This window comes from Lycorma delicatula, chromosome 1 (assembly GCF_047948215.1).
Source record: "Lycorma delicatula isolate Av1 chromosome 1, ASM4794821v1, whole genome shotgun sequence".
Taxonomy (NCBI): Eukaryota; Metazoa; Arthropoda; class Insecta; order Hemiptera; family Fulgoridae; genus Lycorma; species Lycorma delicatula.
Window position 1 is genome coordinate 41,657,896 of NC_134455.1, and position 229,889 is coordinate 41,887,784.

General features: G+C 32.6%; 1 protein-coding gene across 1 annotated transcript; it reads left to right on the top strand.

Moving 5' to 3' along the window:
• Window positions 1–7,796: 7,796 nt before the first annotated feature.
• Window positions 7,797–211,735, top strand: LOC142317486 (uncharacterized). Its single transcript, XM_075354051.1, has 9 exons — window positions 7,797–8,005; window positions 182,940–183,111; window positions 184,021–184,120; window positions 184,570–184,657; window positions 185,252–185,458; window positions 190,858–191,076; window positions 198,655–198,757; window positions 203,353–203,505; window positions 211,505–211,735. The coding sequence occupies exons 1-9, from the start codon at window positions 7,797–7,799 to the stop codon at window positions 211,733–211,735; spliced, it is 1,482 nt and encodes a 493-aa protein (XP_075210166.1).
• The last annotated feature ends 18,154 nt before the right edge of the window (window positions 211,736–229,889 follow it).

Genomic DNA, 229,889 nt, shown 5'->3' on the forward strand with positions numbered 1-229,889 from the left:
GATATTATTGCGATTTCCGGCGAAAGTTGATGTCAAAAATGTATCCAATACAAAAGTTCCAGATCGTGCAAAAATTCACAACTTTTGTAGAGGTTTTTAACGTAACCTCAAAATGTCCGAGAAAAATGCTAAAAGTCGTTTTTTTCGATTTTACTTTTTATTTCGGCAAAAAAAATTTAATTTTGACGAAACTTGGTGAAGCTATACTTTCGTGTGTCTTAACCACAATTTTTTTTTAGATAAAAAATCAAGAAGTTTCCAAGATATTCATTTTTTCCAGTCCGAAAACTTTTTTTTTTCAAAAAAAAATTCTACTTAGAAATATCATCGTACAGACTTCTAATGGTGCTCATTTTTTTTTTAAATTGTTAAAATAAAAAAAAAGTTTATAATCACAATTTAAATACATGGTCAAAAATGTAAGTAAAAAAATAAAAACTGACTCTTGAAACAATGAATTTTTCAGTAATTACTGATAATTTGTTTAAATTTTTAAAAAACTTCAAAAATTGATTACACCGTTCAATTGTACGGAAAAAAATATACAAGAAACTGTTTATCATTGTTTCACCTGAAATTTTATTTTTGTGCAGTATTGTTATAAACATCTAAGTCGAATAATTTTTTATACCAGAAAATATTTGTCTTTTGTACTCAATCATTATGCAGACCATAGCTGTATGGTATTTGATGGTTATCCGAAAAATGAGGCTGATAATGAAAGCTCAACTGAATCTTCAACAAAAACAGCTGAAAAAATTGTTCGTGTGTTCCTTTTTTTAATATTGAACCATACACAAGAATAACATTTATACAAAATAAATTTTTGTCAAATGATACACATAATAATGAATTGAAAGAGCTGTCAAAAGCATTTATATTTGAAAGACATACAATTAAACAAACAGAAGAAGATGCAGATTCAATAATTATTAATACAGCAATAGAAATTGCCAAAAAAAATAAAGTTATAAATGCAGCAACAAGAGTCGCCGAATATAAAAAAATGTTGTTGTTGTTGGCCAAGATATTTTGGTTCTATTAAACCAATTAAATTTGACTAATGCAACAATTAAAAACCTTGACCTTCTCAAGCCTGGTGCAGGCAATGTAAGCTGCTCAATGTATTTGTCAAATAGTTTTAAGTACGAAGTTTATCGTTCTATTATTGGTTTTTTACATTGTTTTACTGGCCGTGATACAACATCGGCTTTTGCAGGCAAAGGAAAAAAAAAGGACATTGAATTCACTGATTAAAACTCCCGAGTTGACAGAGTTTGTAAAGCCTTTTTATGAGACTAATGCAGAGCCAAAAGTCATTGCTCAAAATGGTTGTAAATTAATTTCATCTATTCATAAATGCACAATTGATAAATTTTCTCTGGATGATTTGAGATTTCAGCAATAAATGTATTAATTGCAAAGTCTATTTTTAAATAAGAAAAATTTCCAACTGTTAGAGCAGCTACAACACTCCTACAAAGCATACTTTCAGCTTCAAACGTGGCTTGGAAACAAAATAACTGCAACTAAGAGGGACCGTAAAAAAGTGATTGCGAATAATTTCAAAATACTCACGCCTCGCTTTACAAAAGTCTCAGTCATGCCTGAAGATTTATTAAAAACAATCTCTCGCAGATGCGAAACCATTTGTGAAGGTATTAGATGCGGGTGTCGAAAACATGGTCTGCGGTGTACAGAATTATGTAAAAAATGTTATGGTTCAGACAACTGTTAAAAGTTGACAAAATTTCGGAAGATTTCAGTGATTCTGAAGATATTTCACATGAAATCGAGCGGCCAAGACTTTGCTTGAACCCAGAACATCAACTACCTGAGGAATTTAGTGATACCGAAGCTTTGAAGATCAGAAAGAAAACCCAGTCTAATGAAGAATCAGACGATGAATATGAAGATAAAAGTTGCCAAAAAGTCCAAGATTGGCCTAATAGTATTTAATCGTAAATATTCATTGTAAATATTTTGAAAAATATAATTTTGAAAGCAAAAATCGGAATTTTAAACAATTTAATTAAAAAATCCTTATAAATCTATGAATAAATAAAAATACTTATAGATTCTACGACAAATAAATTTAAAAAAATTATTTATTTTTTTATTTTATACAGAAGAATTGAGAGGAGAGTGGAAGAAGTGTTAGGAGAAGACCAATTTGGTTTCAGGAAAAGTATAGGGACAAGGGAAGCAATTTTAGGCCTCAGATTAATAGTAGAAGGAAGATTAAAGAAAAACAAACCAACATACTTGGCGTTTACAGACCTAGAAAAGGCTTTCGATAACGTAGACTGGAATAAAATGTTCAGCATTTAAAAAAAAATTAGGGTTCAAATACAGAGATAGAAGAACAATTGCTAACATGTACAGGAACCAAACAGCAACAGTAACAATTGAAGAACATAAGAAAGAAGGCGTAATAAGAAAGGGAGTCCGACAAGGATGTTCCCTATCTCCGTTACTTTTTAATCTTTACATGGAACTAGCAGTTAATGATGTTAAAGAACAATTTAGATTCGGAGTCACAGTACAAGGTGAAAAGATAAAGATGCTACGATTTGCTGATGATATAGTAATTCTAGCCGAGAGTAAAAAGGATTTAGAAGAAACAATGAACGGCATAGATGAAGTCCTACGCAAGAACTATCGCGTGAAAATAAACAAGAACAAAACAAAAGTAATGAAATGTAGTAGAAATAACAAAGATGGACCGCTGAATGTAAAAATAGGAGGAGAAAAGATTATGGAGGTAGAAGAATTTTGTTATTTGGGAAGTAAAATTACTAAAGATGGACGAAGCAGGAGCGATATAAAATGCCGAATAGCACAAGCTAAACGAGCCTTCAGTAAGAAATATAATTTGTTTACATCAAAAATTAATTTAAATGTCAGGAAAAGATTTTTGAAAGTGTATGTTTGGAGTGTCGGTTTATATGGAAGTGAAACTTGGACAATCGGAGTATCTGAGAAGAAAAGGGTAGAAGCTTTTGAAATGTGGTGCTACAGGAGAATTTTAAAAATCAGATGGGTGGATAAAGTGACAAATGAAGAGGTATTGCGGCAAATAGATGAAGAAAGAAGCATTTGGAAAAATATAGTTAAAAGAAGAGACAGACTTATAGGCCACATACTAAGGCATCCTGGAATAGTCGCTTTAATATTGGAAGGACAGGTAGAAGGGAAAAATTGTGTAGGCAGGCCACGTTTGGAGTATGTAAAACAAATTTTTGGGAATGTAGGATGTAGAGGGTATACTGAAATGAAACGACTAGCACTAGATAGGGAATCTTGGAGAGCTGCATCAAACCAGTCAAATGACTGAAGACAAAAAAAAAAAAAAAAAAAAAAAATTTTATTTACCAATTATTTGAATTGAATGTTTACAGCAATACTGCGCAAAAATAAAATTTCAGGGCAAAAAATGAAACACAGTTTCTTTTGTATTTTTTCCGTACAATTTAATGGTGTAATCAGTTTTTGATTTTTTTTAAATTTAAACAAATTATCAATAATTACTGAAAAATTCATTATTTCAAAAGTCTCTTTTTATTTTTTTACTTACATTTTTGAGCATGTTTTTAAATTTTGATTATAGACTTTTTTTTTATTTTAACAAAACACATATTTAAAAAAAAAATGAGCACCATTAGAAGTCTGTACGATGATATTTCTAAGTAGAATTTTTTTTTGAAAAAAAAAAGTGTTCGGACTGGAAAAAATGAATATCTTGGGAACTTCTTGATTTTTTATCTAAAACAAATTGTGGTTAAGACGCAGGAAAGTATAGTTTCACCAAGTTTCGTCAAAATTAATTTTTTTTTTGCCGAAATAAAAAGTAAAATCGAAAAAAACGACTTTTAGCATTTTTCTCGGACATTTTGAGGTTATGTTAAAAAGTGACCTCTACAAAAAATGTGGATTTTTCCACGATCTGGAACTTTTGTACTGGATACATTTTTGACATCAACTTTCGCCGGAAATCGCAATAATATCATTTTCCACTCCTTTTCAAAACCCCAAATCAACTCTCCACTACCTCCGCTCACACATTTATTTTTTTTACGTTTGTTATAAGCACCTTTATCATTTCCACTAATAAAAGTTCTACCACGTGTAACAATTTCTTTTCCTCTAAAAGAGTTATTTCGATCGGTCTATTTGTCAAAATGAAGATATCACCCAGAACATAAATCCAAGTGTTATGTTTTATCGTCAATGTTAAGCGCCACGGACACATGGATTTTAAAAATTTCAAATGAGAAATATTTAGGATTTTGAATTCTGTTTTCTAAAATAGAATGTCAGAAAATAACATGAAAAAAGAGTCATTATAAGGATTGGCTGAGGAATATCGAAAAAGAAATGATAATGCAAACAATGTTTAGAATATACGTATTATGAGGGAGAAAGGTATCGGTTACCTTGCCTCATAATTCAAGAGTAGAGATTAGAGAAATGTGAAGTGTGAGTGAACTAAACGGATCTAAAAGGAGATGAAATTGGAATAAGATCAACAGTGAACATCCTCAGTTTGCGAAAGTTGTTCATCTATGAATAAAAACCCTGAAAAATGTAAATAGTGACACACGTGAAACAATGATAATCTGTGATAGATAGGTGTGAAGAGTATATATTCCATACGCCTTTCCGTCTATTTTTCAGACGCCTACAAAATCCTGCTAATTCTTGAAGCATCTCCTAATATAGGAAGTATGGATTTACCATGAAATATAAGTCTGTACTTCAACAGTAAAACTAGATTAAACATAACAAATCAAAAATCTATACGATAAAAAAGAAAAAAATATGTAAATAGTATTAATTTATGAAGGTGACTTTTTTTTAATTTAGAGAAACGGAAGAAACTATGGAAAGTAAAACAAAACCAATCAATAAAGAAAAACCACTTAAGAAGAATTTTGATTGTTTAATGTTTTTGCTACAAGACATCTGGGACCTAGATACTAAGGAGGAAGGATATTTATCCTTTTTATTTTTTAATTTGATACGCAAATTAAAGAATATCGATTAAAATGAGATTTATTATATATCACCAGTTTATAATAAGGTCAATATATAATATTGACCCTATTTTATTAATATTATATTGCCCCTCATAATATTGTAATATACAATAAAATAATTTTTTAATCGATTGCTAAAGGAAATATTCTCGTATTACTAATGCCTGAAATAGTAAAGAAAATTAATTTTCACCCCCACTCACAACATGCGACCAAGAGTAATGCCGCACTTTTCTTCGAAAAGTCAGAAAAATGGTACCAGCTGAAATAAAGCATCACGATAGTTCAACAACTTATGTTCGATACTTTTTGATTACATGAAGTGAAATTTCAGTTAACGTTTTCAAAATAATAATTTAATTATCGATGAAACTATCAAAAATATAATTTAATGATATTTATAAAAAAATTTACGTTGCGTTTTATTAATACAAAAATACTACTGGTTTATTATGTTAATACGTTCTATTTCATACTCTAGTTGACTTATTTATCTTATACGAATCTTTAACACAATAAGGTGGTCTGTAGAATTACTACTGACAAAAACGAATAGTAATCCGTTGACCCGGAAAGGTTTTTATTCTATATTCGAAGAAAGTGAATGGCAGTGTAGTATAGGGATGAAGAGAAGAACTTAAAGGTGCTCAATCAAGACAGAACCCTCAGGACTTGGAATCAAACTACGTTCCTTTGCTCTAACGCTCTCTTGGGAGTCAAGGAAAAGAAGCAAAGGTTTTAAGTTCTAAGATCTGAATGGAGGGTAAACTTTTTTAAAGTTAAAAGAACAAGTAAGATATCAACGTTGCAATTTATTTTTATTTTTTTGTTGTATTTTTAACTGGAATTCATTCAATTATTTTCTAAATATAAGTTTAAATAAAAGATTATGCAAACATTTCTTAAAAAAGTAAGTAATAGACTTTTTTTAGTCGCTAGCAGTTTAATATTTCACAACGATAATGTAACTTTTGCTTTTATTATTCATGATATATTATTTATTATTAAGCATTCTACTCGACGAAATAATTCCTTAGAGATTTAATTTTTTTTTTCGAAAATATTCTTAAAATATTCATAACTGTTAATAGTTATGCCTGTATATCACAATATTTTATAAAATTATACAATTACTTCGCTGAAAATGTAAATATTTTAATTATGTTGCTAAACAACTTAATATTTTATATTATGAAATTATCATTATACATTCTAAAATTATAATTTTTGAATGAATTATTATTTTTTTTTTTTTTTTTTTTTTTTTAATTTACTTCAATCTAAAATTTTCACTTTTTACAACGTACACTTTACGAGTACAAAAATAATCGTTTGATACTGTGATTCCAAATATTCCTGGTCCATTCAAAAGGGTTGTTTTGTGGTTTATAGCCGCAGTAAAATACTGATTCATTTTTACGATTCAAACGAGTAGGACTCCTTGTTACGTAGTACCTAAACGAACAAAAATAGATGTATACCAGTCAGAATCATTTAAAATACTCCATTTTTTTTTCGCTAATTGCTAAGCGATTTAATCTGCGGATATGATTTTAATTAATTTTTTGCAAATAAAAATATTAACTAACAAAACAGCATTATTATAAAATTTAAATGATAAATAAACAGTGAATCTTATCTCATTAATTTGTTTTTATTAATATTTATTTTATTTACTTACCGATTTAATTCAGTCACGAAATATAAGAAAAATCACACTAGTAAATATAATCAATAAGTTTTTTATCGATTTGCATCTAGAGATTGATTTCTCAGTAGTAAAAGATATGAAACCACCTGACAAATAATCTTTAAAGACATCTCCAATTCTCACAATGTATATATTTTACCTAATTAAAATAATAGGCATAAAATAGCTTGAATAAGGAAAGACGCTAATAAATTTTCATTCACGCATCCTTCAGAAATTTCAGGTTGAGAGGTTTGCGATAGTAAAAAATAAGTCAATTTTATTAGAATTCCGAACAACTTTACTAATGATTACAGATCAAAGAAACTACAATCTATCTTTAATACTATTACAACCGTTAAGCTATGTAGATAATGGAGGCCGAAGCTGATAATCACACGATTTAAAATATGAATAAAAAAATAACGAGAAGGGGCAGCTCTTTAAAAGTACTACAAACACTACGAAATGATTTTAAGGTCAGAGATTCGGTCAAGGTAAAAAAACCTGATATTAAACTCCTCGTGGTAGGAAGAAGCCAATGATTTTATATATTAACAACTGCTTGTATACATAAGAAGATAACGCACGAGAAGACCTAGTTACTCCCGGTATAAGGAGTACCTCCCATTACAAGTGCCAACGGTCTACTAGCAGGTCGGATGAGCAGTGACCCGCAGGACAATAAAGTACAGGGAACTTTATTGTCCTGCGGGTGGGAATATGCTCCCAAAAACGGACGAACATCTTCAGGAACACAACGGTATTATAACACAAAGGTAATGGAAAACCACTGCATGAACAACAGTGGTTTTCCGTTGCCGAATTATCTCTACAAATAATTCTTTACATTACGGTATGATGCTTTTGCCATTAAACATTCTGGATTTAAAATAGCTTCTCATTTGGTCTGAGATAAGCCAAAGAGAAGTTAAAAGACCGACTGTGTACAGGTACATGTAAGGTCAAGACTTGTTAGAGTGGAAACTTAGAGAATCTCAAGAGGCAAATAAGTTAAATAACATGGCTATTCTAGGTCTAAGTGAACTAAGGTGTGAAGGATAGGGATGAAGACTGAACAAGTTATCGTATTATATTCTGGAAGAAAGAAAAAAAATGGAGAGGCCATAAATATCAAGAATGAAATAGCAAAATGGGAGCAGAAAGTATGTTATATTAATATTAGATTACTATCGTTAAGGTTATCAAAATATTTAGTTATGGTACAAGTATGTATGTCTACATCTAATTATGAAGAAGAAGATTTTGATAAGATGTATGAGAGTACTGGAAATTTATAAAATAGAAAAGAACTGCTGTAAAATACTAATGAGCAATTAATATAGAATTAAATCAATTTTGGAAAAAAAAGTAACGGTAGTAAATAACAAAGAGGATTTCAAGAAGAAAATTGGAAAAAGTAAAAAATTACAGACATTTGGGTGCTATGGTGATACAAGTCTGGAAGAGTTCAGCAGAAATAAAAGAAAGGATAGCAATGGCAAATGAAATCTGAAAAAGAGGGAAATACTGTAGTAAAAGTCTGGACTTAGGGTTAATGAACATATTAGCCAATCGCTATGTATCGAATGCCTTATTGTACGAGAGTGAAACCTGGGCTATAAGAAAGAGGGAAATTGACTGTATTGATGCTTTTCAGATGTGGATATAGAGAAGGATGGAAAAAGTAAGATTGACGGGTAAAGTGACGAATGAGGAAGTAATGAACGGTATTGAAGAAGAAAGAGCACTTATGCGAGAAATACACAAAAGTAAAGGAAAGTTATTATTACACGGGGTTAGAGAAATGGAATCTTGACAACTACATGACAAAGGTTAGGGGAAGGAGAAAGGAAGCGAGGAGAAAGCGAGACAAAGGTTAAAGATGAGATTAAGATTGTAAACCAAGAAGGAGACGAAGGAGAAGGCTTGAGACAGAAATGGATAAAGTTTGAGGTGGTTTAAGGGAGCTACTGCAAGGCAGAACCAGATAATAATGATAATGAGAAGGGTTGGGTGGTAGGAGAAACAAACTATTCAAGAAGGAATCATAGTATGGCCGCTGTAAGCAGCAGACACCCCAACACATGGAATACCTCGTGATATCAGGACGTTTTTATTTAAAAGATTGAAACTTTATACCAGTCTACGATGTTTCTTAAATATATTGTATTTATTAAACGTATAAAAAAAAATATATATATATATATACACGAGGTGTGGCAGGAAATTAATGAAACCTGGAAATGATGCAAGTTCCCCCTCCACATAGCTTTTGCACAAGCCACTTCCAGACGTTCAGTAAAAGTTTCAATTTCGTGCGGTAACTATGCGACCCTAGACAGCGTGAAAAATGAAATTGTGTTTTTGTAGTGCGTTATGACAATGGTTCATCCCAACAAACCACATAGGGGGAAAATACCCGTCTTGTGACGCTTCCGGTCGCCACACAACCCCTCCCCCCTCGAGGGTACTAGCCCTGATGGGCTTTAAAGGGATGCGTCTTTCGCCTTCTAACTGTTTTATCTCACAGTAATAAGCCAGGCTTCCCTCGTTGGGATGCCACCGATGTAAATGCCACGGTAGACATATTCATCGGTGATTTCAAAATTTGGCTTTGCTGTAGGCCTCATCGGGACATCTTCAATGTCCTCCTACATTGTTTCCCTCTGAAATAGTTAACGATGTTCGCAGAAGCACGAACCCTGCGCCTAGTTCTATATTTACTAAGCCTCGTTAGTGTAAATGTCTCATATATTCGAGGCAAAACGAAAAACAACATACCACCAAAAAGTTGTTCGCAACAACGAAATTTAGTCCCAGTTCCCTTAGTGAACTCAAAACTTTAGTTCATACCCCTGACTTGGTTAATTACGGACTCCGGTCCGGTCTACAAGGGAAAAGCGGAAAGACATCCTATTCCCTTTCAGCTCCATCGCAGAGTTCCGGGTGACATTTACTTCACTTACTACCATCGTCGAGATGCCGCTACACCTGACGGCTGCCATAGTAATCCATACCCTCTACAGTGCAGTCGCCGTTCCGCCGATAGATAACATTCAATAATAATCACTACAATTTTCAAACTAACCGTGGCTCGATGCAACACACCTACCTCCGGCCAATCAACTGCCCAGGCAATCCCTAGCCACCCGCGGTGCTACTCTACTATATTCCTTCAGCCGTTCTGCTCGGGGGAGTAAACGGAGGAAGCCAGCTACAATACTCCATTCTCTGCAAGTCTTACAGTTGGCTCGCAGATCAAAGAAAGAATCCACTCTCTTGAGTTCCTAACAACTGTGGTACTTTCAGCCACGTACCTGAAACAAACATAACGGACATAGTCCACAGTATCATCCACCCTATAGTCCGTGTACAAACCCCAGTCAGTCAAACTATTCCTAAATGCACCATATCCTGAAAGGAATTGAGTTGTATACCGACTGGAGAAAACCCACCTAGTTGTTCGCAGCTCCCAAACATTTGGAAATAAACCATGCGTGTATCGACCAGTAGAAGAATAATTTCACCTAACTTACCAAGAGTCAAAACTTTAGTCTTCGATTTCCCGCATACGCTCAGAAGTAAGAAGGCCTCCCTTCTTAGAAACATACCTCTTGCTACGTTCCGTAACTAAAATGTCAATTGGTTTTATCGGCAATCACAGAGACTGCCTCTCTCGAGACAGTTCTGTAGCCTCCAACAACAGCTAGCAATAGAACACGCTTGGCTCACAATAAAATGTCCCTATAACATTGGAATTGTAAACAATGAGTCCAGACAGGCGCAGCGTACAACTTTATGGCCTCACAGACACCTTTGTAAAGAATTCGCAAGGTACGATAATTCAACCCCCAATCGGAATGGATGACTCTACGAACACCAAAGAATGCATGAATAGCCTTACTTGCGACAATCTGAAAGTGTTCCCTAAATTGAAGCCTCTCATCAATCGGAAGGCGCGTCCATCACGACTCGCGGGTGACGGGTCGCAGCTAGACGATCTTTAAGAAACATCATAGTGGCTTTCCCCGTGCTGAAAACCGTTTTATGCTGAAGACTGCATAACCAAAGAACCTTGCATGCCCGTGTCGCTCTGACCTTTATTTCGGCACACGAGTTACCCACGACCAACAGCAACCCATTGTCGGCGTAAGCCACGACGTGGTAGCCACTGGGCATCTGCAACCGCATGAGATAGTCGAACTCAACAACCCGGACGACTGGAACTAAAATACTGCCCTGTGGACAACTTTTTGACAGGGTCGTTCCTACTTCCGACGCGCCGTCTCGTTGGACGACTGTTGTGTCGCTGAAATAGCTTGAGAGAGTCCTAATCTCTTTTAGCGTGCACCCTCGCTAAAAAAATCTGATGTTGAAACAAGTCAGAGGGCCACCACAAGTTATTAAAGCCCCCGGATATGTCCAAAAAGACGCCAAGTACATATTTGAACTCGCTGGACGAAGCCAGATCCATTACCCTAAGAAATGCGTCCTATGTGCCCTTTCCGAGACAAAAACCACACTGGTCGTGCGTCAGCCATATGGTTAGAAGTCAACCTACAATTATTGCGGAGGTATATTAAAATAGAGGTACCTTCTCGAAAACCTTACCTACTACAGGCAAGAGCGTCAGGGTCCAGTAAGATGAACTCAAAACAGTGGGTTCTTGTCGCCACCTATGAAGAGCAGTTTCAATACACCACATTTCCAACACGCTGGGAAATATCCAGCAAAAAGTATCCTATTAAATACCCTAGTCAAGAAACAAAGAATTACTGGCAACTTCGAACAAGGAGTTTCACTGTGATACAATCATATCCGGGGGCTTTATTCTTAGCCAGGCTACAAATTACTTGGCGGATTTCCGCTTCACTAATCTGAGAAGATACATTCTTAGAGCGAAAACCTACAACTTCCCTTCAAATACGTTGATAATATGAGATTTACCAAATTCAATATCATCTGGAAGCTAAAGGGAGCTAGGAATAAAGGGAGTATTCCCTTACTCGTGACGAAGACTTACGACCAGAATTCGTTGCCACCTCTTTGCTGCGGTGAAGCCGGTACACGTTCGTAGAAATTTGTGCCTTGTACACCGAAAATGATGAAGAAATCGAGAGTCTAAATAGATGCTTAACAGCAGCCGCAGTATGCAGTCAGAAACGCTTCGAACTGTCGGAGGTTCAGACGCTACCAACTGTCGGAGGTTCACACGCTACCAACTGTCAAAACACCAACAGCAAACGAAAAATTTAAAACTTTAATAAAAAACGAAAAATTTTAATAGCAATTTTACATGAAAAATTTAAAACAACTTGTTCCGAAATTTCCCTAGTAGTTTCTGAGATGATTGCTCTAACACCCAAAAACATAAGTTGCAAAGCATGCTGTTTTATGTTCGGTGTAAATTTATTTCGTTAAAGTACTAATAACCAAATTAAATTTTAAAACAAATTGCCTAGAAAATTTAATTATGAGTAAAATCTTGTAATTAAAATCAAAAAAAATTGAATTAATTTTTAAAAAATCATTTTTTTTGAAAACCAAAGAATCGAGAAATTCTGAAAATCATGCACTACGAATGATTTGTTAAAAGGTAGGCCCAAAATAATTTTATTATAAAACGAAATTATTATTTAAATTATTTTATTTATTTATTTCCTTATTTTGTTTATTCTCTTCTACCAATATTCTTTCATCCATTTGACTTGTCTTTCACCTTTCCCCCCGCATCTTAGATCCCCTTTTGGCTGAAATTTTTTCTTGAAATTTTAGATCTTCGTTTTGCATTGTCATTCTGATTATTTATCTATTGGCTACTTTGTTTTCGTTGCTCTTTAGTTTTTTCTGTCTTACTAAGTGTGTATGTCTGGGTTTTTCTATTTGTGAAGAAGTTGAAAATTTGTTTAGTCAGTCTGTTTTGATTAATGCTTCTTATGGGGCAGTAGAAACCGATTCTTTTTTTTCTCATCACATCGGAATTTTTCTCGATTTTCCTGTGTAGGTTTTTGTTCGGTAACAGTTTTGTTTTATCATTTAGTAATTTCAACCCGAGGATTATTCTGGATAGTTTCCGTTCTTTCTTTTCCAATTTTGCATTTGCGGTTTAGTGTTAGCGATTCTGCTGCATATAGTGTTTCTGGTTTTATTGCTAATCTTTATTGTTTCAGTTGGAAGATCTAGGAAAGTTACTTTTTGTTGCAGGTGTTTTTGGTCAGCTAGAATATCAGTTCCATCTTCAGTGTCTGTTTTCCATCGATTTCTTCTCCGGTACATTCTAGCTTATCTATTCTCCTAAATACTTGAAGTTATCTAATAATGGTCCTTTATTCTAGTTTCAATATTTATTTTAATTTGCCCGAGATATAAATTGAAAATCAAAATTAAGGAAGTACACGATTAGTAATTATTAAGTTCAGTCTCTATATAATTCCTGGCATACGAGGTGGGAGGTGTGGCAGAAAAGTAATGAGACTGATTTTTTTCTTCAAAGGTTTTATTATAGTTGACAATATGTCCTGGGGACAGAAATTGTGTCAGTAATCACCCTACTGTCAAAAAAAAATCGGCGTCGACTTCATTTTTTATTTGCTCATTCGAGCTTTCTTTGGTCGAAGAGAAGTTCAGTACTACCCTTGACTTTGGCGTTTTGTTTCTGCATCGTACTAAAAATTTTATGATTTATCACCAGTGATCACACAACTGGGAGAAACCTGGATCGTTTTCAATTCTGTCGAGAAGGTCAAGGCACACATTCTTCGGATTGTCTTTCTGTTCAATAAAAATATTTTTTGGCACTGGATCTGTGTACACATCTTTCTCATACCCAAATCATGAATCAAAATCGGATGAATCATGACTGGCTTGCGCACAAGCTATGTGAATGGGAAACCTACATCGTTGCCAGGTCGCCAGGTTCCCAGTGTTGTCAGTCTCATTACTTTTCTATCACAGTTCGTATATATATTTACATTGTTACCACATATATACCTAATTTAATATAGGCGGACAAACACAGTATCAACTCAGATGTGATCTACCACATAGTATACGTACGCGATTTACAAGCATCACTCCCGCCGCGCAGATAACCACGTAGTTCTACGCGCCACGCCACATAGTTCTCTTACCATAGCGGCGCTGCGGCCTCACCACTCTCAGACTCCAATAAAAGAGTGTGCACGAGAGCGAATTTTCAATTCATCGTTGACCACCACCAGGAGAAGACCAAGAAGAAGAAGAAGAGGATGAAGAAGACAAGAAGTTCCCTGGCCGCCTCAATGTGGGACCTCCCGACGGATGCCAACATCCCCGCCGGAGCAGCAGGCCTGGCCGGCCCGCCGATGGAGCCGCTGGATGCGGACGCTACCTTCCCGCTCCAACTTGCCGGGCTTCAATCGCTCTGGCCGGCAGACTCAGTAGCAGGAGCCGGACCAGCGTGGATTGCTCGGGGAGAACCACCTCGACCGTGCCGGCGAAGGACGATCGATGCCACCCGAGACTGCGGGGCTCTAGGGACCACCACTGCCTCGCTGTAGTGGAAACCCAACTACCGTTGAGGGGAAGCCCAATCTGACTTCAATGGACGAGTCGCAACTATCCAACTTCGCCGGAGACCAGCTTCTGTACCCAACAGCTCTTCTCAGAGCTAACACAAAAAACGGCCCTTTGCAGGGCCACCACAAGGTTATGAATTACGAGCCGTCGAAGCCATTCGACAACAACAGCCCTTTTCAGAGCTACCATGAAGTTATTAATTACAAGGAGCTGTCGATGCAAATGGACGACAAAAACGGCCCTTTTCAGGGCTACCATAAAGTTTAAAAGTTAAAGTTATTAAGTCCCACATGCGGCAACAATATATATATTTTATAATTGTACTTAGGTGATACAAATTCCCGGCTTTGTTATAACAAGAATCGTAGATTTTAGTATTTCTATTATAAATTTAATGAAGGAATTTATCAAAACTAAAGGAGTATTTCACAGCTGATCTACATCTTCCATTAATATTCCTCTCCAAAAGAAAAACTCTGAATTTGATTCACAGTCTTTCCCTTATTTTCATATTTTATATACTATTCGAAAAAAATATGTTAAATAGATGTTAAAGTTTTGCAAATCGTATTATACTAAACTTCCCGCATGGTTTCAGAAAAAATTGATGTCTTGATAGATTTTTTCCATTTTTTAAATTACATCTGAAACTCATGTTATCAAACAATTCTCCCTTCAATTTTTTTTTAAATCGCTGTTAAATATTGAATTTTGTTTCACCTTTATTATTAATGAAAAAGAGTTACTACGTTATATTACTGTCTGCTTACTGCTGGTAAAGACATACCTTATCCACCAAAAACGGGGTTTGATATTTTTTTTTTTTTTTTTTTTTTAAGATAAAATCCACTTAAAATGTAAATTCTCAATCCGGAGTATAGAACCGGAAGTTACAAAAATTAGGATATACATTAACCGACTAAATAATCTTCCTTAAAATATCAAACCAGTCATTTAAAAACTCGTTTACAAAATTAATTAGTAACTAGAAAATTTTACTTCACCTGTTTATTCTTTGAGATTCTCAGGTGGACACAAAATAGCGAATTTCCTGAGTAGTAGATACATTAGTGATAATATTGTTTCTGATGAAATGAAAATTTGTCTTTTGTTAATGGAACGAATTCTAATCGGACTTTCCGGTTGATTTCACATGAAACAAATTCAATCCGTAAAATTCTCAATGAAGTGTTATAATAAAACGCTAAAATTGCTATCCGAGTTTATGTTTGTTTATTATGTCTACAAATATTTCCATGTGAAATATATTAATATAATACCTCTTGGGCTTTCATAAATTAGAACGATTTTTCAAGTAACTATGTATTAGGCATACAAAAAATCAATTTACTATAATTGTGAATCATGATTACTAATAATTTAGTAATTCAAAATTCTAACTTTTCAATGTTTTTATATTTACAATATTTTTACACATTTTCAGAATACATATATTTTCCGAATCGCATTACACAGTTCTAACTATTGAATTACAAAGAATTATTTGGATATTATAGAACAATATTTGGTCTACTAGGAAGAGCCTCATTATATTCAGGTGATATTTCTGATAAAATGACCATCTCCAAGATCTTCCTACCAATCTATCTAAAACTACATTTAAACATTTTCTTGGATGGAACAATATTAGGCTTTCTATGAGTTTACAATAATATATTTTAAAACTTTCTCTCCCAAATTTTCTCTGTCTCATTTTAAGAATAAAATTAATGTTTCCTAAGTAATTTTCATTAACGCCTTGTAATTCTTTTTATACTAAATTTATTTATAATCTTCACTTATTTGACTTACTATTATTTGATTAATATGAACTTAACCTCCATTATCTCTTTATTTTTAATATCTATCTATATTTTTTAAGTTTATACTTCATATATAGAACTGCCAAGAAATGTAATCGGTAATTTTTTTTTTTAATTTTTGACCCCGACCTAAAATGCAGAAATGTTTATGGAAAATTTTCTTTTTCTTATTTTAGACTTTATTGAAGCGAGTGTTAGATTTAGAGAAAACTTTATTCAAGCAAATTTATTTTGCTTAATCTATATATGAAGATTTTTAGATAAAACTTTTATTAAAATTTATTCCTCGCCTCAAAAATTATACGGATATTTTGATTTTGTATCTTTTTTTAATTCTTGTTCTCTTTTAATTTTTATTATTAATCTGTGAGAAAGTCATACAATACTTTGCCAGCTTTTTTATTTATAGGCATTATAATGTTACGGAAACGCCCAGGTATTCAACATTATCCTAATCATCTAACAGAAGGACTGTTTAAAATATCCTCTTTATTTACTACGTTATTCTTACCGTTAGATACATAATTAAAATAGTCAATGCTTCTAATGAAGATACAGCATTAAACCAATTGAAGGTATAATACTGTAAGATAATTTTGAAATTGAATTGAAAATGACATCAATGGTAGGTGTTTAAATTACTAAATGCATATAGGAGGAAATTATTTTCATTAGCCTAAGCAATCATCAAAATGAAATAAAAGGTAATGATAGTTTTTGTACTTATTTAAAATCGCAATATAAAACTAACTTATTGATATATATAATGTGGGAAACAGATAACAATCATCGTTAAAATGATAATGTAATCACTCAATTTTTCAAATCACACGAAAATTGATTTTCCAAAAACTTAATGATTCACTATCACATCACAGGGAAGTTGATCTTCGAAATATACTTTCGGAGCTAATTATACGTTACCTTAATTACTGAAGTTTCCAGTTGATCAGTTGAAAGAGTTTCTGTTTGAAAATCTTTAAGTATTTATTTTAACAGTTAATCAGCTTTTTGAAAACACTAATAAAGGGTACAATAACTGGTTACTTAAATTAATAGGAAACAGTTATTTAAATTATGGAAATGTATCCTTACTATATAGTATTACCAAGAAACGCGTTCAATTTTTTTTAGACCACGGACGTAATATGCAAAAACGTTTTTTGAAATTTTTCTTTTTCTTATTTTAGTCTTTATTGAAGCAAGTTTTCCAACAAAAACTTATCTTATTTTACAAACTTATCTTTTCTATTTTAAACCAAAAATTTTCTTTTCTTCAGAATTGAGCAGACCTACCCGGAATGGAATAGGATAACAAAGTATCCAATTTATCTATAAACTGTTAAGGCAAACTACCCAGTGGAAGTTTCTAATATAATTTACATAACATAGACAACGTTGTCATTGTAGACTTTCAATTGACTCGCATTGGTTTCGTCAATATTCTCATATTAGAATTAAAGAACAGATTATTTCCAACAAAAATAATATAAGCCACGCGTTAGAACTTTAATATTACTCATTATTGATGTAAATTTTCACCTCCAGATAGTTTTTAATCTACTAGGATGCAGTTTGAAAGCTGGCAATGCAAAGTCTTCAGCAACAAACTACGTGGCCAAAATGATCCAAAAGTTGACAGTTACGATTGGTTTTATTGCAAAGTTCCGTACTTCGGTTCATTTTGATTTAATTAAGTAAGATAAAAACAAACGGATACTTTAATTGAATTCATCACAATTTTGTCTATGAATAAAATTATTTTAAGAGAAGCATAAGTATTGAGTATCTCTTTAGTATATATAAAACTTAATTTATTGCGGCAAATACTTTTGCTAATCAAAGCAAGATTGTTAACAAGTAATATTGTACTCCGATCTTGGGTAAAAACTTCTGATCTCCAAGGAGCAGCAAGTTGTATGGATATCCATTAGATAAAGTATTCTTGAAGTAATTTTTGTTTAGTAATAATAATAATTTCCGTTAGCTCACAGTCATATTTTAATTGTCGCTTCTTTTAACTTATTTTTTACGATAAAAACGTATATAGCATGTCCAAGATAGTAAAAATGAAAATAAAATAAGAAAAGAAAATATTTTGAAAGTTCCTAAAAAACGTTACAAAAATATCGTATTAAAATTTTTTTAGGTTGTAATTTTTTGGAAGTATTGAACGAATACGTAATATTGATTTAATTGTTCATTCTTAAAACAATTTTATAAAGTTTATTTAACAATAAAATATTAGTTTTCTTCAAAATCTATTAATATTATAAAATATACATATACATTTATATATATATATATTTAATATTTATTTATAAACCGAACTTTTATTGCTTCTGGAAACAACGCTTTATATTTTATTTTTGTCTTTCTGATAATAAAAACATAGTTTTTTTTTTTCAGTAGTAGTTATATTTAATTTTATAAAATATCAGATTAGTTAGATTTTAAATATAATTTTTGTAACTTTATTTTTTTATCAGTTTACCGTTCCCATAAACATTCATTATAATAATATTTACGTTTGGATTATTACAGATTTTTACCTTGAAAATTATCTTTCAGACCTTTAGAATTTAACGGGAGAGTTATGATAGAAGACTCAGCTGCGTATAACAGGATGTTATCAGAAAGGCAGAGCCAGCAGGTTTGAACAAATATGCTGAGCTAGCTAGATCTCCATAGCAGTCGATCGCCCTGCAATAACTTACAGGATCAGCATCACATAACATATATCATTTTATTTTAATGTCATTCTGTATATTAATTTTAGTATATTATAATTATTTATCAATGAAGTACCAAACATGATTTAGCTGTCATTTTTTACTATTTATATTTATTACAATATTACATTAACTGTATGTCAATAGATGACACGTTCATTTTTGAAGAAAGATTCATTCACTTGATCAGTTAAACAACGGTACACTTAAGCATTACGAAAACATACAGTATACAATACGAACAGCGGGTTTGAATCAAATGAGGTTGACTCCACCTAAATTTAACAGTGAAAGATTTTTTTTGTAAAGATTGAGGTACATGTATTTTTTTTTTTCATTTGGATACTATCACGAAAAACAGTACTGAGAATGACAAAGACTTTCCTCAGAATAATCAATTTGCTATAGTTCGTATTTATGCTAGTCGCCATAAATTTTTTATCGGTAATAAAATGATCCCATCCTCCAAATGAAGCTGGAGATTGGAGTATCTTTGACTGAAGAATTGCCACCTTTTAGATGGGCTTTTGTCTCATTCGAGAGCTCTTCAGATACTTCTGTATCTTTTTCACAATCCACTCTTTTCTCTGTATTTAAACCATTTCTCAAAGGAGTTTACAGTAGATTTCAACTACACATCATCAAATCCTCAATAAGAATCCAACATATCATTACAGATCATGATTTGATGTGTTGTAGTGGCAACGGTTCTACCGACACAACTTTCTGTGAAATTTATTTTTTATTACACGCCCGTACCAAAGCCCATTCTAGAACTCAATCGCTTATTATTAAAGCCAGCACTTAAAATTCATCCTGATATAAGTACACTAAAGGAGTACTGATATTCTGGAGTGTTGCTCTTTTAAATATAAAAAACCTAAACGCCATTATTGTGCATTAATACTCTCTTATGAAGTATTGAAATTTTCTACTTCTGAAGTGAAGTATCATAATTTACCTTACGATCTGTTTTGTTAGGAAAAACATTTCATAAAATTTTCAATAAATTCATAATTTATTTTTCTATTTTTACATTTTCTGTAAGATGATTTACTTTCAACTTAAATTTACTCCGTTATAGGAAAATCAAAACTATCTGATTATAGCTGCAACATTTTGAAGGGGCTTTTATTTAAAATTTATACATCGGTTCCAAACCTATCCAAGTGAAGTATAAGTAGTTTTTAAGACTATAATGTTCTTTTTATATTCTATTTATTTAATGTTTTTATAAAATTAGATTACTTGCATTATGCCTACATATTTACTAGTATTATGATAAATTTTATAAACGTAAGAAAATTTTCATGTTATGCAGGAAGGAAGTGTTCGCTGTTTAAATCTGCACTAGTGTTAAACTAATTATAGTACAGATAATCTGTGTTATTAAATTAAATTACATGGTTTAAACCGGAAATCAAGCAGGAAAGTGTATTGAGAACTGACCAGGGAAATTATAGGTAAACAAGAATTTATCTTTTTTCTATGAATTTTTATTAAATTGTAATATTTTACCATTGTATTCTTAAAATTATTGTAACATATAATATATAGTAAATTACAAAATTCATCAAACTAGTCAGTTGCTCCCTAAAAAGTCTAAACTGAGATTTGGCTTAAAGTTAGTAACCTTAAAAACCCATACGTACATTAGAATCAGCTTAAGTATGTGTATTCCCCTCGTTAGGTGGTTAGGCTAATTTGCCATTACTGAGCCTTCTTCAAGCTGTGTGGTTCCTTATGACAGCGTCTTCACAACGTTATGGTGTGTATAATAAATATTTAACCGGTTACTTAACTCATCTTTAAAGGAAACCGAGGCTTCCCAACTTAATCAATGGTAGCTGTGTAAGCAACCTCATTGAGGAACTCACATATCCTCACAATTCGACGCTTCAGTAAACCTTGCTTAACTTTATTGAGAGGCATCATGATCCTCCAGGTTGATGTGATCTCTATGTTCCACAAGAGTAAGAGTAAATGCTTATTAGACAACCTGTTCATAATTCCACAGGCATGACTCATCAGATGCTATGCCAAGACTCTTTAACTACCGGGAAAAATTTTCATGTCTGGATAAAGACTGAGCAAACATCCCTCTTATATAGATTGCAGAATATTTTCCAACTCTGGTATGAGTTCATACACAGACCCCCTTAACTGAGGTGTCCCACACGTTCTACATCTTCAAAGAGACAGGTTAAACAATCTTGGTTAGGGGAATGTAAGGCAACACAACAAAATTTGGAATGGCATGAGTTAGGCCATGCAGCAGCGGGTATATTTTTCACCAATCGGAAATTTGCTCACTGAATTTATCCTGCTCCCACCATAATTTTCATAAAGCAGGCAACAGCTTCATTAGCTAACCAATAAAATCCACTGGAAGAACCTTTTCCAAAACGGTAGTAACATTAAAAGATCAGATCTTAAATAAACCAGAATAAACAAGAGCGCTATGCTGGTCACTCTGCATATTCAGAATAATAATTCTGTTTTGACCCAACTTGTAATCACAGATCACCGCCAAACAGGACTGCTTTTGAACTGCTTTATAAATACTATCTTTAGGCAAGCAAGCCTACTTCTCTCTTCAACGTATGCATTATAATGTCAGTGTTGGCCACTTCTTATCTAAATGATCACTTAAAAATAATTTTAAATACACCCAGGACATTACTACTTTATTAACTACAACCTCTTCATTTTATATGTGCATGTTCCAACCGAAACTTTATTTTATAGCCTTACAGAAGCATACATTTCTTGTAGGACCAGATATATTTACATTTTGCTTATCAATCTATCCGCAAAGACAGCCAAATCCATCTGCATCTGTTCTGTAACTATGAACATGACATAATCACATACTAAGAATAAGCAGTTCTAAGAAAGCTTTGACAGTGATATATTTTGGGAGTGAGAACCCCATCTTCATCAAAACACCTAGTTACAGAACAGAGAGCCAATACAGAACATTAGGAATTTCCTCTTTGACAGAAGAATATGCACAGTTAGATGTGCTGTTTTAAATATAGTCGATCTGATACTCAGATTATCCCTCAAAAAGAAATCTTTAAGATTCAACACTCAATATGCTTGTGTGTGTATGCATGTGTACACGTGCACCTAGGTATATGTCTGAATACCTAAACTTTGCAAATTTTTATATTTATATATTTCTTATTCTATTTTATAATTTATATAAAAATATATAAATTTACCGTTTATATATGTTTAATGTTATATACTGAAGGTAGTCTGCATAAAATTACTATTTAATCATTGCATACAACAGTAATATATACAATTTATTAATATAAATTATATAATACTAAATTAATTAGTTAAATTATAATTTAACTAATTAATTAATTGTATGAATATTATGTTTACATTATTATGACATTTATACTTCATATTTAATCATATTTGTTTACTTTACTTAAGAACAATATGTATAACTGTGAAAACTTAACAGACTAGTGGCTAGTAAAATAAATATATTTTTTTTTTTTTTTTTTTTTTTTATCTGAATTTTTACGGGCATCGAGTGCTAAGGTCATTAGCCCTCGTCACATTCTTTAAAAGAAATTATTATCTCCATCAGGATCGTCATATGTAAGGGTGTAAAGGGCCCTTACATTTTATTTAAAAACACAAACTTCACAATAAACATTAAGACATAAAAGACAAGGACAATCACAAACACTTATGGGGTGTAAAGGGCCCCAATATTAAAATTTGAGATAGGTTCTCAAAAGACCATAAAATTAAAATTTCAGCTTATCAATACCATATCTTTCTTTCTTCTACGAGTCTCATTTATAGTTTGTTTAAGCACCCTCGGGGCGACCAGAACCGCCGTTGAGCAGTATATAAGTCGCGCCAGGGTGCCGTGGCAGTTGAATCCTTCTTATAAACAGGCTATAGGCATGCACCCACAGCCTTGCGCCCTCAATCCACCCTTGAGGGTCCCCCATGCCATCATCGGACACATCCCGACTCACTGCTCTTGAATGCAGGTGAGCCAAAATGGCCTAGGCAAGAGGGCTACCTCCCGTCACTTTACGTGGACAGCGAAAGGTGTCCGTTACACCTGCAAATAACGTCGACCGTGGCCGCCACATCGCCAGCTCTAAAGGTAGTATCAATCCATTTCCATATTCGTTAAGAATTTCGTATCTGCAGGTGGCCGCGAAGTCCAGTCCTGTAATACGGCCTATTGATGAAAATCGGCCGAAAAAAGCATATCCGAGAAACAACACTTGGAACCCCGTTAGCCAGCTATATGTAATGTACGTGAGTACAGCTGTTGCCGCCCTGGACGTGGAACGTAGATGTTGTGTTCCGGACGTGGGGATTATCTACCTCAGGGCAATAAATATTATTAAAAACAAATAAGATTACAATTAAGTATAATTATGTAAATTTAATTAAGACATTTGCAAAATTGTGCTCTTGTACTTGCAGACATACTAACACATTAAAATAACAGTAACGCAATTTCAGTAATCTAAGGCAAACAGAATAATTAATCTCAAAGTTTGAGAAGTGTAAAAACAAACACTCCCAGTTGTATTACCTAGGGATATCTAAATTACTGTTGACATGATTAATAATATAGTAGAGGGAATATGTGATATTGTATTGCAGCAAAAAACTTCAGGTGGCAAGAAAGCAGTTGCTTTGTTGCACTCTTGTTAATTTTGGGTTCTTCATTTCAACCTTTTATAAGCAATATTTTGAAATACTCATTACCAACGGGTTTTATATAATATCTTCTTATTCATCCCCACTCTTACCTTCATAATTCCTCAGTCAAGATGTAATTGTAGATTAGGAGGAAGAGTAGCATGAAAAAATCAAAGTAAATAATGTCTAATAATGAACGTTAACACACAAGAAAAAAACAATAACTGAAGAATGTAAAGAAATTTTACGGTCAGAAATTGAAACTCTTGCAGCTGGTCTTTATCGCATATCTTTCCATATGGTGTGTAATATTATAACAGAATCAAATATCCTGATAGAAAATTAACATTTCAGCAGTCTCAGAAAATAGGTGCAAGAATGAGGAAGAAGCTTAACATAAATTTCTCTGATGTACATTAAGAAATATCATACACAATATGTATATACGATATAAAACATTACTAACGTTAAAAAAGTTATTAGCAGTTTTAAAAACAGTTCATCCAGTTGTGAAAATAAATTACACCGCCGAAACTTAATAGAAAATTCTTAGCGTGAGATTTTATACGGAACAGGGCCAAAAATAATAGGAAGATTTGGGTAAAAAAAAAATCACGGTATACGTTACAAATTCTTGAACTATTTAAAATAAACGATTATGGCTACTAAAGTCTGCAAAAAAGCTGCATCTAAAAGAAAGAAGCTGGTATTAGTGCACAGTGGCACATCTACAGTGCTGCAGTGCATTAGGAATAAAATTTTTAATGCACTTTTGTTTTTTAAATCAGGTTAGAAGCAAGGAGAATACAAAAAGAATCACGAATGCTGTGAACTACGAAAAATGATTTGAAACCAAATTATAATCAAATCTTTCACTTCATTTAGTTTTGGTAATCGGCAACGCTAGCTATCATAAGTTAAAATTACACAAAGCTGTGAATTAAAATGTTAGTAAACTAGTACCGTTAAAATAGCTAAAAAGCAGAAATATTTCGAGTTCAGTAGATAAGTTAAAAACTGAACTGTACGAATTAGTACAATTAAATAAGCCTCAATATAAAAATAACGGGCTTATGAATAAAGTTGTGATATACAACATTGACAAAATATTGGTGGATTACTGTTAAAAGGTAGTAGATTGCCACCGTACCACCAGAACTCAATCGGATTCAGCTGATTTCAGCGGAAACAGAACACCAGATTGTGAAAGCAAATGTACCACCACACCGACAAAATACAATAAAAAGAAAACTGAGAAAAAACTTTCTGAACTGCCAGAATATCGTAAGCAGTGATGCAAACATGTTTTAAAAAATTAATAGGATTATTAGGAAGCAGAGTTACCGACGTGCAAACCGAAAGGTTTACAAAGCAGTACCAATCGTGCCGGTGAATCTGACATCAACAGTGGCAATACTGATGATTCGGGCAAAAATGATATTAATGAGATAAAGACGCTAAATTAAATAAAAAACCGTACTTTTTTCCTACATTACCTCTTTGTTAAAAAAAAATCTGATGTGGACACTACATGACTTCCTTGTACGTCTATTAAATTACATATTCAATTTTTGCTGCACTTCATTTGAAAGTGAGTTACGATTCTCCAATCCTTTAATAAATCGGATAGTACACAATTGCTGAAATATTAGTTTTTAATAGTATCAGATATTTATACAATTATTAATTCAATAATCTTCCATGAAATATTAGGATAGGGTAAAAGTCCCTTTATTACTCATCAGTATTATTTATATCTTCGTGAGTTGCTGATTAACAAAAGGTTCAGAATTCTGGTGTATCGTATAAATAAAAGTTAATAATAATTAAACTATTCTGTTTAGTGAACTCCTGTATATCGGTTACAAATGTTAATTTCGACCGAACGGTGTAAAAAAATATTCAGTTTTTATTATCGGATTATTTGGTGAAAAATCAAAAATGAAAGAGAAACAATCACACTGGAAAAAGAGAGATAACATGAAGAAATATATCTCAAAAAACGACAAGAAGATGAACATGAAGAAGAATAAAAACTTAAGAACAAGACAAAAATAAAAAATTAAGAAAAGATGATAAACATAAAGAGGAAGAATGTGTTAAAACCAAAGAAAAAATAAAAAGATGATGAATATAAAAAGAGAGAAAATTTGTAGAGAACGTGTACACAAATTAATGTCGGAAGAATTATATCAAACCAAAGAGAGAACAAATAAACGTTAAGATGATCTAATCCGACTTATCGAGAATATTGTCCAACAATATCAGAGGAGGAATGAACTAAAAGATAAGAATTTTTTTGCAATTTATTAAAGATATTTAATAAATTGCAAAACCTCAGGCACACATCTTTTTAATAAAGATGTGTGCCTCAGTGTATATGTTGTTCTTGTGGAGGGTCTAATTTTCAGTCACTAATTAAATTTAATGTAGATAAGATTAAAGAGAAATTCCAGAACAATTAAATAATTTAAGCACTAATTAAACTAGAAACCCCAAAAATAATACCATTCTAAATTATAATTTTCAATTAATTTTAAATAATCAGATGTTTCTCCACATGTATTACATATACACATGTAATACTGCTTATTAAATTGCATACACACATTTTTAAAAGTACATAAAATTTTATTTCTCTAATAACTTCTGATTTTTTTTGTACTTTCTTTTTTTGTTATTGAATTATTATTTATTCAATAGTTTCGTTGAAAAGCTCTCAATGAGGGCTTATTGCTGCAATTAAGAAGAAGTCCAAAATTTTTTGGGATTTTGGGCTTTTTGGACGGACACCTTTGGTTCAGTCGATTGCAATCAAGAGGAGAGGTGCATAACTAGATGTTACAACAATCCTAAATACAAAATTTCAACATCCTACGGCTATTCGTTTTTGAGTTATAAGTACATACATACGTACGTACGTACACACGTCATGCCAAAACTAGTCAAAATGGATTGAGAGATTGTCACAATGGATATTTCCGTTGAAATCGGGAGACCAAAATTTTTCGCGATCACCATACTTCCTTTACTTCGTACAAGGAAGTAAAAAAAAAGTATTGAAAACTAAAAATAATTAATAATATGTAAAAAATAATTTACAATAAAATATAATATAAATTACAACATATGTAAAAAAAATAAATTCGTATTAATAAAATATAATATTAAAATAAAATTATGCAAATGAAAATAAATACTTTTTTTTATATTTTTTGGAAGAAAAAAGTATTTAAATAAAAATATCATTAAGGCAGGCAATAAAGAGAAACAAACACGTCACCTACAACTCACTGACGTGCGTGCTCATATTTGTGTTAATATTCCTTCTGCTTCCATATCGGTCCAGCAATTCATCCACACTCAGTGCATCTACTTTGAGCATCCTAAACTGTGAACGGTAGGCTGGTCGCATCATATACAGCGTGTCACCGACTTTTTTTTACAAGTGTTTTATCGTTTTGCATTTAAACGTTGTAAATAAAAACGTTTACTGGAACATCAATTTGATATATCGTATCTTCTGTTGACGATATTATTCAGAAGGAAAAAGAAAAATTAACTTAAATACTGGGTCCATTCATACAGTCAAGCTAATTCTTATCGAAATATACTCAAAAGTTGCACTCGTAAAAAAATTTTTGAAGAGCCAGTAAAATTTCAGTCATTTTTTAGGATGTCTCTGGAGGGATTTGCACAGAGGGCTCATCTTTGAAGAAATCTACCAAACTTTCTGAAGCTATTATACTATAGAAGAAATGAATCATTGTATTACGGTACAAATTAAAAAATTTTATTTTATTTTATTTAACATTACAAGCTAAAAAGAAAATTATAATTAATATAATTTATTATATTTCAATAATGTTTTTTTTTTTTTAAATTAAATGTTAACTTTTGAAATTAATTTTTATATATATATATTTCTTGTGTGCGTGTGTATGAAAGTGAACTTCTCCTAAACGGCTGGACTGATTTTGATGAAATTTTGTGTGTGTGTTCAAGGGGATTCAAGAATGATTTAGATTCACAATTTGGTACACTACAAATGTTTTTTTAATTATTTTTTTATTTAAGAGTAGTTGTTAATTTTGGAATGTTTTACATTGGATCCGGCAGACTGCACTACCATAGCAGTATCGAATATTCAATAATATTCTATTTTAATTTTAGTTTGTCCCAACAGTTAGTGCTGCGATCAAATTGATAAAAATATTTCGTAATTTTGTGTTATTATTGTGTTACAAAAAATCGCGAGAAAACAGTTTTTTAATAAATAAGAGGCTAATAAATCATATGGAAATGTAAACAAAGGAAAATCAATCAGATCAATGCAAGATGGCCGCTGTCATACACAACGACCAATCACAAAGAGCCCGTACGCCCGTTGCCAATGTAAACAAAATCACAACTGATTAAGTAACAAGTAGGCAGCACTGCGATCGCGTTTAGAATTGTGCGCGTATTGAGAAATATTATATTATTAATTATTGAAATAACGTTTTAAAGTGTAATTAAAAAATATACATTGTGCAAATTTGTAAGGTACAGTATTGAAGTGAAAATCTTTTTTTAAATTTATTTATGTGTTGTTGATCTTGGGATGGTTAAGGTTCACAATTGGGTCCGGTAGGCAGACCTGCGATCGCGTTTTAGAAGTTTTTTTTTTTTTTAATTTTGGGTTTATCAGTCAAACCCGGTAGTTGGTGCTGCCATCGGATTCTAGGAATGTTTTTTATTTTGTTGCTTTTTCGCATATCAGTTACTTGCGTCGTAGCTTAGTGTTGTTCTTACATTAAAATTCGTATTTAGAGAATAGTTTGAATTAAATCCGATAGGTAGTGTTGTGACAATTGGATTTATTTACATTCTGAATTTTATAAAGTTAAAGGTGAAATTTTATAAGGTTCCGTAATGTTTTGTAAGTTTCTTAATGTTCAGTATTAATTGTAATGATTTTGCAGCCACAACACTTTTCGTTAAAAAATTATTTTCCAACGAATACTGTGATTAGAGAGTGGTGTGAATTAAATCCGATAGGTAGTGCTGTTGTTTTGCCTTTTGGATTTATTTACATTCTGAATTATATAAAGTGAAAGGTTAAATTTTGTTAAATCGCTAATTTTCAGTTTTTTAAGGTTTTACGAAACTTTCAATTGTTGTCATTTAATCTGTTTGTATACTCAGATCTAGCAATAGCGAAGCATTGCCGAGTTTGCTAGAATTGCGCCCTTATTGAGAATATTATATTATATTATTATTTATTGAAATAACGTTTTAAAGTTTAATTAAAAAATGTACATCGTGCAAATTTGTAAGGTGCAGTATTGAAGTGAGTATTTTACATGATTTTTCATGAATTTTAATGATGTATACACGTGCATTCAATAACAATCAACTTAACCTACAAATATAAATTGTCAGTTCTCATTTTATTCTATGCAACTTATGAAGTATTGAACGGCTCTGAAAATAAATATTTAAGTTTGTAAAATAAATTGTAACATTTATAAAATTAAAATATAAATTACTTATAATATAGTTTAAAGTATATTTAAAAAATTGGATTTATAAGGTTTTAGCTGTTTAATTTTATAAAGTTTTCTAAAATTATTTTTAATTTACAATTATCTAAAATTTGGTAAAATAGATGTTAAAATAAAGAATGAGAAAAATGATAAAAATTTCTACTAAAATTTTAACTACGTTGCTTTTTTACAGTGCTTTAATTTTTTTATTAATTGATTAATTAAGCTGTTACATGGTTATGAAACATCAAAATTATTAAATAAAAAAAAAATGTGTAGGAGGTAATTTATTAGAATGATAAATGAAAATTAGTAGTAATGTGGATGAAAATTTATTAATTACACTAATTATTAATTTTACGACGTTTCGATTTTTTAAATTCAATTTTCATCGGACATCTCAATATTTAGTGAAAATAAATATTAACCATACTACACATAACTAATCAATAAACCCATTACAATAATACAACAATCACAAACTGATAATATCATACTAATAGTCATTTTAATGAAATTTAGAACACATTGCTGCTAATTTTACCTTAATTAAGTTATTTATATTTATGTGTGTGCATTTATTACAGAATAATGCCGCGTCAGGACAACGTCTGTCGGGTCCGCTAGTATATATATATATTTTTTTATTTTCATTTACAATTACTTCAAAAAATTATAATTGAAAAAGTTTTAAGATTCTATAGGTGTACTGAACTTGATTAAAGAATTTGAAGATTTTTTTGATGACAAGATGAAGAATGTGCAATAAAAACGTGGTTGAACCGGAAAAATATTATTTGATGGTCGTTTATAAAGTATGTAACCAAATGTTACCACAGTTATCCATTTAAATTCATATTTTTGGAATTTAGTCATTTGATGTCATTATGCCCTAATGTAAAGTACATGTTTTCCAATTTCCAACATTTTTTTGAATATTCGGACAAAAAAGATCACAGTAATTGTAATCATAAGTTTCAGCTGACTTTTCATTACAATAGTTTTTTGAATCCAGAAATAAAAATAAAATTTTTCGAAGAAGAAATCAGCCCATCCGACTGGTCTAGTTGTTAATGGTTAACTCAACGTTGGAGATCAGTTGTTTAGCAGCTCATTTTTTAAGGTTCTGAGGTTGAAACCCTAGTAAAGATTAGTGGATTTTATACGGATTTGAATACCAGACAGTAGATACCGGTGTACGTTGTGGCTGGGTACAATTAACCACACGTCTCAGGAATAGTAAGCCTTTCTTTTTCCTGCTGTTTAGTCTCCGGCAATTACTGTTGATAAAATACTTCAGAGGATGAATGAGGATGATATGTATGAATGTAAATGAAGTGTAGTCTTGTACAGTTTCAGTTCGACCATTCCTGAGGAATAGTAAACCTGAGTCTGTACAAGATCACACCTCATCTACATGTAATACAAAAAAAAAGTTTCGTCTCATTGAGCCGTGGGTAGGTTTCTTATTGTTCACTAATTGAACAAATTGCAACGTAATAAAATAAAGAAAAATCTATTTTGTAAATAGATTTTGTAAATCTGCTTAGATTTATCTAAAAAAAAAAAAATAGTAATTATATTACAGTATGCTATTCTATTTCGTGTTTATTTTCTAAACTGATAAAAAAAACCGCAACGCGTATATGTTAGGTGCATTGTTTAGGTTATTTATTTAAATTATTTATTTTTTTTAATATTATACTGTTTTTACAAAATAATTATTGAAAAAAATTAATTCAGAAAGCTCCTTTAAAGTTTATTATTTTGCATGTTTCATTTATTTATTTTCGGATAACATTTCATGTTTTCTCTTCTTCTAGCTTATTACAATAATCGGAAAAGTCGATACAAAACATTGCGTTTTTCTACAATTTATATATATATATATATAAACTAGCAGACCCGGCAATGCTTCGCTATTGCTAGATCTGAGTATATGAATATATATATCAATTAAATAAACACAACTGAAAGTTTGATAAAGCATTACTAAACTGAACATTACGGAACTTCACAAAATTTAACCTATCGTTTCCCCTTTCTTCACTTTCCCCCTTTCCCCTTTCCTTTTCCGCTTTTTAATTTTTTCCCACCAAACCATACTGGTATCCACTGTCTAGTATTCAAATGCGTACAAAAGTAACTGACTTTTGCTAGGGTTTAAACTTCAGAACCTTTGACTTCAAAAATTAGCTGTTAAAACAACTGATTTGTGACAAGTTTACCACTAGACCAGCCTGTTGGGCTTTGTACAATTTGAACAAAATCTATATTAAACATTGGATTATCTTGCAATTTCAACATTCACTGCCCTACAACAAAAAACAAATGATGGTTGAATACGCTTACACAATATTATATTGTATAACATTTGTAGCCAACAGGTCACATTGTTTGAGATGACCTTGTTTGAAGTACAAATTTCTATAAATGTATGTGCGATGGAAGCAAAAATAAAGTCGATGGCATGTCATTTATTTATCGGAAATTGATTTTGTATAGGTGAGTGGCCAGGTCTAATGGTTAAAATACCACATAGCAGTAAAGCAAAAGTATGAGATGAAGAACAAATAATGATAAACAAATACTAATATTATTTTACTTTCCCCATCCTTATTCTTTTTTTGTACCGTCCACCTCTTCTCTACCACTCTTCTTCTTTTTATTGTTTATTCCACTAACTATTGATGATTTAGATGTTAACAACCAATCCAAACCAATCAGATAATTAATTATAAATTCTCATTAAAAATATTTAAAACTACTCAAAAAGATAATAATTATTTGTTCTATACCCAGAGTACAGACAGAACTGTTAGAATTATGATGGTGATAATTTTTCTATGTTCATCAGCTTAACATGTTCATCAGTATAGTAACAAAATACTCGTAGATATATATATATATATATATATATAGATATATATAAGTATTAATTGGATTGATACATCTTAATATTAATATTAACACCAGTGCTAGCACTAATACTAGTATTACTTTCTCATTATTATAATTTAGTTTGGTTCTTTAATTTTCATGTTAGAATTCATTTGCTGATAGTTACTATCATTATAAACTAATCAATATAAATGTACAAAATTCATATAGTTTTTCATAAGTTAGTAAGTGTAATTATAACATAATATTGTTTAATACAATATTATCTTTATCTAAAAATTATTATGTATCGTATTTAAATTATTCTGTACCTTTACATTATGTTTTAGTATCATTAAAGACCAGATATCTTTAGTTTTAATAAGTTAATACTGGTTTTGATGGTCTCATTTTAACAATTATATAAGCAAATTGTAAAATAGCTTTTTATGCTTCGCAAGTTAATTTTCTATTAACGAAAACATTAGATTGATGGATTGTAATTTTTAAAGGAGTATAATGACAACGTGTATCCTGGGAAAGCCTATTATCCCCAAAAATAAATTAATTTCAGTTTCACTGTAAAGGTTTATTCGTCTGTATTACTTTTACCACCATTGTTGTTATCATTTCATTATTCATATAATGCTAATTAAGAACATCTACTATACTATATCAGATATAACATAGATTACAGTTGATTTTTGTTATGATGAAGAGAACAGAAATGGTTTAGAAAATTAACGTCGCTCCCACAATTTGTTCATATTAAAATGAATGTTACAGCATTTATACACAATATTAAAAATTTAAAAAAAACGAAGGCCGATTTTATCATAAGTATTCAGATAGAAAAAACTAAAAGAAGTAAAAATTGATTCAATATTGGGAAATTTGTTAAAAAAATTCATATAATAAATGACTTAGAACATAAATATTTTCCTGTAACTAGAGTAGCCCCTGTACCTGGTGAAACATCTATAGTTTCATATTACTCGATAATTATTAAAAAATGTTTTTCTGTGCAAATAGTTTGTAGCTAACAAACAGTACCTAAAGGTATAAAAAATATACACCATTGGATAAAATGGAGGAAATATTTAGGAGATTTATGTCAAAAATCACATTAAATACTTTACTTCCTAATGGCAAATTTAGCCTTGCAGACTTTTTTATTGTTAGAAAAGACCAGCAATATAAGCATTGTTATGAACGATCTTGCCTGAAGACCATTAACACGTTGTGATAGATTTTAGAGCGAGGTTGGACTGTATGTGCATAGGTGATGAATGAAGACAACGCCTTGTTGCTTGTTGAATAATGGTTTAATGAATTGTCGTCTTAACAGTTAATGAAATGAATTGTAACATAACGTATAACTTGACATATAAAAATAAAAAAATATAAATTAAATACAACATTAAAGCTAACGTTCATCTGAACAAACAATGGAGTCCATCTGGACTAAGAGTATGACATGACCGCATTGGATCAGATTCGAGCGCCGAATGAATAAGTCGCTACCTATAATGACCACTCCCTATGGCATTATGACTTTGGACATGGCGTGATCAGATCGCCCGACCAAGCTTGCCATGGGAACTCTAGCCCTTGCTAGGTAGCAGCACCCGACGGCAAAGTGGAACATAACAAGTATAATAGGTCATATTGGATGTAATTGGAATAAATGATTGACTGTAATGCAGCCTGACCGCTTAAGTGTCTGCTGTATTAGCTAATTGAGGTTTTTTGAACTCGTGAGGGAAATTGTGGTTATTACTTGTAATAACAACAAAAGAGTAGTAAGACTCTAGCTCATGTTTAGCAGTATTGCAATTTGATGAAACTCAATGATATAGACCTATATCATTGAGTTTCATCTGCCTGGTCACGATGAAAGAAAATGCTTCATATGCCTTACTCGGTTGTACTGAAAAATGATTCTGCAGAAAGTTGTCAAGTTAATGGGGTATTAAAATCAAGAGTTGTAAGCAAATAGTTTATTAAATTTCCACAAAATAGATAAGGATTGCTTTTGTACACCATATACTTTAATGTCTTTAATATCCCAAAACCTTTCTTTTTCCTGTTTAGCCTCCAGTAATTACCTTTCAGATAATACTTCAGAGGATGAATGAGGATGGTATGAGCATAAATGGTGTAGTCTATACAGTCTCAGTTCAACCATTCCTGAGATGTGTGGTTAATTGAAACCCAACCACCAAAGAAACCGGTATCCACGATCTAGTATTCAAATCCGTGTAAAAATAACTAACTAGGAACTCCTAGGTGTGTTCCTTTACTAGGAACTGAATGCTGGAACTCTTGACTTCCAAATCAGCTGATTTGGGAAGATGCATTCTCCACTAGACCAACCCAATGTGTTACTATCCCAAAGCCTAAATGAAACAGATTGTTACATACGATCAGTAGAAAGTTAATAATAATAATAATTTAACTGAAGAATTATTTTAAATCGACATTTGAAAAAGTTGTGGCAAAATTTTTACTAGAATTTTTTCCAATGTTTATAAAGGCATAAATCTTTGTAAATATTAGTAGGTTAGGACTCCGTTAAAGAAGATCTAACTTCTACTGGAAGAAAGGTCACACTGTGAAACCAAATTTCAGTATGTAAGTTTGATTAATTGTCTAAAAGAGATCCTAAAAAAAACTTTTAGGAATTAATTTACTTTTAGTAGAAAATTTTAATAAAGTTTAAGTAATTTATTACCTCAGTTGAGTAAATATTAACAGATTCTTCATTTAACTAAAATCAGCATTGAATTGAGATTAAAGAAGTAAAACTGTCTTCCTTACTTTATTATATTTTTTATAATAAAGACGATGATTAGATGTGATGTAACTTGAAATTATAACAGCAGTCAAATGAATAGAATGATGTTAGGTTTATATCATTTTTCAGAATCTTCAATACTGATGCAATATTTTCTTTAAAAATTTATATACTCACATAGCTTCTTCTGGTAAATTAGATCAAAAATAAAATAAACAGCTTTTATGTAAAAATGTATCTGATTCTAGTATAGCCAATAAAACCTTTATTGCAGGTTTTATTGCTTTCTTTTTATAAAAATTATTTTCCTCAAAATTTCCTTATTTATTTGTTCCGACAAAAGGTTTTTTTAATAAATGATATCTAAGTAGGAAAATTAATGTTTTAATAATTATTGGAAAATTTATTGTTAAATTTACTTAATTAATTAATTTTCAGTTATAATGCTTGTATTTCATTGATGAAGAGCTTATATAAGTTAGGTTATGAAAATGCGTGGTTTTAAACTAGAGAATAAATATGATTCAGAAATATTTTCATTACCAAAGTGTCTACACCATATTATTTTTCGTTCGTTTATAGCTCAACTAACATTATTTAGTGTAAACTACAATTAATACTACTGTCCTCCTAATCTGCATTGCAAATTATATGCATACATAATGCCAAGTAACAATTTGCAGCGGAGGAAATAATACCTCTTGGGAATATAACAATGCAATTAATTACTCAAAATAATTATTCAAAATGCAATTAGATAACCTATATGAAAATACCTTAACCAATTCTTTGTGATTTAAAGGATTTTTCAAAATTTTTAGTATATAAAGTATTATTTTTTCCTCCAAAATATTGAAATAAATTACTTTATTTGGACATTATTACTTATTCAGTATTTTATTCACTGTGGATGGGAAAATTCTGTTGATACAGATAACTGGTAGAATTTCTCTTTATAATTTGGTGAACACAATATATATTGTGTCTTTTTCAGTTATCCTGTAGCTATCCTTCTTAAGAGTAGATTTATATGCTAACCTCAGTAAAAGAATCTTAAAGAGTTCAAACAGCTACTAGTTTCTTTTGTCAAAAAAAAACTGTAAAAACTATACTAAGTATGAACAATATGTCATTTGTTACATTGAATACACACACAATTTATAGCTAAAGCTGAAAATAACAACAATGAATGTAAGTAAATAAGCTGTTTCAAGGATATAAATTACAAAGCGTTATCATATAGAAATATATTTCAGCATGTACGTATTAAAAATGAAAAAATCTAAAAAAAATTTTTAATAAAATGTAAAAACCAAATAATTTGTGATTTCTTTGACTATTGTTTACTTTTGTTTCATTGACTATACTAATATTATATTACTGAATTCTATAAATCCAATAACATATAAACACAGCAAAACATCTGAATAAATTTTTTCTCTTTAAATAGGAACTAGTTTTTGTAGTAAATGGGAATACATTACCAAAGAGGCTCAAACTCAACTGGAAAAATCCTATATCCAGTGAAAAATGACTAAATAAGAATTTATAAAACCAAAAGCATTTTTATTTATACATTACCTTTATAAATTTGTTCAAAAAATAATTAACAAGAGATAGTCTTTGACAAGAAACGACTTTGCAGTATTTTACGTAACAGTTGTCAAAAGTTGAGACATCCTTGGTCTGATAAAAAAAATTAAATAAGTACAGCAAATCTCAATAACATGTTGAGTATTTGAATTAAATATATTATAGCCGTAGTTGTGTTTTGATGATTTTAATGTAGATGTTATATATAAAAACATGAGGTACAACTAAGAAAATTTATCTTATGAAGTGAGTGTTTTTCAACATATAATCTTAATTAACTGGATAATCAGATAGATTCCACGATCAAAGGATGCTCAATCACTATCTTCATTTTCTAGAGGTGAAATTTTCTTTACTTACCACCTTCAAACATAAGCAACACCAGTTGAAATAAATGTATACCATCTTTGTTACTGATGTACAGTTATTCTTAATAAATTTCACTGTTTCACACACAGCACAATTCATACATTGATATTACATTTTAAGCACCAGATCATCCCAAATATATCTGAATGTTGAGAATTCTCTTCAAATTGTCACTTTAAATTGAGCAAATATCAATGTTCTGCTTATTTTAACTTGAGATGAGACCCATCCTTAGGTTTTAAATAAGAAAAGCCTCTTTAAAAAATCAGCTAAGTTATTTACTTGGCAGCTCAAAAAGTTTCTATCTGGACGTGGTGCTTTTTGAGATAGGTTGGCCAGATTGGTTTGATTAATTCAGGCTTGTGTCCAGATGTGCACCATGTCTTAAATGTCTGTCCCAGATACAAAGATTAACGTAGCAAAGTATTCAGAGAGCTTGCAAGGATCAATTTTGATTTTGATTTGCAAGTTTATTGAACAGTCAAAAGGAAATGGGAAATAGTTGCTGGCTTTCTGAGATTCTTACCCCTGAGGAAGGTAACCCAGCACTAGGATGCTGAGCCACTAGCAACCCAGGTGGCTAGGGGAACGCCTAGGTGCTTACTTCGCTGAGATAGGTGTTTTGGATTTGAGCCCAGGTTAGATGGTATTTGCTGTTAGGATGAGAATGGATAAGTTGAGAACTCTGTAATGAAACTGTGGTGTGGGAGGGTGTAGGCATTGACCTCCCTTCTGAAAGCAGATCAGAGCAGGGAGAGATAGGGTATGTTTTCATTAGAAGTTTATTAAATCTATGAATCTATTTCTTGATTTTTGAATAAACCAAGAAGTTTTTGAATAATTGAATGGCCAGACAAAATTGTCATTGTTGCAATCAGCTACTCAATCCAGTAATGATCTATGTGCAAAGTCTAATTGAAGTTAGATATGGGAAGAGTTTTTGTGTAAAACCTTTGGTGTTATGAGGGTTTTAAGTTATGGTAGGTGTTTGTGGTAGGAAGAATCCACATGAAAGTAAGTTGTGTAAATACACTGATGGAAATGTCAGCAAATCATTTGCATTGGTAGCATCCTGAAAGAGACCAAACTGATAACTGTGATGTATTATCAGGTTTAGGTTGTCTTTTAGATGACCTCTGGTAAAGCTCATTATGACTACAGAGGGAGGGATTGTTTTGACTGGAATCATCACAAGGTGAGTGAGTGACTTCCCCTCCAGGAGACAGGATGGCACTGACTTAATAGGAGTATGTAATTATCCCGTCATTCACTTTGTAAGTCAAATGAATACCATTGTAATGAATTTTACCAGCATTATACACATCTCATAAAAATTCAAATCTCCACCTAGTTTTTAAATCCCAGATAATTGCCAATAATTCCTTTATTTCTAGCCGTTTAGAATAAAGAATAGAATTAAGAAAGCCAATAGAATTAAGAAACCAGATGAATCAAGTAAATCATCTGGAATCCGTTGTGTTCAAATTCGTTTAAAAGTAACTGTCTTTACTAGGATTTGAACCTTAGATATTAAGCAAATTAAGAATAATGATGTGTCTGCAGCATACGTCGACCTATAGGATTGTAGGACAATACCCTACAATTATTTTTCATTGTTAAGCGAAAAAAATAAATTATACAAAGGTTGAAATTAAAACCAAAAATAAACGTTACTAACTTCAAGAAAATAAGAGAAAAAAACCTTCACACTCTGAAACCTAACGGAAATAAAAAAAATTCAAAAAACATATATTACGACTTATACGTTTGTTATTAACATTAATGTTAATACATAAACTACGTGAATACTTAGATGCAAAAATAAATTTATATAAGTTTCTATCAATTACATTTGATAATACTTACAATAAGTTTTTTTTTTTTTGTAAAATATATTTTCATGTAGGATTTCAAGTAAAATTCAGTCCTATAACTAAATTTGTTTTAGTAAGAAAAGTATGAGAAAATTTTCAGCTATCTAATCAAACTGAATCTCGCGTAACTCAGAATATGTGAATTCATGTATCGCGATAGCGTATATAAATAATAATTACTAAGAGTTTTAATTTCTGTATAGAATTTACACAACTAAATTTTATTCACATTAATGAATTTAATTACGCCCTTTAACATTTTACTTTTGTCACCGTGTGGTACCACCAATTCACACGTAAAGAGAAATATTTTAACTAAAATTGGAATCAGTAAAACAATAATTATTTTATTTCTCGAATTGAAAATATTTTTTTTCTTTCACACTGTATTAACATTTAAGTGTAAAAGTCAGTTTATATTTATTACAATATAACAGAAATATTCAAAAATTAATAATTAAACCAGTGACGTAAGAATGGAAATGTAGCTTATACTTTTCCAATTTTTAGTATTATTATTATTATCATCATCATTATTATTATTATTATTTTTTTTTTGAGGTTTTTAGGGGCATCGACTACTTTGGTCATTAGCCCCATCCCACTTCAAACAAAAACAAAAGAAAGGGTTCAATAATTCATTTTAATGTATCAAAAAAAAAAAATGTTCAAAATTTACATTTTTCTATAACTTCGGATCCAGAATATTACTTCCTAGGCTTTCCTTCAGCCATCCTTTCTTGCACCGTTTTTTCATTCTCAACTTCCGATGACAGTGTGTCTGAGGCCTCGGACATGGCATAGTCTTCTCTTTCTGATGCCAATGACGTTCGCCGGCTTACATCAGGTGATGAAAGCTTCCTTGGTCCTGTTAACATCGTAGCAATTGAATCTAGACTAGCAAGCGATGCACTTTCCGCGGCTGATGAGCTGGATTCTATCTCTACAGCAGTGCTGGGTCCAGCTGAAATAGATGCTCTCGCTGAAGCTGTTCTTTGAGCTTTTGGAGCCCCCATTGTTACAGTTTGTATATCGTCTACCTCTGGTGCTTTCTCAATAACGACTTGCACCTCCATTTCGGTAGACTCGGATTTTCTAGTGACTATTTCCTTAGTTTTGTAACTACACGACGGAGTGATCTTTTCCTCTTTTCTAGACAAATCAAGATTTTTATTTACTACTTCAGTTGATGGTGTTATGATCGCAGGTTTAGCTAGTTTTTTATGCTGCGCTTGTACATTTCTTTTATCAACAATGTCAATGCAGGATTGAGCCTTCTCATGTTTAGATGGTTCTGTGCGATGACTCTATCTTAGCATCAATGATTTTTTCTATCATTGTTGCAAGGCTTGGTGCCATTGAATTAAGCAACTGCTCCACGTTAATTTTGGTTGAAGAAGGGGCAGCAGCTGCTTCAGCATAAGTGGTCGATTGTCGAGGTGTTCGTTGACTAACAATTTTCTTCGCTTCAGGATAACTAACCTTCTGAAGCGTTTTAACTTCCTGAATGGCCGTTTCAGATTTATAAACCGGGCGATTCCTGGATCGGCAGTTATGGTGCCCTTTACAATTATTACAGATTGGAGGGTCTTTACGTGGTTCACCCTCATGTATCTTCATTCCACATATGCAGATTTCCTGCGCTTCACATTTAGCTGCAGTGAGCCTAAAACGTTGACACTTGAAACATCGCATAGGCTGCGGAATAAACGCACCTACATCAAACCGGTGTATACCAGCACGCACCTTTTCAAGAAGGGTAGGCCTGTTAAATGTCAATACATGAGAGGCCGAAAGAAGAACTTCGCCATTTCTTCTCATTGTTAGTCTGCGACACTGAATCACTCCTTGACTCGACATTTCCAATACTATTTCCTCTACTGTACAGTTTAGAAGATCACGGCAAACAACAACTCTTCTGAATGTATTAAGGGTGCTATGCGGTTGCACTGATACCGCAAATCCGCCGATCTTCTTCAATCCCTGGACTTTTTGACTTTGACTGTCGTTAATAGTTTCAACGTGTAATCCGTAAAAGGTTTTACGAATTTCTTTAACAGGACCACCAGCACAATTAGTTATCTCTCTTGCGATCAAGGATGGACTAACTTTTTGGAAGTTTCCATTCTCCTTTGTAATAAATAAAAATTTTGGCTTAGGTACAAAAGCTTAGGTGGCTTAGGTAAAAAAGCAACTATTTTTTCTTCATTTCCATTATCCAGATCAGCAGTAAATTCATTTCTTAGACGGAACCTCTTCCTGAGATCCTTATATATTGTACACTCTTCTATTAGATGCTTGATTGTCAGTGTTTTAATACAAACACCGCACATTGGTCTCACTTCGCCGGTAAACAAATGTGAATTTGTTAATCGCGTGTGACCGATTCTAAGTCTGGTCACAGCTACTTGTTCACGGCGAGTCAACTTCACGTCGCTTTTCCATTTATATGGAGAAGTTTTTACCGAGTATAATTTGGTATTTAAACTCCTCCAATCAGTACTCCATTAGTTTCTTACTATGTTAGTTAGACGGTTTTTAACGTCTGCCACTCTTACAGGAAATGCATCCAAATTATGGCAGACTGTTGCCTTTCTGGCAGCTTCGTCTGCACTTTCATTACCTAACTGCTGGCTTCTTTTTTATTTCTCCCTGAGAGAGATCCAACCTAGCGTTTACCGCTGGCAAGAGCCATGGAAGTATTTCTCTTGTGGAAATTGCTAGTGTCTCCTGTATAGCAATTTCGTATTTTCTTCTTAATTCGTAGTACCTAATTCCGGCTGGTCTGGAATAGGTAGCACGACGTTGGTATAATGCAGCCATAGGATGGTTGTTGAAAAGTTTATTATTTATATGGGCAGGATAAGCCCATATATTTGCTGCGTATCTTAGAAAAAGGATCTCTCTTCTATAATGTAGTGGCATTATTCCGGCTTCGGACATTAGGCTATTCGCCGGACTTGTGCGGAAAGCGCCTGTTGCATTTCTTATTCCGCCATTATGAACTACGTCTAACTTTTTTAGATGTGACTCTCTAGCGGATGAATATACGATACATCCGTAGTCTAGTTTAGATTGAAACAATGCTGTATACAATCTCAATAATATCTCTTTATTTGCGCCCCAGTTAATGTTCGATAAACATTTTATAATTTTTAAGGCTTTTTGCATCTATCACTCAAGTCCTGTATGTGTAATCCCCACGTAAGGGATTTATCCAATACTAGTCCTAAAAATCTCACATTCTCTTTGTATTGTATTGGATCATTGCCAATTCTCAACGTAGGACTTTGGTGAGGAATTCTCTTCCTGCATAAGTGTACACAGCACGTTTTTCTGGTAAAAATTGGAGTCCATTATTCCTCGCAACTTCGTTTAAGGGGTCGATCTACCGTTGCAATTTGGATTTCATCATAGCAGTCTTGTTGCTGGCATATACAATTGCCAAATCATCAACACAGACGCTTTTGCTGATTTCTACTGGAATGGCTAATATCAATTTATTAATGGCGATCATAAACAAGGTACCGCTCAACGTCGAACCTTGTGGTATGCCATTTTCCAAGTTTTTTATAGATTAATATTCACTGTTGACACGTACTTGGAAGGTACGGTCATTCATATAGTTGCTCAGTAAGATTGGCAGTTTGCCACGAATGCCCCATTCATGTATCTGGAGCATTACACATGTCGCCTTCACTTTCCTCCAAACATATGATGCAGTAGTGGTTCTGTCGAGGGATGACACGTATTGCTGCCAGGATCGTTTCTTTGAATCTATCATAAGACGTTTTGCATTATTATTATTATTTTATTATTTAGACGTTTTAGATATTATTATTATTAAACGTTTTATTATTGTTATTATTATTATTTTTTTTTTTTATCTGTATTTTTACGGGCATCGACTGCTAAGGTCATTAGCCCTCGTCACATTCTTTAAAAGAAAATACTATCACCATCTGGATCGTCATATGTAAGAGTGTAAAGGGCCCTTACATTTTATTTAAAAACACAAAACTACACAAAAACATTAAGACACAAAAGACAACAACAACACTCACGGGGTGTATAGGGCCCCGATATTAAAATTTGAGATAAGGTGCTCAAAAGACCATGAAATTAAAAATTCAAATTATTAATACCACAAACTACCGCTTAGAGCTTTAAACTTTCATTTTATAGACTTTTATGAAGTCCACTGGCGTGTAAAAATGCAACTATATTTTCTTCATTTCCATTATCCAGATCAGCAGTAATATTATTTCTAAAACGGAACCTCTTTCTGAGGTCCTCATATATGGTACACTCTTCTATTAGATGCTTGATTGTCAGTGTTTTATTACAAACACCGCACAGTGGTCTCACTTCGCCGGTTAACAAATATAAATTTATTATAATTTATTATCGCGTGTGACCGATTGTAAGTCTGGTCACCGCTACTTGTTCACGGCGAGTCAACTTAAAGTCGCTTTTCCATTTATAAGGAGAAGTTTTTACTGAGTTTAATTTTGTATTTAAACTCCTCCATTCAGCACTCCATTTGTTTTTTACTATATTTGTTAGACGGTTTTTAACATCTGCCACTCTTACAGGAAATGCATCCAAATCATCGCAGACTGTTGCCTTTCTGGCAGCTTCGTCTGCGATTTCATTGTAATCCCTATGTAAGGGATTTATCCAATACTAGTCCTAAATATCTTACATTGTCTTTATATTGTATTGGATTATCATCAATTGTCAACGCAGGACTTTGATGAGGAATTCTCTTCCTACAAAAGTGTACACAGCACGTTTTTTCTGGTGAGAATTGGAATCCGTTATTCCTTGCAACTTCATTTAGAGCATTGATCGCTCGTTGCAATTTGTACCTCACCATAGCAGTCTTCTTGCTGGCATACACAATTGCCAGATCATCAACATAGACGCTTTTGCTGATTTCTACTGGAATGGCTAATATCAATTTATTAATGGCAATGGTAAACAAGGTACCGCTCAACAGCGAACCCTGCGGTATGCCATTTTCCAAGATTCTTTCACATGAATATTCATTGTTGACGCGTACTTGGAAGGTCACATTCATATACTTGCAGAGCAGTACAGGCAGATTGCCAAAAATGCCTCAGTCATATATGTGGAGCATTACTCCATAACGTCAGGTCATATCGAAAGCCTTCTGAAGATCGAAGAAGACTCCGACACAATGTTTCCTTGTAATAAAGCTGTTATATATAATATTCTCTAAGTTGATCATTTGATCGGTGGTGGAATTGTACTGTCGAAAACCTGCTTGGTATGGTGATATCAGGTTTTCTTTTTTTAAAACCCAGACGAGTCGATTATTAATCATTTTTTCCAGTATTTTTCCCATAGCACACGTCAGAGAAATAGGACGGTAGCTATAGGGGTCTGTTAAATTTTTATTTTTCTTTGGTACTGGAACAACATGAGCTTTTTTCCACTGCTGCGGGTACGTTCCATCCCGCCATATTTTATTATAAAGTTTTAATAATCTACGCTTTGCAGTGATATTCAGCTGCCTGATCATATTATAATGGATTTCATCCGGACCAGCAGCTGTGTTACCTGATTTTTCCAACGCTTTCGCGAATTCTTCCATTTTAAATGGTACATTATATGAGTAATTATACTCAGTTCTAAAATTTAGTAGACCTTCGAGTTCTTCTTTTTTGGTTCGAAAACCTTCCTCGTAGTTGGCCGTTTTGCTGGCCTTTTCGAAGTGATTGAATAACAGCTCTGCAATTTCATATGGAGTATCTTTTATTTCATCTTCATCTTGAAGGCTAGTTTTGGGCACAAAATTTTTACGCCCACAAATCGCCTTCACTTTCCTCCAAACATCTGATGCAGTAGTGGTTCTGTCGATGGATGACACGTATTGCTGCCAGGATCGTTTTTTCGAATCTATCATGAGACGTTTTGCATACACCCTGTATTTTTTAAAGGCAATAAGATTTTGTAGGGCAGGACGTTTCTTGAAGGCGTTATACGCTCTTTTCTTTCTTTTAATAGCTTCACTTATTTCATCGTTCCACCATGGAACGGGTTTCTTCGTAAGTTTCCCAAATGTTTTGGAAATATATCTCGATGCCGACTCAATTATTGCATTTGTTATGGCGTCGACATCGTCTCCGATAACTTCAGTTGTTTCCGGGAGTATCGTTCTAGCTGTGAAGCTCGTCCAGTCTGCCTTTTCAAATAGCCATCTTTTAGGGATGGGATATTATATTGTTCTTGTAACATCAGTTACAATTTGCACCGGGAAATGATCGCTTCCATGCAGATCGTCTATGACATGGAAGCTGTACCTCGGTGCTATCGATCCGCTTATAAGTGCAAGATCTATACAGGACGTCGATCCATCTCTGGCATTGAAAAAGGTTCCTGATCCGTCGTTTAAAATAATAAGTTCTGAATTCATCTGGAACCCTTCAAGTTCTCTTCCACGGGGATCTACTCGATCTGATCCCCAAAGAGAATTATGAGCATTAAAATCACCCACCAGTAAAACAGGTGGGGGAAGCTCGGAAATTAGTCTTGCTATGTCATCCTTATTCCAATCAAAATACGGCAAGTATATGCTGCAGACAGTGACCTGGAGTGGACGCTTCATTCTAACGGCGACCGCTTGTCGGTTTGTGTTTAGAACAACCGCTTCGGTGGTAGCTCTAGTCGATGTTAATATAGCTACTCCACCTCTAACTCTTACATTTGGCGGTTGATCTCGCCGAAATATATCGAATCCTTCTAATTTAAAATTTTCATTTCGGCGGAAATGCGTTTCTTGCAGACATATACAAATCGGGTCTACGTCATGTACCAAGCATTGGAGCCCATGGATGTTTGAAAAACATCCATTGATGTTCCATTGTACAATCGACTCCCTAATTTTTAATTAAATTATGTCCTAGGTTTTTCTTTCGGCCATCCTTTTTTTCTTTTCTTCTCCATATTGCGAACGGCATCATGTTCGCGGAGAACGTCGTCGCCGGTGTAGCTTCCGATCTCCGAATCGGAGACCACCGAAGCCGCCGACGACGACGGGCATGGATCGGCGCCGGTTTCTGGCGCCGATTGAGAGGCGGCAACCTGGCCGTTCCCTAACACGGGGGGCGCACCGGTCACCGCCTGTGGGAGGGGGGACAATCGCCCTCCTGTGTGATTTTTTGTGGCCTCTGAGGCTTAGAGGCTACTTCAGTTGCAGGAGGCTTGGGAGCCTCCATAACAGTCTCTGTAGGTATTATCGTTTTCTTGTCATCAAGAATCTCACTAAGACGGACTTGGCATTCTGCTTTGGCGTCCGTTTTCTTCAGAGCGAGAGCAGCTTTCGCTGTTTTATCTTCGGGAGGAGGCTGTACTAATACCTTTGGCTTTATTGGATCTTTAATATTGAAAGATTTCATTTTATTGTCAATAATTCTTTCAATCATGTTAGCCAAGGTCGGAGCAAATTTACTGATGAGCTGACTTTCATCTACAGCAATTGGAGCAGGAGCAGGAACAGTAGCCGCAGCTTGAGCATAAGATGTTGTTGCTCTGGGTTTGCGGGCGTTAACAATCTTTTTGGCGTCGATGTAGCTGACTTTCTGCAGAGTTTTAACTTCCTGCACAGCTACTTCTTCTTTGTAGACAGGGCAATTCCTGGATCTACATGAATGCTGTCCCTTGCAATTGATGCTTGTAGGGGGCCTTTACACGGCTCTCCCTCATGCACCTCTTCGCCGCACACGCATATTTGCGTTCTCTCACATTTGATGGCGGTGTGGCCAAAACGTTGGCACTTGAAGCATCGCATAGGCTGCGGAATAAATGCCCGCACATCCAATCGATGTATCCCCGCTCTAATCTTCTCCGGCAAGGTAGGCCGGTTAAATGTGAGAACATGAGAGGCTGAAGGTAGGACTTCGCCATTCCTTCTCATGTTCAATCGGCGACACTCTGACTCCCTGCGTTGACAACTCCTCAACAATTTCCTGCTCCGTGCAATTTAGAAGATCCCGACAGACGACCAAACCTCTTGAGGTGTTGAGCGTACCGTGGGGATCGACATGAACAGCCAGTTCTCCAATCTTTTTAAGCCCTAAAACCTTTTGAGACTGGACATCATTTACAGTCTCAACATGAAGTCCCATGAAGGTCTTCCTTATTTCTTTTACAGGGCCACCAGCGCATTTGGTTATCTCCCGAGCGATGAGAAAAGGACTCACCTTCGAAAAATTTCCATCCTCCTTGGTAATAACCAAATATTTAGGTTTCGGTGCATTATTGCTCTTGAAAAAAGCTTTTTGTAAGCTTTTTCTAGCCTCATTCTCTATCCTTTTAGTTTCCGCACTTTTAAGCCAAGAATAATTGAACAGCCTCCTGAAGACACATATCCGAAACAGAAAGTTGCTAGGTTTGAATGAGATTGTTTCTCCTATCCTTGCTTCCCTGTTTAATTGGAGCTTGTCGTCTTCTTCTTTTCCGTCCCTATGGAAACACGCAGTTGTTACTCCTATACCTAAGCCTGGTGTCCCTTCCCTGGATAATTTCAGGCCTATTTCTATCATCGGTACTTTTTCCAAAGTCTTCGAGAGGATTCTATTTAGACATGTTTATGACCATGTTCTCCCGATGTTGTCGTCATTTCAGCATGGATTTATTAAAGGTCGTTCACCAGCTTCTAATTTGGCCGCCTTTTTGCAGGACTCAGTTAATGCAATTGAGCATAGGGGTCAAGTAGATGTGATATATTTTGATTTTACCAAAGCTTTTGACAAGATACCCCATCATTTGTTGTTAACAAAGACCAAGGGCTTCGGCTTCAGCGATCGTTTTAATGATTGTCTATCCTCTTATCTTCGTGACAGGCGTTTTTCGGTTCGTTTTGGTGGACAGATGTCTGAGGAATCCTTCTTGGCTAAGTCTGGAGTGCCGCAAGGCTCTGTTTTGGGTCCCCTTCTTTTTATTCTTTTTATAAATGATATCGGGCATCTTTTGACGTGCAATTTTCAGATGTTTGCGGATGACGTCAAAATATATTGTCCGATCAGAAATAGTATAGATCACCTGTTGCTACAATTGAATATTAACAAGGTTGTTGAGTGGGCTGACCCCAATTGTATGCCCTTGAATTTTCGGAAGACCAAACATTTGACTTTGTCTCGTAAGACGTCGAGCTCTGTTTTCAGCAATAGGATTGGTACGCACGTTATTGTCGCTGAGACATTGGTTGAGGACCTCGGGGTTTTATTTGACACGAAGTTGTATTTTCACGAATATGTTGCTCGGATTGTCAGTAAAGCACGCCGGGACCTTGGTCTTGTCCTTTGGATTTGTGGACGGTTTAGCAATATTTCCACTTGTAACCTGCTGTACAAGTCTTTGGTGAGGAGTCGCTTGGAGTACTCGACCGTGGTGTGGAATAGTAAACGACGTTTTGCCTCTGATCTGGTTGAGGGTGTTCAGGATAGGTTCTTGAACTGGATGCGTTTTAAGTTTGGAGATTGTTTTGTTGGTGCTAGTAGAGAGGATATGTTGAGGCAATTAGGCCTTTCCAGGTTATCTGATAGAAGAACCTACATTGACTTGGTTTTCTTTTATAAAGCTCTGCACAACAGACTTCCGACGCGTTATCATGTTGTCTTGCGGAACCAGGCCAGGTCAGTGAGGTTTTTTAGGCAATTTGTGACGCCAGTTGGTTCCACCGTGTCTCCGATTGAGCGGTGTACCAGTGTTGCAGTGGAGTTCCAGGATAAGCTAAGCTTTTGGGAAGATGAGGCAACCTTCGTTAAAAATTTGAGAGGGTTACGTGGCGATGGATCATTGTGCTTGGTGTGATGCTCACTTTCATGATTTTAATATTATTGATGTTTTTTTAAGGATTATTGCTTATAACGTTTTATTTGGAATGTATTAGTAATGTTCTCTTTTTGTTATTGTATGTTTTCATCTATGTGTTTTTATTATCACTCCGTAGCTACCGTTTTTAAAGTTCTAATTATTTTTTCTATTTGACTGCATAATTGTTATTATTATTATTATTATTGTGTTTTGAATATTGTATTTTTAATTTATATGTGGGTTGTTGACTTGTGGCTGTTCTTTTGTGACTTTATGTGATATTGTGCGGCATACAAAGGTTTTGTAACTGTTCTGTTGCACAAACAAGGCAAATAAAAAAAAAAATTATTATTATTATTATTATTATTATTATTTTTATTATTATTATTATTATTATTATTATTATTATTATTATTATTATTATTATTATTATTGTTATTATTATTATTATTATTATTATTATTATTATTATTATTATTATTATTATTATTATTATTATTATTATTATTATTAGTCCGACAATAGCCAGTTTCTGAAAAGCTACTAGAATGAATAACCATCAGATTGCATGAATTCGTATGAAAACTTCAGGGGCCTATTCTTCTCGTGAATGTACGTATGGAATGGAAAGGCAAAGTTTTCCCTTGAACAACTTTCAAGATGTTAAGTTAGAATATACATGTTTGTGTGTAGTATGGCTAAAAAGTTGGACACACTTTTTTACATTTCTTCCCTTTTCTCTGCTAGCACTTCATCCTTGATCTTTTATATTCTGAAAAAAAACTCGATTTCCTGCAAAAGCTTTCTTCCCAAGATTCTTCTCTTAAAATTCTCTTTTTATCCTCTTTAAGCTCTTGAAAAATCTGTTGCATTAGCTATACAACACATAAAACACGGAATTGCATACAGTCTTTTCGATAATTTTATATTTATGCAATGTAAATTTTTAAAAGTACTTTTCTTTAAAATTAGCAACTACATAAATAATATATTTACAATAGGATTAAAAGTAAATAACATGTGCCTGAACAACATTTTTATCAACTTTAAAAATTCATAATATATTTTTGTCTACGGTTACTTTTGCATGACTTCATTAGATATGATATAATTAATCTCCATAATATGTTATAGAAAATATAACATAAAGATATTATTATAGATATGATACGATATGAAACAGAAAATTAAAAGAGACAGTTTTAATGTTTAATTTAAATATAAACCTTTATAAAAATAATTATTTAAAAGTTAAACGTATATATCAATAATTATAATTCAAAGGGTATAATAAATCAAAGTATAATGAATCGCACTACTCATTTTTCCTTTGATGTTTAATAATAATTATAAATAGATTCTAAATAAATAGACAATGAAATTATTATCACTACCGTTACCCACATTTTATTTTTATCATTCTGTATTGATCAATAACCGCATGAAGTAAGATAAGCAATCAGTTTCTGACATAATTCAGAATTGCATTTTGTTCTGAAAAAAAAAATTAATTAGTTTCTTCTTATATTTCATAATGATAGTTTACATAAAATTGTTGTGCATAGTTTTTTTTTTCCAAAAGCATCATTTTCTGAATTTATCATCATTTATTTAACTTGTTATACAAGTTCAGATTAATTTACGTTGAATCATTTTTATTTATTACAACCGACACTTTCCCGCATTAAGTAAATTGGAGTCCTACTAAATTTGTATAAATTAGGCTGATTAGTATGTTTGGAAATTATAACTGTGTGACTAAAAGGAAGAGCAACCGACACGAAAATTATTTGCCGGGAACTAATTAGAAGTACTGACTTTTGCGTAAAATTTATAAACAAAACACGGAAGGATTTTTTTAAAAGATTTTGTGTAAATCTGTTCCTAAGAAAAAATTAATAGAAGTTATGACATAATAAATTTTTCTTATTTTCACTTTATTTGTTTGTTGAACGAGTCTTAGACAAACATGAATACAGAAAAATCCTGATAATTAAAATACTAAAATATAAGATTATGTAGAAAAAGAGTTAGGTAACATTTTAGAAAACCAATTTTCGACATCTGAACTTTAAGTTATTAAATGAATAACAGTAATAATTTCAGTCTTAAATTATTTTTCAGAATGTAAATTTTATACCCATCATATTTTCAATATTTTAACGAGGTGAAAATAATATTACCGCTACGTAATCGTCCGTGCTGTAGCACAGGATAATAACTTTTATTAAATTGTACGTTTCCAAGCAGAATACATTTACATTTGTTTATGTTGTACCTCCAAAATACGGTTTACGAATTTAGGTTTGGCTGAATAAGCTCGATACTGATAACCCACATCAAAACTCGCTGCAGTATTACACAATATCTCATCGTTTAATTACCTACAAAGCTACCATAATTTTCTCGTAAAGAGTACCTGAATGTCGGTTACTGCAACGTTCGGGTAACTGTAATAAAGTGTGATTACTATATTAGAGCTAGCTATTACGATAGTACTAAAAATAAAAAACATATTCTTGCAATGTTTTTATTATGACTTCGAGTTTAGTTCAATTGCCAGCAAGGGTGTGACATTTGTTATGCCATCATATCATCTTTCTTGCAGAAATACATATCCTAAATAGTAATAAATAAAATAAAAGTAAAAACTGGAATTTTTATGTATTTTCATAAATCTTAAAACAACATCTTATTTATTTAGACATCTATTAAAAGAAAAGTAGTCCAAAAATGTTCATCTTGTTTGTATCAATAAAAACAGTGTGTTTGTGTGTGCATATGTATATATATATATATATATATATATATATATATTAAGCCTGTACCCTTGACACGCTGTTAATAATTCTCAACCAGTTTAGATAAATTTGCGACTATATCGATTTGATCAACGTTCAGATAACTAGCTGTGTTATGCGATCCAAGAAGATACGTCCTTTGAAAATGGGAGGGATGTACTAACTGTGTAATGTCGGTGTAATAAAACAAGCAATGTAAAGAAAATTTTTTTTAAATCTCTCATATTTTCTGCAGGTGACAGGATAAAATAACTCAAATATATAATATTACTGGCAGAAAGATGAATATTTCTTTTACATGATGTCGTAGTATCTTTAGTGGTTTTATTAAGAGGTGCTATATTACATTTTTCCGTAAAAACGGTTAAGACAAAAAACGATGACAACTAGCAAGATTCTCACTGTTATAAAGTTCTCTTGGAAAACGAACTGACGACTTCACAAGGTGTCACATCTATAAATCAACCGCTATGAGCTGCAAGCTGGCTCAACCCCAAAACAACCTCCGTATCCATCTTTTTTTTGGACGAGTGAGAGAGATAGATAAAAGGCAAAAGGGATAAAATAAAACAGGAAAGCGCGCTAGAACGATGTTCGTGCGCACGCCCTTTGAATCAATTTCTCGTATATTGGAACAATATTTTATCGGCATAATTTATACGCCCCATATTGGCCGGTCAAATGATGGTGCCAGGGATAAGTGCATGAGGCAGAAAAGTACAAAAGTGGACAACCTCTCTTACCCTACACGCTACAATTTACCGACCCCCATCATTAAACTAACCGGACGGAATACTATATTACTGCAAAAGGTCGTGACCTTTGCTTTACTTTTTCCCCTTCCGACACGTAGTGAAACACAACACATTACATTATCCGACACATTACTTTCGTACGTATTTGTTTTCGAATGAAACAAAAAATAATAACTGCCTCTCCCCGTTCCTCGCACAAAACAAACGAACAGATCCAAACATAAATCCTTCCTATGATTACCAGAATATTTTAATCGATGTACGGTCGTTTCTCTTTTTCAAATAATATGATTTTATTGAAACAAGCCTGTAATTATAGCTTTTAAACTACAATTTCCACTCTTCACCTCTTTCTATTTCGAACTGCAAAACACTGTTCGATAAAAAAAGTACGGCCGAATTTATGGTTAAGCTTCGTTTCGAGGAGTTATAAAGGGTAACGATAATTTGTATTTTTTTTTATAGTGATTTATTACTACAATATTGTATCAATAAAGCATTTATCACCGGTAAATAAATTAATACTACCAAGTAATATTTCAGGATAACAAAAAAAAAGCGTAAATTATTTCGTAGGCGGTTTTTGCTTTTGGTCTCAGCACAGGATAAAATACTTGATAATAAATTTATTGTTGCGAGAGAAATTAATATCGTAGATTGTAAAGTAAATATTGTTATAATATCCTCTCCGATGTAGGTAGTGGGAAATCTAAACCTGAAGTAATCAATAAATTTAACAAAAAGTAATAATGCACTATAAGCTTTATGATATTACACTTTTATCGAAGATGATTATTTAATTCATTTATATCGGGTAGTTTTCCAAAATTGAATTACAGTGTCAATAATAAAACTAAGATCAATAACTTTAGAGCCTGCTTTTCCATCTCACGTTTAAGATACAATCAACAGTGTTCTACGGCACTGAAACACACTGATAAACGTTGAGAAACTGAAAAGAACAATTTTTTTAGTTTTTTTTATACCGATCCAGAAAATACCTCTTTTTAATCGGTAACGTTTCAACATTTTATCACGTTCTAAAACTGTGTAGGAAGTTTTTTAAGTAGTACCGATGAAATAAAAAAAAATGGTAATTTGAAAATCGATGTTGCAGAATATTTTTTATAAATTATATGAATCAGCAGACGGTTAAAATTTCAGTAACTAAATAATTGTATCATGCCCAAATAAAAAACCAGATGAAAAAGAGGAAATTTATAATTTTTAAAATACTTGCCTAAATAATTTATTCTATTACTGATTCCAGAAATATCAGCAATCAGTAGGAAAATATCTTAATTATTTACGTTAAGAATCAATATTCTACGTTCATGTATTTTAATGGTATTTTTCTAAATATATTATATCGTGAGATTACAGATACTTCCTTTTTATTTCTCAAACGTCAATAATATTATGGAATCAAAAAATGAATAACTTAATTAAAAGTTATCAATTTAATGATTTTTAATTTAAAGAAAATCAAATTATTAATTTAAAACAAATTTATTAATTCCGATACAGTTATAAAAAAATAATAACTTTTCAAACGCTTAACGAACTTAGTAGTAATAACTGAAAAGTATCTATTCTTTTACATTTAGCAACTATCTTCTAACGCAGGATTTTGATGTATTAAAGATCACTTGCTCGAATTCAACTTCTTAGACTGTGTTTAACTGAACTAGTTTTCCACCCGGTTATCTCCTGGTATTTTGTTTTTGTTTTTATTTTTTGAGATTATCTACTTCAGTATCTGATTTTGCAGTCTTGTCTAGGCTTCCCCAAGCAGTTTGCCTTTAACTTTATTTCATGTTTTTTACTTACCCCAAAACACATCTCTTCTCTTCAAAGTTTTATTTTAGTCACTTTCATGTATGTTTACGCATACTAGATCGAAATTAATATCTATATTTACTTTTATGTAGATTTACAGACGTACATTGATATCAGAATATCTACCTAAAGTAGATATCTTCCGATACTTTCTCTTGTTTTTTGGGCTTACTCAAGTGTACCATTTTCTTTCATTATTTTTAAATTTTTTTCTCAATTATTAGTTTATACTCGCTACGAAAAACTTACTCTAGTTATTGCACTTTTGGTTTAGCTCAAAATTTGACATTATCTTCTCACTTTATTTTATTGCTTTGTCATTACAGCCTCTCATAATTATTAAATTTTCTTTTATAAACTGGATTAAATCATTTACATTGTAATTTATTTCTACCTCACAATTTTCTTTTGACTATTTAAAATAAAAGCATTAAACCGTCAATTTTATTCTTCGGTTTTGATTTATCCTAACTAAACTAATTTTCTCATGTAATTAATTCTTAATGATATTTCTCCTTTGATTTTGTTGTAACGCTCAGGTCCGGAAACAAGCAAAAAATAAGAAATAATCACGGAAAATAACAAAACAACGATTTTTTCGAAGAAAACATACAGATGAATAAATTCAACAAGTAAAATTAAACGCAAGATAAGAAATTAATTCTGTTTTTTTAAGAACAAATAAATTAAGAAAATTTTTGTAGACTGTCTTTAGATCGGGAAATAATTTTAAGTTATTACTCATAAATTTATGTAAAATACATAATTATTTCCACACAGCCTACATAGGCTATAATTGTGCCAGATAACGAAGCCCTGTTAATCTGCAGAAACTTAATCTTAGTTAAAATAACAACAATCTTTTCATGAAAATAAAAGATAGAAAAATAAAAATTAAAAATTAAATAAAGTTTAAATTTCTCCTTGTCAAAACACAAAAATAATAGTCTCAGCTGCTACTTAACAGAAAACTAAAAATAATTGTTTATCTTTGGATAAACTCTATGTATTATATATTAACTTAACCCACTAAGGTTATAAATGGAATATAAAATACCCCCACAAAAAAAAAAAAATTATTTATATATAAATTAATGCTAATGAAATTCAATCATTACCTGAGTATTTTCAGTTGCAAAAAGGTTGAGAATTATTTATTCCAAAATTTAAAAAATGTGACTTATACACAAATATTTTTACTAGTAAATTTGCTACAAACAATCAATTACAATACTGAAATAAAATTACGGCAATTCAAATTGAAGTCGTATAGTCAATCAATACCAGATTAGTGGCAGTAGAGTTATTGCTACTCTGATTCTACTGTGATAAGCTAAAACGTTCATATGGATTTTAAAGTTTAAGTTTGTCTGGATATGAAATTAAATGACTTAATGCATAGTTAAATTTAAATCATTATTTAAAAACTTAACTTTAATGCATAATATCAATAAATAATTCTTTACTCACACTTACGAGGCCCGCAATAAGTTCGGGCCTCGTAAACTAGTAATTATACCTTGCCTCGCTTGTTTCATAAACGTAACTGGCTAATAAAAACGTTGAGATTCTTTTTTTTTTGATGCTTGGATGAAAACAACATACGTTCAACAAACCAGGTCACGTTAATGTGTTCTCTTAAATAGAATATCAATATTCTGAAAAATTTGTTTCAATACCGTATGTAGATATCACTAAGAATGTTAAAAACGAGTTTTCTAGAAAAATCTAATATTTCTAATCAAAAGAACAAATATTGTAATCAAACATGCAATAAAATAGTATGGTTTTTTTCTCTCTCTTTTCTTTTCTTTTCCCCCGGGCCGGATCCTGCAGTGAAGTATTACACAGCCCAGGGAAGTTTCCTTTACTCTAACGAGCCGCCACATCTCGACCCGCCGGTCAGATCTCACTTTGCGCTCGCCTTAAACACCCAGAATAGAATCCACCATGCCCGGCTATGCCGTACCTGGGTCCCCACTCCGGGAGCCGGGACGTGGTCTTTATGCCAATGCCTCTAACAGGGACACCCCGAGGGGGCAACCCCGCCGGGACTCGGTCTTTTTCCAGCTCGGGGGTGCGAGAATCCCCGTGCCTTATCGCTACCGCCTACTCGTACAATCACGTACGAACGGCAGCTCCGCAGAGGGCTATCCCTCATCCCCGAGCCCCTAATTCTTCTCCTGAAGAACTCTCGCCACAAACCCTACAATGGTATTCGTGATCACCAGCACCGTCCCTGTCGACACCGAGGCATATGCTGATGCCACCTTGAGGGACATGCGAAGCTTTACCCCCTCTAGGATTCTCCTGTTGTGCTCCACGGCCATTTCCCTCTTCCACGCTGAAACACCATTGAGAACTGTTGCATTGACCACGTGTGAATACAGCCTTCTCTTCGATGCTCGTGGTCCACCGATATTTGAGAGTAACTTAGCCAGACGCTGCACTATTCGTCCCACCTTGTCGCTAACCTCTTTTGTATGGTGGGTGAACGATCGCTTATGGTCCAGCCACATTCTCAGGTACTTGGTGCTTTCTCGTGACTGGACCACCTCTCCCTCGATGTTGACTGCGATGGGCGCCAGAACCCGTCTCCCCGCCAGCGGGACGAAAACAGATTTCCTTCGGGATTGCTGTAACCTCTTTTCCATCATCCATTTTCCGATCTTAGCTATAGCAGTGTTTGCAGCGTTAGCCGCCCCCTCCTTAAACTTCCCCACCACCAAAGGGCTAAATCATCAGTGTAGACAATAGGAGTCACCCCTACCGGTTAACGCAGCCGAAGTACCTCATCATAGACCACGTTCCACAGGAGGGGTCCCAAGAGAGAGTCTGGAGCACCCCACGCAAAAACCGGAACCACAGCTCGTTATCCCCCAGCCTATATATACAAGTCGCCGATCGTCGTGGAAATCCTATGCTATCCTCTTCAGGTAAAAATATGGCTCCTCCTCAGGTTAATAATAGTATGGCTTAGGAACACCCAACTTAACAATGGACAAGTAAATTTAAAAAAAGGTGAAATTAAATTAGAAATAAAAATATAAAATACAATCGTCCTACTATTTTGTTTCTAATTACAAACCCGTTGCTATATCTTTAAAATGTAATGCCAGACCGGGAATAGAACCAAGAATCTTTTAGATTAAATAGGAGATGGTACCCACTGTTACATTTTCTTTCCAAATAATCTAGCTGGAAACTAAATTTCCACTAGATCTAGCGCTACATACTCACTGATAGAGTAAATTATTAGCCTCCCGAATTCAGTAAATTCTTATTGTAGTAAATTTATATTAGTAATTAAACCTTTACCTAAAATCTCAGGGTGCGACTGAAATTAGTTCATTAGTTTTGTAATAGTTAGTTAGATAGACAAGTTTCTAACAGTCTACTCTTGCGTAGTCATCACTCGAAGAATCAGTTGCAAGATTATCTTATCTTACCTCTGAAATTTCGGGGAGGTCCAGTCAAACGATCACATGATGTTCGATTACATTCTTGACTCTTGTTTAATAAATTTTTATTATATGATTAATATTAATTTTACACCTTAAAAGTTTTATTATTGTGGAGTTATTTTACCTTTTTATTAATAAAATTCCGGGCGATGATAACTCCCAGGCGTTTTTCGCCCACTAACAAAAAAAACCATGATGTTCGACTGCCCAGCTCTTGGAAGGGCCAGAACTCAGGCCACCCTGGAACTTAGAGGTCAAGGGGAAAATTTACCACTCACAAGCGGCGAGTCAACGTGGCGAGGGCCGCATTGTCAGACCGTGTGGGAGTTCCTTCATGCGGTTGCTTTGTTCAATCAGCATCAGTAGTTTCTTAAGGGAAAAGACTCCTACCGCGTACTGTGGGAAGCTACTCTCAAGACATGACTGGCCATCAGCCAATTGTAGCTCCAAGCGCTGCAATATGGTGGACAGGTACTTGCTGGCATTCAGCGAACTAAGCGAGGCAGCGAATTGCTGTCTTTGACGATGTAAATTTAATTTATTGACGAGTCATATATTTTAGTACAGACGGGGTGCGCCTACCCAATTTAGTAATACATGACAAGTAAACGGTGGGACACGCAATCGAGTGGTGTATTGCACCACTCTTATTCCGCTCACGCTGTTAGATTAGCTTTAGGAGCTAGATAGGAGACTGGTGGATTAAACTCCCTTCGAGGTTCAGTAGCCGTTTGTGGCACAGACATTCGGTCATATGCTTTCGGGCAATCGTATGGGGTGGAGGCAGGAGAAATGCCAGTAAACCAACGTTACCTCTGGAATATGTTATTGAAACATTCATGTTCGTCCCCTACATGGTGTTACAAATACTAAGGCTCTAGAAAAAGAATCATAAAGATGATTTGTTTTCCAGTAGTTCGTCTGCAGCTGATCTATCTGAACAGGCACAAAGTCATACTTTTTGTGATTAATAATTTTAAAATGAATCATATGTGAATTACCTTAGGATACCTTAAATACGTTAGGATACTAATCACAGACATATGCCTTCAGTTACTGATAATATGAGAGTCATATTTGTTAGAAACAAGAGATAAAATGCAGTCTTTCTAAACGCATCAGATTGAAGATGAAAGATTGTACTTCATCAGATCAGATTGCATTCCTCCTTAGTACTAGAAATAACAATACCCAACTGGGGTATTGTAACTGTACAATACTCCAATTGTACAATTGGGATCTTTCCCAGTTGTACACCATAGTACAATTTGGGAAATACCAGCCAAAGATCTGAGTTTTTGAGCAAATTCTTGATAACGACCATTAGGTCATTTTCAGTCATTATCAGAATACTTATCAAATGAGAATATGCTTCAACAAATTGATTAACTTTAGTAAAACAATTATTTTCAAGGCGTATGTGTATATATATATATATACATATATATAAATTAACGTGGACATAACATTAAACATTTTTTGTGTTACCAGTTATTATTTGATCACTATTTCTGATTGTTTCCCCAACTCTTGAATAAGAATAGAAGAACTTCACGAATTTTTATAATTCAGTAAATTTACTACGTGACCTACGTTAAGCTTTTGTATTTATTTTAACTTTCTCACCAGCGTGTAGTAATCTGGTTTATATTCTACACACGGTTGACCCATTGTAAATACTTGCATCATGCCGGCCAGTCTGATATCGCATTTGAAAACCATCAAGAAAATTTTCTTTGCCATACAACATTCATAAATAAAAATACTAAGATAATTAGAAGATGGAACCCCATCAAAACAGCCCAAGACTAAATAGCCCCGACAAAATAGCCTATTCTAAAATATCCCAAGACCAAAACAGCCCCGAAAAAATAACCTATTCTAAAATAGCTCAAGACTATATGTACAAACACAGATAACACAGATAACAGTTTGTAGAGGTCGAAAAGACAAACTAGAAATTAAAAAAAAATTATCCGATACTAATTTATAAGTAGATTATGAGAACATAACTTACACTCGCTTCGCTCGATAACCTCGTCTAATTAACGTTACTATTATTGTTATTAACGGCACTATTTATTCTTGGGCTGTTTCAGAATAGGTTATTTTTTCCGGGCTGTTTTGTCAGGACTATTTAGTCTTTGGTTATTTTACGGTCACGCTAGAAGATAGCTAGCTGGAACTAAGATAACTTCATTAAAGATACTAACAAAAACAAAAACTGAAGCGAAGATCTTTACACCATGTTCACAGACTCGTGTAATGTAATTAATCGAGTAATAGCTACTTTTCTATAATCGTTCTACTTTTTAATTGACGTCATATACAACGTCATTAACTACTCTAGCAGATCCTAGTGATGTAATTAACATACCAAGAGGTATTTGGATTAAGACAAAAATGTCCAGTTCCTACAGAAGTTATAATATTCAGAAGTTACAGACTTCCCACAGTAACAAATACACAGGGATACTTGTTCACATCTGTATTTCGAACCAGGTCGTGCTTCTAATTTATAAATATGTCCCTTTAGCTGCATCTCAGGTTTTATGAATGTTGGAATTTGCCTATAAATAAAGGAACGTGAAAAGAGCTATCAAATATTGTAAAACTTGGTAACATTAAAATACTAGTTTAACATTGATTTAATGTTGAGAAAATTTATGCAGTTATTAATTAGGAAAAAATGAATTATCAATGTTAACAACTTATAAATTATATACTAATTTTCCGCAGATTAATTTATGCCTCACCACAAAACGATTAGCTCAGGCCAATTTAATAATGTGTGGTTTAATAGTCGTCCCTTTCATTAAACTCATAATTAGTAGATGAGTTTAATGAATGTATTACTGTGATAATATTCGGTTAATTTTATAAATTCAGATTATACTTCCAGCCGACTTTTTTCAAAATAAGAAACATAAAAAATGTTTATTTTATTAGAGGCAAAATTTGTTTTTATTGTTAATCGATTCAGTTTAAAATTTCACAGCAGCAAAAAAAAAAGTATAAAATTTTACAATAAATAAAAACTTATCGTCGATCAGTAACTTACAATAAAGCAGCAGATTTTAAACAATTATTTGGGAAGTTAACTTGAAATTTTAGTTATTACTTAAATAATTTTTATATTTTTGATAGCTGTTTCCAATATCCTACGAATTCTTACAATATTTTGAAATGATACTATTAGCAAAAATTATTATTTCTAATTAGACAAAAAAGATTTATTTAAAAATGCTTTTGAAAATAAAGATATGTATAACATATCTTATGTATATAGCTTTTTTATATAATGATGAATGTATATTTATTTTAGTCTCAGAGGAACGAAATTTCAAATTTCATAACAATTTATTTACATGAAACTTTTATCAGTATTTGTTTGACTGTCCAATTAGGAAAAAAAAATAAGTTAGTGGTGTAGCAATTTTTATAAAACACTTTAAAAAGCCAAGACAGAATGATATAAGTGATTATGTGGTGGTTCGAGTGAATAAATTTAAAAGAAAAGTTACTTTTAAAATTAATCTTACAGGTTACTTGTTACAGTCTGTTTTAGGTTATTGTAGACACAAAATCTGTCGTTTGGAATACCCACTCATATACATTATGAATATAGTAATATCCATAAATACATGGAAAATTGGAATTCACCGAAGCGGGACAACGTAGTCAATCAGACTGACAGTCTGAAAAAACATAGCCCGATAAAAGAAACATAACAAATGTTTCTTCCTGTCATAACCTGGAATGTAGTTAAGAACTCGTTTTGGTGGATAAATATAAAATAAAGATTTAACCATGACGCAGTATAACCTAGTTTGATTGTCAGTTATTACAGCCAGTTTTTTCCTGCCCACTAACTTGCAAAAAAATACAAAAGAAATTTCGATAGAATTACGGAACATTCTTCAAGCTTTATAAAAGAAACAAGAATGGAAAAATCACTGTAGCAGAAAAAAAGACGGGATACTTTCAAGAAGATTATTACAGAAGTAGTAGATACTGAATAAACGAAATTCAAAAATGACTTGATTTAATTGTAAATGCTCGAGTCGGTAACAAAATAAAGGAGTAGACCGTATTAAAAAACAAAAACAATTATTAAATAGTGGACAAGTAAGTTATAAATATTAGCTTTAATCATCTATAATTGCTTCCATCACTGATATTCTGGAAAATAGATAAAGGAAAACATTTCTGTGACTAGTAGAGGTTACTATACTTATCTCAATTTTTATTTTATAAAATATTTTCAACAAAATAAAATATTACAACACATATGCTACTTTAATATTATTTGCAGCAATTATGGTACTGAAAACTGAACATTGATGAAAACGAAGACGAAAGATACAAGTAACATCTATTAAAAATCAAGTTTTAAAAATTATCATCGGGGCTGCTCAAGAAAATTAAAAAGGGAGTAAGAAATTTTAAATAACTAAAAAATAGATATAGTGACCGGGGTATAAGAGGAGTAGTTAAAAAGTGGAAGATATGTTTCAACATATTGTATCGGAACCAATGAAACGGGTTTCTTTCGGAAGCAAGAAAGACAGAGAAAATAAAGAAAGAAGAATCTAGAAGGAACCAAAAAGGATTCTTTAGAATCAGTTTAATAATTTGTTCTTTGTAATATAGAACATGGTTGGTACCTCATAAAGCTTCTGTTCGACCGGACGAAACATCGGGCCGGAAAAAGAACTTATAGAAAACCCTAAAGACGCGGACAATGAAAATTATTACAACAGTCAAAAGAACGGGTCGGGTACTGGTTCCGTAGGCCAGGAGATATGAATGCTACAGGGGACTAGCGGATGGGGTTCATATATTTGCAAGGCCGAGTAGCGCGCAGTGTGTAATAACAGCGATAACATTAAACGTTTGATAACAACGAGTGAAGGAATTTATTTGTAAACAACGATTAAAGTGATAGTATTCTTATTTATTCATAAAGTGCAGAGTAGGTTTTTTGTAAACAGTAAAAGTTATACAACTTCCAAAAAGTGAACTGTATGAATTTTATGTTTCTATGTTTCTTTTCTATTGCTATATTATTGTTAATGCAATATTAGTTTTTATCAGTGATCATAACGTTTTCGGTAAATTGGATTCAACTTTGGTATTTATAATTTAATGTCATTAAATCAATTTTGTCTTTTTATTTGAAAAACAATTTTTTATGTTAAATATTTATTATTTTTTGTTTGTTTTCCATAGGAAGCTCTGCCAGCCGCTGCCACGCCCGATCTGACGGCAGCGCGGGGCTCGCACCCGCAAAAAAACCTCCGCCTCTAGTTGCACAGGGGCCGAACCTAATCCCTTTGACATGTACACAGCCCCCGTGCAATTGCCGGGGCACACCTAATGCCGACTCAGAACGGCGGCGACGATGTCCCCAGGGGGTGATAGACGACGACGACGACTCCGAGGAGCTCCCGCCGCCTACCATCAGAAGCCGGCTGCCCACCACCATCCCTCGACAGCTATCTGTGTCGGCCCAGTGGCCGGTACTCTTCGAGCAGCCAGCAAACTCCCAGCCTGCCTGATCCTCTCCTCTTTCGCTTTCGGATTGGAGCATGGTTGTCACCGCCTCGGAAATTCTGGCCCATCGTTTTTCGAGGGGAAATCATTCCGACGATGTTGCCACCTTTTATATCATTTAAACCTTTTACATCATCCTTACCTTATACATCATTTCTCTTTCGGGCCATCGAAAGAGCCCCCACACTCCTTCACCTATCACATGAAAATGCGACATATTCAGCTGACTACAGTAATATCTATCTACTGCCAAACTAGAAGCCACCTCCCATCAGACACTCAACACCCCACAACTTCAGGTAACGTTAAAGTACAGCAGACGCATCAGTGCGACGAGCTTTCTCCTCTGTTTCCGCCACCACTAACCCTAACTCAAAAATCTGCTTCGTCTTCCTGGCTTTTGTCCCGTTGATGACACTCTCCTCGCTTGTGGCCCTGTCCGTTGCATTGAAAGCACAGTTTTTTGCGGTCCGGACCCTTGCACCTTATCTGTACATGGCCATCCTCACCACATTTATAGCACCGTAATTCATCTTCTCGCTTAATCACCCATCAATTAACCCACCCAATCCGTATCCTTCTCAGTGACACTCAGAACTCGAACTTGTCGAGTTCTGAGTGTCCCCATACGCCGGTCGCAAGTACTCTCCGGTGGCACAGCATGCGCCTGCTGCTACCGCTGCAGCGACGTGGTCAGAGGTAATCCCCTTCTCAAGGTTCTTTATATGGAAAAACCCAGGATCGACCGCCTCCCAACATTCTTGACCGCAATCCTCTCCACTTTCTGATTAATCTCCTGCTTCAGCGCCACTGCACCTTTGCTCTCCGCCGTATGCATCCTTTATTATCGCTACCTTTCCTAACAGACAGTACTTCAGCAACATCTGAGTTCACCCCTTCCTTGACATCCTTGAAGCGTTCACAAAGATACGCCTTAAACGACACCGTGAATGTCGGTTCATAAAACCTTTTCTCTTTCTGCTTGAAGATGGTGTTCGGTAGGAAACGCTGCCTTTCCCTGCCCATTATTCCTCCATCACATTCAAGTAATCTCCTCAAACTTGCACCCGTTCTGCCGCCAGGCGACACGTAAGGTTCATCAATGTCCATGTATGTGAGCTTACGAATGCGCTTGAATATGCTCGAATTCACCTCCTCTTCGTTGGTAAAATCTACAACTATTGTGTAAGTTGTGCCGGTGACTTTAATTATTTCCTCGGCGAAAATGCTTCTGATTCCACGGTCATCTATCAGAAGTTGTCCACTCCGTAACTTATTTTGTTCAGCTAGCCTCCTAACCCCAAAAGCCCATATGTAAAGCTTTTCCATAAATCCAGCCATGTCAGCAAGCAAATTGTAAACTAGAATCACCTTACCCACTCATTTACCAGGAAAGGAACCATCCAACTTCCTTAACTTTTGGAACGCTCCTTCTACCCAGTGAGTGGTAACCAGTTCAGAAATCTCCTCATCGGTGACTTCCTCTTCTAGCCTTTTTATTATCTCATCATCGCCCACTCGCCTGACGGTCTGTGTAGCCCTATCAACTCATGACATAACACCAACTCCGCAAACACCGCAGACCGTCCGTGATGCCAGCCCATCACCTCGTGAGGCCAATTCCATTGTTGGCTTCAATTGTGCTCTGCTTGTCAGTACTGCCTTGTGCCGAGCAACATTGCTGACCAATTCTGACATTTCTATCTAGATGCGTTTTATCTTTCTTTTTGTGTGTTTGTCATACGCCTTACTAAAGTTCTCACTAACTCTCTCCAAGCAATTGATCAGCGCTATTAGTTCACCTCCAATCTCTTTTACCCTCTTTTCATCACTCAGCGAACGCTTCTTTTCTCTCCTTTCCCGACTTCCTCACCTCTCATATCAAGTGAGCTGTCCAACAGCCACCACTCACCCCGAATATCTTGACTCGCCAAGGAGGGCAAGGCAGGCCCCATCTCCTTAGAAAAATCACTTCCAGCACCAGTAGAATCATCACTGTCAAAATCGACAGTCAGCACTATCGGTCGGCATGGTGGTAGCCTCCCCACGCTGCCGCCTTAACAAGTGCATCACATGTCTGTTCTCTCTCCTCCTATTCCGCATGCTAAGAGACTCCATTAACTGACGCCTCTGTGTCCAGCGGCTTTGGGTTGTCGCTCACATTCTCCAGAATGTGTTTCTCGGACCCCCCGGTCTCTCCCAGAAGTCCTCCGCCTGCCAATTGGGGCGAGAGATCCTTTGCATCCAAGCTGGGTCACTCCCCGGGGCCCACCAGAGTCGGACATAACAGCAACAATTCAAAGCCAAAAACGATAAAAACTTAAATACAAACAAGGATCAGGTGATGTCATATAAACAACTGTAAGCCAAACGTAATTTTTGTATCTGAACAAATACAGCTACCGCGGAGAATAACAAATAAATAATCCCCAGTCCAAAATATACAATGAAGTCAAATGACTGTGAAGAAACCCCAAATAACTTTTGAAAAACTGGAATTACGATATTTACCTATGGTTGCTAGGTAACCCTAATATACCTCAAAAAACGGACACTTACACCACAAAATTGTAAAATAAACAACAGAGTGAACAAATAATATCAATACCGAAAGAAATAATAAAAGAAAACAGCTAATTAACGAAAATAACAACGAAATAAACACTGTAAACACAAAAAACCTGCAAATATTGAGCGTGTATCTCATCAAGCATCTTCAGGAAGACCTCAATGAAGATTTTTTTTTTCATTTCTTTATTTTTTAGACTCTACTTGTATGAAATTTTTACTTTTTGTAAGTAATCCTTGTCGAACCACAAACACGCGACAATATATTTTGAAGATCTCAAGACAATATGATGAAGATAGCTTTGAACAGGAAAATACAAAGAACCAGATCATTAGAATGATTAAAATTTAAAATCAATTTTTTTGGATCAAGTTTTAAAGAAAATTGGATCACATGAAATTTTGGCTTTAGATCGACAAAACCTTCTTTATTGGCAAGATCAAAAACGTTTTGAAGTTTGAGAGGCCTTAGAAGAAAATATATTAGGGGTTTTATCAAGTTTTCAATGATAAATTTTTAATTTTATTAAAGATAAAATTAATATTTCACAATATACTCAAAACATTAATTTTTCAGCTCTTTTAATTTCAAATAGATTTGTTAATATAACCATCACAAATTATATTATATTTCTTTAATTATCTTCCCGAAGGCTACGCCAATGACAAAAAATTCAGCCTTTTTCCTATAAAAGAGGGAAAACCAAAGTAATTTCACTCTGTAAGTTCAGTTGACCACTGTAAATAAAAAAAAAATGTAACAACAAAATGTATGTAAATACTGCTTGAATTACATGGTTTCTTATTGATTTCTCTACTGAGTAAACATTTTTCCTGGAAAACAGTTGCTTAATATGTGAAGTATCTCCTTGCCAACGAGGAAATGAAAGTAGAAAAACGTGAGTCTAACAATCTGTTATCAGTTCAATCGTCTATTCTTTCCACGCAGTCGAAGCCGTGGTTGCAGCTAGTATTTCAATAAGTTTCATTGTTCAACTAAATCTATGAGTTGTAAGATGGTCGTAACTTTTTTTTTTTTTAAATCAATAATTGTATTATTTTTTTAAAAATGTATTTTTAATAATTATTTAAAAAAGCTGATAATAAACTTTTTTTCTTTTTTTTTTGAGCCTTTTATTTAATTCATTTTTATCTCTCCCCCCGAGCCGGACCCGCATATACACAGCTCCAGGAGGTGCTATCGCCTCGTCGAAAACTAATGTTCCTCAGGTAGCCGAAACGCTGGTCTTTTAATTATACGCCATGCCATTAATGAAGGGACGCCAAGAGGATTCCCCACCGGGATTCTAGTCTTCACGCCACGCCTCTAATGAGGAACCACAAAGGGATCCCCATCGGGACTAAGGTCTTACTTTACCCTCCCACGGGAGAATTCCTAAGAGAGATCCAACCAGAGTCCCCGTCCAATCATCGACACCTAAGCGACCCACCCCTCCTAGACGGGGCTTTCCCAAACCAGGACTTCCCCAGAACACAGGCGACGGATCTGATTTTTTGGTGCTGGCCATGCAGCCAGGTCCCCCAAGTGAATGTCTCCGATTATTACATAGGGAACACTTGGCCTCTGTTGGAAAATGCTTTCACAGATGCCCCTCTACTCCACATCCCAACCCAGTAGGGGAAGACACCCGCCTTGTGACGCTTCCGATCGCCACAACATCTCTCCCGTTCATAGCCCTGATGAGCTTTAACGAGAGTCATCTTTCACCCTCAAACTTTTACATCACATAGTAATAAGCCAGGTCACGTTGGGATGTCACCGATGTAAATGCCTCGGTAAAAATTTACATCAGTGATCTATAAGCTCACCTTTTAACTACGCTGTAGCTTCATCCGGACATCTTGAATGTCCTACATCTTTGCCCTCTGAACTAGCTAACCAAGTTCACGGAATCACGAACTCCGCGCCTAGTTCTACTTTTATGAGCCAGTTTCTAGTAAATGTCTCGTAATTCGAGGCAGATTAAACAATATACCGACAAAAATGTTGTTTGCAACAAAGAAATTTAGTCCTATTTCCCTTACTAAACACAACTTCAGTTTATACCCCAGACTTAGGTTAATTTACGGCTTCTGGTCTGGTCTACAAGGGAGAGGACGACAGACCTCATACTCCCACTCAAGTCCATTGCAGAGTTCCACGTGACATGTACTTGCTTTCAACCATCGTTGAGATCCCGATACACCTCACGGCTGCATGGGATCCATCGTCTCGGCAGTGCAGTCGCCATCTCGCCGACAATGTCGTGTGCTTATTCAAAAACTGCCCTTGTCAAAACGGCGCTACACCTCACAGCTGCATGGTAACCCATGCCTTCGGCAGTGCAGTCGCCGTTCCGCAGACAGCTGACAGTCAGAATAATCACCACAATTTCTATCTGACCGTGGCTCGATGCCAATACGCCTACGTTTGGCCAATCAACTGTTCAGGCGGAACCTAGCCGGCCGAAGTGCTACTCTACTAAACCCCTTTGGTCGTCCTGCTCAGGACAAAGAAACGAAGGAAGCCAGCAACAATCGTCCAGCCTCTGCGAGCCTTCCGGTTGACTCGCAGATCAAAGAAGGAATCCACTCTCTCTAGTTCCCTAAAAACTGGTTCGTTCAGCCTCATACTGGGGACAAACATAAAGGACATGGTCCACAATATCATCGACTCTACAGTCCGGACACAAGCCGGAGTCAACCAAACCAAACCTAGCCAAACTATTAATAAAAGTACCATGTTCTGAAAGAAATTGAATCGTATACAGTTTGAAGGAGACCCGGCTAATTTTTTGCAGCTCTTTACATTTTTCTTTTCAATATTAATTTGCTTGGCATTTCTCCCGCCGTGGGAGAGAAACCACTAAATCGATTGGGAGAGCCTTTCCCAAAACGGTGATAGCCTCGTAGGAGGTTGTTTTAAAAACACCTGTGCATACAATTAAGTCTCTGGGCTGGGCACTCGTTAAATTTTGAACAAGTGCTCTATTCATATCCACCCATATGCGCCCAAATGGGCGTCACGTAAGAGATCATGCTTTCGAAGACACCTCGGTACATCTTATATATTTGATGGCCAGATAACTCATAGTCCTTCCGAGTAATCCTCCTACGTTTTTGCATCACTGAGACGGCGTCCGCCGCTACTTGCCTAATGTGTTGCTAGACAGCAACTTTTCATCAAACAAAACACCTAGGTACTTATGAACTATCGCTCGGATTCTTAATGTGGGGATTTCGACTGTACGATAATTTGTCTGCCCCCTTGTGAAGCATAAACTTCGTATTGAGCACAGAAATGTTTACATTTTGAAAGTCCATCCAGCCCTCCTGGTTGACAAGGCCGCTTGCGCTCGATCTTCCAGATGCGGTCGTGAATTACGACAAACTAAAAGGAGACAATCATCGGCGAAAGCCTGGGCAGTGACCCGTCAAATCCAAGTTCCACAGCAGGGAAACGAGAACGGAACCCTGCGGGCTTCCCCTGCTAACGGAGTTTTCCACAGCTAGGTGCGCATCTTTAAACAGAGCCGTACGATTAGACAAATAGTCACGTACTACAGCCTGCAGGGCTACAGAAATATTGCGGCGTTTCAACTCATAGAGGACAGAACTCCAACACAAGAAAGTAAATGCTGCCTCTATGTCTATAAAAATTGTCAAAACATATTTACAGTCGGCGCTTTGCATCTCAGCAAGAGCTTTTAAGATGCAATCCTCGGTGCCAACCTCTTTCGTGAAGCCATACTGGCCTCGATTTCGATTTTACATCAATGCTTTCCCAGAGCTTTCCCAGAAAACACACCGCGTTTCCAACACGCTGGGAAGTACCCAGCAAAAAGCATTCTAATAAAAACCCTAGTCAAAAGCCCAAGAATCACCGGCAATGTGCGAACAAGGAGCTCCACTATGATACCATCATATCCGAGAGCTTTATTCCTAAACAGCCTAAAAATTACTTGGCGGACTTCCGCCTCAGTAATCTCAGAAAAACAATTATCAGAGCGAAAACCTACAACTTCCCTTCGAACACGTCGATAACACGAGGTTTCACCAACCTCGGTATCATCTAGAAGCAGATCGTTCATCAGAATAGTGAGGACACGTCTATAACAGCACCATCCTGGGTCGAAAGAGCCGACAAAAGAATGTGTTTTTTCCGATTATGACCAAGTACTCTATAGACAACACCCCATGGGTCTTTATTCCCTTGTTCCTGTACAAAAGAGCGCCAGGAATCATGCTTAGAAGACCTAACCTTGTGAAAGTACTCGGTTTTCTTCTAACGATAGTCCACAAGGACTGATCGGCGTGCAGATCCCTGCACGCCGATCGGATCAACCTCACGCTGTGCAGCTCTCCTGAGCTGGGCCTCCAGTTCGCTTCATCGCGGTCAAGTCCCGAGTCAACCATCCAGCTACACTCTGTTGACCAGTGGTTCTGGGAATCGACTGTTCAGCGGCTTCAACTACCGCAGAAGAAAAATTCTCTGTCAGGTTGTCTAACGGGGACTCGTCCAGACTCTGAGCAAAAACTCAGCGTATCCGCAAGAAAACAGGCCAATCCTCACGCCTGTGCAGGAAGCGCTCGTACTGAACAGGAACGTTCCCCCTAAGACATCGCGCAGCCCACCTACCAACCGAAAAACTATAAGCCGGTGGTCAGTCGCACAATCATCAACTACTGACCAGTTCAGAATCCTACCAAGGATATCCTTACCTATGGTAACATCGATATTGGTACCATGGAAGATCTTCCACTAACCAACTCCACCGGCGAAGGTAGACAATTCGCCGACTACATTAAATACATCAAAATGATGCTGCACGGTGATACCTTCGATCAATTTTCTGCCAATATCCGTGATCTCACTGTGCCAAAGAAGCGGTTTTGTATTCGCATCAACTTCTATAAGAATAGGACGACCAACCTAACAATTCTATACCATTTTTCCAATTGCTGTGAAGTGGGATCCCTGTACTGAAAGTACAAACTAACGACAAACAGGTCCAGACCATCTACAGCAAGCTTAACAACGATGTGATGCGTTTCAGAGGCCTGCCATATGAAGATGCTATCTAAAAACTACCTGCACAGTGCTGCGGATTTGCCGTTACCATCGAAAAACTTCTTCCAACTTTCAAAACCTGGCCCATCACCCTTGATCACGTACGGGTGTTGCAGAAGATCAACATCGAGGCTCCGTTTCTCGACAACTTCACCTAACTCAACTTGGACTGCATAGGCACCCTGGGCATTTAGTTGACCGAACCTAATCATCAAGACTAGTTCTGAATCATACCAGGGACATCCTTACTACTGATAATGTCGATGTTGGTGCCACGAAAGGCCCTCCGAACTCGACCGTGTCGGCGAAATTAGACAATTCGCCGGCAACATTGAAAATATTAAAATGATCCTGCGCGATGAAACCTTCGATGAATTCGCCGCCATCGTCCTTGATCCCACTTGTCAAACAGGCGATTTGGTGTTCGCATCAACACCTGTAAGAATTGGACAACCTGCTACCAACTTAACAATTCTATCACATTTATCCTAATGCTGCTCAGCTGGATCTTAGTACTGAAAGTACGAACAAACAACAGCTAGGTCCAGACCATCCACAGTAATCTTGACAACGACGTGATGCGTGTCAGAGGCTTTCCGTCTGAAGACACTATCTAAAGACTTCCTGCAAAGAACGGAGGATTTACTGTCACCAACGGATTAACTTTTTCCAAACTGGGAAACCTGGCAGATCACTCTTTACCACGTACAGGTGTTGTAGAAAAACAACATCGGGACTCCGTTTTTCAACATCACATAACTCAACATGGACAACATAGGCACCCTGGGCATTCAATTGACCGACCTAACCATCAAGAAAGTTGAAATGAACCTCTACTGCTCATAAGCAGCAACCGCACTCCTTAATATTAACCGAGTGCCTATGACATATGCGCAACCTTTTACAATTATCGCAAGACGAAGCCTCTTTCTTTTGCAGATAATCATCATGCTTGTGGCCCTTTTCACCACAATGCGCGCAGAGCAACCCGTACTTGCAGAACTTGGCCCTATGACCGAAACGACAACACTTAAAGCAAAGCTGCATATCAAGTTATTCCTTGACGCGATAGGATGCAAAATCCACGAAGATTCGTCCCTCAGACACAAACTTCTGGTAAAGACCAGCACCTAACTCAATTAACCACATATCTCAGAAATGGTCGAACTGAGAATGTACAAGACTACACTTCATTTACACTCATATACATCATCATCATTCATCCTCTGAAGTATTATCTGAAAGGTAGTTACTGGAGGCTAAACAGGAAAAATAAAGAACTAGGAAAGAAAAAGAAAAGACTAAGCATGATGCCATATTCCAAGACTAAATAGATATAAACTTATAATACATATATATATCATGTGTGCACCCAATGGCCAGAGTAAGCATGATGCCAGTGGATATTTTGGTGCTATATCACCATGGATGTATAAAACTGGGGCTTCTTTAAAAAGTGTTGTTGTGGGGATCAACTAGAATGAAGATGAATTCAATGGCAGGAATAATCATGATCCATTGATGATCTGTACCTAGGATCATATGGATCTAGAATTTCTTTTAAAAAGTGTTGTTCATGAAATTTCATTGGAGTGAAAGTGTGCATTGGGCTAGACTAAGCATGATGCCACTGAATATAAAACTGTAAGTAATGTCATGGGAACTTAGCCACATGACTTGATGAATAAATAATCTATGTACATTAAAAATACAATCTAGTTGTATATGTATTCGTGATATTTTCTGTATTTGCATGTTGGACATGAATGTATGTATTGTTTGGGTATGTGCCTGTGTGTAACATGCATGTATCTGCAATACAGTATAATAATAGTCTGTAAAGAGTTGTTCTGTAAGTCAACATGTAAAAGCAATATGACAAAAATGTTACAATTACAATAACATACATACACATTGTATAAAGCATGCAATAATCAAAACAAAATACATTAAGAGATTAATATGTACTGAAGTTACAATAACAATTGATTGCAAAAATATAAAATTAAAATATAATAAATTTTATCATGACTTTAAAAATATGTTATTACTTAAGTAAATAAATATTAAATATCTTAATCATTGGAAATTGGGAGCAAAAATAATTCTTCTGATTTGCCCTTTATCAGTATTTAAATCCACAACCTTTACTAACTTGCAAGGACCTGGGTAAGAACTCTGTGCTTCCAAGCATGGGAGCAGAATCCTCAGTGCTCAAAACTAGATCTCCTACTGAAAGATTACAGGAAGGAAAACACCATTTATTCCATTGTTGTAGATTATGCAGATAATCTTAGACTGTCTGTTCCAAACTGAGGAGAAAAGTTTTGAATAAGTTGCCAGCGGCCTAAACAATTAATAACAACTGAGTTATTGGCATAACAACTGGCCTAACAACTGAGTTCAGGCAAAGGTACAAGAGGACATCCAATTAGAAAATGTCCTGGAGAGGGGTTCTGGATCCTTATGATCTGTGGAAACAGAGCACATAGGACGTGAATTGAGACATAATTCAATCTGAGTTAGAATTGTATATAACGGCTCAAAATTCAGAATTGTCTGTCCTATTACACGATGTAAATGAAATTAGATGCTCTTTATTGCGCTTTCCCATAAACTGCCAAAATGGGAAGGTGCGGGTGGTATGAATAACCACTGTATGTCTTGTTTGGTTGAAAATTGAAAATGAATGTAAGTCCAACTTAAATTTATCTGATTTAAAAAATTAATATACATTGTAGAGGATATTTCAAGTGCAGCCAAAGTTAGAGACATTATCAGAAAAAATTTTAGCAGGAATATCTCTATGAGATATAAATTTTTTTAAGGCTGTAATAAATGCTTGTGAAATCAGTTACCAATTCTAAGTGCATTGCCTTAGTATCAAGGCAAATGAAAAGAGCAATGTAAACCTTACCCAAGAACTTAGATCTCTGCCTGCCATAATGTATTGTAATCAGACCACTATAATCTACTGCACAAGCAAAGAAAGGTCAAGAGGGAGTCACTCTATAAGATGGTAGTTGAATTTGTGTTGATGCAGTAAACTTAAAGCAAGTTAAACATTTATGAATGACTGATGAATAATTCTTTCAGCATTTAGTGTCCAATACCTTTGATGCAACGAATGGTTTGTTACCTGAGTACCAGCATGTAGAAGTCTTAAATGTTAGCAACAATAATTAATCTGGTTATATTAGCATCTGGATGTATAATAATAGGATGCTTTGCATGATAATATAATAGAGAATGTTGTAGCCTACCTCCTACATATAGTAAACCCAATTGATCCAAAAATGGATCAAGAGAAATAAGCCTACTTTGTTAACAAGTTTGTTGATAGTTTATAGTATATTTGTAAATAAAGTTTGTAATTTGATTATTTTTAAGACTGTTTATCTCGTTACCAAAGTATATAGAATGGGATTGTAGCAAGAAAAAGATAAGAGTATGATTTAAGAGTATGTAGATAATGGGCCAAAAATCCATTCTGCTTGGTTCAACTTAACAGTATGAATAAACCAGAGCAAAAACTAAATGTACAGAATAACAACTGTAGAGAAGAGAATCATTGGATATAATCAAGCAAAACAGTAGATACATTTGATATTGAAATGTTTTACATTTTTCAGTAAATATTCTGGACTCAAGTTACAGTAATTAAAAATAGAATTGTAATTATTTGGTCAGGATAATGAAGAGTGTGAAAGCCAACTCGGGCCATACCACCATAGAGACGTATTGATTAATTTATTTGGGAAACAACCTCTAGATAATATGCCAGCATGATTGTCCAAAGATTTGCCAGAGTTAGTAACTGCCATGTTCTGTTTAATTTCAGCAATTCTATTGCTTACAAATATCTTCCAAATGGATGGTTGCCCATGAATCCAATAAAATGCAATTATTGAATCTGAATATAAATATATCTTGTCAACATTTATCCATAATACATTAGTTACCTTTATCAGCAAACAAAAAAGTAACAAACAAGCACATAATTCCAATCTTGGTAAAGTTATCTGTTTAAGAGAGAGAGGCCAATTTTGATTTTGAGCATAGTAAATTTGATGAGACTGTATTGTTAGCAAATAATGATCATATATACATACAACAATCATAATCCCTTACAGAGGCATCAGAAAAGCCATGTATTTACACTTAATCTTACATTTATTGTTAATTTTCCAAAGTGATTACATGAAATGTTTTTATGAAAATATAATTGGACCAATAAGTCCTAGTGCATCAAAGACACCAGCTATTAGAGATAAAATATTTCATTTAGTACAAATTTTAGTATCACTGAAATGAGTAATTTAATAAAATAATGTGTCTGAGATGTTATTCCAAAGAATTCCTAATGTTAGTATATAATGCTCTTAAAGAGATGGAATAGAAGAGTTATGATCAAGGGAAGTACTGAAAATTAGAAATCCATGTGTGAAATATAAAAACCATACTGTCATACTAGTTTAGAGATATCAGTTTTTAGTTGAATGACCACGTTTAAGTTGTCTGCACTATATAATAAAATCATCAACATAGAAGTCATTTCGAATAGCGTTGAAGCTTGTAGAAAATTAATTTCATTTTCATTGGCTATCTGTATTAAACATGATGTGGTTAAAAATGGCGCATAAGCAGTTCCATAAGTTACTGTGTGTAAAGCATAATGTTTTATTTCCTGATATGGAGAGTCGCGCCATAGTATGTGCTGTAAATTTGAATCATTAGGTGTAACTAAAACCTGTCTATATATTTTCGCTATGTCTGAAGTAATGACATATTTATATGATCTAAATGTAACTATTATTGAGAATAAATGTTGTTTGACTACGGGACTGACTAATAAAATATCGTTAAGAAATAGACTGTTAGAGGTTTTAGCCGAACCATCAAAAGCAACAGGAATTAAGTAATGACATGTGTCCCAAATCAAAATACTCATGAATGAATGTAAAGTAATCTCTTTTAAGGTTAGAGTCATTAGTTAGTTGTTTTTCTAACTGTAAGAATCTACTTTGAGCAGCACGAAAAGAGTTACCCAATTGAATGTTATCAGATTTTCATGACATTATAAATCTACCATGCTCATTTCATGAAAAATTAAATTGAAAATGTTCTTTGCATGTGGAATTTTTACAAAATGAAATACCAGTATTGATCTCTTCAATCTTCCAAAAATTTTCATTTATATTTGAAAGATATGTAAAATTTTTATGAGAAAAGAATAATATAATAGAATTATTATCTTTATGAATAACAGGAGATAACCACTAAGGATGTATCCTACCTTGGTTTCCTGTATAATAGGATATTTAGAATTTTGAGTAAATTTCTTAGGGAGAATAAGGCTATGGTAAAATTGAGCTCCATCAAGCACATGAACATCACTCGTTACATTAAAATTAGGAGCTACCAAAAATAAATTATTAGGTAAACTAAGAAATGAAATGTCAAAGGTAAATGGAGGAAGACAATCAGTTATGACTGACAGAATAGCACATTGCACTTTAAATGAAAAATCCATCTATAAAGAATGAAATGTAATTACTACGCTGTATTGAGATTTAGAAAGTGAATTATTTATTCCTGTAGTGGGAAGATCAATTTTTACAAACGGGAGCCCTAACTTTTGGGCAAATATATATGTACAGAAATTCACTTGACTTCCTGAATCTAACAAGACCCGACATGTTCGAACATCACAATGAGCATTGTTGGCATTACATACTGCCATAGATAAAATTATATTTTAGTTTAATTGCAATTTAAATGAAGAATTTTTATTATTATCAGACTTATTGTCATTAAATTTAGATTCAATAAATTCATTCATACCAACAAGTGTGTTATGTTTCTGAGAGCAGAGTTTACATATATATTAGAAGAATGACATTCAATGACCAAATGTTTTTTTACGACAACAGTTGAGACAACAATGGTTATGTCTCAAAAAAGTTTCTTGATCATCATTAGATAAATTTAAAATCCTTACAAGCATACAAATGATGATTATAATTACAAAATAGATATTTCTTATAACTTGATTTTGAGTAACGTTTAAGAATATTTTCCTTATACTGTTCATTAATATTTGAAGTAAATCCTTCAGTAACATATTCGATTGGATTGTTAACATTGTTCTTTAGCGTTACTTCCTATATTATCCTGTTGAACTGACATACTTGGGTTGGTATTTTCAAGAATTTGATGCCTTGAATAAAGAAATGCTAGGAAATCTTGAAAGATGGGAAACTGTTGAGTTAATAGTCTCACTTTCCATTTTTTATAAGTGTTATAATCTCATTTTGTAGTTACAAATTGAATTACAATGAATTCATGTATGTTAATTGAAATCTCCTATATTTCTAAAGTGTTTACCTAAGAAGAGACTTCAATAATAAATCTGGACAATATGTACAAAGATTCTCCTTTTAAAGAATTTAACTTTAAAATTCATTCGGCACAGTAAAAAGTGATTATATACTTATTGTTGAATTGCTTTTTTAATAACTCTAGTGCTATGATGTCATTTTCATTCGTAATGGGCAAATTCTTAACAACTGCCAATGCATCAATGAAGAATGTAGTAGCTAATGCAATTTTTGTACGTTAGTCAAATCATTCCTATTATGAACCATATCATTGAAAATACTAAATTAATGCTGTCAATTTAATACATTGTCTTTAAATATTGGTATATCAATTGATTGCAATTATAGTTGGTTAATTGCTGTGTTTACTTTGGCTTGTATTTTTAATTTCTTTGTCATATAATTATTTATTTCCTAGGTCGATTAATTCAGTAATTTAAATTTACAATTTTAAACAAGTTTTCTAATAAAAAATAATGTATACATATACGAAACAACGCATCTTACTGAAATGTGTTCATAGATGTATTAACAAAAATGTTGATGTGTGAAAATTAATAAGTTTTTACTGGATAACTATAAATATTTATTCTTAAAACTATTAAGTCTAAAGATTACTTTTTCATCTTTATTTTCAGAAAGTTTAGATTTAACATATTTAAAAAAAAACCATTTTATTCGTAATTATGAACTCGGTTTACCATTTTTATGCTTATAAGTTAAGTATAAAATGAATTCTTTTTTTATCCCATAAATATAAATTGTTTAGCTTACAACTGCAATTGTAGTACAACAGCGAGTTTTAATTATTTATAAATTTTATTTCAAATGTTTATGTTATATTCAACATTCAGTATTGCATTTACTGAACCGTCAATTATTCATACTTTGACAGTCCGATTACTAAATGTTGTTGAAATGTATCGGTTATTGCACACAATTTACCTTTATTTATAACCTCTGCAGTGCAAGTTATAATTGACAAAAAGTTGATGAATTATTAAATTATAGAAAGATAATATGTAAAATGGTATTTGACAGTAAGGTTTAGGATGTTTATAGAGGTAACTAGTACCGGATAAGAACGTAAAGATTAACTACTTTAACGTGTTTAAGTGTGACTACTTTAACTAACTACTGACTTCTTTAACTAAGTCTCTCTTAACGTGGCGCCTCCGTGGTCCAAGCGGTAGCGTCTCGGCCTTTCATCCGAAGGTCCCGGGTTCGAATCCCAGTCAGGCATAGGCAATTCACGCTACTTGTTATTCATCTCAACCTCTGAAGCAATACCTAACGGTGGGTCCGGAGTTTAAAAAAATAAATTAATTAAAAAAAACCTAGTCGCAGACTAAGGACAGCTGAGACCTCGTGAAGTCTAGACGTGTCTGCGACAATTCGCGTTCAGTTTTTACTATTTTTCTGTTTTTTTTCGTTCTTGTTTCCATTTTATTGCTTTATGTTCGTTTCCTGCGTTTTTGTTGTGTTATTCGTTTTATTTTTTTCATTTTCCGTGTTATTTATATCTTATTTTTGAAGCCTTCATAGGCTAGCTAGGCTATGCTTGCCCTACCAACGGTGAGCTAAGGCATTTTTTTAATATAGCTTAAGGCGTATTTTTTTTATATTGAACTGTTTTTAGCGAAATTGATGCCTGTGGACAATTTTACGACCGTTCAGTCATATTATGACCCTTTTTGTGTCGTTTTACTGGCTTGAGACTCGCTTTTTAACGATTTCGACAGCCCAAAATTCGCACCTAGCAACCGTAGGCTAACTACGGTTTTTATAAATTTTCCGCCAAAGTAGTGCATTTGTGTGGCTGTGGACAGTATTTTCAGCTATTTTATTACTTTCGTAATTATTCTTGACGTATTTTGGTACATTTTGCTTGTTTTCTTCGAAAATTAGTGGAAGGAAGGATTTGTTTAAATCAGCTGTTCGCTGTTTGTTTAAGTTTGGCCCCAGGAAAGTTTTTGATTTTGTGAATTTTCTGATTTCTCTGGTGCGTCTTGGACACAGTTCATTCTGTATTACTGGGTATTATTTTATTTTAACATTTCTCTGTGGTTTTAGAGACCTTTTTCCTGTTAATTCCATTTTTTGTATGCTTTACGAACTTCTGTTCATTTATTTTCTATTTGTTTTGTTTTGAGGTGTCTGGTTCTGAACAAAGTTGTTCTGGCGGTGATCGTTCTCTACCCCAGACCGGGGGCGGAAAATCTACTCGAGGTAAGAACTCCAAGAGTGAATCTTCACGTGGCAGTAAATTTGCATCGACTGGGGAAACAGCTGCTCAAGAGAGGATGACCTCTAGGTCGGGTCTACGGAGTAGCAGGCGCGAAGTGAGTCTCCGCGCAGCAGAGTCAGCAGTCGATAGTTTATCGGAGGTTGAAGACGGCAGTGAGGATGATATGATTTGAGGAGGGAATTTCCTTCCTTATCGCAGACGTCTCGGATGGACCCAGATTGAGTACTGTTAAAGGATGAACGGTTGAAGAGTCTTCATCGAAACGGCGGTTGAGTGATTCTTCCACGGGGGAAGAGGACTCGAAGAAGTTACGAGCTGGTGCCAGAGGCTCCATACCACCTACGGAGAGTGTCTTGAAGGTGGTAGCTGAGCAGGGATGCGACATTTTGGCTCAAACGGAGGTTGGTGATTTAAGTTCGAGTTCGGAAGAGGAGGAGGGGCCTTTTTGTCCCGCTGAATACGCTTTCGATATATCATGGTAAGATTGCTATGGTTCATTGATGAATTACAATCTGAGGTTCGTCGGAATCCTAATACGGATTCACAGATTAAGTGGTGTCGGCCAAATTGTATGATTCCGCTTTGCATGTCAAGAAATTTAAGGATGTTTGGGATGAAGCTGTGCCTGATACGAATAACGTGGCCACGTATGTGGAGGTGACTGGAGGTGGATAACATGGACGGTGACTACGTAGACTCCACCGGAAGAAGGTGACCTGCGTCATGTTTTGGAGTGGTTCATGTCTGATGAGGAACTGGTTGAGACAGTGACTAAATCCTGGCCGAATGAGATCGTGAAAAAACTTGTACATGTGGGGGATCCTTCGAGCGTGATGGCCCCTACTTGCCGTTTTATAGACTTATCGCAGCCTCATCCTCAGGACTATGTGTCGTGGCGATCTGGGTTCCAGCCGGGGATTTGTTGGAGGATACATCCCGTATTCCAGGAATGGTTGCCAGTCCCTCTGATGAACGACGGTTTTGTTTGTTTTATTCCTCGATGGATGCCCACGCCACATTGGAGGTGATTCTAGTGTCCCTGCAATGGGTATAAGATATATGTCGCGGGACTGATTGCTCGGTATTGTGTTATAATTGCGAGCAACGGGTCATCAGCGAGGCACTTTTGGGAACCCGCGGGTATGCGTTATTTGTGGTAAGATGGGTCACCGGACGGATGAGTGTGCTGCTCGCGAGTGAGTTGATATCCTGGTGTTTACAGGCCTTTTGGAAGGTGACTGTTGCCCAGCGTCTGGCTTTTCAGTTTCTTCTATCTGGGAGCTTTCGGGTTTATTGCAGTAACGGGAATGGCGGGGTAGCAATGGGGTGCTGGATAGCTACTTGTGGAATCGGCGTCTGTCCACGCATGGGGGGTGGCCGTCGATGATGAAACACAGGGACTCTGGTGCCCCGGAGCTGATAAGACCGAGTCCCGGCAGGCGCGTCTTGTATAGCGTTTCCTTGAAGTATTGTTCGGCTTACTATCTGTTTTCTTGTGTTGAGGATTTTGTTGGGCATTCATTAGTATTATTCTATACTTGTGCTTTATAATTATATTTAAAGTATTAGGTAGGTTATTATTATTATATAACTATCAGAATTTTTAATACGCGTTATATTTTAATCACTTATTGATTAGTTATTGAGCTAATTTGGTATATGGCTGGGTGTAGATTGGCGTTCTTGAAGCAGTTGCTCATCTTGAAATCTGAGTTTGTTCGTTGCATTACATAAGTTAGTATTTTCTTAATGTAAATAATTTTCTATGTAAAATTGTAAATTGTAGTTGCGTAAAATAAGTTTAATATGAAATATAATTTAATAAAAATAACGTGTAAAGTTAATGTTATAAGTTGACGTATCTTTTATTTATTGGACTTATATTTTTTTTTCGTTTTTGTAAATATATTTGATATTTGAGTTATTTCACTGAAGAATTAAAAATCCTATGGACTGTAATAAAGTGGCGGACGTTTGTTGTTTTTCATCATTGATGCTTCCTTCCTAAATTAAAATTGCACAGAGAAGAACCTTATGTTCTGCAGTTTAAACTTGAGGCTACTTCACTCCGCACATTTAATATTTTTTGTTTAATGTTAATTTTTTTAATCTTAAGTAATCATGCAGTTACAGAACTGTTTTTTAAAGGTGTGTTCTGTAGGTCGCGCTTGTTAGAGGCAGGCGCTTGAAAGACCGAGTCCCGGCGAAGGTGACCGTATGCCTCCGTTTGAGTCAGGCAATGCAAGACCGAGTCCCGGCTTCCAGGGTGGGTCGTTGAGCAAGACTTTGTCAGACCAGGTAGCTTTGCACTGCGGTTAGAGGCAGGGCAAGGAAATTTAGATTCTACCGGCGGGCCTGCCTTTTATGCCGGACTTACAGCCGGTAGGCGGGTAGACTCGTTAGAATAATAGACACTTCCCCGGACTGTATTTATGCTTCACGTTGATCCAGCGCGGAGGAGGAAATGAAAAAAAAAACTAGTGTAAGGAAATTATGAATGGTTCGCAATTACAATAGGTAAATACTATTTTTATAATGTTTTAGGAACGCATATAGTTCGTTACACAAAATTATATTTTTCCATTATTCCATATTTGTTTGATAACAGTAATATAAAAAAACTCCTATTGATTTATCGGTTCTGTTGCCAACAAACAATTGATTTATTATCTTTTGAAATATATTGATAGGTATATCAAAATAATGGATTCGGTGCTAAGAGAAGGTTTTATTGTGAGATGTAATAATAACGCTGTGAATAGTTTTCTTTACCTCGTCAAAATAATGTGAGTTTTTTATGACCTTTCCTATCAGAGAACTTCAGAGGTAAAAATCACAAAGTAAAAAATCTGGGGAATACAAAACTTTGTAATTTAAGAGTCATAAATATTCACATTTATATATATATATATATATATATATATATATATATATATATATATACTACATATTACAATTTTCAAAAGATGTGTACGTACGTATGTAGTCAATCAATAAATTTATTCCTTTTGTTTTTTTTGTTATGAGTATTATATTTATCAAGTTTCATATTTTCTCCAATAACATAGTTTTATTATCTGATTTGAATTAGTATGACTTTTGAATATCATACAATAACTAAAACAAAATTTCCCGAAAACTAATATAGCACATTCAATTTAGAAACATGTAAATCAATGGAAAAATCATGACTGGAAATAAGGTGCTTCAAAAGAAACATCTGCGTTGAAGATTAGATTTATAAGCATTTTTTTCCTAATAATGTTGCAATCTATTCAATTAGTGAGCAATATACACCCCCCTCCATAGCCTCAATGAAATAAGGATAATATGTATGATATGGAAACAAGGTGCAGTCTTGTACAAGCATATTTTATCATCCAAAAATACATTATTTTATTAAAAATGAATTAAATAGAAATTATTAATTAATTATTAAGGAAAAAAATTATTTTACGCAATAAAAAGTATTATTAATTTTTTATTGCATATAAAATAGAGTATTATCACAGTATTTTTATCATTTAAAAGTGATTTTTCTTGTGTCGGAATGTGCTGGTACACTGAAGTACGGACACAGAGTTTTTAAATGAATTTCCAGTTTCATTAATTTCACTTCACTTTACAATCCATCCAAGTTAATAAACTGTGACATTATTGCATTTCTGTTGTAAAACTGAATACTACCGTAAAAAAACTATTGCGTTGTAAGTGCTGAAGATAGTGATAATCTTTATTTCTTTCTTTGATGACCAGCGTCAACGAAATGATTGCCAAACCGTTCTGAAATTTGATGATGGTAAATGTAAAAATAAGTACTTATTTTAACATTATGTTAACTGAATTATCCATTACACAACAAATTTTTTGTAAGTTATAGAGTCCAGGAACTGCAACATCAAAATAAAATGCAATAAAACTGTGTTTTCTCGAGATTTTTTGCAAAAGTAAATAACGCGTTTCTTAATAAAGAACAAGTTCTTAATTAAACAATGTAAAACACGATACACTTTTAGTTGGTATATTTTTTTGTAATTATTAATTCTAAAGTTATAACACCTCAAGTTCTACTTCCCTTCTTTCATTAGCCAGACTATCTTAAATGAACTATTATTGCATTATTTCTTTTAGTAATATTTTAAATTTCCTTAAATTTCAGTTTTGCTGAGGAATAACGTACAATGATATTTTTAAAATTCTGACTTTGTAATTGTATTACAGTGCCAATTATTCTCATGTTTATATATAGTTATTTTCACAAAAAGGTTTTCCAATGATTGTAGTAGACTTAAAGGTATATTCTAGATTTTAAAATAAGATTTTTAAATTCAAAAGTAGTAAAATTTTGTCTCTTACTTTTACTTTCAGAAACAATATTAATCCCTTCTATTTCTCTTGAAATTGACGATATATAAAGATAGGTTAAAGGTAGGTAAAAGACTATTAGTACTTGAAGATGTTTACACCAAAGAAGGATATATTCCAGCTCCCGGGTTAGTGGAAGGGATTGCTCGCAACTTAGGTGATGAAGGAGAAGAAGAAAGATATAGTTTTAAATACGACCGTGATAACGACCCTATTGTTTCTGAAGAAAATACTTTTCTAATGAAAATATGAATCTATTTTCCACATTCATGCATACATACACTTTGTGTGTGTGTGAGTGTTTATGAGTATGTATTATACAGAGAGATTTACCAAAAATGTAAAAAATTTTCAGGTTATGTTATACGAGTAATACTAAAAAAGGAAGTTCATTAAGCATAGGTTCAGAAACACCTGGCAAAAGATTGCGCCCTGATTTCTGAGCCTTTGGTATAATTATGCCCGACTGTAATTCTTGGAACCCAAATTAAGAAGTAAAGTTAGTGGTTTTATCTGAAATTTAACCTGAAAAATTAACAATAAATAAGTGTCAGAACTGTTTGTTTCGTAGTTTTTGAGAAATCTGGGTTAAAAGACAAAATATTAGGTTTGAAAAGCGTATACTTTAATGCTTGGCATAAAATAACTTTGTTATATGGATAACAAACACTAAAGTTTGAAACAATCTTTTTAGAGAATTTGATTCTGTGTGACGTAGTATGATTAAATCCACAGTATATATATATATATATACATTTACATATATTTATATATATTTACATAAGTGTGTATATGTTTACAGAATACTTGTAATACTAGTATTACAAGTATTATTCCTTTAAAAAGAAGAAAAGCCATGAAACAAATTATTACACAGGCTTTATTGCTACTTTTACAACAAAAATACGCTGTTATTGAAAAAAATTAATAACAAAACCAATTTGAAAAATTGCGTGAATATGTAAAAATTATAAATTTATAGTTTTAAAGGTCAGCGTCAAATTAAAAACAAATAAAATCATGATAAACTACCAAACATCTTTTAACCTAACCCCTTAATTTAGAGCCGTCTTTAAAATCGAAATTTAAGAGAAACTTTAACAGATTATTACGTTTTCATTTCAGTTCTTTTTGAAGTTAGATTTATACATACATATTTTCATTTATTAACGTTGGGATAAGCCTACAAAAATCACAACTTCTTAAGAAAAGCTGATTGCAAGAAACAAAGGCGACATAAATGTAATAAAAGTGTTACATATTACGCTTTGATAAACGTTATAAAAGAAAGGCACAATTATCTGAAAGTCTTACCGTGAATCATCAGAAGTTCGATCAAAAAATGAAAAAGATTCATGGAAATAAATCGATTTGATAACAAAAAATGTTTATGGGTGCCTCCATATTATTTTTAATTTAGACGCTTTTATTTAACATACATAGTCTATTTTTTGTATAAAATTTTACAATCAACCCACCTCCTGTTTTGAATTGACTATAGAGCAATTAGTTTCCGGTTACAATATTCACAATATTGACCGTTAAGGACTTCAATGAGCGAATTTTATGTCTCAGTCAATTAGTGATTTGACGGTAATCTTTTTTCCTTCTTTTTTTGTGCTAATTTTTAACCTCAACTTATTTATTATTTATACATTCACAAAATATGTCTGCTAAAGTTTTAATTCAAATTATGAAGTCCAGTTTATAACATTAAATTCCAGTCGATTCTAGTCTATGCCCAATTCCATTCTATGTCAATTTCAACAGTTTTTACCTTCTCCATATCCCCTGGAAGTCTTAATAATAAAAGTTTATTCATAATTAGCAGTATTATTAGAAAATAAATGTTGATATGGTACTCAGTAAAAACAAAATCGCTTTTATTACACTGAGCATGATAATTTGAATATACATTTGTGTATAATGGTATAAAATCAAAGTGGTAATGAACTATGTGGTAGGATTAAAATTCTATTAAACGTATGATTTTCATGGTACAGTAAACGTAACAAATAAAATAGCGTGTACTTTCACGCTTTCACTCAGCTTTTGCTGATTTCTACTGGAATGGCTAATATCAATTTATTAATGGTAATGGTAAACAAGGTACCGCTCAACGGCGAACCTTGTGGTATGCCATTTTCCAAGATTCGTACAGATGAAAATTCATTATTGACTCGTACTTGGAAAGTACGGTCATTCATATAGTTGCTGAGCAGTATAGGCAGATTGCCACGAATGCCCCATTCATGTATCAGGAGCATTATACCATGACGCCAGGTCATATCGAAAGCCTTCTGAAGATCAAAGAAGACTCCGACGCAATGCTTCCCTGTGATAAAGCTGTTATATATAACGTTCTCTATGTTAAACATTTGATCAGTGGTAGAATTATATTGCCGAAAAACTGCTTGATACGGTGATACCAGGTTTTCTGTTTCCAAAACCCAGACGAGAAGATTATTAATCATTTTTTCGAATATTTTTCCCATAGCGCACGTCAAAGAAAAAGGACGATAGCTATTGGGGTCTGTTAAATTTTTATTTTTCTTTGGTACTGGAACAACATGAGCTTTTTTCCACTGCTTCGGGTACATTCCATCCCGCCATATTTGATTATACAGTTCTAATAATAAGCGTTTTGCAGTGGTATTCAGCTGCCTGATCATGTTATAATGGATTTCATCCGGACCAGCAGCTGTGTTGTCTGCTTTGTCCAACGCTCTCATGAATTCTTCCATTTTAAATGGTACGTTATATGAGTAATTATACTCGGTTGGAAAATTTAGTAGACCTTCAAGTTCTTTTTTCACTCGAAAATGTTCTTCGTAATTAGCCGTTTTGCTAGCCTTTTAAAAGTGATTGGATAATAACTCTGCGATTTCGTTTGGTGTGTCCTTAATTCCATCTTCATCTTGAAGGCTAGTTATGGGTGCAAAGATTTTACGCCGACAAATCGCCTTCACTTTCCTCCAAACGTCTGATGCAGTAGTACTTCTGTCAATGGATGACACGTATTGTTGCCAGGTTCGTTTCTTCGAGTCTATCATAAGACGTTTTGCACACGCCCTGTATTTTTTAAAGGCCATAAGATTCTCTGTGGTTGGACGTTTCTTAAAGGCGTTATACGCTCTTTTTTTTTCTTTTAATAGCTTCATTAATTTCATCGTTCCACCATGGAACGGGTTTCTTTGTAAGTTTCCCAGATGTTTTGGGAATAAACCTCGATGCTGACTCAAGTATTGCATTTGTTATAGCGTCGACATCGTCTCCGATAACTCCAGTCGTTTCAGGGAGTTTCCATCTAGCTGTGAAGCTCGTCCAATCTGCCTTTTCAAAAAAAAATCTTTTAGAGATGGGGTATATTTTTCTTGTAATATCAGTAATAATTTGCACCGGGAAATTATCGCTTCCATGCATATCTTCTACAACATGGAAGGTGTACATAGGTGCTATCGATCCGCTCATGAGAGCAAGATAAATACAGGACGACGATCCATTTCTGGTATTGAAAAAACGTTCCTGACCCGTCGTTTAAAAGAATAAGTTCAGAATTCATCAGGAACCTTTCCAGTTCTCTTCCGCGGGGAACTACTCGATCCGATCCCCAAAGAGAATTATGAGCATTAAAGTCACCCACCAGTAAAACAGGTGGGGGAAGCTCAGAACTTAGTCTTGCTCTGTCACCCTTATTCCAATCAAAATTCGGCAAGTATATGCTGCAGACAGTGACCTGAAGCGGCGCTTCATTCTAACGGCGAGAGCTTGTAGATTTGTGTTAAGAACAACCGCTTCGGTGGAAGCTCTGGTCGATGTTAATATGGCTACTCCACCTCTAACTCTTACATTTGGAGGTTGATCTCGCCGAAATATATCGAATCCTTTTAATTTAAGATTTTCATTTCGGCGGAAGTGCGTTTCTTGCAGACATATACAAATCGGGTCTACATTATGTACCAAGCGTTGGAGCTTATGAATGTTTGAAAAACATCCATTGATGTTCCATTGTACATCGATTCACTAATTTTTAATTAAATTATTGTCTGGGTTTGCCTTTCGGCCACCCTTTTTTCTTTTCTTCTCCATGCTGCGAACAGCATCGTGTTCGCGGAGAAAGTCGTCGCCCTTGTAGCTTCCGGTCTCCAAATCGGAGACCACCGAAGCCGCCGACGACGACGGGCATGGATCGGCGCCGGTTTCAGGCACCGATTGAGAGGCGGCAACCTGGCCGCCCCCAGACACGGGGGTCGTTCCGATCACCGCCTGTGGAAGGGGGACACTCGTTCCCCCTGTGAAATTTTTTGTGGCCTCTGAGGCTTAGAGGCCATTTCAGTTACAGGAGGCTTGGGAGCCTCCATAACAGACTCTGTAGCTGTTACTTTCTTTTCATCAACTAAAATCTCACTAAGACGGACTTGGATTTCAGGTTTAGCATCCGTTTTCTTCTGTACTGGAGCAACTTTCTGTTTCGGAGATATGTCTTCAGGAGGCTGTACAGTTATTCTTGGCTTAAAAGATTCTATAGTGCTGAGAGGCTTCATTTTATTTTCAATTATCCTCTCAATTAAGCCAGCCAAGGTAGATGCAAGTATGTTGATGATTGCACTCTCATCAACAGCAACTGGAGAAGGAGCAGGAACAGCAGCCGCAGCCTGAGCATAGGTTGTTGTTGCTTTAGGCCTCGGGCATTAACAATCTTCTTTGCATCGAAGTAGCTGTCCTTTTGCAGGGTTTTTACTTCCTGCACAGCTACTTCATCTTTGTAGACAGGACAATTTCTTGATCTACAGGAATGCTGTCCTCTGCAGTTTATACTGGTAGGAGGCTCCTTACACGGCTCTCCTTCATGAACTTCATCACCGCACACGCATATTTGCGGGCTCTCACACCTAACAGCTGTGTGTCCAAAGCGTTGGCATTTAAAGCATCGCATTGGTTGCGGGACAAATGCCCGCACATCCAACCGATGTATGCCCGCTCTTATGTTCTCCGGCAAAGTAGGCCGGTTAAATGTAAGAACATGGGATGCTGAAGGTAGGACTTCGCCATTCCTTCTCATGTTCAACCTCCGACATTCTAATACTTCTTGCGGCGCTAATTCTTCTACAATTTCCTGCTCCGTACAGTTAAGAAGATCCCGACAGACCACAACACCCCTTTAGGTGTTGAGCGTGCCGTGGGGATCAACACGTACAGCTAGTTCTCCAATTTTTTTAAGACCTAGGATCTTCTGTGACTGTATATCATTTACAGTCTCTACATGAAGTCCTGTAAAAGTTTTCCTAATTTCCTTAACAGGGCCTCCAGCACATTTTGTTATTTCTCGAGCGATGAGGAATAAACTCACCTTCGAGAAATTACCGTCTTCTTTTATAACAACTAAGTATTTTGGCTTTGGAACGTTGCTTTTGAAGAAAACTTTTTGCAAGCTTTTCCTAGCCTCAACTTCAATTTTACGAGATTCCGCGCTCTTTCTCCGTTTTGCCTCAGGCGAAACGGCCGGTTCTAAACGAGGGTGTTTACGTGAACCCTCTGCCACGTTTAGTTGTTCAGTTTCCATGAACAAATAATCCCTTCTGTAGTAAGGCTAGCCGCCGGGGTACACCCCCACTCCAGGGCTACCAACCCTGGAGGTCCGTTCCGGTACTCCGGTGGAACCGGCATATTTCCTGGCAGAGAGCGGATGCGCAGTCTCTGCACCGACTCCAGGCCCTTACACACCGAACCTTTCAGGGCTCCCATGCTCCGAACATGGGCACCTTAACTACATGCTTGCCATCACGGGGGGCATGTGGACGACGAAAGGTCTCCGTTACACCTGCAAATATTTTTGACCGTGGCCGCCATCGCCAGCTCTAAAGGCGGTATTAATCCATTTCCATAATCGTTAAGAATTTTGTATCTGCAGGTGGCCGCAAAGTCCAGTCCTGTAATTCGGCCTATAGATGAAAATCGGCCGAAAAAAGCATATCCGAGAAACAACACTCGGAACCCCGTTAGGCAGCTATATGTAATGTACTTAAGTGCAGCTGTTGCCGCCCTGGACGTGGAACGTAGATGTTGTGTTCCGGACGTGGGGATTATCTACCTCAGGGCATTATTTTTTTTTTTAACTGAATTTTTACGGGCATCGACTGCTAAGGTCATTAGCCCTCGTCACATTCTTTAAAAGAAATTATTATCTCCATCAGGATCGTCATACGTAAGGGTGTAAAGGGCCCTTACATTTTATTTAAAAACACAAACTTCACAATAAACATTAAAACATAAAAGACAAGGACAATCACAAACACTTACGGGGTGTAAAGGGCTCCAATATTAATATTTGAGATAGGTTCTCAAAAGACCATGAAATTAAAATTATGTGGACGATTATATGGCATGTGGACGACGAAAGGTCTCCGTTACACCTGCAAATAACTTTGACCGTGGCCGCCACATCACCAGCTCTAAGTTTGGTATATGTCCACTTCCTAATCCATAAATTGTTCATATCCTGCAGGTAGCCGAAAAATCCAATCCATGAGGGGACCTGAAGGTGGAAACAGGTCAAAAGAAAAGCATATCCGAGGAATTTACTCGGAGCCCCGTTAGCCAGCTATATGTATTGTACATAAGTACGGCTGTTACCGCCTTGGACGTGGAACGTAGATGTTGTGTTCCGGACGTGGGGATTACCTACCTCAGGGCGCATTATTATTATTATTATTATTATTATTATTATTATTATTATTATCATTCTCTTGGGCAAGCCCAGTAAAAAGCATCCTGGCCGGCCCATAGGCAAGGCGCAGGAGCTATAACTATTGTTCTGACGTGCATTGTATATGGTAGCATGAACTATTGAAAAAAAAAAAAAAAAACTATGGGTAAAATGTAATAATGAAAGATAAAATACCAGACATAACAACTTATGAACTGCCAGATGTTAACGGCCATTGTCCCCCGTCTGCAGTTCCATCTGATGACGATCCGGTGGCCCCTCAAGAACAGGCGTTATCTTATTGCTCGAGCTTGTGATGTACCGACGGACCAAGCGGCATGTATCCAGCAACACAGCCTTCTGCATTGGTCGGAACAGATTTGCTGGTGCTCCAACGGATCTTAATGAACCATGCAGAGAACGTGGAATCTCTCCCATCGCGCCCAAAACCACCGGGACCACTGTTACGCTCTCCTGGTCCCAAATCTCCCTGACTTGTTCTGCAAGATCCCTATACTTCACTAGTTTTTCCGTGTACTTCTTCACTATGTTGGTGGACAATGGGATTGTGACATCAATCAGGAAGGTGATTTTTTCCTGCTTCTTGGTCAGAACGATGTCTGGCCTATTATGCTCCACTGTCCTGTCCGTCAGAACAGTACGATCGTAGTACAGTTTATACTGATCGTCCTCTAATACAGACTGAGGAGCATACTTAAAATACGGGACTGAAACGGAGAGAAGACCCAGGTCCAAAGCCAGTCTCTGATGAAGTATCTTCGCCACGTTGTTATGTCGGACTGTATATTCCCTTGGAGCTAAAAACTGACACCCGCTAACGACATGTTCGATGGACTCGTTAGTCGATCCACAGAGACGGCACAGGTCAATGGTTACAGCAGGATCCTTGACGACATGCTTTCTGTAGCTGAGTGTGCTGATGACCCTGTCCTGTATAGCAAATACAAGGCCCTCCGTCTCAGCAAACAACTCGGCATACTTCAGCCAGGCCACAGACGCATCTTATTATTATTATTATTATTATTATTATTATTATTATTATTATTATTATTATTATTATTATTATTATTATTATTATTATTATTATTATTATTATTATTATTATTATTATTATTATTATTATTATTATTATTATTATTATTATCTATTTATTCATTTATTGAGATTTTGGGGTTGTTTTTAATTGAAACTCCTAATTTTATAGAAATTGTTTAAATACATTAACTTATTTAAAAAAAAGAAAAAGAAAATCATAAATTATAACTTACTCTTGTAAAATTGAATGTTTAATTTTACATGTACAATATTAATCGTATGATTACATGAATCAAATCACAATCTTACTGTACCCAGCTATAATACTGCATTAGTCATTTGTGACTGTTACATTGAAACGCTTTGTAATTGTTGCATATACATCACACACTGAGTGGATATATGTGCGGTAAATACCTTTGGGAATGCCTAAGAGTAATGACGTGAAATCTGCATAAACACCTCCACACCAAACGCTGTACACTAAAGTTCCCGCTTCCACCACCTTCTATTTAAATGAACCCTTAGTAAGTCTAATATCTATAATTAATATATTGTTATAACATACTACAAAATAAAACTTTAATGAAATTTAGACTTACCTCCCGGTGTACAATATTCAAATACAAATACTGATAAAACAAAAATTTCAAAATTGTTTGTAACTTTTAATATAAACAAGAACGACTAATATGCTTCCGATGGTTTTTAGCGTCTAATTATATTATTGTTATTGAAGATTAGTTTTAACCCGGAAGAAACTTTATTAATTTAAATGCAAAAAGAATACTTAATTTTAACTACTCATTTTTTAAATGCGCTGAAATATTTTATATTAATATATACTAATTTTTAGTGTAAAACTCAAAACAGTAAGCGTTTTTTTTTTTAAATTGACTAGAAAAATGAATGAGAAAAAAAATAAGGCCACCGATATTTAGCCTTAACTGAAAGTGGTTATAAAACTTGAAACTTTTCGGGAAAGATAAAACGCTACTATTTCAACAATACATAAATTTTATTTGTTTGTAAAAGTACTACGAGAATAGAAACTATAAACAAGAAAAAGAATATTTAATTGTACGAAACACAAATACGTAGTATTTCTTTCATACGCAAAACATACATAGTATTTCATAGTACATACGTAGTATTTCTTTCATACACAAAATAAAAGTTATACTGTATCAAGTTTTATTTCATTAATCCCTCCCGTGTAATCATTCCTTGTGTGTAAAAACATAAACAATATTCATTCAAGTTGATACTTATGACAGTAACCGTTTAATTTTACAAACGCTGGCATTTTAATGAAAAAAAAAACAAACCGTCTTTGAGAGATTTTTCTATTAATAATGACCAAATTGCTGGTTCCCGTCAGTGTTGTTATAGATTCTTCATTATAATAGACTTGAAAATATATATATATATGTATATATTCGGATGATTCAAAAAGGATTCCATAAATTTAAAAGCACATAAAGGTTTATTTATAAAAGTTACAGATTCAGTTGAGGTCTTGTTTCATAGCAAAACTCATCAAGTTTTGACTAACCTAGTTTATTAGTACCGAATTCGGCCACTAGTACTGTGTTGTTAAAAATGGATACATTTAAAACGCTGTGTGTTTTGGTTTCACGATTTGCACTCAGCAACTGCAGTTACGTAATTTGCGTAAAGAGTATTGTGAGAGCCTTCTAGTAGGCTTACAATTTACTATTGGCACCAAACCTTCGTTGAGATAGGTTGTTCTGTTAAACATAGGAAGCCATGTGTCCCAGTAGCTAAAATGGATCGACTCAGAAAAAGATTTTGTACGTAGTCGAAACAAAACAACTCGACCTGCGTCACGTGAGACCGACAATTCACAAACGACTATTTGGAGCCTATTACGTAAATGATTGCGCTTGAAGTCGTACAAACTAATCGTGATTCAATACATTACAGATAACGACAAAGTTTCTCGGCTGCAGTTTAGTGTGGAAATGATGGATAGAATTACAGACCGATACATTTCTAGACAATGTAACTTTTAAGGATGAATCAAAGTTTCTCATCGGTGGCAATAATTATGAACACCCGTAACTGCCAAATAATTAAGCAAATAAAAATAAAAACTTTGCAGCACATTCGTGATAGCCCTAAGATCAATATTTTTGTGCCCTAAGCAAACAAAGACTATAGGGCCCGTTCTTCATCCAGGAGGCAACTGTAAATGGTATATTTTATCTGGACATGCTTCAAAATGTTTAGTTAGACGATGCCATTATTATCACCATGACGGGGCATCACCTCACTACCGCTTAGAAGTCCGAGATTTTCTCGATTCTCGATTCCCAGGTTGGTGCATCGGTCGTAAAGGTCCAATCGCATGGCCATCTCGTTTCCTAGATTTGACCCCGTAAGAATTTTTCTTGTGGTGTTTCATTAAAGATCGGGTCTACGTACACCTTTGCCTTCTGATCTTGCTGAGGTAAGACTTCGAATTAACTCCTCAGCTGCAGAGATAACGCCCGACTTGCTGGCTACAGTCTGGAATGAAATCGACTTCAGGTGGAATGTATAGCTCATTACAAATGAAAGCCGTATTGAACCTAAGTAAACATAGGGTGACAAACGTGTGCTTTTCTATGAAATGAGAACTTAACGGAATCTACAAGTTATGTAAGTAAATGTTTATATGCTTTTAAAGTTGTGAAGCTCTTTTTCAATCACCCTTATACATTTTTTCCCCTAATGTGTACGTTCCAACCTCAATTAATGTTCAATAAGCAACCCCAACGGCCCGATGAGATGAGGATGATATTATAACATGTAAGTCAAGAATGGACGGCCTGAGTCTTGTATAGACTCAGGCCGTCCATTCCCGAGTCGTGTAGTTAATTGAACCCCAGTCACAAAGGTACACCGGTATCCACTCTCTAGTTCTCAAATTCGTATAAAATCAACTAACGTTTACTAGGTTTTGAACCTCATAAACTTCGATTTCAAAAACCAGCTGTTAAACTAGTGATTTGCGACAAGTTAACCAGTAGATCAGCACGGAACTGGTCTTGCAAACTTATTGAATGAGACAATAATTTTCATTAAATTGCTTTGGTCTCGAGAATTAAAAATTGCTTTTGATGATAGTTTATATAAGTTATGGTAATAGTAGAACTGATTTCAAACCCGGCACTAAAAACTAAAAGATAATGGTTTTCCTTTTTATACTTATTTATTTTTTTTTTTAATTTCGACAATTTTGAGTTTTAGCTATAACGAGTTATCAGGGATAATGGCGTTCGTTTACGTTTTACTGAGTACGTATCTCAATTTTTTGTTTAAAAGAAGTCTACTTACCTAATTAGGAAAAATTTTAATATGGGACCCCCACAAACGAACTGTCTTCCCAAATGAAAATTAAGTTAACGAAATCCAAACGGTACGTAAAATCTGAAAATATATGTTTAAAAATAACAATAAAATACTATTAAGGTATTTACTTCTTACTTTTTTATAACTGCATTATTTTTTCAATACAATCTGCTGAGAAATTTCTTATTGTAATTAACGAAAAATTATTATCTTGTTAAAAAATCTACCTGAATCTAAAAAAAAGAACTTCTTGATTTAACTGAAAACAATTTTTTCTGCTCATCCAGAAGAGCTAACGATAACAAACGTAAAGAAATCTATACAACCGCAGTTGAAATTAAGATTTAGATATTTACATCGGCACGAATATGAAATCACGAACTTATTTTTGAAATTGAAGATGTTATATAATAAATTATTTACCTCAAATTAATGCAAATTATAAAAAAGTAAATTGAATTTACAAAGTAAAATTTTAAGTTAATTTTTTTTCCTTTTATTTATTGAGAAATATAACAATTTAAAACTAAACACTGAATTAAATATTATAAAGAACATAGCAATATTAAATTGGTGCATGAAAAACTGATTAATAAATTATACTTTAAAATCAAAAATAAAATATTTTAAAAGATAACGTAAAATTATTACATAATGATTCAAAAAAAAATCTTACGTAAAAATAGAATTCAACCCATTTTATAGATACTTGGATAAAATAAATAAATCTTATAATCTAAAAACTACATACACCACTAACAATAAAATAATGAATTTTATAAACGATAACGATCCTATTAAAATAATAAACTCCAAATACATAAATAGATAGACAAGGAGTCAATAGTTAAAGATGTGAAGACTGCCATCTAGAATATATTGTTATGACCAACCAACTTTTTCTATCAGGGCTAAAGAATATATTAATAGTAAAAAAGAAAGGTTATTTAGATAAATCCAATTATGCTAAAATAAACATAATTACAACCCTCACAACAATTTTATTAAAATATTACATTTTCCAACGATTTTTATAAAACCAGCGTTCTCAAAAAATTTCATATACGTATATTATTATAACAATAAATTAATCGACGAACAAACCAAATTTTAAGATGATATTCTAATTGAACAAACAATTAATAATCATCAAGTTAACTAACCTGATTTTCTCCCTCCAACTATTATTATTCATAACAACTGAGACACTTTTACGTAACGGACGTAATTACTTTTATATAATGACGACGACCAGTTGTTATGATTTTAATATATTATGTGGGACCCGACTTGTGGGACATGGCTCGTGGGGGACGAGCAAGTCGGGACTCGGTTGTGATACCAACGCCTCTAACAAGGAAACCTCCAAAGAGAATATCCGTGCCGGGACTCGGTCATTTTCTACGTTGGAGTTCAGGAGTCCCCGTGTCTCATCGCCACCTCCCATCCTTGCAAGATGGACGAACTGCCCACAGAGGGCTGCTCCTTACCCCCTCACCACCGTGCAGCCCAGTCAGTCAGCCCCTCACTCGCGATAGTCAGCCTTATTCTTTTTCAAGATCTCAGCGGCTAAATCCCGCAACTGCCCTCCATTCATCCACCCCTTGCAACATGAAGGGCAACCGTACGCTCGGGCGTGATTCACCCCAGGCCGGATTGTTCCTTCAGCTCTTCCCACTGCGGCAGTCATAAAAAGTATATTGCGAGGTATCCAATAGCCCACAATAAATACAGTTTGGAAATTCCCTTCTCCGATACTTGTGAAGGTAGGACCCATATACCCCGTAATCGTAAAGGAGCTGGGAGACATAATAATCCACGTCTCCATGCTTCATCCCCAGCCACGGTTCTACTCTGTAAATTAATCTTCGGGTCCAAGCACGTGTTTGTTTACGGCATCCCATCTCTCCTGCTATTCCTGTATAAGAAAGGATGAAGCGTTCGATTTCTGCATCTCCTAATATACTCGCTTAAGCTGTGTAGCTCGGAGATGAATGGCTGGGATACCTGCCAGAACCCCCACCGCCTCCCACGACATGGTCTTGTAAGCAGCCACGATCCGCAGCGACGCCCGTCGCTGAAGGAAGCCCAACCGACCCTCAATCTTTTTTTTTATCCAGAGCTTCAAACGAGGCAGGAATCGCGTAAAGTAGCACCGAAGTCGCGGTCGACATCAACAGCTTTCTTTTAGCCGCTCGCGGTCCCCACCTGATCCAGAATGACTATGGCCCATTCAGCCTTGGCTGTGACCTCTGCAAGATGTTTATTTTAAAGACCAGATTGCGCCTGTCATACCCACAAGCATTTCACGTATGGCGAAATAGTCGCCCTGAACCCATCCACCATAACACTGATCTCCCGGATGTGGCGACGGCTCAGTACAGCCACTATTTGAGTCTTGCTAGGCACCAACTACAACTCCCGTTCCCGAAGCCAACCACTCACCCGGCACACAGCCGAGGTCGCCAGGTCCGTTGCCTTGTCCTCAAAGCACCCACTCACCATCAACGCTAGGTCAACAGCGAGCGATACCACGGATGTGCCCCCTCGAAACCCCAACCCCAGAACCCCATTGAAAAACAAGTTCCACAAAAGAGGCCCCAACACTGACCTTTGGGGCACACCCCTATACATTTGAAAACTGACGTCCCCATCCTCTATAGCTATCAGGATATGCCGATCATGAAGAAAATCATTAATGGCCGCCGTCTAGCATCCACTAATATTCCTTCTTCGAAGTTCTTCCATCACCGTAGCTTAGGGCACACTATTGAACGCGTTGCGAACATCTTGCAGGACAAGCAGGGGAATTCGCCTTGTTCTCCAGGTGCTCGCAACACACTAGATCTATGCAGTCACCTTCTGGAGGGCATCCACCGTCGACTTCCCTCGAAGGAAACCATACTGGGGCGGATAAAATCCCCCAGAGACCTCCAACTCTCCCCCGATCTTTTTGCCAAAAAGCGCTTATAAAGTTTCCACAGTGAGGTCAGTAGACATATCGGCCTGTAGGCTATGGCGTTCACCGCAGATGTCGGCTTTGGGAGAAGCAGCAACCTTCCGTTCTTCCAGAACCTCGGGGAGCAGCCAGCACCCAGCGCCTTATTAAACGCATCCAGGACAAGCCACGAATGCGCTCAAGCCAAATCCTTCAAAAGCAGCCCCATCACTCCATCAGGCCATAGGCTCTTCATGGTGTTAATCCACCCGACCGCCCAATGCAGCTCATCCATGCCAAACCTCCTCATTTCACCGCTAGTCATAACTGTGTGTTCTGTCTCTTCGACAGTGAATAGATGTAATACTGCTCGTAGCGCCTGGACGCTGGATAAAAATTAATTAATTTTTTTTCTTAAATTAAACTGCTAAAATACCGTATTTATTTGATTACCCCTCGCACTTTTTTTCATGGAATTGGAAAGAAAAAATAAGGGTGCGTGGTTTTCTTGAAACATAGCCTTTAGCCAGAATAATTTATGTAAAGTAAACGTTTTCTTAGAAGTACCTAAATTCAATCACATAAATATAGTTACATTAGGCTTACTTTTATCAAAAGGCTTACTTTTACCGGATGCCGCTTATACAAAATACACCCTTAATTATTACCATCCTGTTCATATTATAGGAACGAAGTTACGGTATTTTTATAAAACTGATTCATTCTGTATAGGCTGCATTCGGTTCTAATGACACTACAGTTACAATATCAGTTATCCATCGTCGTCTTGTCTATTCGCCATAATCATTGTACTGTTTGTATATGTGGACGGTTATGTAGATTTTATCTGTTTAGTTTATCTTGTAAAACTTAATACGGTAATTTATTTTAATTACGGTATTAAAATGAGTACAAAAGGACAGCGTCTACGATCTTTTACAGTAAATGAAAAACTGCACGTTATAGAAGAGACTGAAATAATTGGAAATCGGGCGGCAGGAAGAAAATTTGAAGTAGATGAAAGATGCATTCGTAGACTGGCGTAAGAAGAAACAATTTCTGGTGAAAGGCACTGGTAATAAAAGGGCTTTCCGTGGCTTAAAACCAAAATACACAGACATAGAAAAAAATTGTATGACTTTGTTATGGAAAAAAGGAAATGCGGTTGTGCTGTCACGACAGAAATGTGTCAATCATTTGCTTGTGAAATCGCTAAGTCATTGAATAAAGTTGATTTTAAAGCAAGCCGTGGGTGGATAACACGATGTTTTGCACGAAATTATTTGTCAGTAAGACGAAAGACGACCATTTCTCAACGACTTCCAGACGCTTATGAAGAAAAAATATTACATTTTCACAAATACATAATAAATCTTAGAAAAGATAAAGGCTCTTTGCCTTCTCAAATAGGAAACACTGATAAAATCCCCGTATATTTTGAAATGCCATTGACACAACCGTAAACAAAAAAGGTGAAAAAGTGTTACGATTCGCACTGGTGGTAATGAAAAATAAAGGTGTAGTGTTATGCTTTGCATTACTTCTGATGGATCAAAATTACCTCCGTACATTGTTTTAAAAAAAAAAAACTCTTGCTACCGTACAGGTAAATGGAGTTATTATCAGAGCACAGGAATCAGGTTGGATGGACGAAACCTTAATTTTAGATCGGATCAGGTGTGTATGGCAAAAGCGATCAGGAGATTTACTTAATAAAAAAAAGTACCGGTATGCTAGTAATTTATAGTTATCGGGGGCATACGACTGATAAAGTGAAAGCCATTTTAAAAAAGGGTATGACGGACCAAGTAATAATTGCAAGCGGATTGACATCTCTATTGCAACCACTAGATCTCTGCATTAATAAACAGTTCAAATCTGCATTAAAACAACTGTACAGTAAATGGATCGCTAATGAAAATTTCTTTCTCACGCCCACAGGAAGAATCAAACGCCCAGATTTTAACCGGATTTGTGTTTGGATAAAAGATGATTGGGAAGGAAAAGTTTAAAAAATGCGGTATATCTAATGAACTTAATGGTAGTGAACCTTTGGCAGAGCGACGTGGAGACTACCGGTAACTCTTCTACAGACATTGACAGTGACAATGATTAATTGAAAATAAAATCCCATATTAAAAAGTGTATTGAAATGATTCTTTTCAACATGATACTTTCTTTTCGTTTTATACTGATTCTGAACTAATCTAGTTCTTACGGTAATTAATTATTATTGTAATTTAAATGAACGAATTAAATGCTTTACTTTCCGAATATTTTCGTATTTACGTATTTTTTCATCATATATGTTGCTCTTTAAAATAATGGTATATACTCGATTTTTTTTTTAGATTTTCGGTCCGGAAAGTCGTGGTGCGGGGTTTATTCGGCGGCGGGGAATACTCGAATAAATACGGTAGTTTTTATTCCCATAATTTAATTCTAATGCTGCTTGATAAATGATAATCTTTTTAAAAACTCGCAGTAGAATTCAAAAGTTCATCGATTAAATTTTTATTGATATATTATGAGCAAAACTTTCCAATTTATTTTGAAATTATTAATTTCTATTATAACGTAGTTAATCGTCGCACAAGATAATTTTTGCCACTTTACATAATTATCCACTCCTTTTGAGAATAATAGAACTAATAAAGAAATTATTGAACAACTGGTATGTTATTTAAACGTAATTTTAATCGTGTAATGTATAGCAGGAAAAGAGATAAAAGCTTATTTTACGAAGTTTGTATATCATCATCGACACGCATCTACTAATTGATTAACAACAGAAAATATATTAAGTGTAATAAGTCTCTTATTGGTCGTTAAAATGGAATAGTACTATCGCTAAAATACATTAACCACAATTAATTTATGAAGCTAACTTATTCTGTATGTATAGAAAGCAGTTAATAACAATTTCATTGTTAACTAGATTTCTACTCTCTCAGCATCACAAAATCGGAGCTACTAATTTGTAATTTCTACCCACAACTACATTATAATCTTGTTATTACAAACGATGTTACTATTTTAATTGCGTTTAATTTACTGACTATTAAGTCAGAAAATATATTTGCAGAGATAATTTTCTTGATAAAAATTACTTATATCTCCGTTTTCCTTCTGGATGCATAACGTTGTAATCGAAATCAACAATTTACATTAAACAAATCGTATTTTAGAATAAAATTTTTTTTGCAATTCTTTAGTAAAGAGATATACTTTTATAGAGACTAAGAGAGATCGTAAAGTAATAAAATTATATTCAGGTAATATAAAGCATTGAATACTGCTTTTCATGCGAATAAAACCAAAATTAAATAAAACCAAACTTTTAGCTTGATGAAAATTAATAAAAGTAAAAATTTTAAAATTATAGAAAAACAAAATACATGTTATTTAGTTACAGTGATGAATACATTTAAAACATAGATAAAATTTTGGGGAAATAGAAATCAAATTTATTAAATTTGGCTAAATAATGGATGAATAAAAACGTTCAACGGATTACAAAATTAAAAAATATATCATAATTTTTAATTATCATATAACAGTTAAATTATGTATAAAAAACAGAAAGGCTTAAATAGTTAGAAATATACTCAGAAATAAAAATGTTAAAAATTATTTTATGAAACGATAAATTATAAAGATAATAATAATAATAATAATAAAAATATTTAAATTGTAATCAAACTAAAAACTACTTGACATAAAAATCTTTATATATATATATTTCTTGTGTGCGTGTGTATGAAAGTGAACTCCTCCTAAACGGCTAGACCGATTTTGATGAAATTTGTTGTGTGTGTTCAAGGGAATTCGAGAATGGTTTAGATTCACAATTTGGTCCACTGGAAAATGTTTTTTTTAATTAATTTCTTATTTATAAGTAGTTGTTGATTTTGGAATGTTTTACATTGGATCCAGCAGACTGCGCTAAACACAAATACATAAAAAACACAAAGTTACAAAAGTAAATAAAAAATGTAAACAAATAAATGAACAGCTGAAACTGTTATTAAACGTGCCTTAGCAACCGAAGACACGTGGCTGGGCGTGGTTTTTTTTTCGGCTCCTGAAAAGTTCTCTCAGACACGTTTTTTTTTTTTTTAATGTATTTTTGTGTTTTTACCTTGAGTTATTGGTGTTGTGTCAGACATTATCCAGTTTGTACTTTTGACACGTTAAATATTAAACGTGTCTTAATAATTAACCATCGCAGTATCGAATATTCAATAATATTCTATTTTAATTTTAGTTTACCCGACAGTTGGTGCTGCGATCAAATTGAAAAAAATATTTCGTAATTTTGTGTTACAAAAAATCGTGTGCTAATTAAAATATTACATCAAAATGTAATTAGTGTTTGAAGAGTTTTGAAGTGTGCATAAAAAACTATACATTTTGCGAATTTAGTGCAGAATCAAAGTGAGTATATTTCATATAATTTTTTTTCAAATTTACACGTGCGTTGATTAACAACCACCCTAACCTACAAATTTATTTGTGTAGCTAATTGATTTCATTACGAATTTTTTCAATTGTTTTTATTAAAAATTATTCCTTTTTGGAAATATTAAATAAAAAAGAGGAAAAAAATAAAATTACACGTTTTTTATCTAAAATTTGGTACGATAAATTTGGCCCACAAGCATTCGCTTGAATCTCTCGACAGGTCCCTGAAAGATATCAAAAATAATACTAGGCTTTTCGGTGGTGCTCTACTGCTGCTGTCTGGTGATTTCAGACAAACATTACCGGTCATTCCACGTGCGACATATGCGGACGAAATAAACGCATCATGTTTGAAAGAATCTTATCTACGGCGAAGTGTCAGTAAATTATGCCTTACTATTAATATGCGCGTTCAACTTCAAAACGATCCATTAGCGTCAGGATTCTCTGAACAATTGTTAGACATTTTGGCGATGGTAAAAATTCAATTGTATGAAGATACACAATATATTCGACTTCCAGAGAATTTTTGCAACACGGTGGCTACCAAAGATGAGTTAATAAAAAGTATCTTTCCAGATTTGAGACATAATTATACTAATCATGGATGGCTACGAGAGCGAGTTATTTTAGCCGGTAAAAATTTAGATGTTGACTCCATCAATTTTAAAATACAACAGTCATTTCCTGGTAATGAAATTACATTCAAATCAATTGACACTGTTGTTGACCCTGACGAAGTCGTCAACTATCCTGTAGAATTTTTAAATTCACTAGATTTACCTGGAATGCCACCACATAATTTGCGATTGAAGATTGGCTCACCTATAATTTTGTTTCGAAATTTAAATGCCCCGAAATTGTGTAATGGTACGCGATTAGTTCTAAAAAAAATCACGGGCAACATTCTTTAAGCCACTATTTTGAGTGGAAAATTCCAAGGTGAAGTTGTACTTCTACCACGGATCCCAATGATTCCTTCAGATTCACCTATACCATTCAAACGTTTGCAATTTCCAATCCGCTTGGCATTTGCTATGACTATAAATAAGTCACGAGGCCAAACAATGACAATTTGTGGCTTAGATTTAGAAAATCCGGGTTTTTCTCACGGCCAATTATATGTTGCGTGTTCCAGAGTTGGAAAACCATCGAATTTGTTCGTTTATACTCCTCAAGCATTAACCAAAAATATTGGTTTTCCACATCCGATGGCATTACAATGAATTAAAGTTTTTGTAAATTAAAAAATATATGTTATAAAATAGTTTGAGAGTAAACTTTTCACCTTTAATTAAAACAAGTTTAAGTTTTTATTTAACACAGCTTCTACATTTCACTTCACTCATACAGTATACACATACTCACACGCTATCGATCGGTCGAATTGTGATAAATGTCCATGTAATGGCGTTAGATATTGTAATAACTTTTTAATAATAATTTTCATCAAAACGGTCCAGATTGTTACAGCTTATTCAAAATAGTTTAAAATTTTCAAATTAAAGACGTGTGTACAGGACGACGTCTGTCGGGTCCGCTAGTAAATTTAAATTTGGAAAATAACCATAAAAATTGTAAATATTTCTAAAGAATTTAGATTATTACAAACATTTTTAAGTTGATGGCGGTAGAGTCAAAACCCTTTCTTATACTATTTTTAAGTGACTGTCAATTAAAAATGAATTAAACCTAATGACGCAAAACAAGATACATAGAATCGTTTAATATTAAAAATATTTATCTTGATTGGCTGGAAAATAAATAAATAATAAGGTAGAGCTATATAAGAGGAAAAGGTAAGAGTTGATATCAAAACCAGAACTAGGAAAGATTAAAAGGAACATGTAAACAAGAAAATAACTATTACTGAAACGAATTATATTACCTTTTTTATCCTTAACGTTGTAGTCTTTCGCTGCGCTTAAGCCTTTTAATTTTTCACTCCTCTATTTATTATCAGTCTCCTCCAGCCACTTCCTAACTCAATTCATTTTACTTTTATTGTTTGTAATTATCGCCAGTAATCTAAAATTCGTGATACTTAAGAATTATTTTCTCTCGCATTAAGTTTCCTAAAACCTTTATTTACATCAAAATAATGTCAGAAGTAGTATAGAAATCTCATATTCTGCATCAAAAATCGGGGTTTGTTATTTAATGTATAAAAAAAAGTCATTTGCTGGAACGACCAAAGGAGACATATTTTTAACCCCCCTCTCTTTCGCAATATATTTTTCAGCTAAATCCACTATTTTACTATGTAAATTTAACAACAAACGCATATTCATCATCAGAAACAAACTCTCATATTCTAAATAAAAAAATCGTAGTTTGTTATTTAATGCATATTTTTTTTCATCCATCTCAACCGCTCTTTCTCCATGTATTTTTCAGCAAAATTCACTCTTTTACTATGTAAATTTCTCTTTAAACGCATATTCTTCATCGTAAATATACCCTCAAGTCCTGCATCAATAGTCGTAGTTTATTATATTTAATGTATTTTACTATAACATACTATAGTCAGTTGATGACGTCAGTTGTTAATGATTCTTTAACGTAACAGTTTTGTTGACTTAAATTCAAGTGAGCTAAATATTTCATATAAAGCAACAAAATGCAGTAAATTCATTGATGAAAGATTTATTTTGCACGATCTACGTCATAAATCGTAGGTTGTTATTAAATGCATTTTATTATAACACATTATAGACTGTTGACGTAATTATTAGTCGGGGATTCCCCGCATTGTATACAGATGCCGATTAAAATAATTTCAATTACTTTTATTACAAATATGGACTTTGATACATTAAAAAAGCGTCTTTATCTATAATTAACTTTTAATATTATACAAATGTGACCTTTAATCCATTATAATCAACAGTAATGAAAAACCCGTTGTTTATTTATATGCTTATTATATGCATCGAAAGCTAACAACAATAAGTTATGTTTATTAATCTCATCACTTCATTACGTTAGATGAGGTGGAGCACATACACGACACGACGTGCTACCATTAGTTACTCGGTCTCGTGACACTAAGAAAAAGTGTTCTGACAGCTAATTGCGTTGCTCGAATCATCCGATTCACCCCTGTTTATTTACAAAAATTATAGAACGCTCTCTGTGACAGGATGAATCGGTTAACGGCCGAGGAAAGGGTGGGGCGATCGAAGCGCAAAAAAACCTTCGGTCTGAAACCTTTGACCATGTGCTTGCTGAGAGGCTTCAGTACGTGATCGCATGAGCTACTGCACAGCGGCAGCTTGAACACAACCCGGACGGCGGACCGTGCAGTTAATTTTTTCATGTAACCGCTCTACTATATATATATTTTTAATCTCCCCTATTTTAATTTTCTATATATTTTTTTAGTTTTTTCTCTCTTATTTCTCTTCGTGTAAAAGTGCCAATAGTTTATACGCGTAAAAAAATGCAAGTATATAATAAGGGCTAATTATTTTCTTGTTATACAGAAGCGACAATAGCGTATGCGTGTTAAAAAAAAATAAAACTTATTCGCCTAATCTTGTTTTACCACTTTACCGGTTAATGGCGAATACGCGATTCTGTTGTCGTATATTAGTAAGCAATATGCTGTTATGTTGGGTTTGAAATTTTCTTCAGTTTCAGTACTAATTCCTAAATCAACAACGCTTATTTTGGTAGATTCATCTTGTCGCGAAAAATCAGTCACGTATAACGGATAATTGTTTTTGTAATATGAACACACCAATATATAATACGAAAGGTAAAGTCGATAGATGGATGGAATATATTGAAGAGTTATACGGAGGAAATGAATTAGAAAATGGTGTTATAGAGGAAGTTGAGGAGGATGAAATGGGAGAAACAATACTGAGATCTGAATTTAAGAGAACATTAAAAGATTTAAATGGCAGAAATGGCAGGAATTTAAATTCCGTCTATTCCTGGAATAGACGGAATACCTGTAGAATTACTGCGCAGTGCAGGTGAGGAAGCGATTGATAGATTATACAAACTGGTGTGTAATATTTATGAAAAAGGGGAATTTCCGTCAGACTTCAAAAAAAGTGTTATAGTTATGATACCAAAGAAAGCAGGGGCAGATAAATGTGAAGAATACAGAACAATTAGTTTAACTAGTCATGCATCAAAAATCTTAACTAGAATTTTATACAGAAGAACTGAGAGGAGAGTGGAAGAAGTGTTAGGAGAAGACCCATTTGGTTTCAGGAAAAGTATAGGGACAAGGGAAGCAATTTTAGGCCTCAGATTAATAGTAGAAGGAAGATTAAAGAAAAACAAACCAACATACTTGGCGTTTATAGACCTAGAAAAGGCTTTCGATAACGTAGATTGGAATATAATGTTCAGCGTTTTAAAAAAATTAGGGTTCAAATACCGACATAGAAGAACAATTGCTAACATGTACAGGAACCAAACAGCAACAATAACAATTGAAGAACATAAGAAAGAAGCCCTAATAAGAAAGGGAGTCCGACAAGGATGTTCCCTATCTCCGTTACTTTTTAATCTTTACATGGAACTAGCAGTTAATGATGTGAAAGAACAATTTAGATTCGGAGTAACAGTACAAGGTGAAAAGATAAAGATGCTACGATTTGCTGATGATATAGTAATTCTAGCCGAGAGTAAAAAGGATTTAGAAGAAACAATGAACGGCATAGATGAAGTCCTACGCAAGAACTATCGCATGAATATAAACAAGAACAAAACAAAAGTAATGAAATGTAGTAGAAATAACAAAGATGGACCGCTGAATGTGAAAATAGGAGGAGAAAAGATTATGGAGGTAGAAGAATTTTGTTATTTGGGAAGTAGAATTACTAAAGATGGACGAAGCAGGAGCGATATAAAATGCCGAATAGCACAAGCTAAACGAGCCTTCAGTAAGAAATATAATTTGTTTGCATCAAAAATGAATTTAAATGTCAGGAAAAGATTTTTGAAAGTGTATGTTTGGAGTGTCGCTTTATATGGAAGTGAAACTTGGACAATCGGAATATCTGAGAAGAAAAGATTAGAAGCTTTTGAAATGCGGTGCTATAGGAGAATGTTAAAAATCAGACGGGTGGATAAAGTGACAAATGAAGAGGTATTGCGGCAAATAGATGAAGAAAGAAGCATTTGGAAAAATATAGTTAAAAGAAGAGACAGACTTATAGGCCACATACTAAGGCATCCTGGAATAGTCGCTTTAATATTGGAAGGACAGGTAGAAGGGAAAAATTGTGTAGGCAGGCCGCGTTTGGAGTATGTAAAACAAATTGTTGGGGATGTAGGATGTAGAGGGTATACTGAAATGAAACGACTAGCACTAGATAGGGAATCTTGGAGAGCTGCATCAAACCATTCAAATGACTGAAGACAAAAAAAAAAAAGAAAAAAAAAGTAATATGAAAATGTATACTGCAATTCGATATTTTTATAATATGATTTATGAAATTCTAAAATACATTATACATCAACACCTGATTCCCTCGTAAATCTTGATATGGATGCGGGGTTGAATTTATCCTCACTCTAATATTTCTCACGTTACAAGAATCAAATTTCGATGCGTCTTTAACAGCTTTATCTTTCCTATCGGTTTGAAACCCTACAACATCATAACGCGGTTTGTCCAATTGCGATGATGTGTTTATAATCCACGTTAAAGAATTTGTTTGAGAAACTGTTGAGTATTCGTGATGTCCCAATTTCTAAATTCCATCCGCCCCTGTTTTTTCTTATCTCTCGGTTTAACCACTTCCGATTGAAATTCAGGCGCTGCTTTTAAATATGATGCGTTCCATACGATTTCTTTTATTTTCAATTTATATTTATGATCTGAAACTGTAGCACATATCGGGTTTACGTCGTTATTACTATATTTCAACACTAATTCTTGTCTATTGCTTATGATTAATTTTTTTATAATTTTCGGTAAACCAATCAAGATTGATAATGGTGTAGACAAAGTAGAATTGCCATCATTATCCGTATAAAATTTATTTTACCATTCATCCATCCGGCTTCAACCGATGAAAATAAAGAGTTTATCATTGAAATCGCGTTTTTCATAAACGTTGTTATACCCACATTTCTAGTGCTGGCTACTTCTTGTCCGTTTATAAGATACTTAATCTCATTAAATAGAAATGCACCCGCAAACTTTACTAAATCTGATGTTGATTTTCCCAGTTTTCTTCTGCAAGTTTTCCAATAACGATAAAAAAAACTATCGCCGGGAACAGAATATACATACGCTTGATTTATAGCAATTCTAATTTCCGTACCCGTATCAAATTTATTTACAAACGGATAATGTTCGTGGTATTGTTTATACGTTAACGATTCGTCTGGGCGTTTATATTTTTCAACAGTTATAAAATTCATTATAGAATCTGTTCTAAGAAAAATTGATTTTCAACTTCTATACTGTATTGCTTTTATCCATGGAGAGACTTTAATTTTCTGCTATCGATTTCAAATCCTACAAATTTGAACTTTTAATTCTTTCTTCGCTCAATTTGTAACGTTTTTTTAATGAAAATTACATCATCATTATCACTATCGAATACAAGAGGCATATTGTAATATGCCTCTTGTCAATTATTATCCGCAATGTAGTTATAAATTCTATTGCGGTACAAATAGGAAACTTACATGTACATCATTTTTCAACATAGTCCCCTGCACTTGGTCCATCGTTGTACAAGCTTCTGATGCCCTCATAAAAGAAGGATTTCGGTTGAGCTGCGAGCCAGGAATGCACCGCTTCTTTCACTGTTTCGTCAATAAATCGACGGCCCCTTAATGCCTCTTTGAGTGGACCAAACAAGTGGTAGTCAGAAGAGGCACGATCAGGACTATACAAAGGATGAATCAGTACTTCAAAAGTTGAGTTTCTGGAATGTTTCAGGAGTGTGGGCAGCAGTATGTGGACGGGCATTGTCGTGCGACTACTCAACACATTTCGACAGCAGTCCTCGGCATTTGCTTCGAATTGCAGGCTTCAGCTTGGCAGTAAGCATGTCACTGTAACGCGCACTGTTTATTGTCGAGCCACTTTCCTCATAATGTTCCAGTACCGGGCCTTGTGAGTCCCAAAAAACCGTAAGCATCAGTTTTCCTGCAGACGGTTGGGTCTTGAACTTTTTTTGCAGGGCGAATTTGGATGTTTCCATTCCATACCCTGCCGTTTACTCACCGGCTCGTAATGATGGATCCATGATTTTTTACCAGTGATGATTCTGTCTAAGAAGATGTCCCGTTCGTTACCATAGCGATCCAAATGATTTTGGCAGATGTCCAAGCGCGTTTGTTTATGTAATTCTGTGAGTTGTTTTGGGATCCATCTTGCACAGACTTTATGAAACCCAAGTCTGTTGTGGATGATTTCGTAGGTAGAACCGTGACTAATTTGCAGACGATGTGCCACTTCATCGATAGTTACTCGTCTGTCTAAGAAAACCATGTCACGTGCACGCTCAATGTTTTCCTCATTTGTGGCAGTAAACGGTCGTCCGGCTCCTTCGTCGTGCGTAACACTTGTGCGACCATTTTTGAGTTTTTTAATCCATTTGTAGACACTCTATTGCGGCAACACATTGTTCCCGTACTGTACCGAAAGTCTTCGATGAATTTCGGCCCCTGATACACCTTCCAACCACAAAAAACGGATCACTGAACGTTGCTCTTTTTTGGTGCAAACAGAAAGCGGAGCAGCCGTGGTTAACGGCAGGGCAGCGATAATGGAACTAACCTAGCAACATCAAAACTGCATAGATATAACAACAATTAAACCACGCATGCGTCATCTGCACAACACGACAGTACTACCAATATAAACAAAAATACAACTAAATTGCGGACTTACCCTTGTATCTATTTATATATTAATAAAATTTCAATTGCAATAGTTTACTTAGATTGAATTACCAACAACATGCAGACTTGTTCGCCACACAAATTTAATAAATTGTCATTTTTATCAGTCACATGTATCTCTAAATCGAGAATTTCTTTCACATCTACCGATAGAAATATAATATTCAATGGATATTCGACAATCATATTACCAGTATCTGCGATTAATGGAAACGCATACAAAATATTGTTTGGTTTACCGTCTTTCAAATCACCAGTAATGATATTCCATTTTACACGTCTTACATTTACAGGGGCGATATTTATCGGTTGATCCGATACGTGTGTTAAAGTCGGTTCGAGCAGTCTCGACCCGTAATCCACTGAACTACCGATACTGAAATCTTCATCTGAAAAATTTATCCAAACTGTGCTTTTAATTTCGCTCTGTAATGTATTCTTATTCACTTTAATGGAAACTATTAGCCGCAAGTTTTTTCATTTCGGCTTATATATAATTCACCCATACACCTACAATCTCATAACTCCCCATCGGTATGGTTATGTAATGTTTTTTAGTACATATTGACAAATGCGAAGCACAATTTATTATTTTTATTTTCGTCGATATTGGAATATAATGATTCATATATCATAGGTGGTATAAATATATATATATATATATATATATATATATATATATATATATGTCACCTATTAAGTGGTATATCCACTATAAATGAAATATTGTAAAAAAAATGCACAAAAAAATAAAAAATAGTTTTTCATGAAATATTTTCTTCAAAACTTTACAGCATTTCGTTAAACCTTTCGTTATTGTCACTGGTACATTATAGATATTCCATAAATCATAGGTGGCTTGTTTGTCCATTGTGACTGTGCCTTGACTGAAGAGACTTTATTACTTTCTTTGTTTAATAAACACAGAAGAGATAAAATTAACTTTAACCAATACCCAGTCCAGAGTGAAATTCAGAGGTGAACTCTCTCAACCCTTCTACATAAAAACTGGATTGAGGCAAGGAGACGGCCTCTCACCACTCCTTTTTAACTGCGCCCTCGAATTTGTCATGAGAAAATGATATAAAATAAATCCCAAAAATATAAAAATGGGTACTAAGAAAAACTCCATCGCACTAAATCGCCTAGGATTTGCAGATGACCTCGCTCTTTTAGCAAATAATATTCAAGAAGCCAAACACAAATCATGAGCCATCAAAACCTAGCACAAAAGATAAGGCTTCATATCTCTTTCGAAAAAACTGAACTAATGGCCATAGATCCTCTGGTAATAGAGCAAATTACGGTAAACAATCAGAAAATTAAAATAGTAAAACAATTTAAATATCTAGGGGAAATAATAAATTATAATTTAAATGAAAAAGTGACATGGCAAAACAGGACAAATAAAATGATTAAATCCCAAAAATTAACTCGGTCAACATATAACAAAAAATGCCTTTCTGCTAAAACAAAACTTAAACATTATAAAACTGTAGTACAGCCAGAAGTCACCTACGGAAGCGAGACCCTTTTCAAAATCACTCAGAAAAACCGAATTGAAAAAATTCTGAAAATAGAGAGGAGAATTGTCAGAACTTGTATCAATAAAAAACACCAAAAAGAAGGCCGATGGTGGATTGTGCCAAATGAGGTGGTGTATCGAGAAATAGTGCCTGTTACTGATACTATGCGGAAAAAAAGAATCTCTTTCTTCGGTCATCTCATAGGGACACCGGAAACAAGACCGTCAAGAAATATCATTGAAAAGCTCTGGTTCCAAAAGCTAGAAGTAGGATGGATCAAAGAAATTAGAGAAGATATGAAAGAATTGGGAATTTCCCTGACTGACCTACAGAATAAAACTGGAAAAATTACAAAGCTAAAAGCATTAGATTTAAACAAAAGACAGACAAAGAACAAAAAACAACGAAGAGGGTGTTTACGGATGAAGAAAAGAAAGCAAGATCTGAACGGATGAAGAAATACTGAGCAGCTCGGAAGAGTAAAATAACACGCTTTTCTCAGAAAAGATCCAACTAAAATTGACTTAAGTGGTCCCATGTTGGCCGTAAAAGCATAATAATAATAATAATAATAATAATAATAAACACAGAAGAAAAAATCAAAATCGCTTATGAAAACGGGGAAAAAATGGATTTTAATTACATTTTATAAATGTGAAAGGCGATGAATCATTAATAGAAAACTGAATCAAATTTATTTTTGTGTAATTTGATTTTTATATCTTAAAAGATTTGAGATGAAAACTCAATTCGATGACGGAACGTCAAGGAAATTTTTGAACGCTTTCGTAGAATAGTCGTAAAAAAAGTAAGTTAAATTTTCTCATGATTCACTTTTTACAGTACTGGTCGATCGGGTTCAATTTTTGTAATCGTGATAGATTAAGAAATAAAAGAATAGAAAACAGCAATTGAGAAATTTCCTTTATATTCACCCAACATCTAAATTCTTTACATTTCAATTTTTTTTGAGAGCACATTCGAATAAGATACGAAAATAGTAATTATATAAATAGCAACATTAATAACAATTATTGTTTAATATTGGTATTTTTTTAACCTCCGGCACCACCGTTAGGTTTTGCTTCAGAAGACGAGATGAATGATTTGCAGCGTGTCTGAAAGTGCCATGCCTGATCGGGATTCAAACCCGTGACCTCCGGATGAAAGGCCGAGAGGCTACCACTCACGCCACGGAGGCCGACTGGTTAATATTGGTTAACTCTTTTCAGCGTTACTGTTAAATGATTAGTTTCAATTATGTGTTTTCAAGTAAGTCAGCAGAACAAGAAAATCATTTAAACATAATTATGAATAATTTTAATTGAACTTACTCGACTACATCGTTAATTTTAAATGGATTTTTAAATTATTTTTAAGAAATATTCCGGTGACGGTTTTTTTCTAGTAAATATACTCATATGAGTCGTTAATGTACATTTAACTGATAAAATTGCAGCTAAAATTCTATTTTAATTACGTATTATTAAAAATTTCTTGAATGTAATATTTATTTGTATTTTAATAATTTCCATTAACTGAAACGGTTTACGACTGAAAAATTCTATCAAAATCTAATTTAATTTATTTTATTAATTAATTTTTCTTTCAATTTTTATTCTTGATTTTTTTCATCTCATAAACAGTTTAAATGCTTTGGCCTCAATCCCATTTCTTATAAAAATACTATTAAATTACTATTTTGATAAAATATATCCAATTTTAGGATTTTTTTTAATTAGAAAGTTTTACTGAAAGGAAAATAACATTTATAATTAGACAAAAAGGTAATTAACCGCGATGTAAATTTCATTCATTAATTAATTTTATCTGGAATTAAAACATAATTGCATCTACTTAATACAATTATTCAAACTATATTTCTATTTTAGATCTTAAAATAAACCCGACGGATGATATATTGTTAGTTTTTGTTTATTCTACTTTCGTAGAGGTATGAAGCAAAAATTTCTTGGCTTCTTTCTAGAGCAAGAGAACTTTTGGAATGCATATTTTCTCTCTCTTAGGAAAAAACTCCTCCGTCATTTTTTCACTCTTCCTCGTCATCACCTCTTGTTTCATTCTCTCACTCTCTTCTTACTAAAAGATGAAGTAATATATGCATATATATATTTTCCAGTAGACAGCAGAACAGAAGTTTGCTTTGGAATTCCCTAACTATAATTGCAAAGAAACCGAAGGAATTTTTTCATTTAATAACGGCAAGAAATGTCTGAATGAATGAATGACTAAAATTTTATATTAAATATCGTCTAGAGTACGCACTACTGCTTGTTATCTTTAGATATCTCATTCACAATTTTTTTATTTTCTCTCTTTTCTCTTTTTCTTGCCAACTTTTTGTTAAGAGGGGGTGGTTACACGTGCGTAAATGAATTTACATAGGCAAAATACTGAAACGCACGGGTGTATTATTAAATGAAGCAAAATATTATATAAAAACGACATCTGGCTGTTATACAATTTTCCTTACTATACAAAGTTACCTCTTGAAAAATAATCTTTTTTTTGTGAGATAAACTGATCTTTTCTTTCGTATCCCAGTTTTTTTTTATTAATCTCCAGTTCTTTGTCTAAAAAACACTTTCAATGAAAAAAAAAAACTTTTTATATTTTTTTAAATGTTAATCCGATATTCTTTGTAAGAGATAAAGGGTTAAAGATATTTTTAATAGCGTATTAGTTCTCTTTATTTGAGGATATGAAATTTATAAAACCGTAAAGCGCTGTTACAATGCAAACACAGCATTTGTTATATATTTAAAAACCTTATTAATAAAATATATTGTTTATATAAATTAAATATAACCGTTCCAGGATCAGAATTTTCAAGCTGCGGGTGAGATAATTTAAAATAGCCTGCAATAGATTGCGTGTAGCTTATGATAGGGCTTATTTGAAACCATGAAATAACTGTTAATATGAACCTATGTACATTTTTAGGAAAAATTCCCAGTTTTGGTTATAAAGTGGTTTGCTACACTTTTCATCGAGTGAAATCGAATATTCTAATACGTAAAAAACGAGTATGTTTTTATCTAAGATGATGGGTATAGCGACTCGGGGAATAAATTTGGTGAGATGCTCTAGTAGTAAGTTTCTGGCAGACTGCAGAGGAAATACTGAGTGTTTGGTTCCAGCATTAGCACCTAAGAGGTGGGATAATTTATTTTAAAATAAATTATTAAAAATAATAAAAAAATTATTATAAATTAAAATTATTTTAAATATTAAATAAATTATTTTATTACAATTACCGTTAATTTGAAAGAGGACAACCTATCGTTAATTCGAATATTAAATATTACAGTGACGAGAAGGTCCTTCGATTAGAGCTGCATAATTTAGCGTATTATAACCCGTAAAATCATTTTCTTGTTAGACAGGTTAATACAGTACACTTTTGTTGGTACTGCTGCTGCATCAGTGTAGCATACGTCATTGCTCTTAACAGTGAAATATTGTTTGTATTATTTACTCTTATTCATCAACATGAAAATCAATTTCCTATTAACCGTTATTTATTATTCCATTAACCGTTATTCCCTATTAACCGCAGCTTGTTAAGAGCTATACTACGCCTAACGTCACGTCTACAGAACTTTTTTTAGATCTGGATTTTTATGAACTAATAACTCTAAAATGCCCGGTGTGGCCGATTAGATTCAAATTCACAAATAGATTTTATCGTCTACAAATTCAATAATACTGCTACCCAATCTTACAACTACCCTGTGCTTTTATTTGCGTTTTTATCATACTTTACGCCATACATATGATCGGGGGATACTATTGATCCTATTTTTAACATTTGCAAATACGGTTTTATAGCTTCTTTATATTCTTCACTAGTAATTGTATCTTCTGCGTCAGAAAATTAAGTAAATGGAGTGTCTACATACGAAAGGTAAAGTCGATAGATGGGTGGAATATATTGAAGAGTTATACGGAGGAAATGAATTAGAAAATGGTTTTATAGAGGAAGAAGAGGAAGTTGAGGAGGATGAAATGGGAGAAACAATACTGAGATCTGAATGTAAGAGAGCATTAAAAGATTTAAATGGCAGAAAGGCTCCTGGAATAGACGGAATACCTGTAGAATTACTGCGCACTGCAGGGGAGGAGGCGATTGATAGATTATACAAACTGGTGTGTAATATTTATGAAAAAGGGGAATTTCCGTCAGACTTCAAAAAAAGTGTTATAGTAATGATACCAAAGAAAGCAGGGGCAAATAAATGTGAAGAATACAGAACAATTAGTTTAACTAGTCATGCATCAAAAATCTTAACTAGAATTCTATACAGAAGAATTGAGAGGAGAGTGGAGGAAGTGTTAGGAGAAGACCAATTTGGTTTCAGGAAAAGTATAGGGACAAGGGAAGCAATTTTAGGCGTCAGATTAATAGTAGAAGGAAGATTAAAGAAAAACAAACCGACATACTTGGCGTTTATAGACCTAGAAAAGGCATTCGATAACGTAGACTGGAATAAAATGTTCAGCATTTTAAAAAAATTAGGGTTCAAATACAGAGATAGAAGAACAATTGCTAACATGTACAGGAACCAAACAGCAACAGTAGCAATTGAAGAACATAAGAAAGAAGCCATAATAAGAAAGGGAGTCCGACAAGGATGTTCCCTATCTCCGTTACTTTTTAATCTTTACATGGAACTAGCAGTCAATGATGTTAAAGAACAATTTAGATTCGGAGTAACAGTACAAGGTGAAAAGATAAAGATGCTACGATTTGCTGATGATATAGTAATTCTAGCCGAGAATAAAAAGGATTTAGAAGAAACAATGAACGGCATAGATGAAGTCCTACGCAAGAACTATCCCGTGAAAATAAACAAGAACAAAACAAAAGTAATGAAATGTAGTAGAAATAACAAAGATGGACCACTGAATGTGAAAATAGGAGGAGAAAAGATTATGGAGGTAGAAGAATTTTCTTATTTGGGAAGTAGAATTACTAAAGATGGACGAAGCAGGAGCGATATAAAATGCCGAATAGCACAAGCTAAACAAGCCTTCAGTAAGAAATATAAGTTGTCTACATCAAAAATTAATTTAAATGTCAGGAAAAGATTTTTGAAAGTGTATGTTTGGAGTGTCGCTTTATATGGAAGTGAAATTTGGACAATCGGAGTATCTGAGAAGAAAAGGGTAGAAGCTTTTGAAATGTGGTGCTACAGGAGAATTTTAAAAATCAGACGGGTGGATAAAGTGACAAATGAAGAGGTATTGCGGCAAATAGATGAAGAAAGAAGCATTTGGAAAAATATAGTTAAAAGAAGAGACAGACTTATAGGCCACATACTAAAGCATCCTGGAATAGTCGCTTTAATATTGGAAGGACAGGTAGAAGGGAAAAATTGTGTAGGCAGGCCACGTTTGGAGTATGTAAAACAAATTGTTAGGGATGTAGGATGTAGAGGGTATACTGAAATGAAACGACTAGCACTAGATATGGAATCTTGGAGAGCTGCATCAAACCAGTCAAATGACTGAAGACAAAAAAAAAAAAAGGAGTGTCTACCACAATATCTGTATATTTTGTCAATTTAAGTGGTTCTTCACCTTCATATATGGTTTGAGTCTGCTCAGATGCTGCTAACATTGTTGAATGCCCTACACCTTCTTCTTTATCTTGCGCCAACAAACTACAAGATTGATGATGTCTAACCGAGCTGATATTCTATCGCTAAAATCGCAACCTGCTTTAACCAAATCAATTCCAGTATCAGTCAATGACAGCAATCGTAGCATTGGTTTCGGTTTATCGAGTTTTCTTTAATTTGTTGAAAGGGTTCGATTATCGGTTTAAAGCGTTTAGCAGAAAAGCATCTACTTCTACGGCCAAAACCATAATATGCCACATATTTACGTCTAAAAGCTTTATTCAAACTATCGATTTCGATCAACTGTTTTTCCTTTTCAAACATGATGATTCTATAAAAACAATTATATTCAAACGATTAGTATCTTCGCTTTCGGTTAAGCGTTTGATATGTTTCGATGTAGCGTTGCAGCGTTCGATGCTACGATTAATGAAGAGTTCAATCGACAATTAAAAATTTATCAAAACCGTTTCTATAACGACCCTTGTTTTTATCAAAATCGTTATTAATAACTAGAAAACCATACTCGCTATTGTACCAAACGTGGTTGCATAAAGATTTAAGATCATCAAAAGACATGTCAAAGCTTACATGTTTTATTAACCGTTACAAATTTAATTTCTCTTATCGGAATAAAATTAAAAAATTACAATTGTCTCATATCAGTTTCTTTTGTATTTTAGAATATGTTTGCGCTAAATGAAAACAATCGATTTTGTTACGGTGACACCTCGCGAAATATTCACCGATACTGCCTTGTTTTTCTTTGATCACATCGTCGAAAATCATTATCGAATGCGGCTAGTCCTCTTCAGGCGACCGAATTTGATCGTTTTCAGTAAATTCATAGTAAGCGAGTTCTAAATTCAAAATCATTAGTTCCGATAATTTCTATACAGCGGTTGATGTAACGATTTTGAAAACATATTAACAAATTTTTAAATTATAATTCGTTTTGATTAAAAATTGTTTTAAGGATCCTATTTATTTTGTTGCTGATTTTTTGTGTAATTGCTCTTTGTCATATGCTTATTGGAATTTATTACTGTATATATTATACATAAATGATGTGTTGTAGCATCCTGACGAGATGAAGCTCACTGTCAGGAAGTCTTCATGGGTAGGCACGGACGTATGAATCAGAGACGAGGGCCCTTACACTTTATAGTTTGTAATGAAGACGTTATGTTTTTATGTTTTCTTTAGAAGACGTTATTGATTTTTTATAATGTATTATTATGTTTTTTATAAGTTGTATTGTGCTTCTTGGCAAGTAATTAGGATTTGCTGTCTAGGTACCAAGCATTGTTTATTAATGTTGCTGTTTTATTATTATTTGTATGACCATTACATTGAACTGTTATGTTGTTTTATTGGGCTACATATGTCGGTGTACACCATTTATGTGTTGTAGTATGACCAACTAATAGAGCTGTATTATTGTAAATATGTATAATAAATTTAATGTATTTAATAATTGTATTTCATCCCTTTTGTAATGTTAAGTGACTTGGTTGTATGTATTATGTATACTGAATTGTGTTGGTAAATAAATCTTGCTACATATATAAGTGAGGTGCTATACCTCATCTCACTGAAGAGCAATGACATATATCTTCGACTGACTGAAGCTAATCAAACTATACTGAATGGATGTCAAACTCCACTAATGTGAATTTAAAAAAAAAAAAAAATTAAAAACTTCGCCAATCGCAAATCCCGTACTCCACAGGGGAGCTCCTGAGCATAACCATAGCCCCCGTTGGCCGACATAAGTGAAGGTACCGAAGTATTATGTTGTTGCCCGCCCTAGCCGTGAGTGTAATAGATGTTATTGCATGGACGTAGAGTTGAATTTTTTCCGCGTAATTATATTTATTATTATTATTATTATCTCCTTTAGCCGATTTTATTATTTCTTACCTTTATTAGCTTTGATCTTTGTTTTTGTTAACTAATTGCTTCGTTTTGCATATTATTAATAAAGTATTTGAGGCTGTCACTGGATAATTTTCTGACACCGTTACCCTTAGCAAAAAGATTTACGTATAGTAATAATCCTTTTGGCTACCGATTGTAAAAAAGAAAAAATGTTCTGTATGTTTTTAGCTGATAATTTTAATTGTTCGTTATTTATATTATTTGATACTTTTAGAATTGTCCAGTCTATCTTGTAAAACGCTTCGTCATGCTATGGTGGTTTTCTCAGCGGATCTAAGTGGGTATTATTGCTTTATCTTGTTAGCATTTTTATGGTTTACAAGCGTATGTATCTGTTTTCGATTAAACAATAGAAAAATTTAGTTCAGGATACTGGAAGTAGGGATGTCATTATGAAGGGCATTAAGTTGTATGCAGTGAAAAATACACATCAATATTACCGCAAAATAAAGTAATTGCATTTCAAATTAGTAACATCTGAAACGTTTTGTCCTAAATAAAACTTTATATTCAAACTGAGATTATTATCATTAAGCAAATTAATCTATAACTAGAGATGTAATGTTGCGGATGACTTTGTGTAGTGTCCGTTTTTTTGTTTGTGTATGCATGTATGTATGCGTACGGGCACACGATTATGCAGTAGAACCAAGTTGTTAATTTGATATATTGTGTTTGTTAAAATGCTATAAAAAAAGTTTTTTTTACCAAATCCATTTATTTAATTGTAGATTGTACATGATAAATGAATAAAAGAATTTTTAAGTCATATGTATGCAATAAATCTTTTCAGCTGTTTACTTTTTTTGGTGTTTATCTTCTGACAAGCGTAGATGCTCTTAAGATTTTACACCCTTAAAAGTCTATTTAATTTAGTAAATTCGATTCAACATCCATTGGATAAAGAAAAAACCTAATTCAGAGGAAAATCTTTCGTGAACTGTGTGATTTTTCTATAAAGCTAGAAAACAAATTCTAAATTTAAAAACTAGTTTTTCACTTTTTATTTCTTATTTTTCTTTAGTTCATAATAAGTACTTTTTTTTACTCAATTTGTTTTGTATTTTGTAATGATTCTATAAATACCAAGACTCTGAATCAGGTTAATTCTGATTAAAAGAGATTTTAATTATTTGGTATTATTATTATAATAATAATATTATTATTATAATCATTTATGTTTTAGGGGCATCGACTGCCATGTCCATTAGCCACCTTCACATAAAAAAAAAGAAAAAAATGAAAAAGTATGTGTTCCACCCCAAACCAGAGCTCAAGTGATATAGTCAAGGACTAGTCTTGTCAAAAGAAGCATCTAAAGATAGACATGTCAATGGTTATAAAAACCTCGAAAAGACAACATAACAAGAGTGTAAAGGAAAGGACCTTACCATTTTAAAATCCTTCTAGCCATTCTTACGAAATTTGGTCAAAACTGTCAAAAAAAATTCTCTGTGATGAAAATTAAACCACACATTGAAAGGTCCATTAAACACAATATGACAAGGGTGTAAAGGGCCCTTGCCATTTAAATATCAAACAGAACACTCAACAAAAAATCAAGAAATATACATCAAGATTATCGTATTAATAAAAAATTTAAAAAATTTTTCAAGGCATATAAAACGATCTTCATCTTAATGCCTATCGCCTAGGGTTTCCCTTAGGCTATTCCTTTTTGTTTCTCTTTTTCACCTTTCTGAAGGTCTTGATGTCAATTCTGAAGTATCTGAAATCGCTGAAGTAGATCATTTAGTCCCTTCGGTGAAAATCGTGGAGGATCTCCTACTGCCGGCATCAGACGACGCGCGGTGAGAAGTACTCACAGTCCAAACTGAATGCCCTCACCGTTAACACATGTTGGATAACCAAAGTCCTAGCCCTCTCTGCTAGAGGCCTCCGAGATTTTGAAGGCTCTATTTTTATTTCTTCTAAATCTTCTTTTTCTTAGATATTCACCCCTACCTTGTTGCTTGCTTGCACGTGGATTTTAGTAATTTTAACTTTTTGTTTAGGCTCTTTTTCTTGCCTGCATTCACTGACCTTCAGTCTTCAAAGATTCATTTCTGAAAAGAGACGAACTCCTTTTCTTAAGAGCCGGTTTTTTCTTCTCTCGGTTTAATTTCTTCTCCCTGTCTAGTTGGACGATCTTTAATTTGTTAATGACGATACTTTCAACCATACTTGCTAACGCCGGAGCCAGTTCCGCAATCATATTTGCATTGAAGGAAGCTGCAGGAGATAATACAGCTTGTGCATATGACATTGCCTTCGGCGACTAATTTTTGCAATTTTCTTCGCTTCTACTTAGGCCAGCTTTCAAACGGTCTTAATCTCTTGGATTGCTACTTCTTCTTTATATATTGGACAATTTCTAGATGTCGATGAATGATTCCGCTGTCAATTGACGCAGATAGGTGGATCTTTCCACGAGTCGTCAGAATGGAGTGGTTCACCACAAACTCATATCTGTTTCCTAGTGCAACGTGCCGCTCGCTGTATATCCATACCGCTGACATCCAAAGAACCGCAATGGTGTTGGGAGAAACGGACGGACTTCTAGTCTTAGAAAGCCAGCCTTTATCTTTTCTAGGCATTTTGGCTTGTTGAATGTCAAAACGTGTGACGCGGAGGGTTGTACTTCTCCAATGCGTCGGGTGTTCAATCGACACCCTGTTCACTGAGTTCATCGACGGTCTCCTCTTTTGTGCAGTTCAACAAGTACCTGCACACAACTACACTCTTGGACGTATTTAAGGTTCCGTGTGGTTCAGAGTCTAATAGTCCAACTTTTTTCCCCTTTAACAACCGTAAGGATTGTAAATCGTTGACCGTTTCAACAAAGAGTCCTCTACGGCAGTCTTCCTTACAATCTTTACCGGTCCACCAGCAGCTTACGTGATGCCACGAGCTACCATGAAAGAGCTATTATTCGAAAAATCGCCGTCCTTCTTTACGACTAAATATTTTAGTACTGAACCATTATCCTTTGGTCTAATCTTACGAGTTTCCTTCTTCTTTTTCAGATCTATAACCTTTACCACTGAATTCTATACTATTCCTTCTCTTCGCCTGCGAAGACAAAGGCTCTTCAGAACTAGGATTTTTACGTAGACCCTCTGCTATGGATGTTGTGGAAGTTGAAAAATCCATAGCCAATATTTTCGCCAGTCGACATGTCACAACGTGCGGGCGGAGAGACGGTTGGACTGGACCTGTCCCGGATCATAGACTCTGCCTAGGTTCCCCAGTCCGCCACCTCCCGCAAGCTTAACTCAGGCCGGGGAGTCAGGTACTGCCTGACCCACGATACCGACATCCTAGGACTCGCACGTAGTAATAAGGACTCCGATACCCTTACCCATGAGACAACCCCTGCCAAGAGTCGAACCGACTGACACACTGGACGGCGCAAGAGCAAGCTCATAGCAACCCACCCTCAACCCGGCTCCACAACCGACAAGAGGGATGGGCACTCTCCGCCCGTACTCCTCCCAGTGTCGGCAAACAGATCTGGCCATGCCTCCCACCGCTGTTTCGTTGTTTCCAGCGCGAAACCGAGAAGCACAACCGCAGCCACCTCGGGACTGCCAATCCCGTACTCCACAGGAAGCTTCTGAGCAAGACCATTTCCCCGTCGGCCGACTTAAGTGAAGGTACCAAAGTACTACGTCTTTACCCGTCCCGGACGTGTGCATAAATGTTATTGCACGGTCGTGGGGTTGGCTTTATCCGGGGCATTATTATTATTATTATTATTATTTGTATATTACTTAATTTTATGCTTAAATTTTTAAAACACGGTAGATTAATTGTAACCATTTAATTTTTTCTTTTTAATTAAAAAATTTCGAAAAATGGAATCAGTTGAATGTTGATCTGTTAACATTCATAAATTTTATTTTAAGTGAAAAATTATAGTTACAAAAACAAATACCGTTATGTAAAAAAGAAAGTAATAAAAACTCAAATTGAGGACCAATTAATTTCCATTAATAATATAAGGAACAAGTTTACAAAGTCGATTATGCTGTGAACGAATCAATTGAATAAAATTCAAAGGAAAAAAATTCCAAATTATTGTTTCCCGTTTTCTTGATAATCAATTAATTCTGTTTGAAGTTTAATACCACAATAAATATTAAATGAAGTTGTTTTCATAAGAAAACAACTTCATTTTTGAAACTTCGCTGTCTTTTTTTGTTAGTTTGTTTTGATATTTTCCTGTAAGTGTGGATCATCTACAATAAGTTGCCTTTATTTATACAAAAAAAAGCTATTAAAAATCACTGTTTCTAAAAAAAATTAGTAAATCAATATTTCTATTAAATAGTAAATATAATCATTTTTAAATTCAATTCATTTTTTAAAGTGGTTTTAAAAAAAAGTCGACATGAAGATACACTAACAATTTATTTAATCGTTTCAGCATGCTGTCGAATAGTTAAATTTTAAAGAAAAGATTTTTATTTTGATATATTTTATATACTAGCATACCCCGTCGCGACTTCGCCCACAATATAGATGTAGCATCGCTCGCAATGTTTTTTTAATAGCAAACTTATATTTTTACAAATAAAAAATATTTAATCAACAATATTATACTGTATTTAGATTTTCATTAAATCCTATTAAGCGGTAAATAAAAATATTTTATGAAAAATACTGAAGAAATATACGATAAACAATGAATTGTTGCCCAAAACTTAAATGAAGGAAAACAATAAAAGGGAGATAAGAAAACTGAACAGTATTTGTTAGACCAAACCATTTTATGAATGAATTAAAATAGTTCAATATAAAAGTCTAATAAAGATAAATAAAAAATTTATTTCAATCCCAAATCTAGCATCCCCATCGCGTCTTCGCCCGTGCTCTATGGTTACTTGTGCTTCCCGTCACGATCAGAGGGTCATGGCTCGCTTCGCTCTCCCTTCCCGTCTTCTTCCGTTTCTCTTTCTTTCTCCCGTTTCTCTTTCCCTTACTTCCCTTTCCCCCTCATCTTCCCCCTTTTCCTTTCCCCCTGCCACTTTCCTCTTTTCCCTTTCCATTTCCTTTTCCCCATTTTTACTTTTTTCCATTTTCCCTTTTTACCCTCTTCCCTTTTACCTTTTTCGATTTTTACCTATTTCTCTTTTCCGATTTTTCCCTTTCTCCCTTCTTCCCGGTTTTCGATTCCAGTTGGTTTTCGATGAATATCGGTATAGGTTCATTTTGCCGCTAAGCAGAAATCACGGTAAAATTCTTTGTTATTCCTAATTTAAAAACAAAGCCTTTTCCGGACATATATTCATTATTTTAAACAGAGAAATACTGCTGTAAAATTTAACGGCATTCTTCTAGAGCACTCACACACTCATTCTGTCGCTCTTCGCGCGCACAAGATGTATTAATATTATTTATTTGACAGATGTAATTAATTACTTCATTTCCATGCTTTATCTACGCTTTTAATCTCAACCAATTTTTTTGCATCTGACATTTTCAATTATTTGATTTACATATTCTAATTTTTTAATTCCATTTTAATATAATTTATTATTAATTTTAACTAAATTTATTTAATCTCCTTCCTCTTCCCCCATTTACCTTTCTCCCTTCCTCTTTCCTCTTTTCTCTTTTCTCTTTCCATTTCATTTTCCCGTTTTCTTCTTTTTTCTTTTTTCCATTTTCTCCTTCTTCCCTTTTTTCCTTTTTCCCTTACACCTTTTTTTGAATTTCCCCTATTTCCGTTTTCCAAATTTTCCCTTTCTCCCTTCTTCCCCGCGAGTAAATCGGTTGCAGTTTTTTCAGTCTACAGCGGACACACATATCGGAAACATTGCAATGGACTCGTAAAATATTTAGTATGTTGCTTTTACGTCCAAAAGATAACGCTGTTAACATGAAATTTAGTTTTTTATCGATTTGAACCCCTTAAAATCAAAATTTCGAAAAATCTTTTCTTAGTGCACGCCTACTTAAAAATACAAAGGTTCCCTGAAAATTTCAAGTCTCAACCTATAATAGTTTTGGTTGTACGTTTATGATTCAGTGAATCAGTCAGGACATTATCTTTTATATAAGAGGTTAAGAGATTACATTAAAAATAATGAAGAATAATGTTACTGTGTAAAAAAACTAAAAGTAAAATACACTAAAAATATAAATTACAGTTAATTTTGTACAAGAAAAATATAAAATACATTTTATTAATTTAATAAAACGAGTATGTATTTAATTATTGAATTTATATTTTCCTTAAATTATTTAATTTTAATTTATTTATACTGATTTAAAATTATTTACTTAAAAACCTAAAATACAAAGAAATATCATCAAAAAATTATTCTATCGTTTAAAAATTTACTAATTTTGATAACAATAAATTATATTTTTCACGCATAAAAGATTAAATTAATTCGACAATTCAAATTCAGACAAAGAGACATATTGAGATTGTATAAAGCATTGGTTCAATCTAAACTAGACTACGGATGTATCGTATATTCATCCGCTAGAAAGTCGCACGTAAAAAAGTTAGACGTAGTTCATAATAGCGGAATATGATATGCAACAGGCGCTTTCCGCACAAGTCCGGCGGCTAGTCTGATGTCTAAAGCCGGAATAATGCCACTACATTATAGAAGAGAGATCCTTTTGTTAAGATATGCAGCAAATGTATGGGCTTTCCCTGCTCATATAAATAATAAATTGATTACGAATCATCCTATGACTGCAGTATATGAACATCGTACTACCTATTCCAGACCAGCCGGAATTAGGTACCACGAATTAAGAAGAAAATACGAAATTGCTATACCAGAGACAAAAGCAATTTCTACTAGAGAAATACCGCCATGGCTCTTGCCGTGCGGTAAATACAAGTTTGGATCCCTCTCAAGGAGAAATAAAAAAGAAACCAGCAGTGATCATCCAACAGGAATTTTTGGCAACCGTCAGTAGCTACGAAGAACATATCAGAATTTATACTGACGGTTCTAAAACCGAACATGGTGTTGGATGCTCCATATATGTAAATGGAGAAGCCCACTTTTGGAAAGTGCCAGATGTTGCCAGTGTCTACACGGCAGAACTCACTGCAATTCACCAAGCTCTTTGCTACACTGAACACTATTGCGAAGAGAGAGTGTTAATATGTTCCGATTCTTTAAGTGCACTTGTCTCAATTCGGAACAAGAACATTAAGGATATCCTAATTGCAAACATCCTGTCCATTTTATACGTTCTAAAACAACGAGGACAGCGATGCGTATTTGTATGGACTCCGGGGCATGCTGGTATTACAGGTAATGAAATCGCAGACGAAGCTGCCAGAAAGGACAGTCTGCGATAATTTGGATGAATTTCCTGTAAGAGTGGCAGATGTTAAAAACCGTCTAACAAACATAGTAAAAAACAAGTGGATAGCTGAATGGAGGAGTTTAAATACAAAATTAAACTCGGTAAAAACTTCTCCTTATAAATGGAAAAGCGACTTTAAGTTGACTCGCCGTGAACAAGTAGCGGTGACCAGACTTAGAATCGTTCACACGCGATTAACAAATTTATATTTGTTAACCGGCGAAGTGAGACCAATGTGCGGTGTTGGTAATAAAACACTGACAATCAAGCATCTAATAGAAGAGTCTACCATATATGAGGACCTCAGAAAGAGGTTCCGTCTTAGAAATAATATTAGTGCTCATCTGGATAATGGAAATGAAGAAAATATTGTTGCATTTTTATACGCCAGTGGACTTCTTAAAAGTCTATATAATGAAAGTTTAAAGCTGTGACAAAAGAATCTCTAAGCGGTAGTTTTATAAATATAAGGGAGTCTCGAAGCGTGGCACGTATAGTGACGGGAGGTAGCCCTCTTGCCTAGGCCATTTTGGCTCACCTGCATTCAAGAGCAGTGAGTCGGGGTGTGTCCGATGATGGCATGGGGGACCCTCAAGGGTGGATTGAGGGCGCGAGGCTATGGGTGTGCGCGGTGCATGCCTATAGCCTGTTTATAAGAAGGATTCAACTGCCACGGCACCCTGGCGCGACTGATATACTGCTCAACGGCGTTTCTGGTCGCCCCGAGGGTGCTCAAACAAACTGTAAACGAGACTCGTAGAAAAAAGAAAGAAGGACGTGGTATTGATGGGTTGAATTTTTAATTTCATGGTCTTTTGAGAACCTTATCTCAAATTTTAATATCGGGGCCCTTTCACCCCGTAAGTGTTGTGTGTTGTACTTGTCTTTTGTGTCTTAATGTTTTGTGTAGTTTGTGTTTTTAAATAAAATGTAAGGGCCCTTTACACCCTTACATATAACGATCCAGATGGTGATAGTAATTTCTTTTAAAGAATGTGACGAGGGCTAATTACCTTAGCAGTCGATGCCCGTAAAAATTCAGATAAAAAAAAAATTAATTAGAGTAAAAACGTAATATAATATTAACCTTAAATTAAAAATAATATTTCTTTATCAGAATCAGAGAAAAAATATCGAATAAAAAAAATGTTGTAAATAATTTATGTTGTGGACGTGATATGAAAAATTCTCACGGCTGCGTTTACTTTTATTTATGGTTTTTATCACTACCCATTTCAATACTTCTGTTTAAGACATCTTTTTCTCCTATAGACTTCAATAAAAGTTGATACTGCTCTTTAATTATTCCACAATGGCGTAAATCAATTTCGTCACTGCATTTTTCCTCTTTAATTTTTAGAGGTCCATGATTAAATCTGAAAAACTGAATCATTAGTCCGTCATACGTTCTTTAGCAATTTTTAATACAAAAATATGAATCATCATTATAATAATATTTTTAAAAAAGCAATGGTTAAATTGTTTTTAAAAACTGAAGACTTTTGATTTTTAGCCAGCGAATTTTAATTTCATTTGAATTAAAATTTATATCTTACACCTTCTTCTTCTTCTACACGGATTTAAAATCTAAAAAGTCTGTTTCTTCCATTTTTTTATTTATTTTTTTTTTTTATTTTGTAGAGGTGGGTATCCACTTCACAGACGCCATATGGCAGTGTCAAGGTCGCTAACAGGTTCTGCAAGATGTTGTTAAATGCGTATGCGTACCTGCGCACTACCGACTAAACCTACACCCCTGGCTACCCGCCATTCCTGGAATTACTTATAGAAGCATTACTTCAGGAAGGGGAATCTAGTGTCTACCCACATCCAGGTATTTTATTGTAGGCTAGGAGATTATCTCCTAGCCATCTAGTATCATTTTCAGTGTTGGCCTCCTTCTAGTAGCGCAAATGGCATAGTTACATTAAATAGATGTACTTTATCCAAATTTAATGTAATTAGATCAGTATGATTCAGCTTTAATCTGCACTGTCATCTTTTATTAAGAGAGTTTTTAATATATCAGTAAAGGCAACGGATTTTTTTTTTAGAAATATTGTATTGCTTCTGATTTTCTTATTTAATTTGAAATTACATATTTCTTGTATAAGAAAAGTGTTCCATCTTACCAAACCAAATATCCAAAAAGCTTAACCAAATCCAAAAATCTTCTTGGAGCAACAAAAAAAGTTGTACTGGTACCGGGATTGAATTTTTATTAGTAATTGTTATGTCGTACCTTTTTAATATTTTAAAACTGGGAACTTTAGGGCAGAAGACAATTAATACAGAATTAAAGAAACATTTTAAAATAGGTTTAGATTAGTGAAATTGAGCCACCGAAGCCGCCTACTCTACAGGCAGTCTAGTCTGAAAAACGTTTATAAAAATAATTAGATGCTATTCCAACTATATAAGTGGACCTTTAAATCAAGAACAGAGTTAATAGTAATAATAATACAAATTTCAAATGTTTATTTCAATTATTACAAGAACTTTATTATTATTTTTGATAAAATAAAATTATGATGAATGTAGGAAGCCCAAGAAAAATTATATTTTCAATAAATTGTATATTAAACTGCGGATATCAAACATTGAATTTATTTCCATAAAAAATGCTTACCACTTTTTTATAACAAAATTTACAATTATAAAATGATAAACAATCAATATCTAATATCAAATTAAAAATAAACAAAATACAGCAGAAAAATACAGACTAAAATAAAACTAGCTGACTTTTAAAAAATCCAGCATCAATATTTTACCTACTAAAGGTAATGAGACATAAAATCTACAGTCAGGCGAAAATTCAGTAGGAAAAAGTAGAAAAAGTATAAAGTTGAAAAACTCAAACCATTAAAAAAAATACCTTATTTATGATTAAACAATTTGACATTGACAACAGAAAAATAATTTAAAAAAAGTCATAAATAATTAAGATTTTAATACAAATAATAATCAAATTGATTATAATTAATTAGCGATTTAATGATAAATCACTAATTTCAGTACATACATTACATTAACAAATTCCTAGTAAGCTTGCGAAAAATACATTCAATACCCCAACTGATACCAATTTTAACCACAATGAAAAGTTAATCACCTTTGCCAGGTGATTTTAATTTAATAAAAATAATATAAAATAAATAATGTTACAATAGATACTGGAATTAATCTTAAAATTAATTTTTAAAATTAAAAGATGTCATCAGTTGTATTAAATAAAATAAATCAACAGAACGTTAGAACAACAACAAAAAAAAAATAACTAAACAAATCAATTAAGGAATCAATTAAACAATAAAAATTCTGTAATACTAAAATCTGACAAAAAAAAATATATACCGGTTGTGTATACACAGAAATACGTGTGTATAATGAATTAATGAATAAATACATTTTTTTATATATAATCGCATCAACAATTAAAGTCATTAGCAACTCATACTACAATGTAAATGTACCGGTAAACGTGTAATCTTGACCAAACTCAGGCTGACCATTTCTAAGACGTATGGTTAATTGAAACCCAACTACTAAAGAACACCTGTAACCACGATTTATTATTTAAATCCGAAAAAAATTAACTATCTTTATTAGAATTTTAACCTGAGAACTCTCGACTTTCAAATCAACTGATTTACGACGACGATTTTACCACTACAGTCATCACACGTTTGCCCGTAGACATAACTGGATTCTGATGATTCACAAACCAGACAACCCTTTATCAACTTAAAAACCGTTTCATCATATTCCATCTCAAAAAATGCAACCAGTAATACTCCAATGCGATGCAACCGGTAAGAATAAATGCAACATGCATTACACGGGATGAATCATCCCTACCAATAACCCAGAGCATAGAAAATACCATAGAAAAATTATGAGCTTTCACAAAAAAAGTATAGTTCATCGATGGAATCAGAACTGTGCTAACTTCTTAGAATTTAATAAATATATACCAAAAAAATATATAATAAATAAATTTTTATATTCGAAATCTAATAATTTAGGTATTAATAACTAGCAAAGATTTTGGTAGTTACGTACCAGTTTTAAAGTACATAAAATGGGAAAATTAATACTTTGGATTGAAGCATTTAAATTAATAAACAGAATCTTATGTTTACAAATAACTGATCACAAAAAATTCTATAATTTATTTTAAAACTCTAATCATCCACGATCAAAAAAATAAGAAATATAATTAACAGAACAGTCCGATCCACGTAAAATAAAAATAAATAAACACAGGAATAAAAACAAAAAAAAACCATTGAAACAGAAAATCTTATTACAAAAAACTGACATTTATTCCAAAGTTATATTAACTATAACAGTAGCCCCAAAAAACTGATGCAAGTAAATAAAATAATTACACAAGGTAATATTATAAAAACATACCGGAAGCAACACCAGAAAAAAATTTTAACTGGCAGATAAGCGTAACAAGCACATATAAAATTAAAAAGCAGAAAACCTAATTTAAGTGTAATATTCAAAATAGCATGTAAGAAGTGTAGTCTCATTTATATCAGATAAATAAACGATATTTTCATATTAATATAGAAGATTAAAAATAATAATACTGGGCTTTTAACGTCTCCGGCTACTTAAACAAAACGCGAATTATGATAAACCATTCAATTACAGAATTTTAACACCGATCTTAAAATATTAGAAAATAATCAAAATAATTAGCAGTTGTTAATATTAAAAAAAAATACAATATGATATAAGAAAACTTTGTAATGAATCCCTACAAAAAATTTGAAGAGAAATATTTGATTAAATTAATAACATCAATTATTTTAATTGCAAAATGTTTAATACCGATATTAAAAATTTAGAACAGTTCTAATATTATCACCATGCACATGGTTATTAAAATTATTTTCATAAAAGGAAAAGTAATCTTAACATTTTGTAAATTTCTTTCTTCTGCAAGCTTTGATTATGCAAAAAAGGGAAACAAAGAAAAGTGGTTTACCATTATAACTTTATGGAAACAGGGTAAGAGGTTATCTTCAATTCTGATCTACGGCCGATTAATAAGAATATAAATTTAAAACTGGCATTTTCGTTATATTTTTATATTTTGTCTTTCTCATAATTAAGCAATTTTCAGTTTTAAAATAAAATCATTTACACTTTACGATAACAAAAGTAAAGTACTAGTCTTACTTCTTATTTTAGATTTTATTTTTATAATTATCGATAAGTGAAATTTATTAAGAAATTAATTAAATTCAAAGCAGGAATTATATAGATTTGTTGGTTTATACTAACCTTTTTTTTTTCAGAGGGTGAGATGAATGATTTGTTGTAGCATGTGTGAAAATGCCATACCTGGCCGGGATTCGAACCCGGGACCTCCGGGTGAAGGGCCAAGACGCTACCACTCGCGCCACGGGAGTCCGGCTGGTTTATACCAACCTAATGTATTTATACATTTTTTTCTGTTAAAAAAATAGTAATATCATTTTTTTCTTGTTGTACAGATATGGTCGATTTAAGTTAATATTCGTTTCACAACCTGATTTTAAGTTTTTTGACGAAAAGCAATTAACTTAGGCCACCTCTCGCATTAGCTAAATGTTATCAAAATATTTTGCTAGTTACGTACCGGTTTAAAGCACATAAACCTTTTCAAATCTCTCTACAGTTCCTGAAAAAAATCTATGTTCTCTCTACCTTTTACTAGAGAATTATAAACAAATATAAACCTTCACAAATCTTTTCCATTTTTTCTTTACAATATTTTTTTCATTTCTCTATAAAATCAGAATCTCATTAACAGTCTATAATTATGATACAGAATGATATTTTTTTACGCAAAAATTACCGGTAAATTAAACTTGATAATTCTTTTTTTAAGAGATTATTAATTTTATGAAATATATGCGTTAATATTTTCTTGTTTGTATGAAGAAAATTACATAAAGGCTCCCAAAATTGAATTTTCATTCAATTATTATTTTTTTCTATATTTAGTCCGTGTCATATTTTCCCGCTTTGGAAAGTCATGAATACAAATGTACAAAGAGACCAATAGAACTTTCTGCAATGAAAATTTTGGGATTTATCGTCTAAAATAAAAAATTGACTTCGAAAAGTAACAGTTCAATAAATACTTCAAGAAGTTTGTTTAGACAAGCGTTTAAATTACATGCTACGTGGTTATTTTAAAACCCAGTAGGTAACTCGTGTAAAATTTGTGGATAAAATCAAATTATTGAAATTCAAGGCAAGATTAATCTAAATATTTTATTCTAAAACTAATTATTTATTTGCTATTATGTTTTATATCTTCCGGGCAGATAAATATAAAAAAGTTATTGATTCTACAATAAAAAAATTGTTTTAAATTAGGTGGTTTTTCATAGTGCACCCTTCGGAGCCGTATTTTGCGACTCATTCTACTATTTGTACGCGTATTACTAATGTAGAAGGACTGTAATTTATTCATTATTGATATATGTTTACACGTAGGTAGCAAAGCTTATAAAATCCCTGTATCACTGCGGTTATTATTAGCACGACCGTAATCATTTAGTTTCAATAAAATATTGAATTTAATATAGTTCAAACACATTCAAAATTAAATAAATAAATTATCCGTGTGATATAAGTTCGGTTTATAAGAGGTTGTATAATTTTCACATCTCATTTTTTACCGATAGTATTCAACGTAATAAGTTCGAAGCGATTAATTATTTTTCGGTTTAATAATTGATATCTGGATTTTGGCGATTAATATCTGATTTATTCAGTTTTTATTTCAGGAAATGTATACTGCAGATACGTTACTGTTGTATCATCCACTCTTATCTTTTTTTCAGGGGGTTGAATAGAGTACGGAGTAACAACGGGGTTAGGGAATGCTCTATTCTACTGAAGCAACGAGTGCAGACGACAGCTCCCTCCTGTCAACCCCTTCAACCCTTACAAATTGGCACTCTCTCCCAGTAGCTCACCCTGCAAAAGATTTATCTCACCCTCGCACCACTATCTACTAACCGAACCCCGGACCCCCTTACGAACCCCTACATTATCTGTCGATAGACTGAGTGGTTTACTACGATTGCACTTTATTTTATTTCACAGAATGTACTACTGCGAGTGAAAAATCTATCAAGGTTTTTGTAAGTTAAAATTGTTATGTTATATTTATAAAAAGTAAAGCTATTGCTCTGCTTCTAACTTACTTTCCATATCTATAAATTTGTTTGATGTTTTAAAATTAGTATTACAAAGGTACCTTGGAATGATAAAATATTCACTAAGAAATATACTGAGATGTTCAAAATGTAAGAAACTAAGGTAAATATATGTCGCATATCTCATTTCACTAATACGGTAAAGAGTAAAGAATATACAAATATAATTCTTTTCTTTTTCCAAAAAAAATTTCTTGTTATCTTCTTTTTAATCTATTTATTATTTATTAATTTTACTCAAAATTAAAATAAACTTGCTTTTAAAGAAAAGGTTAAGATGTAAATAGACGTCGGGCAGTAGATCACTTAAGTATACTGTATTAACCTTTGCGGTTGGAAGATCGGTTTAACAGAAAAAAACCGTTTCACTTCCCGTTGTTATTGCTGTTATAAATTCTACAGTTGTAACTAGGATATTTACATTATTATGCCGGTAATATGCATTATAAGATCAGTTCAGGCTTTTTTTCATAATTTAGAAATGCAAAATACATTCGAATACCTTAATGAATGATGTTATTTTCGATATATTTATTAAAAAGTGGGGGATTCAGACTAGAATAATAAATCAGAAACATATGATCGTACTTCAAATTGTTAAGTTTATTACAAAATATTTTGTACAGGAAAAGATTTACAGTTTATACTCACTGTTATAGCTAACGCTTCCTTATGGCGAACGAAAAAGAGTGAATATCTGTGATGTGAAAAGATAACAGAAGAATGAGAGTACAGAGCTATCGTAGTGTCCACTTCACCCGTTACAATGCTATTTTTAAACTCTTCACATCTTATAAACTCTGTAGTTGTGAGCCACTCATTTAGCGTCCATGAAGAATTATATCATCTTTCCTTTACCCTTTCCTTCCGACTTTCAGACGCATAGGAGGGAATGAGTGCGGGATTTCGCGAATTCAACTACAACTCTTCCCTACCCCGTAAAATCAATCGTTTCACCAGAATTCACGTCTGATGTGAGCTAAAATTCGGGTGGTTAGAGGGAAAATAATATAAATCACGCGATGGAGAGTCGAGAGGTTTTAAATAGTTCATTCTGACCTCCCCCTTACCGCTTATTGAAACTGAAGTGAAATATAATATATTAAAACATTATAAATCTAAAACGCAACAGAACATTTTCCGCATATTATAAACCTGTTGAAAATCATTAATAACTTTTGTTTAATAAATTATCACTGCATTGAAATTAGATAGTTTTGACAGACGGTACTATTAAACATAATTTATTCTCCGGTTATCCACAGAGATATAATTTAAAAAAATATCGGATTCATAAGTGATGTTGTTACATGAAATCAATTAATTCATGTAACAAAAAAAAAATGTTAATGAAAGCAATAATTATGAATTTTGAAAGCTTTTAACTCGTTTTAACATGATGTGTTGATGATGCTGATGACAACCGATCGATTACCAAACAACTTCAAATAAAGTGTAATTAAAAATAAACACAGTATTAATTTATTTTTTTCCTCGATATAAATAAACATTATTATGCACTTTTCTCGTAATTTATTATAAACACAAATCTCGGAAATGTGAACAAATAGTACGTTTATAAAGACAAAATATTAATGTAACTCGTAAATGTTTACCGATTGAAATGGCATTTTAAGTAGCACGTTTATCAAAATTAAATTTTAAATATTTAAAGATTAAATTTACCGCAATATACTATTATTAAAAACACATAAAAATCTTTTTTTAATACCTCAAAAGTATTTGTACAATACTTTTAACAACCAAGGTGACCAAAGCAAATTCATCGCGTGGTGTCTCAGAAGGAACAATTAGAGGTTGGATGAAAGAGGAAAATAAACTTCGAAACTTCGTAGATTCAGTTGATCGAACAGCAAAGAAAAAAGCTAGGTAAAAGTAGTAATCTTGATCGGTGCCTATATAGGTGATTCTTAATAAAACAAAGCGAAGGAGTACCACTATCTGGACCGGTAATCAGACCTCAAGCTGAGAAGTTCTATAAAGATTTGGCGTGAAACCGATGATTTTAATGTATCTGACGGCTGATTTTCATGGCGGTAATTTATGTCAAACCGGCATTAAGGAAAAGCTCGTCATGTAACTGTAGAACGTTCTCCTCAAGAATTAAACAAAGTTATGATTGATAATAATTAAAACGACAATCGAGTGTACAACTGCGATGAAACTGCACTCCATTATCGACCGCTTTCTACAAAAACTGTGAATGTGAGGAACACTGTTAATAAATCAGGAATAATAATGAAAAAAGACAGAGACTCTCCTTTCGCATTAAATAATCAGGAAGCAATAAACTTCAATAAATCTACAAAGGGAAAAGTCGTTGTGCGAGGTATTTCAAGCATATTAACACGGCATCACTACCACTCTTGTACAGACATACGAAGACTGCATGGATGACTACAGAAATTTGTTTTGCGAAGTGGTTCTATGAGGAAGTTGTACCTTCAGTGAGGAAAAATATATGCGGTCACTTAAACTGGAAGAGAGAGCTATTCTTATTCTTGAATAATGTCCATCTCATCCGCCTTCTAATATGCTACAATCACGAAATGGTCCGAGTTATGTTCTTGCCAGAAAATAATACTGTGGTATTACGGATCAATACTATTATTATATATTATGGATATATATATATATACATATATATATTATTATTATGCTTTTACGGCCAACATGGGACCACTTAAGTCAATTTTAGTTGGATCTTTTCTGAGAAAAGCGTGTTATTTTACTCTTCCGAGCTGCCCAGTATTTCTTCATCCGTTCAGATCTTGCTTTCTTTTCTTCATCCGTAGACACCCTCTTCGTTGTATTTTGTTCTTTGTCTGTCTTTTGTTTAAATCTAATGCTTTTATCTTTTAGCTTTGTAATTTCTCCAGTTTTATTCTGTAGATCAGTCAGGGAAATTCCCAATTCTTTCATATCTTCTCTAATTTCTTTGATCCATCCTACTTCTAGCTTTTGGAACCAGCGCTTTTCAATGATATTTCTTGACGGTCTTGTTTCCGGTGTCCTTATGAGATGACCAAAGAAAGAGATTCTTTTTTTCCGCATAATATCAGTAACAGGCTCTATTTCTCGATACACCACCTCATTTGGCACAATCCACCATCGGCCTTCTTTTTGGTGTTTTTTATTGATACACGTTCTGACAATTCTCCTCTCTGTTTTTAGAATTTTTTCAATTCGATTTTTCTGAGTGATTTTGAAAAGGGTCTCGCTTCCGTAGGTGACTTCTGGCTGTACTACAGTTTTATAATGTTTAAGTTTTGTTTTAGCAGAAAGGCATTTTTTGTTATATGTTGACAAAGTTATTTTTTGGGATTTAATCATTTTATTTGTCCTGTTTTGCCATGTCACTTTTTCATTTAAATTATAATTTATTATTTCCCCTAGATATTTAAATTGTTTTACTATTTTAATTTTCTGATTGTTTACCGTAATGTGCTCTATTACCAGAGGATCTATGGCCATTAGTTCAGTTTTTTCGAAAGATATCTGAAGCCCTATCTTTTGTGCTAGGTTTTGAAGGCTCATGATTTATGATTTGGCTTCTTGAATATTATTTGCTAAAAGAGCGAGGTCATCTGCAAATCCTAGGCGATTTAGTGTGATGGAGTTTTTCTTAGTACCCATTTTTATATTTTTGGGATTTATTTCATACCATTTTCTCATGACAAATTCGAGGGCGCAGTTAAAAAGGAGTGATGAGAGGCCGTCTCCTTGCCTCAATCCAGTTTTTATGTAGAAGGGTTGAGAGGGTTCACCTCTGAATTTCACTCTGGACTGGGTATCGGTTAAAGTTAATTTTATCATGTTTACGAGTTTAGGGTGAAGGCCCAGGTTTCTCAGAATATTCAGCATGGATGGTCGGTGTATACAATCATAGGCCCTTTTAAAGTCGACGAAGGTGATTATTAGTTGTTTTTTCCGTCTTTTATATAAGTCCATCATAAGTTTTAGGGATATTATTTGCTCCGGGAAACCTCTCCATGGCCTAAATCCCCCTTGGTATTCCCCAAGTTCCAGTTCAAGTTGGTCTTTGCATCGGTTGTATATGATTCTCGACAGGATTTTGTATGTGCAATCCAGGAGAGATATGCCTCTGTAGTTTTCCGGATTAGTTTTATCCCCTTTTTTATGTAATGGATGGATGAGGGCTGTGGTCCAGTGTTCTGGAAGTTTTTCTTCGTTCCATATTTTCACGAGGCATAGATGTAGGGAAGTTTTGACTGAATAAACTGATGAGTGTTTCCAGAGTTCTGCGAAAAGCTGGTCTTCTCCGCTTTAGTTTTTTATTTCATTTAAGGCTGCGAGAACTTCTTGAATTGTTGGCGGGTTGATATTTACCGGTGAAGTTTTAACTGGAGTTTCAGTGTCAATCTCAAAAAGCTCTGGGGAGTCGTCACAGTTGAGGAGTCTATTGAAGGTTTCTGCCAAAATTTCAGAATTTTCTTTATTGATGTGGGCCATACTTCCTTTTTTCCTCTCAGCATAAGGGTGGATGGTTCATATCTTTGAAGAGCCTGACCAAAAATTTTATAATAGTCTCGGGAGTTAGTTTTCTTGGAACTTTCTTCTATTTGCTGAATCAAGTATTTTGGGCTTGTCGTTTGGTTCCTCTTATAATTTTCTGAGTTATTTTCCTTTGTTTGGTGAATTCATGGTTAGATTCTTCTGTTTTCTGGGTTTGGTGGTTGATTCAAGCCCGGTGTCGGTTTTGAATGCTTTGTCACATTCTTCATTCCACCATTGGTGTTTTTTTCTTGGGTTTATAGGGGCTAGTTCTTCAGCTATTTCTTTCAGCTGGGATATTAGTTCTTTTAAATTATTAGTTAAGTTGATTTTTTTTGTTGTTTCTTCAAAGATGGCATTGTTTATTAATTTATGTGGATCATAAGCTCTGTTGTTTTTAGGTTGGGATTTTTTCTTTTTATGCGGGGTGAATTTTATTTTAACTTTAATTAAGTAATGGTCCGTTCCAGTATCTGTTCCTCTCAAGACTTTTACATTATAAATCTCCTTGTGATAATTCCGGTCCATGCAAACATGATCGAGTTGCCATTCCCCTTTTTTCCAATCTGGGTGTTTCTAAGTCTTCAATTTGTTTGGTTTTCTCATAAAATAGGTGGATTTTGAGATCATATTATGGTTTCTGCAAAATTCGACAAGTCTTTGGCCGTTCTTGTTAGTTTTCTTCTGGGCAGGCCATTTTCCGATAATATCACGATATCTTCGTTCTTTACCAAGTTGGGCATTAAACCCTATTAAAATCTTGCTGTGGGTCTTATATATGTTGTTTGCAGTTTGGTCAAGAAGTTCCCAGAATTTGTCCATCTCTTCTCTATCTTTTCTAAGATTGTTTTTGTCATTGGTGGGAGCATGGACATTTATTATGGTGTAGAATTTATCGGCTGATTTTAGGGTTAAGGTTGAAATCCTGGGGGAGTAAGACTTAAATTCTACGACTGAGTCAATTATTTTAAGATTGATTGCAAATCCTGTTCCGAACTGTGGGCAATTCTTCATCACACGTTTCCCGGGGATTCCTTTGTAAATTCTGTAACCCTGAGATTCAAACGGCTCTCCATCGGTGTTTCTCATTTCTTGAAGTCCTGCGATTAGGATTTTTTGTTTGTCCATTATGTCTGTTAGAGTTTTTAGTTTGCCGGGTTGAGTTAGAGAATTAATGTTGTGAGTGGCAATGTAGTTTATTTGCTTGTGTTTTATCCTCAATTTTGAAGTTGTGTTGTTTTTGGGTGTTTCCAAACCCTCCGATTCATTGTTATCTTTTAAGCAGCTGCCCACCGGATCCGAGTGCAGCCTTCTCTGGTATTTACCAGACGGTGGATTTTTTCTTAAAAGACCTTCCATATTTGACTTTCAAAGGCAAGTCAGCCTTGGGTGGGAATAAATTCCCGAGTTACAACTCTGGATGTGATCCAGAGAGGTGATTCCGATTTAGTTCACCAGTAGAAATCTCCACATTTCTAACTGGTTATCCAGACGAACCAACGTGGAGGCGCAAACCGATTTTCTTAATTGAGATTTTAAGTATGGAGAAAGTTTAAATCGGTTCCGGAATCATTTCGTCCATATATATATATATATATATATATATATATATAATACGAAACAATACTATCGTATTGATCCAGCTAGTGAACTAGGGTATTATAAGAGCATTTAAAGCGCATTACTGCCATGAACTGCTCAGTGCTCAAGTGATCTGTGGCAAGGAAATGAAAATTTGTCACATATCCATCATTTGAAAACAGTGGTATCAATTACCAGCGGTAATTGTTTAGTTGCGGAATTCACGAGCAGTGACATCCAGTCTGCATTTATTCTACATTGTGAAATTACGATTGACGATTATTGATAATGTAGATAGATATTAGCAACAGTAATTTGAGTAATTTCAAAGTGCACATCTGATAAAGATATAGTCAATGCTGTCCACAAAAAAAAACGATAATGAAAAAGAAAATGATGCAAAGATGATAGTGGTAAAAATGACGTAAAGGCGGAAGAAGACATTCCGAATGTTTATTAGGTGATAACTTACATAAACAAGGGGATTGATCATTTTAGTTACTCAACTGGTGAGTAATTTTTAAAAGTACTGTATTTTATATTATTGTAAAATATTGTAATTTATTATTTCACGAATATTTTCCCCTCCACCGCCATGGGATCGATTTTTATCACTTCTATCGTCACATGTCGATATACCGCGGTAAGGTTGTAAAGCAAGTCACCCCAACATCCGCATTATATTGAGCTTCTATTGCATATACAATACATTTAAATCACGGTTTAGTTTTATTATACATGTCGATTATAAAGTATTATTACAAATTATGTAAAACTGATACTCCATAAAGTAATTTTTTATCTGTAAAGGATAAAACATATTCATAATAAAGAACTAAGCGCGATAGCGATAATTTTTTTTCACATCCGTTTTAGAACAACTCTGTTTACCGATTAAGAACTTATTTACAATAAAGATACTACTTGTAATTCTGGAAAAACTTGTTAGTATTAAATAATGCATACAGTTGATTTTTTTTTAATCAAACTAAAAACAGCAGCTGAGACCTTACGTCATAATACCTGAAGATCAATTTAGATTTACGTGGACGTTCCACTTTTCGAATGCAGGATGAGTTCGATATCAAGAGAGTTCACAATCTCAAGGTGGAGTTTTTAAAGCATTTTCACAGCGGGTGCTTTAAAGGTTAGAAAAATTGTGAAGAATTTTATTATTGATGGAACAGAGATGCTCTAAATAATAATAATGCCAAATTATAATATTAAAGAAATAGATATGTAGGAATGAAGCGGTTTCCCTTAAAGGATTGAATATCTTTTAACCCCCGTGCGTTTATCGTTAAAAATTCTTGTTTTTTTATTTTAGTATTAAAAGTCTCAGTTATTTCTTTGCGCCTCCTCAGAATGTGGATGAATATGTACCACCAGTATTCGGTCATTTTAACCCTTTTTCGTCCTTTGAGAGATTGAATCTTTAAAAATTTCTTATCGGCTGGCTGTGACCTAATTTGTATCATCAGGTTAAATTTCAATTTCCTAGAATTTCATGTTGCGTGGAACTAGAATTTCGTACTTTCTGTTAGCAGTTTCCTTATTCGTAGGAAATATTTTGCCTAATATAAAATTTTACTAAAGTCCGTACGTGTCTAGACACTATACATTTATAAACAATTATTTAAATCCGGAAAAAAAATTATTCTTTCCTCTACAGTTCTCTCCAAGTATTTTTATAATAAATTCAAAAACTACTTTACTGAATGTTTTGACGTGCACTTTAAACTTTTGTTCAAATTTCTTAGGTTAGAAAAACGAATTTTATTTCTTATGTATTCAAGGAAATCGCTTTATTTTTCTACGTGACAGTTCCTTTCCAATCGTGTTTAATATTTCAAAAGTATCGGAGTTATACATGTGATGTTTCTAAGCATTATCAACTTGTAATTTTAGATAATTTATACTCTATTTGTATCACACTACATGATGTAAAATTATTTGTTTTCTTCTCGAATTTTTTTTCTACATAATTCTAGTAGTATTTAAAAACAACAGTGGCAAGAAATTCACCAAAATGATGAAAACAAAACGCAGTGCAATTCTACATCAAACAACCATAAACCTAAACGTTTTATCATTGTATGCATTTACAGATTATATATATATATATATATATTGAAGTACTTTGAACTACTTCGGTACTTTAACCGATAACATCATTTGTTTGTTCTTCTTGTATGTTGACTAATTTGATGAATATCAATCAGGTAGTATATTTTGTATGTAGTAGTAATGAAATGTAGTAGAAATAACAAAGATGGACCACTGAATGTGAAAATAGGAGGAGAAAAGATTATGGAGGTAGAAGAATTTTGTTATTTGGGAAGTAGAATTACTAAAGATGGACGAAGCAGGAGCGATATAAAATGCCGAATAGCACAAGCTAAACGAGCCTTCAGTAAGAAATATAAGTTGTTTACATCAAAAATTAATTTAAATGTCAGGAAAAGATTTTTGAAAGTGTATGTTTGGAGTGTCGCTTTATATGGAAGTGAAACTTGGACGATCGGAGTATCTGAGAAGAAAAGGTTAGAAGCTTTTGAAATGTGGTGCTATAGGAGAATGTTAAAAATCAGATGGGTGGATAAAGTGACAAATGAGGAGGTATTGCGGCAAATAGATGAAGAAAGAAGCATTTGGAAAAATATAGTTAAAAGAAGAGACAGACTTATAGGCCACATACTAAGGCATCCTGGAATAGTCGCTTTAATTTTGGAAGGACAGGTAGAAGGGAAAAATTGTGTAGGCAGGCCAGGTTTGGAATATGTAAAACAAATTGTTAGGGATGTAGGATGTAGAGGGTATACTGAAATGAAACGACTAGCACTAGATAGGGAATCTTGGAGAGCTGCATCAAACCAGTCAAATGACTGAAGACAAAAAAAAAAGTATATTTTAGATTCCTATTTTATTAGACGTGCCTATTTTGTAGCGGCAGGAAACTATGATTATTAATGTAAATGTAGTGATAAATAGTGTATTTTATTTGTAAAATGTTACTCGAATTTAGAACATAATTTTGTCAAACTTTGTATTTATGTAAATCTTATATTGCACTATGTTGTACGAATGACATTTTTAGGTGATAATAAAATTTGTGTTATGATTATTTAACAATTTTTATCTGTTGTGTGTGATCCTTGCAACTTTTACCAGCAATAATATTCTACCTTTGCGATTTCTATGAACTAAGAAATTTAATTTAGAATCATTATAGAGAATATACACTATACACTGCCAGCTATTACTTAATTGCAAGACTCCATAGTATTAGCAATAATTACTTCACGAAAAGGGGGGTCTCTATCCTTAGTTCAATACTCAGTAATTCAAAGTATGATTGACGTAAGTTACTGCAAGAACTTTATCTTCAATATATTATCAAGTTTAGTCTGTATTCTTTGATCTTTCTAAGCTGGGACTTAACCTTTATATCCTCTTAAGTATTTCCAAGTAACTATGCCTTTACACAATCATTACCTCTTTTAAAAGCTATTAAAGAATTTCACAAAAATATACGACTTTTAATTGCTTTTTTACACTTAATAATTAAAACTAACGCTGGCATTCGCCTACCTTTCCTATAATAATTTTTCCTTTAGGTTTTCATTTTTTAACTTTTTCCCCTTAAGTGAAGTAGTATATATATATAGTTAAAGACAATATTCGTTTTGTGTGTGCCCTAATAATACAAAAACTACTCAATCGATTTCTCTAAAAATATATCACGATTTATTATTATTTGTCCCCGGAGTGTTTACATGTTATACGTTCTATAATATTTAATAATATAATAATTTACTAACATAATATTTAATCACATAATAACTGTCTCAGAAAGTCGATATTGACATGGAGAACGATTGATATAGACAATGATGACAACCGATACAGACGATATCTGTCAATATATAAAACGAAATTAAATTTAGTAAAAGAAGTTTTAGGTTATTTTTTTATAATTTTTTTTAATGATTTAAGTTTAATGAGATGGTGAAGTTTGAACTATAGTAAACATTCTGGCAAAAACAAAGCATTGCCACGTCCACTAGTATATATATATATATATATATATATATATATATATATGTATGTATTCTTAAAAAATTGATATAAAGTTAAGTTTATTGATAGTAAATACAGGTACCAAAAAATGAAACATTTTATTTGTTTACTTTGATTCGGTTACTTATTTTTGATCCAAATTTAATTTTTTAGGAACATCACTAACCTCTATCTTATGTTTAGGTGAGAAGCATAACTTATGATCTTAGATTCACCAAAAATTACATTCATAAAAATGGTTGATTTAAAATAATAGTTGGTCACGTACGACTTCTAGGAATACATAAATTATAGTATAAATTTTTACTTAAGTTGTTATATAAGTTTTGATACGTAATAAGTGCGATTGGTAGAATTTATTAGGTTTATGTATCCACTCGTTTAATAAGCTCTTAAACCGATTTTTTCAAGATAAGGCCAAGTATAATTTTTAAAAAGAAACATTCAATTATGATTTTTAATAATAAATATTCATACATATCTATAGACTTACTTATTTCTTTGTTTTGTAAACGATACGTAGTTGTAAAATAAAACGTCTTGTAAATATATTAAAATAAAAAGAAATGATAATCTCTACACTGAATTTATTCAGGAATATAATTTTTAATATCTAGTTAGTGTGATGTAGTATGTGCATTACTAGTAATCTGTTGGAGAGGAAGCGGAAGAGATCGGATCGCTGCTTCTACTACGAGAGCAGTGACACAACGGAACTACCATCTTCCATTGTGCCAGGTGGACCGAGAATAAAAGGGAGGTTCTTGCAGTAATTAACGAGATTACGCCTGACAATATCGTACCAGCTACGCTACATTCCTAGAAATTGGGCCTTGATTTTTGGTATTCTGGAACGAAGGCTTTTGAAGGACTACAATACGAGGAGGATGGTGGGGCTTTTGAAGGACTACAATAGGTGGAGAATGGTTAGGGGCAACGACAACTGAAAAGACCACAGCCCCGGTGGGGATTAATTGACGAGATTACGCCTGACAATATCGTACCAGCTATGCTACATTCCTAGAAATTGGGGATTAATTGACGAGATTACGCCTGACAATATCGTACCAGCTATACTACATTCCTAGAAATTGGGCCTTGATCACTGTCATGATTTTTGGTATTCTGGAACGAAGGCTTTTGAAGGACTACAATACGATGAGGATGGTGGGTGAAAAGAGTCTGGAGGGGAAGTGGAGTAATCGGGAAAGGCAGGGGATTGCAAAAGACCATAGACCCGGTGCGAGTACCCCTTCGGGGAGCACTCCATTAGAGGCAAGGCAAGGAGAAGACCTAGTCCCGGCCGTCCGGGTGGTGCTGCTGTGAACGGCATGGCTGGGCCCAGCATGCTCACTCGAACGGTTAGGGGCAACGACAACTGAAAAGACCACAGCCCCGGTGGGGATCCCCTTTCGGGGGAACCCTGATTAGAGGCAAAGCATGCAGAAGACCTAGTCCCGGCTGCCCGGGTAGTGCTGCTGGGAACAGCATAGCCGGGCCCGTTGTGGCCACTCGGGTAGTTAGAGGCAGTGGTACCCCTCCCAGGATCGAGTTATGCTGGAAAAGCGGGTCCGGCCTTGGGACGGCGGGTTGCATAGAGGGGAGAAAACCACCAAAGAGCACTGATGTCCACAGTCTAGCATTTAAATCCATATAAAAGCAATAATTGTATTTACAAGGACTCGAACCTTAGAACTCTCGACTTCGAAAATCAACTGATTTCGCGATGACGAGTTTAACCGCTGGACTAACCGGGTTAGTTAGTTACATAGTTATAACTATATATTTTAATATATTTTTTAAATATAACAATTTTTAAAAATAAATATATTTTATACATTTTTAGAAGTAAATGAACAATTTACTTTTAAGTACATACGTTTTATTCACAGGGATATTGGGTGAGAATGAGAAGGCTTCTTTAAAATAAAATAAAAATTATATAAATTTACTATTTAATTTAAAGGATTAAATATCTTTAATAATGAGTGATCATAAAAATAAGTATATATATATATATATATATTTATTCACATCAAACACGTAACGCCTAGTAGTTATAATGATGAATGATTGTGAATTTTGTAGAAATTAAAAAATCCATCCCTGGTTTGACCGGTACTCGAGTCCAAAACCTCGAAAAAACGCAGGGACTACTCCGCCGGGAAAATTGGCATATATACATATTTATATATATATAAATACTTTCAAAAATTAAAATTTTAATTTGAACTCTCACAATTATGACGTCCAGATAAGATGATTAAAACACTGGAACATCATGGCTGGATAGTTGGCTTCCTACTACTCTTGAAATTTTCTACATGCTGACTGGAGTTCTACTTCTTGTCGGTTTTCGACTTGATGACTGGACTCAAACAAATTTGATAAAGGCTAAAGAAACTGGAGGATTCACGATTTTTTTTTAATATAAATTTGCCGTATTAAAAATAAAAATGCCATTGTTTAAAATGGAAACGGAAATGGGGAGAATAAATTCACTCAACTAATAGAGAATTTCTCATTTTTGCTGATGTAACCGGCTAATAAGGGACAAAGTAAAGTAATGGTAAAATATAAAATTTAAAACTTACTGCTTACTCAAAAAATGAATTGTAAAATCTCCTCTGATAATGACAAAAAAATGAAAATGAAAATAGAAATATATATTATTGATATTTTTAGGTAGTTAAATAAACCATTATCATTTTTTCACCAGCAAAAAATGTTAAAATTCTAAAAAAATGGAAAATTTTGAAATTTAACCCCACAGGCAAGTGCACGACCTTATAAAACCTCAAAGCTGAATTTTGAAAATCGGTCCGCTAGTTCACGAGCTATAAGCATTTATGTATTTTAATAGAAGAAAAAATTATTAAACCTAATTTTATTGAATAACAAAATACTGACCTTTATTGAAGATTAAAATATTTTAGAAATAGAATCAAAATAGAAATATTATTAAAGTAAACGTTGTATAAATTATATTTATAAAACATAATAATGAGCAGAAGACCATCTAAGATAAGATGCCTACAATGTTTACCGATATAGTGGCCCGATGAAAATGTCGTTGAAACAAGTTTAACTTTAAATATAAGTTTACTATAACTGTTTTATTGTAGAAAAATTAAAATAAAATAACATCTTATTTTAACATAATGAATCATATTTCAGGAAAATAATGGATCAGTTTTTGCTTGAGATTTACACTTCAACGGTGACCGTAGAGTATTTAAAACATACTATTTGTGTATACCTGAATATGATAAATGTATCTCTCATATTTACAAATAAATATCAAGCAAAATAAGTAAGTACATCTTGTTGCAATCTGACAAAATAGTATTAAGAAAATAACCTGGCTAAACAGAAAGATTTGCATTATTTTCTTTAATTTGGAAGTTAACAGAAGTTATTCAATCAATTTTAAAATGTATGAATAAACTTAACTTCTGGATAGTCCACGGTTCTGAATCTGAATATTAACGGCATGTCTTTCAACAATTTTCAACCTTATTGATCGATTAAGTTGTTTAGCACTGATAATCAATCGGCTGGTAATCAACATTGCCTCACTGAAATCAACGCATTCATCAAAGGTATTCCTACAATGCTTTATATAGCTTAAATTTCTAACAGTTGTCTGAATTTTACTAAAAAAACACACTCGTATAGTCCCAAACGACAGGACTTTTAAACGTTAAATCTATTGCGCTTCTTTTCTATACGTAACTAGAGAAGAAAAATATTTATTAACTTTTATTAGAGCATAATTAAGGTTAATAAAGCGTACACTTAAAGGTTAGTTTGGTTTTTACTTGAAAAATTATACCTCTCTATGTAATATCCACATTTCCTTTCCGATTTTACTTAATTTATGCTATGGACATAAGAGCTTATATATCTACTTTGTACAAGACGAGTCCGTTTGGAAAATTTGATGTAGGCTATCACTTTTGTATAGGTGGAACATAATTAACGATATGTTCCGGAGTAACGTTTTTCAAAGAATACTCATTTCCCAAGAGCATTTCTAATTGGGCAGCCATCAAAGAAGTTGATGAACAGCTTCTACTTAACCTTTCCTATAAAACCTACAATTTAATTAATTTAAAACAGCAATTGCGACTCCCTCCGGAGAAGGAGGTGGATTGCTCCCTCCAAACAGTTAGTTCCCCGTTGTGGCGTATTCCTGCTAGCCTATGAAGCGTTAGCACCGAAAGGACTTCAGTGGACGGTCTGAAGGGGAATTACATCGGGAGGACAGGTTTCAAAGCCTCGACTCCCGCGTTCGGACCATAAAATGGGGTCGAGAACGTCGGTTAACAACGGATTGGAATGCGATTAAATCCTTCCCTAAAATTAAAAATATAAAATAACAGAAAACTTAAAATTTAGACCCGTCATTAAAAATAAACCCTTAAACACGCCCGATTCTAGAATCATACAGCAGCAAGGGACAATGTCGAGGTTCTGCGATTTGTAGGGAGTAGTTGTGAAACTCCCGCCGACTTTGCGATGAATTAATTCATCTAGCAAACAAAACAAAGTCAGCGGGTATGTGTATATGTATATATATAGACATGGGCAGGTATGTCACGTAGATAACTTTTATCATTCGATATTAACAAAACTACTGGTTATTATTAATGGATTATTAAGAAAACAATTTCTAATGCATTTTAATTGAAAGACAAGGTTGAGTTTTATTTTCCATGAAAATGAAATTGAATTACACGTAAAGGTTTCCCGTTATAACTTTTTTCAAGTAGGAATAAAAACAAACCGAATTTAAGATAACTAAAAAGTGACATTTTTAAACAAGAATCAAAGCCCAGTTTTTTTACTTAGAAAAGTATTTTCTTCGAGAGGAATTGCTCACTACATTTATAGAACACTTGATTAATTTTACCAAACACAGTAAGTTTGTTTTTAAATCTGTTTATGAATAACATAAAAACAGATTTTTTCCATTTGCTACACCCAACAGAATAAAATGGGATAATTTCAAATACAATCGTTTAACCTATTACACGATAACGAAATCACCCTATCGCTAACCTCTGCAGGTATTTTACAAACGATACGCCTTTACACCTTTGTAAGGTACTTCATTATTGCGACATCTTTCTAGTAATTATATCAAAAGTTTGTGTACTGAAAACTACGTAAAATTAAAATCATCAAACCCTATTTTCTATTAAATCAATAATGATCAAACGAATAAAGAAATGCTAAAAATGTAAATCTGATTTTCTTTAAAGTCATACTTAATCAATCGATGGAATTAAAATTATTTTGATATATTATTTGCGTTCTTATTTGATAAAAAATAAAGCCAACCAATAAGTATAGAATAAATTTAGTCGAGTTGTAGCAGATAAATATTTTAGAGGAGACCAGAGTCTGCAAAGAAATATAACTGCATCCTCAACTAGAGTTCAACAGAGAAAAAAGATTTGTTTTGTAATAATAACTTCAAAAGTTCAGATATAGCATTTTTCTTACATTTAAATATGTTTAATTATATTAATAGATTTTAATTACTTTATAATTAAATAAAAAGTTGTTCATGTGTTTAAATGTGTTGTCCTAATTCGATTTTGTTTAATTACAATGTAGAATTCTTCTCGTTAATCATAAACAATTTTTTTTTTAATTTTTTAAAGCTTCTTCTAATGTTGCTTAATTTTTATTTATTTATTAGTTTTAATTCTTCATTCTGAATTCAATAGGTCTATTTAAATTACCCAATAAACTACGTTATTGCTAATAATGTTATACTGCATTGTTTTATTTTTAATTCTTTTCGCATGCAGTTATCCCAGACTAATAAAATGACAGTATGTAAATTATACTTGTTTTTTTTATAAATCCTGAATCTATTTCCTTATGACGAAAAATTAACATTTTAATTAATTCAGAATAAATATTTACGGAAACAGTACTTAAATGCTTTTAATTAATGTGTAAAATCTTTGATAAGCAAAAAATATATTCCTCTGAATTTTTAAAATAATTCCGTAACAAAAAAAAATTTGGATAATGCAATTTTTTATCGGTATATTTTTAATAATAAATTGAAAAAGTTCTATCTTCTAAGAAATGAATTTCTCTGCATTTTCTGTTACGTTGATTTCATTTAATTCGAATTCTACTGTCTGAATATAAAAATGTAACTATTTTTACGAAACGATAACCGTGTGCAATTTTACACGGTTGAAGCTAGCAGTACTAACAGGGTAATAGACGAAATTACTGTCCACAGAAGGGAGGAAATGCGACTGCTACTCGATGTCGGTCTAGGGGGTTGAGTTGCAGGATGTAGAAATACAAGTGAAAATAGGGTGGTGAGGGCATTTGATGTTGCAAAGAATCACGCGGGCAGGTCACGTAGAGAAGCTAGAAGTGAGAAAGACCGATAGAGAGGACGGGTGAAGTAACTTCCAGCTCAACTTTTCTAATTACACAATGTAATTTGCAGTTACATCTGCAATTAATATATTTCACCAGTATCAGACATGATTGGCCTTATCCACGTTAAGGTTGCGGATAAACTAAAACTCTTGGTTAATTTGCCTGCCCGGTCTGCATTAGAGTTCATTATATACCAACTGGAAGTCGAACATATGTTCAACCTATTTTCTAAACACAACACAAAATACTAAATAAAAAATTATCCTTCTCCCTTTCCTTCACTTAAAGTAGGTCAGTTAATATGCTACAATCATAAATAATTACAGAGTTATGACAAACGAATAATATTACACAGCTCTGATTTCAATATCGGATTAAATAATTTGTTTCAAAATCCATTTAACGAATTTTAGAAGATTTATTTGTTTCCAAAAATAAAAATAATATTCTGTTTGAACGTAATAATATGTTTCCTGCATGACCAATGTTGCTAATAAACGATTACTATTTTTGATAAGAATGGTATTCATATATATATATATACACACACACAATAAATCCGTATTGATGTGTACGAAAGTAATAATTAAAACGGTAAAAAATATATATTAATTATTGTTAAATTTACCTAGCTGGTATTTATATGAAGTAATCTAAACATAAGAAATTTTAATAAAATTTGCTTATCTAAAAGAAAAAATTACTGGTGAAATTTCAGAATGGCTGCTCATTTGTTAAGTTCGCTGCTTGCGATTATAATGCTGTTCCAATTGCTATTTTATCTTATTTTTTATCTGTTGAAATCCAATTGTGTTTTCATACATATTTCATGATTAGATTACGATAAATGATGTGTAAAGATGAATGTAATAATTAACAATGAAATAAATTTTAGTCCTAACAAAGGTTTATAGTAACCTGTAACTGTAACTGGCTGTTGTTTCTCTCTCTTTCAGTATCTCTGTTCTTCGTCTAGTATTGAAGGAGAATAACAATATTGCTCCTAAATTGCTTGTATTGAGTAGTCAACTGAAAGCCTTCCGCTAACCAGTTAAGGCAGTACGTGAAACGGTTTTTAGCACTGTAAGTTTTTAGCCTCTTGTGGAAAAGATGAGAGCTTTTTATTAAAAAACCATACATCATGTGTGTTTATTGCAATAACTAGCTTCAGTAAACAACTTGATTGTTAACAAAAAACTCCTTTTGAGCCCAGTTTCTTTCCTCATTGTACACTAATACTGTTTGTGAGAAGTGGCGCATGTCGAACCACAACGTTAAAATAGTGTCGTCTTTGAATGGCGTACCTTTCTTTCTTTTTTCTGTTTAGCCTCCGGGAATACTTCAGACGATGAACGAGGATGATATGTATGAGTGTAAATGAAGTATAATCTTTTACTGTCTCAGATCGACCGTTCCTGAGATGTGTGGTTAATTGAAACCCGACCACCAAAGGACACCGGTATCCACGATCTAGTATTCAAATCCGAATAAAAATAATTGCGTTTACTAGGACTTGAACGCTGGAACTCTCGACTTCTAAATCGGCCGATTTGGAAAGACGCGTTCACCACTAGACCAACCCGATGGATTTTGACTGGCGTACCTGCCAATCGTAAACGGAACTAGTAATATCGGAAAATTGCCAGAAGTGTCAGCTGTTATTAGATTATAAAAATTCAGCCAATAGGATTTCAGTAAAAGAAATGACTTGATAATAGTAAATTAAATCATATTTTTAGTAGCAAATATAAATAAAATTTTTTAGTAGTAAATATAAATATATTATTATCATCATTTAAGTACCTTAGAATTTCTTACCTATAAAATCACAAAAACAGCATATTCAATGACTCAGCACAAAAAATTTAAGGCAATGAATACTGAACTGATAGCAACGAATTATAAAATTCATCAATCTCGTTTTTAGCAAATTTATACTACCCAATTGAGTCTGCTTATCTAGGAAAATCTTAGAAAGTATTGCATCAAATAATTGAAATACCCTTAAAAACTCCTTCGCTTACTAATAGCTTACTTCTTCCTAAGTTGTACAACCAATAAATAAATTTGTACAAATCAATATGGGAAGTGATAGGTTGATCCACTTACCCCCTTTGTTATATTTTTACCTTTGATACCTCTTAACGATCATACGATTAATAATACAAAAGTAAAAAATAGTCTAAAAACCGTTTTAATCACAGATCCTTGAAACATTTTGCTCATATTTTTCCTATTAAGGATACACAAACTTACCTATGAATAATATTAAGGAAAAATTGAACTACATTTGAACATTTTTTTTTCAAAACACATTCTACTTTTAAGGACAAATAAAAAATGTAATTGTTGTTAAGAAATTTAGGCGTGCTTGCTACATGGTGGTTCTTGATCTCTTAGACCTGTTAATTAAGTAAGAATATTCTAACACTCAGACCCTTCTTCGTATTCAAACAAGCTCTTTTGGCCCTGATAAACAAAAGAACCGAATAATTAATGTTCTGCTCCAATTAATAAATTTAAAAAAATATATATAGTCAAATTTCATGCTTTCGCAAAACGCATTCTACCCTAAAGGAACAGTCACAACTCAAACCTTATAAAAAAGATAAACCTAAAAAATAGGTTCAAGGCCACAGACTGTCTAGTTTTCTGTACTCCTAAAAACTAATATAAAGTCTTAATAATATGAATTTATTTTTAAAACTTATTACAAAAAATTAATACTATCTAAATAAATAAAAAAAGAATTATTTCAGTAATTAGGTTAGGTTAGAATGAGGTTATCATATAATTTAAAAATAATAAACGATTATGGAAATAGCTGAATAAAAATTATCATTAAATAATAAATCAGGATATTTGTAAGTCGTAACTTACACTAACTTCAACTGAAACAGTTTACACTATCTGCGTCTCGTCTATGAGGGAAATTTCATGTTAAATAAGACATCTTTTTACTTATTTTTGTCGATATAAATTTATATAACCCAAATGTAGTATAAATTACAATATATTAAAAACATACATTTAACTGATCGTAGTTTTTATAATAAACAAGCAATATTGCAGCAGGTCTTTTACATTATTGCATTTAAATAATTGTTATTCCTGCGTTAATCCATCCTTACTTATTCTGTCTTTATACTCGGTAACACTAATATTAAATATTCCACTAATTACGAGGATAACTCGACGCAACTCATAATAGAACACCCAATATAATTTTTAGTATACAATTGCACGCAAGCTTGCAAGCACCGAGCACATTTACATAAACATACGCGCACACAATATATTTAGACACAGGCGTTAGCACTTAGTTTGCAGGTACGCTTTTTCATAAAAATACAAACAATTCCTATAAAAACCATGGCATTCTCAGTATAATTAGAATTTATATTCTTTTATTTTTTATCTATGTAATACTTTTTTTTTAAATTCAATTATTTAGCTAATTTTTTTTTTTTTTGCTCTAGTAGTTCTATTCAAACATTAATTTTTTGAGGCATAGAAATATGCCTCAAGTATATAGTCGTCTTCCACTTTTTGTATATTTTCCATTTAAATATTAGTTATCTTGCTTCTTTCAAAATGTTAACAAAACCAAGAGTTTTTAATACCCCCAGCTTTTTACTGGTAGCTTCCTAAAGAATTAAAAATACCTTCCTTTTTGACTGAATTTTCTGCGAGATGAAGCACTTCTCGTTTTAAATAAATTCCCTGCAAAAATACGATTAAAATTATCAGTAATTAATGTACGTCTTATTGCTCAAATTCCGACATCTACTGGTCCTGATCTCTTTGTAATTAAATTAATTTTATACTTTACTAAGTTTAAGGAGTAATTTACTACTGGGAGTTTTCCACCCAGAACTTAAGACAGCCGTATTGGATTTTTCAACCGATCAGAATTCAAATTTCATTTACAAGTCAAGAATATTCTTATTCTGCCGATCAAAATCCAAATTTATTCTCTAAATATAAATTCAAATATAAAAAATACATAGAAATGTAAGATAATCCTACAATAGAATGTACTAGTCTTCATGGGTATTCTGGTTCTGCAGACTGAAGTCTAATCACGATAACTGTTATCTATAAAAAAAATCATCTGTTAATTGCTAGGAAATATGAAATTTGAATCTTTAACTTGATCAAAAAATATTTTAAAAATTGCTGCCAAATGTTCAAATAGCAGCTACATACAAATGGACAAAATTGGTCCTGCAGATCACAATATAAACTGAAAAGATAAAACATTTCCCCTTTGGTAATAAAAAAAATTGATCTTTTTTGTGTAATTTGTAAACCGCTTGTCTTATTTGATCGATTAACCTATTCACCTCGATGTCTTCTACAAAATGTTTGCTTGAAAAGGATGAAAATAATGTTAATTATTTTAGCTCTTCTATTTCTAATAAATCGTTAAATTAATACAAAAATAAAGCACAAAATTTTGAAGTTCAGTTTACGCAATATAAAATTTAAAACAAAATTTATTAAATATTACTTTTTTAGGAAAAGATTTAAACAGAATTATTTTTATTATATTGGCTTATCAAATGCTGGCAGCTGAACGCTAAGAATGGTAAAAAAAAAAAAAAAACAGCTATATTTTTTGAAGAAATTTGTTCTTTACTCCTTTGTAACAATACAGTAATCTCTGTTTTGGTAACTATTAAGGATGTAAAATAATCCTCATTTGAAACGAAATGAGGATAAAAATATAATATATGAGAATTAAAATGTAAGAATGATCTACGTCTAGCTGAAAATTCTGACTGAAATTTTGTGGTCTACTTTAAATTGATAGAATTGAATACCGAATATCCGAGGTTTATCAGCAAACTCTACTTGTAAACAAATCATCGAAGCGATCTCCTTAGTCGACTAAACAAGTAAATCATCTTCAAACGTAAGAATACTTCTCCCTTGTTACCAAAGAACATACCCGTTGAGGATCGTGCCCTCGGTTATTATAAAATTACGGAAAAGAAAAACAATTATTTTGATGTAAAAAATATTTAAAAGAATATTCTTCTGAATAAAAGACGTAGAAATACTGATTCAAAATGATGATCCGAACCGATATTCTCTGTCTCCAAGAAACTCATCTACCACCACAAGATAAATTTTGGGTGTTTTATGGAATGAAAAAAATCTTCTGTGGCGATCAAACTCACTACGTTTGCAACAAAACAAAACCGTACTCTATAGCTTTTAAATGCCTTATTGAAACGCTAAGTTTATTGTCGTTATTACTTACTACGCGTTGTTATAGTCCCGTCAGAAATATAATTCATCTTTATATTTGATAAATATAAAAATTAAATCTTTGCGGTTGATATGTTCATCGTTTAATCATTGTTTGGTGCCCGTAAAATCATGTAGGGATTTAGAAAATTAAAAGTTTTAACTTATTTGTTTAAAATGAAAATCTCCACCTCTAATTTAACTGTTTTAGTATAATTGTAGGTAATATTTCAGATTTGGAAAAGGAACGTTATTACGTTTCCGTTGCCATTTTTAATATATTACCGACCCATTTAAAGACCTTCCCACCAATTTATTAAAAATAATTTTATTTTACAGAAACGATATTATTATATAGATAATTTTTTTAAATAATTTTATGCAAAAAAAATGTTTAAATTTTCTGCCTCTTAGTTTAACATATACGTAAAATTGTGCTAAAGTGGTTTTTATCAACTACTCAATTGTTATAGTTTTTGTAGCTATGTCATTTATTCATTATCTTCATCTATTCAATTTCCAATCGTTTCATGTATTTATATTTTTAAATAAATAATATGGAATTTAAGAAATTTTATTTTATGATTAATGTTATACATAATAAATGTATAATAATGTTTTAATTTATATTTTAAATATTTATGAAAGTCAGTAATTACCTTTTTTTAAACAACATGAAATTATTAGATACATTTTTGACAGACGAAAACGTATTTTATTTGACTAAAACTTAAGTAGAAATTGATTTTATGGTCAATACAAACGCAGTCAATAAGTCCCCCCCCCCCCCTACAAACCGATTAATTGTATATTTTACAGAACGTACTACTAACAAAAAAAAAAATAGGGTTTAAAATAAGTTAATTTCCCGCCTGTCGATTATTTGAAACCTGGACTGGTTTCATTAGGATTGTAAGTAAGCGATAATAAATTAATAAAGTGCACGGAATATTTTAGAGCCGTATTCTTGTAAATCTGAAAATTGATATTCATAAATTTGAAATTTCATATCAATTTGAGATTTATTTCTTTAACATTCTAAATTTAGTTCAGATGACAAATCAAATGCGATTCTAATTAGCAATATATATTTCCTAACAAAAAATAAATAAATATTCATAATATTGATAAGAAACATTCAGTAGAAGCAGAACCTGGTAGTCAAAGAGGAAGATAGTATATAAGTCAGGGGAAAGGGTTTAGTGCTTTCAAATTAAATCAAATGTCTCTCTTGAGTCCCATTTTAACTAAATGAAATTCTACGCTTTATATTAACACATACGAAGAGATAAAGAGAATGCCAGAGAGAGAGAGAGAGAGACAGAACTAGAGAGTGTATAATAAAGGCTTTGGCAAATACACAAATAAAAATTACGTATAAAATGTGATAGAAGGTTGTGGCATTTCAGTGTATGAAAACAATGATTTATTTTAATTCTCATTTCTAAAGCAAAGTTAAAATTAAAATATTATTCCGGCTAAAATAAAATGTTTATACCACAACAAAAATGAAATATTTTTTATAGAATAAAGTATTTTTACCTCTATTATACTTATTGTTGCGTATTAATCAACATCTAAATTTAACGTTTATACTTTTCTCTTATTTTGTAAAGAAACTATATTTAGTTTATTTAATATAAAATCCGATCAAGAAATTAAACACGGTAATTTTATTTCAGGAAGTGACACATTAAATAGATAGCTGCAAAAATGTTTATTGATATTACAAGTAGTAATTATCAGAAAAAGGCAAAATCTTTACTATTGTTGTTTTTGCTAAAGGTACGTTTGTTTTGTCTACGCTTCCCAAAACAGGGGGTGAATAATTTTAAAAAGTTTCAGATCAAGTTAAAGAAAATCGGATTATGTAGTAAAGGCTTATCCCTTTACTTAGACTTCGGTAATAAAAACAAAATCATCTACAACTCAACAAGTTTGATGTAAACAAAACGTTTAGTGCAGGCAATATATATTTTCAAAACCGCAACAAAATTTTGCATACAGAATCGTTACGAAATAAGAAAAATTTTATATTTTACAAATTAGATACTTAAGTACATGAAAATATTAACAAAAATAATTCAAATAGATTAGAAGATAATTTCAAATAAAATAATTTCAAATAAATTAGAAGATAAATTAGAAGACAATTACATTAATTTAAATATTAATGATTAATGCTTTATTTAAGATAAATTTGAAGTAAATATTGGGATTTCTTTTTCTATTAAGCTTCAGCCACAACTGTAAAAATTACAAATACAAGTAAAACTCATAAACTACATAAATGAATATAATATATAAACTTCTGTCCTCTAATGGAAATTAAAAGTTGATTAATTTAGATTAACAAAAGAACTGGACTTGTTTTGTGATATTTCGTTTTAGTCTCGATTGGTTGATCCATCGTCCTTAGATCAATCGGTATGTCCAGCAAGTCTAGGTTGAATGTTGATGGGAATTACGATTAATTTACCCCTAAAACATAAAAATGTAAGGCAAACTTCGTCGTTGATATATATATATATAAAATAAGTTTTATTATTGCATTTTTTACATAGAGGGGGCATTAATTACATGTATTAATAGTTTTGATTGAAAGCGTTGTATTTTTGATACGATAAATGTTTTAAATAACAATAAAGTTATCGTATATCCGAACCGGTTTTAATAAGGAATGGAGTTTGAATAAAGTGAAAGATTTTTAATAGAAATAGTACTTTCTAGATCAGAATCTAAAATTTTACTTATTGCGTCAACATTTTAATCCTATTTATCGATATAGAACCAGAGATATCTCGCTCTTTCACTTTGAGATACGGGTGTAGGTCCTCGAACAAATTTCATGTCCCAAAGTAAAAGTAGATCGTACATTTTGTATTAGTGTTAATTTTTATACTCCAATTTGTGAACCAAGCTTCAACATTAATAAGATGTAAATTTAAGGTGCTTGCATGCGAATGGCCCGAAAAAGACAATATGACCACATCGTCAACGTTACAGCTTATAATTTATGTTAGATGGAAAATTGTGTTGAAAAGTAATGGGATTCAGGATTTTTTTTATGAATTAATTTAACACAGAAGTTTGAAATTCGTGCGAGGGAATATGGAAGTAGAATTTTGTAGCGTATGTAAAATGATATGCCTGACCGGGATTCCAACCCGAGACCTCCGATTGAAAGGCCGAGACACACTACAACTCTGCTACGGAGATCGGAATATATATACGTTGTTCAGAATGAAATTGAGAATTATGTCTTGGTATAGGAAAATCTCTTTTGTACGTGAACTTGGCAGGTTTTTTATTCCCGGTTATCTTTTAATTAATTTATTGTTTACTATCTTTGTTATGACTTATGTATATAAGTGTATGTATCCTCTTTTATACGAGGAATGCCAATTGTAAGAAAAAAGTCAAATACGATAAAACCTGTTAAAATTCATTGTTTCTTCTACAGAAAAATAAAGCACACTTAATGCAATACGCATCATCACATAGCCCAATTTTGAATCAGGACACACACCAATGCAACAGTGTGTTATACTTAAAAATAAATAGTAAATTTATTAAGAAGTAATTCTGAACAACTTTACAGGCAGACTTAGTTTCAACAGTAGATAAAAATTAAACAGATATATATTTACGCTTAGAGTGCCAAACCTAATCAAAACTGAAAGTATGTATTAATTATATTTAAAGAAACCCTTCGACAATTTGCTAAAATATTTTAATCTTTTGAAAGTCTCTCATAAAAAATCAATTATCAAATCCATTTACCTTTATATAATGTTTAAATAGATCAAAGGTAGTATGTGTAGACTTCCATAAGAAGAAAGTATAAACTTTCTACTTTCACGAATTTAATAAAGGTTGTAAGTCGTTAAAAAACTGATATGATGTTTACTTAAATAGCTCCATTATTTTAATTCCCCTCATACATCATACAAATTAGTCGGTGAATAAAAGAGGCTCTGCATCAAAACATAATAAATCAAAATTATAAATAACACATGATAAAATTGAAAAGTTCAAAGAGAGACTTCAATTTAAAACTTTTGTAGTATTTACTTTTACTGCATCAGACTTCAGTGAAGGCATCACCTTCACAGAATTATTATTTTAATAATTAATATAATAAATATTTAATTAAAATAGTTAATTTTAATAATTAATTATTATTTTTGAAGTTTTAGCTTCAAAAATATTTAAGAACATACGCAGTATACAAGAGATTATTCAGTGACTATTTCTTTAACATAAGTTCTGCAAAATTCTGAATTATGTACGATATTTCTTCATAAAATATTTTCAAAAACAATATGTATTTAACTTTAGAAATTATAAACTGTATTATTACAAATAAAGTATACATTTTTGTAAGTAAGAATAAAGTCTTTAACTTTTTTAAAACTTATAGTCCAGTGTTTGACATATTGACGTAAAATTCGGACAGTAATTAGGCAATAGCTTAAGGATCAAAAGTTATGTAGTGCCGATCTGTGCTTTTATCCTGGGGAAAACTAAAGTGTCTATTTGGTTCAAGAGTTGGCCGATATGATTCATCACAATCCAGGCAAAATTGAAATGACTGAAATAAAATAAAGAAAAAAACTTTTTTTGTTAGTCCTGCTGGCGATCCAAGCCAGGAGAATCATACCTATGCAAATAATTCCCAATTGACAGAAAAATGGTAACGGCCAGTACTACTGGCTACCCGACCCCAGAAGACATTTTATAAAGAACACATCCGAGGGCAAAGGGTTAAAAAAAATATATCCATCTTGGTTTTATCTTGTGTATTGTGCGACCTTATTAATCATTTAAAATCTGTGCATTTTGTTATACATCTATTGAGGTATGCATCATATTACTATTATTATAACAGAACTGAAGCATAGTAATGTTTATGCTCAAATCACTGAACATATTACACAATATTAACTTACACTGACAACTATTTTAAGAAGAAAATGAGTGAAAAAAGGAAGAAGAAAACCAAATATTATGTGATAGCATAGTTATGCACCCTGAGATTGGCAATGAGCACTATAAAAATGCTAAATAATATTCAGCTTTAAAGCTGGATATGTTGCTGAGTTGTAAATAACATTAGTTGCCTTAAAATTGATGAAAAATGAATAAATATTTCTTGGATAAAGTTAACAAAAATAAAAGAAAACACAGCTCGTATTTGCCAAAAGAATTTAGACTTTAATTGGAAAGAAAACAAATGAACATAAGTTAAATCATAACCTTAAAAAATAAAAATAAATTATGAAATTAACATAACTTAATGATACTTAATAAATATCATCTGATTCAACATATGAATAGTGATATTAAATGAGAAAATACATGAATATACATTTTCAAATACAATTTTGAAAATCTACAATTTAACAAAGCCTGAAAACAAGAGAACATAAAACACCATATTTACAATTATATACTTAGAGAAACATAACATCAATAAACATAGCATGACTGGAAAATTATTGCATTACTGACATATGCTGTAATATTGAAAAATTAGCAATGAACAAATGTCATTAGCTTAGAAAAATAAATTACAGTAAATCTTAATTATTGGCACTGGCCTTTCCTGATTTATGAACATCATCAAACTTAGCATTAAATAATTAAAACTAGCAATTCTAGTTTAGTGTAGAAAAAAGGCCACAATAATATTTTAGTACAAAAAAAGTTAATTACAATAATCAAATTGAAATAAGTAAACATATAAGTAGAGTTCATATTAGTAAACAAGCTTTCTTGAAAATATAAAATTACAAAGAAGTCCTAAAACGTAACTGCACATCAGGAGTAATTTGCTTTAGGTTAATTTAAGAGAAGTAATATGAATACAGTTCATGAGTAGAAAAGAAATAATCTCGGCGATTAACAAGTTACAAGATTAAATAAAAGAGTTAATTACAATAACAACAAATTGTAATAATTAAACACGTAAAATAGGTTGCAGCTTAACAATGACACAACCTTATATAAATCACATGTCGTGACTGCACTTAAGTGAATAAATAGTTTTTAAACCAAACTTGAGATTGAAAATGCATAAGGCACAATGAACTGAATGTTCCACAAATTTTAATGAAAAAATAACTTATTAACGTAATAAATAATGAAAATTGAACTTGCCTGTAGCTCACAAATATTAGTAAGAGACGAACTCGTGAATGAAGGTAAAGGAATACATACAGTAATCCTGGGCGTAGTCCGCAGTGGTGTATCAGAAATGCAGGGGTGAGACGTGGTTTGAGGTTGAGCAGGACGTGGCGTCTCAAAAATGTAGCAACGAGTTTGGAGAGATTCTGCATCGATGAAAATGTAATCAGCAGCTCGAGAAGATTCGGCGTCGATAGAATTGGTAGTATGTAGTGATTGAAGCACTTTCAACATAGACGTAATATACAGAATTTGCAGATTAAACTTGACAAAGAAACGAGGCAAAACCAAACATAGAGATCGGTGAAGTTAGTAGAGCTAGAGAATATTTCGACAGAGAAATACCGCAACTTTTATGAAGACGAAGAAAGTATTAAAATTATACAAGCGAAAGAGAACATCGAAGCCTGGTCCTCCAAGTCTGTAGGACCAGGATCCGCACAGCGTGAAAGTCAGGACTAGAATGACCAAAGCTGGCGTGGTGAGAGGTAGGGGAAGCGAACAAAGCAATGGACAGAAGAGTGTATATGTGTGTGTGTGTGTTGACAACAAGATTAGTGTCTAAGTGTTAGTATGAGAACGATTAGAGAAAACGTGTGGAATTTGGGAACGAAGACATAACAAAAATAATTTACAAGAAAGCAGACCACTAAAGAATTACGTAAGAGTGATAAAATAATTTGAATACGCAAGTTGAAGAAATGACATGAGGGCAAACAAAGAGAAATAGACTTCTAGGAACTATGGCAATATTGAAATTGGTTGAGAATAAAAAACACTAAGCCTAATGTATATATTAAGACTAAACAACAATGAATAATGCGTGATAGAAATAAGCTAGCACCAATATGATGTTGCAACAGTTAGTCAAGCTGGAGCCTGAGAGATTTTGATATCGAAAACAAACCCAAAACAACCTATTTAAAAATACACATAGATAAGCCTTGCAAAATTGCAAAAATAAAATTACTAAGTCTGTAAACTACAAGACTCGACCATAACCTTGAATTCATTAGAATAAAACGACTTTACGCAAACGGCGTAAACAATATTCTTATTTATTATTTCAGTTTGGTGCTATCTCTTTTAACTTTAATAAATATTGTTAATTATGATTTACACTTCACTGATGCTTTGGTTTTAGTATCTCTTAATGTGTAACCTCAATAAAACATGTTAAAATAATTATTTCTCAGTAAAATTTCTAATCTTATTTTTCAATCAATGTACATTTATCTTGCACAGACATGATTGGTAATACATATATTAAATGTCACACTGAATAAAGATAGAGAAAAGTTATCTTTTCAAAAAATAAAAAAATTTTTCTTAAGTAATATCATACTATCTGATACAAACATTCCCAGCTCCTACGTAGTTGTTCCTTTAAAAATAATTATTGGCATTTACCCATTGTAATTCATGGTATATAGTAGAAAATTTTGAAGTAACTATATTAGAAATTAACCGGTAAAGATTGTTAGATGGATTGGATTCTAACTGCAGTATATATTATTATTATAATTGGTAGTTGTGAATAAGGAATAATACAAATAAGTACTCGCAGACAGGCAATAGCAGTATCTGTGATGTGGTAGAAATGTACCTTTAGAAAGGGCAATTTAGAGATGCATAAAGTGTTTCACAAATCCTACAATGCCAGTGTGTCACATAAAGGTTTACTGAATAGCATGTATCATTTTTCAAGTAGTCAATAGCAGATAATACCCCATTTTGTAGGCAGGCACCTGTAGAGAGTTCAGACAAAGAAATGATTACTGAAAAGTGGTAACAACCCTTACACTAGTTATTGAGATATCAACTAATTGGTGGTTGATTGCCTGAGCAACTAACCATAAAACTAATTTATTTTAGGCCTTGAGTATTGTGTAGCTAAGTTGAAAATTCCAAAAATGCAGAAGTTCTTATTCCAAGAATAAAAACTTGATTATGATCTCAAATTCTTACTTGAGTAACTGTATTTGTGGAGATTTTTAATGGTATTTAAATTTTACTGAGCTTCTTATGACTTAAACAAGAATAAAGCAGTAGGAATTGATGATATACCATCCAGATCGCAATGATGTCTGGAAAAGGTTGATCTAAACTAGTTAGATACTCATACATTAGTTTCTAAAATGTATATGAATTCATCTAATTTTAAAGAGGTGTATTTGTTACTATACTAAAGAGTAACAGGTAGATAATTATGAAAATTACTCCACCATCAGTAACTTCAGATGATAACTGATTTAATTTTAGAAAAAGAATGGTTACAAGGAAGACCATTCTGCACTTCAGACTAATCTTACAAGGATGACTTAAGAAGGATGTAACGTCATATATGAAATCTGTAGAATTGGAGAATTCATTTAATAATACATAGTGGACAAAATTTTTAATATTTTATAGAAAATTGAACTAAAATATAGGGAAATAAATATTTGTATAAACTAAACATGTGCAAAACTCAGGTAGCAATAAAAGTAGAAAATGAAAAAAAGTCAATGAAATTAATGGAAAAAAGCAGCTTGTCTCCATTAACCCACCGGGTTGGTCTAGTGGTGAACGCGTCTTCCCAAAACAGCTGATTTGGAAGCCGAGAGTTCCAGCGTTCAAGTCCTAGTAAAGCCAGTTATTTTTACACGGATTTGAATACTAGATCGTGGATACCGGTGTTCTTTGGTGGTTGGGTTTTCAATTAACCACACATCTCAGGAATGGTCGAACTGAGAATGTACAAGACTACACTTCATTTACACTCATACATATCATCCTCTGAAGAATTATCTAAACGGTAGTTACCGGAGGCTAAACAGGAAAAAGAAAGAAAAGAAAGCTTGTCTCCATTGCTTTTGACTTTATATATGGAAGAATGCAAAGCAGGAATTGAAAAAAATTAACCTATCCAAGGAGAAAAATTAAAACTGTAAGATTCACCCAAGACATTGTTTATTTGACAGAAACATTAAATGAGTTCTGAACAGTTTGTTCCTTTTACTAGGAGTTTTCAGTAAAATATTTTTTTTTTGTCTTCAGTCATTTGACTGGTTTGATGCAGCTCTCCAAGATTCCCTATCTAGTGCTAGTCGTTTCATTTCAGTATACTCTCTACATCCTACATCCCTAACAATTTGTTTTATATATTCCAAACGTGGCCTGCCTACACAATTTTTCCCTTCTACCTGTCCTTCCAATATTAAAGGGACTATTCCAGGATGCCTTAGTATGTGGCCTATAAGTCTGTCTCTTCTTTTAACTATATTTTTCCAAATGCTTCTGTCTTCATCTATTTGCAGCAATACCTCTTCATTTGTCACTTTATCCACCCATCTGATTTTTAACATTCTCCTATAGCACCACATTTCAAATGCTTCTAATCTTTTCTTCTCAGATACTCCGAACGTCCAAGTTTCACTTCCATATAAAGCGACACACCAATTATACACTTTCAAAAATCTTTTCCTGACATTTAAATTAATTTTTGATGAAAACAAATTATATTTCTTACTGAAGGCTCGTTTAGCTTGTGGTATTCGGCATTTTATATCGCTCCTGCTTCGTCCATCTTTAGTAATTCTACTTCCCAAATAACAAAATTCTTCTACCTCCATAATCTTTTCTCCTCCTATTTTCACATTCAGCGGTCCATCTTTGTTATTTCTACTACATTTCATTACTTTTGTTTTGTTCTTGTTTATTTTCATGCGATAGTTCTTGCGTAGGACTTCATCTATGCCGTTCATTGTTTCTTCTAAATCCTTTTTACTCTCGGCTAGAATTACTATATCATCAGCAAATCGTAGCATCTTTATCTTTTCACCTTGTACTGTTACTCCGAATCTAAATTGTTCTTTAACATCATTAACTGCTAGTTCCATGTAAAGATTAAAAAGTAACGGAGATAGGGAACATCCTTGTCGGACTCCCTTTCTTATTAGGGCTTCTTTCTTATGTTCTTCAATTGTTATTGTTGCTGTTTGGTCCCTGTACATGTTAGCAATTGTTCTTCTATCTCTGTATTTGAACCCTAATTTTTTTAAAATGCTGATCATTTTATTCCAGTCTATGTTATCGAAAGCCTTTTCTAGGTCTATAAACGCCAAGTATGTTGGTTTGTTTTTCTTTAATCTTCCTTCTATTATTAATCTGAGGCCTAAAATTGCTTCCTTTGTCCCTATACTTTTCCTGAAACCAAATTGGTCTTCTCCTAACACTTCTTCCACTCTCCTCTCAATTCTTCTGTATAAAATTCTAGTTAAGATTTTTGATGCATGACTAGTTAAACTAATTGTTCTATATTCTTCACATTTATCTGCCCCTGCTTTCTTTGGTATCATAACTATAACACTTTTTTTGAAGTCTGATGGGAATTCCCCATTCAGTAAAATATAAATAACACTAAATAAAGGTAAGGAAATATTACAGAGATTAGGCTAATTTAAACAGATTTAACGGATTGAAACAGATACTCCTATTATCAAACATAGATCTAAGGATTAGATAAATATTTAAAAAAATATTTGCATAAACCATAGTACTTCATAGTAGTGGTGTGGAAAAACAAAAACGCAATGAATGAAGAGGCCTTTGAAATCTATAATTGCAGGAGAATATTGAAAGTTAGGTGTGTAAATAAAATCCAAAATGAAGAGCTCTTAAGATGAATAGAAGAGTAGATAATCTTAAAAAGAAACGAAATAGGTTTGTAGGTCATACATTAAGACATTAAAATTTTGGTAATATGTCAATGTAGGATGAATTTTAAAGAGGAAACCAAAAAGTGGCATATACTCAACAGTTAGCTGTTGACATTGGATGCAGTAATTATTTTAAGGTTAAAAGATTCGCACAGAAGAGAAAAAAAAGAACGTACTTCAAAATTATGATTAAAATATACTGATAATACTGAAGAATACTTTATTTATCGACTAAAAAGTATCAATAACATTTAAAATCTGTCAAACAGGGCTGAGTGATCTATTGAAATATAATGTTTGAATGAAAAATCAACACAGAAATTCTCTGAATGTCTAAATTTTTACAATTTATATTATTCATTCTTAAGCAATATAATCTATAAGAGGTAATCCTTATAACTCTTCTTTGATGGACCAATTATTTTTGATAATTATGAATAATTTTCAGTTTACAATACTTTTTTTTCTACAGAATATTAATTTATATTACAATTTCAGTTTTAAAAGAAAATTTGGAAAAACTTGCACCAGCATGTTATTCGACTCCTGCTTTAATTATATATTTGACTAAAAGCCTAACTTCATATGTCGAAAATTACAACGTGATATAAGAGTATATAAAAAATAATATATATATAATTCCTATGTAAATACATTTTTATGAACTAATTAAGGAGGGTGGAATCCTCATTCCCGATTCCCGGTTGGAAATAGAAAGATAAATTAGTAAACTAATCAAAATTATTTTCATCATTCAAATTTTTTTTCAAAAACAAATTTTAAGCGTGTAAAAAAATGTTTTATTAAAAGAGGAGCGGTACTAATTTTATTCAAAATTCCTCTTTTTTGTCCAAAATTACTTACTTTTCTCCAAATTACTTCTTTTTTTTAACGTTTAGTAAAGCGTATCCTGGGCTAGTAAAGTCCAAAATTCAGTTTATGGTAAATTGAGAACGGCCCACTTACACAGATATTTCAACTAAAGACAGGAGATGTTACTGATATATCTATCAATCGTCTAAACTTTTTGTGGCAGTTTAACTAAGTTCAAATTTCGTTAAAAAAGATCATGGCGTAATTCCTTATTAACCGAAAATTGGACAAAACCGAATTGACGGGCACAAACTGAAACAAACCCATTTTGCTTCACTTTTGTAAGAAACAAAAATATAACGTGAAAATAAAACGAATTCGTAACAATTTATAGACGTAAATTTTATAACACAAATAATGCATATTTAGCGCTCGCTACGGAAAGTTATGTCACTCGCATAGGTACGATATGGGGTATAATAATATGTTCTACAGAATCTCTGATATCTTGAAAATAATATTCAGTTTATCTTTATTATTTCACCGGCGGAAACCGTATAGTTATTTCCAATAGAACCTGATTTTGTCATCAGCAAAACAAAAAATTAATTCTAAATAAATATAAAATGACCCTGTAAACACTCACTTTATAACAGAGTTACCTGAATAAATTGACGCTCAAGTTTTATATTCTTCAGAATTGTTTACATGCTATTAAAAAAAAAAAATGTACACATAAGTGGGCATATTTCATTAATTTATCTTTGAATAAGATCAGCCGACAAAGGTGTCCACACATATAGAAGGAAGGTACGGAGTCACTGTTTTTATACTTTTTTGATCAAAAAGTTATTTCTTTTTAAAACCTTTTACGTTACTTTCTTTTACTGTTATTAACGCCTACTTCTCTTTAAAATTAATTTTCGAACTGAATAAGTAAATAAATTATTCTTTCTTTTTACATATCGAGTTGAGGGGTTGGACATTCGTGAAAAAAAGTTACGAATCATACGTTTAATATCAAATCGTGGACATTTACGCAGTATAAGAGTAAGCCCTCATTTTGTATATGCATTTAATATTATATTTATTCTAACCGTTTTCAGAACTTAGAGAAATAATTAATTAAGCTTACATCTAATTACAAGCTACTTGAAAAATTTTCGAATCCTAATTTTGAGAAACATTATTTTTTAATTAACATAAATTTACCTGAGTAATTAAAATAAAAATGTCTATTTAGTAACAGTAGTAATTTTCAGTTTGAAAAGTTTCTTTGATTTTTTGTTTAATATTAATGTGCAAAAAAACAATTTTATTTTATACCCTATCATCTTATTTCATGTGTAAATGAAATAAGCCTAAGTTTAAGATGAAAATTGGATAGGGTATATGTGATAACTATCTTTAAAAGAATATAACTATACAATTAATTATAAAATATTATTTTTACTGAATTTTAGGAATAGTTATGTTTTATATATTATTTAAAACTAAATCATTAAACCATTACATTGTTAACAATCATTATATCATTATGAGCCCTTAAAAAATACCCTGTTTAAAATACATTTATACAAATTTCATAAAATGTCCAGTATATTTTCAAGAAAACTAATATTTGTAGATGTCCAACAATACTTTTTATTGAGAAACCATATTTAAGGGTTTCTATGGATGTAATCAAATGATTATTTGTGTGTGTGTGTGTATGTGTGTGTGCGTATATGTGTATGTGCGTGTGTGCGTGCGTGTGCGTGTCTGTGTGTGTGTGTTTATTCAAAGAATGCAAAAAATAATGTATTTTCTTTCTTGTTACTTCGGTAAAATTTGTTTACACAATAGTTGTCTAAACAAAGGTCACATAATAGTGGCAAGGAAATGGAGAATCCACCTCTAGTATATGTAACGTCATGCGCAGTAATAGCAGTAGTTATATTACAGAAAAAGCCGTCAGGGCAACCTCTGGAATTTTTTAATAAAATGTCCAACAAGCAAAGCCGCCCATATACTGAGACACCGCCTACCCTTCGCCAATTGATTAGAAATATAATTAATCCGCTTTTATGTGAGGTGATAGAAGTTAGTGGACTTCAACAATTTACCGTACAAAACAGTTTTTATCTAACGGATGGGTAAAATATTATTTAAATATTATTATATCACTTTTTTTTATTATTCCCTCGCTGTGTAATGTAACTGCCGGTAATAAAAAAAAGTAATTGCAGAAGAGTTTTCTTCGTGTTTTTTAACAGTATTTTTCGTAATTTCGAGATATCAGGGTTTTTTCCCATATAGTAAAAATGAAATGAAATTGTATATTGATTAGTAACATTAACAAAAAATTCTATTTTAGATTAGTCTCTCGAATAGGAATAAACAAACTGGGGAATACTTTTTAAATTGTTACAATTTTTCAAAATTCTCAAAAGATTTTAAAAAATGCCATCGCTGAAATTTAAATCTAATGAAATAAATCTTCTTAAATAATTAATACAAACCGATTCTGTAATCCGTTTAAAACGTTTTTCTGTTCTCTAATCATTATAATTAAAATTCTACCTCCTTTTTATCATATTTATTACCTTATTAGTTTAACTTATTACTTATGTTTTTCATTGTATCACTCAACATTAAACAACCGCTCAGTTTTCCTTAGAAAGTGACAGTTGATACGCAATTTCAGAAGTTCAATTGTAATCAAATACATCTATTGGAAAAGTTCCTTAAAGGGTAACATTTTGTAAAATCTTTAACTTAAAAAGATTTCTCTGAATATGTTTGCAGAACTTGAAAAAGAGTTTCCATTGAAATCAATAAGAAGTGTATATTAACACAAAAACCAGTTGTGAATTAAATAGCCAATAATGAATGAATTCTTCATAAACAGCTAGTTTTCCGGGCTGGTAAAGGTGCCACTTTGTATAGTTGAATATTAGCCGCTAAAATGATATGCAACAACATATTTGCCGAACTCGATAAAGAAAGAAACGGGAAACCACATAACTCTTCATTCGCCTTAGTAACCGTGGAGTGAGGTGCTTATTATTCTTGAGAACAGCTATTCTATTTTCAGTTATAATAAACTTACTCTGTCAGATCGCCTATAACTTTTTTTATGGCAGTTAAAGGTGGCTAATGAAACTAGTAACTAAATTTTAGTTAATATACTACATGATTTCAAAACCACACATAAACGATTTAAACCAAATTATGGTTCTTTCTTTCTTACATTAGTTAATTTTTAATCGGTAAGAATCGAGTCATTTAAATTTAAATAAAATTTAACTACTGACTAAGCTATGACAACACATATTTGTAATACCGAGAATTAAACTAGATATTTAATTGAAATATATTTTACTATTAAAAAGGTTTATGTACGAAATGTACGATGAATGTAATTCATAGTTGTGTTAAAATTATATAATTATTTTATTATATAAACTAATCTATTTCTATTTAATTCTATATTATTTCATTACTGATCTGTATCACTGATACTATTATTATCACTTTCAGAAAATTTGTGTAAATATTTCAAATACGATTTGTTTGAAAGAACATTTTTTTTGTAACGTGTATGTTAATTGAATATCTTATTTTATTTACTTTTTACTATGATAATGAGTAATAATTTTCACCTATTATAACACATCTAATCTCATAGTCCGGAACAGAGCCCAGCAGAGATGCGTCCTGAAGGGTAGCCATACCAGAAGCGGATGAAGAGCTTCTACACAACCTCTCCTATTTCAGAACTTACAATAAGACAAAATAACCCAGCAATAGCGACTCCTCCGGAAAAGGGGACGCATTGCTCCCTCCTTATAGCTAGTGTCCCGTTGTGGCGTATTCCTGCTAGCCTATTAAAGAGTTAGCACCGAAAGGACTTCAGTGGACGGTCTGAAGGGGAATTACGTCGGAAGGACAGGCTTTATAAGCCTAGCCTTCCGCGGTCGGCCCATGAAATGGGTTCGATAACGGTGGTTTAACAACGGATTGGAATGCAATTAAATCCGTCTTAAATTCACTAAACTAATAATAGACAAAACTTGAAAAATTAGATCCGAGATTAAAAAATAACCTTTTAAAAAACAAGAATTAGAATGATCCAGCAGCAAGGGACTCTGTCCAGGTTCTGCGATAAAGTAGGGAGTAATAGACTCCTGCCAACTTTGCATTCCATTCGTAATCTCATAACAACAAAGGTGTATCTATAATATTATTATCCTTTATAAAAAACCAAATATTTACGCAGTAACCACATTGTTTGTGAAGGTTTATAATCTAGTTGTTTAGAGCAAGAATGTACTTCAAATGCAAAACCAATTCTTTACGTAAATATTGATTAAATTTTCGTGTAAACTTAACAATAACAACATTATGGTTTCAAAAATAATGTTAAAATAAACCAAAGTACGCCCACGTAAACTTACACTGTCATCCACCACATATATAATATATTATGCATTTATTGAAGTTACACAGATACAATACGTAGGTAAGTTGTGTAATGATTTTAAATAAATTTATTTTTTCATTAATTTCATTGTTTCTTTTCAGCATAAATGATAAATGTTTTGTTCCAGTAATAAAACCGTTAAAAAATTACTTAATTCCGATATTTGGAAACTGGGAATTTTTTTAAAACGTCCACATCGTAGAAATTACGATGTTCAGTTGTAGGTTAAAATTCAAAGTCCATATTTTAACATTCGTTTACTACATTTCTACATAGTTTTTTTATTCAAAGTTATGAAGTATAGAGATGGCTTATATCGAAAAATAGTGTTGTCGATTGCTTTTAACATTCGTGATTCTTTTATGTTGAGAGATATTTTTAAATGAATGAAAAAAATTTGGTTTTGGAATTTTCTTCCAAAGGATTATCTTATAGATTTCAAAATTTTATTTTGACAGATTCTTAGACGCGAAATCTACTATAATCAAATTTTTGTTTAATTCAGCACTTATTCTTCTTTTAAATAGATCTGCCGAATCTAGAATCACTAATTATTTTTATTTTTCATTTATTTATGCCGAAGAAGTTTTATTTCCGCAACAACAACTCGTAGCAATTTATCACAAAGTTTGTTAATTTTTTTATGAATTCAGTCCAATAAATTTGATATTAGTATCGTTACGATAAGCTGATTTTTTATTTCAATTTTTTTTAATCGTGTAGTAGTGTCGGAAAAGGAGGACAACGATGCCAGTTTCCTTTTAGCATATAAAAGTAAACAAATTCTTTGCAAGTATAGAATTTGGCTGCACGAAAAGAATTTCTGGATACTAAATATAGTTTCGGTGATAATAGGAAATAGTATTTATAATATTTTCTTATAAACTATATATTTATTATTTATAAACATGTATTATGTATATACGGTTTAATTTTAATTTATAACAAATTTTACAAAAGAAATACATTTTTTCAAGTATAAATAATAATATTATTTATCTTTTTCGTTATTATTTGCTACCCTAATAATATAAATAAGTAAATTTGCAACTTTTAATGAACAATTTTCTTTCATAAATGTATAAATGTATTAGCAGCACCACATAAGACAACGGATTAGCATATATAGACAGGAGTTATGCTTTTGCATCAGCGAAGAGGCCTTTGTGTATCATGTACCATATGCTTCCTTCTTTCTTTTTCCTGTTTAGCCTCCGGTAACTATCGTTTAGATAATACTTCAGAGGATGAATGAGGATGATATGTATGAGTGTAGTCTTGTACATTCTCAGTTCGACCATACCTGAGATGTGTGGTTAACTGAAACCCAACCACCAAAGAACACCGGTATCCACGATCTAGTATTCAAATCCTGTAAAAATAGCTGGCTTTATATGAAAAAAAAAGCATGAAAATAGCTGAACTTGAACATGGATATGCGTATATTCTGTACGAGCCCTTCCATAACAAATAAAATAATGCTATTATAAAATAGACTTTATGTTCTTTTTAATCATATCTTAAAGGTTATCTATGTAACACGTAACGCCTACTCCAGACCAACTGGAGTTTTGTATCCGAGAGGTTATGGTGAAAAACTTAAATACTTCCCTAAGATAACAATTTCAACAAAATAAGATTATTTGTTGTTAATTATTGAGTTAATAGCAAGAGCTGATCTTCCAAAAGAACGAAGATATAAATCTGATATAAAACTAAACAAGAATTTATTGATCTAACTTCAGATTATTATTATTATTATTATTGTTGTTTGTTGTTGTTTTTCTGTTTTACGGGCATCGACTGCTAAGAACATTAGCCATCGTCACATTCTTAAAAAAGAGATTAGTATCACCATCAGGATCGTCATACGTAAGGGTGTAAAGAGCCCTTACATTTTATTTAAAAGCACAAACTACACAAAACATTTACAGACTTTCACTACGATTTTAGAAAAAAATTGTTTATGACTCGGCTGTTTCCCAGATTTTTAGAAAATGTATTAAATAATGTAAATAAAAATATAGATTAACAAGGTAACAGAACTGTTTTTTTTTCTCAGTGTAATATTTTGGCTTATGAGGAAAAGCTTTATTATGTTTTAATTACAATTTTTAATAAATTCCTGAACCATTTTGAAAAATCATCTCATCAATTTATTTAAAATGGAATTAAAAGATTTCTTTGGCAGAAACAATATTAATTGTGGAAGATTATTTAAATAATACTTTTTTTTTAAATTGAAAAAATAGTGTTTTCTCCATCTTTGTTCAACATACACATAAATATATTCTCAAATAATTTTGCCAATACCTTATGAATTGTGATTTATTTTGTAGTAATTTTTTTTTATATTTAGTATCTTCATATATAATTCTCAACAGTATTTCACATGTTTATATGTATATTTTAAATAATTGTTACGTGATGTGTAATGTATTATTATGTATTGATAGTGTAAAATATTTATTATTTCAGTGAACACATGTGAGACATGAATTAAATATTTAAAAGAACTCAAATTTTTGAGATACTTACAAATTTTTAGATTTCTTACATTTTTTATAACAGAAGTTAGGGTGTAGATTGGACATAATTAAACAATATGTGTTATATAAGGTATGATGAGATTTTAATTAGATTATGGATCTTTATTTATTTACTTCTTCATTAGATAAATCATTCTTAGGATTTTTCATTTAAAAAACTTACTTTCTGCTGGTGTCTTTGGATCTAGTCCTGTAGCAAAGCAGAGAATTGTGGTTCTTTGACAGCAGCTGGATATAATTGCAGTGATGTATATATGTTGGATTAAGATATAACCTGAAGATCGTGTATGGTATTGCTTTGGGTGTTTGCTTGATAATATTATTTTGAATGTTCTAATTGTCCTTATGTCTTTTTACGAAAGGAAGTTCTTATTCCAAGTCTAGAAACATCCAATCATTTTTTCTCAGGACAAATCAGAAAGTACAGATGTAGTTGAGACGCCAGTGACCTCATATATTAAATCATACTCTCAGCAACATCACTGGAAAGGGGTTGTTCAATGAAATCACTACCTCAAGGTATGAAAGGAAACATATTTTCCTTTCTTCAAATGGTTACTACAGATTTAACTTCTTGTTTGTTGCTTCTATCTCATTTTGCACTAAAAACACAGTGACAGTTGTACCTTGAAGGCTTGAGTTATGAGTATTTAAGATGTTAAACAATGTTAAATAAGCAAGAGATAAAAGCAATGTTGTGAAATCATTTAAATTGTGTTAATTCAAATTTAGAATTTATTAGAATCAACCTTATTTCATCACAAAACTCAAAACAATTTACCCCAAGACAGCCAGTGCATTTCTGAATGCTTTAAAAAGTGTTCATGATCACTTCCTATTTCATTACAAAGAGCAGACAACAACCGGCTTTTAAGAAGATGGGCCTTAATAAAATTGGCAATTTTTACTACCTTGTCGAGAACAGTTTTCATTTTGTAGAGCACATAGTACTTTGCAATGTTCACAACAATTTGGCCATTTCTCAAGAGGTGCCACTTTCTGGATATTCCTGACAATGCCCTAGCACTATGTTTGTGTATACCTACATATTTTTCCTGGAACTTTATAGTTATGAAGTCATTGACAACATTGAAAAGAGGTGTATTAGGAAACACAAATTCACTAAACAAGTCTTCACAAATTTATTTTTGTATTAGTTTTGTACAAAAGCTACCATATTAGCATTATTCAAAATATCATGACTTCATCCAACTGTAACACAAAATATTCACTATTAGACCATTCTAGCAAAATATTTTTCACATTTTGGGCCATCTCATTGATTCTTCTATTTATTGTATTTGCAGATAACTATATTACAAATGCTTGTTGGCATGTTTTTCAATAAAAACTCTTTGCTATTGCTTTTGTTGCATGCAAAATTAAATCTTGCCCCTTGTATGGGGTTGCTTATTTCTGGCAGTCAAAAGGGCGACTTTGTAAGAGACAAGAATTTTATTCCACACACAAAGTCAACATTTCTGTGAAAACCATGAAGTTACATTTTTTTTGTTTTGAATATATTCTATTGCTTTATTAACTATTGTTATGTTTTGTTTCAAGATAGTGTCTCAATTGTGATGGTGTCATAGATTCATTTGATAACACTTTGCAATCAAGAACACACTGTTGTCTGTGTTCACCATCTTTATTCTGAATGGAAGATCCTATTTGTAAATAAGATGCATAATTTTTTTGTGAAGAAACTGTTTATCTGCACTTCTAATATTTTTGAAAACATTAGATTTTTTTTTATTGTTGTCTGCCTTTCATTTCAACAATCTCTCATTTGAACCATTGATCCATATCTAAATAAGATTGTGAACAAATTGAGAATCAGAAAGTGACAGCTGTTTCAGTACACAGTAACTTCTTCAGATGTTACAGACAGAATACAAAAGCTTAAAAATATGATACAAAGAAAAAAGTAAATGTATAAAACCAAAAGAGATAAAATACACAAAGATAAAGAGCAGCAATAGGAAGTTTACACATCTATCAATAATGTATAAACTTATTGGTCAAGTCAGAAAAAGAGGAGGGCAATATTGACGATAAGATACGAAGCCCATCTCACATTTATAAGTTTAATAATGATGAACTATTACAGTCTAATTGATCATTTAAAAGTAAGTTAGAATTTTTTATTAATAAGTAAACGTATATTATATAATGAATGTGTGAAATTTCTTTTGTTTTGAAATTTTGTTTACTTTTGTTGGAATGAATTGCTTAAAGAAGGAAAAACTAGTAACTGTAGTTTTGTATAATTTAATTTTTTTCTTCTTTAATGAATATCTTTAATTGACAATTTCACCTCCCAAGGAGACTAGAGCTTCAGTCTGTGGCTTAAAACCTTCCCTGGGATAACATGAATGTATCCTGCAAATTTGGAAGCAATCAATCAGTTGGTTTTCATGTGATGCAAGAACATACAAACAAATAAACTTTCAGATTTACATATAAAATTCTGAAGTACTTGATTAATTAAACTTACTTGGTAATCATTATTTACAGATATTCATAATAATATTAAGTTCGTTCTCAAAATTATCATCTGATATTGGAATATCTAATAATCTATAAATGTAATTGTTAAAAGCATTTAATTTACATGCAGACAGATAATGATGTACTGTGAGTGACAGTATCAGTATGTGAGGGTTTGTGATGTATGATAAAATCCAATTTGTTATTAATTTTAGTAATATTTTAATCTAAAAAGACGATAGAATTATTTTGTTCCACTTCCAAAGTAAAATATATACTTTTGTGTTATTTGTTAATAAAATTCAAGAATATTCCTAGTTGTTTCAAGCTACCCGTAAACCAACCAAAAATATCATCCATGTATCTATACCTAAATTTGAACTATTTAAAGAAAGGATGAGCATAAATTTTGTTATAAAGTCATTTATAAAAATTTCAGCACCTAATGGTTAAGTTGGTTACCAATATTAATTAGACCCTCTTTAGAGTGTAAATCTTATTATTAAAATAATTTTGATTAAAACAAATGTTCAACGCAAATATCTTAATTCTAGTAATTTTATTAGTTTTCTGGATAATCAGAAACTTGTTAACAATATTGATAACCTCTTGTGGTGGAATACTAGGAAATAAATCTTTTACATTAAATGAAAGTAGAGTAGGATTTCTGGAATATATAAATCCTTAATATTTTCAACTAGCACAGCTGAGTTTTTAATATTAAATTTTGTTTGAAATTTACAATGATATTGGATAATATTAATAATCTTCCTAGAAAATTTATCAGCAGGAACATTAACATATGAAACTACTGGTCTAATTGAGTGATTTTCTTTTTGTAATTTAATAAGAGAATACAATTTGGATAGCTGTGAATTCATTACTGTTAATGTGAAACCATCACTTTCCCTGAAAATAGAACAATTCTTAATAATTCTTTGAAACTGTTTGAAATTTAATTGTAAGATTCACCTTAATATCATATTTGTTAGGATCAAAAATTCAGAGTTTTTGAGATTTTTCCAAAGCAATGAAGTAGAGGTTTTTCCTTTTATCTGCATATGTAAAAACTATTATCATTCTCCAATGCCTTATTTTTTTTATTGAATTGATTAAATCTAAGTTTCTGCTCTTTGGTAATCTAATGTTTACTCTTTGGTAAACATTATAATTATCATTTTTACAATTTTTAATTTTTGTAGAAAAACATTGTTTTTTGTTAATTATTTCTTGAAACAAAATATCCTTATTAACTTTAATTTCAAAATAAGTTCATATTCTAAGCTTAAAATTTATATATTCTTATATTTGTCTGACTAAGTTATAACTAAAACCTTTCACTAAAAGTTGAATTTCATGTTCACTAAACACTACATCCATTAAATAAATAAATGTTATTTGTAGTAATATTTGATTGCAAAATTAATTTGAAATAACATAGGCAACTGCAAATATTTTTATCAAATAATTGATGGATGAAGCCCTTACTTGATGAAAATCCATTGTAACTAAAAGAAAAAGAAAACAAAATATGTTTCTTTGAAAACATATTTACATATTTAAAAAAAAAAGGTTAACATATTACTTTTCTGTGTGTTTTTGGTAATCAAGATATTTATTTTATAGGTGGTATGGCTAAGTAGTCTTCTTATCCAAGGTAATATTTTTTGTTTCTTTAGTGTGCTTATGTGGATTTCCTTTTTTTCTGTATTTTATTCTAGAAATATTATTTTTATTTATATAATTTTAATTTATTTTTGTGTTAGGTTGATTTTTTTCTGATTCATCAATTTCTTTTTATGATAATTGTATAAATATTTTTTTTTTGTTTTGTATTTTGGTAGATAATTTATTTTTTGATTATTTGTATATGATTATTTTTTAATTCTGTCTTTGATTATAAAATTAATCCTTTATTATTTTTATTTATATATTTTTTGTGAAATTTAAAAAAAAATATTTAGTGTTCATTTTCTTTTTGATGGATTTTCATCAAGGCCTCATCCATCGATTATCACTGGTCAGTATAAAATTTGGTCTTTAAAGGGAGTAGATGTTCTACATAGTATTTTATATGCTGAATCTGAATATGTATTCCGAAACAACCCACCACATAACATTCTTAAGTTACAACCCCTTACATTTATTTGTTCCATCATTTTTGGAACAAACAATACAAATAAGTTAGTATGTTTGTATGTTTACTTATTCACATCTGATTTATATTGTGATCCATACTGTAGACCTATATTTGATACATAATAGTCAAATGATGTCATCTCATGTCAAGCCAGATATGATTCAAGTAATGAGTAATTCAATGTGATGAAATTTTCTTAAGTATGAGTTCAGCTCTTGGTATGACTTGCTGTGTTCTTTAGTTGTAGTGGTTTTATCATACACATATTATAAAGATTGTTTCATAAGTGATGCCATAAATTTAGTGAACAATTTTTATGACAGAACATTTGGTATTATTTTATTGAACATCGAGATGTGTTAAGTTGTGTGTGAACAGATCTGAAAAGATAAATTTAAAAATCCTCAAAATGTAGTTTGGAATGTTTCTTGAGCATTATAAAAATGTATATATGTATATTTGTTGTTTTATTCAATATGTGCCACTTCTCCGAGTTGAATTTTGTTTAGCTATCAGCCTTCTTTCCTTTTTCCTGTTTAGCCTCCAGGAATTACCACCAGGTTCTACTTCATAGGATGTAGGATGTAGTGTAAGTGAAGTGTAGTCTTGTACAGTCTCTGGTCAACCATTTCTGAGATGTGTGATTAATTGAAACCCAACTACCAAAGAACACCGGTATCCACGATCTGGTATTCAAATCCATATAAAAGTAACTGCCTTTACTAGGATTTGAGTGTTAGAACTCTTGACTTCAAAATCAGCTGATTTTTGTAGACCCATTCACCACTAGACCAACCTGGTGGGAGCCATCAGTATGGATCATGTTAAGTTCACAGTGCAGCTGTAGACATAACCTAACATAAGAAGGACGACATAAAGACAGACATATAAGAAGGATGAAAAAATGAAATTTACTCAACCTTTTCCTAATACTACATAATTATATTAAAAACTATTGTATTTATGATCTAAAATGTTAACAAAAATAATTTGAAAAAAATCGGTTTAAAAGATTAATAAAATTATGGAAATTCTAGTAGAGAAATTTTTATGTATTTTTCACTATGTATTTTTAATTTCTTAAATAAAAACTCTAAATTTCAAAGTGTACAAATTATGATATAGTCATGTGTGTGTGTGTATGTGTATGTGTGTGTGTTCAGAAAGTTGCTGTGTACTGGAATTATAGAATTGTAGTGACAAAACTTACTTAATTATTATTTTGTATGCTTATTTCATTATTTTTTAGTCGAATATTAAAATAACTTGAATAGTTTATAAAAAGTATTGAAAATTATCTCCCAACATCAATACAACTCTGCAAACATTTCGTTCTGTTTTCAAACTCTTTAACCAGCTGTTGTACTGGAATGTCTTGTATGTATGCCCTTTTTGCAGTTTTTATTTCGTCAGTCATGCATGGTCTGTTATATACACTGCTTGTTTCGCTGTCTCCCGTAAAAAGAAATCTCGGGGAGTCAGATTAGATGATTGTGCAGACTACAAGCTTCTCATAAAAAAGTCATTGATCTCTTAGCTGTGTGCAATGTGGCATCATCTTGTTTAAACCAATCATAATTGATTTTCCCTTCTGATAACTGCACAATAATAATCACTATTACTCCATGTTCAAAAAAGATTGGACTCACAATGCGTATTCTATTCACACTGATTCAGACTCCAGTTTTCACTTGTAAAGATTGTTCGTGTTCATTGACCACAATTGTATAGTTTGTGAATTAATATACCCTCCCAGATGAAACCATCCTTCATCTGTAAAAAAACATAATGTCAAGGATACGTACGGGATTTTGATCAAATAAAATGTTTAAATTATTGACAATAATTTAGTCTTTTGGCATGATCTGTAGGTTTCAGTTGTTGAACACACATTACTTTGTAAGGGAAAATTTTCAATTCTTTTCTTACAGTTTTATGTGTGATAGGAAATCTAATATCTTGCTGCTGTGCTAACTTACGCATTGACTTTCATGAAATTTTGGCCATAGCAACTGAAATATCAAGCAGCTTATGTTCATTAAGTTTAGAGGGTCTTCAACAAAGCCTGTTGCTCAAAACTTTTTGATAAAGAGTTCGAAGTGCATTATGGTGAGGAACAGAAGTATACGGAAACTTTCAGAAAATTGTTTCACTAAATCAGTATATGTATTAACTTTATGAAAGATGTGTAAACGAGAAAAATGTGTCCCTCTACCAAAAGAACCATTATGTCTCTCACAATTATTGATTCTGATAAATGAAATGAAGCATGTTCTCAATTACAACTCAACTGACGTTTTGGTTTATTACTGAGCAATGTCCAACGAACCCACTGGGCAACCAAACTAATGCTGAAAGAACAGAATGCACCAATAACTCTAAAGGAGTGACTTTCCAAACGCACTGTGTGTATGCACACATGTGCATGCGTGTGTTACTAATAAAAACCAGAAATTATTCCATTTAAATTTTGTATGTGCAATTAGGTGGGCCATCCTTCAGAACTGCATCAGTTTTCAGGTCCTTGTCTAAACCATTGGGCTCAATTGAAAAAAGCTTGCTTAAAAATGTTTAAAGATATCCTTTCTTAAAATTTCTCAGAAGGAAATTTTTCCATTAGAGAATTTTATAAAAAAAATGGGTCCTATAATTTTGATTATAAAACTTATTACTTATAATGCTATTTAAAAATATCTATATTGCTTAAATTTCACCTGATTTAATATAATATTATTTTTATTATTATTATATTCCTAATATATATGTTACAGTCTGTTCAACCAGTGAACAGTAAGCAATCCCCTACCCATGCCCCAGTGATATGAGGATGATATATTACATGTAAATGTAATATATATTTAATGTATAGTATATGTAATGCAATGTATAGTCTTGTGCTGTCTCAGGTCGCATAGGTCTGAGAATTGAATCCCAACCACCAATATCCACTGTCTAATATTCAAATCTAATAAAAGTTACCAATTTTTACTTGGATTTGAACGTCAGAGCTTCAATTTCAAAAATTAGTTGTTAAACAAGTGATTTGCGATGACAAGTTTGTGACTTAATAATGTATATGGCTATTTATTTTTATTCATGTTTAGGCAGTTGTGGTTTTTTCATCAGAAATATGTTTTTAGGAAGATTCCTTTTCTTTTATTTATTTTTCTTTAATATAATATGTTTGACATGATTTATTTATTGTCTAATTTGAAAAAATATTTTCTGGGTATTTGTGGGCTGTTTATTTTATTAAGATTACAAAATTGGATGGTAATTCATGTTTTATTGTATTTTTAAGTTTTTCTTTCTTCATAGGAACTTTGTATATTTAATTAAGCAAAAAGAGGGAGGGAGAGGGTTTATAAAAATGTTAATAAAATAACATGCAGGTGCTCTAAATATTCCCACATAAACTCTTTGGTAGAAATTTGTAAATTATTCCAATTTTATTCTTAAAAATTAATAAAACAAAATGTTTACACAATTGTATAGGAAATTTGTTATGTCTAACTAAATTAGTAAAATGTAGCTACATAGCTACATTTTCCAGTAAAAAAAATTTTATTTAATAATTCTTTCCTTTGTTTGATTTTCATATGCAAAAATTAGGTAACATATTTAATTTTTATTTTGGATTTATAATCTTGAGTATGCTCTGAAAAACTGAATTTTAATATTAAAATATTTAAGTTCTCTCTTTTTAATATCTTTGATATTTAAAATTTGATACTTTTGAATGAAAAGGTGTGATAATCGTAAAATAATCTTATAGTTTCAAATGTTCATTTAGAAATTAAAATTTATGTTATAAATTTACATGAAAAATTAGATCATAATAAAAATAAAAAAAATGGTGGAAATCTTAAATTTTTGTGGATTTTTGGCTCCCTATTTTTTTCTTTTTAAATTTTATTCTCAAAGTAGATTTTAAGTAAGAACTGTAGAGAGGGCTCTTAAAATATCATGTTGGATCTAAAAACTATAATTTTATGGTAATGTAATTTATGAGTATCTCCCCAAACACTATTACTCAACCTGACTATACCTCTAGTTTAAATTTTTACTATGGGTTTTATAAATTTCTATTTTATAATTAATTTTTAATTTGTGTTAATGGTAATAAACATGTTTTTCTGTTTATTTAGAAGCGAAGTTAATCTGCAGAATTTATATCAACCTGTGGCAGGTGCCATACAGTCACAGCCACAGCAGCAGCAGCAGCAGCCACCACAACAACAGCGGCAGCAACCTCAGCAATCAAGACAAGTTCAGCAGCCTATTCCTCCTATTGCAGCCAAACATAATAAAAACAATGTGGTAAATATTATCTCTATCTTATAAAGTAGGTACATATGTGGTGTACAAATGTTGCATATATGCATGCAGTGAAGTTATGAGGATTTATTCAAAACATTTGAACAAATTTTTGAAGGTAGATCTGCATAATGTGGCAAAATTTATAGATAAACCAAACTAAATTATTTTGCAAATACTTAGTCGCAGAATTTACATGTAGTAAATTAAAAATATTTCCATAACAATTTTTCACAAGAAAACATTCAGAACATTTTTTTGGAAAAGAACTGTTTAACCATTACAGTATTTAAATTATGGTTATTTAAGGTTGAAGCTCTTCAAGGGTAAGGGAACTGAATCTATGGACAGCATAATATTTCAATTACTGAATATTGAAGATAGAATTTAGTTTGAAAAGCAAGGCAATGAGATTTGAACCAAGTTCACAATGTTCTTTTAATTTTTTTTTCTGATAGTTATAATTTTTCTGATAGAATTTATAAAGAGACTAAGGGGAGAAAAGCTGTTGGGAGGCAGGGAGTTAGCCTCTGACATATGATTTTTATTTTTTGTTTAAGATAGACACCATATTTTTAAAGATAAAAGTTTGTACATCTGTATTTTGTTTTTAATTCTAGGAAGCTAGACAGCTTAGGGACTTTTATTAAAGGTCAGGAATCCTGAACCTCTTAGTCTTCTTTTTTTAATTTTTTCTGAAGATAGAACTCTTAAAAAAACTGTTTGAAGAGTACAAATTTAATTTTTTTATATACATATTTTTTTTCATTGATATGAATAAATCTGTTTGTATAATTTTCAGTGATATTAATCTTGTTTTAATTGCATTCTAATGATACTTTCTTGGATGACCTTTTGTTTTTAACATTGATTTCTGATGTGTAACTAACTTCTGTGATTTTTATTGCTTAGACTAAGTTGTGTGCAAAAACTCAAGAGCTTGAGGAATGGATGAAGAAAGATGACCCGATGTCGTGTATTAATACAGATACACATTCACAACAGCAGCAAGGTGATTTTTTTTTTAGATTTTATATTTTAAAAAAAATTGTGATTATCTTTGCCATTGTTAGAAATTGCTTTGTTGGAATTCCAGCATGTACAGTAGTTGTAAAAATTTGTGATATTTTCAGTTAACATTTGTAATTTTTGATTTATGATATATTGGTTAGTGTTCTTGTCATTTTTGTTCTTATGAATTATTTATGTTATATACTGTATTCATATATTAAATAAAATAAAAGAATAAATCTGTGGTGGTGGGTAGCTAAATTTTAATTTTCTTCAATCCAGTTAATACAGAGGAACATATGGACAACAATAAAGAAAAAATTGATTTACTAAGTTAATATATATATATATATATATATATATATATAAAACACCACCTTTCAAAAAATATTTTATTATTATTGTTATTATTCTGGTGTAAAAATTATAAGTTTAAATTTATCTATTAAGCTGTTGCAGGATATGGTGCTTCCAGTTATGGATATCAGGAGTTATCAGCCACATCCACCACTTGGAGAGGCTCACCTGATTATTCTAGGTAAAATTATAAAATGTGTTTTTATAAATATTATTTTAATTTTTATAACATAAACATTTACTTCATATGTAATGAAAAATGATGCTCTCTGTTTGTTCTGTTCCTAGTTTGAGCCAACTAGTCCTCCGCTCTAGTTTCTATTAGAGCTGGCCTGTGAGTCAGTTTTATACATTCATTCGAGTAAAGAATCCCATCTGGCGCAGTCATGTATTTCTTGGTCTAATGTGACTAGTGTTATTTAGTATTGTACAAAATAAATTCAACTGTCCTAGAAGAATATGGTTTCGTTTGATTTCACTCCACAATCAATACAGTCCATCCTAGCTCTAAAGATTTAACACCGTTTAAATTTAGTTCATCAGTACAATCATAAGAATGATTCATGACTTTTCTAAAGCTTGTTATTTTCTAGATTTATTTAGTATATATATAATTTTTTTATTATGTGCCATTGTGGTAACTGATACCAACTTTTGTTGAAAGCAATATAATTGATTAGATTATAGAGTTAAACATTTTATATAAATTTAATGACAGACTGAACATTTTGTGTGGGTCAGACAATTTTTTATTTCTTATTTGAAATTTTTTTAGTGACGATGGTGGAAGATCAGATGAAGACAATGATCCAGGTACATTAATCGAGAAGACAACTTCATTGACATCTGTTGGTGGCAATTTAGGAAGTGGAGTTAGTTTTGGCAGTACTGCAGTTGGTACTGCTTCCTCTGGTAATGTTTGTAAAGATCAATCATTACCATCATCTAGTTGTGGTCAACCAAGATATATGACTATGTCACGGTGAGAATAATCATTTTTGTCTTTGTTTAGGAAATAATTAGAAAAGAATATGTACAAAAGAAATATTTTTTTTACTATTATTTAAATTTTTTTTTCCTTAGTTGGGGGATTTTCCTATTATGTAGTAATAGTTTTTGAATTGTCCCTCATCATCTTTAATAAATCTTCCTGAAATTTTAGAAGCACTTTTAAAAATTAAAAACATATATATTAAGCAGTTAAAATTGTTAATTATTGAAATTTGTTTAATTCATGAAGTACATTTCACTTATCACCTTAAAAATGCCTTGTAACATAAAATATACTATTTGCTTTTATTGTTATGAAATAGATCTTGATATTCACTTACATTACCGTAATAAAATACTCATAGAGCCTAGAATTCTATAATGAATATATATTATTATTAGTTATAATAATATTATAACTAAACAGAATGTTTTTATTCAATAACGTGAGTTCTTCACACTCTCTGCACTCTGTCTTAACATAATTTCCAATTATATTTCATCTGAAAGAAATTTTAATTTAATTGAAATTTTTCACTGAAAAATTTCAAAAAAGGATGAACATACTTAGAATATTAAGAAATTCTGTAAATATGATTGTATTTTTATCTATATTAAAATTTCCTTAAGCTATTATCTTAATGTTGTAATCCTCCAATATCATAAAGATGTCAATAAATACATCTCCTACCTCCTTGTATTTTTTTTACTTTATGTAAGAGAAAATTTTATAAACATTTACATTTAAAAAATATATATATATGAAATGTAAATGAACATTACTTATCTTTGTGATTAATCTTTATGACTTTTACATTAATCTTTGTGATTTCACAAAGATTAGGAGATTTATTTCATTGTAACACACAGATAATGTGCTAAAGGAGTATTGTCCTGTGAAAGCAATTAAATCCCTTTTGAGTATATTTCTTATGACCCTCTTTTTTAAAATAAAATTTGCAAAAATAAGTGCGAAAACTGAATATTCTTTATAAAAATTGAACTGATTCCAAAATCCAGTAATAAAACAAAAACTGCTTAGAAAGTTGTTAAATCTCGGTTCTGTTTCTAATAAGACGGACACATACTTTCAGTTAAACATTAAAACATTATTGTTACCAATCCAAAGCAGGTTATCAAATTATTTAATTCATTTTTCTTTAATATGCCTATGCAATTGAATTTAAAACAAGACTTAAAAAATACAGAGCTTCTGATGAAACAGAAATTTTACAAGCACAGAACTTTAAACATTTATTAATACATAATAAAAATACAAAACATATTTATTGCTTTTCTAATGTAGTCTTCCTGAAGTTCTACATATTTTTCTGAATGTGTGGGGAGCTTGTGGATATCTTTTTCATAAAATGTTTGAGCATGTGTCAATCCCTAGGAGTTCAGTGTCAGTCTGCAATTGATGTGCGTGTTTTTTGGGCTTCTTCAGTGGCCCAAAAAACGAAATTGAAGGGGATAAATCTAGACTTTATGAGGTTTAAGGTTTTCCAGTAAATTTTATCCAGAGTGCTAACAGCTGTGTGATACCTTATATTGTCATGGAGAAAAATTACATCTCTGATTAGCTGACAGTGCCTTTTGTTTCTATAGGCAGCTTTCACTTTGTCCAAGAGCTGAAATGGTACACAGCATTCTCAGTGTGATGTTCATGGAAAGATAGACCAACAGTATGCCTTTTCAGCCAGGTTGCGAAGAGTTTTCCAGCTGATGAAGGCATTTTTACTATTACAGGGTGAGACTCTCCATTCTTATGCCACTCTTTACTCACCAATTCCAACTCAAGAATGTAGTGATGTATCTATGCCTCATCACACATTACTGTTCAACGCAAAAACTTATTTGCTTCTTGTCAAAATTGGTTCTGGAGACTTTGGCAAATTTCCTATTGGAAATTTGCTTATTGGGCCTGTTTCTGCTTTGTCAAAATTCTTGGAACCCACCTCACAAAGACCTTTTAATGGTGCCCTCATTTGTGAGAAACATCACGATAATTTGTTGTACAATTGATGATAAAACCTCTTGTTCTTTTATGACACTACTGACCATAGACACAAATGCTGAGCCAGCTGAAGTATCATCACCATTCCCACATCTTTATCATTAATATCACTCTGCCGCGCCAGCCCACTCATGTTGTATGCAAGCTGTGAAGACAAACTCCAGTTTATATTCGACTGACCCTCTTATTTTTAAATTTGAACCTGTTAATAAATTAAGAAAATTAATTGTTAGATTAAGAAAATGTTTGATCTAATAAACTTCTCCAGCTTACATTCATTTAAATCAAACAATTTAATTTAATTAATTAACTGATAAATAAAAAATCAATTATATATAATTAATTATTAACTTGAGTTAATTATACAGATAACACTTGAATACCAGCTGTATAATGACTTTAATATTATACTTAAAAATCTCAAAGAATATCAAAGAAAAATTGTTTTAAGACACAAATCGTAGTGCATATTTTCACTTCACTTTGGAGTTATACTGGGCAAGCAAATTAAAATTGGACCACTACAAACTTAACACAGTTGCGATGTGTAACATTTTATAAATGAAATGAAAATGAAATTAAATAAAAATTTGTATTTAGTTTAGGAAAAGTTTACTTATTTATCATATTTTTACAAATGATCTTCAAAATAAGTGCCCTGTACATTGATGCATTTTTGTTGATTTTTTTTTTGCTAATGGATCATATTGAGGATTTCTTGATACAAAATGTTTTTGTCAGTGCTATTGATTTTATGTTGAATGTTCACCTGCATCTCTTTGATAGTGTGGAGATTTGATTTATAAACTCTATGCTTCAAGTAGTCCCCAAGAGAAAAATATCAACTAGACAAATCTGGAGAACGCAGAGGCCACTGTTCTCTATTGACAGATTGTTCTGTGTAAAAGTAGCACGAATGTATACTAGTGAATCATTTGATGTGTGATATGTTACTTCATCTCATTTGAAAAAGCAGATTACTTCACTATTCCTTTTCTTGATTTGTTAACTGAACGTAGAACTCTTTTAAAATTGTACACACTTCTGTATTGATGAGTCAAAGAATATTGGCCCAACTATACGATTACCATAAACAGTGCACCAAACACCCAATTTACTCATTGTGAAGTGGTTACTCAAACATCTGGTGAGGATTTTCAGTCATCCGATACATACCACCCATTTAGGTGAAATGAAATTCTCCATCGAGTCTACCTACCCATCAGCAATGTTTTTGAGAAGCCAGTTACAGTAATCAAGACTTTTTGTTTATCTGTTTTCTTAAGTTCTTAGACAATATGGTTGAAAGTTTAAATCGTGAAGAATCTTATGGCAAATTGTGTATTTTACACCAATTCCTTATGACAATGTACATATAATTTTTTTTTACCAGTGGAAATTCTTTTTTTAATTTTGGCTATGGCTTTTGGAGTCCTAAAAGAAGATCATATATTTTTGTTTTGTGTTTGAAACCGACTGTTGTACGCCATTTTTTAACCAACTCATGTATTCTACTCTTAGCTGGAAAACTGGAATTTGGAATTTTTCCATAAATATTTGACACATTTCTTGAAAGGCTCCAGAACACACATAACCTTTCACTATAGCAGGCAACCCTTTCCTTTAACAAATAAGGCATTTTAGAAAAACAAAGCTGGAAAGAACAAAATTATACTGCACAAAAGCATGAACAGTTTACAACTGACAACAATAGACTGGAGTAGACTGCTACTAGTAGTAGCAGTGACAGTAGTAGCATTGAAGTTGACACATAAATAACTCAAGCTGTCTCAGTTTGGTTTTAAGTTGCTCACTCTATATTTTTTGATTATGGCAGAATTATTATTTTAGAATCGTTTATGTCAGAATTTGCATTGTAAGAAAATAATACTGTGAATAATAATTAAAGCATAAATAAGAGCCTCATGATGACCTATTTTTAACTGTTAAAATCCTGCTTTTACCATTAGCATACATCTTCCAAATTTGTTGTTTTATAACAAAATTTATTCAAATAACATTATAGTCTTGTTAATCTTAATTAATGTGGACTCTTGGATTAATAAAAATACTCAGATTATTGCAGTTATAATAAGAAATGTTTTGTTTTATTAGTGATATATTTCTTCATTTTATAAATTAAGAATGCTTATATTACTACGTATTTTATTTCTGTTAATCATTAATATTCTGTTAGTAAAGTCTTTTTATGAATTTTTCATTTTGGCATTTAAATTAAAACATTGATTATATACAACACTGTTGTATATAATATTCATCATTACTTTCTCCATTGCCTTTATAAGTAATTCAGTAGTTCATTTAAATAAAATATTTTTCTATAAATGGGATTATAACATCTTTTAAAATATAACGCATCACAAGAGGTCACCTCTTGGTACTGCTTAATTTACATCAGCCTTTTTTCTGTAAATTGAAAACCATCCAAGTAGTTCAGTACTTGTGGGCCATTAGTACATTTTTCTACATAATTATTAAGTTCTTTTATGTGATTTTTCATAGTTTTAAAAATTGTATTCTTATCTATCTCTTCATTTTCATCATTCTGCTCTTTCATTAGAATTTGAAATCTTTTTTTATCCTTTGCTTTTTCAATTTTTAAATTTTGTGTTCTGTTTAATGATTGTGTGGCAACATTGAACGCTCATGACTTTTTTTATGTCCTGGAAGACCTATCTATCTCTTTTATGAACTTTTTTTGGGAGCTGATTTAATCCTGCCTAGTTTAACTGTCTGATCTTGAGTGTAATATTTGTAATTAAGTAAATTTTAGTTTGTTTTGCTGCAAATAGAAAGTTTTGTATAAAATTTACTCAGGTATTTCCTCCCCAAGCTAGCCCCTGCTTACTTTTTTATTTTTAAAATTAAAATTGCCATTAAAATGATAACAGTTGAGAAAATAGAATCCATAAAAGAAAATTTGCTGAATATTTTGAAAAAATATTTTGAAAACTGCTTTCCAGAACTGTTTCTATGTAAAAGAAGACACAATGAAAAGTATGGACTATAGGAAGGAGAAAAATTGAAAATGCTCCAAATATTCAGTAAAATCCTTTTTAGAAAAAGTTTGGTTTTCTTTTAAATAGACCTCATGTATACATATGTATATTATATATCTTTTCAGGATAAAAATCCTTGCATCTTCTATGTGTGTTATCTGTAAAAGTAATTCTGTTATAAATTGGGGACATTTCAGAGAATGTAAAGAACTGATTGATTATAGAAACATGTCTGATGGAAAATTGTATTGGAAGACCAGAAATCTAATGACATTCTATCAGAAAACAAAAAAAAAAAATTATATATATATATACTTTCAGATTTGTTGCTAAAATTTCTTTCTATATGATTAGAGTGAATTTGTTACAGAATTGTCGAAAATTGGACTGGGAGGTACAAAGTATTCTTGTGGACATGTTACCTTTCTTAAAATTACATCTGACTGAAATTTGTTCACCCAGTTTATTGGAATCAGTCCGAAATCTTGTTCTGCAGCTTGTTCCATCACCACATAATACTGGTCAGTTAGATGGACTTCTTGAAGATGCCCTTTTTAAATTCCAAGGATACAGGTATGTCATCTTCTCTTAAATTTTATTTTGTAGCCTTTCTTTGCTGTTACTTAGAATGACTAACATGTGTGAATATCATCCAAAAAGTAATAATACCTGTTTATGCTTTGTTATTTAAAGCAATGATTTTGTTCCAAATGAGTAGAAAAATTTTTTATGTACATTGTACCGACAGTTTATGTATGAACTTATTCTTGTACAATAGTTGTCTGTGTTAATATTTTAATTAATCATTTTTTGTGTGTAATAAATAATTAACACATACAAAAGTCTTTTTAGAGTATTTTTTTTTCTTTTCTGTAGTTTGTTTATTTTGACCTCTGGAGACAATCTATAACTACAAGAAGCAAGTGAAGCAGACTATAATCCAGCAATGTGATGGTTTCTGTAGATATTTATTTTTTTATCAGCCATCAAATCTGGATAGACAAAATTTACTTGATATTTTTATATGATATATTATGAAGACTGAAATTCATATTTACTGTTTCACTTTCCCATTAAACGCCATCAGGGCTAGAATGTGGTTGGGGGTGGCAACCAGAAGCATCACAAGGTGGGTGTCTTCCCGTACAGGGTTGGGATGTACTTTTTGTACTAATTGAGCATTATAATTTTTGTTTTCTGTACTACAAATGTAAGGATTTAAGCTTCAGTGCTATTTTTATATGTTTTTGTTCAAAAGTTAAGTTTGGAATCTTATTTTTACTGTTTATATAGCATGATTAATTATTATTGGTTCTCATAAACCTTACTACAAATTTACGCTTTCATTTTCATTGATATTAATCAGAACTTATAAGGCAGACCTCTTTGAAATGAGGGAACATTATTACATTTTATGCTGCCTCTGTTGTAATTATAAATTAATGTTCAATTAAAATATTAAATAAATAATAAATTAAGAACAGGTAATAAATAATATTTTGTATCATAATGATATTATGTACAAAGGTAATATGCACATTTATTAAAAAAATTAATTAATTAGCTCAGTATTATTGAACAAATATTTCTATAGTTTAATCTTTTAATTATATTTTTTCTTTTATTAAAAACATGTTCTGAAGAAACCAAAATCTTTGCAAAAGTGTTGAATAATGTAGCTAATGAATAAAACAGCAAATGAGAAAATTAATTTTAAAATAATTATATTTTGCTGCTAGGATGCAATATGCTAAGCTACATAATTATATTTTTAATACATATGCATGGATATAAGATTTATTCAATTTCCTAGATATCATCAGCAGTAATTTCTACATCAATAAAGACTTATTTAATAGTTGGAAGTCATAACAGGTTTTAACAATTAGTCTTATTTTATTTTTATGATTTTTTTTTTTTTTAAGCAATCAATATAATTTTCCTTTTTCACCTAACTGATTTCTGTTGATTATTCACAAAAAACAAGTAAAAATTTGAAAAGTTTTTGTCATCCAACTTGAAAAAAGATTTACTTCTTGAACATGTTGCTTAGTAATTGAGGAATTAGATAATAAAAGGAGACTAAAGTATTAAAGATTCTTTCATAATTAAAATTTTTATTCAACCCATCAAGATGCAGTGACACTGTAAGAGGTTATGACAGTTGTATGTTTGTTGTAAATGATGAGGTATATGTATTCTTGGCTGAAATTAATAATAAAAAAAGTGTTGTAAACTAGATTGTAGTCATGTAATGGATAGGAAATAAAAATGAAGGTTTTAATCTATTTTGTGGAATTAGAAAAAAAAATAGTTGTCTAAATGTTTGATAATGAAAGATATGTTGCATTCTGAAGCTTGTAGCGATTATACGTGTTAAAAGTGCATGGATGTAAAGTATTGTAATTAAAAGTGGAAATTTCCTGAGTGATTTATTTAAAATTGGTAAAAGATTTCAAATAATTTATAAAAATTACTAAAAGTACGGATTTTCTGAAAGGTGAGAAACCATCCACATAAAATAGATCATATTGTGGAATTAAGAAAAAAATCACCTATAAACTATACCGTATACAGCTACATTATGGCTTAAATAAATCAGTTCTTTAATTATTTGGAGTTCATTGCGTTAAATTATTCAAACCTTTTACTGAGTATTAACACAGAAGTAAACTAAGAATGAAACAATATTCATATTTCAAATTTGTAAAAGAAATTAGATTATTCATTCAGATTTCCACATTCAGATGTTTATAATCTTTGCCCAAGGTCAAATGTTTTATTAAAAAATGATTCAACTAATAGATTCAAATCTCAGTTTGACCATAATAACAGAAAATATAACAGGTAGTGAAAAAAATTTAATTTTGTAATTCCAAGCCTTTAGTATTTACCACTATAACTATTTAAGTAATTTGTTTTGCTGTTGAATATAAATTAAAAGAAGAACAATGCTATATATTCAGTGTTAGTTGATATTTTTTTTAAAAGAAAAATTGTTTTATTCTAGTTTAAAAATATAGTTTATTTTTGAGTGGTGCAGATGATGGAAAAATTTGAATTTATTAATGTCTTCATTCTGCAGTTGGTTAAAAATCACAAAAGAATCAAAATAACATATTTACTCCCAGGTTCAAGGCCACAGTCAATACAGTTGGAACTCTGAGATATGTGGTAAAAAAAAAGTCCCCAAGATTATGAAGATCTTTTAAAGATCATCACAGTTCTTCTCAGTGATTTATAGTTAAGTATGCAGGCTCCATTCTCAAAAATAAAATCTGGTCTTGAATAATTTTTTTATTTAATAAACAAAGATGGTGTGTTAAAATTAATAAAAGAATTATATAAAAGTAGTGTACACAACACATGGATCTATTTTGACTCATAAAATTAATTCTTCTTTCATTGAATTCACAATTTACAAATTCCTTAAAAACTCATTTCACAATGAAATAACTTTTGGCGAAGATGAACCGAGAATGCTTACAATAGTAAAACTTTCTACAAGGCAATATTCATATTCAAATTTGTAAAAATATAAGATTATTTATTTAGATTTCCACGTAGAGAGGTTTACAATTTTTACCCAAAATCAAGTGCTTTATTATAAAATGATCCAACAAATGGAATTAGATCTCAGTTTGACCACCATACCAGAAAATGCAATAGTTATCAAACTATTAAACAAATTTTGTTTTGCAGTTCAAGCCTTCAGTATCTACCACTCTAATTAATTAACTAATATATTTTACTATTGTATACAAATTAAATTTGTCTATTCTAGGCAAAAAGTTGGCAATTTTTTGCCTGTTTATAACACCAAATTTTTTAAAGAAATAATTGTAAATTTGAAAGGTGGGCCTGATAATCAAAATAATTATGGTCACAGATTGAAAACATTGATAAAATAATAAAAATTATGAAAATTAAAATTAATTTTTATTTGTTTTTTATCTGTCTTTTAGAACTAGAATTATATATATATTTTTTTTATTTATTTTAATAGTATCATTTTTTAGGGAAGATAATAAAACAGTGTATAATAAATTTTACATTAGTTTTATTTTCAATAAATTTATGAAAATTTTCCTAAAAGGGCTTACCCTTAAAGTATTAAGTTGGTTAATTAATTTTATATATATATATATATATATATATATATATATATATATTATTTTACCAAATAGTGCAACACATGTATTTAATTTTTTAAAACTGTATTAAAAATAATTAAATCTTTAATTTCATTTTTCTTTAAATTCTTCAACTTTTATAATAATGGCTGTGTATTTTTCAAATTGTGTTTTTGTAAATAAAAATTAAACAAAAATTAATTATATCCTTAATGTATCTTAGTTTTTCCAATATTCTCAAGTAATATCAGCTGAATCATGAATATAGATTGAACTGAAAAAAATGTTAAAATATGCTTTTAAGTTAGGAAAAAAGATTTATCTGATAGAATAGAAATACATTTCAGGTATTCATTTATAATTATGGTAGTTTCATAATTTAATCATTCTTTTAATCTGAAAATAACATTGATATACAAACCAGTTCAGCTGGATCTCAGAAAAAGTTTTTGTGAATTCCTAACTTTCAAATATTTAAGTAGAAGAAACTTCTTCTGCTTTATATAAGATCTTATATTTTACATTTCTTGCTATTAATTGTCTTTGAATCAGGGGCAGATAAATGTGAAGAATACAGAACAATTAGTTTAACTAGTCATGCATCAAAAATCTTAACTAGAATTCTATACAGAAGAATTGAGAGGAGAGTGGAGGAAGTGTTAGGAGAAGACCAATTTGGTTTCAGGAAAAGTATAGGGACAAGGGAAGCAATTTTAGGCCTCAGATTAATAGTAGAAGGAAGATTAAAGAAAAACAAACCAACATACTTGGCGTTTATAGACCTAGAAAAGGCATTCGATAACGTAGACTGGAATAAAATGTTCAGCATTTTAAAAAAATTAGGGTTCAAATACAGAGATAGAAGAACAATTGCTAACATGTACAGGAACCAAACAGCAACAGTAGCAATTGAAGAACATAAGAAAGAAGCCATAATAAGAAAGGGAGTCCGACAAGGATGTTCTCTATCTCCGTTACTTATTAACCTTTACATGGAACTAGCAGTTAATGATGTTAAAGAACAATTTAGATTCGGAGGAACAGTACAAGGTGAAAAGATAAAGATGCTACGATTTGCTGATGATATAGTAATTCTAGCCGAGAATAAAAAGGATTTAGAAGAAACAATGAACGGCATAGATGAAGTCCTACGCAAGAACTATCGCGTGAAAATAAACAAGAACAAAACAAAAGTAATGAAATGTAGTAGAAATAACAAAGATGGACCACTGAATGTGAAAATAGGAGGAGAAAAGATTATGGAGGTAGAAGAATTTTGTTATTTGGGAAGTAGAATTACTAAAGATGGACGAAGCAGGAGCGATATAAAATGCCGAATACCACAAGCTAAACGAGCCTTCAGTAAGAAATATAAGTTGTTTACATCAAAAATTAATTTAAATGTCAGGAAAAGATTTTTGAAAGTGTATGTTTGGAGTGTCGCTTTATATGGAAGTGAAACTTGGACAATCGGAGTATCTGAGAAGAAAAGGTTAGAAGCTTTTGAAATGTGGTGCTATAGGAGAATGTTAAAAATCAGATGGGTGGATAAAGTGACAAATGAGGAGGTATTGCGGCAAATAGATGAAGAAAGAAGCATTTGGAAGAATATAGTTAAAAGAAGAGACAGACTTATAGGCCACATACTAAGGCATCCTGGAATAGTCGCTTTAATTTTGGAAGGACAGGTAGAAGGGAAAAATTGTGTAGGCAGGCCACGTTTGGAATATGTAAAACAAATTGTTAGGGATGTAGGATGTAGAGGGTATACTGAAATGAAACGACTAGCACTAGATAGGGAATCTTGGAGAGCTGCATCAAACCAGTCAAATGACTGAAGACAAAAAAAAAAAATAATTGTCTTTGATATTGATGAATCCAATTTTTAACAACTCTCACCATTTTGTGTATGCCTGCCATAAAAATATCTCGCAATCTGGTGTTGAACTTTTGTAGAGTTACACCTCCTTGCCCACAGAAAACTATTCACTGCACAGACTTTAATTTGCACACTATCTGCAATGACAACATTTTTATGGTTATTAATGAATAACTGTTCCTGCCTTCTGCAATGATAAAACTGAATCATATTCAGTATAGCAACAACTTTTATTAAAATATTTTTTTTTGAAAAAAATTTGAGCAAATTCAAATAACTATTGTCGCCCGTATCATATTTAAATATTTATATTTGTTTATTTTATAACTAGATAAAAAATATGTTAATTATGAGCAAAGAATTTTTTATTTGTAACAAGTACTTACATAGTTACGCTATTTCTCTACATAGTCGCCATTCCAATTTAGAAATTTGTCGTAGCGTGGTACCAATACCCTTGTCATAGAACAGAGCCGCCTGTGTTTTCAGCCATGTTTCTACGCTGGTCTGCAGCTCGATGTCTGTGCCAAAATGTTGTCCTCCTAGCCAGCATTTCATGTGAGCAAAGAGGTGAAAATCGGATGGAGCCAAGTCCGGGCTGTATGGTGGGTGATCAAACACTTCCCAACAAAAACACTGCAGGAGCTTCTTTGTTACAGAGGCAGTGTGTGGCCGAGCATTGTCATGGAGAAAGACAATGCCTGATGACAACATTCTTTTCTGCTTATTCTGAATTGTGCTTTGTAGACGTTGAAGAGTCATGCAGTATGAGGCTGCAGTGATGGTCGTGCCAAGTTCCATGAATTCCACCAAGAGAACTCCATTCCGGTCCCAGAACACAGTAACCATACACTTTCTGAGAAGGTTCGCTTGAACTTTTTTGATTTACTGGGAGAATGAGAATGCATCCACTGTTTGGATTGTTCTTTTGTTTCTTCAGTTCCAAAATGGACCCATGTCTCGTCCCCTGTGACAATTTTGTTCAAAAAATCTTCTTCATTGTGGTAGCACTGGAGAAACGTTAGAAAGCCGTCCATTCTCATTGTTTTGTGATGGTCGGACAGCATCTTGGGAACCCATCTCACACACAGTTTGCGGTACTAAAGTCTCTCACTCACAGTGGTGTAGAGAGCTGACCCTGAAATTTCAGGAAACGAATCACACAATACAGAAATTGTGAGCAGACTGTTTTCTCGAATTGCCTCATCCACTCGCTCAACGAGATCATCGGTTGACACTCGCTTCCTTCCCTGACCGCCTGCATCATGAACATCTGTATATCCTGCTTTAAAGTTCCTGCACCATTGTCGCACTTTGCTGTCTCTCATTGAAGTTTCACCATCCACATTACTTATTCGTCGATGAATTTCAGCTGCATTACACCCCTCAGCCTGAAGAAATAGAATTACCGCACACACTTCACACTTGGCAGGAGATGCTATTGTTGTAGACACGTGTTTGCGTGTTCAGAACTAAATAAAGTGACACGGCATGATTGAAGGCCATACTAGAGACGCTGCGCAACACATATATGCAAAGGTTCATCCGATTTTTGCGTGGGTTTTTATTTCGCGACCGATCAGACCTTGAAAAAAAATAACCCTCGTATTACTCAAAATATTTTCTCCTTTTAATATTATTTAATTTAGTTTTTCTCTGTTAGGTACTATATTATCACAAGTTCCAGGCAATCTGACAAGAGTCATGAATCATTTCTAATATTGATGTACCCATTTTCAAGAATAGTAAACATCTAGTAAACAGGTTTATTGAAGAAAGTGAGGTGTGAGCATTCCGTAATTTCCCATTCCTTATATCATTGACCTATATACTGTTGTAGATTCAGAACTTTTATAATTATTTTAATTAAAATCTACCTTTACCAGTTATTGTTTATTTGTATTATATGAAGTTTTTGGGAATTAGTTGTTATTATCAGATGTAATATTATTAGTACATCATTGTAAGTTATGATGAATATAAAATATAAAATAAACAAATTTACTCTACAATGCTATACAAATTACACATTAAAACACATGATTGTAGTAGTAGGCAGTGAAAGTACAATCTTCTATTATTCATTTATTTTTTTTTAAATGTTGATTATTTTATTTTATGTTGTTTGCTTTTTTTAAGAATGCGTGATGTGTGCGACGAGCTTGTTACTGTTGTAGCTGATGTCTTAATTAGTGGACTTACATTTCTAAGGCTTACAACATCTGTTAATGGTGCACCACCTGTAAGTATTACTTATTGAATAGTTATTGATATCCATAATTGATTCGCTTAGTACATAGATTCTAAATATTATTAATATTAATCATCAAAAGGTTCTTCTGATGGAATTAATAAAACAAGAGACTGATCCTCTATTATGATAGCTGTTGTGACTATTACTCAGCTTACTGAATTTTTCTCTCCTAAGGAATCATAAAGCTTTGTTGTAGGTGAGGGTGCGTGCATGCCTCTGAGAAGCAGATAGATATACTGTAGGTGCTTCCATAATGGGTAGATTATGTGGAGTTCAAATTGAAGGATGGATTTTGAAAGGGAGCAGCAAGCCTTTCATTGGTTATTGATTAAAATGATTTTTTTTCTAAATGGTTAATGGTTCATATGACTGAAAAAACAGGAACATAAGTGAATTTACTACTGCTTGTGCTAGGTTTTGAGTACTGCAAACTCAGAGAAATGCAAAATACATCTGTAATTTAAAAGAAAATGGTTTTATTTTTCTTCTTGACACAAAATATTTTGGAGACTTTCAACCAGTTCACCAGATGAGAACTCATACAAGATTACGTAACATTTATTATCTGTAATATGGAAATTTAAACAAGACTGGTAGGTTGGATAGTTTAAAAAGAAGAATTAATTGGTTAAATTTTGATATATTAGGAGTTTATGAGATCATTTGCAAAGATGAGCTGAATTTTTGGTGTGGGAATTCCAAAAATTAACAAAAAATTATAATAAACATAGATATTTATATAGAAAAAATAAATCTTTTATATACTATTCATGTTGAATTTTTAGATAACATTTGTTCATATATTAATTTATTATGGTTATTATGAAGCACAATTCTAAAGTAAGGGCTGATCAGTAACAAAATGAGAGCAGTTAAAAAATTAAAAATTTATTAATAATTTTAAATACTTAATATCTACTTTTTTTCTACTTAATCATCATTTCATTCTAAACACTTATGATATCATGAAGCAAGCTTCTTCAAACCTACTGCATAGAATTCTGTCTCTGGGGATTGTAACCACTTTTTCACTGAGATTTTCAACTCTTCACTTTCTTTGAATAGGGGATGATATGCAAGCCAGTTTTTGGGGTGTAGGAAGAGATGGTAGTCACTGGGTATGAGATCAGGACTTTCAGGAGGATGATAAAAAATTTGCCATCTGAATTTTTGAATTGTACCTGCTGTACATTCAGCTGTGTATAGTCATGTATTATTGTGAAGAAGAACAATTTCTGCTCTCAGCATTCCTCATCGCTGGTTTTGAATAGCATAATTTAGAAAGTGTTTCACAATAGACTTGTGATGATGTGTGATGGATGTTCCAGGTTTTATGAAATCAATCCAAATCACACCCTTTAGGTCCCAGAATTCATTTCCTATGATATTCTTTTGAGACAGCTTGTTTGATTGTTTTTGGTTCAGATGAACCAGAATGACACCAGTGCATAGATTGTTGTTTCACCTCAGCATTGATGTTTGAAATTCATGTTTTTACCAGTGATATGGGAAAAAGAATTTGTCTCCCTCATGGTTAAAGGTTTGAGGGAGACAAAGTATAGACTTTCACTCTATACTGTAGAACATAATAAGGATAAACAATACAAATAATTGTAAGGGGATAAAGTTTCTTATAAAACTGAGATTTTAAATTTTCTATTGGATGATTTATTGGCAGATGATGTGCGTAGTGAAACCCCCATATCATCTGTGAGTCTGAGAGGAAGCTTTTTGCTTTTCACTCTGATGTTTATCTGTGGAAATTGCAGAAGCAGAGATATGTCAGGTAATTTGGAGTTTTGGTAGAAATAAAGCCCTGGGTTTCGATGGAGCTCCTTGTCCATTCTGTTGGAAAATGTGTTGGTACTTTGATTAGAATTTTTAATAGGGTGCTCTTTGCTGGCTACTTCCTCGTTTGCTAGAAAAAAGAAAAAGGCACTTCGTAATACTGATAGATTGTATTCTAGGAAGTTCTTGATAGATGATCTGTACAGGTTTTGCCCAGGCAGGGCCAGTAGATGCTTTCTTAAGGTTATGAATATTGTTTCTTTTAGTAAGTCTGAGTATGTCTTAGCTATCTTTTTGGACATATAAGAGCTTTTAATAATTTGTGGTGTTCCTCTGCCCTGTTTCAGCTGCAGAAGCATGATCATAAACAGAATGAGCTAAATGTTTTATATAGTTATTTCAGCAATCAAGACAGAGTCTCAGAAGTAGGAAAAACGCTGTCTAAATGTTTACGCAGCGTAGTGTTTTAGGACCAATGCTGTGGGTTGCTGAATTCAATTCTTTGATGTGGTTGAAGTTATCCAATCGATCTCCCATCATCACGTATATGGATGATGGGCTTTTGTTGGTTAAAGGAGATTCAAGGAATGAGATTGAATTCATGGCAGCCCAGGCTTGCAATATACTCCAGTTGTGGGATTTGCAACATAAGATGGTGTTTAGCCCAGTGGTAGTAATGAGATGTTGCTGAAGGACAGACTAGCTGTTACATGACAACCTTGTGTATCAGTGGCAGGTCATCGAATTAGGTATGTCCTGCTGCAGAAGTATCTAGGTGTTGTCCTTGATGAGAATCTCAATTCAAGGAGCACTTTCAATATGCTGGCAAAAAAGACTTGTTCTGCTTTCTTCGGTGTTCAGAGAGCAGTTTACCCCAATTGCGGACTTAATTTCAGAATGTGCTTATATTAGGGTGTGTGTGAAGCTATAATGCTCTTTTTTGCACCTATCTGGGCTCATTGAATGAAGTATAATTGTTATAGGAATAGTTTGTTAAGAGCCCCATGTCTCCTACTGTTGTCAGTGATTGTTGTCTTTAGCCTGTGAAAGGCAGCCCTTGTTATTTCTGTTATTAAATCCATTGATAGATATCCTTGCAAAGGAATGTCAATTACATTATGATGCCAAGAAGGTGGTCAACTTGCCTTTGAGCACATAAAAAAATAGACAAGCAAGGTTTCCATTTATGATAGGTCAGGTGGATGAATCATCTGACACACACATTGCACTTTTGGATGTGAGAAGTATTTAGGTAGTTAGTTGGATTTCCCCCAATCAGCATATTACAGTTTCTTTCTGGACATGGTGCTTATGAGACTTGGTCAGATTTGATTTGATTTGATTAATTCAGCCTTGTATCTGGAGTGTAGGGACATTGATGATGTGTGCCATGTCTTATATGTCTGTCCCAACTACAAAACTGAACATACCAAAGTTGTTAGAGAGATTGCAAGGATCAATTCTGGTTTTGATCTGCAAGTTAACTGGAAAAACAAAAGTGAATGTAACATGTTGCTGGCTTCCTTAGATTCTTAGTCTTACAGAGGATGGCTGAGAAGGTCTGATGCTGTTATAGATGTGTAAATAGAATAGTAACCCGTGTGGCTAGGGGCCTTCTTTTTCCTGTTTAGCCTCCGGTAACTACCGTTTAGATAATTCTTCAGAGGATATGTATGAGTGTAAATGAAGTGTAGTCTTGTACATGCTCAGTTCGACCATTCCTGAGATGTGTGGTTAATTGAAACCCAACCACCAAAGAACACCGGTATCCACGATCTAGTATTCAAATCCGTGTAAAAATAACTGGCTTTACTAGGACTTGAATGCTGTAACTCTCGACTTCCAAATCAGCTGATTTGTGAAGACGCGTTAACCACTAGACCAACCCGGTGGATTAAAGTGTGGCTAGGGGCCTGCCTGGATGCTTACTTCACCAAGATATGCATTTTGGCATCAAGCCCCAGTTAGCTGAGATATTCACTGTTAGGATGAGAAATGGATGTGTGGAGAACTCTTTGATGGTGCCATGGTATGGGAGGGTGTAGGCACTGACCTTGCTTCCAAAAGTGGACCAGAGCAGAGATAGGATATGTTTTCATTAGAGGCTTATTAAATTTGTGAATTTTTTCTTGATTTTTAAGTAAATCATGAGGACGTGAATTAATTGAATTATAGGACAAAATTGTCATTGTTGCGATCAACACTTGTGTTGTTGGTATGGGGATAGTATTTTTGGTGTTTAAAGACTCAGTCAAGTAATAATCTGAGTGCACAGTCTAATTGAAGTTAGGTATAGGAAGAGTTTTTGTGTGAAACCTTGATGTTAGAGGAAGAAGCAGAGATGATCATGCTTCCATGAATCTAATTTGATAGTTGAGGGTTTTAGTTATGATAGGTTGTCATGGTTGGAGGCCATTCAATGGTGATAGTAAGTTGTGTAAATACACTGATGGAAATGTCTGCCAAGGAATTTACATCAGTGGAATCCTGACAGAAGCCAAACTGATGACTGTGCTGTGTTATGTTTAGAGGGTCTAAAAAATGACCTCCAGTAAAGTCTGTCAGGGCTAGGGAGTGGTGTAGTGACTGGTATCGTCACAAGCTGGATGTCTTTCCTGATGGACTCAGGATGTGCTAATTGCTGGTTTGATAACATTTTAACATTAATGTGTGCAGGCTTAATAACATTTTAAATTCTCAGTCTCATATTTATTTTATTTGTTCCTTTCAAAGAGATTTTATGTGGCACCAAGTTCAGCAACAATGAGCAATTCTAAATTTGGTTTTGTTTAAAGGGTGAGGGAGTAGATAATGAAGATGAAGTGGAGACTGAAACTGCTGAAGAGGAGGGGGCAGTAGGAGGAATTGATCGATTGCATGACCATCAAACTTCAAAGAATGCAGCTGAACAGCATTTGGTCACTAATCAAATTGTTAGGTGTCCAAAGGTATTTATATTGTCTAATTATTGGTAAACATAGACAAAAGCTATGTTTTTATTAAGAACAGTACTGATTGTAAACGCCACAGTTGTAACATTAATACTCTTAACCATAGCAGTAACCTAACACTTGCCATATTTAGTTACAAGATTTGTCAATGGCTTATTTAGTTTTTAAAATCTGTTTTTTCTGCCCAGTGCTTATTTCCAGATTGTACAATATTCTCTAATTTCCTTTTTACACTCATACAGTAGTTTTGTTTAAAAGAAATCATTTCTTATGTCTGAAAATCACTAAGAAATCAGTGTTTGTAATTATCTACCATCTCAGCATGCCTTTTTTTGTTTATTTACTTTATTCAAGTTCATTTTGATATGTTTTGAGGTGTAGTTTTGCATGTTTAATGTAATTATATATATTTTTTTTTTTAATTAATGAAGTTTGTGGAAAAGTAAGTAAATAAATCTACGGAATATATCTAGAAAAAATTTATGCATGCATCAATTAATAATAATATTTGCATCTCTTTTCTACGGTAGATAATAGGCTATTTTTATTTTTATCTAGTCTAAATTAATAAGGAATTATTTGTATATTATCAAATTAACATTAGTGTTATACATAATTTTTTTAATTAAGTATTTAACTATGCAGAATGCCTGGTTTATTTTGTGTAAATATGAAAATATTTAAAAGCCGTCACCTAAATATGTAATGAATATTATTGCCAAGTGCATATTGCTTTTGGTACTTTATCTCTAATGTGTTGTTTATTTTACATAAAATTTAAATGTAAGTTTTTGCTTAAGACTACTGATTCTAAAAAGTACATTCCATTATAGGTACACTGTCACTAATAGGACCAATGAAATGGTTGAAAAATAAAAATTATTTCTTATTTTTATACTTACTCTTGTTTCTTCCTGATTATTGTCAACTGCTTGGGTCATTTGCCAGGTAGAATATTGTCCCAAATGGTACATTTTAGATAGCCAAATTTATTTATTTTAAAAACCGTTTTGAACATCTGCATTACATTTCCTAAAGAATTAAATTCAGGTATAATTTTCTATAAAAGTGTGCTGATGCAGGCTTGATAACATTTTAAATTCACAATCTCACACCATCAGATTTATTTTGTTTGGTCCTTTCAAAGAATTTTTATATTGCAATAAGTTTAGTAACAATGACCAGGTCAAGAATATAGTACAAGAATAGCCCAGACACTAAGGTGAGCAGTGTTTTGTGTAACTTTACTATTGGAATAAAAATGTCCACAGAAAGGTAGGACAAGTACCTTAATGTAACCAGAGATTTATGTTGAAAAGTAGCATTAGTTTTATTGTCATTGAATAAATAATATTTTCCGACAGTGATTAGTCTTGTTTAATTATTGAATGACCTTTGCAGTATAAATTCAATGTACATTCTGGGGTATGCACGGTATGACTTAATCTTTTAATTTATATATATTATGTTATTTTTTATTATCTTCTGTTTTGTATTGTACTTGTATATAATATAGTCTTGTACAATAATGACTTATCATGAATTTGTTAAAACAGCTTTATGTGGTTTTTATTAGTTCTAAATGTTACATTTTTTAACATCAAAAATAAATGAGTATTAAAATGGAAATAATAATGTAGTGTAAACTGGACCATGGTTGTAACTTATGATTATTTGTCACTCCTGTGAATAAAGACTAGTAAGAAGATGAAGAGAAAAATAGAAAGCCAAGAAACAACACCATTGTTATCCACAAAGAATAAAATTGTTATTATTCAATTGTTATTGATGTTATTCACCAGGTAAGATTAGAATATTATATTAGGAAAAGAGGAGGAAACAGTAAAAATTTCTTTACTGTTTGAGTATAAAAAATAGAAATAATCACAGAGAAAAGTAAAATATTAATGGTGACAAGAAATTATTGAAATAGAAGAGGCAGTCTACAAATGCAAGCAGAAGCTTTAGAAATTATTAAAAGCTATCTATATTTATATTGTAAATTATCTGAGATAGACAAGTGAGAAAATGAATAATAGCATTCAGATGGCAGGAGGATTTTATCATTGTTAAAATTTAGTGTGGTATTAGTACAAATGAAATATAAACAGACAACTTTCATGAGTTTCCATGTGTGTTCTAAAAAATGGTTTAGAATCTTGGTTGAAGAAAAAGAAAATGAAGTTTTTAAGAGACATGGTAGGAAAGATTAAGATTTCAAGTAAAAAATTCTACAATAAGAAAACACCATTAGATTGTGCACTATAGGACAGAATTGAAATGTAGACAAAGTTGGTTTGGGGACTTACAGAGAATGCCAAGTAGTGAGAGAATGCCAAGTGATATTTGCTGAAGAAATTTTTTGTTTAAATGTTAAAATCTAGAGGAAGACCAGGAAAGATATTTGGATAGATTTTGTAAAAAAAAAAATACCTGAAATAAAGAACAGATTAAAATAAAGTTTTTGAGGGGAATTGGTGGTGAGGAAGAGTTAAGAGTAGGTTTATGATCTAGTAGAGTGTGAATGCTCATACTGAGAGGTCTTGTTGTATCTAGCTCTGCATTTAATAGCTTTTTGGATTGGTTTTATGGTGAATTTTTTAACTGATACATAGTGAGGAATTGTTGACATTAGGTTACCAGATAAGTCTTTAAAGTTTCGAGTTTTTTGGTTGACGGATTGTACTGTTTTTAGAGTTTTTTAGTGACAGTGTTATTTCTCCATATAAGACAATGCTTAACCTGTAGACCAGTTGAGTGAGTATTTTCTAAGTCTTTAAACACAACTCAGCAAGGCTGTGAACAAGGACTTGTAATACTTTCTATACCAGTGATAATTTTTCTATCCTGAGGCTCATTATAAGGGGGAATCTTTATTTATCCGTAAATAACTCCTGAACCATACCTAATCCACCTGAACCCTTTCGGATCTTCACCAATCATATAGCCCTACACTCTCTGACTCCAAAAACCCCCAACACCAAAAATACCCACCCTGAAAAAATTCAAAAAAATCACTTTTCTTCATATTTCACACCCTTCTGTACCTTTCTGACCAACCTTCACCTTCCAGAAATTGACCTCAGATTTGGTGTAATACATTTTACCTGCTCCAAAAAAGTGCTGCTCCTCCCATAAAGTGCCCCAGGAAAAAGCAGAGTGGGTACTCAAATTGTGCGAAATTGAGCCCAGAACCAGAATTCAAGACCCTCTTTGGGATAGAATATACCTGACAGCCAGGGATGGACAGAAACCCTTTTAAGGCGTCCAGTAGGCTAGAGAGGTCACCAGATAGGAGTAGTTCATCAGTTCATGGCTCAACATCATCGTTGCGGATGGAAGCTGAAAACCCAGGTGCAATTGCTGCACCGTCGACCTCTTGAAGGACCATGCAAGTGGCTGAACGTGCCCAAGTTGCATCGTCAGACGAAGAAGAAGGAGCTATCAATTTGCTCACCCTTGTTACTAAACTAGAGGTGCTTTCCAGTGATTTAAGTAGTTACATAGAAAGGAGTACTAAGCGTGAAATAAAACTCCTGAATAAGGAAGTTGCTTTGCCGGCACAGATTTGATGATTTTGTGTGAACAAATGCCTCCACAGGGGCATATACAGAAGAACCTTATGCCAGTCACTCAATCAAGGCAGACAGACCCACAGAAGATATCGGAAAATGACGAGTTTCTTAGGAGTGACTTATCAGTTACTGACCTACTGGACCAGCTCCTGCGAAGATGGCCGCCGAAGTTCATAAATAGAGTTAGAGAGGTGAAAACACTGTCTGTTGAAAATGGGGACATGTAATTTTATAGACATTTTTCACACCTGAAGATCAGGAACAGAGTAGCTGGCTGTCACGAGTTATAAACCTGGTGATGTCGTTAGAGAAATCTCTCTCTGGGGGAAGAAGCTGAATCTGAACAGAGAAGCAGATATAGCATATATTACGATTCAACAAGTGGTAATTGAGAAACTGCAGCAATCATATTGAAGGCAGTGAGGCGAGTACTGGGGAAGTCGACATCTCTGATATTTATCCTCCTAGAAGGTCTGCTTGGAGCAGTGGTCAAAAAGATTCTGACTTACCTTTTCAGAAAAGATGCCAAGACGGTATCAGTGGTTCTCCCAGAACCTGAACGCTCCAAATCGTGGTCAGCTTCAGCTAAGAGGTCGACCCCTCCAGTCGAAGACAGCCGCACTGTAGTAATGCATGCCCAGGGTAAGATAAACTCAGACTTGCTGCGTACGATGAAGACGTTGGTCAAGGAGAAGAGGCAGGTGAAGTGCTCTCTATAAGGCAGAGCAGAGGAGATGAATTACAAGTTAAAATTAAGGGCAAATAAAGTACGGAACAATTTACTGCTACACTTAAAGGGATCGAGCAGCGAGTTTACAAGTCGGCAAGAGAACATGAGGTGATAGGCAGGCGTAGTCCATATAAAAGACATTGCTGTTGATACTACAGAAAAGGAGGTGTGATGCGATAGTTGATGTTATAGGCAAGAACGAAGAATTCAGAATATTACAGTTATTACTTCCCATCAGGTGGCAATCAGACTGGTTAATGAACGCATCAGAGTTGGGTGGGTCCATTGTCAGGCCTACATTAGAGAAGAAACAAGCAGATGTTATAAATGTTGGGGCTCGCCATAGAAGTGTTGAGTGTCAGGGGCCCAACAGGACTGAATTAAGTTATAATTGCAGAGAACCCGGACATAAGGTACAAGAATGCAGGAACCATATGAAATGCTGGAACTGTAGAAGCACATACCATCGCACCGGAGGTTCGACGTGCAAACAAAATAAAAGCAATTAAGGTTATGCTCTCAAACATCAATCATAGTTCCCTCTCTCACAACTTAGTGGGAGAGCTGGCGAGAAATATCAGTGCAAATATATTAATAACAACTGAGCCAAATATATATATAGCGGCAAGAAATGACTAGTGTGCAGACGAGTCAGGGGATGTTGCCATACACAATGTTAGTGGCAGATTTGGGTGGCAACTGCCCCATCAAGGACAGGGATAATAGCTGTGGAGTTGGCAGAAGCTGTTGTAATAAGGGCGTATATTAGCCCAAACGGTGATGTGTATGTTTATACATAGGACGTTTGCAAGATGAAATCAATAGAACATGAAAAAAGATCATACTTACAGGTGATCTAAACTGCAAGACAGTTGTAGCAAGCAAGTCATCTACAAATCGGTGACGTGAGATAGTTGCGGGCCTGATGCAGACAGCTGGGCTGTACTGCTTGAACGACTCAACGCCGACCTTTGAAGCAAGGGGCCGGCGTCCATTCATCCATATTAGACCTGACAATATTGGACAACAGGTGGAACTATAATCACTGTAACTGGATGGTCCTGGAAGGTGAGACAGCCAGCAATCACCGTGCCATGCTCCTCCAGATAATCAATCGCTCCTTTCGGTCAATCGATCAATTTAAACCTCAAAGACTGACGCAGTGGCAGTTTTTGACTGTAGTGACAAACATGTCAAGGTTACGGGACGGGAGACAGCTGACACCTGAAGTCCTGCAAGACCTCATCATACAAGAAATAGCGCAAATACCAATTGGTGACAAGAGGTTTCAGCCTGCATATTGATGGTTGGACACAATCAAGCACATGAGGCAAGAACTTGAGAATTCCAGTAAACGACTCAGAAGAATAGGCGGTGATGCCTATGATGCTGCAGCTCATGAGTATATTACAAACAGAAGAACATTAAATTACAAAATAAAACGAGCCAAGGAAAGTAAGTGGCAAGATTTGTGTGGAGAGTTGGATGAGGATTTGTGGGAACGAGCCTATCAGATTGCAACAAAATGGTTTGAGAGACTTTTACCCATTCTCACAGGTAACCAGGCGATGGAGCATATTGCCAGGCTCTTCCCAAGAGAACATGTGGGAGATAATTTAGTAGTTGAATGCGAGAGGAAACGCTTCTCTGCAAAAGAGGTCATGGTGATTCTTAATCTAAAGGATTGAAAGGACTAGATGGTATCCCTGCATCTTTGCTAAAGGAATTGGTCAAACTGGTGCCTTGGGAAATGATTGATATTGCAAATTACGGTCTAGAGAACAAGGTATTTCCAAGGTTCTGGAAAGACACACGTCTCCTCTTACTGGAGGAGTTCAAAGTGGACGTCAGCATCCATGCAAATCAATTCAAACTTTGGTGCAGATGGTCAGCAGTTCAAGCCATTGCCATAGTGGTAAACTGGGCAGAAGTACATGGAGAACGAGCTCTATGCCAATGTTTATATTTTTGGGTGTCAAGAACGCGTTCAGATCCTTAACCTGGAATTCAATAAAATGGCCCTTATGATAGCTCTATGTAGGCAGATTGGGGAATACTTGAAGGATCATTGGATAACTGCAGGCGTACAAAACAAGAGCCTGCAATTCCAGATATTTGGGGGGTACCACAAGTATCAGTCTTGGGCCCGCTTCTTTGGCTCTTAGTATGTGATGGAGTGCTTAGCCTCCATCTACCAGACGAAGCTGAAACAGTGACCTATGCGGACGATTTGACTGTCTTGGTCAGCAGTAAGATGGAGGGCGACTTGGAGATGCATGGCAATGCAGCTTTTGTTAGTATAAGTATGTGACTGAATGAACACGGACTAGATCATCAAAAAAAATTGAGTTCACAACATTAACCGGCAGAAGAAAGATAGGTCACATCGATCTAAGAGTGGGAGACCAGCCACTCCAGAACAAAGCAAGTGTAAAGTAGCTAGGGGTAAAGATTGATAGAGCATGCAAATTTAGCCAGCATGTGGTTGAATGCTGTGACAAGGCAGAGAGGACCACTAAGCTCTTAAAATACTGATGACGTCACTTACAGCTCCTTGCGCTTCTAAACAAAGACTAATAATGTTGATAGTAATGTCTGCAATGCTGTATGCCTCCCCAGTTTTGGGCCCTGCTGTGAGAGTGAAACGCAATCTAAATAAAATACAGAATGTATTTTACATTCTGTATTTTATTTAGATGCAGATGCACGCTGTTGAGCATAATTGCAGGTTGCATAACTGTCTCTTACGAGTCAGCATGCGTGATAGATTTACTCTGATAGATTTACAGATTGAGGAAAGGAGTAATAGGTATGGAGGCATGGATACATCAGATGCGAAATGTAGGACGCTCAATATTTGGGGTGAAAGATGGGCAACAGGTGACAGATCGTTGTGGAATAAATGTCTCATATCAGATCTAGAGACTTGGATCAAACATGGCCATAGTGAGGTGAATTTTCAATTATCCCATATGTTTACAGGCCATGGTGCCTTTGAATATTATTTACATAGAGTGGGCAGGCGCGATTCTCCCTGCTGTACGTATTGTAGCAGGAATGCTATGGCAGAATATACCACGGCATAGTTCTACCATGCCGGACTTATTGCTGGTAGGTGGGAAGGCCCCCCTTACAGTTAAAGGATGCTCCCCTGGCCTGAGCTTTACTTAATTGTATGTCCAACCCAGGGGTTTAGGGGAAAAAAAAGGTTTATGATCTCAGTCTAGTAGATGATTTTTCATAAAAAAAGGTTTAGCAACTCAGTCTAGTAGATGGATGAAGGTAAGGATTATGATGTTAATGAGACTAACAAATATTTAATTAGCTTTTTATTAAAAAGTAATCTAATATATTATTACATTTACAAATATTAAAATTAAGTAAGATTTTAATAAGTTTTAAAAAATATCTTTTGCACCAGATAAATAATACAATAATCATTTTTACTAGTGTGTTGCATTATCACAATACTTTTTATAGTTTTACTGATTATTGAACAAAGTATTAATATTGTACAAATTCCTTACATTCATAATGAATACATTTTCTAATAGAATATTCTCCCTTTTATTATTCAATATTACAAATAAAAATTTGTTTATTCTTGTTTTGATGCATGCCCTTTGGTATTTGATGGAGTAAATAATTTATTGGGTATATTAAAATAATAATCTGTACGTGCTTTTGACAGAGTGATACTGCAGTAGTGTCTGATGCTGAATTAGCTGAAGCCGATCAATCAAGTAGACATTCTGCCACCGTTACTGCTACTGTAGTAACTACCAGTTGCATAGTCAGTCTGCCAATGATGACTAATAGCACCAATAACATTACTGAGAATGAGCAATCGACTACCAGATCTGCTGCAGATGATATAAACAGGGTATACTATCTTTTGTTATTTTTGTTTGAGTGCTTGTGAGTTATTAAGAATATTTTTATTTTTTTTTTTTGGTAAATGTAATCCTGTGTTAGATCATCTTTAACCATTACAGTTATGATATTAATATTAACAAGATTCATTAATCTAATTAGTTGTTAAATTGATTAATGCTCCAAGTGGTAAAAATTTTAAATGAAAAAAAAAGATGTTCTCGTAATTAGCAGAGTTATATCAGTAATACATTTTTGTTATTTATATTACATGAATTTCCCTGTTGAAAACAAGGTTTTCAAAAACCCTTAAAAGGGTTTTTGTCCATCCCTGGCTGTCAGGTATATTTTATCCCAAAGAGGGTCTTGAATTCTGGTTCTGGGCTCAATTTCGCACAATTTGAGTATCCACTTGGCTTTTTCCTGGGGCACATTTTGGGGGGAGCAGCACTTTTTTGGAGCAGGCAAATATTATTTTTTGGTGTCATTTGAATAAAAAAATATGATTTATATTTGAGTAATTGCCACTCCTAATTGAACTATGGTTAGAGAAACTTATTATTATTAATAACTATAAATATTATAACTAAATAATCTTGGCTCAAATTGTTAGCCACATCCAGCATAATTTTTGTTACATTAGGATGCAACTTCTATGTAAGGCCTTATAAAAATAATTTTAAAAATACATATTTGAAATGAGAATTAAAATATCATATGTATCTAACAGGTCTTCCAAATGTAATGCTTATTTTATTGACATTCAAATGGAAAACCTGAAACAGCCTATCCAGTTAACATTAGTTTGCAATAGGGGAACTCAATTCTTCAGAATAGAGTACATTTAACTAATTTGTAGTGGTTATGATTTATTCGGTAGACCACTCTATCCTCATTGATTTACAATATTTTTCTTTTATAGATACTGTATGGAATACATTTTTATAGCTGTCTGAAATAGATTGTAACTGGAACTGGAGTATTTTGCAGTGATTTTAACTGTGTTCAGTGAATTGTTTTAAAAAGTAACCCTACATATTACAAAAAAGATTACATTCCATTTTTGAAATTAATTTCAGTAGCCAACATATAAAACAGGTATGGAATATAATTTTATTAATTTTAAGTAATAAATATTAGATTTCATTGATATTTATTTATTAGTTTATTTAATTTAATAAGAATTAGGTTATGTGGCATGGTATCGTCAGTTTAAATTAGGATATAGAATTGGCATTATACGAGGGTAAATCAAATATAAACAGTAATTTTTTTTAATAAATTTATTGATTAATTACATACACAATTCATACCTTCATCATTTATCTATAGTCTCCTGCACAATCTACACACTTTTGCCAATGATTTGGAAGCTTGAATATTTCATAAAAAGTTTGAGAATAAGTTGTCAACCATTTTCACGCATGCTACTCAACAGCTTTATTTTTTTTTAATTGTTCTGTTCCAAGCATTTCAAGGGCACAAACAAAAAATAATCACAGAGGGACAAATCTGGGTTGTAGGGAGGGTGGTCAATGGTTTCCCAATGCATTTTTTCCAATCTCTCTCTTGTCAAATTGTGGTGTGCGGCCTGGTATTGTCATGGAGAAGGATGATATCTCTAATCAGCATACTCCATCTTCTGTTTTGGTAGGCGGCTTTTGTTGACTGTAGCAGCTGGCAGCTTAGTAAGCGGCATTCACCATTCATGGATTGTGGAGAAAATTGATGATTAAAGTTCCCCTTTAGTCAAAAAAAAATTTTGCAAAGTTTTTCTGACTGACAGACGGGTTTTGGCCTTCACTGGGCAGCCCTCATCCTTCCTTCGCCACTCCTTACTTGCCAGTTTTGACTCCAGAGTGCAATGATAAACCCATGTCTCATCACATATTATGATATGCCTCAAAAAATTGTCTCCTTCTTGCCAAAATCTATATAGAAGTCTCTCACAGTTCTTCAACCTGACCTGCTTTTGATTTTCAGTTAACAACCTCAGAACCCATTGAGCACTTAAGTTTTCTAAAGCCAAGATGATCAGTGATAATAGATTGAGCACTCCTGTAGCTGATACCAACTTCTGATGCAATTTCTTCAACAGTGAATTGGCAGTCACCTTTGATAAGCTTTCAAATGGCACAGATGTTGTCAGCTGTGCGACTTGACCTTAGGCATCAATCATAACTTTCATTTTCTACACTTTCTTCTCACCCACCCTTAAATTATCTGGCCCACGTACACTCAGTTCTGGAACAGTGTAGCGTCCCCAAATGATACCTTTAAACATGTTAAAATTTCCACATGTTTAACGCGTTCATTAGTTAAAAACTTTGATTATAAGTTGTGCAACAGGCGACAGAACCTCTTGCTCATTCATGGCTGTACTGACGACAGAACAGAATGGTGGAACTAACCAAACTGGTTCCCCCTCTCCATCAGATTGAACATTAACCCCCCCCCCCCACTTCAACTTACAGTTCGGAACTGCTTGCTGCATAAAATGGTAAAATTACTGTTTAAATTTGATTCATCTTGTATTGGATGATGAAATTGGAAACTTTTCAAATTACTGAGATCATTAAACTTTAACCAGTTTCAATTTATTTTCTGTTACTTTGCATTTTTACAAAAAATAGCCCTGTACACTACCTAGTACCTACTATATATTATTACATATGTAATCTTTATTCTTAACTAAACATTTTTTTTCTATTTTTGCCTGATGACCAGTCATTTTCTATGAGCTGGGTTTTGATGTCAGTTTACTATAAAGGTGACGCTTTACAATATGTATATTATTACTAGCAGACCAGCTATTGTATTGTGCAGACCAGTATTGTTTTGAGTACTACATTTTTAAAATCCGTTTTGTTTTTTTTCTTCCTTTACAGTCTTTCATTGAAATTTTATTTATGTTTCTCATATCTCAAAACAGTTCATCATTCTATTGCTGTGTTTCACAAGTGATAAATAACACTCTTCGCTTTGGTTGTTCACCATTTAGAAAAAGCTTTATTCATGAACTGTATATAATGCATTGAAGCGTTTATGCCTATATATATATTTATATATTGTATTTTTTTTATAATCAAAAACCAATTTGAACAACCCAAATAAATGAAATGACACTTACCTTTTTTTTTCTTTATTTCATTAGCACTTTTGCAGGATCCCACATCATCGGTTGTATATAAATTATAGAAAATTACATATCAAATATAACAAATTTTTAGAATAAAAATTTTTTTTAGAATAAAAATTAAAAGATTAAAATATTAAAATTACTATCATATATACAAAATATGAAGTCAATTAAACAAAATAAGTACATATGTATAAATGTGACGTCAATTAAGAATTAAATTAAAATTAAATTTAAAAATACCTTGTAACCTGGTCAGTCAGTGTTATATTACTGAGTGGATTTGAAATTATTTATATACATTCTGATACACAATGAATATTTAATAATTTTGAATAAAATTAATTCTTATAATAGTTTGAAATTTACTTTTGAAATTGACATAAATAGAGAAATAAATTTTCTAGATGTTAGTGTCAAAATTAACAAAAATAAACAATTTTTAATATCAGTATGTAGGAAACCCACAACCAATAAAACCACATTACATAGAAATTTAAATCATCCGTGGTCACACAAAATTAGTACATATGGTTAATAGAGCAATTAATTACACACAATAGAAATAGATGTTATAAAACAAATTGGTAAACATAATGGTTATAATGATTCTTTAATTGATAATATATACAAAAAACAAATTTCAAAAATTAATAATACCACAACTCTTATAAGACAAACAGTCTTATAATAAGATATTTAAAAAATAACGATCACATATATATATATATATATATATAATTCATGTGGAATTTATAAAATAAAATGTAATGATTGTGACCATTTATATATATATATATATATATAAATACAAAAGATTTTTTTTCTTTTAATAAAACTTTATGGATATGGCTTATTCAGATCAGTAAAATATATACTTTATTAGGCAGAAAAATATTAATAATTCTTTTATCTCGAATTCCAAATTAAATTATGTTTGTAAATGCACATCTGAGGTTATATGAGCATTATTTATTTACTCAAATGGTGTCAACAGGCTTATGCATCAATTCAGACATTGCTTTTTTCTTTTTGTTTATGAAATGAATTCTGTACCGTTCAAAAATGCCAAGACTTAATTGTTATTTAAACATATGAAAGGTAGAGAACACTACCACTCTTCCATAATAAATATATTATTTATAAATATATAGCTTAATATATAACTTAAATAAACTACTGTTTCCTTTCACTATATATAAAGAGTTCTGAGTTTATTCATTACCATTATAAGAAACTCAGTTTTTAAACACATATTGTATGAACAGTTAGGTGTGAAATAATTTAAGATTTTAAATTTTATTAAAATTGTATTAATTTTTTTTTCTTTTTGAGAGCTTTATAGCTGGTAGGTTGGAGAAAGAACATGTTTAATCATCAGAGAAATTTTATTAGACAAAAATAATTTAGAATCCAAATTTATTATTGCTGTCATTTATGCTAAGTTTATTGCTCATGAGTGTTGTTGTGGCTTACATACTGTAAACTGCAGCGGATAAAATCGTAGCTGCTTGCGGCTGTGGATTATTAACCTTAATGTGGAAAAACTAAAAATCTCACTTCGTTTTCAGCTTATTTTTATTTTTCTTTAATTGTCAAATTGCAATTAATGTCATTTTTTTGGTGGGGATGAAAATTTTGTAGCAAGTGAAACCTGACTGGAATTTGATCCCAGAACAAAAGGCAAGGATGTTAATATTTCTTGTCATGAAGAGTTCATCAGTCATTAACAGAAGTCAGTTTATTTGAACAACTTGATATCACCTGATATGATTGTAATAATTTTATTACTCAAATGAACATGTAGAATAACCCATCTAATGATTTGGTTGGAATCACATGAGCCATTGTATTTTTCCATTTTTACCAAATACTTGCATAAATATCAAGTTGGCAGAACCATTTGTTAGTGTTCTGTTGCAAAAACAATAATAAGCGCATTTGAAGTATGACTATGAAAATGTGAGTGATTGACATTTAGGGTAGAGTATAAACAAAAAGTTTTTCATGAAAATCATCATTTTCCAAATAGCATATGTGGTTACTTTAAAAAAGCCATAACCATTTGGTGGCATAAAAAATTCAAAGATAGATGAGATATGAGTGACGACTCAGAAGTGGACGACCAAACCCAAAATGATAGATGCAAATGTGAATAGGGTGTGAGATTTATGGTCTGACAGATAAATAAATGTGGTTGATGAAATAAGTGATATTCTGTTCAGAGGAAAAGACTAGACAAGTAGACTATGATGATTATGCTCCTAGCCATAGTACACTCATCATGAGGTAATCTCAGCCAAGAAATATTTTACTGTAACAAGTCATAATGGTTATTCACCCGAGTTAGTGATAGTTATGATTTCTCACTAAGAAATTTTTTTAGTGAATAGCCGTAGGAATTTCTCACTATTCCAAAATGAAAGACTGTGCTTTCATTTTGTCATTATTTATTCAATCTGTCAATTCATTCTGTCATTATTTATTGAAATTATGTTTTAATCATTATTTATTGAAAAATTGCTAATATCCACCATAATAATAAAAGAACGCAAGACTTCCAGAAAAAAAGTTCCACATCTGCTTCTATAAATGAGAGCATCATTTAAGCAGTATAATTTACAAAAGAGTGTTTTTAGGACAACAATAGCTACTAAAGCCCAGTTCAAAATACACTATATTTAAAAGTTCATTCCAGAATCAAAATTGTCATACTTCTTGCATTGAGTATCCTGTGTTAATATCATTGTATTACAGGCTAGACATTTTTTCATCTGGCATTTGTTATTTATTGATTATTAAAAATCTTCATGTAAGTTATTTAGATCTTCACAGATCCCTTTCTCACATAAATTAATTTATAAATTTTTTTCAGGATCTTAATCCAATGCTGGTGTTTGTTGTGGTAGTGAAGAAAATGTTTTGATGACTGGAGCAGCTTTTGATGTCATTTGTGGCAACAGCATTGATAATCACTTACATAAGAAAAATAATATTGGCAACAATACTGCTTCAACAGCCACCTTTGATGCAATATGTGATGTATGTGTATTTTATTTATCACATTCCACAATTGATTTTCATTTACTTAAGTAAAATTATCTGCTGTGATTTTTACCCATTGAATGCCAACATCATTTAATTAAATTACATTCAGTTACTCAACTTTGTTTATTTACAGGAATTATAAATTGTGGTTCAGCCTCTGATAATGGACTCTCATTTCCACATCTTCATTTTCCAGAATATTACTCTTTTATATTTGTATTAATTACTGAATGTTTAATCTTACTTTCTTCTTTCCCTGCACTAAAGTCAATCGTGCACTTATGTACCATGATTATTTTATGTGCTAATTATTGTCTTTCATGAAATTACTACATTTTATTAATTTCAAGACACAAATGTACACATTTTATTTAAACCCATTTTATTTAAAGTAAATTAAAGTATTTTGAACATAGAAACATTTCAAAAGAAAATGAAAGGCAGAAATAAAAATATTTATTCTAGGTCTAATTCTTAAATAATTCCATAAAGAAAATGTATTTATATTATTACTTTTTATTGATTATTTCTGAAGTTATGTATAATCTTTTTTATTTTTTCATTTTTTTAAGAAAAAAATGTTTTCTGTAACATTTTTACTTTCATGGCTACATATACATAAGGGAAAGGTTAGTAATAAGTCAAGAAATCATCATACTGGGCTCTTAAAAAATTTCATACGTAAATAATACATAATGTTGTTCACCATTTGTTACTCTTTCAAACAATAAAACCCATTTTCAGTATAAGGGTGGATCAAATATATAAACACGACTTTTCATTTAAAAATTCTTTATTTGCACTAAAAGCGAAAACAAGTTTACATCATTTTTCTATATCGTTTCTTCATTTGAAATGCTTTTTTGCAGTAGATTTTTCCTTTTTGATGTACCACCCCATTGTTGGTCTCCCAGAACTTCTTTGATTGGTCCAAAGAGATGAAAATTGGATGGTGATTAATCTGGAGGACAGATTAATATGGAGGATATTGAATTGTGTTATCTCATTTCCTTCAATTTTGCTTGTGACAGCTGCTGTATGAGGCCTCATTTTTTCATAGAAAAGGACCACTTCTTATATAAATTGGCGTTATTACCATGGAAATAATAATTTATAAATATTAATTATTGAAATAATAATTTCAAAAACCATGGAATGTCAATGGAATGACAAATATTCTTTTCATTTGTAAGCTTCATTGCCCTGCATGAATTTCTTATGCCATGCTAAATTACATGGCCTTGAAAGTGTTTCCACAGAATATTACCAGTTTTATGCCCTTATGAATGAGAAATCTGATGATGGAATATGTAACAGAAAGAAGTTCACTTTCTCAGACATTACTTACGATCTATTGACAGGATCTTACAAGGATGGCTGGCCACTATGCCCACTCCTGACATCCCACCTGACACATCTTGAAGTAACAGCTCGTTTTGTTCAAAATGGAAATTCTCACTTTTATTTTATCCACCCTTGTAAAATATTTATTTTTTACCTATAAATCAGCTAATTTTTCTAAACCACTGTGCTGTGTGTTTATGTATGTGTGCCATTTATAATCATGTAAACATCTAATTACTAAAATTGAATTTACTTATGTTGTAATTTTTTTACCTAATATTTTTTTTTTACAGTAGGGTTTTTTTTTAAATTACAGAAAAATTAATTGGAAGAATTGTGTATTTATATCAATTTAATCTTGGAAGTCTAAATTCTGTTTAAACTTGATAAATATTTTTGTGCCAGCTTTTTTCTAACTTTCACAGTGTATAACATTACTAAAAATAATAATATAGAAAAACTAAGGTACACATACTGTTCAGATTATTCTTGTGATTTAATAAAACCAAACTCAACCACTTAAGGCAAAAAATAATATAAACACTATTATTTAGTCTGAATCACTTTCACAAATACACAATAATTTGTATTAGTAATTGGTAATTACGTTAGACAGAATTACCTTACCATATTCTAAATAATTGACATTTATTATCTTAAAATAAAAAGCAATGAAAATAATATTCCTCAATCAAAGCATCTAAAACTAATTTAATTGTCTATAATAAAATAAAATGTTACATTGTAATAAATCATGATTGATGATGTGCTGGTAGATGTTAATTATGAGTTAAATTTTCTCAGGCTGATAATTGGGCTGTTGAACAAGATAGAGAACAGCATCTGGATGAAGTCCCCACTCGACTGAACTCAAACACCAAAAATATAAATGAATCTCCTGATCAACAGGCTCATAATGACACGGCTAACTCCTCCATCAATAACTCAGGTATGATATTTAGTCACAGCATTTGTATTGAGTTTCAGGCAGAATTTAGTTTACCAGTTACATTTCACAATAACTGTACAATCTCTAATCACTTTGACCATTTTTCCCATCTCTATATAATATCAATGATTTAATATGATAAAATAGTTTATTCTAAAAAAATCTTGATTTTTGCATATCCAGTTTGTATAGAGTATATGTAAATAAATATTTATGTGTAGCAAGTACGTAATGCATGTTTAAAAATTACATAATTGTATTCACTTATCTATAAGTTACATATTTCTCTACATTACTGACACAGTAATATGGTATTGCAGCTTTGGAAAATGCACAACAAGAAAACAATATTTTCAAATTACAAGTACTGATAAGTTGAAGACATGATTTCACAATTTAATGCCAACCTCTCACAATTTCTTAAGATATTGCCAACTTTTTTTTGTAACACAACCTTCTTATGTCAGTTACATTACAGAGAAAATAAAGGTGTAAAAAGGAAATAATTTTTTAATATGCATTGTTAAAAGCACTTAATGAGTTGTAAAATAAAAATCTATTTACATAAAATCTATTTATGTAAATTTTATTTCATCCTTTTTATTTTAGTAAAATGCTTTAAATTTCTAAAACTAGTCATTTTTTTAATATATCTTTCATGGTGGATCAAGCTTCCAGCTATTTATGCTGTAAATATGGTTTGCAACTTATTTCACTGTGTGGGCAATTCTCTTCTACCACAAGAATTTCTGTGTTGTGTACTATTTCTCTGAATTTATTTTAATCAAGGCTTTTTTATCTGATATGTTTTTTTTTTTACTTGCATTTCCTTAATATATCCGTAGCACTTGTAAGAAGTCAAAATTTATTGAAAATTATTTTGTTTATCGTTGTGGATACATTCAGATCATGTAACCTTCAAATCGTAACCTTCTCTTAATTTTTATATATTTCAATTTTTGATTTTATCTTCTGCCTTATTAACTGTGTATTTTAATAAATGTGTATTTTTGTGTTTAAATGTAATCTACTGTTAGTTAATGTATGTTTTATACACTTTTTTCAGATGGTGCTAACTCAATTACGGCAATTTGATGATGGTTGAACAATGTCTCTTGCACTTGTTTTAATTATATTAATTAACGGTTGACTAAGTGTGATTAAAGATGTAGTTGTAACAGCTTAATAAATTATTAAATTGAAAAAATAGGTCAATAAATATAATTATACTCATTAGTCTATTCAAAGTATTGCTAGCAGGAAATAGATTAAAGACTACTGAACTAAAAGAAAATGTAACTAAAGAGGCTTGCTCTCATTGGCTATTATAGATTTAAATGACTAAATTTCTGATAGTTTAATGCAAGGGTAAGTGAACAAAAGTCCTCTTCTATATCTGTGAAATTGACAACATTTTGTTTTTTATTAATGTAAAATGTGTGTGCATGTGTTTTCTTTATTGCTGCCCGTATCTCTCTCTGTACTAATTACATTAAATAAAAGTAAAATTCAACTATCCACTACAGTACAGAATCCAATAATGTTTCTTATCTGATTTCAATACTTATTTGTAATCAAAAGACTTTTGAAGGTTACCCTCATCATCAGTTGATCATAAAATTAAAAAACCTCAAATTAAAAAAATCCATCAAGAAATTAAAATTATTCCATATGTAGTATAATATATGTATTCAACAATTAAAATAAAAATTAAACATTCTTAATAATATATACTTTTTAAATATAATAATATATATAATTTTTAAATCCATAAATATGCTTTGGTTAGCCACCACATACAGTACTGTACTAATATTTTAAGAAATCTACTTAAAATTTACAAAAATGCTGTTATCCACAGCAGTTTTGATAAGAAAATCATTGTCAAACTCTGTCTGAAGATTAATCAATTTAAACTTTTTTTATATTTATATACCCAAAAAAATTACAATGAAATTGTAAACCATATGATAAGAGTCTCACAGATATCACAATTTTTCTGGTCAAAAAATAAAAATTTCTGTAATACAAATAAAACTGAAATATAAATAAAATAAAAACAAAATGATAATTGTATCAAAAAAGGTTAGACACTACGATTATCAGAATCTGTTATTAATTTAGAATTTTGTTAAAAAAAATGCATGTTAAATATATGTAATAGACAATAGATATACAATAAACAATGAAATCAGGCTAGTAAGAGTTTTGTAACATTTTTTTTCTATTTTTTGCATATTATATGGAATGCTTAAACATGTGTTTAAGTGTTATAATTTCATTACAAACAGCAAGTAATCACTAAAACCTGTTTAGTACACTTTTGTCATGGGAGTACATCATTATATACACTTAATTTATGTTTAACACAAATCATCTGGTTTGTTATATTTTAAGCTGTCATATTTGACTATATTTTATAAAATATATGTAAATTATTTTTTATTGAAAAATTGGGTGTGATTGTCAGCATTGTTTAAAAAAGTCTATATTCAAATTAAATCTATTTTCAAAGATCATACATGGAAGGTTTAATTGACAAAAGTTTTTAAAATTTGCTAAAAATGACTTTCTAAAAGGACATTGAAGGTAAATCAGTGGTATTTCTGATAATAAGTAACCAAATTTAAGTATTTCCTAAGGTTGAAGAGCTTTCTGTAGAATTCTAATCTTTTATTTATTTATTTATGATGTCAACAGTACTCTGCAGAGATGCCAAGGCATTTGTGCACAGTCTTTGTGTAAATATACCAATAAATGTGTAGTCTTGAACAGACTTAGGCCAACCACTCCTGAAATGTGTGGTTAAGTGAAAACCCAACCACCAAAGAATACCGGTATCCACAGTCTAGCATTCAAATCCATATAAAAGCAACTGCCTTTCCAAGCACTCAAACCGTGCTTGGAAAGGCATTTTCAAACTGTCCGACTTTGAAAATCAGCTGATTTTGCGATGACAAGTTTAACCATTAGTTAACTTCAACACATTTACAAAATGTTACTTCCTCAGCTATGTGAGTAATTTTGAAAAACATCATCATCTTGTAATATGGCTTGTAGGCAATTACACATATATTTGAAAAGCACTGCAAAAATTATGAATGTCAGAAGACTAATTTTATGAAGGAGAAGCATTTTACAAATTCGAAAACTAATTTTTAATTTATAATAAATTGATTTTATTACTATTATTTGTTTAACAAGAATTGTGAAAATTTGAATTAGTACCTATTTTTAGTTAAATCTTAAAACAAATAAATTTGTCAGTGTCTAAAAATCTATAATTTTTCAGATAAGCAAAAATTTTTTTGTTGCAATTTATTACATTATCTTTCATTTTTTTCATGAGTACTAGTAAAAAAAAAAGTGTACTAGTAAAAAAAAAAAGTTTAATTCCCGGAAAAAATAATTTATAAAAAAAAGTGAAATTTAATATAAAATCTAAGTTATCACATTTTCATTCTCTTTATCAAAATAATTTTGGAGATACACACTATTGTTAACAGAAGTTTTGTTATAATTCTTGTATAGTGATACAAGAATTATAACAAATCTCTTCATTATTGATCACTAGCTCTTCATTATTGCTGACCTGACCTGTGTTTAAATTAATATTGTATCAGGGAAATAAAAATTCTGATGTGGACACCACATTAACTTGTATGCCTATTAAATTACATATATTTTTATTTCATTTTTTTTTTATTATTATTAAATTATTATTTATTGATTGTCATTTTTTTTAAATCACAGATTAGTAACTATTAATAAATCAATTTATTTTAATTTAAAAAAAAAGGATATGAAGTCAGATTCTCACCATATTTTTTTACAATCACAGGTTAGTAATTATTAATAAATCAATTTATTTAAATTAAAAAAAAAGGAAATGAAGTCAGATTCTCACCAATGTGCCTTCCCCTTGTAAGATCCAAATATTTTGTTAATTAAAATTTTATTAGGCTATAACTCTAGAACCAATGAAAATAAGTACCACTTTGATATATAGTTGAAAAGCTCTCAAGGAGGGCTTATTACTGTAGTTAAGAAAAAGTCCAAAATTCAAATTTTTTGCATTTTGGGCTTTTTTTGGACACTTTGGTACTGTCAATTGCAATCAAAAGGGGAGGTGCACAACTAGATGTTACAACAGTCCTAAATCCAAATTTTCAAAATTTACGCCTAATCATTTTTGAGTTATGCAAGATAAATATGTATGTACGTGCACACAGATGTCATGCTGAAACTAGTAAAAATGGATTCAGAGATGGTCAAAATGAATATTTCCATTGAAATCTGAAAACCAAATTTTTTCGTGATTACAATACTTTATTTTTACAATATGTGATTACAATACTAGATTTTTAAAAATCTACTATTTACTGATATGCACAGTACAATGAAGAAAAAACACCATGGAACTTAAAAATTAAATAACTGAAGTGAAGTATGTGCATTTGCAATTCCACAATGTTGTAAATTTTATCTTTTGCCACGAAAATGTATTAATAAGTATAATTTTATTTTAAACTCTATTCAGAAGTGCAGTTTCTCATCATTTTTATTTTATTTATTTCTCTGTGACTTTCAGTGATATGGCATTCTTCAGAACAACATACATTTCTATTATTTTTTAAATAAATAATGCAAACATAAACACATATAAAAAAAAATGACGTTCATAATTTTTGAGATAAACTCTGTAATCTGTTTTTACTACAGTTTTGCAGAAGTTAGTTTTTCTGGAAGTTACAAAATATAATTCCAGTCTGTTCGCTTAAAAAAATTTTTAATTTTTATATGTCACAGTTTGCATTTTTGATTTGAATAATAAAAAGTAAAATTTTCCTAATTTTTTTTGGATTCATCTTTTGTTTGATGATATAACTGTATTTATTGATATTATAACCACAGTATCAGGTTAATTTTTTTTTCCCTGATAACCCCTGAAATGGTTATAATGATTTTAGAGTTAAGTGTAAACACTGAAATATATATATATATATATATATAGTGTATATGAAACACTGAAATATATGAACACATTCATTGCTGTTGATAATATGAGGGTGGGTGAATTGTTGTCAGCCTGGCTAAAAAAACAATATTTTTCTGGGTATATTTAGATTTATTTTGCAACATAGTCACCATTAAGGTCTTACACTTAGCTCAGTGTTCAACAAGAGTGCTTATGCCAGTTTGGTATGTTGATTTATCCAACTCCTTAAAATAACCACCTATGGCAGCAATAACTTCATTATTGGTCAAAAATCTTCCCTCCAAGCCTTTTTTTAAGTTAAGAAAGAAATGATAGTCACTGGAAGCCAGATCAGGTGAATGGTTAGGGAACAGAACACAGACTTGGACGAGGCTGCGTTCAAGAAGTAATGTAGGCTTGTCTTCATGACAGGGAAGGGTGATACCCCATGGTATCATGGAGTTTTTAAGTTAGGCACTAGTCTCTCCCAGAAGTTTTGTCTGAGGGTAGAGTCTGTGTAGACTTCGCATCCTGCCGCGTCAAGGAGTACCTTGACGTACAGAGATGCTTCAAAATGTTGTCGTGCGGCCAGGCTTCGAGTTTTTGCTCGAAGACTGGAGGAACTCCCGTTAGATGACCTGGCGGAGAATGTTTCTTCTGTAGTAGTTGAAGCCGCTGATCAGTTGATTCCCAGAGGCACAGGTCGAGAGAGAGTAGCTAGATGGTGGACTCAGGACTTCTCCTTAGAAGATGACCTTTCTCTTTAGCCGGCCCACAGTCCGCTTCATCGTGGTTATCCGCTGAATGCCAGCAAGGACCTGTCCACCATTAAAACACTTGGAGTCTAACAGGTATCTCTGTTAGCTTCCTACAGCAGCGTGGTAGGAGTCTTTTCCCTTAGGTAAACTACTGATGTCGGTTGAACGAAGCAACCGCATCAAGGAACTTCCACACGGTCCGACAATGCAGCTCTCGCCACACTTACTCGCCGCTTGTGAGTGGCCAGTTTTCCCCTTGACCTCTAAGTTCCAGCGTGGCCTGAGTTCTGCCCCCCCCCCAAAGATGTAGCAATCACTGTTGCCAATAGCGATTGGCAATACTGATTGGTTCACACATGCACAGTAGCTTTAAGTGGTCTGTTTGGCATGTAACCACCACAATGCTGTCAGTTCATTGTTGTTAGCCTTTGCAAAATAGTATGTTAAATGAATGTGGTAATAATCCCACCAGTTTTGAAATTCAATCAGTGATATATTTTGAACCACAAGAGGATATATATAATATTGCTGAGATTTGCCATTAATCATGTGAAACATATGTGCCTACCTCAATGAGTGAAAGAAAAGTGAGGCAATGGTGTTGCGAGTTTAAGGAAGGCCGTTCAAATGTTGCCTAGTGTCGGACTGACTATCTCACTGAACATGTGAATGCAAGAGTGAGAGAAAGTCATTGCTTTACAGTTAGCAATCTTTCTCTAGAATTTCCAAAAGTTTCAATGTAAATATTGTTGATGACTGAAACTCTAGGTTATTGTAAACTATGTGATTGATGGGTGCTGAAAATGTTGGCAAGTGCTCACATATATCACAGAATGATAATTGCATGTGCTTTTCTCAACCGCTTTAACCACGAAGAGACACATATTTTTTCTCATATCATCACTGATGACAAAATGTAAATGCTCTGGCGAAACAACAATAAACGCAGTGGCGCCATTCTGCCACTAAACTGAAAAAATTAAAACAAGGCCAGTCTCGAAGGAAAATCATAGCAACTCTATTCTGGGACCAAAAGGATGTGCTGTTGATTGATTTCATGGAACCTGGAACATCCATCACATCACAAGTCTATTGTGAAACGCTTTCTAATCTGCATCATCACATTCAAAACCAATAATGGGGAATGCTGAGACCAGAAATTCTTCTTCTTCATGATAAGGGACATATGCACACAGCCGCATGTACAACAGTAACAATTCAAAAATTCAGATGAGAGATTTTTTATCATCCACCTTACAGTCCTGACCTTGCAAAAAACTACCTCCGACAACTGGCTTGCGTCTCAAACTCTTTGAGGAAAGTTAAGAGTTGAAAATTTTTGTGCAAAAGTCTAAAATCCCAGGTGGTGGAATTTTATGCTGTGGGTTTGATGAAGTTTGTTTCACAATATCAAAAGTGTTTGTAATAAAATGGTGATTAAGTAGAAAAATAAAGTAAATATGTATGTATTTGAAACCAATCAGTTCTTACTTGAACCTTGCCTCATATATCCTAAAGGTAGCTAGGTATAAAATGAAATTTCTTGTCCGGGTATCTGATAGTATCTTCCTACAATCACTAATCCCATACTATATTAGAGAAAGTTAGATCTATGTTGAGTAATCTAGTAAGAGAGACAGGAAATCTAGATTTAGAAGTTGATTCAAGTAACACAGAATTAATGAAAATAAATGATGGTAGCAAGAAATGAGAGAATAGAGGGAGTAAAGAACTGTGTATTTTGGGCAATTAATTATTAAAGAAGATGGGATGTTAAGAAAATCAGTTGAAAGATAGGCAAAGCTGTGAATCATATAGCAGATACAAAAACTCTTTAAATCAGAACTGAATGTTTGTGTAATGCTTACCTAAGCATACTTAAGAAAAACAGAGATAGGTGAATTAAAAGAATAAGGGGAATGGAGAGAAGAATGTTGAGAAAAGAATAAGAACGAGTACAAGTTTGAAGATACAGGAGATGTAATTCTGGAAAGAAAGTGGATACGAGTGGAACGCAATGTACATTCCAAAGATAACAAATGCCTAGAGAAGATATCCATAGAAGAGAAAGACCAGATAGCAGTGATAATGAAATGAGAAAGTACTATAGAGGAGTAACATGCCAGAGAGTTAGTGAAGATAGAAAGGAAAGGAGAAGGCCCTACATGTAAATTAACAAGGTTCTGTATTTATTTACAAGGGCCTAAATGGGGATAATTTGGAACCTAATGATAATTTATGGTCCTAAATTTTATGTTTTATAAATTTCAGTTTTTACAGGGCCTACAGTTATTGCCTCCTATAAGTCCCTCCAATACCAAATTAATAAATGTGGTTGTCTTAATAATGGCCCACTAACCCACTTTCATGTCTAGAATATCCTGGTATAAAACGTTTTTCTTCACTTTAAGACCTCATCATTTCAAATTTGATCGATCCACCTAATTTTCAACACATTCCTTCAACATGCATTTGAAACAAGACGATTCTTCTTTCTATTTTTCCAACTTTTCAATATTATAAAACCCTACGATCTACACAAACACATTCAAGAATTTCTTTCTTTTTAATGATTAGATGTATGTTGGATACTAGCAGACGTCTTTGCTGCATTAAAGCTCTCTTTGCTTTTGTCAGGCTCCTTTTGATAATCTACATTACTTCCTCCAACCTTTGTAATTTTACAACCTAAATGAGAAAATTTATCACACATCATTCTTTGTTTTCCTCTTATCTTTCTTTAAACTTCTAGCAATTTCTATCTACCCTAGCATTAAATTCATGCCATTCAGAATTTATTGTAACTAATTTTTGATAGCTGTCAAAAAAACAATGTCGTCTAAACATTTTTTTTTCTTTCATGCAATATAGATAAAATGGATATAAATTTATTGGTGCAATATAAATAAATTTGGTATAATTTTATATATATATTTGATGGTATCTAAAGAAGTCAGATACAAGCAGTCGTATTTTATGTATATTGCATCGCATAGAAAAATCTTTAATCCTTAATGTTAAAATTTCTGCAGTCAATAAAAGTGAAGCTTATGTGTGTACTAAAAGTTCATTAGAAAAAATATCCATACAATAATGATGTTAAAAGGTAATTATTTAGGTAGATGTTAAATAGTGTAAAAATTAGTAGTAATTTTAAATCTTAAATAATAATGTTACAAGAAGTTTTGGGCATATGAAAAATGTTAAAACAAATTAAAGAAAAAAAAAAAAAAATTAAAGGAAATATTTTATTCAAATAAGAAATTAATAAATAATTAAATAACTGAACATACACATACTTTTAAACAAAGTAAAGTAGTTGTTGGGAGAGGAATTATAACACATATCTTATTGCTAAAATAAAATATTATAATGATAAAATCTATATAAATAATACAGATTGCTGTAGGGTACTACTGTATAATAATAATAATGTAATATTTAAAATATAGGTTAAGAATCTAATTTTTAAAGTGTAATTCAAATAAACAAAAAACCTAACAAAACAACAATTCTTTACTTTTTGTAAAGATTAGTTTATCGATGGTATTTATTAGGAAGGACAGTACAAACCAGATACAATTAAAACATTTGCTCAGAATTCAATTAATAGTGAACTGCATAAAATCAGTCAAATGTTTGGTGATGACCAAAACACAATTAATTAATTGTTTTCTTTTTGTATACATTAGTTCATCAATGGTATGTATTAGGAAGGACAGCATAAGTCAGATACAATTAAAACATTAGCTCAGGATTTAAGTAATAGAGATGTGCATCAAATCAGTCAAGTGACTGATGAACCAAAAAGAGAAATAGTTTTACAGTTGACACAAAAAATGAATTGTAGTTTTAATTAACACAATTTTTTTATTTACATTCTTTTTACCATCAGTCTAATTAACCAACATTCAAATAAGCAGAATTATAGAGGCAATTATTCAGGGAAATTATGCAACAGGACACCACTAAAAATATAATTGTAAA

What these genes read in the sequence shown, in the direction of transcription:
- LOC142317486 (XM_075354051.1), top strand. Translation starts at nt 7,797, where the DNA reads ATGAAGACTGAACAAGTTATCGTATTATATTCTGGAAGAAAGAAAAAA. An exon ending in GAAGAAGATTTTGATAAGAT is followed by an intron (nt 8,006 to 182,939) that starts GTATGAGAGTAC and finishes CTGTTTATTTAG; the next exon opens with AAGCGAAGTTAATCTGCAGA. An exon ending in AACATAATAAAAACAATGTG is followed by an intron (nt 183,112 to 184,020) that starts GTAAATATTATC and finishes TTTATTGCTTAG; the next exon opens with ACTAAGTTGTGTGCAAAAAC.